Source organism: Candoia aspera, chromosome 4 (genome assembly GCF_035149785.1).
Source record: "Candoia aspera isolate rCanAsp1 chromosome 4, rCanAsp1.hap2, whole genome shotgun sequence".
Lineage (NCBI taxonomy): Eukaryota > Metazoa > Chordata > Lepidosauria > Squamata > Boidae > Candoia > Candoia aspera.
The window spans coordinates 31,523,606-31,811,963 of NC_086156.1; the positions used below are offsets into that span (position 1 = coordinate 31,523,606).

At 38.6% G+C, this 288,358-nt stretch overlaps 3 protein-coding genes and 2 long non-coding RNA genes across 11 annotated transcripts in view; 2 read left to right on the forward strand and 3 right to left on the reverse strand.

Moving 5' to 3' along the window:
• Window positions 1-3,994: 3,994 nt before the first annotated feature.
• On the forward strand, window positions 3,995-54,504 carry LOC134497804 (uncharacterized). Its single transcript, XR_010067950.1, has 3 exons — window positions 3,995-4,146; window positions 22,817-22,946; window positions 54,434-54,504. It is a non-coding gene; the product is annotated as an uncharacterized LOC134497804 (long non-coding RNA).
• A 649-nt stretch (window positions 54,505-55,153) lies between these two features.
• LOC134497803 (uncharacterized) lies at window positions 55,154-111,069 on the forward strand. 2 transcript variants are annotated; one of them, XR_010067949.1, is made up of 5 exons: window positions 55,154-55,290; window positions 71,348-71,544; window positions 74,112-74,231; window positions 77,783-77,936; window positions 110,990-111,069. It is a non-coding gene; the product is annotated as an uncharacterized LOC134497803 (long non-coding RNA). The 2 variants fall into 2 exon arrangements; XR_010067948.1 differs by lacking the exon at window positions 77,783-77,936.
• A 60,599-nt stretch (window positions 111,070-171,668) lies between these two features.
• POLR1F (RNA polymerase I subunit F) lies at window positions 171,669-175,193 on the reverse strand. The gene is made up of 4 exons (XM_063303747.1): window positions 174,892-175,193; window positions 174,128-174,269; window positions 172,816-173,024; window positions 171,669-172,186 (listed from the first exon to the last, which is right to left on the reverse strand). The coding sequence occupies exons 1-4, from the start codon at window positions 175,155-175,157 to the stop codon at window positions 171,850-171,852; spliced, it is 954 nt and encodes a 317-aa protein (XP_063159817.1). The 5' UTR covers window positions 175,158-175,193; the 3' UTR covers window positions 171,669-171,849.
• A 22,411-nt stretch (window positions 175,194-197,604) lies between these two features.
• On the reverse strand, window positions 197,605-222,800 carry TMEM196 (transmembrane protein 196). 6 transcript variants are annotated; one of them, XM_063303740.1, is made up of 6 exons: window positions 222,314-222,800; window positions 203,546-203,602; window positions 201,890-202,144; window positions 200,789-200,862; window positions 199,281-199,362; window positions 197,605-198,404 (listed from the first exon to the last, which is right to left on the reverse strand). In XM_063303740.1, the coding sequence occupies exons 1-6, from the start codon at window positions 222,464-222,466 to the stop codon at window positions 198,342-198,344; spliced, it is 684 nt and encodes a 227-aa protein (XP_063159810.1). In that variant the 5' UTR covers window positions 222,467-222,800; the 3' UTR covers window positions 197,605-198,341. The 6 variants fall into 6 exon arrangements, with proteins under 6 accessions (XP_063159810.1, XP_063159809.1, XP_063159808.1 ...); XM_063303739.1 differs by having other exon boundaries at window positions 199,281-199,359; window positions 222,296-222,800; XM_063303738.1 differs by having other exon boundaries at window positions 222,296-222,800.
• Window positions 222,801-277,539: 54,739 nt separating this feature from the next.
• The window catches only part of MACC1 (MET transcriptional regulator MACC1), a 17,077-nt gene continuing 6,258 nt past the window's right edge, over window positions 277,540-288,358 (reverse strand). The window contains exons 3-4 of the mRNA XM_063303744.1: window positions 284,720-284,908; window positions 277,540-279,580 (exon numbers count right to left, since the gene is read on the reverse strand). Coding sequence (XP_063159814.1) covers window positions 279,368-279,580; window positions 284,720-284,908 — 402 coding nt within the window. The 3' untranslated portion in view covers window positions 277,540-279,367. The remainder of the gene's footprint in view (window positions 279,581-284,719; window positions 284,909-288,358) is intronic.

Genomic DNA, 288,358 nt, shown 5'->3' on the forward strand with positions numbered 1-288,358 from the left:
TAAAAGGAAGGTATATGACCTTTCCTTTTTTGCCTCCATGCTTCTGATTTTTAAGAAAAAATCAGGAGGGTTATTCATACTGGAACTTTTCCTTTTTCTGATATGTAGGACCAAACCACAAATGAATGGACTTATTCTATATCTATCTTTCTATCTTTCTATCTTTCTATCTTTCTATCTTTCTATCTTTCTATCTTTCTATCTATCTATCTATCTATCTATCATCCATCCATCCATCCATCCATCCATCCATCCATCCATCCTGTATATAAACCAAAATTTAAGGGAAGTTTCCCCTCACAATGATTTTCCAATGAAACCATCCTGTTCTACAACTGCTCTTTGTCTACAGACAGCAGACTGGAATGAACTGGAGCCCAGGTTACCAAAAATTCATTGTCAGCGCTTAGGTAGCTCTTATATGCTATTTTGGCACACAGGCTGGGCTTAAATAATTATACTGCTGAGACAAGCACCAGCCGTGGAGTGTGGGGGGAGATGTTCATTGGGAAATTGGTGTAAGCAAGATAAAGAAACTTTTTAATGGTCTAGCCAAGTATTTATGTTTATCTTTGAAATTTCTCAGAGAACTGGTGAAATGCCAGACAATTGGAAGGAAACAAATATTGCCCCTCTTCAAAAAAGGGGGAAAGAAGGATCCAGGAAATTACAGACCTGTCAAACGTCAAAACCCAGGAAAATTCTAGAGCAGATCATGATTATATTGATCTGTAAGCACTTTGGGGAGAAAAGAGAAATTCCCAGAAGTCAGCATGGTTTTCCTAAGGACAAGTCTTGCCTAACAAATTATCTCACTTTTCAATCAATTGGTATATTGGGGGAATGGTGTAGCCATTTATCTTGACCTCAGCAAAGCATTTGACAAAGTACCCCTCATCCCAATATTCTGCTTAGAAATCCAATTGAACTGTGGCTGGATGATCTGACAATGAAGCTAATATACAGCTTGCTTGAAAATCATGATAAAATAATGCTTATTTATGGTTTCCTCATCAAACAGTGTTTAGTGGAGTGCCACAACATTTAGTCTTGGGTTCTGTACTTAAGACAATTTTATTAATGTCTTGGATAAAGAGGTAGAGTTTATGCTTATCAGATTTCAGGATGACACAAAAGTGGGCGGGAGAGCAAATTCCCTAGAATACAGAAATAAAATTGGAAACCATGTTTATAGTTTTTAAAAAATGAAGATAAAATAAAGCAATTTAACAGAGGCGAAAGCAAACAGAAAAAAAAAACGTGAAACAGCAATAGAAACAAATAAAATGTGCAAATATCTAGCTTGACAATTGTACATGCAATAGTTGATTATAAACTGAATATGAATGATCAGTATAATTTAGTTGCAAAAAAGCAAATGGAATTTGAGATTGCATCAATAGAAGTATAATTTCCAAAAGAAGTTGGAAGGAATCCTTTACTTTGCACTGGTCAGAACCCATCTCAAGTATAGTGTTCAGTTCTAGGCAAGAAGGATGATTGGGGGAATAGAAACAAAGTCCTCTCAAGAAAGAGTAAAAGAATTGGGAATATTTGTAATTTTAATTTTGTATAGCCATCTACTCACACACAACTCTGGACAGCTTATTGAGTCTAAAGAAGAGAAAATTGAGATGGAATCTAACAGTTGCCTTCAAATCCCACCTCCCCGTGTCATACAGAAGAACGTCAAGACCTACTGTCTGCATCCTAATGTAAGAACAATTCAAGAGTGATTTTGAAACTAACAGCATACTGTACAGTTAATACAATCTACACAATTGAATACATCCTATTATACCTCCTGGTACTCCAGACAGGTAGATCAAGATCACTGACCTTAGAGATATTATTAGATTATTTAGTCATCTTAATTCTAAATGCAAAAGAATGTAGGGTCTTTCACTAGATATGTTCAAGGAATGGCTGGACAGCCAATTGCCAGATATGTCTTAATTTGGATTCCTCCACTGAGGAGAGGGTTGGACTCAATGGCCTCTGTGGATTAACTCCATCTCTCCTGGCTGTGATCTTGATTTAAGTGTCTTGGTTTGCCATAGGAGCTATTTACAAAAAACTTAAAATAAATCCCTCTGTCTTCTTTGATATCTGCTCCCAGCGTGCAGCTTGTTCTTGTTTTCTGTGTCCCCAGGGTGGTAAGTATGGCACCTATAGCCTCAACTTCCAAATCCTGAGATAGCATTGAAATGTATAATTAAAAAACAAATGCCATTAGAATTATGTTCCTCTTATTATTTTTATAAAATTATTTAAATATATGAGTGTTTTCAAAGATGAATAAATAGGGGAGATGCTTGGTTCACCTGTGACATTGTTCATAATTTTTCATGTTCTGTCTATACACAGGCTATATTGAGCTAAATGAACTCCTACAATAGGAAAATTAGCTTGTTCTCCTTCAATGAATATTCAATATTCAATGTGTAAATCTTGGGAGCTTTATCAGTGGCATTAAGATCTTTCTTCTGCTGAACATATGCAGTCCTCTTCTACAGCCTTGCTAAAATCTTCTATGGAGCCTGACCCCCTACTCAGGGATGTTATTAAAATTAGGCAACAGCCAGTTGGAATGACTGGTTCCAGGTTCTCTTCTTCCCACTTGTTTGCAACAGAACCTTAATGCTTTGCCTAAACTGAAACTCACATGCTTCATTAACCAAGTCAGCCCATTCCCATTCTCTTTCTTCCCACACCTGGCTGCAGGGTTTATTCCCTTACCCCTATCCCACCCTTAAATATAAGAGAACTGAAAGCTCTTTTGCAACCTAATAAAAGTGCAATTACTCCAACCTACCCGGCACACTGGCCTTCCAACATGAGGCATTCTCCTGCAAGTAGAAGAGGTGCGGTGTTTAGGTTGTCTAGAGTAGGTGTACAGACACAGCACCAGGGCCCAGTGTGATACCTCTCAGGAAGAAGCCTAGGAAGACAGCACCATGACCCCCCCCCCCCGATTTTTTACATTCTGGACTGAACAGGCTAGCATTGGAGAAATTTAACTGTGCTTATTCACCACTCTTCTCTGTCACCTAAGTGACAAGGTTCAGCTTTGCCCTACTCAGTCAGGATGCAAATTGCAGTCTCCAATATCTTTATTAAAAGTCTGCAGAGTCTTATCAAGAATGCTAAGAATACACTGGATAATGCGCCTTTGGTAAGACTTGACACATGGATAAATTATCTTATACAGACAGTTTGAATACAAGGAAATACAAAGAAGGAGGTCACATTGGCTATTACCACCATCTACAAGATATCTCTCCTTCCTGTGCAATAACAGGAAGTCTTCTCCTTGCATTTATGGCAGTTGGTATTTTAGCTAATGTGAAGTTCTGCTGTTAGCAATAGCAGCAGTTATCTTCCAGCTCTGCTGTTAACTGCATCCTGGTCACTGCAAGGGCATCTTGACCATTTGCATGTGTGGGTGTGTGACTTCTTCAAAAGCAAGAGAAGGTGGACTCAATAGGGGTAAGTAAGGTTTGTTCTAGATTTAACCCAATACATTCGTATTCCACACTAGATAACGATCTTGTCCCCAATGGAGGTAGAAAACATTTACTGAGCCCAGGCAGCAGCTTAAGCATGTCTTTTTCATGGATACTTAATCTAGGACCTTACATCTGCAAATCATATCCTTTGCCGAAGTGTCCCAGCCACTCCCTGAAGAGATTCAAATGACCTGACTTCCAGCAGTGTATCAGTAAGTCCTCCTAGGTAAGCAATAACCAAATATTGTTCTTCTATTATAACAGCCTTCTCCAATCCAAGCTGCCCAGGTGCTTCAGATTAATTTCTAACCAGTAGATACCCCAAAAGGAGTGGTAAACGAAGCATGTGGCAATTCCACACTATACAATTATGGTGGAAGCACCCACAACACAGTAGTCTTAAGATGCATTTCTGTACTTTGGACAAGTGGAACAGAGTCCAGAGGGCCTCTGATAAGACACCTGCAAAACTTCATCTCCCCTTTCCTATTAAACACTTTTGTATACCTTGACCGGGCTGTCCCACTAACAGAAATCCCTTGGCTTGGAATTTGCACAGGCAGAAAGAAAGCTGGGGCTGTAGGAAGCAGCAATATTTACAGGAGATAGAATAAAACATGTATGAAGAAAGTAAGTGGTAAGACTTCCTCTTCATTTTAACTTTTACTCATTGTCGTTATCCTTTACTCATTTTCCATTTTTCCACTGATAAGTTCTGTTTGCTTTCATATTTCTTGCTCCCGATCCTTATCTTCGATCCTTTGTGAACATGTGCTAAAACTGCATTATCAGACAAAGAGTTTCTCAGATTACAATTTACAATCCAACAATGTACTGAAAGAGGTTTATTCAGTTCTGGCCAGCAAAGATTTATTTGTGAAAGTGAAATGATGCCCAGGTAGACTGAAGGCAGAAGAAATTGTTGTGATTGGTTAGCAGTGGCTGGAGTTAAGCTTGTATATCAGGCTGGTGTATTATAGTAAAAAAAAATAAAAATCCTATTTAATTCTCTGGTTTTATTAAGTTGGCATTTCTGATCTGTTGTGGAAAAGCAGGCTATTAAAATCAAATGATTTCTTACAATGCAGACTAATAATCTGTTAGAAAGTGGGATAACAAACTCTTAGATAAAACAAATGAAAGGCTAGCAATATTTAGCTATTTGGGAACAGTTTAAAAACTTTAAAAAAAACATTCAAGTAAGCATGGTTGTTTTGAGGGATTTTTCCTCATTTTGTGGGTTTAATGGCATTGTATTTATTTATTTGATTTTAACTGAATTAAATTTATACAAAGGCTTCACACACGTTTCTTTTATTTCCCCTGACGTTATTTACCAATGTTCTGTGATTTGCCATTAGATTTCAGTAGCGTAATCCATTGGCATTCATATGGTCCAAAATAAAATAAATAAAATAAGATAGTCTACCCCCAAATTAAATGGCAATACATACCTGCATACACACACACACACACACATTGAGTCATGAAGCTCGAAGAATTTGGCATCATTCTTCATTTTGTTTCATGCAGTGAAAAATTACTGTTGTAAATCTGTTAATAGTCATTTGGGTTACTATTAATGTGAACTGAGTATAGTTCTTCCCCCCACCTTCATAGGACTACATTGCATTATAATTTCAGTAGTGACTGTTACAATCATTTCTGTGTAGCATTTTTTCTTATAGTCTGTTTCAGTAACACATAAGGGAAAACATTGTTTCTTTTCAGAGCTCTTTTTAAAAAAATTTGCTTTTTAAAGGCATTTCCATACCACTTCCCATTAAAAGAAATCTCAACGTAGTTTACAATTAAAAATTATATTTACAATTAAAAACAACAGGTTAAAATGTTTAATGAAGACATACATTAACATGTATGTTTTGCAAACTTGTTTGCAAAATATAGGTTTAAAACCAGCAACATAAATACTAAAATAATAATAGAAAATAAAAGAAGCAATAAAAAAAAATAATTTTTAATATGCAGAGCAAATGGCAAACAACTGATGCATAAAAGTCCCAGAGATATAGGTGAATATTTGTTTTTTATTTTGTTTTGATTGCTGCACTTCTTTTGACAGAGAGGTAAGCCTCTGCATGGTTTTAAAAATGCTTGCCTCTTTGGCAATGGGAAAAAGAGCCTCTGGGGGGGAAGGGGGGCAAAGTTCCAGTAGTGCACACATTCATTTCTTCACATGCATGCCCATCTTTGATTCCCAGACTAGATCTACAAATGAGTCTAGTGCAGAGTTAAAAGTCAGCATCTAGTTGGTAGAGCTAAGGGCATCACAGTTAATTAAGCTCAATGTGTTATGTTTATTATAAAATTCACCCAGAGCTATCTAGCCAGCTGACATAGTACTTGATACTGAAAACTGCTTAGTTTTCATATTTTATTTACTGGCATGAATAAGAAACTAGTTGGACTGGATAATATAAAACATTCTTTGCCATTGTATTTCTTTGAACTGTCAGCATGCAAACACTGAGAAAGAAATTTCAAATTTTTTATATAAAGTTCTAACATCCCAGATTCTTTTTTTGCCTATATCTGTTGCAGCCTGATATTTTTGTTACCTCCAACATTATTTAAATAAAATTATTTAGGCACTTAATATGCAGTAGTAAGATGTAGTTAACTAAAAATGTTACCATACCAGATTCATAACCAGGAAACATAATGCATCTTATTTAGTTAAATAAGAAAAATGAATATAATTTCAGATCTCACCCGGTGTTTGTTTAGGTATATTTTTGAATAGTATTTGAATAACCTAATTGATGTTCATTGTCAGAAGAAATGACAGCATGTTTCCACATTTTAAAGATAATTTACTGCTTCCCACAAAAAAGGAATATTGCCTGAGTAATGTTAACTGTAAAAATATGCTGATTATTGTTCTATTTTAATCTGAAAACTGTGGCATTCCTACCTTTCCTTCATTATTCTGCCTTTTAAAAAATGACTAAAGCTATTGTTCCCTAATCTTTAAATACATATACAGTTGTTTTTAATATTGTTCAGTTCATTTCCTTGAAATGAAATTAATCTTTTAAATACACAAATACTAACTACATCAAGAACTATACAGAACCATATTTCCCTAGCAATGTAAATGGCTCCCCCCCCCCTTTTTTTCCTTTCATGTTTCAGGGTTTTTTTCCCCCCCACTGGAAGAAAACAAAAATTTAAACAGATTTTGGCTAACTCAAATGCCCGGATGGTTTGTTGAATTGCATCAATATATCTAAGACCTCCAGTCATTTTTCAAAGATTAGGTTTCCTGTGGCTTTCTGTAGATTTTGCAAACATTGCTTAATTAGGATAATTTAGATAAACAGAACTGAATACATAACTTGATGACATTCATATATTTCCTATCATGATCTGGCTGCTGCTAGTTGGTACGGCAAAGTCCCCCCTTCCCAAAATCACATTTAATTTTCAACATAATCATGTCAGTGCAACTTTAAATTCTTAGTTACAGTCGCTTAGAAAGGCACTCGCTCCTCACCCCTGCCTCCATAGCTGGCTACTTTAGTTTTACTTATTTTCTTAACAGAAAGGGAAACACAATGCTTACATTCCAGGCATTGCTATGGTGACAGCAAGAAACTGCAGCTGTAGACCTGAAGCAAAAAATCTGAGGTAATGTTGGGCCCTGGAGACTTGGTAAATATTAACTGTGTCGAAGAAAGCTAAGAAGAGTAGCCAAAAATATACTCCCTCAATATTGATGAGTCAGTTTCTTCAGGGGCTAAAAAGAAAACACTATCTTGAGATTAACTCTGACTTTTCTGTGATTTTTATGGGTGTTTCACAATTTGACATTTTGGCAGTCCTTTTCATGTGTGCCAGTATTTTAATATTTGGCTTCAGTGCTGGGTTTTTGCTGAAGTCTAATCTTTCAGATTTCTTGTCAGAGCCAAAAGAATAATAGCTGAGAGACCCTATATGGGCTTTCTAAATGTTGGAGCCTGATTGAGTGCAAGACAGATCTGTTACCAAATGAACAACCCCTTAGTAGAATGCAAACTTTTTCCAAGGCAGATCCCTACGTGAATATTTATTTTTGCCATCACATCTGCCAGGATGACCCTGAACTGATGGCCAAGATGGTGTCCCCTTCTCCTTCCCTCCATATACAAAATCCAACTGGCCTGGTGGTTGAGCATTAATTACAGAGTATGGAGGAAGAGGAGAATAGAAGGAGGAGAAGGCATTCAACATTGGACATGAGGCAGCAGTCTCACTTCAAGAGTGCAGGAAATCTCTAAAGGGTCTCGGGTGGTTTTATCTCAACCTCCAACAGCCCTCTGAAACACCAGTTTCAGCCTGCGTAACAGTAGGACTGGCTCTACCTTTTACAGATCACTCCTTCACTTGTTAAGGAGGCCGTATGAAGTGCCATTAACTGGACAATGAATTATCAGGACACAAGAAAGTAAAACACAAAACCATTGAAGTCTTTACCTGTATCTCCAAATAATTGGGTCCAAGGGATGAAAAAACAATTTCTTGTTCCTGCTGAAACCTCCTGTCAGAGCTTCACCCAAGGGACAGAAATAAATATCTCTCTAGAAATCCAAACATCGCAAAGCTAGACTGTGAAGTATCTCCCATTCCCATTTTTTACTACTGAGCTTGAAAAACCACCAGGCTTGGAACTCTTGTCAATTCGGGAACTTGAAAAACTGCCTCAGATCAGATCATTTCCATCCCAGCAAAGAAAGGTAATTCTATTATGTTCTCATTGCTATTAGTTCACTCTCTAGAAGAAACTTCATTTGGCTTCTCCTTCCAAGCAAAGAGAAAGTATGATGGAATCGCTTTTTTTCTGCATGAGAAAAGTTTGTATATGTGTGAGAGGAATGTATGCTTGTGGATGGGAGGTGGGTGTGCAGGTATGAGTGTGGGGTGGTTCATGTGTGTGAAGAAACCATGTGATAGGGAATATATACATACATGTGATAGGGGATACATGTGTAAGAAGGTGCGTATGTGTACATATATAGGTGAATAAATGCATATGCATATAGGTAACTGCACAAATACATCCTATGCTCATATATAGTTCCATCTTAGGCATGAAAGCCAGCTGGGTGACCTTGGGCCAGTCACCCTCTCTCACCCCATCTCAGCTCACAGGGTTGTTGTTGTGGGAAAAATAGGAGGAGGAAGGAGTATTAGGTAAGTTTGCCACCTTGAGTTATTTATAAAAATAATAAAGGCAGGATAGAAAATAGAAACAAACAAACAAACAAACAAACAATTCATCTCTTCATATATAATTATCAATCCCCACGGGTGTAAGGAAATATTTGTGGGTAGTGTGTGTGTTTACATATTGGTGTGTATTCATCTTATGTGTTAGGCACATGTGAGGTAGACCAGTGTGTATATGTCTGAGATAACATGCTTGTGTAAGAGAAAGCAGTGCCCCTTTGTGTGTACATGGGCCTGTTCATGCGTGCATTCTGACAGACCAATGTATGAATTGCTTCCCATGTTTCCAGTGTGATGAATGGAATTCTGAAAAAGAAAAAGTCACAGCCTTCTAAAGAAGTCAATATGCCATCATAATAACAATAGGTTGTTGGTTGCTAGAGCATAGAAGAGCAGGTGGTAGCTAGGTGTAAGAGTCTGTAAATCCTGAGGGCTCTGCATCTGCCTAGGAGAATGAGGACTTTTCAAGTACAATGCAGTTCAAGCTTATTTAAGAACTGGAATTTCGTAGTGCTCAGACCCAGTATTACATGATGTTGATTGTGTTTTCATCTATCAGTGTTGGTGGAGAGGGAAGACGAAAATATAGCAGAATCATGGAGTAACCAACTGTGAACAGTTTGTACAAGCAAATGCAGATCTTTTATTGCCCCAAACAATAACAAAGAGCCAAACAAAGGAGTGAACCAATACTATCTTGCCATCTCAATGTCTTTTCCCTGAATTGCTGCCCCCAGTATCTACTTCTTAGACTGTTGCTTTAATCAACAGCCCTAATGGTAGGGCTGGCCCTGAAAGAGTCATGTTGCTTTGGAATCCTCATCCCACATCAAATAGCGGAGTGTTTTAAAGTTTCTCTTTTTATCATAATGGTGTTTTCTTTATATTGAAGGATCACTGGTATTTTGCGAAGGATAATTTCATATTCTGCCTACAGTCATTCTCTCTTCCCCACCCCACATTCACATACTCTGAGACATGCAGGCAATGAATGTTCTTGCAGTGATTTTTGAAAAACTGGCTTCGTTATAAAGTGCTTCAAAATGTGCTCAAATTCCCTATAGGATCGGCGTGGCTCTCATTATAGAATGTTACAGTTGTGTTGATATTGCACAGTAACCTCTCTTTCACCTCTTTGCAACACACTCACACTATACTTAGCAATGCAGTTATATTTTCCACTCTAACCCAATCTTTACTTTCATAGTAATGAGGCTGGGAAACGCTGTATTAACACAGTATTTTTTCCCTCTTTTTTTGCTCCTCATAAAAGTAACTCCTTCTGATCCAGCCCTCGGTGTGTGCTCTGGACCACCAAGTCTTTTTCTTAATGAATTTCCACACTGTTGTAACGAAACTCCACCATTCAGACAGTGGGAGTTTGAGCAATGTGCTTATACAAGTTCTGTCTTCCCAACCAGGCAACACCATCCATCACTGTGATACACTGTATATTTTGAGAAATTCTTAGTGAGGCACAAGATGGTTACATGTGCCCAATGTCACTTGGCAAGTGTCTTTTCTGGGACAAAGCCTTCACGTGCTTCTTGGATCAATCTAAATCCAGTCCATTTCAGTGCTGCAGAATGTTCCTTATTATGTTCCTTCCCCTTTTTTAAAAAAAAAATATTTTTAACCTACTGGAAAATCTACATTAATTGTCATTTGCAACTTTTGGTACACAAAACTTCAGACACAACTTTCTCGAATATGTCACCTTACTATGCAATATTTCCCACTACAACTAGTCTTTCTCTCTCTCTTTTTTCTCTTTTTAAAAATCCTATCCCTAATATATACAGCTACCCAAATGTCTGGTTTCTTAAGTACAATTTTTACAACATTTGCGTGTGTGTGTTCACTTTAGTTTGTGTGGAAGGTTTTCTTGGACATATATACTTTTGTGTCTCTCTGTGTGTATAATTTATATGTGCAAAATTAAAGCATCAATATGCAATACACAAGAAATAACATTAAAAAAAATCTTTCTTACTATTGCCTTTATAAATACCTTGTAGATCTACCTGTGCCATGAATGCTGTAAAAGTATAATGGCTAAAGCTCTTGCCTTTTAAGTAGAAAGTTGCTGGTTTGAAACCAAGTAGAAAAATGTCCTTTTGTAATTACTATCTTTTAAAAATCTCCCTGAGCTTCTTACTTTTAGCTGTGCTTTTTAAAAATAGGTCCAGTGGTGCACCATAAGCACAAGAAAAAGAAAAAAAGAAATTTCTGCATTGCACTGAATCAGCAACCTTTTTTTAACAAGGCAAAAATTGTAATCATTGTGCTTTTACAGCATTCAAGGTAATGGGAGCTTTGAAAGGTATTAGAGACTATGGTAAGCATTGCACATCATCACACAGGTGAAAATTCTCATGGCAATCTTTCTCTACAGTGCAGGTTATTTTTTAAACCTGCCTTTATTATTTTTATAAATAACTCAAGGCAGGGAACATACTTAATACTCCTCCCTCCTCCTATTTCCCCACAACAACAACCCTGTGAGGTGGGTTGGGCTGAGAGAGAGAGTGACTGGCCCAAGGTCACCCAGCCGGCTTTCATGCCTAAGGTGGGACTAGAACTCTCAGTCTCCTGGCTTCCAGCCCGTTGCCTTAACCACTAGACCAGACTGGCTCTGAATGAATTCACGTTCTCAATGCTCTGTGAAAGACATTTCTCCTCCTGTGAAGAAGCCAATGAACTGCTGGGGTTAGCCTGCAACAAACAAAAGCACAATATCATAGACAGGAATGCTCATGGACACATAACATGAAAAAGTGCTCTTCAGAAGTAGAATAGAAGAACATGCCCTCAGGTTGCTTTGATGGTGAGTATGGATTAACAGAGGATGATGCCAAGAGTCACTCTTAGTGAGATGGGTGGTGACGAAATACGAAATATAGATAAATAAATAAATGCTGTCCATTTCTCCCTCCAGAAATGAGTGCCACCTGTTCTGGTAGCAGGGTACCAGGCCGTGAGAATAAACCCTATGTCTTCATTAGGTTGTTTGAATGTTTTTGTGCTTGTATGTGGGTGAATGTCCTTCTTGGGATTCATCTAAATCTTCATTCTATCCTTCATGTGTGTTTGGTTCAGCCTGATTTGGCTATATAAAGTTCCATGCTTGCAGATAATGTTTATTACTTAAAGAAATGTTTCAGACAACCACAACAATTCAATATCAGCATTTATTAGTTCTTTTGAAATATTCAGTTTGCTTGATATACATCATAATTGCGGTGCTTCCACACACATATAAGATTGGCCAGTATTATTTCCTCCATAGTTCAGGGAGGGATGGTGGGAATATGAAAAATAGATTTCGGCTAAAGCTACTAATATATGTGTAGCACAGCACTGACCACAGCAGTAATATTACTGGAAAGGATAATAAATAACATTAATCAGGAATTTATCAGATTTTTGTATCTGCAATTCAGTTCCAATTCTCTTATTTCAAAAGAAGAGATCTTGGGGAAAGAATCAAGAGTCAGGAGTTGCAGATCAGTTTTCCCTTCCTTTTAAAATGCTGCATATATTCAAGTAGGGTTGCTGTTTTTTTCTTGGAAAGACAGCTTGTAGAGGCCTCTTTAATTAGAGAAAAGCTCCTCATTATCAGTGAAAGAGTAGAATTTGCCTTGGAAAAGGGCAAGAGGTGAAATGATGGTTTGACCTAATGTGTACATCCACATCACTACCTTGTAACGTGGGTCAGATCTTGGCATTGATTGGCCAATTTCAGTCTCAGGAGAAAGCTATTCCCTTATATGCAAATACCATTTATGACAGGCACTTTGCAGTTGTTCATGTTGCATCTAGCCTGCAGAGAAATGCAGCTGCTCATTGTAGGAATTCTGATTCTTCGATAAAGACTGGCTGGGGAAGGGAAGGAGTGGAGTGCTCCACATATTTTTCAAAGGTAAGTGAGATTATAAGGGATGTGTGAATGAGTTGAAATACAGCTCACACCAACGGTGCATGTGTTTGATTTTACTCTGGATCCACTTTTTCCAAATAAAGAAGAACGATGGGGATTTCTCCTAAGCTCCAGCTACCACTGCATTGGAATAGAAGCTCTTTTGAGGCTGTTTTACGCCGCCTGCTGCCTTTGGCAACAGATATTCAGGAGCTTCTATAAAAGGAAACAGGAAGAGGTTTCCTGAAGGCTGGTTGACAGCTTACATTTGGAGAGCTTTTTGGCTCTGTCGTGAATTCGTTCATGTTGCTTCTCCTTTTTGCCTTGATGTATCTCTTGGGTTAGCTGCTTTCATAAACCTCTTATTTTGATCTGAATCAGTTCAGTTCAATTTGTCTGCAGGGCTTTTACACTGGCCAAGCCACTTCTTTTCCTCTGTTCCAGCTACCAGACCTGTATCTCCATGTACCCTCAATAGGGTAGAGTATTGCTCAGAAGTGGAAAACTTATAGCCCATGGACAACATGCTGCCCCATTTTCTGAATCTCAAAGATTATACAGTCAAAATTTAGTGGCAAAGCACAGGTTTTCATCTGTGTGTCTATTTGTGTGAGTGTGTTATAAGGGCAAAATAGGTGTGTTAGTGCTGAAAGCATCCTACAAAAATAGCTAACCCGAAAAGATTTGGAATTTCCAGCCCTGTCTCCTCTAGTGATTGCAATATTGTTCCTTAAAGCCACGAGAGTCCAACTTCTCCTTAAAATGTGCAGCTCTGACACACTCTTCTTGTATAGCTCAGTATCTCCGTTCTAACACTGTCAGCCACTTAATGGTTGCTTAACAGAAGATACAGATTTACCTGCTTATTTCTGCTCCATAACATCCCGCATCACTAAACAAATTAATGAGAAATTTTATACCTATCTATTTAGTAATAATTTGCATAAAGATCAATTGAAGTTACTTCTAGGTGTTTAAATAAACAGACTGCCGCAGCCTAATGCTCATAAGAGCTGCTGTATGCTCTGGCAAGGAATTGTGGGATTTTTTAATGCACTACATCTGGAGGATAGCTGGTACAGAAGGCTAAGATGGAGGTTTGGAGCCTTTGTCTTACTGATAACTTTCAGACTGCACAGGGGTATTTTGTGCTCTCTTTATGTATCAAAAAAGTGAAGATAGTAGCCACATTTGCATGGTCATTGCCACCACCTTGACTTTTTTGCCCCCCCCACAAGACATTGCTGAGTCTGTGGTTGTCTCATAATTCCAGGTGTGAATGTGTTTAATTGATATAATTACATTTTAAGCTATGAGATACCCTTTATAGTTTTGAAATCTGAGACCATAATGTCCTTTGTATGTACAGGGTTTCTGAATATGTTTTAATCAAACAAGGGAATTTTCTCCAGTGTGCTCCTTGAAATTCTTTGAATTAGATCTGGTAGTTTCCTTTGTGCAAGCTACAAGGAGTTCACTTTGTGTTAGTCTCATCATATATTTTAGAAAAGATATCAAACAGTCAGTTCCTGAGATTGTTAGAAATAGTGCACAGAGATTCTGGAGAAAGCTTATTCAGGCTAGTTTAGGCAGTGTTGTCAAAACAAATTTACTGCCCATAATTATATGTGTACTCTGTAATAATGGATTGGCTATCTTATTTAAGAAGCCACTGTTGGCTGGAGATTCATTCAGGTGGTCAGCTTCTGAAACTGCAGCCAACCAAATGAAAATTGTTCTGTTTTATTTATGAGGCTGAAAATGTCGTAAGGTGGCTGCTACGCATGTTATATCTTCTAAGACCCTGCCATGAAGATCTGTCTCCAAAGCCCTTTTCATTGCCAGAAAGGATTTCACAAAACCTATGTGCTTATATAAGGACTCTGGAATGACTAAGTTGTATCTCTGTGTTCATAAACTTAAGCTAAAGTGCCTTTTTTGGCATCTAGCTCTTAGAATGGATTCTACTAGGAGGCATTGAAGAGGACCGCAGCGGGGAATCATGGGTCTGTAAATTCACAGAAGTTACTGAGTTCCTTGAGAGAGGAATCATACTGACACAGACCTTATGCTCATGAAAATAACTCACCTGATAAATGCCCGGGACACCTGTCTTAGAATAATCTTACCTCACTTCTCAATATCAGATGCTAAATTTTGAACACATCAAAAGAGAGAGAGAAGCCTCTTTCATGAGGGAAGAAATTTTTAAGAAATTGGAAGGCAGATTCCTTGCAGTATTACTTCCAAAGTTATTTCTGTTCAATGTATTCAGTAGGTTACTCTGGTGCATTCATCTTCAAACATACTGCTTTTCCCATTCATTCATTATTTTACTCTGGATCTGAAGTCAAACATATCATTTCATAATGGGCAAGCCATGGAAATCTGACTTATAAACAGAAAATACTGTACTCTCTTCATATGGTAAGGCAATTATAAAGCCGTGTTCTTTGTATTTGCTGTCCGGGCTGTACATTGGCTTGGATTCAGACTAGGCGTCTGTGAATGGAAGGGGCCGAATAGGGAAAAATCTAGGAATTTTTCCACTTATGGAAGAAGAAAAATTATTCTGATTTTCTTCTTCTTAATGCCTTATCCACAACCCCACTGATCCAAAAGTACTTTGAATATACTGGAAAACAAAAAGAATCAGATATGCAAAAGCAAAAGTGTGCAAAGAGGAAAGTTAATGAAAATCCTTTGCCCCATTTTTCATGGCAAGAATATCCATAAATGAAATTCAGCTGAAAGGATGCTCATCCCAGTGGGAGTAATTGTTGAATCTCAACCAATCATTTTTGAAATTCTTAATTCATGTAGCCTAAGTTATGTTTTCAAACATGCAATTCCACAAAAACTATGGGATTTCAAGGAAATTCTGAAATTTGAATATTTTTGCCTCTAAAACATGTTTTCTAACATTTTTAGCACCTTTTTTGTTGCATTTAGATTTTTTTCCCCCCATTATCCAGCCAACATGACAATTGACTGTATTGGCTGGGATTATGGAAGCTGCAATCCAATATATCTGGAGATCACCAAGTTGTAAAAGGCTGGCCTTCAGGATTCAAAGATAACAAGAAAAAATACTGAAAACTGTACAGTTTATGATTTACATTGCAATCTAGTGTTCTGCTGATTATCTTTTTTTTTTTTTTACAATGCTACAGTAAGGAATGTTTTAAAATTCATTCATTTCTGTTTGGACAAAGAGGAATGGAATAGAAATGAAAATATTAGTTTGAATCATTCTAACTCAGTCTTCTGAATAGTTGTCCAAACCCAACAATCATACCTTGATAATCCAGCTATAATCTGGGTGATACTTTGATTCAGTGTATTAAAATATATGGAATATTGACCTGGATTTGAAGAATTTGAGTTCAAATCCCAATTCAGTCATGATGGGCACTGCCAGAATTTGGCTCAGTGACCTAAATCATCTTTTGATCTTATGTGTTGTAGGTAAAATGTGTAACAGGGGTGGGACTGTTGGATTGGTGGATTGGTTCCATCCACAAGTATCTTTTCATGAATTTCTGACCTCACCCTATTGAGCCAAGATCTTCTCAGATTTATTTGAAGTGAACAGAATTTTTATGTGACCATAAACTCTAATAAATCAGAATTTATATCCCCCATCCAATTTGGTGAATGGTTCTGCTCATGTTGAAGTGAATGTGAAGCATCTTCCTTTTCAGTTGTTCCACTAGAACACTAGAAAGGATGGGAATAAAGATCAGAGCTGAGAGCTATGTAGATAGATTCTTGTCTGTTACATCTGCTTAATTTCTAAACAGGGTTTTATTCCAACACTGCTCATTGGGCTATTTTTTTTTCCTTAAAGAGAAGGAAACAAATATGGCAGCCACTGTTTTATTATTACAGATTTGAAGTCAGATTTTGTCTCTTTTTCAACAATAGTGGGAAACATATAGCTGTGATGGTGGTCCAATAGTGCATCTAGGAATTTTTGTGAATTCTATTTCCCTCCTTTCTTCTTTGTCTTTTCTTCTGCATAAATTACAAGAAAGTTCTTTGTCATTCTCCTACAAAAAAAATCACTATCCTGCAATTAAATATGGAAGGGTATGTTAAAAAAAAACAAAACCAAAATTGTTAGGTTTGGGCAAAAGTATGTTTTGAATCTCAGAGTTCTTAGGCAAAGCTGGCATTTCATTTTGGCTTTATAAGGCAGTATGTTTTGCTGAGCAACACGGTTCAGCAATAGCATTGTTTAGTCACATGGTCAGTCATAATGCTGACATGTATGATATCTGGCATTCTGGAATGTAACAAAAAAGACTTTTATGCGAAATTCTTTCTGTCAGTGAATATCTGCAAATGTTATTCACTGGAAAATTGGGACACAGTCAAAAATCATATCAAGAAACATAATTCCAGGGACTTAAAACGAGTCTCCAACCCAGCCACAAAATTTAGCAAAGATCTGGTGCCTTTTAACCATCAGCCATAAAATAGCATTTGCTACCTAAACAAAATGATCTTGTGGATTTTTAAGGCTATGTTCTTTTTTATTTTCCTACTAAAGGCTGCATCAACAAATCTTTGTTTACCCTTTGCCCCAAACATTCATTTTCCATCAGTAGTTCAGTAAAAGTAATTTCATGCCTAAGTGAGAATAGAAAGGGAATAAAAAGAGAAACAGAGCTTACAGGAAGAGCTCTTTGCTATTATTAATTATGAATCATGTGACCTGGCCAAACTCGGATTACCAATTCAGTCCACTCCCTTGTAAATCTGACTTGGCTTTTCCATGCATTATTATGTGGATTTCATGCAACCACTTCCCTTTCTGATTTTTCCAAAGACAGTGTATTAAATTTCCCAAATGCCATTGAATGCAAAATGCAATCCTACTCCTTAGTTTGTTTTGTGTAGTCATTGTTCTAAAATAAGAAGCAGCAGAAGTTTCAAGCATGGCCTTTTTCTATTTTTACGTTCATTCAATAGTCACTATTCTTCATAAATGTTACTGTCTCAACATTTGTATGTATTTCTTTTTTTGAAAGTCTGCTGACCTTTCAACTGAGAAAAATTGAAAGTATTTCCGAGTTTCTCTTTCAAACCATAGCCAATATTTACCTAAAGCCAAGGAACATGTTTACTTTTTCATAGCAGGATATCATTTCAATAATAAAATACTCTTTTTGAACAAAGCATTTTAAGTGTGACCTATTCAATCTTTTGTAACATGTTAGCATTTACTAGAAAATGTTTAATGCTGTGCTTAAAAACTTGCTGTTTTTAATATATTTGATAAGTTTACAAATATTTTATTTGTATTCTTTCTTGGTTTTTTTGTTTGCTCTATTTTTTGCTTTTGCATATTACAGCAAAAGTTAAAAGCAGCACTTACTAGTAATAATCCCATCATCATGATAACTGTTGGTTGTATATTAAAGAGTGATTATATGTATTTAATACAGGAGCGGGCACAAAAGAAAAAAAGACAGCAGCTCTGACTGTGTGATTGAAGTCCTACTCCTGGTTTGCAAGCATTATGTGCATTACACACTAAAAAGGGTTGGGGCTTCAATCACACAGTCACAGCCACCATCTTGACTTTTTCGAACTGCTTGCCAATGCCCCTGATTTAATGTTATTTACTGTCTAGTTTAGCAGTATATAAATTAGGCATAATCTCCTTCATAATGAGCTTGATTTCGGGTGACTTCATGGACACATCATCATAGTTTTATTGGTAGCCAATTGGAAGTTGTTTTTGCTATTTCCTTCTTTGGGGATATTTTTTGACATTTTAGTCTTGCTACATTCCTGGTATTCCTTGGAGATCTTTCATCCAAGTTGTACCCAGGCCCAACCTACCCAACCTACAAGGTCTGTAAACTGCTGCCACATGCTGGAAAACTGAATTAAGGATAGGCAACTTTTATACTGTTGAGAATGGCATTCCTGCAGAGATAATTAGTTGTAAATTGCATGACAGGCCTTGCAACACTACCCACATTCCTTTTGCAGTTGAATCATTCATGGGTTTAGGCAGACACAGGCATGCCTCTTGGATTTCCATCCAGTTGATTCTTGGTTATTCTAGACTAGGGTTACTTAATCTGGTGAATGTGGACCATGCTAGCTGGTAATTCTGAGAGCGCATCTAGAGAACACAAAGTTTGGGAAGTTGCAACAAAATATGATACAATATTAGGAACTACTTATTATGTCCTTAAATCATTTCTAGGCAGCCAGGGGTGCAACTTGCAATAGAAATGGAAGCAAAAAGTTAATCTAACCCTAACCCTAACTCTTAGTGAGCCACAGAAACTAGCTATATATTGTAACATTATTCTTTATTGTGAGGAGCCACCTTTTAAATGAGACAAACAAATGGAAATTCAAACTTGTAGTTCTCTGAGATATCCATACATCATATACAGTGGTCACCATAAGGCTGTGTCAAGCAGGCCCTTGATTTCAAATTCTCCCCTGTGTTCTAGTGGTGGAACCTATCAATAAGTGACTGTGTTCTTAAGCACCAAAATAATGAAGTCAAAAACAAAATTCCCCACTTTCTCAACACTCTTGAAAAGTCTTGCTAATGCCACTTAGGCAGTAATTCCTAAATCAGGAGTTGGTGACTGCATATGGCCTTTTTGAAATCCCTGGAATCAACTCCCCGCCACCCACTGTGCTATTAAAATTCCAGGCTTTCCCCTTCAAAAGGTATCACTGCCACATCTCCTGCAAATAAACAAACAAACAATTAAAAACTCCAGATTCAAAGGAAAAAACAAAGACTCCTCTGCTATAACAGCTCTATCTTGCTGTTCAATAGGGCTGGCATGCATTTCCAAGGAATTTGTTTTTTATTTGCATACATCAGAATGAAGGAAGTGGCCAAGTCCTACATGGCCGTGTTGTTGTATGTTTTTATCTGTTTTTGTATAAAGCCACCCAGAGTCTACTTTGATTAAGCAGTGGCATCTTGTGGGACCTAGGAGGTGAGCCTTCTCTGTTACAGCACCTGCCCTATGGAACAACATGTCCCTGAAGAGCCAGATGGCCCCAGTCCTGATGGCCATTCATAAGGCATTAAAGACCTGGCTGTTCCCCCAGGCTTTTGGGCTGGGAAGTTAAGCATGCCCTGTTGGCTGATTTGTTTAGTTCTGGTCTTTGGATTAGAAATGAAATGATGTTTAGACCTTGCACATATGTTATATTACTCATTTTGGGATGTTATTATATATATATATATATATATATATATATACACACACATACATACACACACACACACACATATACATATATATATATATATTGTATTGCTGTTTTCGATTTTAACCTTTTGTTCACTGCCTAGAGTCACTTCTGTGAGATGGGTGGCTATATAAATGGTTTAAATAAATAAATAAACACAGAAGAATGGAATGCCAAAGCCATCTGTCTTTTTTATTGATTATGATGTGTGTGACATTGAGATATACAGGAGAAAACAAGCCAGAATGCCACTTTTACCTGCATCAACCTTAATGTAGTTCTTTCCAGGAAATTCTAACCAGAAAGTCTCCTCTAAGCAGGAAAAGAATTTAATGAACAGTTTTAAGAGGGGGAGAAAAAAAATAAAGAAATTTAGCTCATAAAAGCATTCACTTGAAAACTGAGGATGTGTATGTAAATATTAGTAATCTTATGAAAGAACAAAGCATGCCATAAAATGAGCTTTAAATTAGGGCCACACAGCTTTCTACAGCTGGCTTGCTGCTAGTTGAAAATTAGGTAGAACTGTGGTTGGTTTAATGACAAGGCGAACAACTACATCTTGGGCTGATGGCAAAGGAGACTGAAAGGCAAAGATAGAGAAGCTTTGCTTGATTATAGTGATTACATCATGCTCATTAGAATTTAAACTAACTAAACCCAAACACAGACATCATATCTTTATTTGATAGCTGTAGTCTAGTAAATAGTGGGAAAGGATGTTGTGTATGGATTAGACTTGATGAAATAAAACCAGACATTCGTTTTGAACCTGTCTGGCATTTGAAAATCAAACCTTCAGAATGAGGCAGTAAAGTTAACTTGTAAAGACAGAAGTCTTTGATTGGGAAGCATCTGCACAGTGTTTTTTCGCCTGCCTTGTTTTAGGAGAAAACCACCTCAGCAACTGGATATGAGATATACATACACATTTTGGGGAGCTGCATAAGATTTCTGTGGGAACAGAAGGTGGCCAAGAATGTTCTCCTTTTTGCTCCATGGCAAGAATGTGCTCCTTACTCTTTGATGACTCACAGTTCATTACTAAAAATGTCCTTCTTGCTGCCTGAACTAATAGTGATAAGGCAAAAAATGAAAACACTCAGTGAACCTGAATTCATGTTCAGTCACTTGCAATACATTGTTGTTTGTGTTTATTTTAAACCCCATTTTTTTACTACAAACCCTTACAACTTAGTGGTGAACATTCTAACAGATTGGAAATACATGGCTTTGCCTCTAAATACACTTACTGGAGATCTCTCTTAAGAGCTATTGAAATCAGTGGGACTTAAGAAAGTTATCTACTTTATATATTTGTTCTTAACAATACCATAAGCCTGATATTCTTGCAGCATGAATAACATCAAGTGCCAGAGTGTTATAATGGTGAGAATGCTGGAATGGAGTCTTGGTAAACTTTTCAAATCTCTTATTGAAAAATGTAAAGGAATGATGTTCTCACAAGCTTTTTTCTCTTTACCATTGCTCACTTTTTGTGTGAGCTATTATCATCTTAAACAAATACAGAAAATGTGTATTTGATTAGCAGCTCATGTTGGTTAGAGTAAACCTTTATCCACAGTTTAAAGCAAATATCAACACAAGCAATGCTTTTATTGAGTTCATTATTGCAACATGCTCTTTTCAGCTCAATATGAATCCACCCAATTTAAAAGATGGATTATCTTTTGCAGTCCTGGAAAATTAATCCTATGACCCTGGTTGTTGATACAAGAGAGAGAGATAGTGTTATTAGAATAGTTTCTAGTACTTAATAGCAGAGAGAAATATCTGCAGTGAAGTATACCATTTATTTGGTTGAAGTTTAGCATCAGGATGCCCTGAAAAATATTTTTAACATAATCAGAAGAAGAAAAAGATCCACTGTAATTATATTATGTAAACAGTAGAAGAACATATCTGATAGGCAGCAGAATTGAGTGTTGGGATGGTCAAGGTCTAAGCCTGCTCAAGAAATCTAATTATAAAAGTGGACTGTTCTACAAAGATCTTCTGTATTTTATTATTATAGAATACTTCAATTTCCTGAACTAGTTAGTATTTTAATTATGAAAATAAATGTTAAGTTTACTTTTCTGAAACAAGCATATTTTTTTTAAATTCAAGAAGACAAGTTGGGTATCACTTCACTGTTCAATGACAATATTTGAGACTTTTCTGATCCTATTTAGTTTTTGAAACTAATCAGTGTAATTCTTTTGGTAAAAAGCACTGTAATATTTAATTTATATGTCTCAATATTCTGGGCGAAAAGTAACAAAGATTCTAATGTAAACAACATTCAAGTTATATTGCTAGCCAGGTTCCATACATCTAATAGGAATGAAATATTTAAAACTCAGCATAGAAAAAATCTTCAGTCCAGTGAACAACTTAAGTTAGACTTGATTCTGTAGAAGTGGGACAGCTATCTTACACTATCAGCAGGAACAAATGGCTAGTTCACACAAATGTAGTGCTGCCAGATGCACAGGACAGGACAGCCAATGCACACAATTCAGAATAGCTTGTCTTGGCCCTATATAAACATTATACCCACAGTAGCCTAACAATTTGGAATTTAGCTTGCAGGCAGGGATAACACCAGTCCCCTAAGCTAAGGGTTAAATTGATAAAGTTCGCCATTGCCTAACAGCCAGAATGGAGAGTGAATTACTAGTATGGGTATTGTTAATTAATTAATTAATTATTGTTAATTAAGTTTCTTCTGCTTGGATGCAGTTGGGGTTGCTATTCATTTATTCTAGTCCACCATTTCTGCTAAAACATCAATCCTACAGTACATCCTGCTTCTTCCCATTTTAAATACAATTTATGATCTCAGATCTGAAAAATCCTGCCTTCTCTTCTGTAAATATTACAATTGTGTGATCTTCTTTTCCCATTCCAGGGAGAAGAGCACTGGGACTCTTTGGAGCATCATAAAACCCAACTGATGATGCATTATTGTGCTTTCCCTCATAATGACCCAATCTGAATCCCATAGCAGTGCAAACTTTGCCTCTCCATGCAAGGAAACAGTAAGTGCTAACTATATTTACTTTCATGTGCTGCATAATATGTATCTGGTATCTTATGCACATGGAAATAATTTTATGGAGTAGAATGGAATTTGCTGAATTGTGTGCTGCAGACAGTCATAGTGTATGATGAGTTTCCAGCTTTATATCTGAGAATGATTCTATCCTTAACCTTAATGTCAAAGTGATGAATAATTTGGCCCATTATAATTTTTAAACAAGTATACTAGCTCCAGCTTTCCTAAACATGTAGGAAAACTAAAAAAAACAACAACATGTACATGCAAAATATTTCACTCTCCTGAATTTTGCAATGCAGCATCTTACTAAAGATAATTCACAAACCAATGTGCATTAGGAGAAAGCAGGAAAAAAGTGTGAAATATAGAAAAATATGTTTAAAATATATTGGAGAAGTATCAGTGATGAAGAAATTGGGTGAAAAGAGGATTGCCCATTTATATACTGTATGAAACTGATACACAAATGGCAGCTTGAAGCCGCTGCCCTTGAACAATGTTTGAGACACTCATGGGCTACAGGACAGAAGTAATGACCTGGATTTTATATTTGTTTTACTTATTTAATTAAAGGGTCTATCATACTTTTTCCATTTTTATTAAAATCTTCAACCATATCTTTATAACCACTGTGATTTTCATGGAAGCTAAGTTACATTCCATAGATTGAAACCTAAAAGTTGTGGGTCAGCTGCTGGCTATGAATCTACTCTGAAATTTCTGAAGTCCCCATATTGCCAATAGCCTCCCATTGCTAATCAAAGTCACTTAAGGGCAGACAAATCTTCCAGGTGTTTCAGTAATTTTACAGAGTCTTTTTCAAGAAAAGAACATTTAAGTGCTGTAAGTGGTAGAACCTTGTGATAACTGAGACAGGAATATGTATGTGTTGCCATAACACAAAGCACTGATGATAGTCTTCTTCCACTGAATAGGTCAGGCATCTGTTAGAAATACAGCAGATAACTTAAAAGAGCACCTTTGCCTTTAAAAATATCCCCAAACATGCAGAGTATCTTATTATTTTTTTTTTAAAGGTTTTAAAAAATATAATACAGAAAGGAAACATTATCAAAGCTCAATGCTTTTTAACAGGGAGTTCCAAATGGGCAAACATTAAAGTCAAATTGAAATTAAATTATGAAAAGATTTTCAACTTGTCAAAAATAATTGCATTAATCTGGCAATGCCGCATGTTCCAAACAAAGTAGCTATTGTAAAATGTCTCCATTTGGGTGGGGGGAGATTAAAACAGTTGTGTGGGATAGATGTAGAAAAGAAAAAAAGTTTCGTTTTTGTTTATTGAATTTCTGAGGCCAAAATCCAAAGTGAGAAAGGATGGAAGGAAGGAAGGAAGGAAGGAAGGAAGGAAGGAAGGAAGGAAGGAAGGAAACCTGTTGCCTCATAAGAGTTCTTACACAATATTTACTTATTTATTCATTCATTCATTCAATTTTTGTATGTTGATCAGGGAATACTGTATTGAAATCATATACAATGCAGTTCTATGTATGTTTATTCTAAAGTAAGCAGACAGTGGAACTGACTCTCTAATATGTCGATTGGCTTGAAACCTTACTTATCCACATAATGAGAAGACAGGACACCCTGGAGAAGATGCTGATGCTAGGGAGAGTGGAAGGCAAAAGGAAGAGGGGCCGACCAAGGGCAAGATGGATGGATGATATTCTAGAGGTGACGGACTCGTCCCTGGGGGAGCTGGGGGTGTTGACGACCGACAGGAAGCTCTGGCGTGGGCTGGTCCATGAAGTCACGAAGAGTCGGAAGCGACTAAACGAATAAACAACAACAAAAATATATTGCTAATTTTTAGCCTCCCCTTTTTTACATCGTTTATTAAAGACTTTGATTAAAAAATAAGAGCCCTTGAAATTTTTACCATTTAAAATTATAAAGATGGTTGCTTTTTTCTGTTCTAATCAAATTACTAGCATTACTAGCATTCTGCTGGCATATTCTGCTGACTACGTTTAAGATAAAAGCAGTCAGAACACAAATAGGACCAACCCTACCATCAGACACAGTGAGGCATCCATCTTAGATGGCAGATGCTGGGCCTCAACAAAATGTTGGGGAGAAAGGTGTGTGCTCTGTGGCTTACCTTGTGCCTCCTAAGCCAACCTTGTGTCTTTAGAAGTGGTGAAACCCTATTTCATCAACAGTGTTGGAAAAGAGCCAGTCCAACTGACTTTTGTACAGGAATGGGAGGTGATGCTATTTTCTTCTTTGCCTTAGACAAAATAAATACCATAAGCTGGCCCCGTGTGCAATGAATCTTTTTTTCTCTCTTTCTGTATTATACATCACACACACAGACAACACTGATTTATATTATATATTTATTAGAAAAGGCTCTTAAGCTTTATGTTGAGAAGTTCATTTTCAGTATTTACATAGGTAAATATACATATTCACCTACACTATTAACTTCTGGTTTTCTGTTTATTTGTTTTGGTATTTTCATTTTTACCTATGCAATATACTCAGTGAAATATTGGATTCTTTCTGCATTTGTGGATCCATATGAAAGTAATAGTTATAGTCATTTTTACTACAGTATTAAGCTTTGTAGATTTTTCAGATGAAGCTAGAAGATGTCATTATAAAAGATTTCTAAATATTATCTAAGGTCAGACAAATCCAAGCATACACTTTGTGACTTGTTACATTTTTAAACTGGAATTTTCTGGATGGGTTATACTGGAACAATTTACTTACTTATATCTAGTTACTCAGCCATCCAGGCTTCTATGCTGCTCCAGTTTGAAGACTCTGAGTGGCTTACAATGTCTGCTCTAGTAAATAAGATTAAAACAATACAAAGAACAAAATTAAACAACTGATCACAACCCCACCCCATCAATCAACAGTGCCCCAAACCTTGAGAATAAAAATCAACTCTCTGTTCCATTCCAGAAAGTCCCCTTAAAGACTTCCAGAAAGTCTTAACCACTCTACAGAAGTCTAGTAGTCTAACTGTACGTCTGAAGGAAAGATTGTCCATCAAGAGGTGGGGGTGTGGGCATCATTGAGAAGTCTTATGCAGGGGATCCCTGATGTCCACATTCCTTCAGAGGTGGAACTTTTAATCTGCCTTCCTGATCTCATTGGGCAGGCAAATTCCACCTGGAGTAGCAGGTTTTGGAGATACCAAGATCTTGTGCCATATAGGGTTTTGAAAGTTAATACCAGAAACTTGAATTGTACCCAGAAGCTACATGACAGCTCATTAACTACTATTGCAGCTTCTGAATGGTCTTCAGGGACAGCTCTATCTAGAGTGAGTTGCGATAGTCCAGTCAGGAGAAGACAAAGGCATAAGTGACCATCATCAAGGCCTTCGGTTCTAGAAATAGTGTATTCATAGTCTACCTTGAATCCAGAGAGACCTGTAGATTGCAAATCATCTCCAACTTTGGAAGCACAGCTCTGTCTGGAGCAAGAGATAGGACCTCTCCAGAATAGATCAGCTTTCAAATCCACAACCGCTCCATCTTGCTAGGGTTCAGCCTAAGCCTGTTTCTCCCTATCCAGATCCTAACACCCTCCAAGCCCTAGGACAGAATCTCTACCACATTTTCAGGGGCAGTGATGTATAACTAAGAATCATTAGTATGCTGATGATACCTCACCCAATGCTGGCAGATTACCTCCATCAGTGGCTTCATGTAGATATTAAACAATAGTGGGGAAAAGGCCAAGCCCTGTGAAGTACCTGAGGGTTCCATGTCCCTCCCCAAAGAACACTGACCTGAACTGACAGCTCAAGAAGGAGAACCACTATGACACAGTGTCTTCTCCTCCAACCTCACAGCTGGTCCAGAAAGATACCAAGATTGATGGTTCTGTAAGGTGGCTAAGAGGTTCTGTAAGGCAGTTAAGAAGAAGAGTTTCATTCCCCAAATCCCAGTCCCATCATGGGTCATCCACAAATATAGTTTCAGTTCCACATCCAGGCCTAAACTCTGACTGAAAAGGTTCCAGATAATTTGCAAATTTAGCCTCACCTTCTTCTCAATTATCTTCCCCAAAAGTGAAGGTTGGAAACAGGTAAATGATTATTAAAATTATCCAATATAATATAAGCTATTCTGAACCTTCTTTCATCATAGTCAAATACAACAGCACTTATGCAAAGATTCTCAATTTAAAAATTAGTATCTTCCCTTAATAAGATTATGAAAAAGCCACCTCCTGAGAACCTTGAATGCCACTGCCAGTCCAAATTGGCAATTATATAACAGACAAATATTTTCATCTGGTTATAGGCAGCTTTATATTCCCATAAAGGGATAAGTATCATAACCAATGCTTATTCTTATTGCAAGTCTGCCTTCAGTTTTGTCTTATCTTCAGACCCTGAGATGGAATGTAATAATTAGGAATAGATTTTTATTTTCTCTGGGCAGAGTGGATGGGTCTTTAACTGGCTGTGTTCTGGATCTCAAGAAGCTCTGATCCTGATCTGTTTTGTTATTCAGATAATATTAGTGCAGAGTGGAAGCAGAGGGACATTGAATTTCATTGGCTGACTGAACTACCACCTAAACAAATTGAAACCTGGGATTAAGTGTCAAATTGTCATTGAAATCACAGTATCTTGGAGTAATTGAGATGTTGATGTTGAGAAACTATGGACAGTTTGCTTTATGTGATTATGTCATCTTGAGATGCTGCTGTATGTTTTTCTGAGTACATTAGATTAGACTTCGCAATTATTTTATGGGAAAAAAAACAAGTAAATCCTCTTACCTCTTATTTTAACATCTCAGAATATCAGTACCACATTCAAGAAGATGCATCACTATGCTTTATAAATATTTTTTTTCTAAACCATCTATTAATGGAACTAATTTGGATGAGAGATCTTCCCACAGTACAAGAGAAGACTTCAAGTTCATTACTCAGTTTTCACAATTAAGAAAATTGTTTAGGGCAGATTTTTTTTAAAAAACAGGATCCATTCCTAACAACTCAAAATTTATAGCTGTAGCTTACATAGTAGCTCAGCAACTCACATATGGCTTATGTCAGTGGCAGAAACCATGTTATTTTCTAAATTACATTGATTTGTAATGTGGTATTGAGAGATCTTAAGCAGAATCATTGGCTATAAATTACCAAAACTAGTCCTTGACATTCTTATCTAGACTTCAGATTCATCAAAATGAGTCTAAGAGTCAAGTCTTCTATGTGCACAATGCTACCAGTCAAATAATAAGAATGAAGATTGTTCAATTCCTCCGTCTTTGGAGCCAGGCCAGGCTGATATTTTCTCTTCTGTTGGTTTTGGCAAGAAAGAAAAGGGAGGGTGGGGGGATTTTACTGGTCTGTTAGTGATTTTTTTTTAAAAAATTTTTTTTTATGAAAAATGTTGAAACATGGGCTTGTTGTCAAAATTGTTGCATTATTAAGACTGGGTGGAGTGAATGAAAAAACTGGCAGCTGCACAGAAAGCTATTAGGATACTGATAATGGTGAATCGTATTCAGCCCTTACAGTGCAGCGGTGCTTATTGTAATAAGTTTTACTGGAGTCTGGTGACTGATGTGCATAGTTAATGAATCAGAACCAGCTCAAAGGTTAATCTTCTGGGAGGCAACAAATTATGTCCACCTGAAATTGGAACCTGAGTATGATATTTGTTAGTTGCATGATGATATATTTGGGGAAAGGAACATGAAGAACAAATGTTTTTTGGCTGCAGATTGTTAGGCCTTTAAAACCAAAACACTGAAAAAGCAACAATAACGAAAGTTGAATCAAGTACAAAACCAGAAATACTGTAGAGGAAAGGAAAAATGTGACCCACCAAATAAAATATGTTGGACATCAAATGAATTGAATGAAAAAGTGAGTGCTTGAAGGAAGACTCACATTATGTCAGAAATTAGCTTTCTTCACTGTAATTAAAAAAAAATAAAGTTCAATGTACTGTAATTATGAATTAAAAATGAGCAGTGTTTGCCTTAGAACCTGGGCCGCAATTGGGGGAGGGGGGTAAGTGGGGCATGTGCACCTGGTGCTGCACTGGGGGGGGGCTCCAAGATGAGCACTGGGAGGGTGCCAAAATGGGCATGGAATCCATGTTTTCCCCAAGTGACAGACCCTAGTTGTGGGCCTGCTTAGAACCAAAGAGGCAAATAAGTTAAGTCAAGATGAATATAACTACAAGGAATGTTTGAACACATTCTATCTTTGTGGAAGCTCTGAAATCAACAGAATACTGCACTCTGTCTTCATAAATGACTGATTCAGAATATTAATTTTGGTAGTAATTCCTTCCTGTTCTTCCACTGTTTTTCCAGTTATCTTAAATAGAAAGGTTTCACATTATGGGTTTAAAAGTTACCATATAAGAACCAAATTAAATTCCAAGAAATTAGTTAGTAGCACCTCTTGACTTTGGATTCATAATTTATCACTATAACTTAAACTAAGAAAGGGTTTCTACTCATCAATTAAGTAATAAAGCAGTTGAGAAGTAAGCAGGTAACCTTGTAAGGCAGTAAAAAACCTTCACTCACAAATCAGGACATTGCTGTACCAGTCCACAAGTTACCAGTAGAAGTGATAGATGAAATTTAAAATCACTTCACAGAATTCTTAAACTATTATATCTTCTCATTAGCAATGTTGTATATGAGATCAGCACTTCATAATTCTGAGAGACTTAACAGTGAGGTTGAACATGAGATTGAAATGCCAGTCCTATGGGCCCTGAAGTTGGACTTACCCAACCTCAGATACATGTGTCTTATTGAACCAGCACACTTTTAGTGACAATTGTGCTGTTAGATTTTAACTGACTTTATTCCAAGATATGCAAGTATAAGTATATAAAATCTCCTTCAAGTTGAGCTGGACTGCTGGATTAGTTTTTTTTTTTTTTTTTGCAATTATCCACAGTAACTTTGTGGTCCCCTTTCTTCAATATCTTCACTGATATTGAAATTAAATTAATTCAGTGCAGGACAAGAGATTGAAGGATTGTGAGACAACAACTTTATCTGGCATGATCCAAAGGCAGCTTGGATGTGAAACCTGCTTGTGCACACAATAAAGTTCTTACTGCTGATGGAACTTCAGAGAAATTGGTATATCCTTAGCATGGCCTTTGAACTCACCAAGACAGTAATGCCTCTGATAAATGAGTTTATTTATAACTTGCTTAGCTGATGTCTTTTCCCATTGAATCAGCAGGCTCTCTACATTTGGGGGATATAATTTCAAGGGCTGTTAAACCTCTCTGAGAGTTTTGTAGCCCTCCTATGGAGCTGAACTGTCCAGCATTCAGCTTGTTATGATAGAACTACATATGAAAGCCATTCAGAAAACTGACAGCTTCAAGTGCTAGTTTTTATAACTCCAAGTGGCATTTAATCTGAAAAAATAACACTACCAGAATCAGCATATAATTGGCTTTCTACTTCCAGTCTTTCCTGGTATTCCTATCCTGTAAAATAAGTCAGTGCATTGTGAAAGAAATGTCTTTAATATATCCTGTGAGGAGGAAGGGAGGCAGTTCTGACCTTGATCTAGAGTGGGACAGGTTTGGGTGGCAAAGAGAAAGAAATATCAGAAAATAAAAAATGGTAAAGGTTTTTTTTTGCCTCATTATACCATTATGTTAGAATTATATTTTTTGCATGATTATGCTGTTATGTTAGAGCTATATCTCACAAGCTTGATAGAAACAGCCATGCTGGTTTTCATGATTAGAGTACCAGATAATTTTAATAATTGTTCTCTAAGAAATTATAGTATCCACATAACACCACTACTTTTCCTTCTAGCTTTGACATTTTAAAAATGAAAAGCTTCAAATGCATCATATGGAAAGAACCCAAGCACAAAAGCTATATTACGTGTGTTCAGATCATGCCTAGAAGCTTATTAGTTAAATATAACAAATCATACTATTAAAAAAAATCTCCTCCCAACAGACATTGAATTGGACATTGGATGGCATAGTCTTTGCACCACAATGTAATAGTAATGGAAATGTAATATCCCAGTGTTATTATTGTCTACCATTAAGCACGCGGTAGCACTTAGGTAATCTTGGGTGAGCTTGAAAAAAGCTAAGTAGGGTCAGATCTGGTTACCATTTGAATGGGTGATTGACCAGAAAATCTTAGAGCTGAAAGCTAAACTGGAAAGTTAAAAAAAAATCCCAGAAAGCAATGGAAAACCATTTCCATATTGCTATCCATATTGCAAGAAAACTATATGGGCACATCCATGAAGCACCAGAAGTCAATAATGTTAACAATACTTTTTTCTGGAATTGAAACTGGTGTCATTTGAAATTAAAAAATTATGTTAGGTAATAAGTTAATTTTAGCAGTTGCCATTGATCCTAACAGGAGACTTTTAATTTTTTCACCTTTCTAAATCTTTAAAAATTTCTTCCATAATTTGGTGTAATTATTTTGAAATATACCTTTTTTGTCTGGCAACCTGATGCTTTCTCCACAAAACTTTCTTCTTCCTGGGATAAGTGTCTTGTTTCAATTCTGCATACTGCCTTGAGACTTTTGATAGGACTTCTTCTTCTTCTTCTTCTTCTTCTTCTTCTTCTTCTTCTTCTTCTTCTTCTTCTTCTTCTTCTTCTTCTTCTCCTTCTCCTTCTCCTTCTCCTTCTCCTTCTCCTGCTGCTGCTGCTGCTGCTGCTGCTGCTGCTGCTGCTGCTGCTGCTGCTGCTGCTTCCAAAGAATAGTCTTTGGAAATGACCCAGACATCTGTTGGGAGGCAAATTTTGCTAAGTAGTGTCCTTCTAGTAAACTCCTGACTTGTCTTGCTGACACCTTTCTCCTTCAGAGAATAGAGGAAGGCACAAGAGGATTAGCTATCCTTATCTTGATGGTAACACTATGGAACATTTGGATGATGAACGAGAAGTAAAAGGAACATTGGAAGAAAGTGACTATATAAAGCTGGAGTTCTTGATATTAAGAGAAACAAAAGCTGTGTCCAATGTGTCTTGGACTTCAAGAAAACAAAGTTTAATGGGCTTCCGGTGGGAATGGTGGACTGAACAGCTGTGCCCACTGGGTCAGTGGGCAGAGCTGACAATGTGCTAACTTTTTTTAGGGTCAGGCAGGTTTTCTTTAAGCCCAGAAATGTTCTCCAGATCAAGAAGAATACCTGGAATCATCCCATCTGTCCTCCAGATGGCTGTTTGCAGGCAGAAGAACGCAAACAGCGTTTCACATTCGACTAGTAAGACCAGCTGGGAGGCGGGGATTTCACCACTTTCCAAGCCACAATGTAGCCTTGAAGGGACACTAAGAACAGCTACCACATTTCTAAATCACCAATTTGTATTTTTTTTTAAGTATATGTACCCCAAGAGAGGCTTTCTACAGTGAGGAGAAGCTGGTTCTCTTGGTAGGTAAAGGTAAAGGTTTCCCTTGATGTAAAGTCCAGTCGAATCCGACTCTAGGGGGCGGTGCTCATCTCCGTTTCTAAGCCTTGGAGCCGGCGTTGTCATAGACACTTCCGGGTCATGTGGCCAGCATGACGACTCGGAACGCCGTTACCTTCCCGCCGAAGCGGTACCTATTAATCTACTCACATTTGCATGTTTTCGAACTGCTAGGTGAGCAGGAGCTGGGACGAGCAACGGGAGCTCACCCCGCCGCGCGGTTTCGAACCGCCGACCTTCTGATCGGCAGCTCAGCGGTTTAACCCGCAGCGCCACCGCGTCCCTGGTTCTCTTGGTGCTTAACGTTATTTTTGGGATTACTTTTTTTTTTCAATTCTTTTAAGTTTTGGATTTCATTTCCTTCCAAAGGAAATTCCAAAGATTGAGAGTAAACAATTGTCTTTCTGTTATTATTTTTGTATTAAATTTGAAGATATTAGCATTTTCCTACACATTGAATTGGCTGATTTGAACCTTCAGCTTTCTGTTTTCACTTTCCCTTGAGAACTGTCTGCTTATCTCACTTTCACTTTATGTAAACACACTTTGGAACTCTTCCATATCATTGACTTTTGCTGGTTAAGCTCCCAGGGGGTGCCATAATCTACTGTGTGAGACATGGAGGATTTCAAACAGATTCTTTCTGACTTTCACTAGGATTTTAAACAGATTTCTTCTGACTTCTATCAAGCTTTTATGCAAGATATCCAGGACATTGTGGAAAATATAAGATCTAAAATGTGCCATCAGGTTGGGGATGTGGTGGATGAAACTGAGGAATTTAAGAGAGATAGAAAGGTCTTTTTTAAGACTGAGGTTGGGATTTTTATTGAGATGCTGGATGAAGATTGGATAATGGAGTTGGAGAAACCTAAGGGAGAGAGTGATCTGCAAGCCATAAGTAAAATCGATCTCCTTGTGGAATGCCATGAAAAGAACCTGGAATCTTTGAGGGGGGCAGTTGGGCTGTTTGATTCTTTCAAGAGGAAAGCTCTGTGCACATTGTGGGGTATGTAACTGCTTTGGTTTATTTTGAAGTGGGATGAGGGTTGAAGAATGTTCATCTGGTTTGCTTTAAGGATTCGATTGATGGTATTTGCCTTTAAAGATATGGAATTACTGTTTTAAATTGTCTTTGTTTTTTGGGTTTATTAAGTTTGGGATTATTATAATTGTACTATTAAGTATAATAGCAGACAACCTATGTGCTTTTTAATTTGATTCTTATTATAGTAGACAGAAATGTATAGAATAGTGGTAGGAAGGGAATAATTAAATATATTTTATCTTTTGGAGGGAGAAAGATGTTTAGGACGTTTATATGAACTTTTTTTTCCTTTATTTTAATATAAGGAGGAGGAGTAACTATACTTAGTGATTTTTATTATGTGTTAAAGTGGAATGACTTATAGAAATAATGTGTTTTAGTTTAATATAGAGTAAGAGATTGATTATAGAAACTTTTGTATATTCTTGCTGTTAAAAGTCGGAAGCCACATCTTTTTGTAAATTTGAAATTTTTTTCTCTTGTGTTTCCACACTTTTTTAGTTTTTTTTCTTTCTTTGTAGTTTTTTTTTTGCAGTTTTTATTCTTCTCTTGAAACCTAATAAATTTACTATAAAAAAAAGAAGAGAACAAAGTTTAATAAGCTCAGAGCAATGATAAATTGGATTCCATGGCAGTAGAAAAGGAGTCATGAAGGTCGAAGCTAAATGTGATATAATGTAATGGTTGCCTACCCCAAACACTCAGACTCACAAGAGGTTACTTAAATGAAATCTGATTTATTAGGGAAATTATGGCAGATACAGAGAAAGCTGAGAATGACTAAAAGCGTGCCAAATACAAACTAAAAACCCTTAGCTCAAAACGTAATCCCTCCCCTCGCCCGGCCGTAGCAAACTCCCCCCTCCCCAGGTGCTGTTAACCATTTTCCACTGATCCTGGGAAAGCAACCTTGAACACATGAGATAACCCAAACACATTCCAACCCAGCAGCCAACAGATAGCAACTTCCTGAAGAGGAATCTTCCTCCCGAGATCAAACACGTATCAGGCAAATGACATGCGAAACGTTACGATGTACCAGCAACATTGGAACGGTAAACATGACATATAATTCCAGCAAGGAAAACATGGAAGAGCATACAAGAAGCCAAACTCACTGTATTAAAAGCTTAGTAAAGATTTGAAAACAAACTAAGGCACACATAGAAATGGGGACAGGTCACCTAGGAAGAGTACACATAGAATGTAAAAAAATTAGGGATGATGACAGAAAGATAAAAGCTCAGAATGAGCTGGATTGGCAAACAATACTAGAAATAACAAAAATCTTCTTAAAATGTATTCAGAATAAAAGTAAGAGAAAAGAATGAGTATAGCAGCTGTTCAGCAAAGAAAGCAAATTGCAAACATGTAGCCAAAAATAAGGCAGAACTACTGAACTGCTATTTTGGCTCAAGCTTTCCTGGGAAGAGGGACGAGTTCCACTAGGCAACAGTGAAGGATAGGATGAAGGGGCTCTGATAGTTGGATACAAATTTAGGCAAAGAATACCTAGTTACTTTGTGTGAATTTAAATCTCAGGACCAGAGGAATTGCTGAGTACTGAAATAATTTCCTGATGGTTTAGCTAAATGTTTATATTCTGTAGAATGGATGAAGTGTCAAACGACTGGAGGAGGGCAAACGTCCCTATTTTCAAAATAAGGGGAAAAGGAGGTTCCAAAGGATTACATAGCATTCAGTAAATCGCCAAGTGATAGATCTGAAAGTACACTGAAGACAATATAACCATTATGAGAAGTCAATCATGGATTTGTTAAGAAGAAGCTTTGCCAGACCAATACCTTACCTAACTTTTGATCAGGTAACTTCTTCAAAACAGCGTGAGAATGCTTCAGGCATAGCACACCTTAATTTTAGCAAAATGTTTGACAAAGTACTCCGTATTATTCTAATTAGCAGGCTAGTTAAGTATTATCTAGATGGCATGAAAACTAATTGGATCCTGGGCTGGCCCAAAAACTTTGCTCAAGGAATGCTCAGCAGGGGTTCCTTGTCAAGCTGTAGGAAGGCATTGGTAGAATGCCACGGTTTCACCCTGAGTATGGTGACTCTTCAACATTTTTAAATAGAAACTTGGATGAAGAGGTGAACCATTTGCAGATAGCAAAAATCACAGTGCCTATAATACTGCAGAGGTACTCTGGGTATCACAGTCAGGGCAGCAGGATTCTATTTATTAGCTTATATATGTCATAGATCAAAAGATACAAAGCCTCCAACATACAAAGCTTGTTCATAGCATAAGCTAAGCATACCTAGATCACATTCAGATCTAATGGCTTCTGACAGTTATTGCACAGCACAAAATCTGACCACTTTTTGGAGATTTTGCAATATTGGCTATTGAATAGAAAAAATTAATATTATAGCAAAGAAGTGAAGTGTTAATTCTAACTCTTTGCACATCAAGCTTTATCTAGGCCCAGCACAGATGAAGATTGTGGGGTTGGCCAGATTAGATATAATGTTATGCTTCCCCATGGAAACACATCTATCACTGCAAGAGGGGCTAAAGACTCACCCCTGTATATCTGTTAATAACTTTAAATGGCAGAGTCCCAGATGGCTCTTAAGAGATACATCCAACCTCTCACCAAAGAAGTGCATTTGTGACTGAGCAAGGCAATTGGAACATAGATTTCAAGAATTTAGATTGGACTGCTTCTAGTGCAGCAGTTTCCTAATATACGCAAGACTGAACCATACAGCAAAAGACTTCAAACTTAAGCAGTTAACTGAACTGTTGTACTCCACAGACTTCAAAACTGCGGTGAATATCAGATCTGAGCACAATAAAACTGCATCTAACCTTGATGTGGTAGATGACTGCGCAAAGCTGGCATGTATTACTGAGATCTCACTGAGCAGTGGTAGAGATGTGGTCTCAGTAATACATCAGATCTCCTCCTGTGTTTCAGGTCCTGCAGCAGCCATAGTGACATAGCCAGGGAGTGGGTGTGGCTGCTATCATATAAGAAACAACAGTGAGAAATAGCACTGCTTTGGTATAATGGTATGTGGGAATGGCCTTGGGGCAGGAGGAGGAGCTGCAGACCAGACAATGGTCAGACAGGCAGCAGCTGAGTCCACAGAAGGAATGTGGGCATGGCAAATGTCCAGAAGAGACCTTCCCAAGTTTCTTGGGCAAGGGAGGAGAGATGTACTTTCATATTTGCAAGATTCTGTTAATATAACCTTACAATAAAAGTAGAGCTAGTACTTCTCAGTGTGCTAATTGTCTGGACTACCTTGCAAGGTTGACACCTGGAGATGACTGGGTATGAGTGCCTGCATGTGAAGTTGGGCTGCAGGGACAGCCTAGAGGCTGATGGTGTACTGAAAGCCCAGCACTTCACATGCTACTGAACTTCAGGGCTGATTTTGCAATCTCCAAAGTTCCTAGCTTGGGCAACCTCAAACTCCATGCCCTGGGAGAAACCCTGGCTTATTTGGCTTGTCCAGATATTGGCAGCTCTGATTTGTGCAGGCAGGCACAGACTTGATCTGGTTTTTACTTTGGAGCAGATGAGAATTGATGGGTATTTTAGCTTGGGCTTCTTTTAAGCTTATGGAATTTGAAGAAGTCAATAGGATCCAGAGTCATAGAAACGCTACCATTTGTTGATAGATCCAGCATTTCCTGTGTACCTGGATTGGCAGGTGATAAATGTCTCCTCCAGGTGTAATGCCAATTCCCCTAAATGTGATGCAATGTGATCATGTCCCCTTCAATCCTCTTTTCTTCAGACTCAACATCAATTTCTGCTCCTAAACCCTCTGTCGCTTGTTATGATGATCAAGCTTCCACATCCTTAGTTATCCACTGTGAACCTGTTAGGCAATTTCAAGAGAAAATCACTCACATCCATGCAGAACTTTAGCAATATTTGTGGCAATTTCAAGAGCATTCCCCGTTCTTGTTTAGGGATTTATGTCAACTTCTTTAGTTGGAAAATGTGGACAAGTAGTCCCTAACTATGCCTGCCTCAGCTGTAAAAATCTACCAGAGGTATTCTGTGGAGATCAATCAAGGGAGTGGTAAGTTCCTCATTATATCATTACTTTGAAAGAGGCACTAGTGCAGCCCATCCTAAAGAGTATATCCCTGGTTATGGGAGTATTTGACAACTTCTACTCTATCATGAATATCTCCTTCTTATGGAATAGGGTGATTGCTAATCAGCTTCATGTATACTTCCATGGTCAGCTCCAGAAGGTGGTTTAGGGAACTTCTGCTTGGCCCCATAGCTATTGGGCTATGTTATCATGCACGTGGCCATTCTGTCACCTTTGGTATTTGATCTCTAATTGGTATTTTCTCTCTAATTAAGCTGCTGGATGAGGTCATCAAGGGTTTTGGTACTGGGTGCTACCAGTACCCTGATGACATCCATCTCTGATTTTCCCTGTTTCACTGCAGATCATCCTGTAGGAATTGCCTAACACATGGGCACTGACATTTTCTGCTTTTTAGCATTAGAAGAAAACCTAACTTTTCATTCTTGTCTGTCAGTGTTATTTCTTTATTATTGTGTGGTTTAAGTCTCATGTTTAATGTAATTTATTATTTATTTTACTGATTTTTATGGTTTGTAACACACCATGAGAAATCAAATCACATAGAAGAAGGTCAAGGCCTGTTCTGTAATCACCCCAATGGCCAGGATATGGAATAATGAATTCAACACACAACTGAAGGAAAATGTTAGGAAAATGTTCTTAGGAGTTACAGCAATTTGATACCAACTACTCAGAAAACTAGTAGGCTCCCCTTTACTTATGTTCAAGCACAGTTTAGTCAGCTATCTTTTGTGGATGCATTATTTTGGATTGCTGCATGGAGGAGGGCTTTACATACAGTGGTGTAAGTGGACCCTTGCAATATAATAGTTCTATAATTCTTTGGGTAAAATGTGATATATACACAGCTTATACAACTAGATAGCTCTGCCCATCACATCACAATGAAGATGGAGTCTGGGCCATCAATCAGCTTGACAATTGATGCTAATCAGATGACTAGTGCTGCTTGTTTTGGCAAAACAACTACTTTTGCGATAATATAGGGATTTTCCTTTTTATTCCGCTCCACAACCAGATTCAACCCATGCTATTAAACATGGCAATGCAACTTATCTGACTGGTGTATGTAAAATGGGGATATTTATTAATAAAATCAGCAAACATGCAGCCCACTATTGTTTACGTATCTCTAGTTTATGTTAAGCTAGGAACTTTCAAATATTGCTGAATTACAACTTCAGTAGTTCCCATCATTAGGGGATGCTGAAAGATGTAGGCATGCAAAAGCTGGAAGTCTACAAGTTTTCTGCTCCTGCTTTGAGCATTAAAAATAGTATCAAGTTCAATTAGGATACCATATTATCAGAAATCCATTTTAGGTATTTTTGCACTGACAGATATGTAAGAATTACTTCATTAAACAGATAAACATCACATGTATCTTATGTTGGTAACTATCTCTGGATTAGACTGACTAACACCTATGGAACATTTCTGTTGTTAATTTCTTCAATTACATTTTTTTTTGTTAAACAGTTTGTGAATTATAACCAAAATATTTCAATTCCCTTGATGGAGAATCCCAGCATGCTACTGATTCATTCTTTAGCAATTCTTTTATGTATGCATGTGAGTTGTGAGATGGGGCAACATCAGGAACACATGTGGGCAGTGGGAAGAAAATAAAAGAGCTGATGAATGATGTAATGACTCAGTACAAAAGCTTTATCCGAAACAGAAAAGGCCAAAGAGGAGAAGGTGCAATGCCTACAAAAAGTTTGAACCCCAAAGGATTAGAGGATTGATATTCAAACTTACCTGTTTATCTTTGATTTGAAAGTTGGATTAGTCTTCTGAGATCAAACTTGTCCTGAACATTCCCAGATTCTTTAGTCTTTCAGCACAGAGTGACCTTTCAAACTGATCCTTTTCTTATTTCCAGATGCAACTAAGAAATGTGCTGCTGTGCTAAAACCTGAAATACAATACAGCTAGAACAAGCTAGAAGAGTTGCCACAAATCAGAACTATTGCTATTTGACCAAAATAGGTTCCAAGATCTTTATCTGAATGATAACGTTTTTGATACTTTTTGATAGTTCTAAGAAAGCTTATCTTGATGATCTTTTAAAGACAGGTAATTTTTAATTTGGATTATTTCTTATTCTTAACTTTCTTTACATCTTCAAAATCATTTAATTAAGCCTTGTCTCAGTAATTTAATAGAGCGGCATAACAGATCGAAGATCTTTGTTTGTGGGTTATTAATTTAACACACTGAATTATCCTCAGACTCCCATCCCTGGCATCCTTCTGGCCCATCAAAATTCCTTCAAACTACAGGTAGTGTTGAAACACCGTGTGGGAATAATAACCTAAAAGAGGATGGGTAACTGTGGTTCTCTAGATGCTTTTGAACTATAGTTCTAAACATTCTTCATAATTGACTGTGCTGGTTTGGAAGGCTACAGATTTCCAGTCCTGGTTTAAATGGACTTTATACATTATTACTCTTTGTACAGATAGTATATTTAATAGTATCATAACTTTTGATTTTTTATTTTTAATGTTATGTGCTGAAACAAAAACCAGAATGGACATAGTGACAGAATCATTCTTTTTTGTTGCTGAAATGCAATTTAAATTCAGTATACTGCATTAAGAATTACATATATTGTTTTCCTAACTTGAGAATCCTCCCTTTAGACAATATTACCATTCAAATTAAGATCATGGAAATGTTTGGAGTAATTATCGTGGATCCAGCATTTTGAATTAATGGATCCAGAACCAGATTACTTTGTGGAGAATATTGTAAATCAATAACTATTTTATGCTGTTGTACCATGTTTGCCCATTTGACTACATTACAATTTTAAGTTTGATCTTGGCTACACAGAAAAATTACTCTTGCTGCAATGTAACTGCTCATTTTTGGTACAGTAGTTAATAACTAGCAAGTTAAAAATATCACTATATGTAGCTTCCTAATAATCTAGATAAAAAAGTTGGGAGCAGAAAGGTTTTTAAGTAAGAAAAGAAAAGAAAAGAAAAGGTAACATTTTTATATGCACCCATTGCATTCCTACTTTTGTCTGTTTTGTTGCTTTGTTGGATTACAGCTGGGAAATATTTTTAGTCAGACTTATGGAGACAGATTCTCGGCTGTGCTCCAGATAGTTTACTTGCCATCAGTGTGGCATATAAAGTGTGTGAGTTCTGCTCATAGAATAGTCTCAGAAAATGTTGGACTGCTACAGTGATCATATTTGTGATTTTCAAGAAGAGAGAACTAAGTATAAACAGTCAGTCTCTGTAATCTTAGAAAAATATAAATGGTTTTTCTCCCTATTTTAGATGGTCAGATTGGTTTTTGCAGGGTGGGGGCATCTGAACAACCGTTGGGGTAGATTTTTTTTTCCCCAGGTCAAACCAATGGATGATTTGGCTGTAGTTCAAGAGAGGAATCTCTATAAGGATTTTCTTTTCATATAATATGAATTAGTTAAATGCCAGGCAGGATCTAGTTATCAACTTCCTCTTTAATACAGGTTAAGGTGAAGCATATCAACACTTTCATGGGACAATAGAATTCAGTCACAATCCAGTGTTTGTGGATTTGCATTTTATAGAGTTTGATTGAAACAATATTTGGACAACAATAGGTAACTCTATAAAGTTCATAGGAAATTTGGTATGTTGTTCTAATATACTTATTATCTCTGATTACTGTCCTGCTTCAGTAACATACTGAACTGATTTACAAGTAGTTTACTAGTGAGTAGCAAGCAATTACACACACAGCAGAGGGAGAGATGCTGGGTGTAAATGCATGCATGCTCCATCTACATTTACAGGGGAGCAAGATCTTGCCAGAGAGAGTTCAATCCAAAGCCAGAACAAAGCACAGGTGAGGATAGTCCACAACAGTCCAGAAGTCCGGTCACCAAGAGTTAGTCAATCCAAATCAAAGAGCTACAGTTCAGAATGTAAACAGGAATCATGAGCAGGAGCACAGAGCTAAGATTAGTGTTAATGTTATTGAAAAAAGCAGCTGTGGCAGCTGTTATAATACAGTATAGGCCAGATGCAGGTATGCCTCAGTTAAGGGCATTCACATCTTGGTTTCTTGAGGAGTCAAGCAGAGGACCTCTGCTTGGCTCTTCAGAGTTCCTGATGCATCTTTTGGAACTGGGGACCTCATAAGCTGATTCTTCCTACATCTTCTCCAGCTGAGCACTGGCTTAATTATCCTCGGGTGATTGATTGCTTACCAAATCCTGAGGTTGAGCAGGCTCCTCTAACTCCTCCAAGTCAGAGGAGACCATTGCAATTATCATTTTTCATTTGTTATACAGCATTTTGGATATATATTGTTGTTGTTTATTCGTTTAGTCGCTTCCGACTCTTCGTGACTTCATGGACCAGCCCACGCCAGACCTTCCTGTCGGTCATCAACACCCCCAGCTCCCCCAGGGACGAGTCTGTCACCTCTAGAATATCATCCATCCATCTTGCCCTTGGTCGGCCCCTCTTCCTTTTGCCTTCCACTCTCCCTAGCATCAGCATCTTCTCCAGGGTGTCCTGTCTTCTCATTATGTGGCCAAAGTATTTCAGTTTTGCCTTTAATATCATTCCCTCAAGTGAGCAGTCTGGCTTAATTTCCTGGAGGATGGACTGGTTTGATCTTCTTGCAGTCCAAGGTACTCTCAGAATTTTCTTCCAACACCACAGTTCAAAAGCATTGATCTTCCTTCTCTCAGCCTTCCTTATGGTCCAGCTCTCGCAGCCATATGTTACTACAGGGAACACCATTGCTTTAACTATGTGGACCTTTGTTGTCAGTGTGATGTCTCTGCTCTTAACTATTTTATCGAGATTGGTCATTGCTCTTCTCCCAAGGATTAAGCGTCTTCTGATTTCCTGACTGCAGTCAGCATCTGCAGTAATCTTCGCACCTAGAAATACAAAGTCTTTCACTGCTTCTACGTTTTCTCCCTCTGTTTGCCAGTTATCAATCAAGCTGGTTGCCATAATCTTGGTTTTTTTGAGGTTTAGCTGCAAGCCAGCTTTTGCACTTTCTTCTTTCACCTTCATCATAAGGCTCCTCAGTTCCTCTTCTCTTTCAGCCATCAAAGTGGTATCATCTGCATATCTGAGATTGTTAATGTTTCTTCCAGTGATTTTAACTCCAGCCTTGGATTCCTCAAGCCCAGCATGTCGCATGATGTGTTCTGCATACAAGTTGAATAGGTAGGGTGAGAGTATACAGCCCTGCCGTACTCCTTTCCCAAACTTAACCCAGTCTGTTGTTCCATGGTCTGTTCTTACTGTTGCTACTTGGTCGTTATACAGATTCTTCAGGAGGCATACAAGATGACTTGGTATCCCCATACCGCTAAGAACATGCCACAATTTGTTATGATCCACACAGTCAAAGGCTTTAGAATAGTCAATAAAACAGAAATAGATATTTTTCTGAAACTCCCTGGCTTTTTCCATTATCCAGCGGATATTGGCAATTTGGTCCCTAGTTCCTCTGCCTTTTCTAAACCCAGCTTGTACATCTGGCAATTCTCACCCCATGAATTGCTGAAGTCTACCTTGCAGGATCTTGAGCATTACCTTACTGGCATGTGAAATGAGTGCCACTGTTCAATAGTTTGAACATTCTTTAGTGTTCCCCTTTTTTGGTATGGGGATATAAGTTGATTTTTTTCCAATCTGATGGCCATTCTTGTGTTTTCCAAATTTGCTGGCATATAGCATGCATTACCTTGACAGCATCATCTTGCAAGATTTTGAACAGTTCAGCTGGGATGCCGTCATCTCCTGCTGCCTTGTTATTAGCAATGCTTCTTAAGGCCCATTCAGCCTCACTCTTCAGGATGTCTGGCTCTAGCTCACTGACCACACCATCAAAGCTATCCCCGATATTGTTATCCTTCCTATACAGGTCTTCTGTATATTCTTGCCACCTTTTCTTGATCTCTTCTTCTTCTGTTAGGTCCTTGCCATCTTTGTTTTTGATCATACCCATTTTGGCCTGGAATTTACCTCCGATGGTTCTAATTTTCTGGAAGAGGTCTCTTGTCCTTCCTATTCTATTGTCTTCTTCCACTTCCGCACATTGCTTGTTTAAAAATAATTCCTTATCTCTTCTAGCTAACCTCTGGAATTTTGCATTTAAATGGGCATATCTCCCCCTATCACTGTTGCCTTTTGCTTTCCTTCTTTCTTGGGCTACTTCTAGTGTCTCAGCAGACAGCCATTTTGCCTTCTTGGTTTTCTCTTTCTTTGGGATGTATTTTGTTGCCGCCTCCTCAACAATGTTGCGAACTTCTGTCCATAGTTCTTCCGGGACCCTATCTATTAAGTCCAGTCCCTTAAATCTATTCTTCACCTCCACTGCATATTCCTTAGGAATATTAGTGAGCTCATATCTAGCTGATCTGTGGGTCTTCCCTAATCTCTTTAGTCTGATCCTAAATTGTGCAAGAAGAAGTTCGTGATCTGAACTATAGTCAGCTCCAGGTCTTGTTTTTACCGACTGTATAGATGTCCGCCACCTTTGACTGCAAAGGATGTAGTCAATCTGATTTTGGTGTTGTTCATCTGGTGAAGTCCATGTATAAAGTCGTCTCTTAGGTTGTTGGAAGAGAGTGTTTGTTATGCAGAGTGAATTGTCTTGGCAAAATTCTATCAGCCTATGTCCTGCTTCATTTTGTTCTCCCAGGCCATGCTTACCTGTAATTCCAGGTGTCATTTGACTGCCCACCTTAGCATTCCAGTCTCCTGTGATGAAAACAACATCTCTTTTAGATGTGTTGTCCAGTAGGTGCTGCAGATCCTCATAGAACTGCTCTGCTTCAGCTTCTTCAGCATCTGTGGTTGGGGCGTATATTTGGATCACTGTGATGTTAGATGGCTTGCCCTGAATTCGAACTGAGATCATTCTATCGTTTTTTGGATTGTATCCAAGCACTGCTTTAGCCACTTTGCTATTAATTATGAAGGCTACTCCATTTCTTCTGTGGTCCTCTTGTCCACAGTAGTAGATCTGGTGGTCATTTGATGTGAAGTGGCCCATTCCAGTCCATTTCAGTTCACTGACGCCCAAAATGTCTATCTTTAATCTTGACGTCTCACCAATAACCACATCCAATTTGCCCTGGCTCATAGATCTTATATTCCAGGTTCCAATGGTGTGTTGATCCTTAGAACATCGGATTCGCCGTTCACCACCAGCACCGTTGGCCACTAGCCGTCCTTTCGGCTTTGAGCTAGCTGCGTCATCACGTCTGGGGCTAGTTGAACTCATCCTCTGTTCCTCCCCAGTAGCATTTTGACCATCTTCCGACCTGGGGGTCTCATCTTCCAATGGTATACCGACATATCTCTGGTTGTACTGATCCATTTAGTTTTCACGGCAAGAATACTGGGGTGGGTTGCCATTACTTTCCCCAGGGATCGCATTTAGTCTGACCTCTCTGTCATGACCTTCCTGTCTTGGGTGGCCCTTCACGGTTTAGCTCATGGCATTATTGAGGTGCTCAAGCTCCAGCACCACGACAAGGTAAGGATCCTTTGCTGAAGGGATATATATTAAGGAAAATCAAAGTTGGTATTTGAGATACTTTGGTCTAAGTTTAAGAATTGTCTCTTTTCCAATGAACTATAAGGTAGAGGGAAATCTATAACAGGAAAAACAGTAAGGAGAAGGTATAGTCAATCTTCTTCCTGCTTATCAACTCTTGCTATTTGTTCATTCCATGTCATTCTCCATTTCCCTTCCCCCTTCCAAATGTGGCTGCCTTGGAAATTATAGGAGAATAATGAAGACAAGCTTAGAAATAAAATTTCTGGCCAATTCTTTAGTTCTTACAATACAGATTATAGTTAGTCCTATAAGTAATGGCCCTGAAGTAGTACACTACACATGCATTTATTATTTTGCATACATATATTTTAAATGGCATCTGCATTTTCTGTGAGTGTCAGCATGAGAAAATACTTCTGCAGTTCTCTTTCCAGATATTAAAACCATATATTGTCTTCTTGGTTTTTGCCACTTCTGTGTATTCAGGATTTCCAATTGTTCTCCTCTTTCATCTGTTTCAGATCTTCTGATAAATAGATACTCTAAAGCAGCCTTTCTCAACATTTTGACCCTGGAGGAACTCTTGAAATATTTTTCAGGCCTTGAGGAACTCCTATACATTCAGGCTCAAATATAAACCAGCAGTTAGAAAATTGCTATATTCGTTTCAAGTGTAGGCCTGTATATATGCATTAACAGTGTTCTTAAACTAAAAATAAAGAATGAAGCTTACCTCTTTAATGCGAAGTTGCCCGAATTTGAAATAATTTTTTAAATAAATTGTGATCTCCCAGGGAACCCCTAGTAATCTCTCACAGAACCCTAGGGTGCCACAGAACCCTGGCTGAGAAACCCTGCTCTAAAGAGGTTTGTACAGTGCATTACATCTAAAGCCTGTGTTCTAAAGAAGTGTAAGCATTAGTCACCAATTTCTCAAGCAGTGTTTAAGGAGTGATATATACGCACACATACTTGACTTTTAAAGTGGGTCTGCACATGAGCATTTTTAAAAAGGGCTACATTTTAAATGGGATAATTGACAAAAATGATTTCAATGACCAGCTAAAGATGATGGTGAAACAAGCTTATGTATATAAGATTTCCCATAAGATTATAAATTCTTTTTAAAAAATCTCTCATTTTAGGGAAAAATAGATAGTTTCTCACTCATCAATTTAAAAACATGATTTGAAATGTTTGAAACCATTCCAAATGCTGATTGGTTGCTTTCTTTAAATTAGTAATTACTCTTTGGGCTGCTTCAAGAAAGCAAAATTCCATCATGAAAAAGCTAGATTTTATTTCATATTAATTTTGATACCATTAATCTATGTTTCCCTACAAAATTAGCTGTAGTATTCTTAGGACCAGAACTATACCTCCTCAATCTCCATCTAACTGATTTCATGTGGAACCAATTAAAGCAGCTTTTTCAATGCCCCAAATATCTTTATAAGAGTATCTAATGGGAGGCTGAGCACAAAATGCAACAGAAATGTCAATATTTCACAGTGCTCTTGAGCTCCTTTCTGTATTATTGTACATTACATTATTTCAGGTTCTTTTCTAGGATGCTCTGGGAAATTCTGCAGATGAACTTGATGTTATATGTGCATTTTCTGAATTGAAGGGTATTTGTGGAATTGACCTTTCAACTCTATTTTGAAAACAGTTTTGCATTCAAATGGACTTTGTAGGTTTAGAAGGCATTAAGCTAATTAAAGCAAAGAAACTGCTAGGCAAAGGATTAAAATAATCTACTCAAAGTTGGATGTTAATCTTCTGAAGTCCAAGAACCATTGTTGGTTTGTTGGTTGTTTATTTATACGGCTGCCCATTTTTACCAATGTGACTCTGAGCATGAATTAAAATACAATATAAATACAATGTTTACTAAAAAAAGAAAAAGAAAAGGAAAAGAAACACACCATCCCCGCCAACTAACAACGTGGTTCCCAAACACACCATTCACTAGTAGCATGGGCTTGATTACTTTCCTGGACCCCATATAAATCAATATAAAGAAATATAGAGAAATATTTCATAACTTTATACATATTGTTCACTGGGCATAAGAGAAAGTTTGTATCCTGTTATCCACTCTTGTTCTTTCCAGTTGTGTTAAGTTCTGGCCTGAGGTCACAGGCCCGCAACTAGGGTCTGTGTCACCCAGGGCAAACATGGATTCTGTGCCCATATTGGCGCCCCCCCAGGGCTCATTTTGGTGCCCCCAGCGCTCATTTTGGCACCCCCCAGCGCGGTGCCCAGGTCACATGCCCTGCTTGCCCCGCCCCCCAGTTGTGGCCCTATTTGGTCATACTGGTTGAAGAATATAGGTTCAACACATCTAGAAGACATTAGTTTGGGGAAAGCTGTTCTGTGTGAACTGTATATGTAACGACTGTTGATTCATACATACATATACACATAAATGTGTTGCATTCATGTGCATACATATGCTACTGTGGATCCAACTACCTTACTTGCTAAACTGTATAGTACTGTTAGATTCAACCTCTACTACTGAGAAAAAGTATTGCTTAAGCTGTCATCTTTTCATTAGAATTTCGAATAGTCTCAGGTAGCCTAACCCTAACCATAGGGAGACATCAAAGTAGACAGGAGATTAACAGTGCAGACAGGACATGGGTCGCAGGCAGAACTTCAAACACTTCAAGTTAGGCTAAAGTTCCTCAAGAAAAACATTACGCCTTTTATGAAACTTGACCCTTAGGGGGAAAAAAGTTAATACATTTTTAACACAATCACCTTACTACATGTTGTTTTATAGCACTTCAGTAAGTTATTCATCATTTCTGTAAACATAATTGCTTCCTGACTTTTCTTCATTGATTAAAAAAGCAATATTTGTGGGAACAGCATAGGAATAGCAACACTAAGGAAAATTGACTCTTTAGTTCATTATACAATGAAGACATCACTATATTTTATTTCAGTTGAAAGGGATAATTCAGAATTTAACTGATTGTGTTAAACTAATGTAATTCAAATAAATACAACACTAATATGAATTGTTACAAATAAAACCTTTACCCACTGGTACTTTTTTACATTTTAACAACTTTTAAAAAAATAACTCCAGTATCACGGTGTTATTAAGTAGGGAAAAGTTTTAATGGAAAATGGATTGCCAATAATTAGAGCCTAAATTGATATAAAAGTTTTGATTGAACCTTAATTTGAGTTAGTACGGGATATTTTGAAACAATGTGACAAGAAACTCCTGGGATTATCATAGAATACTAGTCCATAACTAGGGTTTCACTCTCACTAGCTTCCCTAACCTGATGCCCCCAAATGTGTTGGATTTCAACTCCCAGAATTCCCAGTCACCATGTCATTGACTATATTGCTTGTGGAATAGTTTATTTATCACCAGTCCTGCCAAGATTTGAGGAATGTTGTCAATATGACCTACTTAAAATGTGTAGTCTGAGTATTAGATGATCATAATCTATCAAAGACTTTGATCAGGACTATAGAAGCAACATTCCATTCCATTGTTATGTCCTGTATCTTGGATCTGATTCTGCAAAATCCAGTCCAATGGATTACATTTTGGAAACTCAACCAGGGTAATCTTGGTTCTATTCTCATCTCTATTGGGGATTGAATTTTACTAGTACTCCATTCTTCAGTAACTTCTATGCCTTGCTATGAGTTGCTAGAAGTGACCCTACTCCTTCTGCAGACAGCTGCCAGACCAACCTCCACTTTGCACTATGTTTCTCAGAATGTCTTTAACCGTCTTCTCCTTTGGCTTTTACTCCAGTTCCTGTCATAGCTGGGTCAGAGGGGGATTAGCATCTTTCTGTAATTGGTGGATGGTGATCATTTGCAGGAGTGATTTTACTCCCTTCACTCTTATTTCATAAATCCAGATGGCAAATTACCTTCATGTATTTGAAAGGCTTGTTATGGAGTGCAAGAAAGGGTGCAAGTGCATGCTTTGCTCTGTATATTCCTGCCCTGATCCATGTATTTTTGCTTTAGTTTGTTCTGGGTTTAAGCCACCTGATTTTAATTTTAAACTGGGTAAGTTTCATGTCCCATTATTTGAGCTTCTTTTGTTTTCTAATGTATTACTCTGCTTTCTAAGCTATAACTCCACTATGTATTTAAAGGTGCTGGGACTGAGTTTAAAAGAGGTCATATACAGTTCAGAAATGTTTGGAAAAGAGGTGGGGGGAAGGGAACTGGGAACGATCTTTCAAGAGAGTATTCTGATGGCAGCTCTGTAATTCCAGAAATAGCTGATGTTCAGAGGATGTTCATGTATCCCTTGCATGTAATGAAGATCACTATCCCATAACAAGATCATACCTACAAAACTATTATCTCTGTAGCAGACAGGAAGTAATTCCAAATAACTGCTGCAGTGAATACCTTCCATTCTCTATTTGTTAGTTTTGCATTGAAATTTATTTATTTATCAAAAGAGAAGAAAATCAGACTCAAAATTCCCATCAATGCAATACCTTAGCAATGAGGCGACCAAGATTTGTTAGTTATCTGGCTTTTTGTGTACTATCACCCTTCTAGCCAGTGGACTGCAGCTCACCTGACTTCTTAAGCCTCAATTAAACCCCAAAGGAAGATATAATGAGGGTATTCCTATCAATTTTTTCCCCTTTTAGATCTGGAATCAGAAGAAGTCAGGGAGGCTGGGGAGTGATGTTGAAATATGAAACAGAGAAATGGTAACATTCTTCTTGCACCATCAAAGAAAGCTCCAAAGTATCATGAGAATGTGATAGGAAAAGTAGAGGGGGTTTTGTGTGTGTGTGAAGGGGACAAACCTTTTTGGAAATCAGCACATAATTCACATTTATTTGTGCTCAGTTGGTTCAAGGGAGAGGCAGAGAGAGAAGGAAGAGGAGACATCATGATGCCCATAGGAACCAATGGATGGGGCCCTTGATTTGTATTATGCTCGCATTTAGGCAGACTTGGGATCTCTTAGTGCTGTGTATTTAGAAATGAAATTATATGTAAACCTCAATACTCATGCCCTTTTAACCCACCCCTGATCTCACCTGCTTTGCCTAATACAGCTGAACCCTTCCAAGTACCATCTCTGAAAGTTGTTCTACACCCTCCCCCTAACCATTTAATTTATTGTGTAACCTTTACACCTCACTAAGAGACTTCCTGAGTTATTGTAGTTCCTCCCCTCCCCTCCCCTCCCCTCCTCCCCTTTACACTGGCAAGTAGTCAAGCGATTGCCACTGAGGCATTTCAAGCACTGATATATATTAACTTTAGAAATTGTCTAGCTAACATTGACATTCCCTTCCTTTTTCCCTTTCCACCCCCACTCTCTTTCTTTTCCTTTCTAAAAAAAAAAAATAAGGGAGGAAATGTATGCTTATTGGCAGACTTTAAAACATTTGCACGTAGCTGCTGGCATTTGCTCAGGTACAGTCTTTGCGAGGGGCTGAGTAGGTCAGCAAAGCTCAACGGCTTCTGCCTCTCTTGCCCGCCCTTCTTTAACAAAGCCAGGGCTCTGTTTGTACAGCTGCATTTTCAGCAGTGGGAGTTCCACCGATCTCACATGCCTTCAGTTTCTCTGCCTCCTCTTTGCCATTTTACCAGTGCACAAATGCCCACAGATTTGAAACTATAGGAGAAAAAAACTGTCTGACTAGCAGGTTAAATGCTCAAGAATTCAAGTCCTGTTTATTTTCTTTGCTTGATTTCCTGCTGTTACAGTAAGTAAATGGTCTTTTTCGCCTTTTCTACTTATTTGTCTGTCACTGTCTGGATAAGAATGGAAGAAACCATAGCTTTCAGCAGCTTTTATGGGTCTTCAAGGAGCTTCTGTTCTTTATGGGCTGCTCTGATATTTTTCCTCCAGGAAAGATGGTCACAGAGACAGGTAGATGAACTGTGACTTCTCACCAGGGAACAGTGATATTTGAGTAAGTCCAACAAATACATGTTACTCAGTGGCAGAATGGCAGCTCAAATTATTTTTGAGTTTCTGCCATAAATTACAAAACATGTGGGGAGGTATTACATTTGAAATGGTATAGAATGGCAAAATCAAGACATGCTGCTTTAAAAATGTATCATCCATTTCCAGTCAACCTTTTGTTCCTTTCTCCTCTCTTTAAATTATAAAAGAATACAGTAATTTTTTTCAACATTGATAATCTGCCGAGCTAATAAAAAGTTGAGCATATTCGAATTAAAATTAAAACCAGTGTCATGTGTGACTTCAAAAGAAGGCTTAAAAAAAAAAATATTTCCATGAATTATTGCCAGAGCATAGGCCAGTTTTGTAAAAGGAAAGGCCCAAATCAGAAAAGTCTCAATTACAAAGGACTAAAATTAAATTTTCAAAATTAGAAGACCATTAATGGTTTGAAGACATCGCTTGTTAAAAAAAAACCTATCACTCAGTTTAGCACTGCTTTTTCTTTTTAATTTGTATTTATTTTATGTAGTTTCTAAAAACTGTTCCCAGAACTGTTTAGTGACAATTTCAGTATAGTAAACCATGTTATCAATATGTGTCAGATTTAGATTTCTTATTTCATAAATTCTATAAGCCATCCCTATCATGAATTCTGAGGGGCTCACAATCACTACATCAGAAAATAGCAGCCTGAACACCACTAGTATGCCAAAAACTGACCCTAAATATCTTCCACTGAGAAAGAAATGTTAATTTTCAGAAGCAGCAGAGATTTCAGAAATATGAATTGTTTACACTTATTAAACTATGCTCCCTATGGAGTGTTCAAAATGAAGCACAATCTGGTTACTTCTAAAATAATCCTAGAGTAAGTTTCTGAATACCCAAGACATACAATATTAAATATCCATGATCATCTCTTTGACAGGTTTAAGCTTCAGTCAATTGCTACTGACTCTTAGTCACATTGAACCATACATGCAAATATCCATAGTATCTCTAGAACTGTAAATTATTATGAAGTGGTGAGTCATTGTATGAATCAGTCTGAAAGGAAATGGGTTGAGCTAGATGATTCTGCAATCTTTCTTGACCAGATCACAAAATGCATTATTTGATTTCTGTGTCTCTATCTTGTACTCATCTATTATTTTTCTTCTACTTCAAATTTTGCAGAATGTTATCTTTTTGCAATGTCAAAATTTATCTACATCATCACAAATCTGTAAGTCAGTAGTTGGTAGAATCTATCAAGCAAAAAATCTAGAAGCCCTTAAGCAGCAAGAACATACACTCTTAGTATGAACTAAATGGATTTATGATAAAGCCTAAGTCCTTCAAGAATGGATCAGTCTGGCTTGGAAGAACATGTGCTCTCATTCAGTGGAATTGTTAAGCAGAGGCCAGCCAGACATTTCTCAAAGATGCTATCACTGAATCCTGCTTTGCTAATCTTGCATATAGTAAAGTGCTAGTGTAAACCAAACATGGACAACTTGATCAGACTGTGAACCACACTAGCCTTTCAATGACACTCTGGTACTGCATTTCAGGAAATAGGTGGATAATGATGGATCCAGACAAAAATAAATAAATGTTTTATTAATATTTAAAGTTTAATGTAATTATCACACACATACATCTATATGCATGTATATCTACAAAATACAACAGAGTAAAGACCATATCCAACGCCAACCCACTTAGTTTCATTCCTCAGTTGCTTGCTAATTGATTATAGATTTTTTTTGAGTGTAGATACCAGAGTGTGGCTTTGTTCACACAACATATTTAATTGGGTGAAAAGGAAAACTGGGAGAACCAATGAACCATGGGTTAACCAACCTTTTCCTTCTGTAATTGAAACAAAGTCTTAGAGAGGTCTTGTGAAAATGAGGCCTTTCTAGGCTCTCTGTCTCTAGTTTTCCATCTCTACCTCTTCCCCATAAACACGCACTTACATATCCAGAACTGAAATGGGCAGGGATCATGAGAACACCCACCATCTATTTATAGTGCCGTGGACACAATCACTACACCAAGGATTTTAATGCTTTTTTCACTGAGACAACAAAACAAAATCAATGGGGCATTCCCTGGGTGATCACTAACATTATCACTTAATGAATGACATAGATATCACTGATTGTGTGTTGTTCGCTCATGCAGGTGAGGTAAATAAGCAAGGGAGGGGATGCCTTAGTTACCTTTTGTGTTAACGTCAACACAGCATCCTCTTTTAGGACAGGATCAAAAAGGATGTGACATGATGATTTCTAAGATCTCTGCCAAATATATTGTTGCTTTTGAAATTAAAACACACACACACACACACAAAGCCACAAGGTAGTAACAAGGGAAAAGGGATACAAAGCTAACTAACAAACCTTTCCTAGATGTAAAATGTTTTCTGACAGAGATGAAGGAATCTAGAGGAGAGGTGGGTTGACATGGGTGATCCACCCACTTATTTAGAGATCTATTTGGAATAAGGTCTGGTTTATGTCGAATAGGATCTTCCATCCATTTCCCTTTCAATTTTCCATATTACACTGTTTTGTTATACTGAATCTCTGAAATAAGACATGATTATAATACAAATTCTTTCATTGTGACAGAAGATGCCGCCTTCTATGCTAATCAAAACAATACAGGCACACTGAATTGCACGAACAGTGGTAATCTTGCTAAAAGGAAAGATTACTACAAAGACCTAGCTTTGAAGTGGGTATGGAATGGGAGAAAGAGCAAATGCTGGCAGAACTAAACAAACATGTGAGGGGGAAAACATTAAAGAGCTCTTTGTTCCAAACAGCAGAAGTTAACTATCCAAGGTTAAGAAAGAAGCTACCCCCATATACTTCTCAAGGCTCTGAGGAAGACAGTTTTTGAGATCTAGTCCTGCAGGACTGTAAGACCCTTTTATGTTATTCTAATTTTAATGCCTGATTAACATAAAACTAAAGAACAGCATTTTCTTTAACAAAAGAAAGAGGGAGCAACACAGATTAACAATATGATTAAAGTAAACTTAAGGGTGGGCATTAATTATGGGATGAATGGGAAAATGAAACATAGGGGACACTTTGATTACATATGCTATTGGTCATGAACTGAGTGCCAGATACAAAAATGATTCTTAATTGAGACTACAGTGATGTTATGTCTTTATTCGACCCAAGCAAAATGACACAAAGGAGACCACAAATTTTCAGGTTTTCCTGTTCTCTTCATCAGGGACGTTAAAAAAAAGGGTGGGGTTTTGATTGCATGGAGGTGGCTGCCATCTGGACTTTTGACTCCTGTGTGGATACCCCCTGTGCACAGCATCCTGGTCTGGCAGAGTAGAGAATTAATGAAACATCACAGTTTTTATTTCAGCAAACCCAGAAAGCAATTGAGGAGGAGGAAGGAAAAGGTAATTATTTTGGTGAAGGGGACTGAACCTCAAGATACAAAGGTGTTTTTCAGAGTGCAGAAATTTATTTTCTTTGGGAGAAATTTATTTTACTTATTTGTTAGATTTATATCCTGTCTTTCATTCAGGAGTTCAGGGTTGTGTGCATAGTGGTCTCTTCATCCATTTTTCCCCACAAGGAACCCAAGAGACCCAAAGTTACTCAGTGAGCCAAGGGTTATTTGAAATTGGGTCTCCCCGGTACCAGTCCTGCACCATAACCATTCTACCACACTGGATGGCTATATATGGCATTCTAAAATTCTTTAAATCAGTGATTCATTCAATGTTATTCACTCTTTCTTCCTTTCTTAGGTCAAAGCCAGGCACTGGTAGGACTTGAGGGAAAAGAGCGAAGTAGGCTGTACTGATTTCTGTTCTAATAAATATATGGGTACAAGAAACAGTTATATTGGTAAAACTGGCAAGCAAGCTGGCTTATGAGTTAACCCTTGTAACAAAAAGCATGGATTTGAGGAGGGATGCAAAAGAAGCAAAAAGGTGGCACCAAGTAATGTAACACAACGAAGAGTGGGCAGTTGAGACAACACATATCCTTCTAATAGATAAAATCATGCACAATAGGTGTGCCTTTTTCCTCTTAATCATAATTGCTGCTAACCGTATGTTTCCTTCACAGACGCATAACTCACTGCAGCCTTAACTTGGGCATGTCAGCACTTAATATTTCCCGCTAATGTTACATCTGGAGATGTTCAGATATTAACCACAGAACTGAGGGCAACCCTTAATCATTTGGCAAATACTTGAAGGAAGAGAGGTAATACATCACAACATTTTTTCCTTTACAGATTCATTCCAGCAATATAGAAATGTCACTCTTTAATAGTTGGTTGTAATTCTGAGATTCTGTGACCAGGAGAGGGAATTGGTGATATCTTTCTTTAAGTAGCACATCCAAAGGGGCCCGGCTTCAAATGCAATGGCTATAGATTTACAGACTGTCACCAGTATTCCATTTGTACTACAAGTTTGATAGATCTTTGGTGGTCAAATTTCCTAACATACCAGCTTTCCTAACATCCAATCAGCTCACTCTAAAAACATTTCAGCTTCTAGCTTCTGTCCAGCTATCCAATACCCTGGAGAGCTGCAGTCAGTTAAGTGCAAATAATACCAAGCTAAGTAGCCTTCTGTGTTGCTATATTTCTAATTCCAATGAACTGTTGTTCTTTAATGTTTGATTCTTTATCTGTACAACTCTAACTTGAAGATTCTGCCAAGCTTTTGCTCTTTTGTTCTGATTGCTGTTTTAGATCTCCAATGTTTCCTTCTTTCCTTCCTTCCTTCCTTCCTTCCTTCCTTCCTTCCTTCCTTCCTTCCTTCCTTCCTTCCTTCCTTCCTCTGGCCCTTTTGAATTATGAAGTGGGTGGCTGCTGGGATCAACTGTGAACTTTGCTTGTGTGGGACCACCCATAATCTTCTGGACCCTTTGGTGAATAGCCAGTGGAATGATGGCTTTCAGAAGGACTTTAGGTGAAGAGATGAGGAATCATGAGTATCTACAGAGACAAGGAAATCAATTGTCCTTCTCCTAAGCCATAATGTTCGGATTGTCAGCTTTCATTTAAAAATGAAGTCTCTTGCTCTTCCAAAGCCAAGGACCAAAACGTAGAATCACTATTCTGCCTATTTTTTAAGAAAGGTAAGCTCCTGCTATTTAACAGTAAGCCCTAATAATAGTTGCTGGTTGGATTAAGGATCTAGCAGATTCATTTGTACGAGATACTGTGTTTGGTTAATGTTAACCATGGTTGGATTGATTTTTTCATGGCATGTGCTGTGAAATTAAACCATATGATTAGAATATTTATCAAAGTTTTCAAGATGAACAAAAGCTAGAGCTCAGTGGCAGACTGTACTTTGCATATAGCGTGTCCCAGGGTTAACCTTTACCTGCTCCAAGTGTGGTAGGGAAAGAAATGTTTGGGTTTGAAATTATTGAGAACTTCTGCCTGTCAGTATTAACAATGATTTGGTAAAAAGAAGTTTCCCATGTTCCCTTTCTCTGATAATTCATGTACTGTTGTTAATTTATGAAAAGATAGTATTGCTAAGAGAAATATCCAATACTTATTGGAATAGAAGTAGATATGCTGTGCATATCTTAGTACAAAGATCAATTTTTCTGCAAATGTGATCAGTACTGAGGTATTGATCTCCCAAAGCCTTGAGAAACCAACTAAGTATTGAATTTATTCTTCATATTATTGTAGCATGTTTCATTTATAGAATATGTTCCTAAAACAAGAAAGCACATGCATGAGAAAAATGGACAAATGTGCTCTACATGCAAATTACAGTCTTATCCTAGGTTGCAAATACATCCTTCCTGAAAGAACCTGCAGATATCTGTCAATACCTGTTTTGACAACTGATGCACCATTTAAACAGTGGCAGAAGGATATATCTACATTTGTGTGGCAGGAGAAAAAAACCAGGAGTTAAATATAAGGTGTTACAAGATGCAAAGGAAAGAGGAGGGTTGGGTGTATATGATTTGAAATTTTATTTTGCAACTTGCTGTTTGGTTTGGATGAAAGAGCGGGTGCTGCTGAGAAATAGAAGTTAGAAGGACATGACCTGAGATTTGGGTGGCATGGATATTTGTGGTACAATAAAGTCAAGGTTAATGTGGATTTTAAAAATCATTATGTTAGATGTGCCATATTGAGAGTATGGAATAGATACCAAGTTGTGCCTGAAAACACCTTTGTGGCTCTCAGCACAAGAAGCATTTTATAGGATAGAAATAATAGGCAAACACAAAATGGCTAACTCATTGTGAGATGCTAGAATTTTGTCAAGGGGAATGTAAAATAAAATCAAGAGAAGAACAGGTGACGGAAGGGTATAGCTGTCAATGGTTTTCTTATTTACAGTTAATAGAAAGATTTAAAGTAGACAAAAGAGTTTATGGTTTTGAAGATTATAAGACTGAGTTTGAAATAGAATTGTGTACAAATGATGAACATGTACAGTAATTGCTAAAATGTATAAATTTGAAAGAGACGACCAAGTGAGAGAATGTATGATAAAGTGGGCTAAAAATTTGGTTGTAATATACAGATGGAACAATGGGAAAATATGTGGTTGAAAGGAATGACATTTACACTATTTATTTATATTTCAAATTTCGCCCCCGCCCATCTCACTCAAAGAGCGACTCTGGGTGGGTTACTATGTTATAATCTTAAAGAGAATTTTTATAAAATAATGTATCATTGGTATATGTCATCAGAGAAATTGTCTAGAATGTATAAACACACTTCAAATGCCTGTTAGAAATGTGAACAAGAAGAAGGGATATTTTATCATGTTTGGTGAACATGTAAAAAAGCTAGAAAATTTTGGATTCAAATAAACACACTGATTCAGAGGATTTTTAAAGACTAATATACAATTGAGACCAGAGGTTTTACTTTTGGGATTGATGGACAAACAGTTGAAAAAAAGCTATGGAACTTTGTTTTTGTACATGATAACTGCAGCGAGATTATTGTATGCACAAAGATAAAAAGTTTTGGTACTACCCACAATGGAGGAATGGTTGGTAAAGATGATGGAACTTGCTGAGATGGCTATATTGACTTCTTTGATCAGAGAAAAGATCTGGATATATATACCCTGCAGATATCTACTGTATGTACTAGAGGGATTGTATGTATGAAGAAATAGAGCATACAGTATGTTCCACATGGAGCAGAGAACTTCATTCTTTTTCATGTGGAAGTTGAACTGAAAAGGATTCCTGAAACCTTAGTGATCTGATGCCAGTCAGTGTAGGTAATATTGAGTTATGTGGATTAGTGCTTTGACTTGATATAAATTAGGGTCACTGCTGTGAATCAATCATTAACCACATACTTAAAAACATTGTTGTCTTTAAAGTCCCTTATTGGTCCCAGTTTCAAAATTCATATTTTGTAGTAAGAGCTATTGAGCAGATGACCCATGACTCCATGTTTTTGAGATGATGCATCTTAGCTTGGACTGCTTTGCTAAGGCCATTCAGTTCATGTGATGCTTGTGTTCATATATACCCAAAGAATATGCCAGCAAAATAATATCTTTGGCAGCTTGGAGAAATCAGAGAAATTAATTGTCTTTTCACATACCCTTCCCCTCCTCCAGGATAAACAGTAGATGAAATATTTCAAGGATAGTTTGCCATGGAGCTATTTTGGTAGGTGTGCAGTTGGGCTGTCACTTTATTCCTTTCCTTCAGATCTGAAAGCATGATTGTCTGTAGACAGGCTGCCTGTTTCCAGTCTCTATTTCTTTAATCGTTGCCAATTTTAAAAATAACAACAAAAAGTCCCATCAAGTGATTTCTCTAAAATAATTCCCAGCAATTATTTATTGAGCTTGGCCTGATTACAGAGGAGGCAATAGATGTGTGCCAATATCTCCATTACAGGTTTCCCCTCTCCAAAATATCTTAGATTAAAACAGAGTTCATTAAACCAGACTTCTTAAAAATAACTATAATTTGGGGAATTTATGCCTTATACCATATATCTCTTACACTCAAGTTGAAGATTTGAGGTTAACTCAGACTGCTACAGGCTACGAGTCAAGGGTTTTCTACAACAGGCTTCCTGAGCATGGCATCCTCCATATATGTTGCTCTACAACTCTCACCATCTCATCTGGATGGGGAAGTTGGGAGTTTTAATCCAAAGTCTTCTAGAGGGCATGAGAAAGTATTGCTGCAAGGGAGGGATAGACTACTGCAATATATCTCCCATTCTCATTCTACCTGCTTTCAGTAAAATGATAGGTCAATTATTGTTTCTACTGCTTCGCATCTACATGAGTATGTTTTGTTTCTTGAATTTCTTTTTGCTGTCACTTATGCTGGGTTGTAGTTACTGATTCAAAAAATTAATCTGTGATGTGTTTCATTGACGCTTTTCTCTTTTTTGTCTCTTCAAGTCAATGTTGACTCCTGGTGACTGCCTAGACAAGTCCCTGCAGTTTTCTTGGCAAGATTTCAGAAGTGGTTTGCCATTGCCTGCTTCCTAGGGCTGAGAGAGAGTGACAGGCCCAAGATTACCCAGAGATTTTGTGCCCATGGCAGCACTAGAACTCACAGTTTCCTGGTTTCGAGCCTGATGCATTAACCACTACACAAACACTGGCTCTCTATTACATACGGGGTATAAAATAATTTCAAAGATGCTGGGAGGGGGATTTCTAGACAACTTCATTCAGCAAGCATGCTAATTTGCAAGAAAATCACATTTCCTGAGGCTCAGATGGAAAATCTACTGTTTCTGTAGAAGTACAGTTTTCCATCAAAAAGAACCAGCCTGTGTTTTTGACACTGGACGGTCTTAACACTTTATGACAGCTTCTGCCTCTTTAAATATAGTTTCTGCAATAACTGAAAGTCTTCCTTGCTTCACTCTTTCTCTCTAGCGGCAACCCTAAACATTAAGCTATAAGTTTGGTGCAGTCTTGTGAACTACGATTCTGCCTTTTAATTTTCATTATGTAGTGACAATATTGTCAAAAGAGAGAAGGTTGCTCTGTCATCCTTGGAGTTAGAAGACTCTAATCAAACACCATGGATCCATAATTTTCCTAATACCTCAGCAGGCTCTTTCTCATTAGTTGAAGTCCTACACCATCTCCAAGCACAATGAACTGGGGAGAATTCACATTTTTTTTCTGTGCATAATGTTTTCTCCATGCAGGAAATGCTAAGGAATTATAATTCCCTGCCATTTCCTATGTGGAAGAAAGTGCTACACCCTTCATCCTCTTCAGATGAAAGACCATGCCATTATTCCTTCAGTGCAGACACTGGGAATGTGGGGTTTCTGACTAAAGGTTTCACCTGAAAACCATAGCTGATTTCACAATCACTCCAGTGCCATTAGCACTAACAAGCTCTCTTTCTGAGTACTTAAATATTACTCTCAGTGGAGGCAAAGATAATCAGCCTGAGCTGCAATCCCAAGGAGTCCTGCATGGTCTGCCTCTGAAGTACCATTTGAAGACTTAAATGAATGCCAGGCTGAGAAAACCTAATGCATTTTTTTTCCTGCCAGTTCCCAACTACTGGATAAAAGAGAATTTGCTTTAGGAAGTGAAAGAAAGAGTACTCCAGTGAAATTCTCATGAGTGGAGTGTGGTATGTATGTGTGTGAATGTCCTGTCTTTCCTTATGAACACATCCCTGTAGTAGTTGGAAGTCTCCATGGCTTCCCATGTTTAAATTATATTCCAAGGGACAATGTCCTGAGGGAGCTCTTTTCAACTTTTTTAATAGCAGTCCTACTCTCATAGCTAAGGAAGATTCCTGTCTTTGATAAATTGTTGGATAATTTTTCTTTCTGTTAGAGAAACATGGAGAAATAATCTACTTAATTTTTTGCCCACATATTTGGTGATGAATTTGGAAAGGCCATCTGTGCTTAGGTATAATTTAAGTGACTTTCAATGGCTTCTCCTCAGAGTTGCCCAGGATGCTATGTGACAGCTGAACTGGTACCTTGGACTCAGATTTTGCTTGGTCTGGACAAACTGCTGGGCTGTGACCATCTCCTGAAACAAAATAAAAGCTGTTCCCTCAAAGCTGTGGCTCCTCATTTGTGTCTCATTGTACAGTGTTCTAGATGCTTCTCCTATTCTCTTGAAGCAGAATTATTATCTTCATAGTTCCTTCATCCCTTGTTTTTATCCTGCAACCAAAATTGTTTTCCATTTAGCTAAAGAATATTCACTTCAATGACTTAAGGTGCTGGCCTAGAAACCAGGAGACTCTGAGTTCTAGACCTGCCTTAGGCATGAAAGCTGGTTGGGTCACTTTGTATAACCTAACCTAACCCTGGCTTCAACACCCATAACCCCTTATTTATTTCCATCATTTTTGTGCCATATTCCAACTCTAAACAGTTCACAGAGTAAAAGGTACAACATAATATTAAAGAACATTTTTTAAAAATCAGTTTGGAACAACAAGTGAAGACATATTTCCAGTGGAGAGCTGGAGGTGAATAGAAGATGACAACACCTGTTCCTGCACTCCAGAAACTTGGTGGTCTGTACTCACAATGGGCAATCTGGTGGTGTTGATATGCCTTGAATCTTCCTACTCTTCCCATTAATACACCTTGTTACATAGTTTACATAGTTTAATTATGCTTTAAGAAACATTTTTCTCTTGATTCTCCACCATTCAGGTCACTTTGATGTTCCTGAATTTTGGTGTTATGAGAAAGAAGAATAAAAATGTCTACACCCTCTTTATCTATGCCTTTAATATGTCTACCCCTCTATTTTAATTTCCTTCCCCTGAGGTAAAAGCTCAAACATTGCTGCCTTTCCTCCTATAAGGAACTGCTTCATCATCCTGACTATTTTGGTTTCCCCTTTCTGTGCCTTTTCCAACTCTATCATTTCGTTGTTGTAGCAACAGTTATAATACAACATATCTTAAATGCTTTGCGAATGCTAAATACTTTACCACATCTGCTTTTATTATTGCTGGGCTTAGAATATCTATCAAAATTTATATTGCCATAATGAAATGGATGTGAAAATTTATCCTGCAGTTGACAATCTTTGTGGGGCTGGTAGATGGGTTTGAAATTTGAGGGTATGTCATAAGTATTTTCACAAAATGGCTGCTATTGCAGGGAGGGAGATAGCTTGTGCAATCTAAAAGTGTTATCAGGCAGTCACAAAATATTCTTTTAGCAAAAAAGACATGAGATTCTTCCTACCACAACCTTGGATGCTGTTTAAAATCCTAGCTTAACTCCATTTCTTTGTTTCCAAGCAAGGTACTGAACTGTAAAGGTAAAGGTAAAGGTTTCCCTTGACGTAAAGTCCAGTCGAATCCGACTCTAGGGGGCGGTGCTCATCTCCGTTTCTAAGCCTTGGAGCCGGCGTTGTCATAGACACTTCCGGGTCATGTGGCCAGCATGACGACTCGGAACGCCGTTACCTTCCCGCCGAAGCGGTACCTATTGATCTACTCACATTTGCATGTTTTCGAACTGCTAGGTGAGCAGGAGCTGGGACGAGCAATGGGAGCTCACCCCGCCGCGCGGTTTCGAACCGCCGACCTTCCGATCGACAGCTCAGCGGTTTAACCCGCAGCGCCACCGCGTCCCTACTGAACTGTAGTCTCCCATAATGTTCATTATCTTACAATGCCTATAGGTAGCTTTTCTTCTAGTCACAATATCTCAACTCTAACGTTACTATCTGCAGAGCATGCCAGCTAATGTGCTATGTTTATGGAGTAAGGTTTGAGATGCATATGCAATATTATATGCAAGTTTTGAATAATATTTTAAACCGAAACAGTACAGAGAATTCTAAAAAGCCAAATCCTAACAGCCTTCTGAAACATTAGTAGGGTTGGGCCACCCTTATCTCTGGGCATAGGCTGTTCCAGAGGCCTGGGCTGCCACTGAGAAGGCTTGCCCTCAGGGTCCCTGGTGATGATGTTCTCAGAGGTTGGCCAACTAGGACACATTCCTTTGTGAGCTTCTATGTTGGGTAAGAACCTTTTCTGGATGCCCAGAGAAAGGCCAACAAAAACCCTTGAAAGCTGACTAAAGGGCACAATACTGTTTAAACTGGAAAGAGAACACAAACTTTGTTCAACAACATCTGTGTAATTTTAGATAGCCCCCAACTCAACAAGATGAATTCCAATTTGTCAGTGTTGTATGTTCTACTCCAGAGCAGAAAATGTTGTTTTTGGAACCATGTTGAGCAGCCATTGCCATTTTACTGTCTACTGACAGAAATTAATGGTGAAGGCCTTATAGAGCAATTTATCAACAGTCATTTGAATTCACACTTTCCCAAATTTCATATCTCTAGACTAGGGAGCATTTGCCTGCCGATTTATGTCAAAATGTCAGTGGATGCTAGAAATTGACCAGGGAAGGCTCCAGGGAGTAACTGATCTTAGCAATGCTGAGTTTGGTTAAACTCCTGGAGGACGAGTTTTGAAAGGAGCTGAAAGGCCCCAGAGTGGGCCTCTGACTGATCACAGAAGATATGTAAACACAGATGCAGCCAGCAAAAAAGGCATACCAAAGAATTGTAATTAGCACGTTGTGAGGAAAGGGCCAGGAGGACAGGCTTTTGGAAGTAAACAGTCTCTTTTCAAACTAAATGATACAATGCAAGGGGCAGAAATGAAAAAGGAGAAAGTTCATTTTAACTCTTGCAGAAACTTGCATTACTATATGAAGAACCCCAGGACTGATGGTCATCAAATTCATTTTCCAAGGGCAGTTTCCACTGCTCAAAATATACAGTACTGAATATGCATTAGTCAACACATGGGTGTATAAAGTGTTGAGTGGTTGATGGAGGTTTTATATATTGAAAGGGTTGGAGATAGAACCATTCTGAACATAGTGGGTACATCAGTTGTTGATTGCCTGGATTGGTTCAGTTAAAGAAGTTAGAATTATTGGATCTGAAACACAGGAGCATTTATTGCAATAAATTAGGATTGCAATATCCAATCCTGGCAAACTGTACCTTTCACCATTTAACTTTGCTTTCTCCAACCAAGGAGCATTTAATGAACATGGATGCACAGCTCACCATCTTGACTCTTCTTGTGATTTCTGAAGTTCTAGTCCATTTGTAACCCTAAGAGCTACTCAGAAGCAAGTCTCATTCACAAATCTGAGTATGTCATTTGACTGAGGCAAGATTGTTTTGTATGGATCCATTCTTATTTCTGTGGAGTTCTCCTATATTTAGATGGGGTTTGCACACGGGAAACTGATGAACAGTGCTTCCCTCATTACTTTAACATGAGCCATCAAAATCTGTCCAGATTCTAACAACACTTTTAGAAAGCTGTAGAATCTTTTTTCACAAGTGTCAAGGAAAAATATGGTAATTATGAAGTAGTCCTCATGGCTCTGACTGCCAAATTATTCTCTAAAGGTTTGACACTTTTTAAAAGAAGTAATAATATTTAATTCAAAAAAAAATCAAAACATGACAGTGCTTTTCAAAACCAAAAAACCAAAATAAACCTCAACTAAACAAAAAGGGACAGAAATATTAATCAAACAGTAGATGCTGTAGATACATACAAAATGACAAACCCCTGAAAAATTCATAGATTGAACATGAGACAAATGTATCTGTTAGTACTCATTTCATGATATAGCACTTTTTTTTAAGGGAAGGATTTTACAGCCATGTGGAAACTTTTAGATTACATTTTCCAGTAGCAAGTTTTATTTTCAGACATTTATCTTGTGCTACTCCCTTTGCTTCAATGAAATGTTTGATGGTGTTTGCAGTCTGACTGGAAGAAACTCATACTGAGAACTGGGGAAGAAAGAAATTGACTTTGAAAAGAAATACAATTCAGGTTCCTTAAGCAAGATTAACATTTATGACGTAAAAAAGTACAGAATATTCTCTTTTTTTCAGAATATCTCACACACCCCACAGTTTTGTTTCACCATCATAGCACCAAAACAATGAAAAAAATGCAATATAACATGATCATTTTTTAGAAAAAATCATATCTATTTTTCAAATCATGTTCTTACTTGTTTGATGGTTTGTTTGATACTGTATATTGTATAAGACTCTTCATGCAAATGTATCTCAAAGTGATTTACAGTAAAATTATAAAATACTGTAATACTGTAAAGAGTCAATATGGTCTAGTGATTAAAGGCACCAGGCTAGAACCCAGGAGACTGTGAGTTCTAGTCCTGCCTGAGGTATGAAAGCTGATTGGGTGACCTTGGGCCAGTCACTCTCTCTCAGCCCAAGAGCCAATCAGGCATGGTATGAGAGTTCTAGTCCCACCTCAGGCATGGAAGCTGGCTGGGTGACCTTGGGCCAGTCACTCTCTCTCAGCCCAAGAGCCAATCAGGCATGGTATGAGAGTTCTAGTCCCACCTCAGGCATGAAAGCTAGCTGGGTGACCTTGGGCCAGTCACTCTCTCTCAGCCCAACCCACCTCACAGGGTTGTTGTTGTGTTGAAAATAGGAGGAGGAAGGAGTATTAGGTATGTACCCCACCTTGACTGATTTATAAAAATACTAAAGGAAGGATTTAAAAAATCTTTAAAAAATTAAAAAATACATTTAAAGAATTCAAAAACGTATTCATTAAAATGGGGAATTAAAACAAAAGCAAAGTAGAAGTAATAATCCAGTCCTCATACAGGAAAGGCCTTGATGGATCTAAAAGATACATCAAAGGGAAGTGTCCAGAAAAGAGCCATCCGTGAGTACCCCAAAGGTGATACCTTGCAATGCAGCACATAGAGCAGGACCTCCTCCATTGATCACAGTGACCATCCAGGTCAGTGACAGTGAGACAATCTATCACCTATACTGCTTCCAGACCATTTAGAGTCTCATTTACCCCATCATTGCATGCAGACCTGGGTTCAGAAGAGGCACAGCCTGTCTTGACTCCTCTGCTGTAGTACGGTGACATCAGGATATTGATGATGACAGACAACTGGCCAGGTGGGTTCCTAGGTTGTTAATAGCACTGGGGACAAAGGAGGGCTTTATGATACTCCACAGCATAGTTGCCAAGCTGGAGAGCTACAATCACTCAGTGCTGCTTTCTGAGACTATTGCTGTAAACTAGAGTAGGACCATTGTAATACCTGTGCCCCTCTCCCGATTCATAGAGTGGATCCAGAAAAAAACATCTGTGGTTGACAGTATCAGAAGCCACTGAGAAATTGAACAGGAGCAACAGAGTTGGACACTCTTTGTTTGTCTCTTGCAGGATGTCAGCCAGGTTTGAACCCAGACTGAAAAGGGTCAGAATAATCCTATGGGACAGAGTTTGTATCACAACATCGTGGCACATGTTTTATAACTTGCTCGTTCCTTCCCCATGCCACAGATGCCCATGGTACTGTTGTCTTCTCTAATCATTAGGATAACTACCAGTTCCTGTACTGGGTGTTTTTTCCCCCACATGCTCTAATACACATCACTGGATAACAGTGGAAGGTACAGTTCCACAACATCAGATAACGAACATGTTTATCTAATTAAAACATGTCTCTTCTACCATTCTACCTGACAGCAATCCTCCAAGTTGCCTGACAATAAATATACTTTTCTAAAAAATTAGTGGTGCAGAATGATGAACTCAATAGCAAGGATGTTGCAAGCTTGTGCAAGTTTGTGTAAATGCAGCTGGTCCTTTGGCTAACTTAGTCCCAGCCTATTCAGGACAGCATTTTTCAACACATCACCAATAATCTGCCACCAAGTTTCCACAAATAAGGATGCATGATGTATATAGAAGAACACTGATCTATTTTGTTTCCAAAGAGAGCTACTTGGGGATTATGGTGTAGAGGATGCTCAATGGTTGTGCTGAATGTTATGAATGGTCCGTACTTAGCCACTGATTATGTTTGTGTGTTTTAACAAGGTTTTTAATAATGGATTTTAGTATGGTTTGTATGTTGTTGTTTTTATTTATGTTTTGTTCATTGTTCTTGATGTTTTAAGACTGTAAGCTGCCAGAGTCACATATGTATGTGAGATGGGCAGCTATTTAAATTGAATAAATAAATAAGTTTGTGTCTGTGTGCCTTCAAGTCATTTTTTGATTCCTGGTGACTGCCTGGACAAGTCCCTGCAGTTTTTTTGGCAACGTTTTCAGAAGTGGTTTGCCACTGCCTGCTTCCTAGGGCTGAGAGAGAATGTCTGGCCCAAGGTCATCCAGCTGGCTTTGTGCCTAAGGCAGGACTAGAACTCACAGTCTCCTGGTTTCTAGCCTGATGCCTTAACCACTACACCAAACTGGCTCTCTAAATAAATAAGTAAATAAATACATTTCCTTCAATCTGCTGTTTTAAATTGCCATATGCAATCTTTTCTAACCTGATGCCATCAAGATTTCTACTCCTATTATCCCCAGGCAACATGCCAACAGAATTATGGAAGTGGAAGTTTAAGACATCTGAAAAGCAGCAGGTTTGGGTGGCTGGTGTACACTATGAAAAAAACTTACTATGCATTGGGAAGCACCTTTATATTTCATTTTTCTTCACTGACAAACAGGTCAATGTTTGGTTTATATCAAGCGATGTTTCCTTGATAATTTTCTTCTGCATAAAATTCTCTGCTCTGTGAACTTTTCACCCTCAGTAGGAATGAAAATAAATCTTAAAGCACTGTAGTGGTTTATGGGAAAGTGTTTCTGTGTTGTAACCCACCAAATAAGTACCGATTTGGCTTCAGATGGTTGTTACTGGTTTCAAAAAAGTAGCAAGAGAATGAGGGGATGGTTAAATCAAATGTTATTAATGTAGAAGAGAAACCTCCTTTTGGGTGGAGTTCCAAACATTGTGTGACAACCTATTATACAATGCTTTACATATCATGCCTGGCTGAAAGAATTTTATAAAAATTGCTTCTGTGATCCATATCATTTGTCTAAAGAAGCAATTATAGTTCATATTTTTTGTTTTATTTATTTTTATTTTATTTTTCTTCCGCCTTTATTATTTTTATAAATAACTCAGGGCGGCAAATATACCAAATACTCCTTCCTCCTCCTATTTTCCCCCACAACAACAACTCTGTGAGGTGGGCTGGGCTGAGAGAGAGTGACTGGCCCAAGGTCACCCAGCCGGCTTTCATGCTTAAGGAGGGACTAGAACTCTCCTGGAGTCTCCTGGATTCCAGCCCATTGCCTTAACCACTAGACCAAACTGGCTCATATTTATAGTGAAGCAGCTCATGTGGAACCAATAGGTAAAGTCACCAGAATAAAAATAAACCCAGATTCTCTGACACAAAAAGAAACATACTGTGCTCAAAATAAATTATGCTAATCATCCATTGCTCAATGAAAGTTCTAGAATCACTTTCTGGGCTAAGAGGTTTGGATCCAGCAAAGGTTCAGCCAGCCTAATGTTATCTCAGTTTGGTTTTAACTGTAGTTTGGACCCCACCAAGAATGTCAGAGGTAAGAATTAATCATTTGCTGAAAGCTGCAGGAAATTAAGCCACCAGTACATATAGCCTTAGAGCCAAACGTCGCCCATCCTTAATTTAAGTGGAAATAATGAAAAATGGTATCTCATTTTAGTTCAGATCATCACTGGCTTGATTCAGCTTATTAATTTTAGTGTAAAGATTACAAGGTTGGTTTGGCATCTGGGAGCTGAATCAATGGGGAAATGTTTCTAGTGTGGTGTATTTCACTGCAAGAGTGTAAAGCGTCTTGCATGTATGAATCTCTTCCCTATAAGTCAGAAGTTTTGTCTGCCCATAATATTTTATTCTTCATTTATTTATTCTTCAAATTTCTATCACCGCCCATCTCTCCCAAAAGGGGACTCTGGGTGGTTATATGGAATCATTTTACTCTTAAACATTTTTAAAGATTATTTGATTGGCTCAAAGATCTATGTTCCAAATACGTATAAAAAGTGCTAAACTGCTGAAAGCACCATTTGATCAATATTTAATTAAAGCAAGCCTCAGAAATGTCAAAAAGAATGCTCCCACATAACCATGTGTAGGATTGCTATTTCAGTGAATGATTGTGCCTGTCAGTTGTGTAGCTTACCTATGTAACAGTTAATACTGATGAAATACTTACACAAGAACAAAACATGAATGATAGGAAAACTGGTTCCCTGGAAATAGCTAATATAAAGATGCATGTTAAAATTAAATATTATGAACTTATAACTGTGCACCCACATGGTATTAAATTATCAAGGCATCTTCTTCTGAGACTTTACTCCAAGACCATTGATGGTAAAGAATGGTGATACTTAATGATAATCTGTTTTTACTTCTATTATAGTTGGCTACTACTAACCAGGAATGATTAAACATTGCAGTTATAAATTAGATTAATGATTGTTCAAAATTGAACATAGTTATATAAATGTATATCAGGGCATTAAGATTCATTAATATGGATAACATAGTAACATGGACCTTCTTGAGTCAAGCTGAACTCATGGCAGCAATATGAAAATTGTTTCCCATTGCTTTCTCTGGGGATTTTTTTTAATACCCAGTCTTCCAGCTTAGCACAGTCTTAGTGGTTTTTCAGGTCCAACCCTGTTTAGCATTTCAAGGTGAGCCAAAGTTTACTAGGTGAGATACAAAGTAGGATAGAAAATAATGTAACTAATTTTACACTGCATCCTGTAATTACTTCTTCTATTTTTTAAATGTATATAGCATTCAGGCTGCATAGTGCAGCAACACAATGGTTCATTCAAAGCCAGACAAGAAACACAAACATAGTCCTCAAAAAGCGCTGATTATAATGATCTTAGATTAATGTCAAAATAAGAACCCAAATGTGTTTTTGGTAAATTGTGCTGTATCATTTATTTTTCATAGACATTACATTATAAAAGATGAGTCCTTATTCATGTGCCCTTGGTACAGGGCAAATGACAAAATATGTCTGGTGGCTAATTATGCAAATAGCATGACTTATGTTCTTGTGATAAGACACAAGGACATAATAGCAGTATTTACATGATGACATCACCACACTCATGTTATCAATTTGGTGTTATTATGGTTTGCTGCAGATGCCACTGCCTTCATTACTTTTAACCAGAATTACTTTTAACTGTTTTCCCCCAGTTAGATGACTACTTAACAAATCTTTCTGCATGTGATATTTATAAAAATTCTTATCTGCTAAACACTGGTCAGAATCAGTCCTGAAGCACTGAAGTTGGATAAAAAGACAAAGGCCCAAGGTTGTTTCCTCCCCATTAACCTGCTCCACCATGTGAGAAATCCTTTGAGACCGAGGCACTGTGCATGTGTGTTTTCCTTCTTCTTTTTCCCTAAAGGATCAAATGAAAGAAAGCAATTGGCATGCCGTATCTGCTTCCCAGGTTATTCTGGTTTCAAAACCCTGCTGACTCCTGCTGCCATGTCTTTCCCTTTTACTTTGGAGGCAACATCAGAGTGGATCGGCGGGTGACCCTGTGCACTTGCTTCAAATGAGTGTAAATAGAAGATGATATTACTTGTCTGAATGAAGTGGACTATCCCATGGAGGGGAATAATAGCTGTCGCCTAGCACCGGGTCTCTTTTCCTCTTCTGAAAAAGACCAGGGAGAACTTAAAAGTCAAGGAGACCCCAAGATGAGGGCGAATGTTGATTACTTTAAAGATTAAACTGTTACCCTGGTGAAGTCAGCAAATACTGTTTCTAAGCAGTGATTTCAATGTCTCTTGAGTGCTATGAATCTTAGCTTGGTGATTAGGAATCAGTGTTTTAGAGATGTAAATATAATTTTATGGGACCCTGCAAATTTTATTTGGTGTTTTGACAAAAGTAAAAAGGATACAGGAATAACATTTCACAGCAATGTATTACACAAATTAATTTTTGTTTGAAAGCTATATTAATGCAACATACAATGTTGCAATACTATAAAATTCTTAGTTTTGAAATATTGTAAAACTCTTAATTTTGCAAAAGAGCATCACTTTTAATAAACATATTGGCAGGATGCATAATGTTCTTTCCATATCTAGTTAATTGAATTTCCACAAGCAGCAGTAACTGCATTAATATTGAGGACTGATGGAATGTAGCTATTCCTTGGCAAAGTTTGGATTGTTATTTTATTAAGCAACTAGGTAAGTATTAAAGCTCACCCAGATGGTTTATATATTATAATAATCTTCTTCATAGAAATTCTCACAAAGAAAACAATTATGCATAAATAGATTCTGATCCTCATGAGCACAGTGTATTTTAACTTGAAATCCCATAATAACTATGACCCTTAACCTTGATGTAACCATTTTCCATCCAGGCTACTTACCGAAAGACACCAAATAACACAAGTGAATGCAAAGGTTAACAAAGTTAGTGGACCAAACAAACCTGATACTGAGAACGAACTTTCACATGCAGCAAGCAAATAAACTTATCTTTCCCTGACTGATTTGTACAGAAGAGCTGAGATACCAAAATATTAAACATTATTAACTACATAATATCTATTTATAGGTAAGGTTAGTATCCTTTAGAATTGATAACATGTAATTTCTTTTAAGAATTTATGCAGCAGTGTTTTTGTGAGATTTTTTAGAATCACCTTTTATGATAACTGAAATGGTTGTGTTCTAGATCAAAAATTTGTTCTTTTAAAAACAAATTTGTAATAATGATAAGACAATCTTGTTTCATTTTATTAAAGCTGTTTAAGAAACCATGATCACTTTTTTTAATGGTTTTCCTTTCTTCCAACTCAGTTTACTGTCCCACTGGAACTCTTTCAGCAGAATAAGTATTGGGATATGCTTTGCTAACTGAGTTTCAGCAATGCGACCGCAAGTCATTCCAGTTTCTAAGTAGTGTGCTAGTAGTTTGTCCAAAGTGAAGCCTGCCACTGGTGAAGACAAAGCATCTTCAATTCTGGTCTAGTGAAAAAGGTTAACTTGGCTAGGATGCATGGCATTCATGCTTTGGGTGCATGGAACCATCAGTTTATCCCTTTCATTTAAAGTTTTAAAAGCATCTCACAGAAGAGGTTTGAAAAAGATCTACAGTGGAACATTAGAAGATCAATGGTTCAGCAAAATGAGCCACAGTCACACATCCACATGCCCTTTTTGGTTGAAATACAGTGATGAAATACAAAATAGGGTTATAGGGTACCCTCTTTTTTCCCCAGTAGGTAACAAATAGGTGAATTAGGCTTTGTTTATACTTAAAGCCTACTGACCCCCAAAGTGAAAATAAATTATGTTGATGGATCCAGTGATGTAGAGATGCCAGTGTGAAGCCCACAGGCAGCTCAAGACAGCAACTGCATGCTTCCATTTATATTCCCCATTCTTCCTTTGATACTGGAAATAAAACACAGCCCACTTAATTCTAGCCACTGCAAGCCTTATCTTCCTTTTGAATGCTATCTAGATTGTGGGTGTGGCAGGTTTAACTGTGCACTCAGTACAAAAGTACTTCCTTTTTTCTTCCCCAAAACTATTAACATTCAGATTCATTCTGAAACATTTATTTATTTATTTTATTACTCATATTTAGCCACCGCCCATCTCCCCTTTAATGATTCTGGAGCAAAATTTCTCCCTAGGCAATTTGCCATATGCGTAGGTTTTTTTACTTCTATTATTCACATTTCTTTTTCTCTCTCTCTACACACAGAAGATCTTGTGACCTTTCTTCATGTGGCATGCCATCTATAAAGGCAGAGTAGAAATCCTGAGCTAGTTATCAAAAACTACCAAATTATTTAATGATTCAGTTTATTGCACCCATCATATTATTATTGTTATTGTTATTGTTGTTGTTATTGTTGTTGTTGTTGTTGTTGTTATTATTATTATTATTATTATTATTATTATTTTGGTGCCTTTGATTCAGGCTTGACTCCTGGCAACTGCTTGGACAAGTACCTGCAGTTTTCTTGGCAAGGTTTTTCAGAAGTGGTTTGCCATTCCCTTCTTCCTGGGGCAGAGAGAGAAGTGACTGTCCCAAGGTCACCCAGATGATTTCATGCCTAAGATAGGATTAGAACTCATGGTGTCCCTGTTTCTAGCCTGGTGCCTTAAACCCTACAACAAACTGGCAATCTGATCCAAACTGGTAGCCATGATTGCCTGGTTCTTTACCTTCAGCAGAAGATTACAAATGTCAGAGAGTGAGATACCTTGCCTAAAATGGACAACTCAAGAGACATTATACACAGAAAGACAACACTGAAGAGGGAGGAAGAGGAGGAGGAGAAGAAAAAAAAAGCCAGACACCAATTCTCAAAATTACTGTACTTATCATGACCAGATGGGAAGAATGAAGGTTCAGGAGGCATGATGGAATCTCTATCGGCTGGGTTACAATTAGGATAATCCCAAAAGAGCTAGCTTTTCAGCAGAAGTGATGAAATAGCTGTTATTGTCTTTTCTCTCTCTTTTCCTTATGGAATGGTTAGTATGCAGGCTAATCTCTCAGTTGAGATTATAGTGTAGTTCTACTTTTCTTCTCACTTTCTCTGAAACCTGAGGGTATGCTTGTTGGCTAGGTGACAGTTGGAGACAATTACTAAGTGACGATTAGATGTTAAAAATGAATGTTGGCTTTCATGAGGTTGATATAATAATATAGACCACAAGAGTGTAGATTTCTTAGTGTTTCTGTGTTTACAGGGAGACCAGAGTCCCCTTGCCACTCCTGTGGATAAGAGAAACTTTGACAGCTATGGAGATCATTTCCCTAGCCCACAGCTATTAAGGCAGACCAAAGAAAGTTCTGGATTCTGCCAGTTTTCCCATTTTAATAGTATAAAATCTCTTGTCCCAACTTGAGGATTCTTTGAAGATCAAGAAGCTGATACTTCTATTTGAGTGATAGTTACTGAAGTCTTGCCTGTTATGAAACTCAATATTCCCCAGATCTTACATATGTGTGTATGCATGCATATGTACACACACACACACACACACACAAACAAACAATTTTAAAACAGACTTCAAGATATCCTGTGTTGTGATGGACTCAACAAGTCACTGCTGCCATATACAATTTTCAGATGATTTTCATTTGGTATCCATTCGCAGTTTAAAGAAATGAAGCAGAAAGAAAACATCACCTTTTTAATTGCAAATCCATAACAATGTTCTGTTGATCATGCTGGAAGAATGGTAGAAAAAGGAACTACACTTATTACAATTCAAAGTGTAAGTCATTATCCGTACAATCTGTATAGTATATTTTGGAGAAATAATAATATTAGGAATGTCATTTACCAAAGCTCTATCTATTAAGGGAAATTGCAAATGTAAATGACTGTAGATTTTCTTAGGGATCATTTTAAAGAAGTCTATAGAAACAAGTAAATCAATGGACTGGCATGTTGCCCTTCTCTATACTCAACAGGAATTGAGCTTGACTGGGGGGAGCAGTGTATTTATTTTTATCTTAACACAGCTAAAAAAAGACTTATCTATCTATATGTGAGATAAAATTGAGAATATGAAGATGAGGAGTCTCTATCTTTTTCCATTCTGTATCATTTTTGCACATTTTTACCCATACTTTCCATCCATTTCCACTTTAAGGTATACTTACATCCATCCATAAATGTACAGAGCCTCCCAATATATATTGACATATTTCTGTAGACTTAAACTTTAGAACAATGCATTTCAGCATTTATTTAACTATGTGATCTAGCCAAGGATATCCATAGCAATGGTCACAGGCTTCAAAATGACAGATATGACTGGATTATTAAAGCCCCTCCCCTTTTTAATGTGCATCACATGCATTGCATGCATGTAAAAAGTGGAAGGGGTTGTGCTCAGCTGCACTAAACATTTTGAAGCTAGTGATTATTGAAGCTAGCTAATTTTCCTCTGCATTTTTGATAAATAGGTGTGGCTTAGGTAATATTATAGTTATTCAGATTTTGGGAGGTAGTTGGGTTTCTTTCCAACGAACTAGCCTGACTAATCCAAGGTCTCTGAATGACCTTTGTGTGTAAGTGTGATCCAAACACAGGCTTTTTTCCCATCCTACTAATTCTCTGTACTAATCTGTTACATCATGCCTAGTATTCACAATGTTTTGAAAGATCAAAAGAATTAGCGTCTCTAATGAAGATAGGGTTTTTTTGTAGACACATTGCAATTGTACACCTCTGTGTAGGTGGTGGGGTTTTGTTGTCCATCAAAATAGGTGACAAGGGAAACATTAAAAGCCAGTCACATTAGTCTTTAAGTTGAAGAGATGCTCTTTCCAGAAAGGAACACCTAGTCCCTACAGTGATGTCTTTTCAGCACTAGGAGGTGTCCACTGGGTGTGATAAACAAAAAGAAAAATCAAGATGATGGTCCTGACAGTACAATAAAAGCTTCTCCTGGTTTTTATGTGCACCACACCTGTGGCACATAAAAAAATGGGCAGAGCTTCAGATGAAGAGTCACATATACAGACAAAAACATGTGTCCCAATAGGCCTCTTTTTATTATCTACATTATGTTTGGTGGGACTGGCCACAAATCTAAGTAAAATTCTTGTTCTACTGTATTAGAAATAGGGTGGGAGGATAGAGAGGCCACTCAATAGATTCTGAGTTATTTATAAATCATCAAGATACGTTTGGAATTACTGACTTTTTCCTCCAGTCAAATAGCTTGCCTGTGTTCCATAGTTTCAAATTTTGCTAAAAATATTATGAAGAATAGTAACCTCCAGGATGAACAGCATATCTGAACCCCTGCAAAGTTCATTTGTTGATGGGAATTCCAAAAGTCCAAATTTTAAAATATGTATTTAATGTTTAATACTTATCCCTATTTTACCATGTGTTAAAAGCCCAGCATGTACTTATTTTATACAGTCCACAGAATAGGTGTGACTGATTGTTTAGTTTGCTATAAGACATGACCAGAATTATGGCACAGATGGCCAAATTGCTGAGTGTTGCCTTCTTATGGCAAGGAAAAGAGTCTCTATTTTTGATAAAATTTTCCATCTTAAAGGAAGCATGGAAAAGAGAATAACTTAATTAAGGATGAGAAAGGAAGGGACAAATGCCCCATTACTACATAGTATTTATCCCTTCCTGCTCAGATAGATTGCCCTGTGGTCAGTCTCAAGGGTCAGTAAAACATGGCTCAGGCACATCTGTACACATAAGACAGTGGATATCTCATCATCCACTGCCAAATGTTTCTGTGGGTAGCTTGCCCATGTTCTAAAGTTTCAATTTAATTTTTTCTGAAGAAAAGAGATGAAAGACACCTTGTGGAGGGACAGACCAACCTTGCAGTGGGTCAGAAACTTCCCTAGTCATTGGCATCAATAGTATTTTCCCCCATTGGTCATAGTTCTTGGCCTTGATCCACTGCACCCACATTTTAGCAAATTCTGCAGGACTCACTCTTCTCTTACAGCTAGGGATGCATCCACATTTCTCAAATAGTTTTTTACTAACATTTCAATTTCAAACTCATGAAAAGAAGATGGGATTGTCAGAACCAAGCTTGCCTCTGACTCGGAAAGTGAAACTATTTCTGGTCAGAGGAGGAATTGGAAACTTGCTGGGCTGGAATCCAAGAAACGAAACTCCAGCATGACTCAGCAGAGCAGGAAGAATCCACAAAGCTGATTGGGTGAGATCTGGAGGAGGATTTGAATATGCCAATCAGCGTGTGCCAGAGACAGGCTGAAAAGCATGCAAAGGAGAAGGCAGCCCAATCGGCTACAGGAGACTCCAAGCGTGCCAAAGATCGGGATAAAAGGCAGCCGCGCAGAGAGTGAGCTGCCGGAGACAACCGATCCTCTAAGCCTGCAGCTTCGGGAGAAGTGTCCTTACCAGTGTTGGAGTCAGCGTCTGTGGCCAAAGAGGAACCAGCATTCAAGTTCCACTCCAGAGACAACTTGAATCCTGCATCTGCTCCCAATGAGGAATCAGCATCAGCCGTGCCCAGCAGCTTTTGCCTTGCTTCCAGCCGTGAAACCCCGCGCTGTCCTCAGCAGCGCGGGCAAGCCTTGATGTTCCAGTGCCTCCATTTGCCTTCAGTCCTGCACACCCATGCTTCACATGCTCCAGTTTCACACCTATTGTGCTCAGGATCTGGTTCCCAGCTTAGTCCAGGACTTCCAGCCAAGTCCAGCCTAGTTCCAAGTTCCAAGCTTTGCTCCAAGTCTTCAGTTCAGAGTACCCAGCCTAGTCTAGAACCCCTAGCCGAGTCTAACCTTGCTCTGAGTCTTCAGTTCATCCTTGTCTGTTGTTCGTAGTCCTGATCCCAGATCCAGTGAGCCAGAGATTCAGCATCAGTGTCGTTCCAGTACTGTTCCAGTTCAAGAACTGTTGCCTCCAGCCTTTGTGTTCCAGTCGGATCCAGTCAGCCCAGCTGGGCTTGCTTAACCCAGTCTCACATATCAAGGACTTACTTATTGTAAACAGTTATTTAATAAAGAATATTCTTTGAGAACCTGTCTGGTGCTTAGTCTGAACAGGACGGGGATATCTAGACCATGTTATAATAACCAGATATGTTTGATTGTATTATGTACATATGATATACTCAACAAAGTGAAGTGCCTCTTTGAAGATCAGCATAGCTCTAATAAAATCAGTGCAATGTTAAATATCCTGAAAAAGAACAATATATCCTCAGTTCTCCCTTTTTAGTTTCTGAATGTATAGTAAGTACCACTTTATTGTTGGTCTTTAGGACTATGTAGAAAATAAAGTAATGGACTACTATATAAGCATTAGATTTTCATTAGATCAAGACTGGAGATTCTGTGGCCCATTTAGATATTGCTGAATAAAATTCCCAGGAGCCAATATGAACAGTGATAAGGATACTTGGAGATGCAGCTTACTAGGATTTGGAGGACAACAGGCTTCTTGCTTCAGTATAAATAAGGTATGTATATGCATATCTAAGGTTATGAGTGAATGATGTTTCAGTATTTCTTTCCATCCTGGAAGGGATGAGGCACAAGTTGTTATGTGTTTTATCTGTGCAATAAAGGAATCAACTCCCAGTTTCTAGCTCAATGGAGAACCCAAGACAAGTAAGCAGTCATTGAATGGGGGAACACAACTATCTAATGTTACATTTGATTCCCAGATGAACTAATTGAAAGTTGCTGAGACTCAGAGAAACAGCATTCTAGCTGAAAAACTGCTTGCTCTGTTTTGCTTCATTAGGGACAAAATCTCAGTGAGGGCCACACTCATTATGCTGCAAGCATGTGATTTTTTTCAGCCTATCAAGCTTGCATCTTCCTCCCACTCCAACTTATTTTTCCATTTTGACATTAGAAAAATATACAGCACAAATCTATACGACTTTGATTAAATGTTGATACAGCTGATTTCAACACCGCCAAAGTCAGTGACCATACATGGAATCTAAACAACAGCTAGTAATTACAGTGTCAAAGGCATGTATACACTGTGTGTTATATTTCATTGTCTGGCATGCAAATATAGCTTTGGTTTCCTTTGCACTATTTCCAAAGTATAAAGAAAGCTAACCAGAGAGTTCTGTTTCATTTACACAAAAGAACAAGGTTCAATCATGTTTGATAAGTTGCAAATTACTGGTAATACCGCAAGTGTTGTTACAGCTGCTCCAAGTGGTCAGGAGGATGTTCAAAATGCAGCAACGGCATGAATCAAAAGAAAAAGTCTAAACAAGTTTGAATGATAGTATATAGTATTTGCTAACTTTAGCCTGGTATTGGGGCCTATCTTCTCCATCTTAAAGCAATGTGAGAGATGCAGAATAAGTTCCTGTCCTCATTAGGTCTTAGTAAAATAACCACATCTTCTTTTCCTTGCTCGCCTCATTTGTATAAACACTTATCAATGCTTGTTAGTTTGGTTCGAAATGTGGACTCAAAAGCAACCTTGGGGAATTATCAGCCTCTTCAACCTCTTTGATGTTACAAAGATATTTGCTGTATCAAGCATTTACTACTGAGAGTGAAATAGTTACATTTACAATATATGAGAATTGCACAAAGCCATGGATTGTTGCAATATGTGAAAGGAGGAGGCTGTCTTTTTCCTGAATGAAAAAAACAACAATATTTTAAATACTCGTGAGAAAAAAAATAGTGAATTATGGACATTACGTATATGAACCAACTGCAAATTCTCTTTAAAGATCCTTTGGGTTTCATATAGTCACTGATGGTCTTAAACTGTGTTTAGTCTGCTGATTTGCCATGAGTCTGTCCCATACTGCAAATAATTCATTATGCCTTGCATGGAGATACCCCAATTTATCCTCTCAAAATGCCTAGATGCTGAGGAGGAATCTGCTTTTTCCTCTTCATTGAAACACATATATCTTTAGCATGTCCAATTCTATATGCTAGTCTCTGTAGAGGGTAAGGAAGATGACCCTGACAGAGATAGCAGATCCATTCTGACAAGGTCTAAAACATGGCTTATGTCCAAAACAGAAGAAGGCATGCACAAAAGACTCAGGCAGATACCTCCTAAATTTGCAAGAATATAAGGCAGGGGAGGGGGATGAGTAAAGCATAGCTAGTGTTGCAAGATTCTGTTACTATAGCCAATATTAATAAAAGTAATTTTAATCTTCAAGTGGAATTGATTTCTTGGTTTGGTCCACATTGGGGGGCTGACAGGCTCTATCCTGATACTTGTCAGATATTTGGGATTAGAAATTCTTTTCATACCGAGCCAACATGGCAGTGCTATCTGCAGATGACAGGAGTTATAATCCAAATATGTGGAGGCTGAGAAGATGGGAAAAACCACACTATCAGCTGTTCTAGCTCTCCAAAAAAGTTTGATTGGTTCAGTTTAATGTACGTTGCCCTTTTCAGTTCAGTTTAGGTGTAATTTCCATTGATGCGAACTGTTTACCATTAACGATGGAAAAGCTTCCAATGTTCTCAGGCAGCTCCCTGGGGCTGAGTTATAAAAACTCAAAGCACCTACTTTTAAAAGGCAGTTGAGTGACCCAACACCTTTCATGGTCTACTAAGACTTTTACAGAGCAGAATAGTATGTAGTGGCATATCAAGCCATTTGGAAGGTTTCTAAGTCAGTTGCACAAACGAAAGGTGTGCATGGGAGGAAATAGAATAAGAGAAATATACATAAGGAGCAACAACATCCAACTCTTGCTCTAATCTTCTGGGTCTATATAAGTAGATCACAAAGCAAGTTTAAGAATATGTTAAAGAAGCCACTGTGGCATCCTACATATACTACCTGAACACCTCTTGTCCATCAGATCTTGTGAATTTTTTTCACTACATGTTCCAAACATATATTAGAATATATACTATATGTATATATGTTAATTTGACTGAGGGGGTGATATGTTAAATGCCTTGATCTTTTGCTATGGCTTGTTTGCTGAAATCATGTAGCCGAACTGTATCTGGAGCAGTTCTTAATGTGCCAATGCTTTTCTGTAGTGTGTTGGTATCTTGGGCCCATTCATGATGCCAGGGTGATGTCAGGATGAGTCATAATAATATTACATTTCAAGTATTAGGCTAATGTCACATTTTTTCATGATCTGTGTATATCAGAATCAGTTTCTAATGCATGTGCAACCCTTCCTGTATCTATATACTACAAAACTCTTATGACTCTTTGATAGTTTGTAACCTTTAACTGGGTGAAGCGGTGCATCATAGGCCAATGATTTTTGAACCAAGATACCTCAAATGGGCTAACTTACAGAACGCATCCAAAATCCAGGACCCATGATTCCCATGGAATTGAAATTTGGCAAATTTTATAAAACATTTTATGACTTAAAATTATCATAAAACATTTTATGACATAATACAAAATATCATAAAACATTTCCAGTGGTCAACTGATGTTTGACTGTGTTATACAGTTCATCATTGGCTACTTTCAAGGCAGATACATCTCTCTCTGAATTTTTAAGAACTTTTCTACTACATTAGAAGCTCTGCCATTGTTGAAGGCATTGAGGAATCTGGTAAGGAAATATCTCTGAAATGATGACCCAGTGGGTCACTGGTTGTCTAGTAGTCATATATAACAATAGGAGCCACTTTTTAGATTTATGTGATCCATTTTTCATTGTTATTTTAATGTTCCCCTTATCTGAGTTTGGGGCAACCCTGTAAGGCCATCTAAGCTGTGAAAGAATGAACTGCTGAAAGCCACCCAGGCAGCTTCTTGGCAAATAGACATCTGAACCTGCCAGACTTTGTACCCTGTTTTGGTTATTTCTTCTACCGTACAGAACAGTCTGGGCAGCAGATCACCTTCCAGTTAGGGTTTAATTTCCTTCAGCCGAGCCAGCATGGCCACTGAGGAGGGATGATGGGAGTTCCAGTCCAACAACATCTGGAGGGCCACATATTGCCTACCCCTGCTGTCGCCTATTCTTCCAGGCTGCAGTCCAACTAGAACAGCTTGCACTGAGATATCCCCTTGGGAAAGTTATAATTTTCAAAACTGTTTAGAAAAATTAGATATATTTAAAGGCATTATGGTATAAACATAAACTCCCTAATGAGCTGTAGTAAAATGGCTCAGGGCTATAACTTGCGAAGTTCAAATGATTTACCCTTTCTTTTTCTTTGCCATGAATTATTTTCATTTAATCTGCATCGCAAGGACTGTAAAGAGACCAGCTGTTCACAGTGAGTCTTAACAATCCCAGCCAAGGGCTGAGGCCTCTCCCATGGTTCCTACTTATCGTGTTTGGCTGAAGACATATTAATTGATGGCTCAAATGGAGACTTTCTCTGCCTAGCACTAATTTTATCACCTCATTCTGAATACTATTTCAGATCAATCTGAATTGAATTGCCAGATAAGTCATGATGCCTTTCTGTAAGTCCATTGCATCAGAGACACAGTTCTGCTACACTCTTCAACACTTTCACAATAGCATTGTAGAGCAATGATTCTCAACCTTGCAGCTTGAAGATGGGTGGACTTCAACTCCCAACACTGCTGGCTGGGGAATTCTGGGAGTTGAAGTCCACCCATCTTCAAGCTGCCAAGGTTGAGAAACAGTGTAGTAGAGTGTGTTTAAAGCAATGATCTGTGTATATTTGCTTGAACCCAGTAGAACTCCTCAACAGCTCCTCTTGTTACCTATTGTGGCAGAGTCTAGAACTTAAGCTACACATGCAAAACAAAAGCCACTTTTTTAAAAACAATTTGCACTTTTGTAAATTTTGAGATGCAATTCTGCCATCAAAAGGTACATACAAATATGTGCATTGTGGGAGAAAGTTGCACCACATAACATATATTACAGAAAATAGCATATTAGAATGTTTTCTATTAGGAAAATTTATTGTTAAAATTTGTATATTAGGCAAATACAAATAATACAAAAAAGTGCATTAAAAACACTCCTCAGACTAACCAAGAAGCATAACAAACTGAATATAAGCCATATATAGAGAGCCAGTTTGATCTAGTGGTTATGGCAACGGGCTAGAAACCAGGAGACTGAGAGTTCTAGTCTTGCCTTAGGCACAAAAGCCGGCTGGGTGACCTTGGGCCAGTCACTCCCTCTCAGCCCAATTCACCTAACAGGGTTGTTGTTGTTGTGGGGAAAAGAGGAGGAGGAAGGAGTATTAGGTATGTTTGCTGCCTTGAGTTATTTATAAAAACAATAAAGGTAGGATAGAAAATAAATAAATAATAATAAATAGTAATGTTTCTGTTTCATTTTTCTTTTATTTGTTTGTTTGTTTCTGGTTTGGCTTAGCATTTTTTATGAATCCAGACCTTATGACTATAAACCATGGTTTATGGCTTAGTCCCATTTGTGATTAATATAACAAACAATGGTTAACTAGACCACAGTTTGGGCTAACATATAAACAGAGAAGTAATAAGAGAAACCCAAAGTGATACATTCTGTCATTCCATATTTAAGTCAAATTAATGGCTAAACTTTTGTAAACTCTTGCAAAAGTAGTTTTTTTAGGCAATCATTTGTGTGGAAATTAGTAAGAGAATAGACCAAGGTCATGCCTGTTTTACTTTTTCATGGAAATTATTATGCATACAAGATCCTGTCCCAGATGAATCTGACTGCCCATTGAGTAAAAACCTGCTGAATATTCCATCCTATTGAGATAATTGACTGGACTTCCAGTGGGGACATGACGGCCTGAACATCTGTGCCCACAGGCTCCATGGACAGAACTGACAGCACAGTAATTTTTTCAGGCTCAGGCAAGTTTTTCCTGAAGCCCAGGAGCATTTTTCCAAAGAAAGGAAAACACTTGGAATCACCCCATTTGTTCTTCGGATGGCTGCTTACAGCCAGAAGATCACAAACAACATTCATGCTCTACTGGTAAGAGCAGCTGGGAGGCTGGGGCATCACCATTTCCAAGCCACTCTGTGGCCTTAACAGGACATTAAGACCAGCTAAATCACCCAATTTATTTTTCTTTTAAGTATGCTTACCCTAAGAGAGGCTTTCTACAGCAAGGAGAAACCGGTTTTCTTGGTGTTTATCATTATTTTTGTGATTAATTTTTTTTAAAAAAAATTAAGTCCATCCAAATACTAAGGAGGGTAATCATCTCCCTGTTGTTATTTTTGTTCTAAATTTAAAGATATTAGCATTTCCCTACACGTTGAATCTGCTGTTTTGAACTTCCAGCTTTCTGCTGCTACTTTCTCTGGGGAACTCTCTGTTATCTTACTCTCAGTTGTGTAAACACATTCTGGAATTTTTCTATTATCTTCCACTTTTGCTGGTTAAGCTCCTAGGGGGTGCCATAATCTACTGCATGAGACATGGAGGATTTTGATCAGACTTTTTCTGACTTCCATCGAAACTTTAAACAGATGCTTTCTGATTCCTGCCAAGCTCTTATGCAAGGCATTCAGGATATTGCAGAAATCATGAGGTTTAAAACGTGTCATCTGGTTGGGGATGTTGGGGATGAAACTGAAGAATTTAACAGCGATAGAAATGTTTCTTCTAACAGTGAGATCCAGGCTTCTGTTGAAATGCTGAACGAAGATTGGACAGTTGAGTTGAAGAAATTTAAAGGAGAGATTGAGTTGCAAGCCAGAAGTGAAATTGACTTTTTGATGGAGTACTATGGAAAAGAAGGGGTTATTATGTATGGGAGGTTTTCTGAAGAGAAGTCAGAGTTTTTGAGGGGGGCAGTTGGGTTGTTCAATTTCTTTATGGAAAAAGCTCTGTGTGCATTGTGGCAATATGTAAATGCTCTGGTTTATTTTGAAGTGAGGTAAAGGTTTAAGAATATTTATTTGGATTGCTTTTAGGGTCTGGTTGATTTCATTTATCTTTAATGATTTGGATTAAGATTATTAAGATACAGAAAAAGAATAATAAATGTTTGGTTTTGGGTTTAATATGATTAAGGTTACTATAATTGTTGTATTAATTACAATGGCAGACAATTTATGTTTTTCTTAGTCTGATCTTTATTGTAGTAGACAGGAATGTATAGATTAGTAGTTGGAAGGAAACAATTAAATAAATGTTATCCTTGTGGGCGAGTTGATTAGGAGGTGTGTGTGTACACACACACACACACACACACACTGTATATATATTCTTCTTTTAACATAAGGGGAGGGAGAAATTGTATTTAGTGATATTTATATTGTGCCAATAGAATGATTTATAGAAATAATGTGATTTTGGTTTAATATAAAGTAAGGGATTGATTGTGGAAAATTGTTTTATATCCTTGCTGTTAAAAGTTGGAAGTCACCTCTTTCTGTAACTTTAAAAAGAAAATTCTCTTGTGTTTCCACACTTTTTTAGTTTTTTTTTTTCTCTTTGTAGCATTTTGTTTTTCTGTAGTTTTTATCTTTGTTTGAAATCTAATAAAATTCTTATAAAAAAAGAGATAATCAACTAGAAAGGGCACGGAAGCAGCCACTCCTTTGGAAGAGGGAATTTTCTAGGAGATCATTCAGACCTGGTTTTCCAGAAGGCCTTTGGGGAACAGAGTTATAATATGTTGTCCGAGTCAACATTACAGTCAACAATACAGTGTATTACTGTAGTCTATTTTACAGTAACATTGTATTACTATTACAGTAGTATTGTATTTTTATGCATTTATACACTGAGAGTGTGAGAACCAGTTTGGTGTAGTGGTTAAGGCATCAGGCTAGAAACTGGGAGAGTTCTAATCCACCTTAGACACAAAGCCATCTGGGTGACTTTGGGCCATCACTCTCAAGTAAATGGGAATGGCACAAAATTGGTGCGTAGCACTCTTTCAATTTAATGAGGCACAGAATGAAAACTTCCTGATTCTCACATGATTAAATGCCCTTCTGATAGCACTAGGAAGTAAATTTAGACTGAACAATCTGATGCCATTTCCCATTAGATGGCAATCTTGACAGCTAGTGCGGCTGTAATTCAAGGTGATGGACAGAAGTTAGAAAAATCAGGTTCAACTTCACCCTTTGCCATATAAATTCACTGGATGACTTTGGGCCAATCATAATCTTTCACAGAGTTGTTCTGAAAATAGCACTATAAGTACCCAGAGCTCCTGGAAGAAAAAGTGGGACACAAATCTAAGAAAAAGTAAAAAAAAACAAATGTATAGTATTTGATTTACTTCAAAATGTGGTAAGTCATTATGTGCGGCCTTGGTGGTAGGTTGCCCTATTCATTCTGCTGAATCACACTTTCAGGATGTGTTTAAAAGTCCAACCCTCCAAAGTGTAACTGAGCATCTCCATACAAAAAGTATTTCAGGGAAAGGACTAAGCTAGGATCCTCCTTCCCAGTACTTAATCGTTGATGTTTTTTAGGTAGAACCTGGGATGGGGTAACCTCTGGTCCTCTAGAAGTTGCTAAATTACAGCTCCTGCCTGAATTGCTAGTGGCAAGGAATGCTGGGATTTGTAGTTTAGCAACATCTGATTTTGCTATCTCTGCCATAGAAAGTAGGGTTTTATTTTGTTTTTTCAGATGAACTTCCTCATCTGAAGTCTGAAATGGTATAACTCAGATTCAAGTTTACCACTTCAGTGAAAATTTGACTTCAGAATAGCCTGCATCCTATGTTTTAATGTTAATGTTCCATTAACTTTGCTGCTTTCAGCAGAGAAGAGATTATCCCACTGTATGCTTCAGTCTTTAATCTATTTTTTCCACCCTAATGACTTAACTCAATTGAAAGATGTATGAGGTAAATGAAGATTATGGTTAACCAATGCAGTATTCATTACAGTACTACTGTATAAATTAGCAATGGTAGAATCAGAAAAGGGTTCTGGTCTTGATTAAGCTTTGGTCTTGGCCAAAAGCTTTCAGTGTGTATTTCTATTTGAATCCAAGCCAGCACCTGTTAGAAGATAATAGAGCAGAATAAAACCACATTTTAAAACTCTTTAATCAGAGAAGAAGAAGGAGAAGGAGAAGGAGAAGGAGAAGGAGGAGGAGGAGGAGGAGGAGGAGAAGGAGGAGAAGGAGGAGGAGGAGGAGAAGGAGGAAGAGGAGGAGGAGGAGGAGGGCAGCTTCCTACATATAGAGTGTTGTTATAGCATATATAGTGCATATAGACTTCCCTTATCCAGTGCTTTTCAAACACAGTCAGCGTATGGCTCTACACATTTGGAGGGAAGGCTGAACTGATGCACAAGAGATTTTTATGATACATTCCCTGAGGTAGTGGTTTTCCAGTTCTACATGAGGAAATTAAATCTCATCTTAATCAAAAGTAAATAACTGATTTTCCTCTCTCATTGATGAAGTAATAGGTGGCCAACAACTCAAGGCAGGAAATTGAACTGAAGTGGTATTCCCTTTGATTTAGACTAAGAAAAACTTGTTTGGTACATTTAGCCTTAGTTCAAGGCAGCACAAGGAAAAGCAAAACATCCAAGGAGCCTGGTAGTACCTTTTCCGACTCGGCAATTGTACTGAGAGGCATCAGCTTTTGTGAGCTGCAGCTCCCTCCATCAGGTGCATAGAGGGGTTTGACTGATGTAGGACTTAACCTGGGATGAGATGAGCAGGAAAGGGAGGGGAAGACAGGTTGGTTATGCAGATGCAGGTTACATGTGAGACAGACTGCACAAGTATTTTAACAACTGTAATGTGTTAAAAGCCCACGGTGTTTGTTCAGACCTTCTGATGGCTTGAAACCTTTTGATGCATGTGAGTTTAACAATCAAAATTCATTAGTTGGAAAAGGTGCTTCCAGACTCCTTTCTTGCTACCAGAGACTAACACAGCTCTCCAATACCTACAAAGTAGAAGCAGTTCACCTACAGACTCACCATAATTAGTGTCAGAAAAAGTAAAAACTAAAATTTTAAAACATATGATTTGACTGTTTTTTATTTACATAAATGAAGTACTTTTTTGTAAGTGGCAAATGGTAGAATGTGAATGTCTAAACTATCTGCTAATGTGACAGAATTGTATTAGGATTAATCGCAACCACAATAGACAGGCAGAAAGATCGATCCTCATGGAATATGCAAGTTAGAATTATAATTTAAGGAACTAGTGCAAACCCAATGCAAAATCTCAATAATTAAGGGTTTGCCTGTTGAAGTAATGAATGGACAATGAGGTTATCAGCTTACCTAACACTGAATTGTATTCAGTGTTAGGTACACATAATTCAGTAAACATAAGTGTGTGTTTGTCTGTGTGTATTAGACTGGGAAGGAGAGATCAGAGCTGAGGTTCTGCTTGCTTCCATCAAAACCATTGCCTAGAATGTAGTCCAGTGTCCTCAGAACAATGCACTGGAGTGGGCACAAGGTTCTTTGGATTAGCTGTTACCTCTAACTTCCTTGCTCTGGAAGTTGTCTGGGTGATACGTTGATGCTTTAGCTCCCTTATCATTTTGGTTGCTCTGAGTGCACTATCCCATTTGGGACTGGTGCACAATCTGGGGGTCTTTCTGGACTCTCAGCTCCCTCTTAAGAAGCAGGTGAGAACTGTGGCCAAAAAGGCTTTTTGCACATGTCTAGTTTGTGCACCTGTTCCTGGAGCAGGAGGCCCTCCTCACAGTCACTCATGCCTTGGTTATAAGGTGGTTGGACTATTGCAATGTGTTGTACTGGGGTTGCCCTTGGAGACCAAGCTACAATTGGCCCAGAATACAGCAACATAAGCAGCGTTGGGCAAACCTGGCTATTCCCATGGAACATGCCTGTTCCATGATCTACACTGCTTGCCAGTCAGCTTCCCAGTGCGATTCAAAGTGCTAGTTTTTACCTACGAAGTCCTAGACACATCACATCCAGCTGTTTGAAGGACCATCTTTCATTGGCTTGCTTTGGGTCCCCTTAATTGAGCAATGACATCTAGTGAGATCCAGGAAGTGAGCCTTCTTCTACCTTTGAAGATCCACATGGCTTCCCTCTTGCCCATCTTTAAGTGCTCTTTAATAACCTGGGTTTTCCCAAAAGCCTTGATTTAGCTGGATGGATGGGCTTGAGGAGGAAATTGGAGAGGGTTGCTCCCTTAATGGATGCTGTTTTTATTACTGGAATCATTTTGTATTTATTGATGTTTAATTTTGTAAAGCTGTCCAGAGTCACCTAGAGTTGGATGGCATCATCATCACCATCATCTTGTATAATTGCACTAAAAATCTCTACAAACAGCTTGATAAGATATAAGATTTCCTTCAATAGGCATAGATTGACTGAGATCTGGGGTGACTGCAGGGAGGTCAAAAACATCAGGATGGTGTACCATGTATGTATTGAAATCCTGTCCTTTTTTACTTGTGTTGTAATGCCCATTGAAAAGGAACAGAATTTTGATTGCATAGTTTTGACCACCATCTTGACTTTTTTTAATCCCCCCTTCTCCCTTGCCTGTACCCCTGATGGAGAGCTAAATATGAAGGGGAGTAGCAAGACTGGTCTGGTTCAGGGATAGCACAGGTGAAATACATTTTTAATAGTATACTGCAGTCATGAGAAAACAGCAATTTAAAGAGAAGTAGAAGACTTCACCTTAAAGACATAAATAGACTCCCAAAGTCATATTCACAGCAGAACTTATTAATGACCATGAAATACACCATTTATAATCCATGGCTTTCTGCATTTGCTTTGCATGCTCTCTCTTTCTTCCTCTTATTCTGTCACACATGCCCTCATTCTCATGGTGGGAAGCAGAGGTTGCCCGAGAGCTGGGTTGTCCCTGCTCCTCTACTCTCAGTAAGCAGAATGATACCAAGGAGTGAGATTTCCAGAAGAATCTTAAATTCTCCCTTTATTCTCTTCTTCTGGTGTCCTTTCTTGTCTCAAACATGAGCAGCAGGTTGGTTGAAGTTTTTAGGTAAGTAGATGGTTATGAGATTACAAGAAATGGCTAAAAATATCGTGGTTTTGACCTTACTTTACTGTGTGTGTGTGTGTGTGTGTGTGTGTATTACAGTGGCTGGATAGCATAGTGGTTAGAGTGCCACCTCTGGAGTGGGAGACCAGGGATCAAATCCTGGCTGGTACCTAACTTACCAGTAGGGGTCCTTGGGCAAAGACCATGCTTCACCTGCCTAACTCAAATATGAGAATGACATGAACTAAGAGAGTCATGCTGGCTCAGACATTGCCTGGATTAACAAGGTCCACATCAGATGTTGGGGAACCAGGACAATTTCACGATAAATAGGCTACTGGAACAAACCATACATGGATGAGACAAGAGAACCTGGAATGGATGGAATGCTACTACAACAGCAGACCTAATAAGAGGGGATATATGAAATGCATGAGGGAACTATGGATGGACCGAAGACCTGCATCCACACTAATTGAGAAACAGCTAGTTACCCAATGCTTCAATATAGTGAAGAGGAAGCTGCTCTCACAACTTGAGATAGACCAACTACACATTATATCCCAGACTCAAGAAGACCGAAGAACAAGTGGAAGTGCAGCCAACACCTGAAGCTGGAACGTCAGTACCACCGTCTCCATCAGAGCACAGCAGTTGATATGAGGCAAAAGATCATGGATAAACTAACTACAGTCAATTTTTGAGACAATCACCAAGGCTCAGTGGAGAAGTACCATCAGATAGTATGCTAGAAGATGCCAACAGAGCCCTCACAACAATCCCTACTACCACCATAACTCAAACCAATGAACTGGTATATGCTACAGCCACTATAACCCTAGAGATGCTTGGCTACATGATCAAGAAGAACAGCAGTACATACTCCACCCCCACCCACCCCAGAAAATGAGGTTGGAGGCTAAAAATACCTAGCAGCACAGATGAACCAGCTGCTAGCAGCAGACTCCCACCCAGACTGGCTAACACAAGGAAGGACAGTGCTGATTATGAAAGACCCCAACAAGGGAACAGCACTGTCCAACTACCAGCCAACAACCTGCCTCCCCACAACATGGAAAGTCCTATCAGGCATCATAGCCACCAAGCTGCAGGACCATATGGACCAGTACATGAGCACAGCTCAGAAGGGCATTGGGAACAACACCAGAGGCTCAAAACACCAGTTGCTCATAGTTAGAGCAGTTGCCTGAGACCCAAGGTCTAGACAGACCAATCTGAGCACAGCCTGGATTGACTACAGGAAGCCTACAACTCAATGCCACACACATGGATCTGTGAATGACTGGTGCTATACAAAGTCAACAGGACACTAAGGACCTTCCTGAAGAGCTCAATGGGATTGTGGAAGACAACACTGGAAGTCAACTCAAGACAGCTCACACAAGTGGCCATCAAGTGTGGCATATACCAAGGTGATGCACTGTCCCTGCTGCTGTTCTGCATAGGCTTGAACCCGCTCAGCCAGATAATCACAAGAACTGGATATGGATACAAGTTCAAGAGTGGAACTACCATCATCCACCTCCTCTACATGGATGACATTAGGCAGGAACAGCATACCCTGAATGGCACAATCAAGTCGCTGACATTGTGTACAGGAACATCTGCACAGTGTATGGGCTAGACCCTCCCAAGTCCAGATGGGAGATTCACAGAAGGTTGTGGAGAATAACAGAGCTAAGATCCTGTGGGATTTCTGGACCCAGACAGACAAGCAGGTACTGGCCAATCAACCAGACATTGTGGTAGTAGACAAGGACCAGAAGACAGCAGTGGTGATAGATGTAGTGGTGCCAAGTGACAAAAACATCAGGAAGAAGGAGTATGAGTAGCTGGAGAAGTACCAGGGCCTGAAATAATTTTAAAAGAATTGAAGAAAACAAAGACTGCATATACATTGTATATAAGGAAAATCATTTATTTCAAGTCCGAGACATCAGAAGTCTTCAGAAGCCATGTTCAGTATATAGTCTTCTGTAGAATTGCTACAGCTTTCTCAAAATTATATATGGAATGAAATTCCTGCCAAAAGAATACAGGTGGTATATCTATGGATAACAGAAATTGTAGTTTAGGGCAACTGGAAGACACAAGTTTCAAGAACAGTGTGGTACCCCAACTGTTGAAAGTTCCCTTTAGAGTGAAACATAATGGCTTCCTTCACCATTCTTTCTCCTGATTCCTCTTGTAACCCATTCCAGTGCAATGGCAAATTTGGGATTGTGTTGATAGCTCAGATGTTTCCAGGGATTGCTGAATGAGTTCTTAAAATAACACTATGACAGAATAACAGTTGTGAACCACCTGTGTTCCAAGAAAGTATTTTATGAAGATATGGAAAAATCCCATAAGGATTTTTCTTTAATGTTTCATTGCAAATTAATTTTTAAAATACTTTACAAGCCATTGATAATGTTCCCAAGTTCTACACTAGTGGGTCTTTAGATCTAAATGTATACATATAATATGTGCAGCTGCTCAGATGCCATGGCTTTCATGCTCTGCTTATGGAAAATACTGACTGCACTTCCATACATGCTAAAGGGCTGGCTACAACTCTGAGTATAGAAGACAATCTTATAAATATCCCATGAAATAATGAAAAGCAGTAACTGCACAGAGAGCTCAGCTGACATAAGTATTCAAACAATCCCAGTGCCAATAGGTCTGTTTGAAATTGCACACAGGCATGAGCAAAACCAGGAATTATTCTGATTTTAAACTCAGGAACATAATTATGGAATTGGTCCTATATGAGCCCTTTGTTTTTAGATGATGAAAAATTGAGCCAAAGTGAAAACTAGGGCTTAGAAAAGGCACATGTCCCACTGAGGTTCATTATTTATTTATCTATTTATTTTGTATTCCACCTTTCTGTTTCTGTAATACTCAAGGTAGCTTAAAGCAATTAAAAATATAAATTATAACACATTAGTAAAAAAATGGATTAAAGGCAATATTAAAATCAAAATCAAATCAAATTAAATTAACAACCAAAGCTTGGTGAAAGACATGGGTTTTCACCATTTTCCTAAATAATGGGAGAATGTGAGCCAACATACCTCCTTGGGGAGTGCATTCCATAACTTGTAATCCAAACAGGAGAAAACCTTCATCTGCATACTAGATAAGTAAGCTTCTGCCAGTGGACAGATCCTCAAAAGGCTCTGATCAAAGAAACTCTGCAGGTTTATAGTGGGACAGGTGGTCCTTCAGCTAGACTCATAGAAAGCAAGTGTCGGAAGGGACCTTGGAGACTGTCAATTCCAATTCCCTGGCCAGTACAGGAATCTACCACTACATAATTCCCAATAGATGGCCATCCATCCTCCTAACAAAGAACAGTCCACTGCCACCCAAGGAGTTTGTTCCTTTGTTGAACAGCTCTTACTGTAGGAATGTTTTCCTGATGTTCAACCAAAATCCACTTCCTTGTATTTTAAATCCATTGATTCTTGTCTTCTGGAACAGCTCTGAACAATTCTACTCCATCTTCTACATGACAGCCCTTCTGATCCTTGAAGGTAGGTAACATGTCTTCCAGCAGTCTTTTCTCCAGACTAACCATATACAGTGCCTTCAACCATTCCTCATAAATTTTTCCTACCAGCCCATTATCATTTTGGTTGCTGTCCTCTGCACATAATTTGTCAATATATTTCCTGAAATGCAGTGTCCAGAACTGGTGACAATATTCTAGAAATGATATGAGCATCACAGAAAAGAAAAGAATGCTGACTTCTCTTGATCTTTACACTGTCCTTCTACTGATGCAGCTTTTGATTGCATTTACTTTATTTGCAGCCATATCACACTGTTGACTCATGATCAGACACCCAGTTCCATTTTTAACATATTGCTTCTCAGTATGGTCACTTTGATTTTTACTACCTAAAAGTAGGACGTTGCACCTGGCTGTGTTGACATTTAGCTACCTATTGTTCCAACTTGTCTGGGTCCTCGTGAATCTTGAGTCTGCCTTCTATGGTGCTTTCTTTCCCTGTATGTATGTATATTTTCTAATCCCTTCTCCATTTTTTTAAATAAATAAATAGCATAAGGCCTAGAAAGTAGCCCTGAGACATGGCACTTATCACTTCCTTCCAGCTTGACATGGAGCCATTGATATACTTTTGCTTGTTCACCTGTTCTCTATATTTCTAATGACAGCATAGTCCAGTTCACATTTTGCCATCTACTAGGATTTCTTAGGAGACATTGTTGAATTCTTTGCTGAAATCTAGGTGCATTTTATCCACTGTGTTCCCAAGGTTAAGTAAGGAGATCTGGTTGGTTTGATATGACTTTTTTGTGATAACCTATGCTGAGTCCTGCAGACTAATGCATTTTTTATAAATGCTCACAAATCAACTGCTCAAGAGTTTTTGCCTGGTATCAATGTCAAACTGACTGGTCTGTGCCTGGGTCCTCTTTTGTCCCTTGTTTTGAAGATAGGAACAATATTGCTTTTCACCAGTTCTCTGGCATTACACTAATCTTTCAAGATTTCTCAAAGATCACAGAATGGGACTCTGAGATGACATTCTACAAGCTCCTTCAGTTATAATTGAACTAGTGCTAGAGACTTAAACTTATAATAAGAGACAGATGGTCCCTATCCATCTTTTTACTTACCTTGAGTTCTCAGTCCCTCCTTGTATCAGCTGTTCTGCTTAGATCAGAGGTGTCTGCAGGGGGATAACAAAATCAAGATCATGACACACATTAAAAAAGGGATGGGGGTTTGATTGCATGGTGATGGCTGCCATTTTGACTTTATTGACCATCTCCCCATGGACCCCCCGCCCCATCTTAAATCAGTTTTGAACACATTTCCTCTTTGAGGCAAAGGTCAAAGGAGGAGTACAGAAGCTCTCCATTATTTTTTTACTATCCTACCTGTCATGAGTACTGCTGGTGAACAGGAGGGGGCCCCTATCCAGGGGGAGAAACACATGTGTAGTTTAGAAGCTTCAAATCTCCCATCAAAGAAACTCAGAGCAGACCTACCTTAGATTTCTGGTTTTTATCTGTGAGGGTTTTCCCACTGCCTTTTAGTTTAGCAGGATTTCTTTCTAGTAGAGTAGAACAATAAACACTAGAGACCAAACCAATCGTCTCAGCGTGGTTCTTCGCTCCAAGATAGGACAGTACCATCTTCTCTGAGCAACAGATATTGTCTTATTTTTGAGACATTCCCAACCATTTTGCTCTCCCTTGGTATCCTGTCCAATAATTCACTACATTTGTTGAAATTTGTGTCCTGAAATATACTGTGAAGGTACAACTATACTCCATTTTATCTTTCTATAATATCTTGAACCCTATAACCACACCCAGTTTGCTTTGGTGAAAGCACTTAAACAGTTCATAGTTAAGGCAGATCTTTTAAATGTAATATGGTAGGTAGTTCCACAGGACCAGGCTTTAGAATTAAATGAAATATGAATAGGATTAAGACGTTGCTTCCCCCCAGAAATTTTTATTAAAATATTTTTTATGAATATTCATATAGTAGACATGACAACTGCTCTATAGAGATTGCCTGCAATGGACAACTGATCCTGTAAATATGACAGAGCTATTGAGGGAGGGAAAGAGGAAAAGATCACTTGGAAACATCAAATTCACCTGAGTAGGCACTTGAACATTTATCACTAAACATTTGGGACACCTGCTGCATGAAATATAACAAAACTATCTGTTTGTTCATTTATCGGAAACATACAGTAAAAGTCTTTGGAGGGGAAACTATATGTTGAGGTAACGGAGGTAATCAGAAATGGATGGGGGATCCCTTTCATTAATGTTATTGTGTGGGTGGTGTCAAATGATATAGTATTTTGTCTGGACCAGTATTTTACTAACATTTTAACAGAACTAATTGCAAGACTGAACCAGAGTACATGCAGATCACATCCCAATATCCAAGGAACATTTCTTCCCAAGGGTGTCTGCCAGGGATGGGGATGAAAAGTTGAGAAGTGGCTGTGACTGTGCAATTGAAGCCCCACTCCTTTCTTACATTTGATTATGCAGTCATAGATAGCCAGTCATCCTGACGTTTTTGACCCCTGCAGACACCCTGCTTCTTCCCATACCATCTGCCCATCTCTTCAGATCTTCTGATGATCTTAAGAACTCTAGAACTGCCACCTTCCTTGTCAGAAGAATATGATTTAGCTGCAGAAGAGACCACCTCAGCTTTGGCCTGTGCTCTCTAAAGCATTATGCCTCAGACTTAATTTACAGGCCTTTCAGCATGTTGAGACATATTTAATTAAACCAACATTTTAAATTCTACAACATCTCTACCTGCTTCAAAAGCTGCCTTTTATTACACCTGTTGTTTCTGTTTTCTAAGGAATGAAATCATCTTCTGATTTGCATTGTCACACACTACTCCACAGTTTATAGACATCTCTGAATGAAGGAATGAAGGAATGAAGGAATGAATAAATAATTCTACTTTTTTTCTGTTGTAAAAACAAGAAAGAAAAGTAAGTTTATTAAACCTCTGCTAGTTTTAACACACCCATTTTCCTTCCTTTGAAAGAGAATCATCATCATCATCATCATCATCATCATCATCATCATCATCATCATCATCTAAAATGTTGAGTACTGTCTTTTCTGCTCATTAATTGCACTAACATAGACTATCTCCCTGAAGCTCTTAGAGATAAATTTAAAAGAAAAAAGTGCCCCCCTCAGCTGCAAAAAAACTTTTCTGCCTCTCATCCATGGTAAGGAAGAAGTTAGAAAAAACATTGCAGCTGTATGAGCAACATTATGAGACCAACCCTTCATCCTTCTTTCCCAACATACAGTAAATTATCAGTGAACAGGGCTGGGTGATTCCATACTAATACCTAGTTTTACACTACCTTTGCTTCAGCAGCCAACTGCTGGAAAGCTTGTATTTGAATTTTTTCCTTGCAAATTGTTTCTGACAAATTCAATTACAAATGTACATATGCTGCTTCCCTATGCAGTGGTACAAATCTATAATTTTTAACAACTGTGGAAGGAGAATGCTGAACTACATAGACCTGTGATCTGATCCAATATGGTTCTTTTTCTCTTCTTGAATTCTTAAAAATGTAAACAGCTTCTTCAATGCATGATTTTTTTCAGGGGGTTTTGCCTGCTATCATCAAAATATTATACTGAATACTGGGGTCGATGAATTGTATTCTAAATGTTACAGGCCCGGCATTTGCCAGTTCTGCCATGGCACAGAAATATACATCTGAAGCTTGAATATTTATAACCCTCATGATTTTTATAAAGTATCCTTCCAGAACTATAATCAAATGATAGGTCATCTCTCTGCCCTTAGAAGTACCCTATAATTTGACCTTGAGTTTGCTGGCATCTCATGTAACAGTCATGATGCTCCATGAGCCTTGGATACACATCTATTGTACTTCTGTGACAATGGTAAAATCTGGATTTATGAATTTTAATGTATAGTTGATAGACATAAACTTTAATTTGATGGTGGCTTGTGGCAGATCCCACATAAAAATCATGAAGATTTATTTTGTATTTACTAAGTGCAATTACATTCTTGCCCATTTCTGGTTAGCCATATCCCCACAGCACCCATTTCATGGTTGGCCACGTCCCTATGGCAAACCAGCGTCAGAAAGGCTTCATTTGCATAATAGGATGGAATGAGGGGGAAAAATCCTAGGCCTTGTTACTTGGGTTATGAAGTAGCCTTTTCAACGTGTTAAATGTAGTCTTTGTTTTAGAATACTGTGTTTGGGAAGTATGGAATGTGGCTTGGCTCTCTAGAGAGGGATCTGTCTTAAAAAGACTGAAACTACCTCATCATAATTACTAATTCAATCCTGAAGGCTACAAAGCATTATTTTTATGGTGACTGAGTGGTTTTTCCCAATTATTGGTTGAAATTACTGGTTACTGAAAGAAAGTACTAGGTCAGCCAGCAAAAGCAAGCACTGATGACGTAGGCTACAATCCTCTGTACGCAGTTACCTCGGAGTAAGCCAACTATGTAAAATGGACTTCTTTCAGATAAGGCGCACGTGTGCCAGATTCTGCAGTTAAGATATTTTCATAACCTTCCCATACTGTACATATGTACAATGGAAGTGATGATGTGGACATTCTGAAAAAGCAGATAAGTCCCCAGAAAGGAAAATATCTAGCTCTTCTACAAAGGCTGTGCCAGTCTACAACACCAATAACCTTCTCTCATTCTCTCAGCCGCCAAAAACTGACAAAGAAATATACGACTTTCTGAGCAGAGTTGAAAGGATAGCACTTGCTGGACACCATCAAGTCCAGCAGTTATGGCTGACAACCTTGTTGCCTTGAAGAGAAGTTTGTATAAAGGGAAATGAAATAAATACCATGATGAATGCAAAATTGTGCCAAGCCTTAAGAGACTTTTCACCACCTTTCTGTCAGGGCACACTTACAAGACTGGAGAAAGCCAATTACATCAAGGCCACATGTTTTTCTAATAATTGAAACCTAATTTCTGATTGCCCTGGGGAAACTATTCATCTTTAATTGTAACATGACGCTTGTATTCAGGAATAAAACAAACCCAATTGTTAGAAGATGGGGAAAAATTGAGCTTTTACTAAAAAACCAGGAAAAGGGAGGAAAAAAGGATGGGAGAAAAGGAACTTGGCACATTGATTATCTGTTCTTTCCCAAAATATTAATATGGAAAACTTTTCTCTAAGGAATATGGAACTGTATGGGCTTCCGGTGGGAATGGCAGACTGAACAGCTGTGCCCACTAATCAGTGGGCAGAGCTGACAATGTGGTAACTTTTTTCAGGTTCAGGCAGGCTATTCTGATGTCCAGAAATGTTCTCCAGCTCAAAGAGAATACCTGGAATCATCCCATCTGTCCTCCAGACAGCTGCTTGCAGCCAGAAGATTGCAAACAGCATTTTTCTTTTGACTAGTAAGAGCCAGCTAGGAGATGGAGATTTCATCACTTTCCAAGCCATGCTGTAGCCTTAAAGGGACACTAAGACTGGCCACCCCATTTCTAAATCACCAATTTGTATTTTTTTAAAGTATATGTAGCCCAAGAGAGGCTTTCTACAGCGAGAAGAAGCTGGTTCTCTTGGTGCTTAACATTATTTTTGGGATTATTATTTTTTTAAAAAAATTCTTTTAAGTTTTGGATTTCATTTTCCTTCCAAAGGAAATTCCAAAGATTGAGAGCAAACAATTGTCTTCCTGTTATTATTTTTGTATTAAATTTGAAGATATTAGCATTTTCCTACACATTGAATCGGCTGTTTTAAACTTTCAGTTTTCTGCTTCTACTTTCCCTGGAGAACTGTCTGCATATCTCACTTTCACTTATGTAAATACATTCTGAAATCCTTTCATATCTTTGACTTTTGATGGTTAAGCTCCTAGGGGGTGCCATAATCTACTGCTTGAGACATGGAGGATTTTAAATAGACTTTCTCTGACTTCCAACAAGATTTTAAACAGATTCTGTCATGAGTACTGATGGCGAGCAGGAGGGGGCCTCTATCCAGGGGGGAAAATGCATGCGTAGTACTGAGGAATTAAGCAGCCATTCAAAGAGACACAGATCAGACCCGCCTTAGCTTTTGGGGTTTATCTGTCTGGGTTTTCCCACGCTTCTTCAGTTTGTTAGGATTTTTGGTCTTATGTAGCAGTAATAAACACTAGAGACTTACTCCTCATCTCAGCGTGATTCCTGACTGTTAGGACATCAATCCTAACAAACTCTTACTCCCATTGAAAGAGGGAGGAACAAAGAAAAATAAAGGAGAGACATTTGGAAAATGTCTTTGGAAAACCAGGAAATTTGGCAAGCCATCCAACAATTGGCAGCAGCCCTGCAACAACACCATCAACAAGTAGATCTCCAGATCAACATATTACAAGCAGCCATGCTACAGCAGATACAACAACCAGCTCCGATTAACCCACAACCGGTGCCAGCAGCAGCAGCAGCAGCAGCAGCAGCAGCTCCGCCAGTAGTCTTGAGATCCCAGGGCAGTCTACCAGAGAAGTTTGGAGGAGAAGCAGGACAGTTGAGAACCTTTCTCACACAGTGCACAATGTTTTTCGACAGCAGACCAGCCGAGTTTCCCACAGACCGAACCAGAGTCACCTTCATTTTAAGTCTGCTAAAGGGCCCAGCAGCCAAATGGGTTATTCCCATGGTGGAGAACAACAACCCAATTCTCAACGACTACCAGAATTTTCTGGCAGGGTTCCGAGCACACTTTGACGACCCGATCAGAGAGGTCACTGCCAGCCGGGAAATTCGGAACCTCAAGCAAGGCAACAAGAGAGAGGGAATCTACATTGCTGATTTCAAGCTGTTAGCAGGAGATTTGGACTGGAATGAGAGTGCCTTGAAAGACCAATTCAAACAGGGGCTGGATGAAGAAATTAAAAATGAACTAGTGCGCCAGGGAACACCAGCTACCCTAGAAGGTTTATGTCAACTGTCTGTGGTCATAGACGCCAGGCTAGAAGAGCTCAGACAGATGCAGCTGGTGAGAAACAGGGGCCTCAGAGCGCTTCCAGGATTTCCAGCTCTCTCCGCAGCATCTCCTTACTCAGGACCAGAGGAGCCGATGCAGATCGGGGCGAGCAGGAGGCTTATTTCTGAGGCTGAGAGACAGAGAAGGAGAGAGAGAGCCCTCTGTTTCTACTGCAGGGTCCAGGGGCACATGGTGAGAGCTTGCCCAGCAAGAAGCCAAGCAAATTCTGTAAAAGCCCCAGGGCAAGCAGCAGAACCAAGAGCCACCTCCACCTCGACTTCCAACCAGGGAAACTCCATTGGTCTCCCTCCACAGAGCTCAGCAGGGAGACCATCAATCAATTAAGAAGGGCTCATTCTGAGGATTCCAAGCAATTCTTTTACTACTTACCAGTCATAATGAACATAAACCCAGAGCACCAGGTCAAGCTGGAGGCCCTCATGGATTCCGGAGCTTCCACAAATTTTATTGATGTACAGACTGTACAAGACTTCAACATCCTGACCAAAGAATTGCCACGTCCCATAGAAGTGGAGAACATTGACAACCAGCCCCTCAAGGCAGGGCTGATTAGAAGGTTCACAGAACCTTTGCAACTAACAACGGGACACCACACTGAGTAGATCCAACTTTATGTTACGGCATCACTTATTGTGCCTATAGTCCTGGGCACACCTTGGCTGAAGATCCACAACCCATTGTTGAACTGGACTATGGCAGCAATCTCCTTCCCAGCTAAGGAATGCCAGCACCACAAGATTCAAGCCACTCTCCTCTCTCCAGCAACGAACGAAGCCATGGAAGCAGGGGGGGTCCAGTTGCCAGCCAAGTATGCAGATTTTGCAGACGTTTTCAGCAAACAAGAGGCCACAGCACTACCCGCCCATAGGGACTGTGATTGCACCATTGAGTTGATACCAGGAGCCAAGATTCCAGCAAGGAAACAATATCCCATGTCCCCCAAGGAACTAGCCACCTTAAAGGATTACTTGGATTCTAATCTCCAAAAGGGTTTCATCTGACCATCTACTTCCCCAGCGTCTGCTCCTACCTTCTTCGTACCAAAGAAGCCTGACCCGTTGGCACCAGCAAACCAGAGGCACCCATGAGAGTGGTTCACGATTTCAGTTCCCTCAATAAACTCATGATAAAAGAAAATTATCCCTTGCCGCTAATATCTGATCTGCTGGATCACTTACAGAAAGCACACATTTTTACTAGGTTGGACCTCAGGAATGCATACAATCTGATCCGGATGAAAGGGGCATGAATATCTGACTGCCTTCGATACCAGGTTTGGTAAATTTGAGTACCTTGTTTTGCCCTTTGGCTTGTCTAATGCAGGAGCCATATTTTCCCGATTTATGAATCAAATTTTCTCTGATTTACTAGATAAGTATCTAGTCATTTATCTAGATGACATATTAATATTCTCTGAGGATGCTACAACTCATGTAACCCATGTACGTAATGTCTTACAAAGACTGAGAGAGAACAAGCTGTTCGCCAAGCTAGAGAAATGTGCCTTCGATTTAACTGAATTACATTTCCTGGGCTATAAAATATCAACAGAAGGCATATCCATGGATCCTTCAAAGGTCCAGGCAATTCTCTCTTGGCAACCCCCCCGAAATGTGAAAGATGTACAAAGGTTCCTGTTGTTGTTTATTCGTTTAGTCGCTTCCGACTCTTCGTGACTTCATGGACCAGCCCACGCCAGAGCTTCCTGTCGGTTGTCAACACCCCCAGCTCCCCCAGGGACGAGTCCATCACCTCTAGAATATCATCCATCCATCTTGCCCTTGGTCGGCCCCTCTTCCTTTTGCCTTCCACTCTCCCTAGCATCAGCATCTTCTCCAGGGTGTCCTGTCTTCTCATGATGTGGCCAAAGTATTTCAGTTTTGCCTTTAATATCATTCCCTCAAGTGAGCAGTCTGGCTTTATTTCCTGGAGGATGGACTGGTTGGATCTTCTTGCAGTCCAAGGCACTCTCAGAATTTTCCTCCAACACCACAGTTCAAAAGCATCGATCTTCCTTCGCTCAGCCTTCCTTATGGTCCAGCTCTCGCAGCCATATGTTACTACAGGGAACACCATTGCTTTAACTATGCAGGCCTTTGTTGTCAGTGTGATGTCTCTGCTCTTAACTATTTTATCGAGATTTGTCATTGCTCTTCTTCCAAGGATTAAGCGTCTTCTGATTTCCTGACTGCAGTCAGCATCTGCAGTAATCTTTGCACCTAGGAATACAAAGTCTTTCACTGCTTCTACGTTTTCTCCCTCTATTTGCCAGTTATCAATCAAGCTGGTTGCCATAATCTTGGTTTTTTTGAGGTTTAGCTGCAAACCAGCTTTTGCACTTTCTTCTTTCACCTTCATCATAAGGCTCCTCAGTTCCTCTTCACTTTCAGCCATCAAAGTGGTATCATCTGCATATCTGAGATTGTTAATGTTTCTTCCAGAGATTTTAACTCCAGCCTTGGATTCCTCAAGGCCAGCTTGTCGCATGATGTGTTCTGCATACAAGTTGAATAGGTAGGGTGAGAGTATACAGCCCTGCCGTACTCCTTTCCCAATCTTAAACCAGTCTGTTGTTCCGTGGTCTGTTCTTACTGTTGCTACTTGGTCGTTATACAGATTCTTCAGGAGGCATACAAGATGACTTGGTATCCCCATACCACTAAGAACTTGCCACAATTTGTTATGGTCCACACAGTCAAAGGCTTTAGAATAGTCAATAAAACAGAAATAGATGTTTTTCTGAAACTCCCTGGCTTTTTCCATTATCCAGCGGATATTGGCAATTTGGTCTCTAGTTCCTCTGCCTTTTCTAAACCCAGCTTGTACGTCTGGCAATTCTCGCTCCATGAACTGCTGAAGTCTACCTTGCAGGATCTTGAGCATTACCTTACTGGCATGTGAAATGAGTGCCACTGTTCGATAGTTTGAACATTCTTTAGTGTTTCCCTTTTTTGGTATGGGGATATAAGTTGATTTTTTCCAGTCTGATGGCCATTCTTGTGTTTTCCAAATTTGCTGGCATATAGCATGCATTACCTTGACAGCATCATCTTGCAAGATTTTGAACAGTTCAGCTGGGATGCCGTCGTCTCCTGTTGCCTTGTTATTAGCAATGCTTCTTAAGGCCCACTCAACCTCACTCTTCAGGATGTCTGGCTCTAGCTCACCAACCACACTGTCAAAGCTATCCCCGATATTGTTATCCTTCCTATACAGGTTTTCTGTATATTCTTGCCACCTTTTCTTGATCTCTTCTTCTTCTGTTAGGTCCTTGCCATCTTTGTTTTTGATCATACCCATTTTTGCCTGGAATTTACCTCCAATGTTTCTAATTTTCTGGAAGAGGTCTCTTGTCCTTCCTATTCTATTGTCTTCTTCCACTTCCGCGCATTGCTTGTTTAAAAATAATTCCTTATCTCTTCTGGCTAACCTCTGGAATTTTGCATTTAATTGGGCATATCTCCCCCTATCACTGTTGCCTTTTGCTTTCCTTCTTTCTTGGGCTACTTCTAGTGTCTCAGCAGACAGCCATTTTGCCTTCTTGGTTTTCTCTTTCTTTGGGATGTATTTTGTTGCCGCCTCCTGAACAATGCTGCCAACTTCTGTCCAGAGTTCTTCCGGGACCCTATCTACTAAGTCCAGTCCCTTAAATCGATTCTTCACCTCCACTGCATATTCCTTAGGAATATTAGTGAGCTCATATCTAGCTGATCTGTGGGTTTTCCCTAATCTCTTTAGTCTGATCCTAAATTGTGCAAGAAGTTCGTGATCTGAACTACAGTCAGCTCCAGGCCTTGTTTTTACCGACTGTACAGATGTCCGCCACCTTTGGCTGCAAAGGATGTAATCAATCTGATTTCGGTGTTGTCCATCTGGTGAAGTCCATGTATAAAGCCATCTCTTAGGTTGTTGGAAGAGAGTGTTTGTTATGCAGAGTGAATTGTCTTGGCAAAATTCTATCAGCCTATGCCCTGCTTCGTATTGTTCTCCCAGGCCATACTTACCTGTAATTCGAGGTGTCATTTGACTGCCCACCTTAGCATTCTAGTCTCCTGTGATAAAAATAACATCTCTTTTAGCCGTGTTGTCCAGTAGGTGCTGCAGATCCTCATAGAACTGCTCTACTTCAGCTTCTTCAGCATTTGTGGTTGGGGCGTATATTTGGATCACTGTGATGTTAGATGGCTTGCCCTGAATTCGAATTGAGATCATTCTATCATTTTTTGGGTTGTATCCAAGCACTGCTTTAGCCACTTTACTATTAATTATGAAGGCTACTCCATTTCTTCTGTGGTCCTCTTGTCCGCAGTAGTAGATCTGGTGGTCATTTGATGTGAAGTGGCCCATTCCAGTCCATTTCAGTTCACTGACACCCAGAATGTCTATCTTTAATCTTGACATCTCACCAATAACCACATCCAATTTGCCCTGGCTCATAGATCTTACATTCCAGGTTCCGATGGTGTGTTGATCCTTAGAACATCGGATTCGCCGTTCACCACCAGCACCGTCAGCCGCTAGCTGTCCTTTCAGCTTTGAGCTAGCTGCGTCATCACGTCTGGGGCTAGTTGAGCTCATCCTCTGTTCCTCCCCAGTAGCATTTTGACCATCTTCCGACCTGGGGGTCTCATCTTCCGATGGTATACCGACATATCTCTGGTTGTACTGATCCATTTAGTTTTCACGGCAAGAATACTGAGGTGGGTTGCCATTACCTTCCCCAGGGATCGCATTTAGTCTGACCTCTCTGTCATGACCTTCCCGTCTTGGGTGGCCCTTCACAGTTTAGCTCATGGCATCATTGAGGTGCTCAAGCTCCAGCACCACGACAAGGTAACGATCCTTTGCTGAAGACAAAGGTTCCTAGGGTTCTGCAATTTTTACAGGAGGTTCATAAAAAAATTTAGTGACAGGGCTAAACCCCTCACACAGCTTTTGAAGAAAGGATCAAAATTCATTTGGGGGGAGAGGGAGCAAGCAGCCTTCTAAGAATTTAAGCAACTCTTTGCATCCCAGCCGCTGTTAAAGCACCCTGATCCCACGAAGCAATTCATAACGCATTCAGATGCTTCCAATATTGCCATTGGGGTGGTGTTATTGCAATATACAAACAAAACCAAGAATACATTGCTTCCTTGTGCCTTTTTTTCACACATGCTCTCACCAGCAGAGAGAAACTATGATGTTTTTAACAAGGAGTTGCTAGCAATTAAAGCAGCATTCCAAGAGTGGAGGCACTGGCTAGAAGGTGCAGCCTTTCCTGTGAAAGTTTGCACTGATCACAAGAATTTACAGCTTCTACAAAACACCAGATCCCTCACCCCACGCCAAATCAGATGGAGACAGTTTTTCTCCCGTTTCAATTTTGTTATTTCTTATGTTCCCGGGGCACAGAACTGTTTGGCAGATGCCCTGTCTCGATCCATTCAGGCAACCCCCGCCACTCACCAGGAGGTACAGGCTACTATATTACAACCTCACAACTTTGATCAGTCTATGAGGGGGAACCAGACAGAGATTTTAGCAGCAGACAGACAAGCAGAGGACCTATTTACAAGAGTCAGAGCTCAGCAGCAACAGGACCTGTATGCCAGGGCCAGGATGGATGACCTCCAGAGGGACCCGCAAGACACTGCCTCCCCATTCAATGTGGAGGCAGGAATCCTCTGGCATAGCGGGCGATTATACATTCCCCCCTCATTGAGGGAAGAAGTACTGAGACTTTGCCATGACCATCAAACGGCAGGCCACAGAGGTGTTTTCAACCTCTCCATAGAGCTCTGAGAGACTACTGGTGGCCTAAGATGACTGCAGACATAAAGGGCTACATTGCTTCTTCTCATACCTGTAGATGAGCCAAGCCTCTCCCAGGAAGCCCACAGGACTTTTGCAACCCCTACCCACCCCCAGTAGGCCTTGGGATACTATCTCCATGGATTTCATCACTGATTTACCCCCGGTCCAGGGGCTGACTTCCATACTAGTGGTGGTGGACCTTTTCACTAAAATGGCGCATTTTATTCCTTGCAAGGGCCTCCTATCTGCGCAAGCCACAGTGCAGTTGTTCATGGACCATGTTTTTAGGTATAGAGGCATGGTAAATCACTTGGTGAGTGACAGAGGCCCTCAGTTCACTTCCAGGTTCTGGAGGGCGCTTTTCCAGTCATTAGGGGTCCAGATCCACCTATCATCATTGCATCATCTGGCTAGTAATGGGCAAGCTGAGAAAATTAACCAATGGTTACAGCAGTATCTCAGGTGTTACACCACTTATCAGCAAGACAATTGCTCCCCATGGCAGAATTTACCTATAACAACTCAGTGCAATCCTCGACCAAGATGTCCCCTTTCCAGGCACTCTACGGGGTTAACCCTCAGGTGTTGCTCACCTCCTCCCAGCAGGGAGCTGTTCCAGCCGTGGCTGATTTTCTTAAAGAGCAACAAGCTACACAGGAGTTGTTAAAGGAGCAGCTGAACAGGCCAAAGAGTGCTTACAAGAGAGCTGCAGATGCTCACAGACAAGAGGGGCCAGCGATTGTGGTAGGAGACAAAGTGTGGCTCTCTACCAAGTTTTTGACCTCTACCAGGCCCTCCAAGAAGTTGGACTCTAAGTTTGTGGGCCCTTTCACTGTGGCACAGCAGATAAATCCAGTGGCTTATTGCTTAAAGCTGCCAGCATCCATGAAAATTCATCCAGTCTTTCACAGAGACTTGCTAGCCAAAGACCCTCCCCCAAGTACCTTGCAATCGCAAACGCCCCCCCCCCCACCTCCAGTAATTGTGGAGGGGAAGGAGGAATGCGAAGTCAAGGAAATTCTGGACTCTAGGAGGAGGGGAAGGGGCATCCAATATTTAATACACTGGAAAGGGTACCCTGAGGAAGAGCGCACGTGGGAGAATGCCAGAGATGTGCATGCACCAACGCTGGTTCATCGATTCCATCAGCTTTTCCCTCACAAACCCAAACCTCGCACTCTACCAGAGATTCCTCACTTGGCTGAGCAAGCAGAGGAATCCCAAGCAGAGGAGTTCGTAAGTTTGCAGTTTCCACCCCCGCCTGCAGCCTTGACACCAGCACCAGAGGAGGGGGGAGAGCCACAGCCCTCCACCTCAGGCTTGCATTTCCCAGGGGGGAGGGGGGATGACTCTTCTAATTATCTAGCTATTTTCCAGCAGCAGCCACCTGGGCCAGAAGCATTATCAGACCTGGAGAGCAGCACTGATTCATCCTTGGAGGAGTTTACTTTTGAAGAATTTCCATCGTTGCCCAGTTCCCGTGGGAGCTTAGAAGGAGACATGGACTCTTATCAAACCTCTGGAAGGGAGGGGGCTGAAATGGAATGTGAATCTGGAGGGGAGGGTAATGTCATGAGTACTGATGGCGAGCAGGAGGGGGCCCCTATCCAGGGGGGAAAACGCATGTGTAGTACTGAGGAATTAAGCAGCCATTCAAAGAGACACAGATCAGACCCGCCTTAACTTTCGGGGTTTATCTGTCTGGGTTTTTCCCACGCTTCTTCAGTTTGTTAGGATTTTTGGTCTTATGTAGCAGTAATAAACACTAGAGACCTACTCCTCGTCTCAGCGTGATTCCTGACTGTTAGGATAGATTCTTTCTGATTCCTACCAAGTTTTTATGCAAGGCATTCAGGACATTGTGGAATATAGAGGTCTAAAATGTACCATCAGGTTGGGGATGTGGTGGATGAGGAATTTAAGAGCAATAGAAAGGTTTTTTTTAAGACTGAGATTGGGATTTTTATCAAGGTGCTGGATGAAGATTGGATAGTAGAATTGGAGAAATCTGAGAGAGAGAGTGATCTGCATGCCATAAGTAAAATCGATCTCCTGGTGGAATGCCATGAAAAGAACCTGGAATCTTTGAGGGGGGCAGTTGGGCTGATTGATTCTTTCAAGAGGAAAGCTCTGTGCCCATTGTGAGGATATGTAACTGCTCTGGTTTATTTTGAAGTAGGATGAGGGTTGAAGAATGTTCATCTGGTTTGCTTTAAGGATTCAATTGATGCTATTTGCCTTTAAAGATCTGGATTTACTGTTTTGAATTGGCTTTGTTTTTGTGGTTTATTAAGATTAAAATTATTAAAACTGTTGTATTAGGGTTAAAGAATATTTATTTGGTTTGCTTTAAGGATTTGGTTGATGTTATTCCCTTTTAAAGAAATTGAATTACTGTTTTGAATTGTCTTTGCTTTTTGGGTTTATTAAGATTGGGATTATTAAAATTGTTGTCCCATTAAGTATAATAGCAGACAACTTATGTGCTTTTTAATTTGATTCTTATTATAGTAGACAGAAATGTATAGAATAGTGGTAAGAAGGGAATAATTAAATATGTTTTATCTTTTGGAAGGGAGAAAGATGTTTCTTCTTCCCCTTTGAAAGGTTTTTTTCATTTTAATATAAGGGGGAGGAGTAACTGTACTTAGTGATTTTTATTATGTGTTAAAGTGGAATGACTTATAGAAATAATGTGGTGTTTTGGTTTAATATAGAGTAAGAAATTGATTAGGAAATTTTGTATATCCTTGCTGTTAAAAGTCAGAAGCCACATCTTTTTGTAAATTTAAAAATTTACAAAATTCTGCACTTTTTTAGCTTTTTTTCTTTCTTTGTAGTTTTATGTGGTTTTTGTAGTTTTTATTTTTCTCTTGAAACCTAATAAAATTTACTATAAAAAAAGAATGTGGGACTATATGATGAGTCTTTATGAAAACTATTTCTTGAGCAGATATCTAAATAGAATAGTGGATTATAACTATTTTAAGTAAGTGAACAATGTTTTGTTGGTGTTCCTTTTCAGCATGGTGTGCATTAAACAAACCAATCTCTGAAGCAAAATGACTAAATAGTAAGAGCATTCGGTACATCCCATAGAACAGCTGAAACAACATCTAGAAACCAATATGTAATTCACAAGCTAGGCTAGTTACTGATGGTTCTTGTAAAACAGCTTCTTATTTTACTTTACTTTAGAATGAACACATTACCAAATGAAAATTCCATATTTTGATCTCAGTTCAATTATCTTTATGAAGATGGGTTGAATACTTGGCAAGAGCAGAGGAGTCAGAGGACTGGATTCTGGAAGGTAAATTGTATAAATCCTGGCAAAAATAAGAATAAATGATTTAATCTATTGCCATATATTTATGGGTGATATATGACTATTGACCCAATGCATATGTCTGGTTGGAAATTTCTTTGCACTCAGTTTGGCACTGAAATAGTGAATGGGGATCCAAGGAAATGATCCCAAATAAATTTCCATATGTGTTATATGTGAATAGCAAGGACTGGGGACACCTAGTAGTCATTGTGCTTCAAGAAGATGGAAAAAGAACACTATTTCAAAATGGAAAACAACTGTTCTAAATAAATACTAGGAGGCTTAATGATGCCTCCTTATGCAAATAGTCTGATCCAAATTGGAACATTCAATTTATACACTTTTACTTTACTCTGACCATTAAACACAACAATGTAACTACCACATTCAGTTCATTCTACATTCCAAATAATAAATTTCACTGAATGCAAAATTTTGGAAAATAAATCACATTTAATAAAATACGTCTTGGTTCTGATAAAAAAAACTAGTGAATTGTGTTGTTATATTAATGTTTAGCCAGAATATACCTTCAAATTTAACAAGCTAATAGATAGAAACAATGGGTATTGGATGCCAAATAAACATTAAATAGCAAATTGCATTTTACTCATATGTAAAATAACCTTACTTCAGTGTAAAATGTGGAATGGATTTTGTCCATTGCATCCAAATTCTGCTAAACTGAGATCTGGTAAATTGAAGATTTAATATATTTTCAAAGTACATATTCATTTATCATGCAGATTTCTTTTTGAAAAAATGCTGATTAATATGGAAACAGGGCACAACAGGCTTATGAATGAATACTTGCAGGCTCATCATAAATTTGGAAAAGACCTGCTCATTCCAACATGTGAATCATACAACCATCCTGTGCACACATAGACATTTTCCAACCTGCTGCTTCTCAATTAATGTTCATTATCTGTGCTGATGATCCTTATAATGATTGATTATCAAAATCAAACTTTTTCCTCATGATTTATGGACTCCTTCTACCTAAGTCTTTTTTTTCAGAGTATCTTAGATATAATCCTAAATTCATTTATTAAGAAGTAAATCCGGCTAAATTCAATGCAATTTCAGTATCAACATGCTTAGGATACAGCTGTTAATATTCTTGCTCCTAAAGCTCCTAAACATTCAGTAGCATGTTTTCTCAATAGCAAGTTATGACTAAAAAGTGGTCAAAGCCTCCAAGAATGAAATAAATTTCATAGCATCCAAATATGAACAAGCAAACAGACTCTGGTAGTGGGAACACATAAAGAAGAGAGGAGTATGATCAGGTTGTTCTGGTAAATTCTGTGTATGGGAAGGTATGAGAACTGAGAGCTGATGATTGTGGGTGATGGAATAATTGCTTCTTGCTGAGTAAGCAGAGACTAAGTGGAATATAAGGCAGTCCGATTCCCAGCAACAACCTCACAAAGCCATCTGGGATTGCTAACAGGAATTTGTCTGCTGATTCCTTAGAGAAATTTAATGGGGAGTCTCTAACAAATTTGTTACCTGGCTAACTAGAAGAAGAAATAAAAGCCTTCTACTGACAATGCCTTAAAAAACAATGTGAAAATCAACAGAGATGAACTTGTAGTATTGACCTATCTTGCTCATGGTAGTGTTTGTATTCCTGTCCAAAACAATGTAGCATATATTTGCAGCACATTTAAGCTTGCAGTGGTGCTAAAAATATTGGAGCAGCACTTAGATCTGGATGTGTTCAAATAAAGGCTACATAGCTGTTTATCATGAATACTTTAGATTTCTACATTGGTCAGAAGCTTAGACTTAATCTAACTCTATAACTGTATGATTTTTTAACATGGTGAAACAAAGAACTTAGCAATTAAACAAAATATAGCATGGGCATTACTTATCATTTAAAATGAGATATCCCATTTTTTCTTCATATTTTCTAATTATTATTTTCCTTGCTTCCTTTGCAGCTGTGCTTGCTATCACCCTTAGTCATACCATCCATCATCCAGCTACTGAAGCCAACTCCCTGCAACAAAGAGACACTTGTAAGTTTATATTGCTGCCATAAATTTTTGGACAATGAAAGTTCTTTGGGAAAAAAAAGAACTCTGTAACTCCTGGATATACTGCACAATCCAGATCATCAAATAACCTTCCTGCTGGGATTTGTGGAATGTTCCATCTTTAGTCAAAGCTGGAGACCTAATAAATTAATAATCCTATAGTGTATACTGTAAACATGAAAATCACTGGGTCAGTATAAGAACTCCATCTACTGAAGGGAAGAGAGCTATTTTTCCCCTTCAGAATCATACAGGTAAAATTTTCCAAGTTCCTATAGTAAAAGAAAATATTAATTGGAGGCATTGTATAAAATGTATTATTTTTCAAGTGGCCTTTGGGGCTTACAATATTTGATGAAATCAAGTTCTGAAAGAACAGTTTGTATATTCAGACATCTCAGACAATGGCTACTTTTACATCTCAGTTCATGAATTCCTTTAGTTTGGTTCTTTTGTGTTCTTAGTTTGAATATGACCATCTGATAATTCATTGCTTTAGACTTGTCCAAGAGCACTAATGGCAAGAAGGCATTTATTTTAAGAAAGTTAAAGGATTGAAAATTTCTCTATCAGTACTATGAGCTCTGTAAGCCAGTGAAACATCTTAGGCATCAGATATCAACACTTCTACTTTTCTTAGTTTGAATGATACATAAATCAGGATTCATTGATTCAAACATCATTGCTTACAATCCAATTGGCTGTTGTACAGTATCTTGGTTTAGTGGACCTTGGTTTAGCAGACTTTGAATATAATAGACATGTCAATTGAATTAATATTTTTCTCCATTAAATTGAAAGTTTGGCCATTAATCTGAGAATTCACAGCAATTACTGTATGTAAAATACACAATCATGCGAATTTATGCTTTAAATTCTGAAAGACCATTTGAGCACCCTGTTCCTCGAATGGTCTTTTAAATCAAAGTTTTATTGTTTGTGTTTTAACAAAACTGGTTACAAAAGTAACACTTAAATCATAGACACAGATTCTTGTAGCTCAGTAATACATTTATTCAGTGAAGAACTCTGTGAACTTTTATGTATAAGGTTTATTTGATAAACATTAAGCAACAGAAGAATATAAAAACAGCAATTTGTTCAAACAGCAATAGAACAGCTGGTCAATAATAGCTTCAACAGAACTTGTATTTGTGACAGGGAAAAAGAATAAGAGAATTCTGTTGTCTAGCTATCAAGCAAACATTTCAACTGTCTTCTTCTGTTTCCAGTCGTTGCACATGAGAACATCTATTTTCCATTTTTGCACTGTATTATTATTAATAATATCATCATCATAATTGTATTGTATTGATATTGTAATTTTAATTATATTGAAGTTTAATATTTTTATTCTGGCTCCACCTACTTATAGGCATGAAGTCTCCAGCATGCCACTCAAAGGATTAGTGTGCTGCTCAGACAACAAAAAAGTCCTTCTCAGAGATTAATTCATACTTCAATTTATGCAGAGTCCCATGAATAGTAATGCTTGTTAGTATAGATCCAAGTGAAGATAATTGGTTTTGTTGATTATGTGTCATTAAGTTACTATTGATTCTCAGCAATGATACAGCTGAAATTAAGATCATAAACATGAGTTAATAGTGTTTATTTTGATCTTCCAGGTCACAGATGACCTATTTGATTGTCTCAGGACTTCTTCATGTGAACTCAGAAGTACATCCCACTGAATTCAGTGGGAGAATCTCAACTTAAGTGAGCTTCGGATGGCAGCCCTAACGTTCTTTGAGTGCCATGGTATAACCCATGGAAAATAACCACACTATACTTTTGCAGTTATAAGCATTTCTGCAATTCTAATCTTTAAGTTTTCCATTCTGATCGATAATAGCCACTTTGTAAACTCTGATTATGAGGTGCAACATTTTAGGCTGCCAAAGCCTAAATAAATGTCCCTGTACATTTTAGCAGACGTCATTTCATCAGATGGTACAATTACTGATTTACAGTCAGTAGTCACAAATGTTATTGATATATATGTTACTCAGATATTCTACTGGGGGAGAACAAGTCCACAACCACTTTTCTAGGCCTATACCTGCCCTAGAGTACACACTCTAGCAAGCTTCACAAAATACAGTAATAATGTTTTTGTAAACCGCCCAGAGTCCTCCTTTGGGGGGAGAGATGGGTGGTAATAAAAATTTGATTAAACAAATAAATAAGCAAGCTAGCTAGCTAGCTAGGAATTTGAGATCATATTAACTCCATGGCTATAACAACAGTTGGAAGAATAATATTTTCTTCCATGTATGTATGCAAAAATTCAAAGAAGGTGTTAAACTAGTGAACTTTGTTTCTTAACATGCTGTCTTCTCTAGTAATACTATAGAAGGCATAAATCATAGTCTGCAGTCTCCCAATGATGGTATATAAAGAGCACCTTATAGCATGATAGGGATATTTATTGTCCACAATGTGTTCAATTTCATTTTCAGTTGTTAAGTTTCCTCTGCAGTAATTAGCCTGAGAGACAGTGACTGAACCAAGAATATTCTTCCTTATGTATGTATAGTATTCTTCTGTATGTATGTATATCCCAGCTGCCATCACTCCTCCCAGTCAGTTAGCTCACCTTTGCCTGAGAGTGGAACACAACTTTGAATGTCTTGCTCAGTCATGTGGCAGCCATTTTTCTAGTTCTCCACACTGTTCAGGAGGACTGAAAAGCTGACATTACCTTCCCAGTTTCTCCTGTCTTGGCCCCCATAGCACAACTGGGCACAGAGACGCAGTGAGCAGGTTTTGAAAGGTCACCTTCATGTCATGTGCAGCTAGGGAAGCTGGGAGCTGAAGCTGAGATGACTACTGATATGAAGTGACTAGAGAAGTCCCATTTTTGTGAAACCTGTTTAAGGACATTGTCTCAGTCATGGATGTTAAATGGAGGAGTTAACTCTCCAGTAAGTATTTTACATTACATAGAGAAAGTTAGCATTAAACAAGAACCTCTTTGGGCCTCTTTATAGCTAAATCTAAACTTCTCTGCATTAATTGGCCATGTCAATTAACACAGCTTTGGAGCATGTGTATCTTATCCTCTCATGAGTCAGTGAAGCGTGTCATGTGGACAGGGTGAGTGAATGTCATGGGTTATTCATAATTTGAACCCTGGTCTTTCCAGGCATTGTACCACCTCCATTACTCTAGTACTATTTCATGAGGGCCTCAATTTCTATGCTGAAGTAGGTAGTTGAGATAGGCATTGATCTAGAAACCAAGATATTAATTTGGACTAAAACGTAGGTTTGAAAATAAAATAAAAATCAACCAACTAATCTTTGAATCTTGGCAGGGAAATTTTACTTAGAAATATTGTATTTCAAAGAACCAGCCTTGACATTATTTACAGCCAACTTGCTGCTCAACAGTCCAAAATAAATTTGCAAAAGCATGAGAAAAAGGTGTGGCTGCTGGGCTGTACTGATGTGATCAAAGTAGGTCAAGCAATAGGAGGAAGATCGAGAGATGGCTGAAGGCATCTGCGAAAGGGAAGGAGGAATACAGGGGTTAAAATTTGGTTTATAAATTGTTTTGAGTTGAAAAAGGAAAAAGAAAAATTATGCTGTAAAATATCATTTTTCAAAATATAGCATTTCAAAGGGAAATGTGTTTTAGTTTTAGGAAATTGTATTTGGTAGTTGCAGCACCCAAAGAATGTTAGCAATGAAGCTGCTTGAGTAGTTTTAAAAAATGGGCTTCATGTTATCAGTTGCAGTCCAATTCAGTTTAAATTGGTTATATTTTCAGTAGAATAATTAAAACCTTAATAGTTTACTATGAAAAGATATATTTATAATAATCAACTAGAATTGTGCACAGCAGAAAATCCTAGGAGCAACTAGCTTCATCCTGGCTCTTAAATGAAAGGATGCATATTTTAAAGCAAAAAGAAAGAAAGTGCTCTTTAAAAATATTTTTATGAGGCAAGGATTAAACTAATCGGTGCCGAGGGTAGTTCACAGAACTCAAGAAAGAAGGCTAAATTCACCGACAAAAGCTGTTCTCATTTCCTCAAGTCAAATAAATTTTTTTCATTGACATCATTAACAGAGTGTATCTTAAAGGGTCAAAGGATGTCTTAGTGACCGCAGCTAGCAAAAAGGCTGCATAAAAGAAAAAAACATTAGGGGCATTTCCAGCCCAAATTAAACATCTATGCATATTCATTTGGAATAAGCTCTATTATATTTATACATTTTATCTTCCCAAAATTAAGACGGTTACTTTAGAACTGATTTGTTTCAAGGGAAGGGATTATGTATGCATTTAATTCTTCAGTTGAAATCAATGGAACTTAAAAGTCCTTCATTTTAGATGAGCTGTGTCCTTATTCTCAATCTATTCACAGATACAAGAAGAACAATCTGTAATTATCCTATGAATATGCTGGAGTTTATTGTTGACCTGATGCTGTCCATTTCTGGAAAGTTATTGCACATTCCATAATAAAACATTATAGATTGCTTTATTACCTTTAGGAATTCAGCTGTGCTAGTAAATTATAGTTTAAGAATGCTTGCCATAGTTTAAGAATGCTTGCCAGCATATTTTTCGCATCATGGTGACTGAAAATAGACCTGTGTGCTCCTGATTCAGTTCTAACAATTTAAAATATTGGAATTTGTCTTTTTAAGTAGTTTAGCTACAAACAAGATCTGTTCATATATATTTTTAAATGGCAGTGATTGTCTGGTTCAGTAAACCACTGTTCTGTAAAACCAACGTTTGGAGCCAGAGTTTGATTTCTTACATTTTATGATTTAGCATGACATAAAATAATTGGTGTGGTCATTTAAAATAAAATTATTAATTGGCAGTGGTGGACAAAGAAATACAGAGCAATGAGTAGAATGACTAACATAATATTGAAACAATGATTCGTTATAAAAATTTGACATCCACAGTTAACAAAACTATGCAACTATTAAATAAATAGATCAGTGTTTCTCAACCTTGGTAACTTTAAGACATGTGGACTTGTGGACCCTTGCTGGCTGGGGAATTCTGGGAGTTGGAGTCCACAGTCTTAAAGTTGCCAACGTTGAGAAACACTGAAGTAGAACCTCAAAGCTGAATAGCACATTTGACATTAAATATATCCCTTATGCAAGTCTACATTATACACTTTGGGATATTTGTTGTCTTTGGGACAAACTGCAATTGACTCACAATGACAAGGTGAAATAAAGGAGTCCAGAACTAGTAAGAGCTATTTCTAAAGTTGTAAGATTCCCAAACTGCCATCTACAGAGGTCCATCAGATGATCCAGAATGCTTTTAAGTTTCTAGAACAAAATCCCTCCACCCTCCCTGCATTCACTGCCAGTTAGCTGTCTAATAACTGCTTGCTGACACTGAGGTGATCTATGTTTTACAGGCAAATCCTCTGATGTCACATAACTCCTCCAGGATGATGTCGCACAACTTCAGTTTCCATAACAAGATCACTCTATATAGAGTTTGCAGATTAGTGGCTGTATCAGACATTTTGCTTATTGCTATCTGGAGCCCATGAGAAAGCATTGCTGCAAGGGAGGGATAGGCTATTGCAATATCTCCCATTCTCAGTCTACCTGCTTTCAGTAAAACGATAGGTCAGTTACTGTTTCTACTGCTTCCTGTTTACATCAATATTTTTTGTTTCTTGAGTTTATTTTTCCTGTCCCATATGCTGGGTTGTTGTTACTGATTCAAAAAATTAATCTGTGATGTGTTTCATTGACCGTTTTCTCTTTTCTGTCTCTTCAAGTCAATGTTAACTCCTGGTGACTGCCTAGACAAGTCCCTGCAGTTTTCTTGGTAAGGTTTCAGAAGTGGTTTGCCATTGCCTGCTTCCTGGGGCTGAGAGAGAGTGACTGGCCCAAGGTCACCCAGCTGGCTTTGTGCCCAAGCTGGGACTTTAACTCACATTCTCCTGGTTTCTAGCCTGGTGCCTTAACCACTACACCAGACTGGCTCTTTATCATACAAGTGATAATATAAGCAACATTAGAACTAAACTTCAGAAATTTAACAATAGTGACCAGGTCTCAAATGCATTTACCAGATGTAAGGCCACATATGCTATTCTGTGTGAAACTGTGATCTTGCAGAAGCAACTCAAAAAGAAAAGAGGAAAGAGGAAATACTGTTTTGTACTAACAGTGGGTTTTCACTGAGCTGGCTCTCTGTATCATGGGAATCCATAGGGGGACAAATGGAGGGGTAGCTGATAAAACATACAAATGCCAGGACTTATTTACTTGCAGATGCCAGTTCATAATCACAGCATTTATATAGTGGCATCAGTGCATGCATGTTGCCACTTTGGTGTCATTCCAATTTGGTGCAGGTACTGCTGCTCTGTGTGCTTTATGTCAGAAACTTTGTCAAATGATGCCATGAAGCCTTCAGAATGTTTGTGGCATTTTTCAACAAAGCACAGTGAACTCACTGGTAAACCAGAACTGTTTCTTCAAAACTAGTTCAAAGCAATGCCTTCTAGTTGGACACTAATGTGTTTTGTTGCTAGGGTTGGAGAAGAAAGCAAAACAACAGAGGCATCATTCAGAGTTGTATTTCTTGTAGCCCAAGTGGATAAAAGTCACCCTATAGCTGAGAAGCTTATAAATCTAACTGTGAAGCTGATGGGAAATGTTATGCTCAGAAAGAAGGCAGGACGAGCTATTGGCACTCCCTTGTTGAACGATACCATGCATCATCATGAAAAATCTATGGCAGACTATGTGGAGCAGCAATTACTATCATGTGTGCATGTTAGTAAGTGTTTGCATTACAACTGGACAAAATAGTGGTATGCAAAGCATAGATGGGAAGGTGGGTTGTTTAATTTGGTGGTCCCCTCATTTTCCAAACTTTTAATTAGTGGTCCATGATTACAAAAGGGTCGAGAAACAGATTTAAAGAGTACGCTTAGGGAAAAAATGTATATAATTTTTATCAGGTTTTATTCTTCTGCATAATACTAGGTCCTGATTTTGCTAAGATTGACAGAGACAGAGGATTGCATGTACATGATTTATTTTTCTTCTCAAGGACAGATTCAAGGTCATTTCACTGATCTGTAACGCTTTTAGTTATAGTTTCCCACAATACTGAGTAGTGCCACCTGAATGGTATACACAGTCTACCTTCCCTTAAGCTTTCAGAAAAGAGAGATATGAGTATTACATTATGCCATGCTCCATGTACAGGGTTTTACATGACTTCCACAAACCCCTTTTGGAGGGGGGGGGTGGAATTTCTCTACTTGTACATAGTGTATTTCCTATGTGGTATTTTCAATTGCTTTGGTCATCAAGAGGTGCCACATGACCAGTTTCATCCTGATTGGACAAATACTTACATTTAAAGAGTCCCAATAATATTAAGTGTATAGGTATGCATGTATGTACTTTGGCATGCATTCTCCAATTGCATGATTACCCTGTTCTGTTTAATTTAAAATAAGTAATAAACAAAATATTTTTAGAAAGGTATATTTGAAATCATTGTTATTATTTTTATTTTCCCCTTCTGGGCCTAAATTTAACTTAATAATCAATTGATGAATCAATAACATGTATTTAGAAATATGTGTTTTAATGCCAGTGCACTTGTGAAAACTGGACAGAATGCTGTTGTAACTGAACACGTGCACAATTGAAGAGAAACTACTTAATCTATCCCTCGTTTGCTCTGCTGTTAACTTAAACCACTTTAATTTTTGCTAGAATACGCCTCACTTCAAGTGCATGTGCTCTTAGGTAGCTTTGGCAAACATCCTTCCAAAACATATACTTGGAAAGAGTCAGAAAATAGTCAGATGCAAAGGCCTTTGAAGTGTCACATTGACCAAATGTAAGAAAACTGACAGAGATCTCACTGGAAGATTTGCAACACTGTGCTACAGGCTCACATATGGCCATTCTGGCGTTATGCACACACAAGCTTGACCATATTCTGGCAACTTTCCAGCTGTGAAACATCATCTCAGAAGAGATGTTCTATTATCTTCTCTTTGAATATTCTAGGTTTTTGGCAACGATGACTACCATCAACTCCAAAAAAGAAAGAGAGCGCCCTCTAGCCACCAACCTTCAGAAGAGCCTTCTTCTTAGCATAGGAGTGTTTTCTCCTTTAAAATTAGGGCTTTTATTTCCTTGGCAGTAGCCTTATAATCAAAACATTAATCATCAGTTCACTGCATACTTACAGTTATTTAGGTTATTTCTGCAATTCAGATAAAAGAAGTATTGTACAGAATACTCAATATATTCTATAATCAGTTTATGCAGCTGATTAGATCAATTTTAGCCACAGTTTATGATATGACTTTAGATCAGTATTTTTCAAATTGGCAACTTTAAGATGTGTGGACTTCAGCTCCCAGAACTCTAAGTACATAAGAGGCAGAGTTTGCATCGCAATGGACAGTTGTGAAATCCGTCAGATCTGAAGGAGCCATTAGCAAAATGCAGTTTGTGGGTTACCCCTCTGCCTTAGCAGGAGGAACATAGGAAGCTTGTAATAATAAGCCTGGATTGAATTTGTAGCTTAGGGAAGTGTTGGGGGGGGGCACAAGGGGGAGTAAGTGATTAGTTGTCCATTGTGATACAAACTCTGCCTCTTATGTATTTCGATGTGACATCACAATGAAAATACGAAAGAAAAGAGCTTGTATTGTGACATCACAATGCACATTCCATCATTTTGGTGTCATTGTGGATATGCCTGTGAATGGGGTTATGCCTATAAAATCTTAATTACTATACTTCCAAAGCTGTCTTTTACCTAAGATTCAGTCTGAAATCAAGCAGCTACATACAAAATATACCTGGAGGACATATGAACAGGTCATCCCATGTATTGATCAGTCCCTTTGAATTTCTATGGCTCTTCCTTTGAAATTTTCCTTTGTCTGCAGGTGCCAGAAAAGTGTCAAGAGTAAACCCTCACCTCATTGTGGAATCCAAACAGCTTATTTCTTCAAACTGCTGTGGTAAAATATTTCTAATGGTTCAAATTCCTGATAGTCTGATTAGGTCTGTTTCATTTTGTTTTAACAGGAACTGACCATTTCTCAGATTTTCTTGGCTTAGGGCTTTAAGAATTGTGTTCAGTAGGATTTGATTTAGGTATTCTTCCTAGCCTGTAGGTGCTCTTAAGTACTGGGCTGCTGAGCATACCATTTTACCTGATTTTAAATGATGGTCCTGAAGAGGACCTTATTCTTCTCTAAAGGATTAATCGCCCAAATGTTCCTTTCAGCACTTAGAGCAGTGATGGCAATTATTATTTCTGAAATTTGTCACAAAAGAATGCTTAAAGATTTGGAAAAATATTTTGGTTCTGGTGAAAATTTGTAGTATGAAATGTAATAAATCAATTGGTACTTTCTTCTAGCAATATATAATATCTTTTGTTTATGGAATTGAGATTTATCTGCCATGCCGTTCAATATATCAGCGTTTGTTTATATATTTTACAATATTTATCCATTTGTTTGTTTTATTATTTATTTTACTAAGCTTATATACTGCTCCAATCTTTGACCAATTCTCAATGACTTATAATTATACTATATAAATATTTATACCTGACCCCAAACCCTGGGTGGGATGCAACAAAGTCAAAACAGAAAAAGAGATTTAAAATCACACAAAATCTCTGGCTGAGATAATGAAAAGCCTTAATCCTAATGAATCATAGGTGTCATTTAATTTAAACTAATCTAAGTGCCAAACATCTACTGGAACAAACCTACTTTGGCTAGGTTTGGAAATATAGAGTAGGGGTCATTATATTTCCAGATGGAAAATGTTCCATAATATGGCAGTTACCACTGAGGAGACCTGATGCTTGGCCCATGGCCCACACACATCATGAGGAATGAAGATGTGAAACAGATCCTTTCTAGGAGCCAGACCAGATGAGCAGATTCAATTTTGGCACAGAAATATTATTTTGTTCACAACTGATCTAAAATTTCTGCACTTGATAGCTCTGAAATTAAAGCAACAAATAACACATATAACAAAATTTTAAAGTATAGGAATACTCTTGAAGTGAAATGCTGTAGTGAAAAGTCGTTATATATTATAATTGTTGGTTATATGTATTTTGAAGTATTCACTTGTGCTGTTAAAGTCCATTTTCCATTGTCTAAAATAATATCTCTGAATATTTTCTGAAATCAGTCTTTTAGCATCTGATATAATTAATGGATCTAATAACCAAAGTGGTATGTCCTCTTTAAGAGCCAGAGAGAAAAATAACATAAGGAAAACTACATTCCAGATTTTTAAAATGATACCCCACTGTGGAGGTAGCTATGCTGAACCAAATGCTCTTCCAAGTTATAAATAATTTTAACTAGGCACCTTACAACAATTCATCAGTTACAGATCAATTTTTATCATAAGGTATTCACAGGAAATTGGGATGGGATGAGAGTCACTATTTTAATATGGGTTGAATAATGATGAAATTTATCTTCCTGCCAGGCACTGAGCTTTCTGAAAATAATAAATGTTGAGGGACATAGTTGAGTAAGATGGCTGTGGCGTAGAGTGTTGACTGAAAACTTACAAAAAGAAAAATAATCACCCAGATACATACTATGTAGGCACTGTTGGAGGAGAGCTGTGTTAGTCTATGGTGGCAAAAAATCAGCTTACGAATGCTTATGCCAAAAAAGGTGCTACCAGATTCCTGCATACTTTGTAGGAAGAACTAAATGGTACACCCAAGCACTGATTTTTTTTTCCAGCTTGGGTTTTTTTCCTATTGATTCAGGAGGAGCACCATCTTTTCTGGACTGAGATTCAGTTTGATCATTCACATCCGATCTAATACCTCCCCACATCCTGGCAACAGTTAGGGCTTCTATTAAATAAACATGTGCATCTTTAACATGCTCTCAGATGCCAGGTAGTACTTCTAATCTCAATCAATTATCATGAGAAAGGCATCTACATTTTATTACAGATCAATTAACGTTTAATTTGATGGCTTGCAATTACTTTACTTTTGCAGTGATCTCAAGCTATTTATGGATCATGACACATGGTCAGAACCTCACACTGCAACATCCAGTGTGCCAATCTTCATGTTGAGTGTTTGTCTTTGGTCCAAACTGTACCTGCAAATGTGCTGCAGCAATGATGGTAGAGCAGAATGGCCATAGTGCTAAAATAGAATTCACTGAATTCTAATTCAGTGATACTATGTCTAACTGTGATGAGGCACTTCCTGTTCAGCTTCTGGGTTTGTGGCTATCATCACTGGGGAAATCTGACATCTGGAAACACAATTATAGTGCAGCATTCACAGAACTGAAACTAGGATTGGTTATAGCTTCCAGAGTTCTCTAGGAGTTTTCTGGCCCAAAGTTATAGTCAAATCCTCTGCTGAAGTTTGGGGGAAAATGTTCATTCAGAGCTTATATCCAACCCACAGCATTAATAACTCGAATGCCAACTTTTTATCCAGTTTGCCTAGCTCAGCTGCTCTAGCCACACCAACGTTTTTGAGCTGTGGGCTGCTTGATGCGGAAGATTTTGCAGGTGGCTCATTCACTCCTGTCCGGAAAGCAGAAGCAACATTTAATTAGGTACCAAGAAAACCTTGATTCAGGAAGAAACATGTATGTTTCTGAGCCATCAAAGTTATAATGACTTCAGCATTGTGGAACTCTGGTCTGATAATAAATATCCTGTTTGCTATAAAAAAATCCCGCATTAGCTTCGGGTCCGCTACCAGAGGCCTGAGAGTTTGAGGGTTCTGCGCAGTATCCTAGCTGTTCCTACCACTGCATTCTTCTGGACAGAGAGCTCTGATGTTGTTCCTGGGATCTGTTGGAGCCACTCTCCCAGCTTGGGGGTCACAGCCCCAAGTGCCCCTACCACCACTGGGACCACTTTGGCCTTTACTTTCCACATCCTCTCTTGTTCCTCCTTCCGGCCCCGGTACTTCTCCAGCTTCTCATACTCCTCCTTCCTGATGTTGCTGTCACTTGGCACTGCTACATCTATCACCACAGCTGTCTTCTGGTCCTTGTCTACTACCACAATGTCTGGTCAATTGACCAGTACCTGCTTGTCTGTCTGGATCTGGAAATCCCACAGGATCTTAGTCCTGTCATTCTCCATGACTTTCTATGATTCTCCCATCTGGACTTGGGAGAGTCTAGCCCATACACTGTGCAGATGTTCCTGTACACAATGCCAGCAACCTGGCAGACAGAGCTGGAAAATAAACTCCTTTTTTCTTTCAGCAAGTTTTCTGTGGTATGTGTCAGGCCAGTGCTTTTCATCCAGAATTAAAATCTGGATAATAGATTTTTTTATATCTATATCTATATCGACCATCTTCTCCCAGTTGTTTCTACCTGTCCAATTCGGTCTGGTAGGTTGAGCATGCTATGGGTCCCGTTAGCCAAGGAATGTCAGTTTGAGGGGACTAGAAGGCGTGTCTTCTCTGCCATAGCACCTGCCCTCTGGAATATTCTCCCTTTGGAGATCAGGATGTCCCCGACCCTGCTGGCCTTCTGTAAGGCTGTGAAGACCTGGTTATGTGCCTGGGATCCCGAGTGTGTTAAGGGCCCCATTTCTTGGCTATATTAACATCCATGCATTGTTTACTTGGCAACCATATATATTTATTTTGTACTTTTAATTGTTTTTAATTATTTTAACTGTTCTATAGTTTTTATGATTGTAAGCTGCCTAGAGTCACTTGTTGAAATCGGCTGTTATAGAAATTAAATAAATGTATCTGTATCTGTATCTGTATCTGTATCTGTATCTGTATCTGTATCTGTATCTCTATCTCTAACTCTATCTCTATCTGTACCTATAGCTATAGCTATAGCTTTCTCAGCTGAAGGCTCTTATGATGCCAAAGGACTATTTGCAACTGGGATTGCACACAGGATCTCTGCACAGTTTACTGATCTATTCTGTATCTTTCCAGCCAGTTTCTCTGTAAACACAGTAGTTCTTCCAGGCTTGGGATATGTGCATAATATTATGTTTATGCAGCAGAATTACCTGCTTGCAGAATTGGTTCTTATTCTGGTAGAGCTTCTGTTAAAACCTAGATTCCTGAAAAAGAGTAGGTTTGCCCAGAAGACTCTCAGAAACAAAGCAGTCACTGTAGGAATAGTGCTGGTGCAAATGTTGGCCTTAAAATGATTCAGTGTGGAAAGAAAAACAGAAAATGCTAATCATAACACATCTGCAGACCAAAGTTATCATGCATCCTTTCAGGCCATGGGTTACTATCTGAAAACAATTTTTATCTGAAAAAGCTATAAAAATGCATTAACATTCTTCAACTCAGAAATGTATGCAGCTATAAAGTGTTGTTGTTGGTGCTTAAATTGCAACAATAGACTTCTGTGGAGGCAGATATTCTTCACTAATATGCACACTTTAAAAATAATGCTTAAATAAATAAAGCTTAATAAAACTCCTTTTTAGTTTACGAATCAAAAACATCCCTTTTGGGAAGTATTGTCCTATATACATCGAGAAGTATTATATAAAGAAGAAATATGATCTTCCAGCTAATTAGCAAGTCACCATCCATGATGCACAGTGGCAAGTGTGTGAACACATGCTTGTTCCAAATTTTTCTGAAGATCTTTTTAATATTAATAATAATAATGTTAATAATAATAATTTATTAAACTTGTCAAGAAGATCATCTATGTTTCCAAGAGCTCACACAAGCAGATCCAATAATGAAAGAAAGTTTTAAAAAAACCCAACTCACAAATCAATAAATCCATGCTCTCACAAGTGACAAAAAGTGATCTGAACTACCGCTTCTGGCTGTATTTATTTATATGATTTATATAAGAACCCATCTTATGCAAGTGATTCTGGGTGGCTTACAAAGATTAGAACACAGAAAACCCACCACATATAACTGCCCCCCTCCATGATGCCCAAGGATAAACAAAAACCCCACTCACAACCCTCCCCACCCAAGTTCATCTACCCATCTGATCCAAATGCCTGGGGAAAGAGCCAGGTCTTCAATGACTTGCAAAAGACTAACAGCGTTGGGGCCATCAGAATCTCTGGAGGGATGCTGTTCCACAGGGCAGGACACGGCCACTTAGAAGACATGGCCCCACAACTCTGGGGTCCAACAAGATAGCCCTGTTTGATGGGGGTGCCCTGAATTGTGTCCTTTCTGCTAGATATGATGGGGCAATGTATTTTTATCATCTTGCTTCCCTGTAGCACTATCGTGTTAAAAAGAACATTGTGCTGTCTGTATGTGTGCGTGCGTGCGTGCATATGTTTGATAATAGATCGTTAAAAATATTTTTTCTTTCCTATTTTTCTTTTACTCTTTTTTCCTTTCTTGCACTTTATAGCCATAGTATTTTCCTTCAATTTTTTTTCTTTCTTGATTGTATAGTTTTAGTAAATAACATTATTACTTTATTATTGTTTATTTTTGATGTTATGTAAATATATTGAGAGCTCTTGCACCAAAGTCAAATTCCTTGTATGTCTAATCATACTTGGCCAATAAGTATTCTATTCTATTCTATTCTATTCTACTCTACTCTACTCTACTCTACTCTACTCTACTCTACTCTACTCTACTCTATTCTACTCTACTCTACTCTACTCTACTCTACTCTACTCTACTCTACTCTAGCTTTCTCTTTGATTTCTTTCTTTCTTTCTCTTTTCTTTTTCTTAATTTATATTAGTTTGTATTAGTTTTTATCTTCCTTTTTAGAAATCCTTAATAAAAATCTTTATATATATATATAAAGATAAAGATAATAGATTGTTGGGCAGGAAACCACAAAAGGAAAATGTCTGATAACAAAATTTAAAGAACAGAAACAAATATTCCATCACTTCTGGGGAACTTATTCTCTATACTGTTCTGATATTGTTAGAATGAGTCCTTGTTCCATGTGAGGCCTTTGACATTCTTATATCCTAGTGCAGAGGCCAAGACTGAAGCAAACCTTTTAAGGCAACCATAGAGCTACTCTCACTGCTGGAACTCTTGACTTTTATTACCCTTTCCATTAAAATTAGATAAGTCTGCCTGCCTTGTTTAGAAAAGACAGCTTCAATGTTCATTATTTTATGGAGTGAAATACCAGTGATACGTTTAGATGAGCAACAAAGTGTGCCTGCTACAGATTGCAATAAATACTTCTTGCTTTCATGTTCAAGGTTCAAAGCTTTGCAGGTCTGGAAAGCTTGATGGAGAACTGAGGCAAGCCAGGTTCAATTAATTAAAACACATCTTAGCACATGGCTTGTAAACTATGTATTCAGAACTCTGCAGAAGATAATAATTTTACCATGCAAAGTCTGCAAACAAAGATTTAACTGTATGCCAACCTAATAATGTGGCTTGAAGAATTGTCCTCCTCTCAGAGACTGATACAGAGTAGCAAATTCAGTTGTCATCTGTGGCATCCATTGGGGCCCTAATCCCTGAAGAAAAATAAATTCATATGCAACTTTATATTTCTCCATGTAGACAGCACTGCACCCAATATGTGATTTAGTCCAAGTCTACATTGGATTGATGGATGTTATGTTTCTTGTGCCTTTTATCAATTGCATTTCACTATTTCATTTTTTAAATGTTTTTAGAACTGTTTAGTGTTTTAATACAGTAAGGTTATGGTCTGCCATTATTGGGCAAATAATGATAATGAGTTATGGTACAATAACAACCAACCCTTAAAAGCTGGGGAAGGAAGAAAAAAAGAAAGTGCAAATATTTTTCATATCCAAAGGAATTTGATTATATGATCATTGTCATCAAGTCAATGTCAGCTGCTAGGGACCACATGAATAGACCTTCAGATAATCTTTTCCCAACCTAATCCTTCTGGTCTTGCAATGGTACATCCATTGCCACTGCAACTGAGTCTATCCATCTTGCTGCTGGTCAATCTCTTCTACTTTATCCTTCCACCTTTCCCAGGATTATAAATTTTCAAGACAGCTAATGCATGCAAAATATAATAATCTGAGCCTGGTCCTTCCTTCCTTGAGTTAGAACTCTGGATTGATTTATTCTATGATTTTCTTGTTTGTTTTCTTGGCTATTCACCGTATTCTGAGGAGTCTTCTCCCACATCACTTTGACGACTTCCAGAGGAAAACATGGTGGACTAAAGACTGCTCCATGAAAAGTAGCGCCAACAACCATGGCAAAGAACAAAGAGCCGTGGAGTAGATTGGCTCTTTGAACCTCTCCAGACAAGGAGAGGACTTGAGATCGCCTACAAGTGCTCCAGACAGCTGCTCCTCATGAGACGACCACAATACAGTGGTCTCTGACAGCTTTAGAGCTCTGGGAGAGAAAGGAATAGCCATCTTGCTCAAACTGCAGTTGACACCTTTGAAAGGACACTGGGTTCACATACTTTCTTTTCTAATCACTTATAGAAATTGCTTGTTAACTGCTTTTCAGCTATTAGGAACCTTTAGATTCTTTGAAGTTTGACAGCACTGGGTGAGTTTCCTTAATCCTTAGTGAAAGGAAGTTTTAACTACAAATTTAAGAACTTTAAAAAAAAATGGGGGGAATAAACAGCAAAAGGGTGATTAAAACTTTGATTTTAGAAAGTTACAAATGGACTAAGGGTCCAGATAAATTTGAAATAAGATTTTGGAATTAATTTTAAAGAATCCTTCCCATGGGAAAATACTTTTGTTTTGAATTTTTTTAAAAACATAAGATTTTAAAAATTGGGCACTAGAGGGAACTAAAGATTACAATTAAAGGAGAAGGACACACAAACCTGACTTACAATTACAAAATGGAGCAAAATATTCTAACACTGGACATATTGAAGGATATTTTTGAAAAATGGACTCAGAAGTTAATATTAACAGTGTCAACAGAGACATCTGCCTCTATGAAGAGACTGTGCCTGAAAGATACTATGGAAGAGGAAGAAGTTCTACCTAACAAAATCAAGACTGATCTGAAAGTGGATTTAAAAATGACAGGCTATAAGAATGATGTGGAAAAAGATGCTGCACTGGACATACAAAAGAAGCTGGCTAATGTCTTAATAATTAAAAGGGATATACAAATAACAAGCCAAAAAAAATTGACCTGGATAATTTTCCTATATTGGATTTACAAAAGAGGCTTGCTAGAGTTTTGAAGAATCCCATGAGAAGGGACAAAGAAAAGTGAAAAGAAATCAAGTTCTACAACATTATTTGAATGGACTAAAGATTAAGATTGTTAGAAGTAAAAGGAAGGAATATAAAGTTGGTTTATTTGAAGGTTAACATAGACATGTTGTTATTTCTGATAACCCTTAATGGACTTTTGCTGGGATGAGGCAGCAACTCCTGTAAGGAGTTCCTCCAAAAGATTATTTTTTATCATCTTTTTTCTTAATCTATCAGGATAACACATGTTTTTCGCAGCTCCTGCCAGTCTGATCACATTAATAGATTAAAAGATTTAAGTTTAAAGATTGTGTGTGTGTGTGTGTGTGTACACACACCATTTTTTTTTTAGTTTTTCTTTTTTAGTAGATTTATTTTTATGGGACTTATTTTAACTCAAATAACATTGTTTGGATAAGACGACTGTGAAGACAAACACTTGGCTAAAGGACTTTGTGGAATTGATTGATATGGGTAAAAGAAAGGATTGACACAGTGTTAGCCCAGGTTCCCTTCCTCCACTGAAGCTTGCAAAACAGCCAAGAATTGAAGATTGCATTGTACAAAAGGGAAATGTAAGTAAAACAAATCTCCTTCCCACTTCCAACAAATTCGAAATCTTGGAATGGGATCTCCAAACAGAGTTGGAAAAACAACAGTTATTAGAGCTTTCCCTATCTGTTAGGGAAGAGCTAAATGGGAGCCTTGGACTTTTGCTGACACCAGGACTGAAATGACTATGCTTTCTGGATTTGTTTGTAGATAAGAAATGGGATATGGAAAGAAGAGATCATTTCTTGTATTTTAAGTGGAGGTGATAAGTTACTGAAATTGTTTGTACTTGTTGTGATGAAGATTGGAAGTTACTTCTTTATATATTTCTTTTCTTTTTCTTTACTATATTTTTACTTTTCTTTCTTTTCTATTTTTCTTTCTCTTCTTTCTTTTTTTTCCTTTTCTGCGCCTTGTACTCTTTCTATTCTTTTATCCTATTTTAGTTTGTATTAGTTTCTACTACTGTAATTATAATATTTAATAAAATTACTATAAAAAGGAGTCTTCTCCCACATCAACATTCAAAAGCATCAATACTCTTTCTACCCTGCTTCTTCAAAGTCCAACTTTTACTTCCATCAGATATCATGGGATAAACTATTTCCTGCATGGTTCTGATATTTGTAGACATGTCACAGCACCTGAATATCTTTACCAAAGCCTTCATTGTTACCCTATCAAGTGCTAGATTGCAGTGTATTTCTTGACTGCTAGTTCCTTAACTGTTGATAGTCAATCCTAAAAGGCAGAAGCTATCCACCACTTCAATATTTTCATTGTCAATTCTAGATAATTTGCATTTTCAACTACCAGAGTAATATCATCAGCAAAGTGCTGGTTATTAATATTCCTTTTTCTAATTTTAAAACTATGCTCATCTTCCAATCAAGCCTGCCTCAATTATGTATATATAGATTTAATAAATAAGGAGAGAACATACATTCCTGTCTCACTCTTTTGCCAGTTTTACTCCATGTTCCATCCAGACTGTGGCTTCCTGACCTTTGTACAGGTTTTTCATGAAGACAATGAGATGTTCTGGGATTCCCATTTTCCTAAGGACAGACCACAGCTTGACACCATCAACACAATCAAATGACTTTCTATGAGTATAATAAATGAAGCACATATTTACTTCTTTTTTTGTAGCTTTTGGCTTTCTCAATTATCCAGCATGAACAACAAGAGCATAATACCTCTGTTCCTTGGCCTTTATTAAAGCCAGCTTAAACATCTGGCATCTTTCTTTCTATGAAAGGATCTAATGTGCACTGAATTACCTAAGCATTATTTTGCTGGCATTAAGGACATTGTATGATAGTTGTACATGCTGTTAAGTCTCCTTTCTTTGTTATTGGTGTGTAGGCTGGCCTTTTCCAACCTGTTTGCCACTGTGTCCTTACCTATAGTTTGGCTGGAATCTTTACTGATTCTTCTCTAGTTGCTTGTTACATTTCTGAATATATTCCATAAATTCCTGTAGCCTTCCAGCTTTGTAATGACCAGAGTACTGATATAACTTCATCTTCTAGTACTACAGGTTCTTGTTAATAGAGCATACCTTTTAAGGTATCTTAGATGTCGACTTCTCTACTGTACAAAATTTCAATATGCGGTTTCCATCTTTGTTTGATCTTTTTTGTATCAGTTGCTATCTGTCCAATGGTATCCTTCAGCATACCAGTCTAAGGCTGGAACCTCTTTCTGAGATCAGAGATCTTTTGAAAGTCCTTCCTTGTTTTTCCATGTCTGTTTCCATCTTTAATAACTTTATAGATGTCATTGTAATGCTGTTTCTTGTCTCTCTTAACAGCTCTTTGAAATTCATCATAAAGTTCCCTCCTGAGATGTTTGTCTTTCTAGACTTTGGCTTCTTTTCTTGGCAATTGCAACAATTTCTCTGACATCCAGTTTTATTTCTTCCATATCATAGTCTTTGGCAGTATCTTTTCACATTCATCCTTAATAACAACTCTAATTTCATTCCATGGTTCCTCTGGTTCCCTATCAATAAGATGCAGAACTTGAAGGCAGTTCTTCATTTTTTCCTTGTAAATGATAGCTATATGCTCAAGGTCATAGTGTGGAAACTGGTTAACTTTTTCTTCCACTTTTGCTCAACTTGGAACTTGCACATAAGCAGTTCATAATCTGTTGAACAGACAGCCCCTGGCCACATCTTTGCTGTTCCACCTCCTAATGCCAGTAATATAGTCGATTTCATCTCTGTGTATTCCATCTGGTTATGTCCATGTATATACAGTAGGGTTCATTGAAAACTGTGTTAGCAGTGAAGACAGCTAAAGGGATATCAAAATATAATTAACAGGCTCTTACTCATTGGAGAACTTGTTCTTCATTTATATTCCAGACAGGAATGACTTTTTGACTTTTAAGAGTTGGCACCAACTCTTTGATGGCACATAATCAAATATACTGTATGTTCATAAATAAAAATTAAAGAGAATTTAATATCATTAAAAAATGTTGAATGTGGCTTTAAACTGTGTAAAACAGCAAACAACAATGTGCAATGTGATAAATCAGAGGAATGGAGGAATAGTTTGATGGGGGGAAAGTAGACATACGTGTAATTCACATTTTGTTGGCACATAAAAAGTTAACACTGGGGGGAAAAGATGCATTCTGATGCTTTTCTAAAACTCCTTTAAAGAAAACCTATACATTTATGGTCTTTGTATAACAGGGGCTTGTTAAAATGCATAAACTATTTTGAACACACAGGAGAAAAATATAATTGTCTTGTATGGCTTTCAGGAAACATATTTTGGCTGTTAAAGTGGTTTATCCATCTGTTTATACTCTCACTCAGAAAATTTAGTGACTTCATTTTGTTCTGTGCACGAAACAGAAATGCCAGTTCAGAAGTGGAAGGAGGGGTCTGGTTTTTGTCTTAATATGTTGTGACATTTAGGTTAGTTTGTCTGGTGGCTTCCTTTCTCTTGCTTTTTCCTTCTCTCATGCCTTAATTATGACTATAAAATGAAGCTTAGTGTGATCTTATGGAGTTATAAGTTCAGAAACCCTTAGGAAACAAATACCCCATGTCACTTGACCTGAAGTTGCATATGCAGTGACAAACTTAGGACAAGCACATTTGCATATGGCCTGTGATTAAACAGTATTAATAGTTACTTACTACAAATACTACTGAAGTTAAGAGGTGAAAGAATGTCCACAGCCATCTCATGACTAAGATGACATTTGTACCAGGAATGTCCATTTCTCCAGTCAAGTTCTCTGCTCACTTTCATTTTGAGGTATCAATTGATGTATGGCAGAGGATCAGCATGATGGCTGCTTGTTAGGACCAACTTCCAGTTTGAGGGTCCATAGGCATATTGTCCTCTCATGGGTGTCTTCCTAGGGAATGCTTTCTTAATATAGAATCATTAGCCCATTTATTTTTTAATGCCACCATTCATAGTAATATATTCAAAAGACACAGATTATAAAAGATAATAGCCATTTGGTTTGTAAAATTGGATGGATGGATAGAGTATATGGATGGATACAGTACTTTCTAATAGTCCTAAAAAGAAACAGAGTGAAAGAGAATTTGAGAAGTTAAAAAATAAAGGGAAAAAACTCCTGGTGATTACACAGACACATTCCTGTAGTTTTCTTGGCAACTGTATGGAAAAGATTTGCTGTTGTCTTCTTCTGGGAATATTTTTTCTAACTGCCAGTCTCATATATAGATCTGGGCTTTTCTCACGGTCTCCCTCCCAAACACTAACCATACCTGTCCTTGCTGAAGTATTCTGGAACCAGTGAAGGTCATTTAGGTTGCCACACATTACCAAATAAAGAATGGAAAGAGAATCATAGATATGACAGTTCTGAATCTCTATAAGGTGTGAAAGCTCCTGTGCTGGTGCAAATGTTGGCTTTGGGAAGTGAAACTGAAACATTAGAAAGGGAAATGAAGAAAAATAGAGTTTCCAGAGTGAAAAAGAGAATACAAACTTCTTCCCTTGGTCATGGATTGGTCATGGATAGCTAAACATTGCAGTCAGGGGCAACCTCTAACCTTCCACTTTTGACTAATGAATTTAATTGATACATAAAATAAGTGGCTAACTCCCAAGACTTGTATTATACAGAAATATAGCCAAATGTTGTTCTGAATAACTGATTTCTGCAGAAATGAAAACAGGAACCACTACAGTTTGGAAAAACAGTAGATTAAGAAGGTGACTAAATGGCTGTACTTGGTTCAAGAGCTTTTACACAACTTGCCTGCAAATGACTGCAGTCATTTATGAAACTAGGCTTTGGGTACAATGAGTACAGAAAGTAAGATGAGACATAAGAGGCAAATGGATCTCTCTAGATAGGATAACAAGGTGGTCAATGGAAGAAGAAGAGATTCTAATTCTAGAAATAGATTTAGTAGAGCAGAGATGATGCTAGAAAAGTATCATAAGGAATAATCTTGGAAACCAAAGAAAACCTGTCTTGGTCTACCAGAAAGCAAGAAGGAGCCAGGACAATTGGTACCAGGATTCAGAAGTTATAGTGTATGATTTAAATAAGGAGAACAATTTGGGACTGTACTCAGGACTGAGCTGGACAGAACGATAAATAGGATACCCTGATAACATAAACTTCAGAGTCTTTCTCGGTGGCTTAAATAATGTAAACCAGAATTACCAAAGTCATTCTACAAGGGACATGTAGGTATTGGTAGACAAAGAAAAGGCATGATATGGGGTATGTGGAAGAGTAAATACTTCAGGTTTGCATGAATTGTCACATCATATATTTATTAGTTTGGTACTCTCGTGGTTAGCTGGTGGTAACCTGGTAATTAAGAAGAGCTTTGCATATGTTTGCAAGATGGAAATAAGTGAATATATGGAAATACAATAAATGGCTATGGGTTAGAATAAAGTCAGAGTGGAGGTGATGAAGGTGAGAACAAGGTACCTATACTTGACTTACATTGGGTGAGATTGGAAGGGCTGCTGAACGGTGGGGGAAAAGGGTGCTAGTGGTCATTTGAAAATCTGCCTGGGTAAGTATGGGAACGTAATGTTGTAGAAACTGATGGATTCTGCATTTGAATGCACATTTAATTTAAACTCAGGATCAAGACATTATCATGTCAAAGATGCTCTTTTGTTGTTGCTGCATTACACTATCTCACCTACTTTCCTAAGCTTTCGAAAATAGTTTTTGTTCATTGAATTGCATATCACAATCCAGGTTTATTGAAATATTCACGAGAAAACTGAAATCAAATGTTTTCAGTTCTGACAAGAGACTTGCAGAACTGGAATGTGCAGGTAGTGGACATGGGACTACGTTGTGCATTAGAAGCTGCAAGTTCCTTTTGATATATGTGCTGGAGGACTGTTAGGATTTCTAAGTCCAGAACTGTTGCTGTTGGGAAGGGAGTGTAGAAAGACAAATCAGTTTAAAGTGATTATGTTTCAGAGCACACTTAAAGAGTCAAGAGGCACTTGACTTGCAATCTGCTCATGTTTTCCAAAACAGACTCATCCAAGTTTTATTCATTTAAATTAGAGAGTAATTTAAGGACACTCATGTTAGTAGCTTGTGCAGGACAGGTTTCTTATAGATTTTTCCCACTGAAATGTACAGGGACATTGTTACATTCCTTCAACATATTTTATTTTCTCTGCCATTTCTATTTCTGGAAGCCAGTGTTTGGCAGCTTGTTTAAAGTTAATTTGCACCCATAAACCAATGCATACTTATGCAGAAGTAAGTTCCTCTGACTTGCAGCCTATATATAGTTTCCTGGAAATAAATCCTTTCCAATTAAATAGGAGTTGCTTGAGTAGACAACCACAGTAATGCTAATTGATTTTACCATACATCGAAAGCTAAGTACATCAGAAATCAGTTTTAGTAAAGAAAGACATGGGGTTAATGCAAACAGGATCCACGGGTGAATATATTTCACTGGTTTAGGAATATAGAACTGCTGAAAAAGGAAACGTGGGATGGAGACCCAGTTATCCTGCAAAAAAAACATGGAAGCAAAGTTGTAACTACCCCAGTCTCTTTAGACATCTTAAGACAACAACTCCCAGAATTCCAAAGCAGCATGAACTGAATCAAATATATTTGGCTGGCAGTTCCCCAAAATCTCTGCTAGGAAATATCATGGCTTTTGCAGATTATGTTTGAGATACAAATGCATTTCCCTATAACTGTAAGGCAAACTACTTGTCTGTGCCTTGTAAGATTTAATTAAGCAAACCAGAAACATTTTAGAAATGGGACTTGTTATTTTCAAATTAAGATGCTAATATAGACCTTCCTCTAGAAGAGAGAGAGACAGAGTGAGAGAGATCACATGCAAAAGAAAACCTCTAGAGACCCATGTACATCAGAGTACCCAAAATCACTTCCTTTGGAATCTGCCAGACTTCTTGCCATACCTTGAAAAATTAAACAGATAGTTAGATTTTTCATCTTTATTTCTAAGAATGCCTCTGGGCCCCATATTGACCAATCTTTGAGTGCCTGAGCACAAGTGGCCCTGATCAAATCTGAATTCCCTCCAAATTAGTCTCAAGTAGCTCTGCATGGTTCAGTTGTTTCTGCCACTGACAACAGCATTGTCCAGTAACTGATGAACAATTCTCCTGATTTGGTCAGAGTTTGCTGGATCCAGGGCAAATATAGTGGATGTTTAGACTTTTAAGGTCTAAAAGTCCTGCATCTGCCTCTTGGTCCTTCTTTTGGGCTGAAGAAACTGAGTATGGCACCAGACTGGCAGTCAGTCATGATGACTGTCGGGAGTGTCAAGGTCCCACTATCGTTATGGACATTATGTTCAAGATCCAAGGGAGTATGAGAGACAGAATCATGGTGTGGTGATCAAATGTATAATGTATAATCCTCAGGACAAATGCAAGGGAATGAATTAGGTGCTGTCTATAATGCAAAGAAAAACTTACACTGAAGCCATCTTTAGATATTCCATAGATTTTTGAGAGCAAAATATTTAGGAATCCAGGATATGCTTGTTCCACCCTTCTATTACCAATATCTACCATGCCCTCAGGTGCCAGTCTTCTTTCATTAAACTTATAAGTTTGAATAAGAATTGTATTTGTGTTTGCATTCATTTATATTCAAGTACAACTCTCCAAACAACTTGATGGGGGATATTGCTTTCTCAGCTCTCCTGAAAAGATTTGTGTGGCTGTTGTTGAATGCAGCATCCTTCAGGTTGCCTGGCTCAATACTTGAAGACTGAAGATTTGAAGAGATGCATTCAACATGCATATGGGATGTGGAGGGATGTGCCTATACACACATTGTCTTCTTAATACATTTTAGCTGTTACTATGGAGAAAGCTAGTATCATAAAGGGGGGAAACAATCATTAAAGGGCTTCTATCATGTTAATATGAAAAATTCATTAATATATTGCCATTGCTGAATATAGACCAAGCAAACTGAAATTGAAGGACATTAATCAAATAGAACCTCAAGCCAAAGCACACAATTATCTATGCTTATTTGTTTGTCTTCAGTAGACTAGAGATCTTGAAAAGAGGATTGGTGTTAATACATTTGTGCCGGGATGTGAGAAAAGAATAAGGAAGAATCATTAGATGGAATTTTTTTTTGAAACCACTGATTTGAACCATCTGAAATAAAAGCTGAATAAAATGGTGTAAAAGTTATGTGCTGTGAGCAGGAGAAGAATTAATCATGCCCTTCACCCAACTATACTTTGAAAATATATTCTATAGACATAATGCCCCCTACAAAGACACATATGCATTAAAGTTACAAGACTCCCAAAGTTCATTCTGTGTCTCTGGGTTCCATCTTAAATGAAAATCTGTTTATTTAGTATTTTCTCCTAACTTGCTTAAATTAAGAAGGGGAGAAGATTTGGAAAAGAAATTGATTTTTTTACCATTTTTGTGTTATATATTATTCAGTAGTTATTTCAAAACAAAAGACTTGTAAGTCCTTTCTCATTTAGCTAAAATGTTCTCTGTCTTTAAAAAGACACAAAACCGAAATTCCTTGAAAAAGATTCCTCTTCTCATCACTGAAATTAACAGTACAATCCTATGGAATATCTATTTAGGAGTAAGTTCTATTGAGTTCAGTGAAGTTTGTACCCAGATAAGTGGGTTGGAAAATATTGTCTAAATATGCATTAAGACTCTGCTACCAGAGAGCTACATTAAAACATGATCCAGGGTGTGCAGAATGACAACACAAAACATTTTGTTCCATGCTTGGAACAAAACAGGCTCATGTGATATGTCCCATTGGGTATGTTCCATAGGGATGAAAGTCAAAACATTTCAAATGTTCTGCCATCAAGAACAACAGGAACAGAACAAGCTCGTGCAAGCTTGTTTTCATCTATAAGCCACAAAAAGAGACAGGGTAGAAGTCAGTGCTGAGGAATACCTAGAACCAATCCTACAGAAACTTTGGACAGTGTGTGTGTGTGTGTGTGTGTGTGTGCATGCACGCATGTGTGTGTGCATGTGTGCCTGCTTGTGTCTTAGACCAGGTGCAGAAATCCTGCCCAACAGATGCTTCTATTGTTTTTACTGAGATTTTTAAAATATTTAAAATAGAAGTGTTTTATTCTGAGCACTATCTCAAGAGCTTGGAACATTTTGCACACCCCTAAACAAAAGTAAGTTTTAATTTAAGGGATGCAAATTCAAATCATACTAATAGATTAGCTCAACATAATTACAGACTATAAATGTAACAAAAGAAAAATGAAAACGCTGTTATAAATATATATATAGTTCCTCTCTGTGTTTATCAGTTATAAGTTACCCAAACTTTTATCAGCATTCTGAAAAAGATTTTGGTAATAGACCAAAATGTGAAACTTTAACTAGTTAATCTATTACAAAATCCAGAAGATGTGTTAAGTAATTAGTATTTCAACTGTATAAAACCTGCAGCTAAAATCTGGAGCCTTCTGAATCTTTTGAATGGATAAATAAAAAGTTCAGTTATGAGATCCTCAGTCTAACAACTATATCCACCAAGCTAAAAATGAATAGTATTGAATTCCACCCTTACACTTCTTTGGTAGTTTAAAGGAAAAAGGGCATAAGAATAAAATAAACACATTAAAGTATCTAAATGATCTTTTTCTTGTGTTCCTTTTCAAAATATAAATGCCTTGTATTTAGACATATATCCTACAGATGTCATAGAAATAGTGGTCCTGATCCAGGGATTTTCCTTCGCAGTAACAGGAGCATTGAGAATTTCCCATTCCCAGATGATTGTCTCAAATGTTTATCTAAATCCTGCTTTAAAACCAGAGCTGCCTGCATCAGATGCATGCAAAAAAAAAAAGGGGGGGGGTGCAGCTTCAATTGTGCAGCCACAGCTGCTGTGTTGACTTTTCTGACCCCCCTAGATGGCTCTGTTTAAAAAACTAACCAACCTATAGCTGTTTTGAAGTATTTGTACAGCGTTAACCCTTTGTAGGAAACAGACTGGTAATCGTGCAGTGGAAGTTCTGACTTGTCTTTATAGAAGTACAGTAAGTCCAATGCCATAAGTGTGTATACTACTGTAATCTAAACTATCCTTTTAAGTGGTCAGTTGGATTTATACTTCTGGTTATTTATCAATGAGTTGCTCTTGAGAGCAGCCACGCACTGAAGGCAGGCATTTCTTAACAAGGAGCTTCTTTCAGATAGGTTTTTTTTAAAAATTAATTACACAATAAACTTCTGGATCTCTGTCAAGTTGCTCGCTGTGAGAAGGCCAGAGAGAACCCTGCTGGGTGGGTAAACTGATGACTCACTTTTAATATCAGGCAGAGCCAGGATCTCTAGTCCTGCCAAGTGAGCTCTACAGGGATCCCCGCTTCAACCCACTCACATTTCCTCGGCACAGCACTCTTTTTCAGCAAACACAGCTTAAGTGAGGCCCTTTGCTTTGTAAACAGAAGGGCTTGATGAAATACAGGATCAGGGAAGGGAAATGCTAAGACAGGGAGATCCAAACTCCTAGCTTAGTACACAGAAGATGCTGTCCCATTAATTTAATTACCCTAAGCATAATTCTTTTTAAGTGTTATCTTGGTTCATTTGATTCCAGGATGGATTATTTGCATTTTTTCTTCCGTAAAGATAAACTTCAGAATTCCTTCCTTCCTTCTTTCCTTCCTCCCTGCCTTCTCTTTCTGTCTCTGAAGGCTGAATCTTTGCAAAAAAAAACAGTTCTCAGTACTCAGTTTTGATTTGTGGTTCATCATGAGCCAACAGCTTTTGCAAAGACAGGCTACGTGGTTCTGTATTTTGATATTATGACTTAAGCCATCATGCTATTTGGAACTTTTTATGAGTTTGTTAGACAAATTTACTGGAAATCCCCCCTATCTCTGTCTGGCAAAATTTAGAGCATGGAGAAGCCTTCCAGGAGGATAGTCTCACCTCTGATAGATTTGTGTTTCATTGCATTCCAGTGTAAAATGTATATATGCATGTATGTACGTATATAAATAATTTACATGGCTGCCTATCTCACAGCAGTGACTCTGGGCAGTAAACAAATATTAAAATCCAACAATTAAAACAATAATCCATAGAACTCCAGGTAAATGACATCTTCCAATCGTAAAAGGACAGGGACCAAACACCTGGGGAACAGCCAGATCTTCAAGGTCAAGGCCATTCAGATCTTTGGGGGGATGCTGTTCCACGTGGCAGGTGCTGCCCCAGAGAAGGCACGACTCCTGGGTCCAATACGATTACATTGTTTAATAGAGGGGACCCAGAGCATGCCCCCTCTGCTAGATCTCATGGGTTGAGCAGAAACAGTGAGCGAAAGACAGTCCCAGAAACAGCATGGCCCTATGACAACTGGTATATGTGCTGTCATAGATACAATAAAGTTAGTTGATTGTCATAATCTTTAAATACATAGCACCACCTTCTTATTGCATTCAGGTTAGTGTTAAAAGAGACAAAACAGTTTTAGTTCTCACTTATAAGAATTCTCTGTTTGGTTATGAAGCTCATTGCCAAACTGATTGCAAACTGTTCACTCAGAAATACTCAACTGCTCTCTGCCAAGAGTGTATAACTTATCCTTTTGTGGCAGCCAAAAGCTTCTCTCTGACAGGAGTTCTTCAACACCCAAAGATGTTGAACATCGCAGAAGAAAATTGGACTTCAGAGGAAATAATACCCTGTACTGGAGATAATCTTCAGCAAAGGATCATTACCTTGTCATGGTGCTGGAGCTTGAGCACCTCAATGATGCCATGAGCTAAACCGTGAAGGGCCACCCAAGACGGGAAGGTCATGACAGAGAGGTCAGACTAAATGCGATCCCTGGGGAAGGTAATGGCAACCCAACCCAGTATTCTTGCCGTGAAAACTAAATGGATCAGTACAACCAGAGATATGTTGGTATACCATCGGAAGATGAGACCCCCAGGTCGGAAGATGGTCAAAATGCTACTGGGGAGGAACAGAGGATGAGTTCAACTAGCCCCAGACGTGATGACGCAGCTAGCTCAAAGCCGAAAGGACGGCCAGCGGCCAACGGTGCTGGTGGTGAACGGCAAATCCAATGTTCTAAGGATCAACACACCATTGGAACCTGGAATGTAAGATCTATGAGCCAGGGCAAATTGGATGTGGTTATTGGTGAGATGTCAAGATTAAAGACAGACATTTTGGGCGTCAGTGAACTGAAATGGACTGGAATGGGCCACTTCACATCAAATGACCACCAGATCTACTACTTGGACAAGAGGACCACAGAAGAAATGGAGTAGCCTTCATAATTAATAGCAAAGTGGCTAAAGCAGTGCTTGGATACAATCCAAAAAACGACAGAATGATCTCAATTCGAATTCAGGGCAAGCCATCTAACATCACAGTGATCCAAATATACGCCCCAACCACAGATGCTGAAGAAGCTGAAGTAGAACAGTTCTATGAGGATCTGCAGCACCTACTGGACAACACGCCTAAAAGAGATGTTATTTTCATCACAGGAGACTGGAACGCTCAGGTGGGCAGTCAAATGACACCTGGAATTACAGGTAAGCATGGCCTGGGAGAACAAAAGGAAGCAGGACATAGGCTGATAGAATTTTGCCAAGACAACTCACTCTGCATAACAAACACTCTCTTCCAAAAACCTAAGAGACGGCTTTATACATGGACTTCCCCAGATGGACAACACCGAAATCAGATTGACTACATCCTTTGCAGCCAAAGGTGGCGGACATCTATACAGTCGGTAAAAACAAGACCTGGAGCTGACTGTAGTTCAGATCACGAACTTCTTCTTGCACAATTTAGGATCAGACTAAAGAGATTAGGGAAGACCCACAGATCAGCTAGATATGAGCTCACTAATATTCCTAAGGAATATGCAGTGGAGGTGAAGAATCGATTTAAGGGACTGGACTTAGTAGATAGGGTCCCGGAAGAACTCTGGACAGAAGTTCGCAACATTGTTCAGGAGGCGGCAACAAAATACATCCCAAAGAAAGAGAAAACCAAGAAGGCAAAATGGCTGTCTGCTGAGACACTAGAAGTAGCCCAAGAAAGAAGGAAAGTGAAAGGCAACAGTGATAGGGGGAGATATGCCCAATTAAATGCAAAATTCCAGAGGTTAGCCAGAAGAGATAAGGAATTATTTTTAAACAAGCAATGCGCGGAAGTGGAAGAAGACAATAGAATAGGAAGGACAAGAGACCTCTTCTAGAAAATTAGAACCATCGGAGGTAAATTCCAGGCAAAAATGGGTATGATCAAAAACAAAGATGGCAAGTGTTGGCAGATGCTGGGAAAGCCTTTAGCCCAGGAGAGGTCAAAAAAGTCACACACCAAACATTTCTATAAAAATATTTATTTACAGAAAGCAAAACAAAAAGCAAAACATATTTAAAGGACTTAGCTCCCTTTGGAGCAAGCCTTGCTTGGCTACATTGCCGGCAGAGAGAAAAGAAAAGGAAGTAAGAACAAGTCCGGGCAGGTTTTCTCCCCCCCCCCCAGGTGATTTGCATGAAGCACGTGAGAGGAGACAATCACTTGCAACCTTTTCACCCGGCCAAAATGACTAGGCACAATAGCAGCTTAATCTATTAGTAGGAAAACCTCAACACTCCCCTTTTTATACTACAGATTAAGATGCAAACCAATCTTCTCTGACATTATATGTCTTTCCATTCACATTACTTTACCATTATCTCCCCTTTGGTTTAACAGAAAGTTACCATTCTTCTTCCTGTGTTTTTCCAAACCTAGGTTGTTATAATTCCAAGGCTTTTTTAAATGTGAAATGGCTTTTCATGCAGGCTTCAAAATCAAGCCTTTGTTTTTTTGTTGATGTGAACAGCAGCAAATTATCAACATAAATGCAGAGATACATACAGCCTTGTTTGTCCTTCTTCATATATACACAGGGATCTGCTTTTCCTTTTTCAAAACCAAAATTCTGCAGTTTTTCATCTACTTTTTGGATCCAGGATCTAGCAGCTTGTTTTAACCCATAGATTGACTTCTGCAGTTCACAGACTAGAGTCTCCCCTTTTTCATAGCCAGGGGGTTGCTGCATGTATAATTTGTGATCTAAATCACCATAGAGAAATGCAGTCTGAATGTCATAGTGGTTAACTGACATTCCCTTGAGTGCAGCAACTTTTAACAGTAATCTAATTGATTCACCTTTAGTAACTGGTGCAAAAGTCTTGTCAAAGTCTAAATCTTTCCTTTGAGTGAACCCTTTTGCAACCAACGTTGCTTTATATTTTTGGATTTTGCCATCAGCATCCCTTTTCAGTTTGAAAACCCACCTACAACCCAGACAGCGTTCATTGGGAGGTAGATTTACCAGTTTCCATGTTTTATTTTCTTTCAAGGATGCTAATTCCTGTTGCATGGCAGAATGCCAATTTTGTGCAATCTCTGGTGGTAAAGCATTCACTTGTTCTAAAGACTCAGGTTCTGTGAATATGTGAAAAGCCTTTACTGTTTCAGCCTGAAAACGTGATGGAGGAACGCCTTTATTACTCCTCTGAGATCTGCGAGGTAATACAGGGCTTAAATTTTGACTCCTATCACTTTCCTGAGAAGCATCTATCTCATCAGACAGATCTTCAGTTTGCTTTTCTGGTTTAATGTCCTCATCAGGCAAAAGATCACCATCAGCAAGTCCTTGCTTTTCTCTTGTGGTGGTCAGTTCAACTGGAGAGCTAGAATTTAATCTCCCCCAGTTTTGTTCAGCAAAAGAAGCGCTTTTGCTAATTATTAATTTCTCTCCCATTATAAACCTGTAGCTCCTCTGGCTTTGTTCATAGCCAACAAAGATGGCTTTCTTTGTTGTGGGGCTTCCTTTCCTTCTCTGTTGTTTTGGAATATGAATCCATGCAGTGCTACCAAACACTCTAAGATGGTTTACCTTTGGTTTCACACCATAAAACAAATGGAATGGAGTGTCCTGAATCACAGAGTTATACAACCTGTTCTGTACATAAGTGGCAGTAGATATTGCCTCTCCCCAGTACTTAAAACATAATCGTGAATCTTTTAACATGCATTCCATCGCATTTTTCAAGGTTCTGCCCTTTCTTTCAGCAACACCATTTTGCTGAGGGGTGTACGGGTTAGAATTTGTTCTAGCCCCTTTTCCACTAGGAACCTTCTGAATTTGTGAGAAAGGTATTCTCCTCCTCTATCACATTGGAGTGCAGATACAGGCCTAGGGAATTTTCCATTTGCCCATGTCACAAAACTTTTAAATTTCTCAAATGCCTCATCTTTATGTTTTAAGATGTAGATAAATGTGTATCTTGAGAAATCATCAATGATTGTCATTGCATACCTTGCTTGTCCAAGACTTGGAGCAAAAGGACCAATAATGTTAGAGTGTACAATTTCCAAAGGTCTAGTTGTAACTCTGTCACTGTGCTTACTCACAGGAGCTTTTAGTGTTTTGCATTCTTTGCAAACTACACAGTCTAAGTATTTATCACAGGGTTTTATCTTTAGGTCAGCACACAGCTGTGGCATTTGTGCTATATACTTGAAACTAGCATGACCAAATCTCCTGTGCATCAGGTGTACACATTGGTCATGATATGGAGTGTTGTCAACTGCAGCCTTGCAGTTTGGCTTCCTTGCATTTTGCACAATGTACAAGGAGTCTTTTAACATACCAGTAGCACACAATTTCCCATTTTTACGTATCTCACAACCATTTTTCTTAAATGTTATGATATACCCTGTTGCAGCCAATTGTGCCACAGATAAAAGGTTTGATTGTAAATTTGGCATATACAACACACCTTTTACAGTTTCTCCTAAGCAGGATAAATACAAGTCACCTTGTCCCATAATTTTGCTCACAGACCCATCAGCCAAAGATACACTTTGTCTTTCAGTTTTAGACAGTGACACAAAAGAGCTTTTACAATTACATAAATGACAACTGGCCCCAGAATCTAACACCCATACATCAGAATTACCCTTCTCAGCAACCTGTGCAATCTGGGTTGTCTGAAGAGCCTTCTTCTGTGTTGCCCTTGTGTTCTTCTTCTCTGTCTTTCTACTCTTGGGTCTCATGGCACAGTCTCTTTGCAAATGTCCAGCTGAACCACAAGTGGCTTGCTAGCGCTGTGGCCTCAGGTTCCTTTCCCTTCTTTTCCCTTGTTTCTGGTATTGCAGCTTTCCAGAAGAGATGGAGGGGGATCTTTCCTCTCTCTTCTCCCATTCAGCGAGTAAGCGCTGTGTAACATACGATGGGGTGAGGTCTGCTTCAGGCATAGCCTCCAGGGTACAAATCAGCGTGTCCCACGTTGCATTTAGTGAGGACAGGAGGATATATGATTTTGTGAGAGGTGTAAATTCCATTCCTCTCTCCTGCAACTCAACAAACAGCTGCTGAATATAATGCAGGTGCTCAGGAAGGCTATCTCCTTCTGCAAGGTAGGCTCTGTACAGCTTTTTCGTCAGAGTAACTTTACTCCCTGCTGTTGCCTTTACATATAAGTCTCTCAAAGCGTCCCAAAGTTGCTTTGCAGACTGCATGCCTCGCACGTGGACTAGCTGATTGTCCTCAACTCCCAAGATAATGGTGGCTCTAGCCCGCTCATCCTGTCTCAGCCATTCAGCACTGGGATTTGGGGGGTTTTGCTCACCAATTGGCAGCCAAAGATTATCTCTGCAAAGATACATTTCCATCTTCAGGGCCCAATTCAAATAGTTGGTCTCTGATAGGCGCTCCAGAGGCATCGCTGAGGGCTGGGAGGTAGCCATGGCTTCTTCCTTCTTTTGCAAGTCACCTCAGCTAGCTTCTTTGTCCTGTAGACCGGCAGTTGCTGGAAAATCTCCAGGTGGCTCCAAAGAAAATCTTCACAGGTCTTTGCTACCTGCCTTTAAACTGTGCATGAGGTGTGGAGTTGATCTCTCTTTTCTCTCTGGGTTTTACTGGGCACATAACCTGTTGGCAGATGCTGGGAAAGCCTTTAGCCCAGGAGAGGTCAACGAAGTCACACACCAAGCATTTCTATAAAAATATTTATTTACAGAAAGCAAAACAAAAAGCAAAACGTATTTAAAGGACTTAGCTCCCTTTGGAGCAAGCCTTGCTTGGCTACATTGCCGGCAGAAAGAAAAGAAAAGGAAGTAAGAACAAGTCCGGGCAGGTTTTCTCCCCCCCCCCCAGGTGATTTGCATGAAGCACGTGAGAGGAGACAATCACTTGCAACCTTTTCACCCGGCCAAAATGACTAGGCACAATAGCAGCTTAATCTATTAGTAGGAAAACCTCAACAGCAAGGACCTAACAGAAGAAGAAGAGATCAAGAAAAGGTGGCAAGAATATATAGAAGACCTGTATAGAAAGGATAACAATATCGGGGATAGCTTTGACGGTGTGGTCAGGGAGCTAGAGCCAGACATCCTGAAGAGTGAGGTTGAATGGGCCTTAAGAAGCATTGCTAATAACAAGGTAGCAGGAGACGACGGCATCCCAGCTGAACTGTTCAAAATCTTGCAAGATGATGCTGTCAAGGTAATGCATGCTATATGCCAGCAAATTTGGAAAACACAAGAATGGCCATCAGACTGGAAAAAATCAACTTATATCCCCATACCAAAAAAGGGGAACACTAAAGAATGTTCGAACTATCGAACAGTGGCACTCATTTCACATGCCAGTAAGGTAATGCTCAAGATCCTGCAAAGTAGACTTCAGCAATTCATGGAGCGAGAATTGCCAGATGTACAAGCTGGGTTTAGAAAAGGCAGAGGAACTAGGGACCAAATTGCCAATATCCGCTGGATAATGGAAAAAGCCAGGGAGTTTCAGAAAAACATCTATTTCTGTTTTATTGACTATTCTAAAGCCTTTGACTGTGTGGACCATAACAAATTGTGGCAAGTTCTTAGCGGTATCGGGATACCAAGTCATCTTGTCTGCCTCCTGAAGAATCTGTATAACGACCAAGTAGCAACAGTAAGAACAGACCACGGAACAACGGACTGGTTTAAGATTGGGAAAGGAGTATGGCAGGGCTGTATACTCTCATCCTACTTCAACTTGTACGCAGAACACATCATGCGACATGCTGGGCTTGAGGAATCCAAGGCTGGAGTTAAAATTGCTGGAAGAAACATTAACAATCTCAGATATGCAGATGATACCACTTGGATGGCTGAAAGCGAAGAGGAACTGAGGAGCCTTATGATGAAGGTGAAAGAAGAAAGTGCAAAAGCTGGCTTGCAGCTAAACCTCAAAAAAACCAAGATTATGGCAACCAGCTTGATTGATAACTGGCAAATAGAGGGAGAAAATGTAGAAGCAGTGAGAAACTTTGTATTTCTAGGTGTGAAGATTACGGCAGGTGCTGACTGCAGTCAGGAAATCAGAAGACACTTAATCCTTGGGAGAAGAGCAATGACCAATCTCGATAAAATAGTTAAGAGCAGAGACATCACACTGACAACAAAGATCCGCATAGTTAAAGCAATGGTGTTCCCCGTAGTAACATATGGCTGCGAGAGCTGGACCATAAGGAAGGCTGAGAGAAGGAAGATCGATGCTTTTGAACTGTGGTGTTAGAGGAAAATTCTGCGAGTGCCTTGGACTGCAAGAAGATCAAACTAGTCCATCCTCCAGGAAATCAAGCCAGACTGCTCACTTGAGGGAATGATATTAAAGGCAAAACTGAAATACTTTGGCCACATAATGAGAAGACAGGACAGCCTGGAGAAGATGCTGATGCTAGGGAGAGTGGAGGGCAAAAGGAAGAGGGGCCGACCAAGGGCAAGGTGGATGGATGATATTCTAGAGGTGACGGACGCGTCCTTGGGGGAGCTGGGGGTGTTGACAACCGACAGGAAGCTCTGGCGTGGGCTGGTCCATGAAGTCACGAAGAGTCGGAAGCGACTAAATGAATAAACAACAACTGGAGATAATACCCAATATGCTATTTGTGATCACTTTAATTCATATGAAACATACGCTCAAAAACTCAAAGTTAAATTTCTGTTGAAATTTAGTGGAGGCATGCTTCTTAGTCTTCACAAGTCAGTTTTCCTAAGTTTTATTAAGAATCAGATGTAAAGAAAACCATCTCAAAAAATGGCTAAATTTGATTAATAAATAAATAAATAAATAATAAATCTCCCACATGACTTGGAAATATACTGTTCTAAGATAGATATATCCAAAAGAAGTCCAGGAAGCATCAGCATAAATAAAGAATGCGACTTTTGCATCTTCAACAGCTCATATAGAAAAAATGCTGGTTTTTTTCATCCTTTAAGACAAGGGAGAGAACAGCAGCCTTCTTGATGCTGCTGGTGGTGACAGAGGCTATCAGCTGTTATTCAGTAATACCTGGAGGTTCTCAGCCCTCATTTGGGAGACTTCTTCTATATCCATGATGGATAGTTTGAAGTGAATAGAGCAGTGTTTCTCAACCTTGGCAACTTTAAGATACAAGGACTTCAACTCCCAGTATTCTCCAGCCAACATGGCTGGCTGGGGAATTCTGGGAGTTGAAGTCCATGGACCTTAAAGTTGCAAGGTTGAGAAACACTGGAATAGAGCATTGTGTATCTGAGTCAAAAGCAGGCATTCTTTTTTTGCCCATGAAGTTCCAAAAAAGCAAACATAATTCTGCTGAAGCAAAAACCTCACAACCCATTGCCACTTTAGATATTTTTACTGTGAAGGTGCTATGAAAGAAATGTCTGCATTTCTTGCCTGATATTTGAGTGGTTAAATTACAGCTAGAGTTTTGCTGATTAAATCTTGTTGCTGTTAAGCAACCACCCTTCAGAAAATGAGATTTAAAAATGCAGGGATCATTTCCCACACACATGGCTTTAAAAGCTCAAAATAAAGGCAACTACTTCCCTGTTGATTTTCTCCCTAGAGTCACAAATGACATTTGGTAACCACACAGATGCAACTGATATATAAGACTGGTAATCAAACTTGCTTAGTTTGGTTTTTTTTTAATGTTCCACTAATCTTTTTTTTCCCTTAAGCCAGCAAACTTGGTGAAATAGGAAATTTATTAACTTCTCTAAACAAATGAAACAAAACGGTAACAAAAGAGGTTTTGAAAAGGGTTTACAATTATTTCAAACTACGGGATCTTTTGTATGTTAAATGCCACACAAGTAGTAAATGTGCACTTAAGTCCACAGCAAGGCTATGGAAAATGCAAATCAAAGAGCAGTGAGGTGCAAAACTATTAACTGGAACAGTCTGATACACTCCAAAAAGTTGGACTGCAACTCACATCATCCCATCATTTTAGAACAAAGGGAGAAGGCAGCCTCTGGTACATTCCAGAAATATGGGACTATTAATCCCATAATTTTGAGAGCTTTGATGGCTGAGGATTTTTGGAGTTGAAGCCCCAACTCATCTGGAGAATGACAGCTTCACTTTTTTTTTTTTTTGGCAATCCCCAATTGAGTAGTCCAGAATGCTCCTAATTTCAGAGACCTTCCTATGCATAAAAATATCTGCAGTATCCAAGGTTCCAATTACTGACTAGCACAGAAAAACCTTCTCTTCCATCCTGGACATAATTAAACTCCTTCTACTGACAGTGACAGATTTTGATTGGATAAACAGCATGCAGCAATTGCTATTAGAACCTGCAATCTTTTATAATGCAGTTGTCCTGAGATTGCTTCCAAAAAAAAAAGACAGAATCATTCCATAAAACCGTTTTTTATTAGTATTGTTAGGGACTCTCTGTTCTGAAGTAATAGAAAGCACAATTAAAGCATTTTTAAATCCAGGAACAAATATAATATAGGTTAGATGTAAAGTTGAGATGTGCATTAAAATCACTACTCCTCTGCTCCTTAGTTCCCCCACAAAGAGGTTTTCCTAGGTGCTAGTAAACCTGGAAATCATCTAAGTACAATACCATTGTTTAATACTATGATTCAAGCAAGATCTTTGTTGTATAGGCACTTATTTTTCTCCATTAGTCTGCAATGTTACTCTCACTGTAAATATGAGACAAAGAAGGTTGGAAGGCTGAGTTATATCCCCAGCCTTTCAAATGTTGCCCACCCTGTTTTAAATTCACAAAGAGTGGAATATGTCTAATTCTTTTTTAAAAAATCCTTAGCAGTATACAATTAACATATAATAACCATACAAAAATCCCAGACACCAGAGACATTAGAGTGGATTACAGTGATGGTAATTTTAGGAGGTGGTAATATCATCCTACATCATGCACATTGTTTCCTCTGGGGTGCTTTCTCAAATCAGCTTCAGTGCTTTCTCCAATCCTCCATAGAAAGCTGCAACAGGGTAAATGAAATCATATCTGCCATCCACCATATCTGGTGGATGAATCCTACCTTCTACCATCTTTCTAATCAGGAAAAATGAAAAGCTGCTGCTGCTGCTGCTTCCTCCTTCTCTAAAACAATCTTGATTTTGTTAAAAAGTACTTAATGTCTTTTTGCTTAGGACAGTAGTGGATACAACCTGCAGACTGTGAGCAACCGGATCTCTGCAAATAATCAGTTCAGACTAACCATCTCTTGCCTTAAAGCTACACTTACAGTACATATCCCAGAGCACTGTTAATATAGCCACAGTTAATGGACAATTCAAGCATATTTTCTTCCAAACTTTAAAAATAGATACATGAAGCTGCTGGGGAGTGAGAAGTGGATTCCTGTGTCAGTGATATTACATGTTGTCTCTCTCTCTCCCTCTCTCTCTCTCACACACACACAGTATATGCATGTTTTAACTGGTTTGTTTTTAGACTGGTACAGCTAAAAATTCCCATTTATCTTCCATACTGCCCCCTTTTTCAATATATTTCCTCACATATAGAAAACTGCTTTAACTTGTTTTTCCATTAGTTGTCTGTTGGTTATCACAATTATAGCAGAAACAATGCAACAATAATAGAGGTCTTTTATTTTTAAAAACATGTGTGGTATTTTCTTGGCTCCTTCTTAAATGTTATTATTATTGGACCTTTTACAATTCTGTGGACTCCAAAGGAACCCTACAATTTCCTTCGGTGTAGAGTTTCTCCTCTTCCTGTGTTTTCATGCCACAAAAAGAGTGTCTCAAAAAGTTTTCTTCTTTCTCTCTTCCCCTAAAAGAACTGTAATAGCCTCAGCATATTCCTAATCTAATTAACATCCATAACACTTAGACAATAAATTGACTTCAACTGCTCTTGAAGCTCCCTGCCACCTTGTTAAGTTGCCTTCCAATGCAGCTGTAAATCAAAGGGGAAGGGCTAAGGTCACCGTCCATGTTTGCTGTACGCTTGAGTGAGAGACGCTGATGGCTTTACCAACTGCTCCTTTATGTTGTTTTTGCAGAGCTGTGGAAGGGCACACATTGCAGCCCCAAACCTCCTTGTTCATCTTGAGCAGAGAAGCAAAGTAGCAAAGGCTCAGTTAAGTGTAAATGTCAAAGACAAGGCAAATAAAAGAATAAAAAACTCAAATAGATCTAGAGCTCATTGCTTAACATGTTTACTCAGGACTAAGAATTCCAGAGTTCCATGAGACATTTTTTAGTGCAGCAAACAAATCAAAACACAGACTCAGAAGTAAAAAGGCCATCAAAATAAATGTGTATGTGTGTGTGACAGAGGGTATTAATAGGATGTTCCATGCTTGTACTGAAGTGCAGGTGTGCTCAGAACTGTGGCTTTAAAAGTTATGTGTGAGTAATCGTTAGAAAATTATAGCCTGCTTAAAGCATTCCCTTAGTGTGTTCCATGTATAAAAAGAAAGATGCATGATTCAGAGCTTTGAACACATGAAAAATACAAACCATTAAATCAGATCATTGATCCATGTAGCCCAATTCTGACTAGTATGGCTATTGGTGAGACTGTTCCACAACTTTAAAAGGAGGAACTAAATATTAACAGGGAGACCTTCTGATACAATGCACTGCTCTAATAGTGAATTATTATGTGATTATTTAGGTCACTACTAGTAATCCATCCTGTATCAATGCATGTCAGGTCAGGATTCAATCAGTAAAATAAAGCTATCTACTAATGCTCAAAATGTAACCTAAGATGAAGAACCTATGTCCTTCCAGGGCGTGCTGAACAACTTATTGAATTTAGTGGAAGAGTAGACCCCTTTAGTTGGATCTACTTAACAGAATAATGGATAATTAAGATCCCCTTGCTTTCAAGAGGTATATACTAAGTATTTGTCATGAGTACTGATGGCGAGCAGGAGAGGGCCTCTATCCAGGGGGGAAAACGCATGCATAGTACTGAGGAATTAAGCAGCCATTCAAAGAGACACAGATCAGACCCGCCTTAACTTTTGGGGTTTATCTGTCTGGGTTTTCCCACGCTTCTTCAGTTTGTTAGGATTTTCTGTCTTATGTAGCAGTAATAAACACTAGAGACCTACTCCTCATCTCAGCATGATTCCTGACTGTTAGGACAGTATTGGTTAAAATTACTGTATATTCAGTCCACTACCTAAAGCCCTAAGTAATCTATGACCCTAGGGCCACACATGGACTCTGAGTTCCTTTTTTGGGCTTACAGAACTTTTATGATCTCAATTCCTGACAATAGTTTCCTACCATTTTGACATGGGGATCTCATTGTAGTGTAAGCTCTTAAAACAATGTAGCACAGGTTTTAAAATAAAGAAATTGTCCTCTTCTGTCTTTCATTCTTCCTTACCCCCACATCAAAAGACCTGGGAAAGTGGAAAATCTTGGCCTTGTCCTTATGCAGACTTGTCTGCCAACCAGAATCCTCACTTCACTCCAGAATTGTGGTTCCAGCCACCAAGGGGTTGTCCACCCCTGGCCTAGAGAATCATGCTGCAGTTACATTTAGATGATACATCATTTTCCTAATACTTGGATGCCATTACACATTGGCATATTTTCAGCATTGAGTATTGATGAAGGGTGAGTAGGAAAGGGCAAATTCAGCAAAATATCCATTACTGAGAAATCTAGGGGGAGGAAGGGATCTTTCCCCAAATTGCTAACCTAATATTTATGGTCAGAGACTGAGATCACAAGGCAACAATATTTGAAGTATGTCATCTAAAAATTCTATACATCTTTTTGACACTTCTTGCTTAAAATAAAATTAGATAAAAACCTACTTCAGATGATTAAAGACAGAAATACTTCGATCGGGATACTCCATCCATTACCCATCTCTTAAAAGATTCTATGAACTGATACTTTCGTATAAACATGGATTTATTTTATTGGTTTATTCTTTTTTAGCATGGCATTGGTGCATGCATGGTGAAGGAAATCCCATTACATCTGAAAAGAAGGCATTATATTGTGTTTTACCACAAAATGCACTGTAATTGCTACTGCATTACAAATAAATATTTTAATAAGGAAAAGTTGAAAACGGTCATGGAAAAACACATCTCATCACTGGCTCACTTGAATTGAGTATCTGTACATATAGGCTTTATTTTTAAAGCATGGGCAAGCCTTCCGTTTTCAGCAACAAGGGAGCTCTGTAGAGCTACCCAGTTTTTGTGTTTGGTAAATTATGTGTCGATTCTATAAGAATTCTTAAAATATGTATTACATTGTGTAGTATTGATATCAGCAAGTGTTGAACTGCATAGACATGTTCATCAAGCAGAAAAGAATGGAAATTCTACTAAATTAAGGCGGTAGCCCTAAACATACTTCATAGGTGGTGAGCCTCATTGAACTCAGTGGGACATACTTCCAATTAATGTATAAGATTCCTCCATGAAATTTCCAGCTTCCATGAGTGTGGTCAAGTATCTTACGATTGATCTGGCTCACATATCAGGCTAAGCCATAATGTGTTTGGTTTGGCTTCAGCTTAGTATGTTTTGTTAACCATAATTTATGGCTTAGCATGTGGTGGTTTATTCATTAAAGCGTAGTTCAACATAACTATGTCATATATGGACATTATATGAAATTTATCCTTAGAAAGATTATCTTTCTGTTTGATGGTGTGTCGAGGAACAATCCTCTATTTCTGAATGGTTTCCAGCTCAAGTCTGTCTTTCAGTGGGGGGGCGGGGGGGACATAACTAGAGAGAGAAGGACCTTGATGTTTCACAGAAGCATTTTATACCTGGAAAGCAGACTGAGTAGGCATGCAGTAAGTGTTGTCACAGCTATGCTGAAATGTCCTGCATTTCTATTTCTATTTTAGTAACTACTTTTAAATGTGTGCTTTCCCATAAATGTTTATGCGAATTTGTATCCCTTTTAGTCCTCAATTTTTATACTGCATTGTCCCTAATCCCATGTAATGCACAACCTAGTCTTTAATATATTAACAAGGATTCTGCTCTCATGAACAGGAACACAGTAGGTAACCTCACACTTCCAACTATTTTAGATTACAAGTCCCATGGTCCTTTACTATTTTTCCAGTCTGTGCAATTGTCCTGAATTCATGAAAACTAAAACTGGGGATAAAGCCATGCTTGCTGGACTTACCTATCCCTTAAGCCCGTTGTTTCTGGCCATTATTCCATTATGATAATGCAACTTCAGTGCCTTATACCTGAAACCATCTTCAAAAAGCATCCAGAAACTTGTAGCTTCTAAGAAATCTGATCAGATACTAAAGAAAATTTGCTATGTTTGCCAGCTGTATTCTACTCTGTCTCCAATATGCCTTCAAGAATAAGAATAAGGGGAAGAGGTCTCTAAGACTCTTAATGGCTCAGAGTTTGGCTATCTAAGGAAGTGCCGTTCTCCTACCTGATTTGCAAAAGTAATTGTAATACCACCAGAGACCTGCTTTTCAGGAATGGAGGAAAGAGTCTTCTCCTTTGTCACTCCAAGGCTGTGCTAATCCACTACTGTTGGATTTCCAATTAGTCCCAGCGTTGTGCTTTCTTTTGAACAGAGTCAGGATGCATCTTTTCAATCTAACTATTGACATTGTTTTATTGTATATTTATTCCCTATTGTAAACCGCCCAGAGTCCCTCTGGTCGGAGGAGATGGGCGGTGACAAATTTGGTAAATAAATAAATAATGTTTTATTACATGCAGTAGTTTTATTTCCCTATTATTGACATTGTTGGATAAGCATAGTTATAATTGTTTTAATCTAGCTATTTGTTTTGTCATTTTGTTAGGTACCTTAAGTACTCTGTGTGTGTGTGACAGAGAGACACACACACAGAGAGAAGGCAGGGTACTAATACAATACATAAATATTTATCTCTAGGAAAGTTACAAAACTATGTAGCTGATCTAAAAGGAGATTAAGAATCACAACAAAACAGTTGTTAGATGGGGCAGTGAAACAATCTGAAAATTGTGAGAAAGTGCCAAGTATGGGTGTGGACAGATCTTGGATCACAAATGTCTCTGATTACATCTAGTGCAGATACAATTTTGGGCCATGTATCTGAGGACCTCTGTTAGAGTAGAAAGCTATTTTATGTCCTCCCTGAAGAATGGATTGGTTAGAAATTATGTCCTCCAACATCTTGCAGAGCTGGCTATAAGCAACATAGCCAAATAGAAGAGAGGGCAAAAGGTCACCCAAACTATCAGGATAAATACAGACCCCTCCCATTTTAAATTCTGTTTTAAAAATAATAGCCTGAAATGCAAACTTCAAAACCAGTTTCTAGAAGCAAGCATTATTTCAAAATAGGCATCCATAAAAGTCTGCATGCATGAAATATTGGATAGATCACTTGAAAGTATTTTGGTATTAAAAGCCATTCATTTTGTTCAATCTAAATTTGAATTACAAGTATATTAAATTTTGTGCAGCAGTGATATATTTAACACAGGCTACAGTGTGTTAATTTCACAGCCCTCCCCAGTCAGTTCCCACAGAGGTGTTACAGAGAATTAATTGCCATTTATTTTCAGTGATTAAGATATTGCAGTTAATCAAATTGCAAAGCCTGGTCAGTTGTAGAAAAACAATCACAATTTATTATATATCACATTCTCATTTTTCTTGGTTTATGGTGGAATCAGCTTAAACATTCCCTGATATTCCCTTCGGCCAATTAGTTTTTCCCACTTTATCCTCCCTTAAAAGGTGATGACTTTGTTATATGCCTATTCATCAGCCTTTTTGTCAATGGCATTGATCAGAGACCTGGGGAACTACATATGTTTTAGCCATCATGAATGCAGTATTATTCTAGATACAAAATAATGGGGTTCATTTTTTCTCCTTCTTCCTTTAAAGTAGGCAATAATACTAGATAGATGATGCTACAGATACAGATGTTGATATATATTAAAAAAAAAACCTAGAACTAGATTTTTTGGCAAAATCATGTCTGTTTTAAGAAACATCCCATGACCCATGCTGTTAAATGTAAAAAATCAGAGGCAACCTATTGTTAGTACCCCTTGGATGAAAATAGGCATCTCTCCTTGCAGTGGGAACAAAACCTCTATTGATTAAGACTGTAATAATGCTTAAATTTCCACTATCTCAAATCTGCTTGTTATTCTCTTCTCTCTATATGCTATTTTATTTTATTATCAGAAAGAAACCAACCATTGAAATAGTATCACAGCTGATTCTCGATTCGTTAGCTGGGAAAGCTCCTAGGAGCTCAAACACATAATAAGCTCCTGCAACTGTTCGGGAACATTTTCTTTCATGTATTTGCTTATTTATTTGGCCACATTTATGTGAATTCTTCTGTCCAATTTAGTGTCCTGGGATTAGGACACACAAATGTGGGTGGAGGAGGAATACAGTAACAAAAAACAGTTTAAAATGCAATTACAATAAAATATGAAAGAATTGAAAGCCACATAATATACCAAAACGTAATTATTTGCTGATTAAAAATATAGTGAAATCATCACCGTTCTCCTCATATCAAATGGCTGGAGCAGGAGTTCCACAATCTCAGTGCTACAGTAGAGAAGACCTTTTCGCTGTAAAGAGAGAGAGGGCTCAGAGGAAAATCTCTGCCATAAAACATGCTGATATATAATAAGTTTTGCTGGAATGATGGTTAGGGCATCAATAATGACTTATATGGCCAATCTTGATTTTGAAGACCCCCCAGCTTACTGTATTTTATTTGAAAACATTAAGTACAGGGTCGTATGGGACATTAGATGAGCCACTGATCTGGATCTCTCAGTGGCTTTCGATACCATCAACCATGGTATCCTTCTGGACTGGCCCTGGGGGTTGGGAGTGGGAGGCAACATTTTGCAGTGGTTCTCCTTTCCCCATGGCTGGTTCCAGTCAGTGTTGGTGGGCAAGGAGAAGTCGAGCCCTAGGCCCCTGCACTGTGGGGTGCCTCAGAGCTTGGGTCTCTCATCTCTCCTTTTTAACATTACATGAAACAGCTGGGTGAGGTCATCCAATGGCATGGGGTGTGGTATCATCAGGCCTTGCTCATGGTCACTCACTTCCTGTTTAAATTACTGCAATGCACTCTAAATGGGGCTGCCCTTGAGGACCACTCGGAAGCTACAACTGGCCCAGAATACAGCAACATGCATGGTATTGGGTGTTCATAGGTTTGCCCATGTTACACCTCTGTTGCATGAGCTGTACTGGCTCCCAGTTTCCTTCCGGATACAATTCAAGGTACTGGTTATCACCTTTGAAGCCTTACATGGCATAGGACCTGGATATTTGTGGGACTGCCTCTTCCTTTGAATATCTGCCTGCCCTACCAGATCAGATAGGGTAGGAACACTTCAGGTGCCTTCCCTGAAATCCTGCCGCCTAGTTGGACCTGAGAAGCGTGCCTTATCTGTGGCTGCCCCTACCTTATGGAACACCCTCCCCCCGGTGATTCAGCAGGTCCCCACCCTTCTAGCTTTTCGGAAGGCCATCAACACCTGGGTTTTCACCCAGGTGCTGGGATGGAATGGAATGGTATGTTGGAGCTGCCTGCCGGGCATCCCAAGGGGATGATTATGGTGCTGTTTTTGTTTTATTGTTTTATGGTTATATTTTATAGTTATTGGGTTTTACTGCTGTTGTAAGCTACCCAGAGTTGTTTAAGATGGATGGCCATACAAATCTTTTAAATAAATAAATAAATGTTAAAATTTCTAAGACAGCCAGTCTGGTGTAGCGGTTAAGGCATCAGGCTAGAAACTGGGAGACTGTGAGTTCTAGTCCTGCCATAGGCACAAAGCCAGCTGGGTGACCTTGGGCCAGTCACTTTCTCTCAGCCCTAGGAAGGAGGCAATGGCAAACCACTTCTGAAAAACCTGCCAAGAAAACTGCAAGGACTTGTCCAGGCAGTCTCCAAGAATCAAACACAATTGAATGGATTAAAAGAAAATCTCTACAATTAACCTTAAGCACAAATCTTCCACTGAAATCAAAGAAGAATCTCTAACTTGATCTAACTCTGTAATAAGCTGCACCTTCATTGAAATATTAATGCTGATTATCAATTGAGACTAACAGGGAGCCTTTTAAGAATATTAATAGCAACCTTTTTAAAGTAGTTACTGGAACATAATACTGTTTTAAGAAATCATGCTTGAACTGAAATCTATGCTGGAAGTTTGCCAGCTGAGAAGCTGTAACTGCTTTTTCAATCTTCCACTCTTCACGGAGTTGAAACCCCCAGGATTCTGATTTAATTCTAGAAGATGTAGTACCATGTTGGGAAAGACTAGCATACAGATGGTGGTGGAAGCTCCACAATATTGTCACAGTAGCAGAAGGCTTGGAAAGTCTAGTCCAGTGTTTTTCAAACGTGGCAACTTTAAGATGTCCGGACTTCAACTCCCAGAATTCCCTAGCTAGCATGCTGGCTAGGGAATTCTGGGAGTTGAAGTCTACACACCTTAAAGTTGCCAAGACTGAAAAACATTGTTCTAGTCCAACTCCTTGAATTACACAGGATATTGGATAAGTACATCTTCTGCATTTACAAAAGTGTCTGGATAAAATGATAGGACCATTCCCTTGCTTGCCCCTTAGTCTCAATCATCCAAGATAGTTTTTTTTAGGATTTTGGAGTTAAACAAATTTCAGAAGGAAAGTCTTTCTACATTTTGTTTGATGCTGTTTCTAGTTTGAATCAGAGATAGCTTTCTTTAAAACGCACTAGATAAGAAGTATGGCCAAATATCCACTCATATCTATTTATCTGAAGTTAAAGGCATGTTTTAACCAAGTCTTATTTTAGCATTAAATGGTACTAAATGACACAAAAACTAATTCAGTGCAATAAATTGATTATTGACCAGATTGTTAATAAATACCAACAAGGATCTTCTTTTTAGAAGGAAAAATATACTTCAGTATTTACAGGTTTGAGCATGCTCAAAGTTTTGTGAAAATTATAAAATGCCTATTTTTCTTCACGCACACTAAACCAGATACAATGCTTCATCCATATTTCTAGCATACATTTAAGACAAAATCCTGTTTTGTTTTTGTTTTGTTTTATTTTGTTTTGTTTGATTATGCTGAATTTACTGCCCATTATTTGGATAAAGCCAATTAAATTTTAAAGCTAGGTAAATGGATACTTGGCAAAATACAATATATACAAGTAACAGTGGTATCAATCCCACCTGATCATGGCTGTGAAAAAATTGAGATAATTGAATTATTCTCTGTGTCTGTACATATTTTGTAAGTACCCATTTAGAAATACAGCTGTAAAGTTCTCCTTACATTTTTGGTATGTACTTTATTGGCAGGAATATTAGGGTAAATGTCAGAAATGCTGTAAACATTCATACATGCTTCACAAGATTTTTAGGATCCCTCAAGAAATGTCAGATTATTATGCTATTAGTCAATTATCTCAAAGCCAATCTAGTATTTTCAGTAAATTACCAAGTATAATTTCCAGTAAAGGACAAGTCTTGGGTATAAATTAAAAGAAAAAAAAATCTTGTGATTTAACAATGTCTGATATTCACTTGCTACAAGTGCCTTAATTAAATAGCACAATTTCACCCAAATGTCTATGATTAGTGGAGAAATGGCAGCATTTACCCTGACAAGCTGTGAAATACCCAAATTTGGAATAAAGAAATTGCTTTTATATATTTTTAAAATGATATGTTATGTTAAAACAACATTAACTACACTATCTAGAAAGTTGTTCTAATGTCACAATAATGCATTGTTTTTATACATCGTTTTTCTTTTAGTTTGGCTTCTTCCAATCAGTTCTAAACCCTAGATATTCCTTCTTATGGGAATGAACACACACCCAACACATACACAGACAAATGCGAATTCCCTTAGCAAACATGTGTCCCTACTTACTTATGTATTTATTTGTTTTATCATATTTAGGCCCTGCCCAGCTCCAAAACAACTCTGGGCATGCAAACAAGCATGCAAACTCTTTCCCACATCTGGCCACTGTTTGAGCTGCAGTTACTCAAAAGTTATGTACAGTGTAGAATTCTTGAAAAATGAATAGAAATGCAGGCTTAGCACATTCTCTGAAATATGAACTAATTTCAAAGATTTTTCTTGGCTGATTGCTATATTGATGTGTTAATGAGCTGGGCTCTGGTAGAAACATTGCACATTTGGGCAAAGTTTAGGCAGTCTCCTGAAACACAGAGAAAGACTGCACACAAGATGAGATTGGAGGCCTCCAAGGTACCTTCTTTACTGCTTCACTGAGCACTCAGTTGATATCAACCACATGCCATATTGGTTGGGTAGAGAACGAGAACTTAATCTGAACTTTGTCTTAATACATATGATAATTCATTAGTACAGAAGAGAGCCCATGACAGTGCTAAAGCCACAACACTTTTTTTGCTCCAGTTCTGAATTAAGTATGCTGCATACTGCTATTCTGAGTGGATTTCAGCATAGTTATTACCTGCCAATAAATTAAGCCCCATTTTACAGCTTTGACAGCCATGTGACTTACTATAAACAACATTTTTAATCACCCAAAGTGTCTCATAAAATATAGCACTTTAAGAGTTTATATGGCTAGACTCCCTACTTTGGAATTATTATTATTATTATTATTATTATTATTTGCAATAATTTTAACAATAACTTCCAGTATCTTTGTATTGGCTGCTAAATAAGAACTGAGCTGCAAAGCTAAAGCAATCATAAACCTACCTTTAAGTACATTAATGCATTTAGATTGCTTGTGTGAATAAGTCTGTAACCATATTGCTAGTACATTATAGTACAGCAAAGTACTATTACATCATATATCATACTGTTGTGCTGGTGAAATCCCATGCAATCTGTTTATATAGTAAACTTTATCCACAAGTGTTCGTTAATAGTTTAGAGTTCAACACAACTTACTCAGTGCTGATCCTTTGCATATGAATGCAGACCAGTGAGGCTTCTTTCCAAATTTGTGAGCGTTGCAAATTTAGGAGGCAATCCTAAACTCATTTAATCTGAGATTAAAAATGAAATGGATTAGGCAGGTGCCAGGTTGCAACCTTGATCCATTACCACAAAAAGATGAGTTTATTTAATTTGTTCTATATATGCCCTAACTTCCTGGTGTTTTTTTTTTAGTGCCCATTAAGAAAATAACCTTAGCATTCTTCATTTATCCTTTCTAACCCCCCAAATCATAAATCATTTACTACTACTTGAATGTTTTGCTGGTTTCAAGGCAATAAACTTTATTCATACCCATTGCACAGAGATGGGTTCTTTAAGACTTGGGAGATTTTTTTTCACCCTTTTTTATTTGCTACAATCTGTTCAGTGTCACTATGTTAAGAACAGCAACATGGCTCCAAAGCTCAAGTCTGGGAAGCTGTACATCAGGCACACTTTAGCAGATTTATGTCATCAACTCCCACACAGTATCAATCATTCCCCAAGATCATAATTCGCCACCAAAGCAAATGCTGTACTGAAATCACCAAGACAGACTTCAAACCAAACCAGTTGCAAGTTTTCAGGAGCTGTGGAGGAATGAGGAGTGGGGGTGAGTGGTTGAGGTTAAAGAATTCTCAGCAAACTGTCCCAAAGGGCTTAGGAAGGGCAGGGGGAAGACAGCAACGTTGCCATCAGCACAAATGCAAGATGTCTCTGTTAAAGAAACCAGGACGCATTTTGAGACAAATAAACACAGATTTATCAGTCTGGCTGCAATTTTATGAAGTGCAACATTAGGTCTTTTCTGTCTCTTTCCCATCTAGATCAGATAAACAGATACATCCAGGAGTGGATATGTCAGGGTATATGATCAGTAGCAATGGCCAGGAGCATTTCAAAGCATGAAATGTTTTGAAATGGTTCAGGGTTCTTTCATTTTGTTTTCAGTTCAGCATCCTCAAATGTCAAAATCCCATTGGCACAGCATTCATGCCCTTTTATTATTATACCAATTCCTGAAACATATTTCAATATAGAGGAAAAAAGGGAGTGTGTGATTCTTGCCTAGCTCAAGGAGAATTAAAAATGCTCCATTTCATAATTGCTTAGAACATGATGACTCGATAGCAGTGAAAGCCCTGGTCCTACCATGTTCTTTGCTCTACCAAGTTTGCATACAAACACACACATGCAAGAAGCTAAAATATGGCCCAATGCCAGTCTGCAGCTTCATCTTCATTTTCAAGAATGCCTCTGGGGTGATGAGGTTTCTGGAGCCCATAATTCAACATTCCATTGCTTTCCCTGAAATTACCTCAGGAATTACCCTGGAGACAATCTACTATTTTATATTTTATACTGTAATATCCAGAATGAATGTCATCCTCAGTATATCAAAGGGAAGATGGGATGTAAAAAATCTATGACTTCAATCAAGTTTCAAAATTTGCTATCATGAGGACAAGCTTAACCTCCAAATTCGCATAAGACTGTTGGTCTCTTTTCTACTTCTGAATGCAGAAACCTCCTACAAGTGCTAATTCCCACCTTTGTGAAATGATATCCCATTCTGACAACTTTTATTTACTATAGGAAACCATTTCCCCTTTGGTATTTTACGAACATGTGGCTAATAATTAATTTGGGATGATTCTGCAGAAAAATTGTGATCTCCAGGATTAGGCCCCATTCCAGGTTGAAACGGATCTTCCAGCACACTTCATTAATGTTTTGGAAAACAAATAGAATATACAGTATGTATGCATGTACATATATGTACAGGTATAATTTCCTTCAGAAAAAATGTTTGTGGTTGGGTTTTTTCTTCTTCTTAAACATCTTAATGTTTGTTTAAATGTTTGGGGAAGTCATTAATCAAGACTAGCTGCCATCAATCTCCAAACTTGTAAAAGTCAACTGAATGAGGCAGAAACACTTTAAAAAATGTGTTAAGCTAAGGGAATCATATGGAACTTTTTAAAGGAGTGTATCAAGGGAATTTGCAAACTGTAACCTCCTACAACTGCAGGAAAGGCTACTGAAAGTGTGAATTAATTTAACACAGAATTTGTCCTTAGTCATTCGTAAGAAATAACAGACAGTGGGGAAGTGTAGAGAACAGAGTGGCATGCAAAATTATAAATCAACAGAGGAAAGATGGAAGGTGCACTTGAAAAGCTTGGCATCATTTTAAAATACTCTAGACAGGATGATTGATTTTCCATAGGGGAAAAGATGTGCAAAGTGGGGGAGGGAAGCAAAGGAAGAGCCTATCATGTTCAAAAGGTCATGAGAAGAACCAGAGCAGAAAAGAGCATTTGATCAAAGACAAGCTGCCAAATCTGTGTGCTGAGATATTGGCAGTTAAGTAAAAGATGCTTAAGATGCCAAGCACCTACAGCTGCACTGCAGTATGGAAAATTGGAACTTCTTAATTAATATAAAGTTAGTTCCTATTTAACTTTAGCCCTTTTAGATCACAAAGTATATTTTTAATTCATTCAGTTTTTCCAGTTTTTGTCATCTGCATTTTCTTCTTTGGTAGCTTCTCCAACAGTTCATAAAGAAGCTCTGCATCACAGGGTACATGTCTACATGTAATACATTGTGTATATTTGTTTCCTCTGTAGGTGTGTTTCTAACTATGAGAACATCAGAATGATACAGCATGCATCATGATGTCACAATCTAAGTTCTGCCCTTTCATACTATTAACAACATGACATATTCATAAACATCAGCTGGCAGTCAGAAAACATGATAGAAATTCCTTAATCTGTCACCATACAGATAAATTCAGCCCATTTTAGCTGGGACACTGTTGGCATTTTTGACCAAGCCAAATCCATAATGTGCTAGGGAATTTATTCCTGGAAGCTTGGCATTCCAATAAATCTGCCATCAACAGACACATAGAGATAAACTCTATCTGCATACCATTTAAAAGATACAACCAAAAGTCAAGTAAGGAAACAAATAACATCCTCCCTAGCAGATAAACATTCAGATGAGCAGGAAACAGTACCAGATAAACAATCAGGGAGGAAACAATACTCTAATCAAGGAACCATCAAGGAAGAAACTACACCCCAACCAAGGCTGGCAAGGCAATCTGCTATATACTGTATAAAAACAACTGGCAAATTTCCTTTCCCATGCACGGATGAAGTTACCTGGCCTGGTTATGAAATGTCTGCAAGAAAGAAAAAAAAAAAAAGCAACCAAGCTCAGAGAACAGCAAGAACTTAATCTAAGTATTAGGTTAATATTTCAACACCATGAATATAAACCTACTTGGAACAAGTTGAAAAGACTTTTGGTACAGAATGCCATAGAACTGTGAGAATAATGCTAATGGGAAACATGAAAAAGAATGCCTGATAGAATGATGAAGAGAAGCATGCTGTAGATAAGGGGGAAAAAAGAAAAAGAAAGAAATAGATATCTAATGTAAATGTTAAAATATGATTGTTGCCTATGGAGTTGCTATTCCATTTGTTTAATGTGTGTTTCAAGACTATATCCATGCCTGATGATAGGAAGAAGGTAGCAAAACTACAGGGGATTAATTTGCTAAGGCTGTGGCAAATGTGTTTGTCAGAAGAGGTATCAATGAGTAAAATTTGGCAAAAGCAGTGTTCTTTTATACCAGGCACAGGATGTCCAGACCAGATTTTGCTCTTCAGGTCGTTTACAAATGTATAAATGTGAGAAAGTTTACCATACATTTTTTGATTTAGAAAAAGCATATGACGTGAATTGGCTTGAATTATAGAATTTTTGCTATATTGAGTACGCAGTTGAGAGCTTGGTTACTAGATGCAATAAGAGCAGTATGATAGAAATAAAGCATGCGTGAGATGAAATGGAATGTTTAGCAAATGATTTAACATTTAGTAGATGTGAGATAAGGATGCATGAGTCCCCTTAGTAGTTTAATGTATTAATGGATAAAAAAATGCTTGTGATGATATCAGAAGTATGTTAGTTGGAAACAAATGCACACATGTTTTTATACGGCAATGGTACTATGTTATTGTCAGAGAATGCAAATTAATTTCCACAAATGTTAGATTGTATGCAATGATATAGTATGAATCTGAAAATCAGTGTATCCAAGACCAAGGTTGAAAAGGAAAGTGGAATGAACCATTGCAGGTTATAAATTCATGGCAAAAAACCCTACATCAAGTAGAAGAATTGTTGTACCTTGGTAGAATGTTTACTAATGTTGAGGAAATGGATGGAGAAAGCTCATAAAAAGATAGTGAGTTGCTTTTGTAAGGAATTTGTGAAAATAATCTAAAATGGAAATGCATAGGAGCATGTTACTGCCTGTTTTGCTGTATGGAAATAAGAGTTGGATATCTTCAGAGAAACATAAAAATTAAGTTGAATGCAGGGAAAATGGGGTATTTAAGAAGTATATGTGATTAAAAAACAAAAGAAGAGATAGGATCCAGAATGAATAGAGGCTGAATAAATGTGAATTGACTATAAAAGTGAGTGAAGAGTACAAAAGGATATGCGTGGGTGATTTGGTCAAATAAAAAAAATGAATGAGGATCAAAGTGCAAATCAAATATATGAAAATATATATTTCATATATTTTACATGAATATATTTCACATATTTTTATATTTCATATATTTTTGAATGAGTGTTCAAAAGTAAGAAAAGACCAATAGCATTGTGGTTAGATGAAGCTGAGATCTGCAGAAACTGTGAAGTGAGAAGTTTCAAGAACAAAAGACAATGTGTGAAACAATAAATATACAGTAATGGAAATAAGGATAATTTGCAAGAACAGAAAGAGAGGTATAAATGATGGTGGTATAAATTATTTCAGCTTTGTTCCTTTTTCTTGGAAAAGTTTAATTTAGTTGACTTACTATTTCTTATACCTCCTTTACATGCTGGATGTAAAGAAAAAATCCTTTCTATGTGGCTTGTAAATGAAAACTCCAGGTGACTTGTCCCACAATTTTTATTATGTTAGCATGGAATCTATTATCGATATATAAAACAATACTCCACCATGTGGCATTATGTGAAAGCAAAACAAAGCAATGTTTTAGAAGATTTCAATAACTGATAAGATACATGGTTTGACTTTCTTCGAGATCCTAGGTAATAAGTAGAAATAGTTTTGGGTTTTTTGCCCCTCTACAAAAATGTTTTGAGAAAGTTTCAAAATGAAATAAATCTCAAAAGCATTTTATAAATCTCAGCCAGAAAAATATAAGTAAATCCTAGTAGCACACCTAGTTCTTGGGGAGGGACAATTCTTCATCAGAATGTCCCACTTGGAGATACTTGGCCTTTCAAGTTCAAAGAATCAGATAAAGAAATCTAAAAGAGGCACTATAAAACCAAACAGAAATTGTGAGATGGGTGGACAAACATCACATGCAGCCTGTGAACAGGCAGCTAGGGCCCGTCATGTTCTCTGCTGCACCTGATTTTTTAAAAGTTCCTTCTGCAGAATAATATTTAGCTGGCATAGATATTCTTTTTTTTTTTTTTTTTGAGACTTAGTAGCTGCCTCCCAGTACTTTGGAAGTGTGTACATCTGTCTCCCTACTCCAGGGCAATAGTAAGCTATTACAACACTCTCTTATGAACGGCAGCCATTTTGTGAGTAGGCAATCCCTCTAAAAGAGAGTAATTCTAGAAGAATCCCCAGCACATGATCCCCAAATTTAAAATGTTTCTCTACTTCTGGTCTTATCCTATATAAAACATTACTTATGTTCTATAATTCCCTTTTATTTGAGAATTATCTGGTACAGTAGATATTATTGCTAATTTTTTGAAAACATATTTCATAGATGCAAAGAATATTTGGATTAAGTCTGGAAGACTAAGAATACTTATCTGAGATTAAGTATAAGTCTCATTTTACTTATTGGGACTTACTTCTTGATAAAGATGAGCAGAACTATATATGCTTTTTCTGTAGTGAGTAGAAACACGGGTATCTTAGGGCCAGTAAAGAAAGAACATTTATTTCTGAGGTTTAAAATATATGAGTTTGACTGAGGCAGTTGAGTTTAATTAAATTGATTTATAAAACAGTCTTACTGTCTGCTCAGAAATAAGCTCTATAGACTTCAGTGGATTTACTCCGTTATTTTGGAGAAATGAATTGTAAATTAATGTAATCAGAACTGATTAGCCATAATTAAAAAAGCCCAATTATTTTTTTAAAAATAATGTTCTTCAGCTCAGGCTCTGGGGCAGGGGGGTGTACTGATCTTTATAGTAAAAGCGTTTCCACATCAAAAGTAATCCCACTGAATTTATTCAGTCTTACCTGTATGTAAGTAAGTGATACTTCATGTCAACTGAAAAGTTATTATTGAATAAAGGTCTGAGGTCTAACTGTTCCATTTGGAAAATTATCATTCCCAATTTTCTCAAGTTTCTTTCTCCTTTTATTCATGTTTTGGACTAGCATTTAAATATTAGTACAACTACTAGAGAACTAGTTTGGTGTAATGGTTAAGGAACTGGGCTAGAAGCCAGGAGTTCTAGTCCTGCCTTGGGCACAAAGCCAGCTGGGTGACCTTAGGCCAGTCACTCTCTGTCAGCCCTAGGAAGGAGGCAATGGCAAACTGCTTCTGAAAAACCTGCCCAAAAAACCCACAGGGACTTCTCCAGGCAGTCTCCAAGAATTGGACACAATTGAATGGATTAAAAAAAAAAACTTCTACTGTACTAACTTTGGTAAGACTAATAATTTCTTATTTATTGCCTGCAGCATGCTAGTATTGCTTGATTTTCTCTGGAGCTGTTTTTCATCCTGTGATGTTCAGATAGTTGAGAGACGTAAATATGTTAGTTCACTGTATGTATCCCTTCGGAGTTTATTTTTGTGTTCTGAGTTATTTGTGAGGATGGGTGGGGGTAGGAAGACATTGTGTAAATCAGAAAAAGATATCTGGCTGCCCACACTTGCTGATCTGGGGGCGGGGATGGGGGGAGTCCTTGGAGGACTTTCCACGATGTATTTCTTAGGATTTAATGGAATGTGCAGTCAGCAATGCTGCAGACCATTAAACAAAGAAAGGACCTGCACCCAACCCCCTTGGTTGTATTGTAAGGTAGGTAAAAGCTGGAATTCTGTACTTTTCCACTGAGATTGCCAAGTATTTTCCCCCTTTAATCACAAATCCACTTTGCATTATGGAAGGCATCTTCATTCATTTAAAAGCCATTTTGTTCAAATTAACGCCAACCCTCAGTTAGGTTGCCACGTTTCAGTCATCAATATTACTTGGAACTGAGAAAGCATCGTTTCTTTTTTCCACAATGGACCATAATTTCATAGTTAAGCTTGAAGATGATATATAGTTCATTCAAGTATTTTCATGGAACTTTACTTTCAGCCTGATAGGATTCTGCTCATTCTGAAGTCTTAAACCCATGGTGACAATAAAAATCTAAGCTCTGGTTCATTTCAGATGAGAGCCAACAGCACTCCTTTGGCAGGAAAATGTATACATTGCATATTTAGTATTTTAATGCACAAACCACAAATCAAATCTCCAACTCCTGCTTGTGAGCAACGCATGTTGACCACTATGAACAACAGACTAAAATGGGTGTTGACCTGATCCAGCAGCTTCTCTTTTTCTTATGAAAAAGAGAACATTCAATACTTATCCTATAGAAAGCATTGATCTTTAGAATAATATATAGACTGTCTTTCTTTTCTTAAGCTTTCCAGCAAGAGTTTGGATGTTACATTACATCATACACTCATATGCAAGGTTTTACATGACTTACACAGACACACACACAGGTTGGAGGGAGGGGAATTTCCCTGTATTTACTCAGTGTGTGTCTGTGTTTATATTGACCATCAGGAAGCAGTATGTGGCCAACATACAGTAATTTGTGACTCTGATTTGTTCTATAACCCATTTGTTTGTTTTCTTGGCTGCCCATAGTATTCTCAGGAGTCTTCTCCAACATTCAATTTCAAAAACATCAATATTCTTTATATCCGGCTTCTACTTTCATTTCCGTAGAGTGTCATAGGGAAAAACCACTGCCTGCACAATTCTGATATGGTACATAATTATCATCAAAGTGAAATGGCCTGTGAGTTCAACTCCCGATAAAGGGTTCGGACTATACACAAAAATCTGTCGCTATGTATGCTTGATGAGTCCCACACAGGACAAACTTGGTTGTATACTGCCTCCTAGAAGTCAATATAAGCAAAAACACCTATGGAAACCACTACCTGAAGGAACTGGGCCTTTTTCTTGACATTTTTGTATTAAAACGATTCAAAAGCACAATACCCACAGTGCAAGGATTCCTGTATCTGCTTCATCAATCAAATGATAATATAGCATCAAATAGGAAGAGGTTTACAGGTCGTGGTATTTTAATTTCTTGGTGCAAGAACTCTGAAGTGGCCATCCAGTCTGTTTTAAACATTTAATGAAGGGATGTCCACAGTCTTCCAAGATATCACATTCTACTGTCAAACACTTTATACTGCAGGAAAGATTACCCAATATTTAAGAGAAATGTCTTTTTTTATTTAAACCCATTGTTTGGGGTCCTGTCCTTGAGAGCTGCATAAACTGTATGTAGTCATCTGTGTGACAATTCATTACATCTTTACAATTATATTGTCACTGTCAATTAACTTTCCTCAGAACAAAATTCAGTTCCTTCAATCTTTCATAAAAAAAGAAATAGGTGAAAATCCAGAGTAAACTAACAGAACAAGCTTCTTATTGAAAGTAACAGGACCTAAATTGTGACTTTCTTAATACCATTATTTTTCACTGTACTTTTATGATGCTACCTATTTCAGCTTCAAGGTCCGATACATCTTATCCTATTAGATGAAATTCCAAATAAATGACAAATTTTACAAAAGTTGGGATTCTCAAGTGAGATACTTATGCACCTGGAACAAGATCAGACAACTGTGGCTCCTAAACAAAGGATGCTTGATATAAGATTACAAATAGAATAAAGCAAGTTATTACTTAGCGCTCAATTAATGGGCACAGTAGATTTTATTTTAAACCATTTCTGGCTAAACTTATAAACACTGAATTTCAGAGGGCATTTACACTATTGCAGTTGAGTATCTTACTGTCAGCAATGTTGGTAAATAACACAAAATCCCCAATGCTGAAAGGCTTTGCCATTGTAAAGATGGGAATGGCAGCATAGGATCATGTCCTGCTTTACTGTAATTTTAGCTGAGACACACCAAATGAGTTACTAACATCTCTTCTTAGCCTATTTCCAGGTCAGACAGAAGAATTCTATGGGCAGTTTGTTTTGTCAGATAAAGAACCCAAGTTAACTCTTGCTGTTGCAGTCTATATTTGTATACTTACCTGGCAGGGGAGGTACCATGATCATGAAGTCTGTATTTGTAGCCTGTAAAACCTGTGCGATGTTGACAGCAAAGTAGCCTAAACTGGATTACAGGTCTTTCTACTATGCATGCTACATTGTACTTTATATTATGTACTGTATTTTCTTTTATGAAATCTGGGTCTGCAACCAGTAATAAAGTTTGATCGATGCTACCTAGAATTGCATTTACCTTTTTACATGCCACTTCACACTGATGGCTCACATCACCTTGTTACCTACTAAAATTCCAATGGATTTTTTTTCATGTGATTATTTCTTTCATAGTCATTTCAAATAAAGCCAGTATTTAAGTTTCCCAGCAAGAAGCAATCAATATGCAGTGATGTCACATATATGCATCCTCCAAAACAATTCCTTAGTGTTGATTCTGAATGGGTAAAAACCTCATCATTTGATTATCTATGGCAGATAAGGTACTAGTTTAAGTACCTTAAGTACTTAAGTACAGCCAGTTAAGTATCAGAATTTTGCATATTAATACAATTACCCTAAATGCTATGGAGGTATTTTAAGCTGCAATCCTCTATCCTTTCACCTGCAAACAAATGCCACTGAATTTAAAATGACATGTTTCTAAGCAGACATAGAATTGCACTACTGATTGAGGTTGGTTTTTGACAGCCAACAGTGATAAGAGTTAATTGCCTCACTTTCTCTATCCAGCATAAGCAAAAGGCACTCAAATACAGACTTCAGAATGCTGCTTTAGCCAGTTAGCTTTTTCTCTGTATCAGTCTGTAATACTAAATTCAAAATTAACAATGGAACATGTAGCTTCCATTCAGCTTTCCTGTTAAGATTATGAATACTTTTCAAAAGTGAATCATGAAGGACTATTAATTATTTCTTTTCAAACTGGTGGCCATATTCAGAATTTTGAGAAGTTGTTGTGGGCGTTTTCACAAAATAGCAGTTGAAATGACATGACTACCAGTGAACATGACCAAGTACAAAACATGGATTTAATAAAGTGCTACTTGCCTCCTTTCAACAGAATACAGAACAACCCAATGACCCTTCCTATTGCACCAATTTCTCTTTGTCATTTTCCTGTAATAATGGGAACTTTTAAACAAGACCCAGGGATATAGCCTTCCACTCTTTTTATTTTTAAATAAAGCTTATGGGGTCTATTTGAGCCCAGAACCAGTCTTTAATATAAAGATGATCCTGGGATCTGGAATTTTGTTTCCAATATGCCAGTTTGCTTGCTTATTTATAAAGTTAGGTGGCACAGAGAACCTAGTGGCATCCAAATTCCTGCAGGTATGCTGAAATTCAAAGCACCAAATTAGAAACCTGAAGTCCTAAATACTCCTAATATCTATACCTAAGATATAAGAGATCAATTTCTCCTTTACAATGTTGGTATAAAAGCAGCCTTGGAAGCTATCAGGACCCTAAGGACAGATCACAAAGAAGTTTCCATACGGTAATTTTTCAGGCAGATCCTTTAGTATCACTCTGGAGACATTTTCTTAAAATTAAATATATAGCTATAGACAAAGAACTGAATTTAGGGCTTGGACTTTTTTCCTAAAACATTTAAAAATACTAACAGTGGCTAGTTAAAGGCTATACAAAAACATGAATGTCTTTTCTCATATTATTTATTAACTTTTATACATTTTTGAAGTCCATATGTACAGCATCTACAATGGAATTCATCCAGCCAATCAACTAGTGATGCTAAATGCAATGTAAAATGTCAAAATATTTCTGATAGAAGAGTTCCAAATACAGGTAAGGCACATTGGTATTATTCAGAATTCTTCACTCTTTTCTCTTCTTTTTAGCTTTGGATTTTGACAATCCAGGGAGTCCATTTTCCTCCTCACAAAGTTTTCTTTTCTTTTTCTTAGATTTACCGTGATCACTATGGTAACCACTTGAGTCACTGGCATGCATTCCCAACTCTGCCCCGTCTTGCCCATTCTCTCTCTCGGGCTTATCATATATACCATTATCATCCTCATCACCATTTTGCATTTCTCTGTCTTCTATCCCAACACTTGATGTATCAACTTCCATCTCCTCTGAGCCAATATGTACATCACAGTGTTTTTCATGTTTTTTCTTGCATTTTTCCTTCAGCATCTCTTCTCCAAAACTAAAAAGAAAAAAACAACTAAGAAAACAACTTTTCCAAGACCAGTATCATATAAATGCGAAAGGTGTGCTAATTAGTCACCTACAAACCTAAGGGTACTTACTTTAACACTTTTTGTCATATACATGAATACACACACACACACACACACACACATATATTCATGTCTCTTACATAGCTGGCAGAAATCTTTTTTTTTTTTAATATTAACATCTGAAATTCAAAAGCCCTGCAGTCATATGGGAGCAGAACACTGTACAGTTTATCTAAATTGATTCATACTGGACTACTTTTAATTGTAATACTACCATCATATCTAGATTATCCTTTATCCTTTAAATGGATCATCCTGACATATCCTTTAAATGGAAGACAGAAGTGTTAACACAAGCAGGCATTTTGGGGCACAAACCATTTGTCTCAATATTATTGGAAGTAATTTTTCCACATTTTTTTTCAAATTCTGATCGATCTCATAGTTCTCCGTGAAATATTTTGTCAGTCTGAGAAATAAATGAGATCTTAAGATTCCTGTGACATGCTATGCAATAAAAGTACCTTTGTTCTCCAGCCTTACATTCTATAAATCAAGTATTCTTATCAAGTACTTTGTAAAAAGCATGTATTACCTGTTTTTACATAGTCTTCCTCGGATGCAGAATACTCCAGCAGCATCTGAATCAAAATGCAACACCTTAAATATCAGTCTATTACCTATTTGAAAACCAAGGTTTTTCCATTCATCTGTTGATATGTGATCTGGTTTGGGGATAGAAGCATTGAAACATTCATGAACCAGACAGCCAATGTGGCTAGGTGCCACTTTATTAATTATTCCCTGGGAAGGAAAAAGAGAAGTGTTAGCAGTACATCATATAATGTGTTTGGTGAAAGTATATTGTAGTTTCTGTCAATTTGTAGCACAGGTACACAGAAAGTATATGGAACTATGGTGTATTCTTACATTTTTTTGAATGCTAAATATATATAAACATTTTTAATTTTTTAGGAGCCAGATAGTCCAATATCCTTTTATCCTGAGTTGGTCAAAATCTACTTCTGTTTTTGCTCAGGTGACTGATATTGCAGAAACTCTAAATAGTTTTCCCATAACAGATCAACACTTGTGGAATTGACCTTAACAACTAGCAGCCAGAGTAATGTTGCAAGAGTTGTGAATATGACCATTTGATTTTTTTTTTCTAAAATGTTTTTAGAGATCGTTCATATAAAATAATTACAGTGCTGGTTTTAGCCAGCTACTCCTATGAGCAACTAAAGAACCATACTTGGAAAGGGTTGTCATTGCAACAAAGACTGTAAATATTAACATCATAACATAATAAATCACAAATTGTAAAACTTAAGTAAGCCTAAAGGTAATCAACTACAATAAAAAATCCTTAAAGACTATATGTTGTAAAAAAATCTAACATAATACACACAATTTAGATGTATAATATAAAGAGCCAGATTGGTGTAGTGGCTAAGGTGATGGCCCAGAAACTAGGAGATTGTAAGTTTTGTAAGGGAGGCCTAGACTTTCATGAAAGACAGCCGGGTGACTTTGGGCCAGTCATTTTCTCTCAGCCCAAACCACCTCATAGGGTTGTTGTGGGGAAACAGGAGGCAGGAGAATTAAAGATGTTTGCCGCCTTGAGTTTTTATATATATGGTATATATAAAAAGTGGTAGTAGTAGTAGTAGTAATAATAATAAAAACTATGAGTTGGCCAGACTGTTTTTTACATTTTTAATTATACCATGGATGCTTTACTGTATTTTTCTTGACCGTATTGTAAACCACTCTTGTTGTTGCTGTTGTCATTATTATGGCAGGATAAATCCAATAAATAAGTAAAATAGCAGATGGTCTTACTACATAAGTTTGAGATGAGAGGAACTGTACAAACAAAGGTACTGGGTTATTTATATACATACCACAAGTTTTTTCCCTGGCTTAGGCTGAAAGATAACAAAAGTAGCTTCTATGTCCAGATGGATGGCCCCAATGTCATCAATTATATCACCTAGTTCATTGGTTATTTTAATATCATCATAAGCCACAGGAACACCTTGAAAGCTACAAGATAAAATAAATCACATACCAATATAATCATCATAAGTACGCCTAAGGTCTACAGGAAACACTGCAGTTATGATCCTTGTCATAACAAAGCAGTTACAAGCAATTCTAATGGATGAAAGAGCTACACAAATGCAGATTTTATGATTCTGAGAAAAAAGCCATAGTCATGAGACCCCTAGTAGTTTGCAATGTAACAGATAACCACCCACACAATTCTCATATGGATTACTTAAAGACCTACTGATTGAAATTAAATTTGCTCTGCAAGCCCTTCACATAATTCTTAAGCAGCTACGTTAACTACAAGTCAATGCACCATTGGAAAACATCTGGAAGGGTGCAGTTGAGGTAACTGCTTAAATAAAAGCCACAGGATTAATTTAGGAAAGAGTGCAAAACATTCCCTACTTGTGGGAACGAAATGTGTGTTCATCATCTCCTCCGCTCCCTACAAAATAAAACTTGGATGGAAAGCTTTCCTTCTTTTGTTCCATCTTTATACAGTGAACTGCAATCTTAAATAAATGGTCACGTTTTCTTCCTCTTAACCTCATGAAGGCTACCCAGACCTTTGAAGCTCCTTAACGCATAAACCGAGATAGCCAATAGGTTGTACCTCTCTGAATAACGACGCAGTTCCGCATCCAACTGCGCGCAAATCCCGGTCCGTTTACGATTCAGGAAGCGCGGCGGGAGCGCTATATGCCTCCGGTGCGACGTCACCACAAGGCAAGAGTAGCGGTTCTCCGTCAGCGCTACCGCCGTCTCGAAAGAAGGCAGCTCGACGCAGGTGGGAAGGGGCGCCGGGGTCGAAGGCGCCGCTGTTGAGGCTACAGCAGCCACTTCAGCCTCCGCCACCCCAACAGCCTCCATCTCCGCCATGGCACCCCCGAGAAGAACCCGCCGCTCGACGTCCCAAGGCTCCCTCTTTCCTTGCCGTCGCTCAGCGATGACGTTAGCACAATAAGGTAGAACATTCTGCTCGGGCCAACCTATCGAACGGCTGGAGACAGAAAGGGAAAAAGGGCTCTTCCCTTTCCGGATATGGTGTAGCGGCCATGTTTTGTGTGGCTTTGCTTACCTACCAACTCTCTGCCCGGGGACTTCCTCATCCGGTTCCTGAAGCTGACGTCAAGTTTCCTAAGTCGAGAGGTGGCACTGAAACATGCGCACTGCGGCACTCGCGTCACTAGCCCGGATGGATTTCTCCCCAGGTGGATCTTAGGCGTAAGGCGGTTGGTGGGAAAGTCCCTGGGACTGCTGTCCTCAACTCGTGGTACACGAACCAGTAATCTAGATGGCGCATAGAATGAGTCACTGGGATTCTAATTAAGGTTTTAAAGCTTACTCTAAGTATTACATATAAAGATAGAATTTTATATGAAAAGTTATAAAATTTTATATGAAAACTTATCAGTACCCTATTCTTGTTTTCATCACAATGAGATCAAGATTTTTTGTAGAGGGATTGGCAGTCTGGTGTACTGATTTCTTACCGGATATTTAAAGCGTCTCAATCGATTCTAGATGGTTAATAATCGATTATGTGCCATCGAGTGGTTTTCGACTCTTAGCAGCCACATAGATTTTTTTCCCCATGATCTGTCTCTAACCTGGTCTTCCAATTGTGCACCCATTGCAACTGTAACTAAGTCCATCGTCTCTTTCCTTCCACCTTTCCCTGCATTAGAGCCATTTCCAGAGAGCTGGGCCTTCACATAATGTGTCTGAAGTAGGATAATTTGAGTGAGTGCCTTGAGTGAGAACTCTGGGTTGATTTGTTCAATGATCCATTGGTTTGTTTTCTTGGCTGTTCAGGGTATTCTCAGCCATCTCCAATACGAAAGTTCAAAAGTGTCAATACCCTTCCTATCCTGCTCAAGTCAACTTTTGCTTCATAGAGTGTCACAGGGAATTCCATGGCTTGCATGATTCTGATATGTGTAGGTATAGAGGAATCACGGCATTTGAATATCTTTTCCAAGGCCTTAGTGGCTGTTCTACCCAGTGCTAGTCTGAGTCATATTTCTTGACTGCTTATTCCTTCACTGTTGATGTATGATCCTAAAAGGCAGAACCAAACTAATGACAGCAGGCAGAACAACCAGCCTTAGATACCTTCATTGTCAGTTCTAAGGCTGCTGTCATTAGTTTGGTCTTTATATTTAATTTTAGTCCCATTTTTTCACTGTGCTCCTTGACTTTTATTACTAGGGCTTGCAGATCCTCTGGATTTTCATCTAGCAAGGTAGTGTCATCAACATAGCGCAAGTAATTGATATTTCTTCCCCCAGTTTTAAAACCACACATATTCCAATCCAGCTTCCCTTAATATATATTCAGCATATATATAGGTTGAATAAATAAGGGGACAGTATACAGCCTTGTCTTACTCCTTTGCCAAGCTGGAACCAGTCCATTTCACCATGTTCTGTCCGTACCATGGCTTTTTGATGTATATATAAGTTTCTTCAGAGGACGGTGAGATGTTTCCTGGGACTCCAATTTTTCTGAGCGCTTTCTACAGCTTGACATGATTGACACAAAGACATTTATAAAATCAATGAAACACATTTGACTTCTTTTTGATATTTGGCTTTCTCAATTATCAGGTGTGGATCAGCAATAATATGACTGAGTCAAAAGAGTGCTTGTAAAGTGAGAGTGCAGCACTACTTTGAACCTTACCCTCCCTCAGAGTGACATTACACCCTCCAAATCCAGTCATGCTACTCTTCCACCCCATACTTAGTGTTGCAGATTCTGCAGGACACTGAATATAAGTGGAACAGGACCCTTTTTGTAAGCAGAAAATGTTATGGCCACAATACATTTTAACACATGATCATGGGAATAATCCAATCAAAGTTAATTTTAAGACTAGAAGGTGGTAGTGCTACAAATAAAGTACCCCCCCTTGTTTTTTGGCCTGTAATGACTACAAATGGTAACTTGTATCATAGTTACCAGTTCATTTGTTTTTCAAATGAATTCAGAACTTTTTGAACGGATTTTCCTATTGTAGTTGCAAAAGTAAGAAACATGACTTTGTGCTGTTAGGTATTTTTCTTTGATAATAAACAGTACCAGTGTATTATAATGCATAAGTTGTTGGACTAAAACTGGTAAACCTAGCTTTACAACTGTACTATTGTGTTCAGTGAGTGACTTTGGCTACCCATCCTCTCTTAAACCCAGCATACTCTGCATTGGTTTTGTTGTAGGAAAGTTTATAGGCCACTTTGAACTCCCGGAGAGAAGGCAGGATACATCAAACAAAATAAATAAAAATACTGTAGTTGTAGCTGAGTCATGGACTCACCTTGCAAATAAAGATTAGATAGTCTCAGACTGAACTTGATAAATCACTGTCCTAATTTTACTTACCTTTTGCTTTTTCAGATGCTTTGAAATAGAATACAATAAAAATATTTACATTTGCAGTTCTCTTTCCTTCAAGAATTCATTCCAACATAATTTGCCAGCAGGGGTAGGGAGACGGGGGTTGATGACAAAGGTACAAAATTTTACAAGAGTCCCTTTGGCTACAGTAATAATTCAAATATTTCAAATTTGCTGCCTTTTATATCATCAAAATCTACTTTAGGCGCTATTTCATTCAGCCTATTATAAGCCCATTTCAGATATCCAGGGAAAGGGATATCCTGTATTTCCCAAACTTTCTGACCTTAACTATTAGCATTCTCAAACAACCAGGAGCTATAGCAAAATACTGGGGTTAAAAAGATCTACAAACAAAAAGCATATCAGTGTTTTAAAGTTACAGGGCTTACAAGGACATATGGGAATGGATATAAATACAGATAATTTTTAAGGGATAATGTTTACATTAACAATTTAAACTAGAATTCCTTTTAAATAAATTATGCTAACACCCAAATTTCAAGTACTAGAAGGTGGAAATGACTAGATTCAGACAGATGCACAAGCTTTGATTCAGATCTGTTTATGTAAACTTTTGACTAGATTTAATATCAAAATATTAAGAGCCTCACTTGGTTCCAAAGTAGGCGTTTGCCTCATTGCTTACTTTTTTTATTTTTGCTCCTCTTCCAATTAAATATTCTTTCCGCTGTTCCGAAGCTTCCATCCCTCAACATTTGGGCAAAAGTCCAAGACATTTGACTGTATGGATGTAATAAATTATTCTGTGTTTCCTTTTTGTAATAAATGCAAGATTGGAACATTTGAGTTGTTCATCTCTTTTTCTTAATTCAAACTTCTCTAACCCTTTGGGGATAATTAGATGAAATAAGCCTGTATAAACAACTGTTATTTAAGAAGGTGTCACTGGGCGGCACACTTGAGCCTTGAATGGATATTGAGTTCTTAACCCCATTAAAATCAGTGAATCATTCTCCGCCGTAATATGGAATTGCTCAGTCCAGTGTTCTGCGTAATGTCTACTAAATTCTGGACCTAAATAGCTTCCAATGATTCTAATCAGGGTTTGTAATCTAACTTTGAGAAAACAAAGATTTCTTATGAAAATTGCATCTTCACATTCTCTTTTGTTGTTAATAACAGCAGATGATATGGCAATGTTGACATCCTAAAACAGAGACTAAAATTTTATGTAGCTTACCCATAAGTATAGTTCATAATCCACAAATTTGTTTTTCTACTTTGAAACTGAGTCATACTTGTCCTTTCATCAACTCTCTCAATGTATTTATACTTGTTTGATTCACAATCTTCATGTGCCCGGAAGGAAAACTTGTTCTTCAAGTAAATATTTGTTTGTTCAGAAGATTTGTATCCTTCGTTCCTATCACCATGGTATTATTCAGTGTGGATTGTAACAGTTAACAATATGTAAACAAGAATTAGAACATTGAAAAATTCACTAAACATTAAAAACCAGAGGAAGTTTTTAAGTGGGTATAAGTAACTTACTAGTAAAAATAATCATTATCAAATTACCACATTTGCTTCCTGAAATAAAAGAAATGCTTATGTGCAATGGAAAGCCAAGAAAGAGAAAAGCTAAATGAATCCTCTGTAGCGAGAAGTTTTCTATGTTAGATGTGGTTATGAAGGAGATCTCCTCTTGTAGTCTGGAGAACAAATCTGTGTCCACAACAGATGAAAAGTAGGCGACCCTTCCAAATCTTAAGTATTCCCTCTATTAAGTCTTCTGTAATTATAGTATATAATTACATATAAGAGCCAGTTTGGTCTAGTGGTTATGGCCACGGGCTAGAAACCAGGAGACTGAAGAGTTCCTGTCCTACCTTCTGCATGAAGCCTGCTGGGTGACCTTGGGCCACTCACTCTCTCTCAGCCCAACCCACCTCACAGGGTTGTTGCTGTGGGGAAAATAGGAGGAGGAAGGAGTATTAGGTATGTTCGCCGCCTTGAGTTATTTATAAAAATAATAAAGGCAGGATAGAAAATAAATAAATAAATAAACAAGATGTTATCCAAGAACAAGAACGATGTTCGAAGACCCTGGAAGGGAACACATTAAAGCAAAACATAGGGCAAGGGCACTTTGATTCCATGTGTATTTATAGGTAGTCCTCATTCAGCAACCACAATTGGTACTGGTAATTTGGCCATTAAGTGAAGTGGTTGCTAAGTGAAACCATGTCTGTGCTTACAATCTTACTTCAGCTTTCCTTTGCTTTATAGACTTGCGGGGGTTGTAAAAGCAAGGACTGGTTGTAAAGTTACTTTTTCACCACTGTCGTAATTGCAAACTGTCATTAAACGAGGCAGATGCAAAATGACCACCTGTACTAAGAACTACTTCTTTCTTTATATATATACACAAACACACACACACACATACATACACACACACACACACGTGTACGTACACACACACACACACACAAAGAACTACTTGATTTGTTTTGTGGTGGACTATATCATAAATAATTTCTGAGCTGAAGCTGATCTGACTAGCAGCTGGACTGAAGGGCTAACTGGAATGTGCTGTGAATGGGTATTGCCCAAATTAGAAGTTGTGTTGTCACATGACCAATCCCAGAAGCACCAAGTTTTGTTTTGTTTTTTAAAGGTTTATTTATTAAGAAATAGAAACAATCCTTTAAAACGATTGTTTAGAAAGTGTGACCTGCCTTCCTCTATCATGGATTTTTCCTGCTGAAGTGTAAACAGGAAGTCCATCTAGCAACCGCTGCAGTCAGTCTATTCTAATAAAACCCCTAAATTTGCTTCCAACAAGATCCAGTGACAAAATGCCTTTTTAATCCTTTCCTAGAGCACTTACACTACCTTTATTCTAATCATCCCTAGCCAGAGTGTGTAAATGCTGGTTGGGTGTGATGGGAATGGTGGAACACATCAAGAGAACAACAAATGAAGACCTACTGCAGAGAAAGACAGATCGTATCACTGAAGGCCCATAATGTAATCCACAAAGTGAATACATTGATAATCTTCCTTTCTGTCCTATGTGTCAAAACATTCAGTTAGTTTTATTTCTCTTGGCAAACATCATTTACTTACGGCTTTGTTCTGAGCTAAAATAAATTTACTGTGGCACAATAAATGAGATTGTTCCATTGCATTTCCAGTGTAAGAAATCTCATGGGAATTCTATACAATTTGATTAAATAAAGGACGTTTGGGTAAACGTTCAGATAAAGAGAAGTTTTTTTCCAAATCAGCTGGTGACACAACATCCTATTCATGTCAGTATTTCTCATGTCTTCAGAAGAAGAAACGGCAAGCACTTTGTGGAAACAATGCATTTTACTCAAGCAGAGGAGAAGAATCACAGACTGAGTGCTCATCCCAGGCTAAATCATGGTTAAAGCAAATTATGGCTTACTGAATAAATCACATCTGGATTTGCATAGCTTCAAACTGTAAGTCATGATTTACAAATCATAGTGGCTGACTTCATACAGCATATAAAACCAAAATCACACAATCCCTCTGTTTGCTTACTGAGATGTGTAATCCAGGTCAACCTGACATGAACACCAGGAGTCTAGAATAATACTTGGTAAAACAGGGGTTTCTGCAGTGTGTGATCAAAAAGTCAAGGTAGTGGACATGATTAAAGCTCCACCCAATTTTATGTACATTGCAAATAGAATACAGATGGGGGTTTGATTATACCATTACAGCTGCCATTTTGACTTTTTTGTCCACATTCCACATCCAGAGCTGCCATCTACCCCTGTGATAGAGGGGGCATTGTTGGCTGCCTTTCCTGTCATTATGGCTTAAGAGCATATAAATTGGTCTTTATTTAACAGGAGAGGCCTCAATTGGTCAGTTAATATATTCTGGGACTTTTGCCTCTGTTTTTTTTTTTAATTATGTCAATCAAGACACCAATTTAAACCCCAACAGGATTTCAGCTTAACATAAGACTTATGCACTGGGGAGTGTCAGGAATCAGAAATTCACAATATTTGTGAAGCTCAATTAGGATGATACTCAAAAGCAGATTAAAGAACAGCCTCTTAAGTCAAAATATTACATTAAAGCTAAACTAGAGAATATGAATAGGAGTGAATTCAAATGCGGGCTACCAAGATGGTGAAGAGGCTGAAAATCAAATTGTACAAGGAATGGTTAAAGGATCAGGCTATCAGGCTACAGAAAGGGCAACTAAGGAGAGATGAGGCTTGTTAAAGCCTTGAAGAAATCTGTGTGATGGGATAAAGAAGAATTGAAGAGAAATCAGATCCTACAACATTATTTGATTGAATTAAAGATTAGGACTGTTAGAAGTAATAGGAAGTGTCATGAGTAAGGATGGTGAGCAGGGGGCTCCCATCCAGACTGTCAAGCGCATGCGTAGCACTGATGAATTGTTCAGCCATTCAAAGAGACACAGATCGGGACCGCCTTAACCCTTGGGGGTTGTATGTCTGGGTTTTCCCACGCTTCTTCAGTTTGTTAGGATTCCTGTTAAGTACTAGCAATAAATATTAGAGACCAGTTCCTTGTCTCAGTGTGTTTCCTGGTTGTTAGGACAGGAAGGAATATAAAGTTGGTTTATCTGATCAAGGTTAAAATAAGACATTTTTTGCAAGTTCTGGCTACCCTTTATGGACTTTTTGCTAACACCAGGATTGAAAAGTTGATGTTTTATGGATTTGCTTATAAATAAGGGATGGGATATAGGATGAAGAAATATCTGTTTGTAACCTTATGGGGTGAAGAGTTACTAAATTTGTTTATACTTGTGATAAAAGTTGGAAGTCATTTCTTTATATATTTATTTTCTTTTTCTTTATTGTATTCTTTCTTTTCTTTTTCTTCTTTCTTTTTCCTTTTTTCTGCACTTTTCCTTTTTATCTCTTTCTCTAAGTTCAGTTTGTATTAGTTTTTACTACAGTAATCCAAATTATTAATAAAATTATATTAAAAAGAAATACCCTTGAATCAGAAACCTGGATTAAGTTTATTACATTAGAGTAGTTCTTCCTCGGTATATTGATCTTCCTAGACTAATTTTCTAGTATAGAATACTTTTTTTCTTTGAACCTTTTAAGGGTTCATTTCCCAGGGCCCTAAAAGACTCTGAAATGAATATTGTGTCCATCTAGTTGTGGCTAAGGAGAGTTAGTAGAAGCAGTTTCCTTGTTCCCAGGCAGCTGAGGATCCAATGATGTGCTGTTTACTGCTGCATTAAGCTATGTGTTGTTTGGAGAACTTCTGATCTTCTTCTAAAGACTTGACTTGGCAGCTGTTTGGGTTCTCCATGTCACTGGTTTGACTGTTTACCATCTCCTTCATCCACCCACATGCACGAAATCAATTCAAATCCCAAGATGTCAAAAGTCAGTGTTATTTATTTTTATTTTTTTAGAAAAACAATACATGAGAAACATGAGAAAGTAGACCCTGCAATAGCAGGAAAATGCGAAGAAGAGGAAGAGGAAGAGGAAGAGGAAGAGGAAGAGGAAGAGGAAGAGGAAGAGGAAGAGGAAGAAGAAGAAGAAGAAGAAGAAGAAGAAGAAGAAGAAGAAGAAGAAGAAGAAGAAGAAGAAGAAGAAGAAGAAGACATGAGAAACATGGGATATCTGAGAACAGGGGCAAAAGCATTAATGTGAGTCTACAGATTTGTAAGGAAACCTATTTTTTGCTGGGATAATGCACACTTGTGGCTGCAATCTTTCTTGAATGTGCAGTCAATCATAGATGTTTTTCATGGTTATCCAAATGACAAGTGAATCCTAACAGACTGCATCCTAAAGGGTGTAAATCAGCAGCATGATCCAGATAAATAAATAAATAAATACACTACATTGGTTTCTGTAACTGGGAAGGAAGGAAAAATGAGTATTCCCCCAATGGGTCCTCTCTACACTTAGATGAAACCTTTGGAAAAACTAATACAGGAATCTGGGCTCAGATCAGACATACATGAATGATAGTCAGCTCTACCTACCATTTCATCAGTTCATCACCAACAGCTGGTAGCCTCCCCACATGAAGTTTATTCTAGTGTTGTACAGAACAAAGATGAAAAGTAATTTCCTTCTACTCAGGTTTGACTCCTGGTGACGTCACAGACTCAGTACAGAAAAAGTTTGTCCCAGATGCCTTCTTGGATAGTCTGTGGCTTCCCACTCTAGCCTATAGCCCTGTGGCAATTTTCCAGGTACTAACAAGATCCACTTCAGCAAAGGATTGTTACCTTGTTGTGGTGCTAGAGCTTGAGCACCTCAATGATGCCATGAGCTAAACCGTGAAGGGCCACCCAAGATGGGAAGGTCATGACAGAGAGGTCAGACTAAATGCGATCCCTCGGGAAGGTAATGGCAACCCACCCCAGTATTCTTGCCGTGAAAACTAAATGGATCAGTACAACCAGAGATATGTTGGTATACCATCGGAAGATGAGACCCCCAGGTCGGAAGATGGTCAAAATGCTACTGGGGAGGAACAGAGGATGAGTTCAACTAGCCCCAGACGTGATGACGCAGCTAGCTCAAAGCCGAAAGGACGGCTAGCGGCCGACGGTGCTGGTGGTGAACGGCGAATCCGACGTTCTAAGGATCAACACACCATTGGAACCTGGAATGGAAGATCTATGAGCCAGGGCAAATTGGATGTGGTTACTGGTGAGATGTCAAGATTAAAGATAGACATTTTGGGTGACAGTGAACTGAAATGGACTGGAATGGGCCACTTCACATCAAATGACCACCAGATCTACTACTGTGGACAAGAGGACCACAGAAGAAATGGAGTAGCCTTCATAATTAATAGCAAAGTGGCTAAAGCAGTGCTTGGATACAATCCAAAAAATGATAGAATGATCTCAATTCGAATTCAGGGCAAGCCATCTAACATCACAGTGATCCAAATATACGCCCCAACCAGAGATGCTGAAGAAGCTGAAGTAGAGCAGTTCTATGAGGATCTGCAGCACCTACTGGACAACACGCCTAAAAGAGGTGTTATTTTCATCACGGGAGACTGGAATGCTAAGGTGGGCAGTCAAATGACACCTGGAATTACAGGTAAGCATGGCCTGGGAGAACAAAACGAAGCAGGGCATAGGCTGATAGAATTTTGCCAAGACAACTCACTCTGCATAACAAATACTCTCTTCCAACAACTTAAGAGACGGCTTTATACATGGACGTCACCAGATGGACAACACCGAAATCAGATAGACTACATCCTTTGCAGCCAAAGGTGGCGGACATCTATACAGTTGGTAAAAACAAGACCTGGTGCTGACTGTAGTTCAGATCACGAACTTCTTCTTGCACAATTTAGGATCAGACTAAAGAGATTAGGGAAAACCCACAGATCAGCTAGATATGAGCTCACTAATATTCCTAAGGAATATGCAGTGGAGGTGAAGAATCGATTTAAGGGACTGGACTTAGTAAATAGGGTCCCGGAAGAACTCTGGACAGAGGTTCGCAACATTGTTCAGGAGGCGGCAACAAAATACATCCCAAAGAAAGAGAAAACCAAGAAGGCAAAATGGCTGTCTGCTGAGACACTAGAAGTAGCCCAAGAAAGAAGGAAAGCAAAAGGCAACAGTGATAGGGGGAGATATGCCCAATTAAATGCAAAATTCCAGAGGTTAGCCAGAAGAGATAAGGAATTATTTTTAAACAAGCAATGCGCGAAAGTGGAAGAAGACAATAGAATAGGAAGAACAAGAGACCTCTTCCAGAAAATTAGAAACATTGGAGGTAAATTCCAGGCAAAAATGGGTATGATCAAAAACAAAGATGGCAAGGACCTAACAGAAGAAAAAGAGATCAAGAAAAGGTGGCAAGAATATATAGAAGACCTGTATAGGAAGGATAACAATATCGGGGATAGCTTTGACGGTGTGGTCAGTGAGCTAGAGCCAGACATCCTGAAGAGTGAGGTTGAATGGGCCTTAAGAAGCATTGCTAATAACAAGGCAGCAGGAGACGACGGCATCCCAGCTGAACTGTTCAAAATCTTGCAAGATGATGCTGTCAAGGTAATGCATGCTATATGCCAGCAAATTTGGAAAACACAAGAATGGCCATCAGACTGGAAAAAATCAACTTATATCCCCATACCAAAAAAGGGGAACACTAAAGAATGTTCAAACTATCAAACAGTGGCACTCATTTCACATGCCAGTAAGGTAATGCTCAAGATCCTGCAAGGTAGACTTCAGCAATTCATGGAGCAAGAATTGCCAGATGTACAAGCTGGGTTTAGAAAAGGCAGAGGAACTAGGGACCAAATTGCCAATATCCGCTGGATAATGGAAAAAGCCAGGGAGTTTCAGAAAAACATCTATTTCTGTTTTATTGACTATTCTAAAGCCTTTGACTGTGTGGACCATAACAAATTGTGGCAAGTTCTTAGCGGTATGGGGATACCAAGTCATCTTGTCTGCCTCCTGAAGAATCTGTATAACGACCAAGTAGCAACAGTAAGAACAGACCACGGAACAACGGACTGGTTTAAGTTTGGGAAAGGAGTATGGCAGGGCTGTATCCTCTCACGCTACCTATTCAACTTGTACGCAGAACACATCATGCGACATGCTGGGCTTGAGGAATCCAAGGCTGGAGTTAAAATCGCTGGAAGAAACATTAACAATCCCAGATATGCAGATGATACCACTTTGATGGCTGAAAGCGAAGAGGAACTGAGGAGCCTTATGATGAAGGTGAAAGAAGAAAGTGCAAAAGCTAAAAACCTCAAAACCTCAAAAAAACCAAGATTATAGCAACCAGCTTGATTGATAACTGGCAAATAGAGGGAGAAAATGTAGAAGCAGTGAGAAACTTTGTATTTCTAGGTGTGAAGATTACTGCAGATGCTGACTGCAGTCAGGAGATCAGAAGACGCTTAATCCTTGGGAGAAGAGCAATGACCAATCTCGATAAAATAGTTAAGAGCAGAGACATCACACTGACAACAAAGGTCCGCATAGTTAAAGCAATGGTGTTCCCCGTAGTAACATATGGCTGCGAGAGCTGGACCATAAGGAAGGCTGAGAGAAGGAAGATCGATGCTTTTGAACTGTGGTGCTGGAGGAAAATTCTGAGAGTGCCTTGGACTGCAAGAAGATCAAACCAGTCCATCCTCCAGGAAATCAAGCCAGACTGCTCACTTGAGGGAATGATATTCAAGGCAAAACTGAAATACTTTGGCCACATAATGAGAAGACGGGACACCCTGGAGAAGATGCTGATGCTAGGGAGAGTGGAGGACAAAAGGAAGAGGGGCCGACCAAGGGCAAGGTGGATGGATGATATTCTAGAGGTGATGGACTCGTCCCTGGGGGAGCTGGGGGTGTTGACAACCAACAGGAAGCTCTGGCGTGGGCTGGTCCATGAAGTCACGAAGAGTCGGAAGCGACTAAACGAATAAACAACAAAAACCAAATCCAACCCTGCTTGGCCTTGGAGCTCAGGCAAAATCAAATCACTTGCAACATGAACAAACAAAATGCTAAAACGTAAGATGAAATGGGGATGTTGTTAGATGAAACAGTTGCCCATTTGGATAGAAATGCATTCTCTGTGGATGCTCAAATGATTAGGAATATATTTTTTTAATTTTGGCAGGTTCATTAGCTGTAATGAACCTATGAATCAATGACAATGGATTCACTTGAATATACTAGGTACCTCCAGATATGACTCGTGCACCTATCTTTATTTAAGTCTCTTTAAAGCAGCTTGGAACTTGTATTTGCTTTATAATACAATTTTTAGGTTGCCGATAGTAGTACCTATACATGAGAGAGCCAGTCTGGTGTAATGGTTAAGGCATCAGGCAAGAAACTGGGGGACCATGAGTTCTAGTCCCACCTTAGGGACAAAACCAACTAGGTGACCTTGGGCCAGTCACTCTCTCTCAGCCCTAGGAAGGAGGCAATGGCAAACCACTTCCAAAAAACCTTGCCAAGAAAACTGCAGGGACTAGCCCAGGCAGTAGCCAAGAGTCAAGACTAACTCAAAGGCACACACAGACACAGACACACACAAGTAGTATATACAAAAATAATATACACATGCCAATATAATTTTCTTCATTAGTTATTAATCTAATTACAAGATCAGTTTAAAGTGTTGCTTAAAGCTCTTAGCAATTTAAAATCTCTCTCAAATTGAACTCAGCTCCTGATGACTATATGGACATATCCATGCTGCTTTCTTGGCAACAACATGGATGGAATGGTCTGCCACTTCCTTCTGGGATAGCTTCCAGCCCTCATATTCTTTGATCTCCATCCAAGTAATAAACAGGTCTAACTGTTCTTAGTTCCTGAGTTCAGACAAAATCGGTCAGCTGCTGTCACCAATTCAAGACTGGATTATTCACCTATTTTTCCTGCCTTCCAGCTGATCCATCTGATCTCTAATCCAGTGATTTCCAGCAGGATCACTGGGTGGATGCAAGAAGTTTCATTGTTTTCTTCTTCCATCCCAAATCCCAGCTGACAATGCTAGTTTCCCATAAACTGTAGAAAAACGTCTGCAGCAGATTGCTGGGAGTGCTGGTCTACTGTAGTTGTATGTATGCACAACTAGGCACATATGTATGGGTATGTACATGTATTGTCCCAGAGCCTGACCCAACCACCAAGACACTCCCAGGAATCAAAAATATTGCTATTCTAAGTCCCAGTATTCCTTCAGTTTAAAAATGTTAATTTTTTTCTTTTGAATTAACAGATGTGTGTGGGTATGTATCTGTGGGCAAAAAGGCTCAAATATATTGAAATAATATCCTATTTCCTGGAATACATTGCCAAAACATACAGTTCAACATTCTGCATGTGAAACCTCCAAAAATGAGTTTCCCTGTGGGCTATAGTTATTCAGAGCATGCTGAGATTAACAATAGAGTAATAGTATATGGCTTGTTGAGCTCATTATTAACTAATAATAGAGGACTAATAGTTGGTTAGAAGAATTAATGAAAGCTTAAAACAATTGCAATGAAGTTTGCTGGAGGTATTCCTCATCTTCCCACCTCCACACCACTGTCCACATTCTCCACTGCCAGCAAATAAATTTAATCATTTGATGTATCTGGTAAAATGCTTCATTTTTAAAAGAAGTAGAAATAAGCAAAAGTGTAGTCAAATATACATTGAATAAGTAAAGGTAAAGGTTTCCCTCGACGTAAAGTCCAGTCGTGTCCGACTCTAGGGGGCGGTGCTCATCTCCGTTTCTAAGCCTTGGAGCCGGCGTTGTCATAGACACTTCCGGGTCATGTGGCCAGCATGACGACTCGGAACGCCGTTACCTTCCCGCCGAAGCGGTACCTATTGATCTACTCACATTTGCATGCTTTCGAACTGCTAGGTGAGCAGGAGCTGGGACGAGCAACGGGAGCTCACCCCGCCGCGCGGTTTCGAACCGCCGACCTTCCGATCGGCAAGCTCAGCAGTGCAGCGGTTTAACCCGCAGCGCCACCGCGTCCGTGTTATTTTGCTAGCTTTGAATGTATTTCAACATCTTTCCATAAACCAAGCCATTCTGCACCTGGGTGAGGGAATAATGGTTAACCTTCCTTTTCTTCTTCATTTCATGACTAGACTAGTTCCTAAATATCGTACCTACCATGTTATCTGGGAACAGTTTGATCCTGTTGGACCCGAGGAAGTGGACAGGATCCTCCGGACAGTAAATGCCACCACTTGCCAATTAGATCCATGTCCCTCCTGGCTGGTGAAAGCAGCTCGGGAGGTGACGTGTGGTTGGATCCAAGCAATGGTTAATACATCCTTGAGGGAGGGGGTGTTTCCAGCTGCCTTTAAGGAGGCGCTGGTACAACCCCTCCTCAAGAAACCATCATTGGACCCTACTGTACTGGATAATTTTCAACCAGTCTCCCACCTCCCCTTTTTGGGGAAAGTGGTTGAGAAAGTGGTGGCATTACAACTCCAGAGGATTCTGGAGGAAACGGATTATCTAGACCCCTTTCAGTCAGGTTTCAGGCCTGGATATGGGACAGAAATGGCATTGGTCACACTTATGGATGATCTCTGGCGGGAGCGGGATGGGGGTAGTGCATCCATCCTCACTCTCCTTGACCTCTCAGCGTCTTTCAATACCATCAACCATGGTATCCTTTTGGGTCGGCTCAGAGAGTTGGGGGTGGGCGGCATAGTTTTGCGCTGGTTCACCTCCTTCCTCCAGGGCCGGTCCCAGTCTGTGGTGATAGGGGGGGAGAGATCCGACCCTCAACCTCTCCTTTGTGGGATGCTGCAGGGTTCGGTCCTCTCTCCTCTCCTATTTAACTTCTACATGAAACCGCTGGGCAAGATCATCCATCACCACGGGATGAGTTATCATCAATATGCTGATGATACTCGATTGTATATCTCCATCCCGGGTGAGGTAAGTGATGCTGTGACTGCCCTCTCTTGGTGCCTGGGGGCTGTAGGGGTCTGGATGGGGAACAACAGGCTTCAACTGAACCCTAGTAAGACGGAGTGACTGTGAGTTAAAAGTTCCTCTGTATCCGGGACTTTGTCATCTTTAGTTCTGGATGGGGTTGCACTGCCCCAGACAGACCCAGTGTGTAATCTGGGGGTCCTCATGGACACACGGCTCCTGCTCAAAGGGCAGGTGGCAGCCATGGCCGGAAGCTTCGTGTTGTGCACCAGTTGCGCCCTTTCCTGGACCGGGAAGCCCTTTGGACAGTCACTCATGCCCTTGTTATCTCCCATATAGACTACTGCAATGCACTCTACATGGGGCTACCCTTTAAGAGTATCTGGAAGCTTCAGCTGGTCCAGAATGTGGCCGCGCGGGCTATTTTCAGTGCCCCTAGAAGGGCGCACATAACACCTTTGCTACGCAAGCTGCATTGGATACCAGTTTGCTTCTGGGTCCAATTCAAGGTGTTGGTTATCACCTTTAAAGCCCTACATGGCATGGGACTGGGTTACCTGAGGGACAGCCTCTTCCCTGTATCATCAGCCCGTCCCACCCGATCATGCAGAGAGGGCATGCTACGGACCCCGTCGATAAGAGAATTCCATCTGGCGGGGTCTAGGAGGGGGGCCTTCTCAGCAGTAGCGCCCGCCCTTTGGAACATCTTGCCCCCAGAGGTGAAATTAGCCACATCGCTCCTAGCCTTCCGGAGGAATTTGAAGACCTGGCTCTGCCACTGGGCTTGGGGCAGGGAGGAGAATCGACATACTTGGGGTTGGCTAGTGCCTTGAAGTGCCCCTCCTACATAATGACTGAAGGAGAGCACAGCCATCTAGACTTTATGAGCTGGGGTAGTTAAGAAATTGTTTTAGTGGAATTTTATTGGACTTTTATTGTATATTTATTAGAATTTTGTTGTATATTTATTGTTCTGTTTTGTAAACTGCCCAGAGTCCCTCCGGTCGGAGGAGATGGGCGGTGACAAATTTGATAGATAGATAGATAGATAGATAGATAGATAAATATCCTTTCAATAGAGGCAATGGGTCAATGTCATCTACATCACTTGTGGGTAGCAGCTGTGAATTCATCCTGTCTCATGGAAGTCAAGCCACATGAAGGTCAAGCCCTTCTACTGTATGAGGCAGGATGAAACCATACTGTAGGTTCAGGCATTGGTTGGGTTATCTTCCCCTACCAAAAGTACTGCCTACTGTCACCTGGTACAATTTCTTGTTTGTCTACAGAGCTGGTATGCAATGTTACTCACTCATAATGCCTCCCTCGGTGGAATGGCTCCTCAGAATGAGGCATAAGAAGGCTGTTTTTTGTTGCCAGTTCATCCCTTTGAAAAACAATTTTATTTATTTATTTGTTTGTTTGTTTACTTATTTATTAGATTTATATTACCGCCCCTCTCCCCCAATGGGGACTCTGGGCGGTTATATTTGCCCTCATATTGGTTTTTTTTAATCCTTAGTCACAATGGCCAATAACATCTCAATAACATCTGAAAACCTGAAGATAAGACTAACTGCTTCCTACAGTGGTCATCCAAATACTTCCCCAAGTATAATGTGACTATCAAAGCCATTTTAATTCCTTTCTCCCCAAATTTAATGTTATTCTCAGGCTTAATGCCTTGGAAAGCCCATATTCCATTTAGTGGCCATGGTAAGCAGTTACAGGCAGAGCTACCCATTTTGAATTTGGCTATCTATTATCACTCCCACTTCCCATCTGTAGAAGTTATCTTCATTAATGACGTATCCCTCTATTATTTTAATTTCTGTTAAAAACCCACCATCTTGTCACTTTGGATTTATGCATAATGCTAAGCCATGATTTGTTAAATAAACCACAACTGGTTTATTTCAAATGCTAGCCAAACAAAGCACATTAAATGTGAACCTTTACCAGTGTAGGTATTGCTGTGATGAAAAAGGATACACATGTAAAATAAGTTGCTGGTTATACGGCTGAACTTTAGATATGGAAAAATCAACAAACAACGCATCTATCATTTTTCTTAACTTCATGCCACTATTATCCAGTTATCTGTGTCTGTAAAGAAGGTCTGATCTGAAAGCACTTATAGATCTGAACTCCAACATAGGCCTTTAATAAGTTTCTTCCATTCCATAAACAGGAAGAAGTCCTTTCTCAGAACAGGAGCTGAAGAGAAGTGAAGATGGTCAGATTGGGACTGGGACTGAAAATGGTACAAAGCTTCACTTTGCACTGTGTTCACCAAAGCAAGACCATGGAATTTCCCTTTAACAATGGATCTTTAGCTGGGTTCCATTGGAAACATCTTAAACGGTGAGTTGGGGCGGCAACATATTAAATTCTCTGTCCTTTCAGTCCCAAACATAAATTCTCTTTGACGTCCCATCTGTCATGTGATGATGTAGCTACAGTATCAGGGAAACTGTAGTTAAACTGTATCATCTAAAAATGGAAAACTTGCCCAACTGAGATATTTTAAAATGTGTCACTCAGAATCCAACTGCATTTCAATTCTTGATAGTTTGACAGCCCAGAAATAACTTTTTAAGGAAGAATCCAGGCCTCTGGATGTGCATACTAGTCATGTAAAATAATGAATTGCTTCGTGAAAGCCTTGTGATGAGCTAGATTCTGCTAATTCATCTTAATGCCATAAATATGTATTCAGGACAGGACAATGTAAAAATGTTAGCCGTAAATCACACACACACCAATTTGCTCCTCATAATCTGGAAGTTTCTCTTCTGATTGCTAGAATTGAAACCATCCTGCCTCATGAAAATACATAACTCACTTTCCATCAGTCATCAGGCATAAATATTCTACAGTCTGTCTAAATGTTAATATACTCCAGGAAGAGAATTTTTCAGATTATTCTGACACACTGAAACTTATTTGATTAACCCTTTTGTAGATTAGCTTTGACAAGAATGGTAATCAGCAGTTTAGGACCAATTCACCCAATGCTGAAAAGTGAACCTGCTGGCCTTTTTTTTTTATTTAGATAAAGTCTTTCTATCCAGCTTCTTCTGGGTTTGAGTGCTTCACAAAATTGTCAGTTATCATATATCATTAAAATGAAGCGGTCATAAAACGTAAGAATCATGCCAGATCATGCTGAAAGCCTATCTTCTTCAATAATTTGTTTTCCAATGGGGCAATCAGGGTACCTCACACGTCTGGCCCCGCAGTTAAGAAGAGGGCAGTGCCCACCTTGCACAGCAAGTTTTGGGTGCTATGAAAGAGTCCGCTAAAGATGATTTATTTACTTCCTTATCATCTTTGCTTCAGGAATGGGAGATATTTGTGGGAATTTCTGACTCATGTGCAAAATACTGTAGTTTGGATGACTAAAGATCTTCCTATTAATTTTGTGACCAGAATCTAAATTTGGCACTAGATAAAACAGTTTAACAAATAAAATAATTGATAAGTTTTACATAAAACATTTAAAACTCAAACTTATTGATGTGTTATTAAGGACCTTGTTTTTATAGCCATAGTTTTAAAAAATGTGTGGGAATTTCTGACTCATGCAAAATAATAAGATTTTCCAGCTCTTGAGGGCAAATTCACAATTGCTTTATAGGTATCCCAGGAAACCTAAATAGGGTGATAGCTATTATGTGGGTCATTCTAGCAATGGTGTATTTATGGCTGGACCTCAGGGTTAAAGTTGAAGTCTAGGGCTCTGCAACCAAGAAGATCTCAGATGATTGCCCAAAAAGGCCAGTGTCAATGTTGAGTCATTCACAGGCTGACAACGGTTGGTGCAACATCCTTACTTCTTGGTAAATCTCTAGTTAGGAATGTGTGCTGGGCATATTCATCATTATAAATTGCTGAGCATGTTCATAATTATAGATGCTCATTTAATTATTTTCGCTTAAACACAATTTTTTTTTATTTCTGCTACAAAACAGCATCTGTACAGAGACAGTACCTAAGACAATTAAGTCCAGCATTTAAAATTAACTAGTTCTCTTCCACTTCCTTCTGACTGCCCAAATGCCAGGAGGGAGAGCTGGAATATTGCATTAAAGTGAGGCTGTCAAGCAATTAGTCAGTTCAAGAACTGGAAAAGAAAAGACAGGACAGTCTGTGGCAGAAAACTCAGATTCCAGGGAGAAAAGGAACTGAGCTGAATGCAAAAAGTTACACAAAGGACTAGATGGACTGAAATAATTTTATTATTCTGACTAGGACTTGACCAAAGAAGGGAAGAATCTAGATAAGAGTTAGATCAAAGGTGTAAAACAGTTTGTGCCATCTTTGCAGTTTGCTGGAGACCAAGACAAAAAGCAGAGGAAGAGGGAGCTAAGAATCATATGCCATTTCATTTAAGTTAAATTAATGTCAGCCACAAATTTTAAAATAGCTTTGAGGAGCTATACTGAAGGTATATAAGCATTAAATGTGTGGTTTAACCTAATATTTTGAATTTTTTTTTACCTAAGAGTGGTAGAGGGAATTTATTTGAGCAATATTTTTAAGTAAATTGACTTTAATTTGTATTTATCAGATTGCAAAATTCAGATAAGTGCACAATGTAGTCAACTCCAAAGATGTATAAAGTTGTGTATGTTAGGTTGCATATGAAAAGGCATACATCAGGGAAAGCTGTATATAGAAATAGATGCAAATTGTTCTGCAGCAAAGAGATTCCCCCCTCCCTCCCTCTCTCTCTCATTACTGCATGACTGATGTGGACAAGAAGTTGCATGAGATCCATTCCTGTCTTCACTTCATGCCTTACTGTCTGATCAGAAGTGGAGAAATTCTATGGAAGATACCAACAAATGATAAGAGGCTTATTTTAGTTGAGGCAAGTTGGAAAAACAGATGTTCACTTGATAGCCGAAATAGAGACCATAGGAGAGGAAATGAAAACAAGGAACTCAGTTAGTTTCCTTGCCTCCCATTCCCTTCTCAGCATAGATTATGCTTGCCTTGTCAATAAAATATGCTTATTATTTCTAATGAAGGAGAGGATAATATTACATTTCCAGAAATGGGGCAGATATTCAATAAAATTCCAACAATATACTTATCAAACATTGATGCTTCTAAATTTGATGAAAGGGTGTCACATGAACATTATTTTTGGCAGCTTCTAGTTTGGCATTTCCAAAGGTCTCCATGGTAAGCCCAGATGTATTGCAAAGTCCTTTGCCTACTTGTCTATATTCTAGACTTGGCAGCAATGTCTGCAAAAGTAATTTAATTATACTCAGTTTATTGTCCTTGGCCTATATCCTGCTTCTACAAATACATACATAGTAAGATTTGTGTGTCCTGAAAAGTAATAACATTCGTGCCATTGCAATGCACAATTTGGGTGTAGGCCAGATCATCTTTTCTCCATAAGCAGTTGTTCAAAGGACAGTTGTTCCCCAATGTAGTAGCAGTGGTGCTGGGATAAGAAGCCTCTGCAGTAACTAAGTTGGAAAGATGATAGAATTCCATAAACTTGGGTGACTTCTGACCCAACTAGCAGAGAAATGGAAGAGACATCATGGGTCTTTGCAACTTGTGGCATGGATGCCAGGGTTTGGATTCCAGGGCAATCACCTTATGAGAAATATGGAGGATTTTTTTTAATTTGGAAAAAAATCAGAAGAGGCAAATACAGTAAATGTATATGTGCATGAAAACTATTTCTCTTTGTCATGTTATTAAAACCCTGAGACATCCAGTAAAGCTGAGCAGTGGAAGATTCAAAAGAACTAAAGTACACAATGCCCATTGTTCAACACTGGCATTTACTAACACAAGATGTGCTATGGCAGTCAGATTTCCATGGCTTTAAAAGGAATTTTGAAAAAGAGGAGTGGGAGATACAGGTATCCCGGCCTCCTAGACTGATGACTTGCGAGGTGGTGGTGGTTGAGAATGATATAAATGAGAGCCAGGAGAAAATTGTTTTCATTTCATGTACATAATTCTCCTGTTCATCTATTGAAACTAAATGTAGATAATATGGTGTTTTGTTTTGTTGTTTGTTTGTTTGTGTGTTTTGTGCCTCTGAGTCAGTGTTGACTCCTGGCGACTGCCTGGATAAGTCCTTGCAGTTTTCTTGGCAAGGTTTTTCAGAAATGGTTTGCCTTTGGGAGCCCTGCTTCCTAGGGCTGAGAGAAAAGGACTAGCCCAAGGTCACCCAGCTGGCTTCGTGCCTAAGATGGGACTAGACCTCACAGTGTCCTGGTTTCTAGCCTGTTGCCTTAACCACTACACCAAACTGGCTCTCTACTATCATGCATTTGGTGATTATCCCATTCTATTATTATAAACATTACCAATTTAATAACATTTTTGCAGGTCCCTGGGGCCTCTACAGCTTTGTGAGGGAGCATGCACCCTTGAAGCATCAGGTAGACATCTCTGTTCTTCCTTATTTCCTGGATAAAGGGTTCTGGATTCATATTTTGTTTATGGGCTTTCTGTAAGCATCAGGGTGCTCACTGTAGGAAATAGATATACTATGGCTTGGGTTATGGGGGATAGGACAAGATATGGCCACATAAGGAACACAAAATGAAATTCTAATTTCTACTTACCAACACCTACAAGGCTGGTTATTGAAGACCAGCCTTGCTAGATCTTTGTTACGTTATCCCAGTGTTCTTCAAACTTAGCAACTTTAAGCTATGTGGACTTCAACTCCCAGAATTCCCCAGCCAGCCATGCTGGTTGGGGAATTCTGGGAGTTGAAGTCCACACAGCTTAAAGTTGCCAAGGTTGAGAAACACGGGGTTAGCCATATTACTGTTAGCTCTCTCTGGAACTGTACAGTGCAAATGTGGATTTCACAAATTCATCATACACATATTACTGGAAGCATGACATGGGGCACTCCATTATATATTAGGATCAACATAAATATACCACATCCTATAAAAGCTCTTTCCATACCCAGGGTATATTGAGCACCACTCCAATAGGAAGCTTTACTTCAGGGAACAAAACAGAAAGAAACTTTCTTGACCCTAGTTTTGCTAGCTGGCATCTTGGACAGCTTTACCAATGGGTCTGGGTTCAGAAAAAAACTTTAAATCATCCTTCTTTTGCATATTTGTATCATCAGTGTTTTTAGAATAAATATATTTAGTAATTTAAATAAAGGCATCTCTGCTGCTTACATTGCTTATGAATGCAATGTATGTATATTAGATTTTAAAAGAAAAAAACTATTTGAACCATATGTATTTGCTTGTACGAGGACATCTGTAAATTGTAAGAAGTTCCATGCTTCTGTTTGTATCTGCTGTTTGTCTGACTAGGGTGATTGGTGGGTACCTCCATTGACTATAAGGGGGAATAGTACTGTACAGTGTGGAATGTATTGTGTTTATTTCTAATGCATTATACTGGTGACAAATTTTCATCTGCTAAGGGATGCAAATACAGTAAAGCAGCAACAATATATGACCTGTGATTAAATAAAGAGGGTCTGAATGTTTTCTGAGCACTTGACTTAAACTTGCTTGAGCATTCCAACTCACCCTTGTTCTTGTGTCTCAATGAGATTTGTAGATCATTGTAAAAATTATTCTAGGATGACTTAAAAAAATAATCCCATTCTTATGTTTCATTTTATTTCACATCTTTTATGAACAAATTATGAAATATACTTCATAAATTGGAAATATTTACAGTTTCTTTACAGCAAGGCATTGTTTGACCTCTTAAAGCATCCTGTCGTTCAAAACACAGACACCAGTGCAGGTGCAGCATGCTCATAATTCATTCATTAGTCTCTGCATAGGAAAGACAACATTTTCAAGTCCAAATTCTCTTCCTGTTAGCGTGCAATCCATTATTTAAACCCTCTTATTTTTTATACCAGTGGGACTTTTTTCAAATCAAAAAGTCATTCCTAAAGAAAATCTAAGCAAAATCTGAAAAGTCTGTTTCATATATTATCACAGCCATTAAAAATACTCAGACCAAAACAAAAAAAAAGATGTGATAATACTTATCTTCAAAATGTGCAATTATATATCTTCAGTTAATAGGAATCAAAGCAAACCTCTGAAAGAAAATGTGACTGTGCTGTTGTTGTTTTGAAGTTGTGAAATTATTGCAAGCAAGAGGCATAATGGTTTAGGACCTTCTCTCCAAGTTGTTGTCTTCTTCCTTTTCCTTTGAAGAAAATCCTACATGTAGTTGTTCTTTAAACACTGTAGATCTTTCAGAATGCTCTTCCATTATAAATTAGATGTGGTCCTCCATTACACATGTTATCTGTCATTTCCTGTGAGAATTGAAACAAGTAGTCAGAATCAGTTACATTGCAATAACCTAGCACAGATTTAAGCAGTCTACCTTCTGTAGCTTATATCTGTCCATGTTAGCACCCCTTTCAAGGATCATTTCCCACAAAAGAATTGTAAAGTATATTGCACTATAAGTAAATTGATGCACAATGAGATAAATTGGGCTTAATCATATTATGGGGAAAGCTTTGGCACTATTCAGCCCAAATAGGTCTCAAACTGCTTACACTGGCCAATGCTGAATTAGCTATAGCATATATATCCATAATATGATGAGATGTAACGAAAGTATGAGAGATTAGTCACAGACATGCTTCAGCCAGAAAATTATAAAGTATGCACAAGCGGAGAAGAATCTTTTTCACAACTGACCTAAACCATCTAGCACGTACACAAAATATTAAAATGAAGCCATCCTTGATAGCCTGCAAAAGACATTGAAGTAAAATAGGCTTAATCTTCAAACTCATTCATCCATTGTGGCATTTGTGGTGTTTCCCTGTATTCCTGTATTACCTCTCACTTCAGCTTTTATTTGTCTTTCATCTTCTTTTCAAAGTGGGCCCAACCAGACCTGGATCTTGAATCCTTCCTGGTGGGATCCCTTTTCTTGCTGTATTACACTTCCCCACAACAATAGGGCCCTTGTTCTTCATACACCGACCAATATTCCTAGGTAGCAGCAAATATAGGAAAACCTTTTTTCTGTGAGAAGCAGCATCTAAAATGGTTGCCATAAGCCATTTTTCCTACATGTTTATCCCATCTTCACCTTTACTTTAACCTAAGGAAGATATGGACCACACGTTCATTGACAAAAGAGATGATGAGAGAACATTCTCCACAGCCCATACCTTGGACTCAGCTGGGATTTCCAGATAGGGTGCCAGATAATGTTGACTGAGGTGGGTGTGTGGTGATGTAGACACCTGTCTGCTGGGAAACAGAGTGAGATGCATAAATTCACATTCCTTTAGCTTGAAGCAGCCAATGGATGAGGGTAATGCAAGTCAGTCTCATAAAATAAATTGAGCCTTGAACAAGAGTTCAGGACTCACTCAAGTCAACTGATAAAATGAGGAATCGTGGAGTTTGTTTACTTGAGGAGTGTCAGCCCTACAACGTAGCCCAGACTAAGAAACCAATGCCATGTAGGTCAGGACTACTTTTATTGTAACAGCTATAGTAACAGAAACTTGCAAGTTTCTATGTGCTTCCCCCTCCCTCCCTTTATCTTTGTGTGAACTAGGGAAGGGCTTGTCTGAGACATTTTCTGAAGTTACTTTCTTGATCCAGGCTCAGGCCCCTTTTATCTGACTGTTGCCTTGGTAATGGCTCTTCCTCCTGTCCTTCAAGGCCATTCCCTCTTCCCCCTGCAAGAGAGAGAATCAGTGGCTAGGAATGTGGGGTTATTGGTCTCATTTCCATTGCCATTTGTAAAGTGTTACAGAATTTTAGTTCTATTTCTCTGGATATGTATTTGGGTCACTTCCAAATTACAGAATCTCTCTTTTTGCTGAGAGTTGTGAAAACTGTCACCTTCAAAGTGAAGCACAAGAAAAATGCCCCAGGTATTTGAGAATACTGTCTCCTTTTATGATTGTCTTGTCTCTGAAATATACTATATCTGTGTGTGTGTGCGCACGGATGCGTGTGTAAAAGCTGGGTGACCTTGAGCCAATCATTCTCTCTCAGCCCTAGGAAGGAAATGACAAGCCACTTCTGAAATTTTGAAACTGCAAGTACTAGTCCAGGCAGTTGCCAGGAGTCAACAATGACTCGAAGGCATAGATGATACATAGATAGATAGACAGACAGACAGACAGACAGACAGACTGATAGATATTAGTTATATAGCCTAAGTGTAAAATGGGATAACTGAAGCAGGATAATAGCTATGTAAATAAGCTCCTAGTAACCTACCTCATAATGGTAGTTTTGTAATTTTTATCTACTAGCAATCAAGTCCCAACTTTTTGACTTGACTACTTACCTGTATTTAATTATGCAAAACTACTCCTAAATCATTATTACTTACACCAATTCCTTAACATTTTTTCCCACTGACCACCAATTCCTTAACATTTTTTCCTATTTGTGAACCATGAGTTCTAGTCCCACCTTGGGCAAAAAGCCAGCTGGGTAACCTTGGGCCAGTCACCCTCTCTCAGCCCTAGGAAGGGGGCAACGGCAAACCAATTCTGAAAAACCTTGCCAAGAAAACTGCAGGGACTTGTCCAGGCAGTTTCTGAGAATTGGACACAATTGAATGGATTAAAAAAAAAAAAGATTGGTTTATGTGTTTCTCTTAAAAGCAAGATTTCAAAGTAAATGCATCATAATTCCCTAGAATTCAGCATACCTTGGAGGTAACTCTGGTGTTGGGGGAATCACTGGGCAGCTGGGCAGTTCGGTTATTTCAATACCCCTCAATCTCTAATACAAAATAACAATTATAAATAAAGCACAATCATTTGCATATATATATTGGTTCATATCAGTACTAGAGAGACAAAGCTGTACTTCCTGTACAATACAATATTTCCTACTGGCACTTCAGATCCTCTATCCCTTTTTCTGAATATCTCATGCTTGAATAGTCTGTCTTGAAAAGAGTACCTTGCACCTTCCAAACTCACATGCCAGGAAAAAAAATCTTGGTTAAAATCTTTTCCCAGGTAGGCAGGACAAGGATGGGCAGCACACAATCTGCAGGTAGCCTCAGACCTTCCCCAGATAATTCTGCTAAGATTTAGCAGCAAAATGCAGATAAATAGTAGCATGAATGTCTTCAGGTCTCATACATACACAACTTCCCAATAAAAACGAGGGTGGGGGGTGGGGATAGGTATCTGAAATCTCTGCTGAGCTTAAGAGTTGAAAAATTTGGTCCACCTGTCACATTTTTTACAAAGTAGCTCTTTACCCTTAGCTACACTAAAGGTAGATTGCCCAATCCTACCCCAGGACTAATCAGGAAACAGATAATAATTTGCTCTCATTAAATCAGCAATCTAAAGTGGTACAATCCAACAATGTGTTCATTGTATATAGCTGCAAATTGTGTTGCTTGTCCTCCTACATGATATCAATCTTTGGTAAGCCCCACCTTTTCAGACTACAAAATATATTTTCATGCAGGAAGGGAACAGATATACAATTATGCAGCCATTAGTTTATTTAGGCCAAAGAGTTCTATATTTAGTGCAAAGCATTGTATAAGTTATACAATGGAACAATGTAGTTAATGGATGCATTTTATTGAAATGAGAGCACTGGAAAGGCTGGGATATCTAAACATAACTTCCTATATTGGAACATGGCTGATACTACATAGACATACTATATATCATTTCCCAGTGACTTATAAAACCAATCAGATTTCTTTTTGTATTGTTGATTGTATGGATTAGGAAACAATTTTTTAAAAAAGCATAACAAATCAGAAAGCATGCCAACTTACTTTCTCCGCCATCTCATGAGAGTGATGTAACGAATGTTCTCTTTCTGAAAACATTCTTCTCTGTTCGTAGCTGGCTAGTCGGCAAGTTAGCCATGAAGAAAGAGTACAGCCACCAATTCCAATGCATGCAAGAGACATGGAGGTAAGGTGTAATGGATAGAGAGCTGAGGATTTCTTTGTTAGAGCTCGAAGAAACTGGAAGTTTAATATTCCTCCAATTAGCCCACAGATACAGCAAGCGGAGAAAAGTATCATCTGATAGGAGACAAAAACTCACATTACTGTGAGATGATCAGATGGATGAAGCAACTGAGATGTGTATTCATTTGAATTCCACACGCACCCAAAAAATCACTTAACTAAACATGTTGATAAAAATACTTATGAACAGTGAGTGCAGTAGCTGTAAACCTTTCAATAAATGTTCTACTTTACCTCAGTTTACTATATTTCTCTTGTTTTAGCTAAAGAAATGAAATTGAGTGACACTGTTTTAGCCCTGGCCTATGAAACATGGGCTGATTAAAAAATGCCCTTCCCATTATGGCATTGTTTCAATATTCCATTTAATGTTTTATTGATAGACAAGAATTGTTGTTTGGAAACATCATAGCATGAAAAATATGTACACTGTATGTTTTTTACATGCGCCCTGATAGTGAAATGAGGGTATTTTTAGTCAAACCCATGGCAGGAACTGTGCTGTTCAATACCAGTAAATCTCAGGCAAATAATATATTGGACTATTTAACTGAACAGCAATTTGGAGAAGATCATGCACCGCACCAAGGCAACCAAAACCCAAGCATATTTGGAATATTTTCTGTTCTGAACTGCCTGAAGAGGAAGAAGATAAGAAAAGTGAAAGTGGGGAATATACCTTTCCTTTTATCTGGCCCTTCTACCCACTGCAGTGTCTTACTCTTTTTTCCTTGTTTGCTTAAATCCTATCACTAACATTGGCTGGCCATCTGGAATTGTAGTGATTCAAGAGAGATTAATTAGAGAAGCTGAATAAATCTACCACCATTAGACCCTTGTTAGGCTTACTAAAATCTCTTGAATAGGCCTGTTTCATTAAACCACGCTGAAAGGTCTGCTGTTTTATGAGCTAGCAGTGGAGACCTGCAGGATGATGGATAAGGACAAAGGAGGGTAGGAATTCCCATTTCTACTTCTCCCTCAGTCAACATCAACATTGAATTATGGTGTTTCCTTCTCACATACTGTTTATTTCCTATTTCAACTACTATCTAGTTGACATGAGTGGATAATATAAGCAGTTTTACTTACTTGGGAAATTTCATAGCTTCAGTAAGTCTGTCTTTGCCCCTAAGTAATTCATTAGAACTAGGTAAGTGTATCTGTGTACCTCACAATCCAGAAACACTGAATGATTCAGTCCACAGTGTTTCCTATCAGTCCGAGGCTGTAACAAAGTCATGTCAAGAACAGTACAGACTGAGTAATTTGTTTTATCCAATGGCTGTAATCACTGTGAACATTTCATTAGATGAAAACATATCTAACTTTCGTGAGGATTCTTTCTGAGCCTGATGGCAGAAATGAAGAAAGAACATATCATAAGGAGTCCAAGATATGCACAGCTTACATTTCATTTATGAAGACTTACGAAAAGTTTAGCAAAACACTTACGATAAGTCCTGACTTTTTTTTGGCACAGAATATTCCACATACTCCACAAAGCAAAAACTGTAATGAAAAGAAAAGCACATTTGATATTTTATGGTCTAGGATAATAGTGGAAGCCCTGCTATATTTTAAGTACATAAACAGTAACAGAATATAATTATTCCAGCTGGGGCTACATGTAGATTTTAATTTCCCTCTGTCAAGAACCAATTTAGCCAAATTTCTGTATATTTAGAGGTATTATTTCTAGTGTTATTTTCAAGGTCAAATACTGCTTGCTTCTGAGCAGGATCCCTCTGTTCTTAACTATATGCTATAGTATATATATTAGATATATTATCAAGTTTTTTATTTCTGTAAAATTATTTACAGCCATTCTGTGATTGTAATTAAAACATAAAGTAATGCATTCTCTTTTCTCTTATCAATTCAGACTTGGCAAAGTAACCCAGTAGTAAAAATGCTCCTGATGATAATGTGATAAAGCAAAGCAAATACTACAAGTTTGGGGTGTCTGCAGGATATGATCGAAAAGTCAAGAGGGAGATGCAGTCAAAGCTCCAAACCAAATTGGCTAGCAATTACCTAGAGGGGCTAGGGGATTATGAAAATGTACAACATAGCTGAGGAATCTCTTTAAATCTTGTTTAAACATTAAAAAAAGCTACACCCCAAAATTGCCCCGCTAAAGTATGTGGTAGATCAAAGCAGATTTTTGAGAATACACATATCCCAATTTTTAAGTAAATGAACATAGATTTCACTGCAGGCTTGGCTTTCCATGAATATATTTCTCATGAATATATTTAAAAAAATCAAACAAATCCATTTTTATTTTTGTCTTTCCAAGAAAATGTAGTTTGTTGTATTGGCAAATCTCATTCACCCCATACTCTCTTTGATGATTATATACTCTATTCACTTTAGCATATTTCATGACTAGTGGATGCTAGTAAGGGTCAACCCCTTATTCACAGCAATTCATTAGGCAACACTGTAATTTAGCAATACAACTTAGCAAATTCTTTGACAATGAAGTAAAGGTGTAGAGTGGAACATATGATTAATTTCTGGATCAGAGTGATTGAAATGATTGAAGGCTGCTCTCAGTCATGCGTTCTATTATGGTCTCCTAAACCTGATCATTGCTCAGTTATCCCCCATATAGCCATGACAAAATGTTTCTGCCCAAATTCTCTTTCTCTCTATGTATGAAAGTCTGTATGTATATATGTGTTTGTGTTTACATGTACATAGTTCATATATCTCACTGAAAAGGAAGGATCTAAACAAAAATACTACTGTCTTGGCTTTTGCTTCCAAATGTTACGCACTGCAGCTCTTGACTGCTTGGTGAATTTAAGAATTTTATTCACAATTAATTATCAGGGGAATTCCGAACCAGTAGGGGTGTGCAAAACATTTCAAATTCAGATTTTAAATAGGTTGTTCAACTGTTCTGAAAATATTCCGAGCTTAAAAATTTCAAGCTCAAAAACCTATTTCTTTTGAAACAACTATTTTAAGCTTAAAGCACTTCTAGGTTGATTTTCAAAAAAATCAAATTTAAAAAAAGAACTATTTTGAGCTTGAATGGTGTGATCTCAAACAATTTGAAATTCGAAACCCCTAGGAGACATAATTTCATCTGATTATTTTTAAGAAAACTCTGAAGAGGTTTTCTGCTCAAACATTTTTGCTAAGAACTTTAATCAATTTTTCATGGATAATGTACCTTCTTCATTCTCTAAGGCCAGATTGAGCCTGAAATTAATTAATTAATTAATTAATTGCATTTATATCCTGAAATAATCAAATATTACTTCTGGCAGTTATTTAAGCACAGGGAATGTGCAAGCTATAAAGGCTGTAATTTATTAGCAGTAATACTCACACCCATTCACATATACCTGTGTACATGTGCACACAAACTCTCTCTCTCTCTCTCTCTCTCTCACACACACACCCACACCCACAAGTTCTTGGTATAAAATTGTCTAATGCCAATAATAATGTACATGGTATATAATGTATATAAATAGCAGGGAGGGGATGTGTCCTTCCCTCTGCAAAGTTTACTACTGGGCCATTTCTATGTGGCATGCAAAAAGTATAACAGTACTATAGCATGGGATGCTCATTTCATTCATTAAATGGAGTTGACTGGCAAGACCATAAAATATTAATTCATAGTTACTTTCAAAAATGTTGAAACTAGCCCTAGTGACCTGGAATCTAAGAGTCTGAAGGCCTGCCTGTCCTTCTTCCACATGAATTTTCCAATCAATACAAACTTTCCTCTGAATGTTTTCTCCAGGAATCTCTAACTTCAAGGATTAGGGACATAGCTGCAGGAAAAGGCCTTTTCTGACTATGTATTCACCTGATGTTGTCTTTGATACTTATTCATACAGTGAGATATATGTCACCTACAAACAAGAATCTAGGCACATTATTATTATTATGGTTGGTCGCACAGTCAGCCAGATGTTTAGACTGGATTGACATTTTTATCCACCTATCGAGTCCTTCCCAAGGACCTGGGATAGGCAGATGTTGTTGTCTGATGGTGTTAAAGGTGGTATTATTATTATTATTAGTAGTAGTAGTAGTAGTATTAATTATTATTATCATCATCAACTCACATTAAAATTCCACCTGTACTGTATGCCTAAATGGGGTTCTTCACACCAAAGACTGCAGAAATGCTCCACTACCTAAAGTGGGCAATTCTAGTTTTGGGGAGACAAGGTGCTATAAAGTGAGGAACTCCTACCAAGAAGGCAGCTGCTATCTTGCATTCAATGTCTTCTGAAGGGTGGGTATGCACAGTTGTCCCCCCTGGTTGAAATGTATTTTGTGCGTGTGTGCCTTCAAGTCACCGTTGACTCCTGGCAACTGCCTGGATAGGTCTCTGCAATTTTCTTGGCTGGGCAAATTCTACCTGGTGAAAATAGTCCCACAGATAATGAGCACCCAGACCTTTATGTAACAACCAACTCCTTGAATTGAGCCCAGAACCCTAACAGCAACCAGCATAGCTCCTACAGTACAGATGTTACTGTGCTAAACCAGCAGGCAGCCACATTCTGTGCCATTTATAGCTTCTAGGTCATCTTCAAGGCTGCTCCATGTAGAGGAAATTGCAGTAGTCAAACCAGAAGATAAAAGAGCATGATTCACTTTCTTCAATGTTCCTGGTTTAGGAGAGATTGCAACTAGTAGACCAGGCAAAGCTGGTTGAAGGCTCTCCAGGCCACAGCCACCATCTGCTTATCTATCTATAAATATATCTGCCATATATTTGGGACAACCCAAGATTATGCCACCTGTTCCTTCAGGAAAAAGTGTAATCAAATCAAGAGCAATATATTGAACATCCATGGTATTTGGGAGCCTCTGTACTAACAGCATCTCTGTCTTGTTGGCATTGATTTTGAGTTTGTTCTACCCTGTCCAGTCCCTCACAGCCTCCAGGCACTACATCAAGTCTTCTACCATATTTTCTGTTGTAAGAGATATAATTTGGTATCACCAGCATATGGGTGACATCTCATCCCAAACCAATGAGTGATTTCTCCCAGTGGTTCCCTTTAGATGTTAAATAGGTAAGAAGGCCAAGACTTGACACTACACACTGAAAGATCCATAGGGTCAAAGTCTACTCTCCAATCAACACAGATGGGGAAGGAGAACCACTCAATCAGGAAGGAGTGGAATTACTGCAGAATGTTTTCCTTAATCTCCAACTGCACACATGATCCAAAAGGATACTAAGGTCAATGGTATCAAATGCCATTAGAGGCATGAAAGAAACAAAAGGGGTGTACCACTACAGGTCATCCACAAGCACCATCAATGCCATTTCTGCCCACACCTAGGCCTGAACCCCAATTGGAAGAGATAGTCCATTTCATCCAAAGCCTTCTGTAGTTATACCCCGCCCCCCTTCCCTACTCCCTTGCCTAAAAAGAGACAGGAACAGTAATCTAAAGCAACCAGGTCAAGTGATGGTTGAGGTGGAGATACACCACTGCATACACCCTCTCATTCCCTCTCTGGCCATATGAACAAGCCAAGAAGAGCACAAATCTAACCTAGAGGAGACAGATCTGCTCCCACAGAGGGCACTCTCTGTGTGTCACAGGCTCTAAAGAGTCCCCAGTGACCTTGCAAGATATTATCTCTGCCATCTTATGAGTCCCTACGATCCAGTGTCCAAGTCCAAGTGGATATGAGCTGCACAGGAAGGGTTGGGGGAGTAAAGCACAATCAGACTTGGAAGACTCATGTCAGCCGTACTATGTATACCAGACCAAGAAAGTAACGCCACTGAAAGCTTAAAACTACTTTATTGTATTGGCTATATTAACAGAATTCTGCAAGTCTGATTGTGTTTTACTCTCCCCTCCCCCCACTTAATACTCCTGTGAAAGGAAGGAGTCTGTCTCAGCCATTTCCTCCTCCCCTCAGATTGTTTTGGGCTTGAGTCATGCTTCTTGCCTCATCTCTCTGGGAATGGATCTGGCTTATCTCTGTCAAGGTCATCTTTACTCCCTACAGGTTGGTAGCAGTGAGCTGACATACAGCAATATCCCCAGTTCGTACCTAGCACCTAACTTCACATAACACCTCAGCGCTGGCTTTCTGGCAACCATCAACTTCTCACAGAATATCATTACTGCCCACTAACACCCTTAGTGTTGAGGGTACTGAATCACCCCAAACCCAGCTGGGTCCAACTCAAACAGTTATCCTTGCTGTAATGATTGCCTACTCTAATAGACTCAGACTCACAAGCAGGAACTTAATGATATCTGATTTATTAAAGAATAGTATGCAAATACAGAGAAAGCTGAGAATGAGCAAAAGCGCGCCAAATACAAACTAAAAACCCTCGGCTCAAACGTAATCCCTCCCCTCGCCCTGCCATTGCAAACTCCCCCCCCCCCCCCCAGGTGCTGGTAACCATTTCTGCTGATGTCCTGGGAAAGGAACCTTGAACACACGAGATAACCCAAACACATTCCAATCCAGCTACTAACATATAACAATCCCACGAGATGGAATCCTCCTCCCCTCCCAGACGAAACACGCATCAGCCAAATGACATGCAAAATGTTACGATGTACCGGCAACATTGGAACGGTGAACATGACATACCGCCCCCCCAAAAACATCAAGGAGCAGGTTTGAGAGGATAAGCTAGATGAAAGCGGCGAACCAAAAGAGGAGATTGTACATCATGGGCAGACACCCACTCAGAGTGGGGAAAGTGCTTCCAGCAAATAAGGTACTGCAGAGTGCCACGTAGTCAGCGAGAATCAAGGACCTCCTTCACCTCAAAATGTTGTTGTCCGTCAATCATGATCGGAGCAGGAGGTGGGGGTTGTGGATGCCAATGATCTGAGTGGTTGACAGGCTTGAGTAAGCTGCAATGAAAAACAGGATGTAAACATTTCAGATTGTGTGGCAAATCCAGTCTAAACGTGACAGGGTTAACAACTCCCACAATGGGAAAAGGTCCAACAAACTTAGGAGCCAACTTCTTCGAGAGCTGAGGGGACTTAATGAACTTAGTGGAAAGGTAGACCTTATCACCAATTTTAAAAGCAGGTTGAAGGGCTCGTTGCTTATCGGCGTGCAGTTTATAGGCAGATTGGGCATCAGCCAACGCCTGTTGAATCACTGGCCATGAATCAGCCAGTTGAGCAGCCCAATCAGAAGTGGAGCAGGGCTGTGTGGGGGGTTGAGGCAACTCAGGAATGGGAACAAGGTCCCGGCCAAACACAGTATGGAAAGGGGTGTGCCCCTTGCTCTGATGGACGGCGTTGTTATAAGCCACCTCAGCAAAAGGTAGCAGATCAACCCAATTGTCCTGCTGATACTTGACAAATGCCCGCAAAAATTGCTCCAGGGTCGAATTAAGAGCCTCCGTAGATCCGTCAGTCTCCGGATGCGACGCAGTGGACAACGCCTGCTTGGTGCCCACCAGCTTTAAAAATGCCCTCCAAAATTGGGAAGTGAACTGTGTTCCGTGGTTCGTGATCAAGCGGGAGGGGCTCCCATGAAGCCGGTAGATGTGGATTAGAAAAAGGTGGGCCAATTGCTGCGCAGACAGAATGGAAGCACATGGAATGAAATGGGCTTGCTTAGAAAAGTAGTCCTTTACCACCCAAATCACAGTCTTTTGCTGACTAGGAGGCAAATCCACAATGAAATCCATGGAAACCTCCTCCCAAGGACGGGAGGGGCTGGCAACCGGCTGCAGCAGCCCTTGCGGCTCACCCCCCTTCCGTTTTGACATGGCACAGACAGGACAAGAAGCAACATAACTTTTTACCTCACGTCTCAATGTGGGCCACCAAAATTGGCGGTGTACCAGATGCAAGGTTTTGACAAACCCAAAATGACCAGCCACTTTACCATCATGAGACCTAATCAAAATTTCCCTTCGCAAACTGTCAGGGACATAGAGGCGGTTTTGCTTCCAAGCTAAGCCTTTGTCAAATGTAACAGTGTCGCTATTCACTTGCAACCAAGCGTCAGATTTCAGCTCTAGCAGAAACTGTTGTGGCAATTGCGAGGGAATTGGCGTCCTTCCCCCAGCCGGTGAAACCGAAGCTGGGGGCAGCTGTGCACGAGTCTGACTGCGTGTGACAGCTTGCAACCCCAATTGGGGTGCTGTCCACACTGTACCCACAATGTCAGGTGCTAGGACCGAATCCTGGGGCAGGCGGGAAAGCACATCAGCCAGGAAGTTTTTCTTGCCCGGAATGAACTTCAACTTAAAGTCAAAGCGACTGAAAAATTGAGCTCAGCGGATCTGCTTAGGACTGAGCTTACAGGGCGTGCTGAGAGCTTCCAAATTTTTATGGTCAGTCCAAACTTCAAAAGGACATTTAGCCCCCTCTAAGAGGTGGCGCCATGCCTCCAAAGCAGCCTTGACTGCAAAAGCTTCTTTCTCCCAAACATGCCATCGCCTTTCCATCTCGGAAAATTTCTGGGACAGATACGCACAGGGCTTCAGGTGGTCATCAGCATCCGCTTGCAGCAAGAGCGCTCCAATTGAGAAATCGGAAGCATCCACTTGAACCACAAAGGGTTTAGTGGGATCAGGGTGTTGAAGAATGGGTTCAGCAGTGAACAGGCTTTTAAGTTTGTCGAAAGCCAACTGGCATTCAGATGTCCAATTAAGCAATGCCCCCGGGTTCTTCACCTTGCGTGTGTCCCCCAACCCCTTCGTACGTAACAAATCAGTGAGAGGCAATGCAATTTCTGCGAACCCCTGGATGAATTGGCGGTAATAGTTGGAAAATCCAAGAAAACTTTGGAGCTGCCTGTGGGTACGCAGGTGCTCCCACCCCAAAATAGCTTGAATCTTCGCAGGATCCATTTCAATGCCCTTGTCAGAGATCCTGTACCCCAGGTAGTCCAGCTGAGTCTGATGAAATTCACACTTAGAAAGTTTAGCATAAAGCTCAGCCTTTCTCAGTTTGCTAAGCACCTGTTTCACCAAGCGCTCATGTTCCTCCTCCGTTTCAGTATAAATCAAAACATCATCCAAATAGACCAGTACACCCTTGAACAAATGTTCATGTAACACTTCATTGATCAATTGCATGAACACCCCTGGTGCCCCCGCCAACCCAAAAGGCAAAACTTTGTACTGAAAAGAACCCAGGGGACAATTGAAAGCAGTCTTCCATTCATCCCCCTCCCGTATGCGGATACGGAAATAGGCTTCCCACAAATCCAGCTTAGAGAAGATTTTCCCCTTAGCCAGATGTGCTAACATGTCTTTTATTAATGGCAGAGGATATTTGTTTAATATCGAGACTGCATTTAATCCACGGTAATCTGTACAAAGTCTCAATGTCCCATCCTTCTTCACTCGAAACAAGACGGGGGCGCCCACTGGCGAATTTGCTGGTTCAATAAAACCCCTGGCCAAGTTTTTGTCCACAAACTCCCTCAACACCGCCAGTTCCTTTTGCGTCATGGCATAGATTTTTGGTTTGGGCAGTTGAGCGTCAGGGACCAACTCTATCACACAGTCAGTTTTTCGATGGGGTGGAAGTTGGTCCGCTTCTTTCTCACCAAACACATCTGCAAAGCTTTGGTATTGCTCCGGCAAGCCCTCCAGTGGGGTGACAGCAAAATGCAGGGTTGCTGCCGCTGCCCTCCCCACTGCAGCCTCCGGAGCGTCGTCCTCCCCAGGGGCTTGATAGAAACCATCCCCAAAAGTCAAAGTCCTGTGCACCCAATTTATATGTGGGTTTTGTTGGGCCAACCAAGGAAGCCCCAGAATGACTAAGGGATGCCCCACAGGCACCACCACAAACGGCAGCCCCTCATGGTGGCTGCCCATTTGAAACGCCACCATGCCTGTGAAATGGGTGACTGGTTCCCCCCCCCCCCCCCGCTATAGAACCATCCAGCTGGGTGAAAATCATGGGACGTTGCAGTGGAAAGCTGGGTAACTCCAAAGCAGCCACCACGTCAGGGTGCATCAAGCAACGCGAACACCCTGAATCGATCAATGCCCAAACTTCAACGGTTCTTGTGCGGGAGCCTAACTTCACTTTAACAGTCAGTGAGGGATAGTTGGCACTCACCGAGATATGTTCACGTCCATCCTCCACCACCTGCCCACAGGCACTCTTTAAAGCAGGTGGCTGGCGTTTCCTGCCGGCTGGAGTAGTTCGGGCTCCCCCTCGCCCCCAAAGTAAGGAACCTCCTCCACTTCAGTTTCAGCCATGGCTGCCTTCATTTTCCTGGGTAGAGAGGGAGATTTCCCCGACGGCTTCCCCGAACGATCATCGGTCTTTCCCTTTGGGCACGCTGCCACTCAGTGACCTTCCTTCCCACATCGGAGGCATTGCCCTTTCGCATAGTGGCGCTCCCTCTCCTCCTCCCAGGCACGTTGACCGGACTTTCCAGTGGGCGCAGCAGTGTGGGAACCCTTGCTGAGCCCAGCATATCTCATCACCTTCCTGTGAGCGAAGGTCTCATGGGCATGCTCAGCCTTCCCTGCCAGCTGTATCCATTCATACAGGATATCAGGGTCATCCCTGCCGAGCGACCACCTCAGGACCTCTTTATTCAGACCGTCCTTAAAAAGTTCTATTAATGTGGATTGGGACCAATCCTCAACCTTCCCAGCCAGAGCCTTAAATTCCAGAGCATAGTCCGCTACCGATCGTGGCCCCTGGCTAAGCTCCCTCAGCGCCCGTTTTGCTATTTCTTTAGCTAACGGGTCTTCAAAGTGTAGTTTCAACGCCCACAGGAATTCTTCGAACTCCTCCAGCTCAGGGGCATCCGATTGACATAACTGCACATACCAATCGGCAGCCCGCCCCTTGAGCTTAGTGGCAATGGCATTAATCTTGGCTCTTTCTGAACGAAAACACTGCTCCCATTCATCCATATAACACCTTGCATTGGTAAGGAAGAATGATAGCTTAGTTGGATCTCCATCAAATTTAACAGTACAGTCCTTAACCCCCACTCCAGGCAGTCCCTTCACCACAGCTGGGCGGTCGGGCTTCCTTTTAGCTCCCAGGGATCTCTGCTCTGGAGAAGGGGACCTTGAAATTCTCACCCTCGGCGCTCTTGCTTCCTCTCTGTGCCGGGTCCTACTCCTTTCCTCTGGGGAAGGTGGGGGCAAAGAAGGAGTCGAATGCCTATTACTAGACTCCTCTCTCCTCCTCCCCCGGGGACCCCAGTCCATGGACATTTTCCGGAACATAAATTCTAGTGACTCCAATTTGGCCTCCACCAGTTTTATATGATCAGGGGTTTGGGAATCCTCCTTTCCCTCCTGCCTCACCATGGTTGGGGACATTGGGTATCGCTGCTTCCAAGACGTTTTGGACGTCCCTGGTAGGGATCCCTGTGTTTCATCCCAGGTGATCAGCTCGCCTGGTGACTCACCGGTCGGTTCAGGGGCTCTTTTACCTCCAACCTCCTCTTCTCCTAGGCTGGAGCTCGACCCCTCTCGAATTTCTGAAAGCTCTCAAGGAGGGACTCTCTCCATTCTTATCACTGTGGAGTTGGGTTCCCCCTCGCTTGATTCCTCACTTTCCGTGGTTTGGGGATTTGGTTTGCTCATTGCTAGGACTTCTCCCTCACAAAATAAATCTGGAAAGGGGCTAACGGAAATTTTTTTGTATTCTCAGCTTTATGTAATGATTGCCTACCCTAATAGACTCAGACTCACAAGCAGGAACTTAATGATATCTGATTTATTAAAGAATAGTATGCAAATACAGAGAAAGCTGAGAATGAGCAAAAGCGCACCAAATACAAACTAAAAACCCTCGGCTCAAACATAATCCCTCCCCTCGCCCTGCCGTTGCAAACTCTCCCCCACCCCCCAGATGCTGGTAACCGTTTCTGCTGATGTCCTGGGAAAGGAACCTTGAACACATGAGATAACCCAAACACATTCCAATCCAGCTACTAACATATAACAATCCCACGAGATGGAATCCTCCTCCCCTCCCAGACGAAACACGCATCAGCCAAATGACATGCAAAACGTTACGATGTACCGGCAACATTGGAACGGTGAACATGACACTTGCTTAGTCAGGTCTTAAGGATACATGCCAAGTTCATTCTCTCCTCTACCACAAAGTCATGGAAAAGCAGTGTCTTTTTACAAGTGGAGCTGGCATTCAATAGAAGCAACCTGAGCTGAAGGCCTCCACAATCTAGCATCCAGGATTGATGCTGGGAGTGGGGGCTGGAAGACAGGATTGAATTTCCTATCCCCCCAATTCTCATTATGCCTCCCTATGTCCATCACTACTATAGTCCTCTTCCTACAATAGTCCTCTCCCTGTCATTCCCCCAGCCTCCCCCAACTTTCATTCCTAACACTCTGCCCAGGAGGCCCCATGGAGTCTCTCTGTCTACTTGGAAGCTACTTCAACAGAATGGTCATAAGTCACCTCTTCTACCCACTTTTACTCACACACACATTGGCCCCTGAATCCCAGCTTCCACGTTCTCTTACTTCAGAGAGCTAGGACAATTTTTCTTCCTTCAGAATAAGTACTAGCAGAAAAAAGATTAAGCACTAAAGAGTTTAAAGAAAGCAATGCCTAAAATGGAAGAATTGTTTTAATCATGAGATTTATAATTTAGAATCTAACTCAAGATGGAGATTGCAGACTAAATGCATTAGTCATTAGTGGGTGTTGCAAGCAGGTGTCCAGCTATTCATGTAAATTGAGAGATTTAAAAAAAAAATACTGAGGCTTAATATGAGAGTCAATATGAGAGTGGAAATCCAAGACCTGCTTTAAATATAATTATAGAATCATATATTTCGGAAAGGTCATTTAGCCACTAGGTCCCATCCCTTACTCAGTGTAGGAATCCAAATTAAAGCATTCCCAATAGGCAAAAGGTTATATTTGTGTTTGAGTACATCCAGTGAAAAAGAGGAGACCATGGTCTCTCTGAATATTTGGTTCCAGTTTTAAACTGCTGTTACTATTAGGAAGTGTTCTTTTTCTAACAATCAATCAGAAACTACTTTTCTATAAGTTAAATCCATTATAACATGTCCTACACTCTGAGCTGTCAGAGAACAGGTCTCAGTGTTCTTCTCCTTTCAAATATTTGAAGACTACAGTATATTGTATCCTACCTTTGGTCTTCTCTGGCATAAGCATGCCCAGTCTTTCAGTCTTTCATTACAAACTCCCATTACTACTCCCCTGACCATCTTCATTACCTCTCTCTTAATCTGAATCCTTCTTAAAGAGTAACATTCAGACCTTAACCCAATATTCAGGTGTCAACTGATCAGCCTAATGGAAACATCACATCCCTTGATTTCAAAACTCTATTCTGTTGATGCAGCCTAAAATTGCATTTGCCTTTGGCAGTCACATCAGATTGCTGACTCATACTCAGTTTGTAATCAGCACTATTCCAGTATCTTTTCCATAAATATTATTACAAAGCTAGGGATCCCACATCCTGTACCAGAGGCCAGCCCTGAATTAAGTAAAATAAAGAAGAATGTGCATAAAACAGCTTCTAAACCCTACAAAGTAATTACAATATCTATCTTAAATTAGAAAATGGTCCTCTAGAGCCCAGGATTCTTTTTGTGGAAAATTAAACACCAGAGAGATAAACATATTTATAACTAGCATTATGTCATAAATTCATTGCTAGTTGACTGTTGCAGTTCAGGGATTTTTAGCAAAAGTGTTCTTTATTTTGATTAATCTTTGTTTCAGTGTGTGTGAAGTAACTAGCTGTGGGTATGCGGTCATCTTAACAGTGAATGCCTGGGTATTCAACACACTGTAGTGATTGGTTGTGCTGTTTCTATGGAGAACTAACTCATTCTGTTTGGAGAACTGTTTGAGTGGTGGTTTCAGAAATCGAGAGGTATTTGTCCTAACAGTCAGAAATCACACTGAGATGAGAAGAGGTCTCTAGTGTTTATTACTGCTACATAAAACAGAATCCTAACAAACTGAAGAAGCGTGGGAAAACCCAGACAGATAAACCCCAAAAGCTAAGGCAGGTCTGATCTGTGTCTCTTTGAATGGCTGCTTAATTCCTCAGTACTACGCATGCGTTTTCCCCCCTGGATAGGGGCCCCCTCCTGCTCACCATCAGTACTCATGACAGTATTTGTATTCAACTCTAGAGGCTAATTACAAATCATATTATATGGCTACAACAAGCAAATAAGACACTCAGAAGCCAATGAGCCAAAAAAAAGACAATGCCTAATGTTACATTCCCAAATACCAGCAAGTTCCATAGTTTGATATTTAATCTACTCCAATAACTGAGACAGCAGGCATTGATGAGGCTTTCCACGTAGATCTGATTAATGGAACGATTGACCTTGCCGTATTAGTTAGTTAGCTAGATTGACCTTAGTTGCCAATTCCCATTTCTATAAACCAATAGAATCATCCAAAATTTGGGATTTATAAAATTAGATGACTGTCTTCTAAGATAATAGTCCTTCTTCTGTTCTCTCTCTTTTGATATACTAACCATCAGTAGGGTTCCACAAAGCTAAATGAAAACGTCACTTTGATGATTTATGCAAAGCATCTCCCTGAAGCTGCTTTGCAAAACATTGTGCCTCCCCCTTCTAAAAACTGCTATGTATTGTGAGGCCTCATCTGGAAGCTCCAATCACCTTATTCAACATTTCCAGCTCCTTCTGTGCAACACATGTGCAAAAGCCTCTTTCAGCTACTACAACTGCCAAATAAGACTTCACAATGCAGAACTCCTTGATGAGGCAAATCATGTCACCTCCATATCTTTAGGTGCAACACATTGCTTGTGCAGTGCAAAGTGCTTTGTCAAAGCAAGAGAGTTTACCTTACATGCCTTATAACTGAATATCAATTCAAATTTCAAAATAAATGTAAAAGGATATTCTGAGATATTAGATTGTTCATTTATATTCTGAGATACTAGATTGGTCTGTGTTCATAATCTCCATAAATTTATCTGAATTTGATCTTTTAGTGCAAATCTATGCCTACTTATCCAGCATTCAGCCTTCAGTTTAATGGAACTTTCTTCAACATACAGTGGCATATAATCGTAGTCTTAATAACTGTTTTCTCTTATATATGAAAAATAGAAGGTAGAGTAATAATACCCACTAGCGTACATGTTTTGCACACATGTGGAATATTCCTGAGTTAATTTTGCTTAAAACATCTCAAAAAGAAGAGCTGAGAAGGACACCTATCTAAGGCTTTACAGCCAAATAATTCTGAATTAAGATTGCCCACAGTGTAGACAATCTTACATGTTTCTAAAATGTTGCATAGATTCATAAACTATGAAAAACATTAACATTAAATAATTGTTGGCTTAGAAAGCCAACAAATGTCCATTATTTTCCAGATGTTGTGGCCTTCAACTCCCATTGAGTTATGAGAATTGAAATCTGACACATCTGGAAGTTGGTTGTAAAACATCCCAATTATCAAGACATGTTCCTCCGTCAAACTAGAGAGGTATTGATTGGGATAGTACAAGGTTTACTCCTGAGCCCTTGGTTCTTCAGCAAATTTACTAAATACTTGGATTAAGAGGTAGAGTGTATGATAATTAAATTTACATGACCAATTAGGGTGGAATAATTCACACTCTAAAAGATAGAGATATAATTTTAAAATATCTGAAAATTACAGAATGGAATGTAAAATAGCACATGCCAAATTCTTCATTTAAGAAAAGGAAATCAAATGTACATGTATAGGATGGGGTAAACCTGGCTTGTAATAGTATTTGAGGAAAATATCTTGGAATAGGAGTTGATATAAACTGAGTATGAGTCAGCAATATGATAAGGCTGCCAAAATGCAAATGGAAGTATAGGCTGTGTCAACAGAAGATGAGTTTCCAAATCACAGGAAATGATCATTTCACTTTATTTTGCACAGCTAAACCTGCACTCCCAAATGGTGTCTCATTCAAGGGCCATATCAAACTGAAGAAAGTTCAAAGACAGGCAGCAAAGAAGATTGAGTAATCTAATTCCTATAAAAGGAGATTGAAGGAACTGGTATATATACTTTGAGACGACTGAGGGAGGCTGTCACAGTAGTCTTCAAATATCTGAAAAGAAGCCATATAGAAAAAAAAATCCAGCCCTGTCCCCTATCAGCCCAGAGTACAGGACATGGATTAATGCATATAACTTAAAGGAAGGCAGTTTACAATTAAATGTTAGGGGGGAAAAAACCCTTCATAACAGTCAGAGCAATTCTGGAAAATTCCATAAGATCTCCTTCATTGGATGTGCTCAAGCACAGGTTAGTCATCCATGGATTGTGGATGCTTTAATTTGGATTCCTACACTGAGCAGAGGATTGGACTCGAAAACCTAATGCCCCTTTCAATTTTATGACTCTTTACACATGTAACCCATGTATAAAAGGAAATGTTTATACTCATGGGGCAACTAAAGTGGCTCCTATTTGACAGCACAGAGTATATCCTGACATAATATATATGTACACCATGTGGTTCAAGTGTCACAATATACAAATAATATTTATAAACAAATATGATTATATTTACTAATAACAAAGCCCTTGGTTCTTTTGCTTTTAGAATTAAGATTTCTAAATAGCCTAATGCAGTGTTCCTCAACCTTGGCAAGTTTAAGATGGGTAGACTTCAACTTCAACCTTGCTGGCTGGACAATTCTGGAAGTTGAAGTCCACCTATCTTAAACTTGCCAAGGTTGAGAAACACTGGTCTAATAATATCTCTATTGTCAGAGCTTGTTCCAGCCAGCAGTCTGAGTATTCATAGAATATGACAGAATCAGTTAACCACTTTTGTTAAGACTTTATCAATTGTAGGCTGTTTTTGTTGCATAATTAAACAGTTTCATTAATTTCAGTGCAGAACTCTGACATCAGAATTAATTAATGAAGGCTTCTGAATACATCAGCATAACACTGAGAATTGGAATACCTTTATGCTATATGGTTGCTTTTGTTTATGTTGTTGTTATCATCACTAAGAATCATTTTTATAACAGTAGGATAAGTACCAAACTTAAAAATATTCTCTTTCGGGGCTTCTGCCTTGCTTCATCAATCCTTGTCTTTTGAAAACATGTCTGATTTTTTTTTTAAATTCACATTGCTTTTTAGCTATCACAAGTGTATTTATATTGCATGTTAACAATTCTAAGGTGAGCTTTTTAACCTTTACAGGCTGTGATGATATATTGAATTGTTATTTTGTAATTCTTTTGGGGTTGTTGGATTATATTATGTGGAAATTGCTAAAGCAATTTGGAAGACAGGAAAGGAAGGTGTAATGTAGATAAATAAGAAAACATTTTATATGACAGCTTCAGTGGATCAGTGAGGCTCATGAGGAAATAAATGTAATAGAGATATGGGTGGTTTCCATCTATGTAAAATAGGGTATTCAGAGTTAAGGTTTCCATAGTAACCTTCTCTTTAGCCCCTTAGGTGTGAAACTGGGCTTCTATCTAGCTGTAGCTATTTGGAAACTGAAGTGGGTCAAAGGTCTTTAATTAAATTTTCATGTTATGTTATTTTTAGGAAATGGGTGCATGCAAATCAGCTTTGCCCTAATGCTTATGCCCTCAGAAGTTACTTTTTCTTTTTTTTTCTGTTTTCTGTTTCATCCTACTTCTGTTACTTGAATCTACCACAGTTAAAATCATCACACTGGATTTCAAGCCTATTATTTGAATCCAACTTTGACCAAAAAATATCTTGAAACTTAATTGGGACTTCGTCAGATTAATGAACTGAATTGTTAGACTATAGTCAGTGGATTAACTGCACATTGTTCAATTTTGACTTGACATATTGTTTGAACCCAGCAATTTCTGTTTATGAATTATTTGTTTTTATTTCAGTTCATTATTTTGTATATTCTGTTTATTTTCTGTATATTCTGCTTACAAATTATGGTTTATGGCTTAGCATATATATGAAACCAGGTAAGGGTACCTTACACATGAAATCATGCAAACTAAATTACAGTTTAATGTGAAGTATGAACCTAGCTATAAAATCATTGGCCCTACAATAGGGCCACAGGAAGTCTGGCTGTTGGTTAGATTCTCACTAGCCCTGTTCATGTGGAGGTGTTACATTAACCAATCTTTTAGAAGCCAGAGATTAGGGGACATTTAGTTATATAAACCAACTCACCATCCTTACTTGACCCAGGGAACTATGAGAGCTTTACATCTGCAACTTGAACTTTAGTACAATACAGAGAATGGCAATTTCCAAAACTCCTTCACAATGCCAGCATAGCAGATAAAAGCTGGAAATCCATAAGGAAAGCAGTCTTGGTGAATATGATAAACATGCAGGCCATTGGATAGTCACACTACTTTTTTCCCTTCGTAAGAATATAGTATTCATGGAGAACTATATAAAAAGGTGATTCAAAAAAGGCCATTGTGCAGTAGAAATGAATATGGTTGCAAGAACCTACATGTATGAGGAACACAATTATTAACACACATGTATGCACAGCGACAAGTGATCCAGAGAGGCAAAAAAGCGGAATATCTTTCTTAAACTGTATAGTAGCATAATGTCTTCAAGATTAAATCTAAAAAGTACATGTTCAATAGAACATTATTAATAGGACAATATCGACAGGACAATATTAATTTATGCCCAAGGGGGGTGGGGGCTTAAAAAAAGTAAAGAGGGTGATTATAACTATGCAATCACAACTGCCATCTTGGCTGCCCTTGCAGGTGGCCTGCATGCTTCCCAGTACACATGCCCACAAATATTTGGTACAATCTAAAAATATGAAGATGTGGCTCCTAGTTATCACAACTACTGTATCTCTAGATACTTTTCCTGCTCCACAAAATTGATCTGGCTGTTACTGTTTTCCAATATCATAAGCATCAGAAATTGTACGGGGGTGTAGAAAGTAGACATTTATTATATAAAACAAAACAACATGCAACTTTTCAGCTTCAAATAAGAGGGCATATGTGTACACAAGCATTGCTGCATTATTTTTCCATTCCATCAAACAGGTGGAATTTTTACAAATACATTTGCATCTATTTCCATTTGGTTGCCTTTTTTTAAATTCGGTTCAAATTATGAAACCTACATCATACCCCCTTTTCTTTTGTTCTACCAAATTAAAACTGAAAATTGTGTATTGCGTGTTATGATTTAATAGAAAATAAAATCTTCAGTCAGCTTATCCCAATGCATCCCTGTAAATTTCTGATGAAAGTTCCACTGATGTTCCTCTGAGAATGTTTTAATAATTATTGCCATCACTGTGACCTTAAGTAGTACCAGACACTATGTAGAAAATTAAGCATACCTAAATCCTACCTTATCTACATGGTTTTTAGAATTAAGTTAAATTTAAAACACCAGTAATATCCATGGAAATTGAATATTCTTGGCTTTCCTTGCCTTGAACCTTTTATACAGAGACAAAAGCCACTGGAATTTATAGGGTACTTCTACAGGGGTTTAAGACTATGGTTCCTAACCTTGCACTTTATTTTAAGTGTTCAACTCATAAAATTGAATACAGTGAAACTAAATACAATGTAAACACCAGGATTTTATTTGTCCTTCTTACCAAAAAATCAATCCAATGATATAAGATGCCAGAATGAAAAATGAATACTTCCAAATGTAAAGTTGCCTGTTGAATTGCTGGGGAAACCTTAAGTAGAAGATGTAGGAGTTCTGCCCCAGCATAACCAAATAATGCAGTGCTTCAAAAACTCCCAGGTCTTCCCATTTTTCAAAAATAGATACCTTCACCTACAGAGATTTATTTACCCTGATTTGAAACTGTGGTATGTTTGGAACAGGGTTACTTGGTGCTGTATGCATAGAGCGCAGTTGGGGAGGGCAGAGTTTTGGCACCCCCTGATTTTCTGGCCACACAATGTGTGGGCCCCAGGATTCTGTGGCTTTGAAAGGGGAGGGGGGGAAATGGCTTTCTGTTGGCTTGCTCAAATAAAGTTCGGGTTCTTTTGTTCTAAAATGCATTGAAGGAAATAGTGATGCAGTCTGTACGCCTGGACCATGCACGTCAAAAATACGCAAAGCATGCAAGCTAAAATAAAACGAGGCGGAGGAGAGAAAGGAGAGCTGCACAAAAGAAGGGGAATTCGAGCGCAGACTGCACAGCGGCATTCACCATCAAGAGTTAAAGAGAGTGAAATGGCTAACGTACACACACCCCGCTCCATACCGGAGAAGAGTCTCCCAGCTGAGTTGAACGCTCAGAGCCCGCAAGAACGAAGCTGAAGCTGACTGCCCCCACGGCCACGCTGGAGACTCCCAGCCCTATCTCCAGCACGGAAAGCACCAGCAGGCTCCCGACGATCTGGCTGCTGGTGCACATCCTCTCTCGGGCATCATTCCTACCAGATCAGCTGCTAAAACCCAAACCACACATTCGCCTTCTCCGAGGTGGGGAGACGAGGAAGGCTCTCCCCCTCCGCTGAAACTTTTCTCTGTTCTTTAGCAGCCAGGCATATCCACAGTGCACAAGGCCAGGAGGGCGCCTCAGGACAGGGCGTGCTTCTCGCCCCAGGTGGAGACCCAGTAAAAGAGGTTGCTTGCTTTGCAGCAGCGACTTGGACGCTTGCTGCGCGTTGTCTAGATGAGGCATCCAGCAGCCGGGTTCTGGACGTATCTTCCCCCGCCCCCTTTTTTCGTCCGGGGCAGAGAGCGGAGACGGGTGAGAGAAGTGCGGCTGCTGCGTCGCAGATCCTGGGCTAACGAAGACTCCGCGGGGAGCTGTCCGCGGTACTGATCCCTCCTTCCCGAGGTTTCGCAATGGCGTGCTCTTGAGGCCCTTGTGATCGCAGGGTTCTCTTAAGCGAGCTCGATCTCTTGAGAGCCCCAGTCAAGCATTCAGACTTCTTTCTTCTTCCTGCTTCTCTATATCCCTGAGCCCCGGCGGAGGCAGATTAAATTCAGTGCCAGTTCTCTTTAGCACACCAGGAAGGGAGATATGTCGACCTTGCCTGATCACCTCCTCCTCCATTCTCATTGGAGTGACCTCGCCAAGAGTTGGCTGTAGGGAAGGGACACTGAAATGGAAAGCCCAGCTCCAGCAAGAGTTAGGCACCAGTCTGGCAGGGACAAAGATTTACCCAGCAACCCCATCCCAGGCACAAGAAATGTGTGAAGTGACCCTGGCTGCAACATGTGCATCTGTGTTATTGTCACATCTATCAGGTGCAAACTTGAAATCCCTTCTGCACACAACAGTAAGGGTCTCTCCCCACCCCACCATTTTCCTTGATCTCAGGGCAGACTTAGTGACTTTTTATAAAATATCACAAACAAAATAAATTTCTGGTGTTACGTTTCTTCTTGTCATCTACCTGTCCACATTAAGAAACAAGTGATACTTGCAATGTTAGAATGTTGAAAAAGAGAAAATGTTATGGTCTCAGTTATGGCCTTCATCTAATTGGTAACAAAGGAGTGGAAATATTTAAATAAGATTAAAGTTCACACATGTGCTCCTGATTCTTGCAAGTGTCAGGTATACTAAGTTACTGAATTCAGCATCTGCAAGTTACATGTCAGTTCCAGCATCTTTTGGAACTTTTTAAAAAAAAAAGTAAAATGGGTAAATGTTCAGTGTCTTTCAAACATAAATGGGTTCAAATGAGATCAAGAATGACAATTTGATAATGTGGCTTTTTTCATTTCTCATTTGCTTGGGCAATCTCATAAGTGCATGTTTTGTTTTGTTTTGTTTTTTCCTTTCTCAGATTAGCTACATGCTCTGAAAGGAAGATTAGAGTTATTGAAGGATTATTGAAACTAAGGTTGGCTGGCTGTGATCAGCAGGGACATGGCAGATCACCTACTATGTCTCCTTGGCCTCTGTGAAGAAAGTTGGGATATAAAACTGTCATTCCTATAGAGTTTCCCACAAGATCTGTTCTGCTGTTGTGAAGGACAGTATCTTCTTTATTCCATAGTGAGCCTGCTTGCAACTTCAAAAGCAAACTGACTCATAAGTAACCCAATGCTCTGCTTGAATTTGTTCATTTGTCCTGTCCTGTTTCTCTGGTGATCTGTATAGGTATGTACTGCTAAGAGAGATGGAGCAGCAAGGGATGATGATAGTAAATAAAGGATAAATCAGAAAAAGAAAGGGGGAGAGTTACTTATTAGTTGATATTACACAGATGTTTTCTAACCTGTCAGATACCTGCCACCTACCACCAAATTGCAACATATGGCATAAACTGGAGTCTGGACAGTACCATATCATACAGTAAGAGGAAGACTTGAAAAATGTAGAGCTCCCTATATGGAAAAAAAAGTTTCCACTCATAAGAGTCATATAGAATGGTTCACTTAACTTAATTTTCTCACTGACATTTTATATCATAGGCAGGAAGATTGAAATGCTATAACCTAGATTAATTTAATCAGAAGGAAAATTGTGGCTTTCCAGATAGGTCTGTAATTTGCTATCATTGCTATTTCTTCCAAATAACTTTTGGCTGAAGAGTAAGAATACAATGCTCAGGAACTCATAGGAAAATTCATGTGGAAATGCATTCAGGTTCCATTACCATCCCAATACTGAATGTAGTTTCTGAATGGACATAAGGAAAATTTGCCTCGGTTTTTTATTTTTTTGTTTTTAATTTTTGTTTTGAGAGATTGGGTTCAGGAAATGGCCAGGATTTAGGGATGGACATTCAACAATAAATCAGTGCCTAATGTTACATCATTTGGCAGAAAAATACTATATATAAATTTTATTAAAAAGTTTTAAAAACAAGGTAAGAACTAACAAAAACTAATATAAAGTAAAGAAAGAGAAGGAGAAGAAAAAGACAGAAGAAAAGACAGAAGTGCAAAAAAAAAGAGAAGATAAAAAGAAATAGAAAGAAGCTTCCAATTTTCTTTGCAGCAAATACAAATATGATTACAAAATTATCTCTTACTCTATAGTTACAAAATGAAAAGCTCTCTTTTTTCTATTGTCTAGATTTTCTTTTCTAATTATCAAAACCACAGATCATGAGTTCATTTTTTTCTGTTTCAAGGAAAATGTCTATGAGGGATTTCCAGGCAACAATAAGTGTAGATCATGTCTTTTCTCTAATCAAGGAAGCCATCTCTGCAAGTTCCATCATCTTCACCAAACATTCCTCCATTGTGGGTAGTGTTGAACCATTTCACTTTTGAACATAATAATCTTGCTGCAGTTGTCATAGATAAAAACAAAGTTCCATGACTTTTTTCCGGCTGTCTGTTCATTAAAAAAAAAAAGGAAACTTTGGAGGAAACTAGTTAACTCATTGATTGATCACCATCTGCTTAATTTGATTATCCAGTTACACTGCAATACCACTCTGCAGGTTAAAGGTACTAATTTTGGTGATTTAACAGAGCCTATCCCCCCTATTGTTTTAACTTTAGATTAACAATATTGTTGTAGCTTTTACCAATTCAGACTACCATCCTCCATCCCTCATCCCATCCCAATTCTTCTGTATGTAGACTTTAAAAAAACAAAACTTGAAATGGGTGATTCAGACTTGAGCATTTTCAAATTTGAATTATTTTGCACTTGTATAATTCTAGGTACATAAAATAATGCAATAGTATGAAAAGTTATTCTGAAATTTCACCCACTGCCTTTCCTATTCTGGACCTTTCCAAATTGTTTGAAAATGGCATTCCTTTTGATAATATTTTGATTTTTCTCAGTCTGCAATCAATAAACATATCTTGCATGCCTCTATGCTGTTCTTCAGGTCAGTTGTAATGATCTGAATGTATGTAACAACTTTACTAAAGGAAAGCAAATCTAGGCTAGGATGGAAGATCCTATTTAGTTCCACTGACAGTTTAGATAGAAATAAGTAAATATAATATATATTCAATGTCTAGTGGTGGTTTATTTAAAATGCCAATGGTATGCTGAATGCAAAGAACAGTAAAAGCAAAAACCTCTGATTACAAGAACAACCAAAATATAAGTTCAGTGGAACATACTCAGTGGAACAGCTTCTGACCAGCTTCTGACCAGCTTTCCCTGTACATTTCTCCAATAATCTGGCAAAAGGATTGAGTGACATGAAACTGTGAATTCTGCACACAGTCTCCAATTCATTGATGCTAGCAGGGTGTCATGTCATGAGCTCCTTTTGCTAATTATCAGAAAGAAGCATGGAGGGAGAATGCTGGTCAGGAGCAACACCTCTTCACTTTTATAACATGCAGCTTAACACCGGCTTCCAATATACAGTTGCTGTTCATCATTTAGAATACCCTGGCTAGTGTTACAGGATTTCATTGTAAGCTTGCTGGTTAAGGGTAAACTGCAGACAAGGGAAAAAGACAAAAGCTGCAATTTCCTTATCCTTCCCTCTGCCTTCAAAAATTTGGTCTTTGTATTTCAAGGCAAGGGATGAAAAATAATTGCACAGAGAAGGATTGTTTTTCAACTGAAAGTGCCTGTGTTTGTCTTCTGTCCTGCCAAATGGAATGCCACTGTTTTTGTTAAAGCCATATAATGCACAGGTACCCGGAAGGAAATGAAAAAGATGTTGTGCGTACTTGGACTGATAATGGGGAGACATCCACCTTTTTTTTTTTTTTTTTTTGTATCTCTGCCATTTTTTAGTTCAGGTGCTGAGCCATTTTTTCCATATTTTTTAGGGTTTGTCTATAATCTGTTTTATGCTGTGGTACCTAATAGGATGAGGCCTACAACAGATCTAACATTCTTATTTCAACAAATATCAGTTGAAATTCCCACCAGATTTTAGTTTCCAATTTTCTTTACAGGGAATGCTTAAAACTCGTGCTGTGTAAAAAAAAAACCTTCTGCATTTGTTCTACCAGCCCTTTTTCCATTTAATGAAAAAGAATTGGTTTTCTAAATGTCATCCAAAGGAGGAAAGCATTATGATGAAATTCTCATGAGGAGAGTCTGGGGGTTCCTGCCTTTCTGTAGCTGTGAGATAGCCAAGAATTGTAAATGTCGTCATATAAACATCTCCTCCACAAGGAGGAGATACTTCATAATGTCTTCCTTGGGATTTAGTTGAATGGACAACCTGCAAAGTTCGGAATGATTGGAAGTTGTGTAACAGAAAACAGCACCTGCAATATGGAAGATCATAGAATCATAGAATCATAGGGTAGGAAGGGACCTTGGAGGTCTTCTAGTCCAACCCCCTGCCCAAGGCAGGAATCCTCTTACCATCTCAGGCAAATGGCTATCCCATCTTTTCTTGAAGTCCTCCAGCAATGGAGCACCCACAACTCCAGGAGGCAAGCTGTTCCACTGCTAATGAATATGTTAAAGACTGTATGATTAAATGGACAAAACAAAATTGGATCCAATATAATGCTTGATCAATGGGAGAATATTTGGAGTAAAGGATTGAAATTCACATTGAATTATAATTTGAAAGATAATTTTTATACGATGATGTATTGTTGGTATTTAACATCTGATAAATCATCAAAGATGTATAAGGAAGTGTCAAATATATGTTGAAAATGTAATCAATGTGAAGGTACTTTTTACCATCTTTGGTGGACATGTAAGAAAGCTAAGAAATATTGGGATTAGATATGTACTTTAATAAAGAGAATTTTCAAAATAAATGTACACTTGAAACCTGAAAATCCTTTTCCTATACCTCTATATCCTTCTTTAGACTTAATATTGCTTTATACAAAGAGTTCAAATCCTAGAATTGTTATGTCCAATTTTGGACTCTATCGATTTATTATATTACAATTACAACCATTCCCTACATGGGGTGGATGGGAGTTATAATTCAGAATATGAGCAGGATATCTGATTGCCCTAGCTGATTGACTCACATCCTAAATCTAAAAATGTTGTTAATGGAATGGCAGAGTAATATAATTGTTTACCCTGTTGCTGTTTGATGATGATGATGATGATGATATGTTTTGCAGGGACTTGACTCCTAAATGCAAACACAAATTATCTGGCAGGAATTATTATAAAATACAAATGAGAAGCCACATTCTTTTATATTTTCTTAACCAACAGGCAATATGCACCAATTATCAAACGTTAATATTTTTATAAAGCACAAAATCTCATTTCAACACTCTTTCTTTGCTTACAGCCAAGATTCCACGCATTCCTAGTGTATTTCCCCTTGAATTTTGATACTGCTGTTAATACTGGAGGTGACCTTTGTGGTAGATATTGATATTGATATTGATAGATATAGATACATAGAAATACACACAGACACAAACACACAGTAACCGTAAGAATGTAGTCAATATTAAGCTCTGATTTCTGATAACTAGCCAGTCAGGCTTCACTCAGACTGGTACTAGAATTAGAAGGCTCACAAGCAGAGATTCAAGGACACAGTTGTTGTGGTTGTTGTGGTTGTTCAGAGGTACTAGAAAACCTGTAAGTATGAAGAAAGCCAGCCTCTGGAAACTGCAAGACTCAATTCAGCAGATCCAAAGTTCAAATCTTATATTGCTTTCTCCCATCTATGGAACTTAGCAGGCTGAGGGTCATTCACTTGTGGATAGGAAGAACAGTTCACCTGGGCACTGTTCCTGTAACAGACCACTCTGGTCTTAGGCCCTTTGCTTCCAATTGATCTAGCCCTCATAGATCAATTGGAAGCAAAGGGATTCTTGGAAAGTGTGCCTGTGGCTCTAGAGAGCACAGATCTCAAGCAAGTGGGTCGAGCTTCATTCCCCAGGACAAATCACATGCGTGCAATATATTACAATGCATTACCATGTAAAACTAATACCTTTAGCCATTAAGTGGTGCTAAATTTGAAAGTGTGTATGTACCTTCAAATCAGTGTTGACTCCTGGCAACTGCCTGGACTAGTCCCTACAGTTTCCTTGGCAGGTTTTTTTTGGAAGTGGTTTGCCATTGCCTGCTTCCTAGGGCTGAGAGAGAGTGACTGGCCCAAGGTCACCCAGCTGGCTTTGTGCCTAAGCCAGGACTAATCTCTCAATTTCCAAATCAGTGCCTTAACCACTACACCAAACTGGCTCTCAATATTGAAAGATTGAGACCAAAAATGTCTAGTCACAAGGAAATCTATGACTTCATCATAGAAGATGTCATAATATTCTAGTGCTATATGCACTGCAAATGCAACTCATTTTACAAACTGTTCAAATTCATCATTGTTAGTAATTCAGAGATATTATTTCATGACCAGCTGGCACCACCAACTAAATTCCACATGGCCTATGACTTAAACAAGCAGACTGAAAGGACCAATTCTTCCCTTTTTGATGGGGAGAAAGACAGAGGCATCAGAAAAAGACAGAGATACAATTTGGCACTGTCCTTGCCTACTTCTGTCCTTCATTTTTCCAGCAAGAGGGAACTTACTGGAGGAAATATCCCCCAACAACATGCACTCTACATGGGGCTGCCCTGGGAGAGCACTCAGAAGCTGCATAGACAGTCTGGGGTGTGTCAAGATATGCCCATGTAACATCACTGCTCTACAAGCTGCACTGCCTTCTAGTGAGCTTCTAGGTGGTATTCAAGGTACTAGTTGTCCAACATACAGCCCTACATGGCACAGGGCCAATTGTTTGTAGCACCACTTGTTTCTAATTGTTTCTGTTTGTCCCACCAGATGTGAGGTTTGAGCCTGCTTCTGACTCCAAAAATGAAACTTATACAGAGTCAGAAGGGGAAAACGAAACTCACCAAAAGAGATTTGGAGAAGCTGAACCAGGAAGTGACTCAGCAGAGCGGGAGAATTTGCAAACGCAGATTGGACAAACTCCAGAGAGGGATTTGAATTCTCTAATCAGCGCTCGAGACAGGAGAGCTAAGAAGCGCACAAATCAGAAGACAGCTCGATTGGCTGCAAGAGAGAAAAGGCACAGAAGGAATTGCTTTAAAAGGCAGGTGCGTGAGGAGCAACTGATCCTTCGAGCTCACAGCATTTGCGGAAGAGCCATTACCTGCGTCGGAAGCCTTGCCTGTAGCCAGAGTGGAACCAGCACCAGCATCTTCTGCCACCATGGAATCATCTTCTGCACAGGCTGCTCCAGTCGAGCGTCTCCTTGCCATCCCTGCTGAGCACAGCCTCACGTCCAGCTCCAAGCCTCATCGCTTCGGTCCAGTGCGATTCAGGTGCACTCCCAGATTCAAGACTTGCCTAACTCTCCAGCCCAGTCCAGTCTTGCTTCCAGTCTTCAGCCTTGCCTAGACTCTCCAGTCCAGTCCAGCCTTGCTTCCAGACCTCAGTCTTGCCTAGACTCTCCAGTCCAGTCCAGTCCAGTCTTGCTTCCAGCCTTGCATAGACTCTCCAGTCCAGTCCAGCCTTGCTTCCAGACCTCAGTCTTGCCTAGACTCTCCAGTCCAGTCCAGTCCAGTCTTGCTTCCTGCCTTGCATAGACTCTCCAGTCCAGTCCAGCCTTGCTTCCAGACCTCAGTCTTGCCTAGACTCTCCAGTCCAGTCCAGTCCAGTCTTGCTTCCAGCCTTGCCTAGACTCTCCAGTCCAGTCCAGTCCAGTCCAGTCTTGCTTCCAGCCTTGCATAGACTCTCCAGTCCAGTTCAGCCTTGCTTCCAGACCTCAGTCTTGCCTAGACTCTCCAGTCCAGTCCAGTCCAGTCTTGCTTCCAGCCTTGCATAGACTCTCCAGTCCAGTCCAGCCTTGCTTCCAGACCTCAGTCTTACCTAGACTCTCCAGTCCAGTCCAGTCCAGTCTTGCTTCCTGCCTTGCATAGACTCTCCAGTCCAGTCCAGCCTTGCTTCCAGACCTCAGTCTTGCCTAGACTCTCCAGCCCAGTCCAGTCCAGTCCAGTCCAGTCTTGCTTCCAGCCTTGCACAGACTCTCCAGTCCAGTTCAGCCTTGCTTGCAGTCTGCAGCCTTGCCTAGACTCTTCAGTCCAGTCCAGCCTTGCTTTCAGGTCTCAGCCTCACCTAGACTCTCCAGTCCAGCTCAGCTTACCCTCCAAAGCCAAGGCTTGCCCAGATGTTCCAGTCCAGTCTTGCCTAGCCTCCATGTGTCAGCCCGGTCCTATCTGCATACCACCTCACAAACTTTGCCTCCAGTTTCTGCCTTGCCATGCACCCCAGCTTCACCAAGCCTGACAACTTCAATCAGAGAGTTAGCTGAATTCTGCCTTGCTGTTCTGCCACAGTCTGATCCTGCAGCCTTGTCTGTTCATCCGTCATTGCCTGAGTGGCCTTGATTGAAATTGCTTGCCTTTATTATTCACCAGGACTTTACTGCTGTAAATAGTTGTTTTAAATAAAGAGTTTTGATAATAATTCTGTCTGGCCACCTCATAGACTGAACAGGACACCAGATCCAACAGGATAGCCATGTTCCAGGTCCCTTCCATTAAAACAGTGCCATCTTGTGAGACCCAGGAGATGTGTCTTCTTTATTGCAACACCTGTCCTGTCGAACAGCATCCCCCAGCCCTCAAGTTTCAGATGGACCTGACCCTGTTTCCCCTTCACAAAATATTAAAGACCTGGCTCAAGCTTTGGGGCCTTAAGGTTAGGTGAGCCCTGCTGCTGTATGTCTGTAGGATGGAATGGATTTCTTTGGATTTCTGGCACACTTATTGTTACTGTTATGTTTTTAATTTTTTTGGACTGAGGTTGTTTTTGTTAGCACCGATGGGCAACCATATAAATTGCAAAGATAAAGAAATAAAACGTATATTTTGAATTGATTTTTGTAGAGATCAAAAACTAGTATAGTTGAAAATCCAGAAATAAGTTAGCTTTATCTCTAAACAATGTAGAAAACTGAGTTTAATATTTCATACTGAAAAGCCAAGAAAACAATAGTGAAAAAATTATGCCACTTAAAGGGCATCATATATTGCTTTTGTAACCTCTCTGACACTTATGCTACACAAGCACAAATGGAAAAGGTACTTATTTCAGCAGACTTTTCCTCATTGCCATCTGTACTTTGATAACTATAGAATTTGATTTGAGTTCTTTGTCTACATTCTACACTTTTAAAATAAGAATAGAGAAAAAAATTGATGACTTAGCACCGAGCAAAGGATCAAGGTTTTCACTGTTGACCAAACAACGGCTAACCCTGTCAGCTGGTGATGTGGCTAATATGTGAACTCCCACTGTTCAATATTGCCTTACCTTACCTGAATTCCTCTCATGAACATGTTTGTAGTAGGATTTTTTTAATGCATTCCACTTATGTATTCAAGTGCTTATGCATTGCAATGGCTTAAAAAAATAACTTTTTAAAAAGACCCCTTTTCTGTGTTTCTTAGCAATCAAAATGTCAGATATATTTATATGGCAACAGTTGTGAAAGCAGCAGTCATGGCTACACTGTTTCGTGGAAGATTGTGTGCATCTATTGGGCACAAAAGATTGAAACATGGCTTGCTAGTTAATTGCTAGGAAAATGCGCATCTGGGAGCAATAAGCATAAAGCAATCAAATATGCTTCATTTGTGCCATTAGGGCATAGCTGTGTTCTCAGCTTTAACAAAAACAATAAAAATCCAGGAACATGCAACTACCTGTGGATCAACATGGAAACATATCACAAGGGGCTAAATTTATCAACCCAAATAGTGTCTAGAAAGTTACATGAATCTAAGGCACTAAGCAGAATAGCTTTCAGAGGTGTGTTTTTTTTTAATCTATGCTGTTCAGACAATAAAGCTGCAACCTTATATCAATTTCTTTTGGAGTAGATTCCACTGAATTTAAAGTGGTTTGTTCTTGAGGAGATATGAATAATATTACAGTGTAAGGGATTCAGAAAAGAATAACCAACTGTAACTATGGTTTTGGCTGCTTGAGTGTTCCCATCTAGCTTAGCCTGTCAAATCAAAACAATCACAACTCCATAGATATCTAACAGCAGGGGGAGAGAGTGATACACTGTGGCAGTTTCCTGTCAAGCACATACCATGAATACACATTTTTGGCAATACTGAGAAGTATGTTTCCACAACAAATCTCTTCCTTAAATCTGTATTATCATGATACTGCAAGCTAGAGAAGAGTCTGCGACATCTCTTGCTGTAGTCACTGTTATTTTCTTTAATGTATGCTTAAATATACTGCAAACATACAACGATTGGTTTGTAAGCTGGCCAATAAATGCAACAAGCTATTATCATCTACCAACCTCTATTAAAAGTTGCCTTCAAGGAACCAATATGTTTCCCCTTGCATATCTCTTCATTCTTTCAGTTCAAGGCTGGACAGCCTTTTTTCTGCTCAGCATGATATGTCCTTGAGAGAATTTGGTTGACAAACCTGAAGTAAGCTGTCTGCATGACCAAAACCAAAGGTAGCTAGTGACCTTCATTATCTCTCTTTGTCCCCTTTCTGATACTCCTCTTAACCTCTCATGTTTTTCTTTCTGACCTTCTCTCATTCCCAAGCACCGAACTACACCAATGGTGCAAACAGTTAAGTATGAATCAATCTCTTTTATAGGAACTTTGAAATAAGACCAAGAATCACAAGAAGTGAACCCAAGGGCTTCTGCATGCCATCCTAGGACCATACGTTGCTCACCTTTGTTCTAGTCCAGGCATTTGAAATTTAGAAAGGAACCTTGGTGGTAATTACACTTAGATTTTAGACATCCTTTGTGAGGAGTGCCAACTTGTTCCTTCACTGATGATTTTCCACTGTATGGGAAATACCATTCTTCTGAGGAAAGTTCAACAGTCTCAAAATTACATTAAAATACTCTTTCATTCCAGCAGTGTCTCTGGTTTCTTCTTTTGGAACAGCTTCATGGCTTTAAAAACATATCTTTTATGTTGCAGATGAGTGGAAACAGTCAAGAAGGATTTTCATTCATCTAAACAAGTTTTGGTAAGTATCTTTGTTCTCTTTATGTTAATTCCTACTCACCCCCCTACAGAGATATAAGGACATTCATTAATGCAGTCCATTCTCACCCCTCCAAATCTCTACATACATTACTGCTAAGCAGCAGCAAAGCTGACAGATGGTTTGCTTACATCCTAATGACTGTATTTTTGCTCCAATATTGCACTCATTACAATTCATGAACAACATGAAACTTAACAGGCTCCTCCTGCTCTTCTGACTCAAAAGATGATAAACAGACATCGAAAATGTGACAAATGTAGCTTGGAAGGAGAGAAAAGCTTTCAAGTAATCCAAGTACTTAAAGTATTATAGCAATAAGATCGTTAAAATACAAAGGGCATATAGGAATCATGTGCTCATGTATGAATGAAAATCTAAGTGAGTCATCTCTGCATCAATGCATTATGAACCAGGGAAATTGACAATAAATCTCAGGAAGCTGCCTTTTAGTGGGTAAGAACGTTAGTTGATCAAACCCAGTATTGCAGGCATTGGCGGCGGTGGCTCTTTAGAGTTTGTAGAAGGAAGTTTTCCAACACTATATGAAGATGCCAAGGACTGACCTGGGGATTTTCTGGAAGCAAATCAGGGGCTCCCCCTCTGAGCTATGACAGGTTTAAACACTTCTTTCCATGGTGCTCAGGGGTACATCATCCTCAACTTTGCCATATTTGTCTCTTGGGGAGAGTGGTAGTCTTAGGGGGGAAAAAAAAACCCTAGCCAATCTCTAAGTAATGTTATCATATAGAACAGCTTGGGGTTACAGTGGATGTTGTTAACTTCTTAATTTTGCTTTATTTATTCTATTCATGATATTTATTTAGCAGTCTCCCTTTATGATCTGAAGGCAACATACTTTGTATGCCTTTCTAGTTTTATGCTCACCACAAGCATAAGGTAGATGCTGAATAATACTGATTGGCCCAAAGTCACTCAATATGTTTTATGACCAGACAGGGATTCAAACTTATGTCTCTCCAGCCCTGATCCAACAGTCACAGGGCTGTAAGCTTTTCTTCCACACTGAGGATTATAGGAGCTATATACCTGGAAGGTTAGAGGCCAAGGAAGAGGAAAGTAAACAACGCCTGAAGCTTGGCCACTATGAAAGATAGAAAACGTTTTTTAAAAATTCTCCTGTTAAAACCAGTAGCTTGCTTTCTCTGTTGTGCATTCTTTAAATGACTGATAGTTCAGCAAAACCAAGTAAGAAGCAGAGCCACTGAATAAACCATCTCTAATGAAAAATATTCAAGGCTCTCAGCTCTCAAATGCACCATGGTGCATTTTGCACAAGACAACTGCCTCTTTCTGTTCTTCTCTCGGGGGAATCGGCTTCTAGTCCTGGTACAAAACCATGCTAAGTATATTCAGGCCATTATGTACACACCTTGGCAGGCTTTTCTGAGTCGTGTTAAATCAATATTAGCTTTACACAGGGCCTTTCATGCTTTGCAAAGGTGCTATTTCCAGATGAGCCAGTGGCAGTGAAGTAAGAACAATAATTCACTAATAGATATTTAGATATTTTTTTCAAGGCATTTACCATGGCTAGAAGGGAGAAATAATCAGATTAAAATACAGCATCATGCCTTTGTGCAGAAAAGTGGGTGGGAGAAGTTAATTTACAAGGTTTTTCCTTTGTCATTTTATCCTCCAAAATAGATAACCAATACTGAGGGAAACCTGAAATAAACAAAAACACTGTAGTTTTGCAGCTTTAATTATACTAGCTGTAAATACCTGCATCTTTATGTAATGATATAAACCCCCCATACCTGTCAGCTAAGGCATGTCATCATAGTATGCATGAACATTACAACAGCAGCATCAACTTGCCAGTATGCATAAGAAGCTTTTTGTTTTTTGTCCCTTCAAGTCAGCGTTAACTCCTGGAGACTGCCTGGACAAGTCCCTACAGTTTTCTTGGCAAGGTTTTTCAGAAGTGGTTTGCCATTGCCTTCTTCTTCCGAGGGCTGAGAGAGTGCTACTGGCCCAAGGTCACCCAGCTGGCTTTGTGCCTGAGGTGGGACTAGAACTCATGGTCTCCTGGTTTCAAGCCTGGTACCTTAACCGTTACCCCAAACTGGCTCTTGGCTATTATTGGACTGGTTTAAATATTCAGCATGTGTATAAATGTTGTGCTCATATAAGAGTAGCATGTAAATATATAAAATGCATCTACTTTGTCCATTGCTTGTGGAGGATCCAAACCTAGGTCCTGAAGCCATTAGTGGACAGCTAGGACCACTGAATGGAGCAGAGCTTAGCACAGCAAAAGATGTGCACAGAAAAAGAATATTATCTAAAATAGCTTTAATGAGCATATTAGAGAAATATAGGTTATTGATCTTACACACTTAGCCTACCCAAACATAAAGAATTACACACTTAGACAAAGTAGGTTCAAAAGTAAGTAAAAAGTCAGTCTTATTGATTTATTTGGTCCAGTTACATCTACCTCAGAAGAAAAGTTGATTATTCTGGTTCTTCTTTCTGTTCCCTAAACTTAATTTACCCTCAGCCCTCATTGCTGCTGAAGGCTCGTGGAAAGGGGAAAAACTTCTGACTCTAGGTCCATGCATGGCCCCAAGATGGAGAGAGCTGCAAAGGCATGCTTCTTCCCAGAAGGTGAAGGAGGAAGAGGAAGTGAGGAATGTGGGAGGGGCAACAAACAGCTTCCTCCAGAAGCACATGGGGAATTTGCATCCTAAAACAAACTCATCCACATGCTAATGAGGCATGCTGATTTGCTGATATGTCCAACAGGTCCAAGCCAGGACTAGCCCAAGGCTGTTGAGAACTTGTATTACGTTCTATAAATATGAGAGTGTAGTGGTTACTGATTGCAGGATAGTGGATATGGATATCAACTTTATATTTGTTCACTCTCATTTTCTCCTTAAGAACTAGTTTTTTAGTATTTAATTACATGAGTTTACTTGACAAGTTCACCTCACTCAGCAGACTCCTTTACAAAAAGTATTTTTTTTCCCCCTTTAGATCAATGTTTTTCAAAATTGGCAAGATGTGTGGACTTCAACTCCCAGAATGCTGGCTGGGGAATTCTGGGAGTTGAAGTCCACACATCTAAGTTGCCAAATTTGAAAAACACTGCTTTAGACAGACCTGAACTGTTTCCCTTTCTCTCTGCTCCTCTTCCAAAGACACTTTTTCCAAGCTGCCAACTGCTTTTCTCAGGAAACTTCTTCGCCTCCATTCTTGCTGACAAGGAAATTAATCACTTGATGGCTGTAACTAACCATATCTACCTTCCCCCATTCTTCATTTTATGTAGTTCTTCTATATAGGTGCCTGGTGGCTGATCCATAAGCAGCATTTCTTGTTTCAATATCTCTGGAACAGTGAGATGCTTTTTGGGAACCATCACTAATTTGCAGGTGCTGTCAATGAATTCTTCATCCCTCTCTGCTAGGTTCAGAGAATGGCAGGCAAGAAACCACTGAACTGTTGCATGGATGATCCATGATGCAGGGTAGATTCACACAGTATGATAATCCAAGGGTTTGTGGGGTTTTTTTAATGATGGCTAATGAGAAAATCACAATTAGCACAACCATAATCCATGATTCATGAGCCACAGTTATGGGATTCACACAGCACCTTACGTTAAAACCAAATGATTTCATGTGTTGTGTGAACCAGTGGACATTTTCCTTGTTTCTGGTATCATTTCTGAATGAATGATTTTTATCAGTCACTAACCAGATACCAACTATGAAAATGCCAAATCTGTTCAGGGACCCACTCTCCTCCTGCCATTACAACTAAATTGGGATAGGGGGATATGGGATTGTATTCATTCACCCTTCCTTTTTGATGCAGACTTTTATGGAGAATCTACACCATGGAAGGCTAAATGAGTTTTCCTTTCTGGTGTATGGTGGTTGGGTTATGAACATGAAGATGAAAAAGCCTCTAAGTGTGTTAAAAATTAGATACTCCTTTATCATAGTTAAAGTTAAATAAATCATGGTTAAAGTTAATAAAAATGCCAATTCAAACAGCTTCACTCCTCTTCTATGAACTGTAATATGTTATAATTATTTCCCATCTTCTGTCTAATAAGTTCACATGATTTCCTTCTGCTCTAATATCTAAAAATCAAGTCCAGATCTCCTTGTTTCAAACAAGCATGTTTTGCCATGTATCTTGACAATGTATTATCATATTGTCTGACCTTTCTTATAAAACATATACAGTCACATTATAGATCATTGATCTTACAGCTGGCAGATGTCATGATATTAAGACCTCACTGGCCACAGGGAAAGATCACTTATCTTAGCACAGTGAAGAATGCTTTGATTAATGCTATCAAGAAATGTTCTGCCAGCAGGTCTGAATTACTGGCAGAACTTGGCATTCTTCTGACTGCAGCTTTTGATTTTGTTCCACCCAGTTGTGTCTGTTCTAAATGAAATCATTCTACAGTCTACTAAAATAGAGCTTCAGCAGAATTTTCAAATAGGCCAAATGCTGGAGATGCAGATTCTGTATTTGGCTCCAGAGTTCTTAAAGAGAAAAGGGGGGGGGGAATCAAAATTGCTGAGGAAAGCCAGAGACCATGGACCAAGCACAGAAACACTTCATGCCTGGCTTCAATTTTTATCAGCTCCTTCTCTATAAATTTTTTTTGCTAAAATAATGAGGGGGAGGATGCAAGGGAGGGAATAAAGTATACACAAACAAAGGGAATGACAAGGGGGCCAACTAAAAGAAAAAATATGCAGAGTAATTTGAATGTATGACTTAAGGAGGAACAAAATACTAATCTTCTTCATCTTTTCAAATGCTTCAGAATGGTTATTTGTCTCTGCATTTGTGTTTTAACATTTAGGATTCAATCCTGATATTAGTTTCTTTTTCCAAGTTGCTTTTTTTTGGTCTCTGATAATACTCTGCAGTGATCTATGACAAAGATTACAGGGAGTTTTCACAACAGTTCCAGAAAATATCAGATGGTACATGAAATAATGCATATTCCATAAAATAGTAGATATTTATGAAATATTTTTCCACCCAGACAAGGGCTCAAGAAACAAAAAAGGCAAAGATGAAAAAGAAATTAAGAGCAGCCAATAGAAAATAATGTGATTGAAGAAAGTTTAAATGGAAAGCATGACTGTGTAGATCAAGCAAGACAGACAAATGTTTAGTAAAACTGAACTGGAACATGTTATGAACTTACAAAGGATAAGAAATTAATATTCTGATACATTTTGAAGGGAGTGAAATTCATTATAACACAACACTGCTTGGATTCACTGAACATATTTGACTATGTCAGAACTAATCTGCATTTGCTGGATGTGTTAATCATTTTTAGTTTTAACCTTGGTTAATTTCTATGTATATGTTTCTGTTGTACTAATGTAACTCATAGGGTTAGTTTATTATTCAGTGTGTTGTACAATCCCAGCAAATGGGCTAATTCAGTAACAGAGTTAAACTTCCTACATGACTATCTTCCAAACAACATACCATATTTCCATGCCACACACAATGTAACCCCAATTTAATCACAGCCTGGTCTGTTCATTGCTGTGACATATACCCAGAAAAACATAAGGACTTTTCTGGTCTTTTGTTTTCAAAGGAAGGAACATCTGCTTTGATTTCTCCTGACTACACAGATTGAGCGTATCTTGTGATTTGCATGGGTAATAGGCTACCAATATAAAACAAGAGTTCAGTGCTGTAGAACCATGCACAGCTACACATAGACTTAGAACATCTGTATTTTGTTTTGTTTTGGCTAACTAAAGCCATCTGGTTGTGTACTGCATAAATGGTGTGTAAACTGTACCCCGATAAATGGTGTGTAAATATAATCTTGGGGGTGAAACACTGAAGCAGGGAGTATCACCTTTTTCTAATCTCAGCAAAATTCTTCAGGGCATTTCATTAGGCTTCCTCAAAATGTAGTTACATTATGTGTGAGAAGACATTCATTTCTCTTTCTGGCACTGAGATCAAGTGGAATCAAGAGGAAACAGTAATTACCCTGTTATAGAAGTGCATGACCCAGGGGTTTAACAATATAAATTAGGATAGCAACGGATACTGATAGAAACATTTGAGAAACACAACAGATTCAGTTTAGAGAAGTGAATGAAATTCAATACCTTAGATCTATTTATAGGGGAAGACTTTTGATAGTGCACTCTGCAGAGTGAGGTGGTCTCTAGCACAGTTAGCTAGAACAGGAACCATATTAAAAGAAGCCCATCACATACATACATACATATTTATTTCCTGGTAGTGTTTGTATCAGTTGAATTGCTCATCATAATTTCTTGTGCTCCCATCCAAAGGTGTTTCCAGGAGTTGTCTTGTTGCTCTGTTACTCAAAATTTAAACAGTTTATGTATGTATTGATTTGTGGTATGCAGCTATCATAGGATGGGCAATCCACTGGAGGCTTGAACTGACTTCTTTTGAAGGGGCCTCAGTGAGTGATATAATGATTCAGACCTGAGACATTCAGTTTCCTACCCCTCCCACCACCTTTTAGAAGATATGTGTTTCTTTTATCTGTTTAAAGCCTATTCTGGAGTTTATTTGTTTATGTTTATTTATGTTTATTCTAGTTTGGTCTAGTGGTTAAGGTGCTGGGCTAGAAACCAGGAGGCTGAGAGTTCTTGTCCCACCTTCGGCATGAAAGCCGGCTGGGTGACCTTGGGCCAGTCACTCTCTCTCAGCCCAACTCACCCCACAGGGTTGTTGTTGTGGGGAAAAGAGGAGGAGGAAGGAATATTTGGTATGTCGCCGCCTTGAGATATTTATAAAAATAATAAAGGCGGGATAGAAAATAAATAAATAAAAAATATTACACAGTTTTCACTTATTTCCTGTTCTAAGCTCTATTGATTTTTTTTTTTTTTTTGGGTTAGCAAGGACTTTAAAGGCCACCAAAAGAGTGTTCAGTGCGGTGTGCAGCTCTGGAACCTCAGTTGGTTGACACACGAAGAATTGCAAAAATTTGGAAGGTTTTGGCAGGTCACTCCCACAACTTTGGGGAGCTCTATGTGGCTACAGCAGATAAGATTTAGGGAAAGGATCGTAACTGTCACAAAGGAGACTGATTTATCTCCAAGCAAAGGATCTAGGGTTGTGCAAATCTTTCTCTAAGCTCCAGAAGACCTATCATAGTAGACAATTTTGGCAAGACTGATAAATAGGAAACTGCTGTATATCAGATCACATACTGCATTAACTAAAGAAAGTTCAAAACATAGGGAAAGGAAATACCTCCTTGACTCAAAGATGTTCACCATGACCAGGGTTACCAAACCCATTAAGGCTGAGATTGGGAAAAAATACTTTTAAAGAGTTGTTTTCTTTCTCTCTCATGAAAGCATTCCAAAAATAATATTTTTTTCCCAAGAGCATAGTCAGGATAAAGAGCTATGACAAAAGTCAGTGCAGCCACCAAATCTACTGCTTCTGAGCCAGGATTGCCTTTTCAATTATTATTTGGAGGAAGCTTAAATAATGTCATCACCATAGAAAATGTTTTTTTTTTCCTTTAGAAAACATCTCCTCCAGATCTTGTTTTTATACCATCATAGAAAATATTCTTGAATTAAGAAGTGTTACTCTCTACTTATATAACCACAACATGTATGCACACATACACACACAGCAACATCAACAACATAGATTTCAGACTCTTGCAGTGAAAGAAGATGTGGTGTGGGGGCTGAACTCTTTTAATAAATGAGACAGTTTATTCAATATCTTATGGCTGTTGTGCTTTCAAGTTAAGCTTATGTTTCTGCAAGATAATTGCCGATGACTGCTAGTTAACAATGTCCTTTACACGTTCACATTTTTCTTCTGTTCAGCAAATGTCATGTACCTATATTTATTTGCTTGTTTTAGCTCATTTAAGGGAAAATGTGCAGGCTTGCTTTTTATGCTTTGAAAAATGGGAGGGAATCCATGTAATGCCTGCAGCTAACCGATATAAGCCTTTAGAGAACAGTCAGGGAGGCTTTGTGCAGACAATGTGGTGAGTAATCAGTTTCTTTGGGGCAATATACTGGAGGAGAAATCGTTTTAACCCATTACTTTCCATGAATGCTTAACCATATTGGAACATGAAGCATTTTTCTTACTTTTAGAGCGCCATCACTGACTTCTCTTCCAGCATGGAGGAGAATAAACGCATTGTGATCACTCTGGCTTATTCCCCACCCCACCCCATGTGTGGAAAGTAGCTGGAGAGCTGCTTACCTGAAGCTGCTTGTGAATGGATCTTCTCTGTGGGGAAACTTGACTTGGGAATGCTCAGCCCTTGATACTACTATGGTCACTTTTGGGCGTTGTTGAAGATCAGTCTCTTTACTCTGATGCACCCTGTATGCACACTGCAGGAATTGGTTCTGTTTTATTTTTATCTCCTCTATGATTACTATATTTTAGTTGCTTTATTGTAAATCAATTCAAGATTTGCAATAATGAGATGCTATATATTGTGGTTGATTACAGTCAAGCAGATGTTTAGACTGGATTTGGCATTTTTGTCCACCTATCGAGTCCTTCTCAAGGACCTGGGATAGGCAGCTGTTGTTTAATAATATTAAAGATATCGTCTCAGGATATAAGCTGTTCCAGGTAAAGCTGCCTTTTGCAATTGACTGATGGTGATTTTGTCAATGGTTATGGTGTTCAAGTGGTGCTCCAGATGTTTTATATTATTATTGTTATTGTTGTTCCTATTAGTAGTAGTAATACAAAGTCTCCCAGATAGTTCTGACTAGATTTGTTAATTTTGACTATTAGATCCTACTGTGTTTAGGACAGCTAAAGATATTGTTGCAATATATATTCTGTTCCAAGTAATGCAACTTTTTGTAATTGATAAGTTGAGATTCTGTCTACTCCTATTATGTACAAGTACTTTTTCTGATCTTTTAGTATGGCACCAACCACCATTGGCACCATTACTTCTTTCTTTTTCCACTTTCCTTGATCTCTTTCTGAAGGACTTTATATCTCACTATTTTTTTCTAGTTCTTTCTCCTTGACCCTTCTATCTCCAGCTACTGCAATGTCAAATATCCATACTTGTTTCTTTGTAACCACAGTCATCTCTGGATTGCTATGGGCTCAGTGTTTATCAATTTGTACTTGGAAGTCCCACAGGATCTCAACCTCTTTGTTCTCAACCACTTTTTCAATATTGTGATTCCATTAATCCTTTGTTGCTGTTAAGTTAGGATTCTTACTAAGATTTCAATGCATCAAAGCAGCCAGTTTATCCTATCTTTCCAAATACTCCACTTGCACAGTCTTCTTATATCTACATGTCAAGTATTCAACAGTGTCCTCCTGTTCTTTGAATAACTGGTATTTATTACTGTTGTTAATTTTAGCTTGCATTACCTTTATATGTAGCGACTGTTCTTGAGCTGCTAAAATATGCTTTCCATTTCCTTCTTTAATGTACTTTTTTTAATGATTGACATATTTTTCATTAATAAACTTTCCTTGGAAGTTGTTAAAGTATTGGCCAATGTTTTCTTTCCCCAGTTTTGCCTTTGCCTCATCAGCTGCTCGTCCTTATATGCATGTTTGGTTTCATTGCTTTTCAATATGCCTTCCTTTATTAGCTCATCTGGCTACCCTTAGTATATTCAGCCAGAACATCATCATCTTCATCTTATTATTATTTAAAGGATTTTAAATCAAAATAAAAACAAAAACAAAGTATTTCCCAAGAAAGAATGAAACATTATAAACACTTATAATTCTGCCTAAAATGAGCCTTAAAATATTTCTGTGTGCCTAATGACATACAGTAGGAGGGACGCGGTGGCGCTGCGGGTTAAACTGCTGAACTGCTGAGCTTGCCAATTGGAAGGTCGGTGGTTCGAATCCGTGTGACGGGGTGAGCTCCCATTGCTAGTCCCAGCTCCTGCCAACCTAGCAGTTCGAAAACATGCAAATGTGAGTAGATTAATAGGTACCGCTTCGGCGGGCAGGTAACGGTGTTCCGTGTAGTCATGCCGGCCACATGACCACAGAACTGTCTACGGATAAACGCTGGCTCTTTGGCTTTGAAATGGAGATGAGCACCACCCCCTAGAGTCGGACACGACTGGACTTAATGTCAAGGGAAACCTTTACCTTTACTAATGACATACAGTATCCAACCTACTTCCTCTGTGCTATTCTGCTCTTCTGATGTACTCTAGCCTTGCTCCAGGATAATTTAGCCTCTATTTACTTCAATAATAAGCTGTATCCATGCTGTAGCTATTGGTGATTTGAGGATAGTGCTCCTTTAGCCCAAAGTTGGATATTTTCTTCCATAAGCTACCTGGAACTCTGCAGTAAAGGTGCTATATTGCTATATAATATGTATGATTACAGAATAAAGAAGATTGGAATTCCAGGAGTGGTAAAGGTACATGCACTTCCCTGAACTGCAGCTGATTGGGAAGTTTGCCACTTTTAGCATCCATGGTGTCTGGTACAATCATTCTTGCTCCTATAAGTAGGGTGAATAAAGCAAGGGAGCAAAATGTGTATAATTTTCATCACTATACTATGATAAAAATATAGACTTTTCTGTAAAGTAGAGGGTAGCTAACACTGTTAACTGACTGAGATTAGTTTGCTATGTTGTTGTTGTTGTTTTATTTTTTATTATTTTATGGCTTTTTCAGATAACAGAAAAATAAGAAATAATACACAAATATGCATACATTATCAAAAAACATAGGTGCTTTAAAAAGTGAGAAAAGGTTAACAGAAAAGGTGAAATAAAAATATGAAATATAATATAGCATTACAATTCTACATATATTTATCTAATGCAAATATGCAAATAGATATCTATATTTATTTCTAATACAATTAAATAACCATCATATTTTTCTTAAATGACTGCATTTTGTATAAGTGAGTCCCATCTTTCATTATATTTATCCTTACAAAGTCTACGTCTATAGGCAATCCCCTCATAGGGGGCAAGTGTAACCTGGTCTTCAATCCATTGAGTAAATGGGGCCGTACATTCATCTTTCCAATGCTGCAATATCGGTCTTTTAGCCATAATAAGAGCAATGTTGCTGTTCTTACTGCCTTGTTTTTATATGTAGGTTTGTTCATGAAATAAACATGTCTGTTTCATAGAGAGGTAACTCAAGGCCATGAACAAACATAATCTGGGCATCAAAGAACTGCTAGCTTCTAAGGCCAAAAGTGGACCATGGCCACAAATTGCTGATATGTGGTCCAAACCTTTTGCTGGTCTCCCATCATGAGATTAGTGGACTCAAAACCAGATCAAGTCAGGCAATAGCTAAAAAATTCAGGCTGGAACATATGAAAAGATAATTAGGAAGCTTCCATTGATGAAAAAAAAATGCAGTAGCTAGACTGCTAACTGATACCTTGTATTATAATTGCATTGCGCTACTTTTAAAAGATCAGCACTGGTTCTCATTCATTCTCAACAATCACTTAAAGAGTTGCCTTTTACAGTATAGTATCTTTAAAGTCATAAAGGACCTCAGGAGAAGCTATCTAAGTCTCTGGGCTGCCTTGGTGCAGTCTGCTTACTGTAATTCATCAACAGCTGTAATAATACCAAGCAACATTCCCTTCCTTTGTCTCATATTTTTATGAAGGATCCATTCACTGAGGATTCACATAAAAAGTAACTTTTTGCCCTCCAGACTCATATGGAGCCAAGTATACCTCTGTGTGAATGGGGAAAGAAGAAGTTATGGGGAGACAAAAAGTAATCACATAGTGGGAAAAATTATTGGGTTGGTTTTAGCACTTTACTGTTGCCCATCCTTGAGAAATTTAATACTTTAGCTTTTTTTTTTTTAAAGAAAAAGCATGAATTCTGTTCACATTAGGAGTGGAAAAATAAGAGACGTTAGAATTGAATTGGCATTCATAAGGCATCAGAAACAGAGCAAGACAAATAATATTTTCCTTTCATCGGATTTATCCTGAGAAAAGTATTGTGGGAAGTACTCTTTAATTCTAGGCATGTTCCACATAAAAAAGGGGTTCATTAATATGGCTGCTATAGCCTTAAGCCTCCTGAAATGCAACAATTGCTTAGATTGTTCAGAATGAACTATTTCTGACTTGGTGGAAAAATTATTTCTTGAAAAGAATAGGCCTTGAAATGAACTTCTTAAAATAAAAATGGCTGATTCCATGAGCATTTGCTACTTGTTATTCCCACTTCTATTTTTAACTGAATAATTTACTAAGATACGTTTAGAAAGATCTTCCCTAATGCACTTTAATTTGTATCATTCTGACATTAGGAAATGTTAAAGCAGCACTTCCATTTCTAAAACCAATGAACTTTGTTTTTCATTATTACCAAGTAACTCTTTTATAAACATGGAATATCGTTGTACATACACACATGGTAGTTGGAAGACTATCATGTCCTCCTCATGTCCTACTCAGCTTGCATGGCCCTGCTGCAGTTCAAAACATGTGGAGGACATGAGATTGGGAAAGATCTTACTAGACTTACTTGCTAACACAAGAGGACACTGGTCTGCAGTGTGCCCATGCTTCATTTTTTGAAGTAGGAACACCAACCATTTCCATTATCAGGCTCCTGAATTAGCTCTCATAAATCAGCAACTATGTTGTGAAAGTAATGCTTAGGATTTCAGGGAAGTTGATGAAAATGGAATTATTTTTTACATTACTTCTAAGCTTCTATCCACCTAGGTACCATGTGGATTATGAACATGTTGTAGTTAATGATCTGAGAACATTACCTTTGGTGGTCTAGGTGTCTCTCTGCCAATGCTCAGAACTTTCAGAGCTGCATCGTAAATGCAGCATTGACAGCCTTACCCAGTAGACCAGACAGGAAACATGGCCAGTGAAGCTAATTCTACTTTATTGTAAAGCTACATTAACAGAATCTTAGAGAGCCAGTTTGGTCTAGTGGTTAAGGTGCTGGGCTAGAAATCAGTAGTCTGTAAGTTCTAGTCCTGCCTTAGGCATGGAAGCCAGCTGGGTGACCTTGGGCCAGTCACTCTTTCTCAGCCCAACTTGGTGCAATGTAGACTAGCCCCCTCACGGTGTACCCCCAGCAATGTGACTTGTCACGGCTAAATAGTCTTACACATCTGGCTGCTGGACTTCACAAGGATTTCCCAGCAAGAAAAAGCATGATGAACATCAAACTGCTATGCCATACGATTAAAAAAAACACACCCACACACAACAGAATCTTGCAAGTCTGAAAGTGCAATTCTCCTGCTGTCACCTGTAAAGCCTGAGAACTTAGGGAGGATCCCTTCTGAGCCCCTTGCTCTTCCCACTATGCAGCTGTGGGCTATGCTCCCTCTTATCTGTCTGTTCCCTAAGAAGCATCACTTTGCCCATCTCCCAAGGTCATTCCCACATTCCATTACAAGCATTGTACTTATAATGATAAACATCTAAAGTAACACACGCAGATCGGATCAAATGGGCATGTCCACTAATTCTTCTGCTAGCAAGACTTGAGGAACAAAACAGGAGAACAGTCTTCTCCAATCTGGTGGCTTCCAGATATTGGACAATAACTTCACACTATTACCCACAAGGCCTAGTAATTCTTAACAGAAGTGGAGAATAACTTGCATTTGTATTATTATTTGTATTACTCTCCTGGCACATGCACAAAGGCACCTGCAGTCTGATAATGGCATATTTCAAGGAGCCAAAAATTCCAATGCTCTGCCACCACTGGAAATAAGTATTCCCCTTGCATACCTCTGTATCAGGAATAACATGCATACCAGCATGTCTCTCCTGGCCTCTGATTTGAGACTCTGGGGAATTACTTCACGCCATGCTCCCATCTTCCAGTGAAGTCTTATAAGCCCTGGAAAGTAGATTTGCAAAGCACATGCAGAAGCTTACCTCCCACTGGGAATGGCTTGGAACAGTTTGCAAATCTTATGGTTACTGTATGTCAGGACAGAGTCACTGTCTCACTCTGAAGAAGGACTTCTTAGAGCCAAGATGCACAACTGATTAAGCAAGAGCCATATGAGTCATCCATAACCTTGCTTGCTGTTGCCCCATATCTCTTCCAAAATGTGCAGCTAAAGTATAATTTTCAGTTGAAAGAAAGGGAAATTGAAAAATCATATTGAATATATTAAATAAAATTTAAATCAAATATTATTTTGTTTCCCCTTCCCATTTTTTTTCTTTTGCCCTGCTCTTGCTTATATTTTGGAGTGCAGCCACTAGCAGCCCATTCAAAGACGAAGTATATCTCTCAGCCAAAAACACCAGTTTTCCTCTCCCCAGTTTAGAACGAGGCCTAGGCAGGCACTGAAGAGAGCTTTGCTGGCTTCTTCTGGATGCTACAAATGATGAGGCAGTAATGTCTATGCAATTTTCCAGAGTAGCTGAAGGACCCAAAGGAGCAAGCATGAATCCTCCAAGCATCTGATATGGCCCATCCAAGCTGGCCTACCTCCAAATTAGAGACAGTAAGAAGACCATTAAAGGGAGACCCATGGTACTTCCTTGGACACCACTGGTGCTAGCAATCCCACGTGCAATGCCTTGCTCTGATGATGGACCTCTCAAAATCCAGTACTGATTGATGAGCAACATCACACACACTGTTCTCACTAATCAGCATTTGCATTCTGCTGGTTGAATTTAAAATCCTACAGCAAGCACACAGGGAGCTAAGACCGCTGAATGTTGCAAGGGCCTCAGCCATGGAACTAGGTGAGCTTGCCCATGTTCTTTAGAATTAGGCTGAAGTAGTTGCAGGCTTATATAATTTTGTCAAGAAAAAGCAACACTTGGGACTGTTAAATGTCACTTCGGCATATTTTTCAACTGATTAAATAAAGAGTTAGCTCTGTCCGGATGAGCATGAGTCCAGCTGATTTGGCTGATTTGGCAGATTACTTTACTTGAAAGCAAAATATGCTAATCTATTATCTCTCTTAGTTTTATCCAGCTCAATAATGCTGTCTGGAGTGAAATAGCCGCATTCCAAATTTAGCATCAAATAAATCTACAAGCAACAAAGGGCAGCTGTAAAGCGTCAAGCTGTTTTTCAGGTCTCAGCAGACACACGGCAGAGCAGAGCAGAGTAGATGCCAAGGCAATACTGTTGAAAGAAGCAAAATGGCTGTTTGTCTCCAAGATAAAACTACTGTGATTCTGGTTCGGCAATTAGAATAATGACCTTTTTAAATTGGTTTTATGTTTCTGCTGGGGTGTTCAGTACTGGGGTGTTCGGTACTGGGCTTCGGTACTGAGGTGCTACCCCAAGTTCTCAGTGTGGAGATTCTGAGCCAAGAGTAGACAGAGGACAATTTTGAATGACTGAATTAGCAACAAAATAGCAGTACAGGCTCCCTAGAGTTGCACGCCTGGGGAAACACAACTGCCTATGTACAAAGATGGAAGTTTTTGTGACTGGTGGCTGACCAAGAAGAGGGAAGGGGCAGAGAGCTCAGGGAAAATGTTGATTCAATATGTAGCTTATATATAAAAAGCATGAAATGAGAGTGTAAATTTCCAAAGTCAAATAAGCGGTGCAATGCTGAACAGCACTTCAGACTTAATCAGACTTTCATCTGAAGATCCAGTCTTCCTAGGTTAAGAACATTCGTAAGTTACCCTGTTTTACTATTCATGACTGTTTTACCAGGATTATAATAACTCCTTAGCCCATCCATCCTAATAGGTTCTCAGGGCAAGGTCCAAAGGATCTAAGCTAGCATTCCTTTCACGTATGAGGAACTAACATAGCAGTAGCCTTCCAAATGTGCTCACTAGGTACAGGACAGGCAATATAGTGTGATTCCTGCCAGGTTTAGATTCTGGAAAGGCCACATATGTTGGATGCCCAATGGCAGAATGTTTGCATTAGGGGCATCTGCAGGGATGTTGAAGAAGTCAAGATGGCAGCCTCAATCAACCTATCACAACCACCATCTTGACTCATTTTACACACACACACACACACACACACACTGCACAGATGTCCCTGGTTTGGAGGCTCCAGTTCCTTGTTTTAGCAAATTTTCTTCCTGTGAATGAACATACAGTATATAGATCTGCACCATAATTACTTTGCTGCTGTGTGAAGGTGATTCATTTTTTGGTTTTCTTTTTAGATAAAAGGAAAAGAAATTAATTCTTCACTGCCCACCAGTCCCATGGGGAAAGCAGGTAAAGGGGCTACTTCCTTGCTCCCTTTCTCCTATTAATGTTTCCCTGCTCTCTACACAATTCATAACTTGTCCTTATTAGAGGGCGAATTCTACTCCATGTCATAAAGTCTTCATCAGTTTCACCCTGCCAATAAAACTTCTCAGTGTGATTCTTCCTGCTTAAATAAATAGCACGCACCTTCCACAGTAGTGCCTGCAAACAAAACTGATAGTATCCTAACTCTGAAATCCTTGTTGTGCTTGGCAGAGCAAGGGAGCTGTAATTGCCTGGAAAACAACACAGAAGTAGGGAAGAAGAAAGGAAATAGTGTCCAAAGGACAGGTCTGAGCATGTTTTGTGTGCTCCACAGGTGAGGCAATTGTTTAGATCTGCTTTGCATTTCTGCTCAGAAATAAGTTATGTTGAGCTCCATGGCCTTTCTTCTGGGTAATTATAAAAGAGGCATGAGTAACATTGAGATGGCTGCAGTTTGCGTATAACATTTGAGGGAGGGTTGGGGATTGTTGTAAGGGCAAAATAGCTAGGGCAGGGCTTTTTATTTTTTCCTCTAGTTTGGGGGGGGGGGTTGGTGGGGGAAGAGGGGGGAATTGTAGCTAAAGCAATTTTTCTTTAACCTCCCTAAGTATTTAGCCTAAGTCAATAACATTTTCTAACTCTTTCTGTAACTTCTTCCTTCAAGCCGTAACATTTTTATTTATTTATCAAATTTGTCACCGCCCATCTCCTCTGACCAGAGGGACTCTGGGCGGTTCACAATATAAAACAATAAATATATAATAACATTCCAATGAAATATTGCTAGTAGGTGACAAGGAAGGCTGCAATTTCCTTTTTTAAAAAAAAAATGTGATTACATCAGACCTGCCAATTTGTTCTTTAGGAGACTGGAATTATTCACTATGGGCTCAACTGTAGTTTGTGCATGTGCATGTGTAATTGGGTATGTAGGATACAGTCAAGAATCTTGGAAAAGGCCCAGAATGCAGGCACATAAATACTCATTGACAGTATATTCATGTACTCAGTATTCCTAATTCTTATGCAGTTTCTTAAGCTATGCCTCCCAATGCTCTTAAGCATCTACTCTGCTCCATTTCTAGAATTCTTCAGTTTTAGAAGGCCCTTAGGTCTTCAGGCTGATATCTGGAAGGCCAAAGATGTTTCAACAGAAGTTATTTTATTTATTTATTTTATTTATTTATAAATTTATTCACCGCCCATCTCCACCTCATGGAGTTACTGCCATTTTGCAGTTTGGGGCAACTTATATTCACATGGCAACTCCTTAAATACGTACTCTACTTTTGCCCTCCAGGCAAAAATGGGTATGATCAAAAACAAAGATGGCAAGGACCTAACAGAAGAAGAAGAGATCAAGAAAAGGTGGCAAGAATATACAGAAGACCTGTATAGGAAGGATAACAATATCGGGGATAGCTTTGATGGTGTGGTCAGTGAGCTAGAGCCAGACATCCTGAAGACTGAGGTTGAATGGGCCTTAAGAAGCATTGCTAATAACAAGGCAGTAGGAGACGATGGCATCCCAGCTGAACTGTTCAAAATCTTGTGAGATGATGCTGTCAAGGTAATGCATGCTATATGCCAGCAAATTTGGAAAACACAAGAATGGCCATCTGATTGGAAAAAATCAACTTATATCCCCATACCAAAAAAGGGAAACCACAAAGAATGTTCAAACTATCGAACAGTGGCACTCATTTCACATGCCAGTAAGGTAATGCTCAAGATCCTGCAAGGTAGACTTCAGCAATTCATGGAGCGAGAATTGCCAGATGTACAAGCTGGGTTTAGAAAAGGCAGAGGAACTAGGGACCAAATTGCCAATATCCGCTGGATAATGGAAAAAGCCAGGGAGTTTCAGAAAATCATCTATTTCTGTTTTATCGACTATTCTAAAGCCTTTGACTGTGTGGACCATAACAAATTGTGGCAAGTTCTTAGTGGTATGGGGATACCAAGTCATCTTGTCTGCCTCCCGAAGAATCTGTATAACGACCAAGTAGCAACAGTAAGAACAGACCACGGAACAACGGACTGGTTTAAGATTGGGAAAGGAGTACGGCAGGGCTGTATCCTCTCGCCCTACCTATTCAACTTGTACGCAGAACACATCATGCGACATGCTGGGCTTGAGGAATCCAAGGCTGGAGTTAAAATCGCTGGAAGAAACATTAACAATCTCAGATATGCAGATGATACCACTTTGATGGCTGAAAGCGAAGAGGAACTGAGGAGCCTTATGATGGTGAAAGAAGAAAGTGCAAAAGCTGGCTTGTAGCTAAACCTCAAAAAACCAAGATTATGGCAACCAGCTTGATTGATAACTGGCAAATAGAGGGAGAAAACGTAGAAGCAGTGAAAGACTTTGTATTCCTAGGTGCAAAGATTACTGCAGATGCTGACTGCAGTCAGGAAATCAGAAGACACTTAATCCTTGGGAGAAGAGCAATGACCAATCTCGATAAAATAGTTAAGAGCAGAGACATCACACTGACAACAAAGGTCCGCATAGTTAAAGCAATGGTGTTCCCCGTAGTAACATATGGCTGCGAGAGCTGGACCATAAGGAAGGCTGAGAGAAGGAAGATCGATGCTTTTGAACTGTGGTGTTGGAGGAAAATTCTGAGAGTGCCTTGGACTGCAAGAAGATCAAACCAGTCCATACTCCAGGAAATAAAGCCAGACTGCTCACTTGAGGGAATGGTATTAAAGGCAAAACTGAAATACTTTGGCCACATAATGAGAAGACAGGACAGCCTGGAGAAGATGCTGATGCTAGGGAGAGTGGAGGGCAAAAGGAAGAGGGGCCGACCAAGGGCAAGGTGGATGGATGATATTCTAGAGGTGACGGACTCGTCCCTGGGGGAGCTGGGGGTGTTGACGACCAACAGGAAGCTCTGGCGTGGGCTGGTCCATGAAGTCACGAAGAGTCGGAAGCGACTAACGAATAAACAACAAAGTTTTGCCCAGAGAGAATCCTGCTATTTTCAAGTGTGGATTCCTCCATAAAATTTATTTAGTATGTTGATCAAGGTCGAACCAGAGTTAGTTTGCTGTTGCACACCAGCACCTCCCTAGCAGCTTATATTGTAGGAGCAGGAATTCCATATTTGGCACAATAATTGCACCCTAATATCTTCCAGTTTATACAGTGTGCCAAATACATTGATTGCAGGAGGGTATAAATTGGCAAAATCTGCCAGTTATAGATCCAAGTAGGATACATTTAAACCCGGGAAATTGAATCTTCCTCTCTAGCCATTAAAGCTGACTAACAGTGACAAAATAATGCATTAAATTTCTGAAAATATGTTTAGGAATATATAAAATATGTTTTAAGAATATATAAAGATTTATGTGTCTGGGTATAACATAAATCAGTCCAAGTCAGAATGGATGCTTTTGGAAGCTACTGTGTTATATATAGCAGTGTTTTCTCAATACCTTTGATGGTCTCTGGAGGTAATAATCTATCCTGGGCTTAAGGCTATTTAAAAATATCTCAGATGATTAAGCAGAATTTAAATGCATAATTATTACAAGTAGGATGGGCAGATTCTGTGTAAATTGGGTATATGGGGAAATATTAATACTTTTAAAATGAATGTCTTGCCATAGGTAATCTGTACCCTATGTGACCCTAAAAAGGAACAGGGGAGCTATGTGCAGCCTATGGTTTGCCCACCCCTGCTGTACATGATTTTTGCTCTGTCATTTGTTCAAGCTGATCATTCAGCCACGCACAATATACTCCAATTTTAGAACTTGTAAGAGCATAAATAGAAACAGTGTGTGCTTTATTTAGAATACTTACTATCAGCAAAATCCTGAGCAGATTTGCCCAGATATTCCTTCCAGAAATGGCCTTACTGGTTAAAACTGATAAGAACTGTGCCAGTTCTTATGTATATAGAGGTGTCTTTATGCCTCTCCCAAATCAAATGCCACTGTCTGTTGGCAGTTGAGCAGATTTATTTCCCGCTCAGGTACTGCATATTCCAAGTTGCACTGAACACAAGTTCCCTCTTGTGATGTTGAAGCTTTGGAGAACTGGAGGGTGATGTGATTTCCCACTGGTGGGACTTCAAGCATCACTTTGTTTCCCAAGTCCTGGCCCCTACTCAAACTCCCTCCGCCCTCTAAATATTCAACTGTCATTATGCTTTCCAGCAATTATTTCAAATGCAAGAGAGGAAAGGTGCCTGAGTAGTTCAGCAGTTCCCCTCCCTGAACAATGAACATCCCTAATTCCAGCCTTCTGAGGTTGGCAATAGTTAAGAAGACTGCAATTCATTTTTCAGTTGCTTTTGAGGGATTGAGAAGTGGAACTCTTGTAGTATAGGAGTGCCTTTAGTTTTGATTAGCTTTAGGAGCTATCTAGGACCTAACACTCAGTGGTGTTGTGGGAAGGATTATATGTAATTTATCAGACTGATATATAAGTCCACCTTCCTTTAAGCTCAGAGAGAGAGGGAGGGAGAGAGAGAGGGAGGGGTTACACAAGGTCATGTCCCCATATGCAAGGTAAGCTTTCTACCACAAAATGAAATTTAAACTTAATTTAAACTAAATTAGTTAAATACTGCTAATGTGAACTGTATCTCATTAATTTCAAAAATTTTCCTTCTGTCACAATAGCTGCGTTCAAGACATTGGGAACTGGGGGAAGTGGACAAATATAGTTCTAGGATTTCAAGTTGTTCATTTCATATTTATCATATAAATATGATAAACAAATAAACAAACAAACACATTTCTATTGAGATTAGCCTTATTAAGTACTAATGATCATGTTTTATCTACATGGTCCCATATTCGGTGTCTAACATTTCCATTTGGAAGGACAGGTAGCAGGTGATGGGAAAGATCTCTGCTTGAAGCCACTGCACTAGAGCCAAGGCAATCAGAAGCTCAGCTACAGCAACCAACTGTTTTAGTAAAAAGGCAGCATTCCAGCTGTCACAGAATGGGATATTAACCCATTTCTTAAAATCTTCTTTGCCTACCTTTGTCTTATTTAACCTAATCTTCCTATAAATTCTCTATAAATGTTATGCTATCACTGGTAATTTTATATGCTAAGTTTGATCTGAACCAAGATTACCATCCACTTAGGTATTTTTCCATCTGTGCACAGATGTTTTGCAGGCTCTTTCTTCCATTTTGCTGGAAATGTCCATGGGGGAATAAGCAAAAACATAGCTTGAATACTTCTGCTCAGATTGCCCTTATGTAGCAGCTAGTAAATGGACTGAAGTTTGGAATGTAGCAGTTATGTTCATTTGTTGTAGAATTTCTAAGACTGCCCATCACAACCTAATGATTCTAGGTGGCTAACAGTACATTAAAAAAATACAATACAATACAAATATTTTAAAAAATACAATACAAGGCAAGGCATGGCAATACAAGGCAACTGAGGCTCCAAGCAAAATTTTCCCACAGTGCATCACAAAACACACGTACTGAGTTCTGCTAACATCCTGGCTCCAGTGCCTGAAGGAAAGGTCAGATATTCAAGGTTTTCCAGAAGGCTGATGGTTGGGACTGTTCCATAGGGCAGGAGGGTACACTTCCTCGGTCCAACTAGATGACTTCCTTTGACAAAAGATCAAAAGGTAACCCAGCCCTGAGCCAGGCAGGGCTTTATAGGTGATAACCAGCACTTTGATTTGCACCCAGAAGTCTACCAGAAATAAGTGCCAGGCATACCACAGTATGGGCATGGTACAGTTTGGCTACAATATGCCCAAAACTGTGTGTACCACTGCATTTTGGAGCAGTTGCAGCTTCCAAATGCTCTTCCAGGGCAGCCCATGTAGAGCACATGGGATCCAAAATCCTCCCAAATTACCCACAGAAGATTCATGGTCAGTCATGGTCTTCATGGGTCAGATTCCCAAGATTTCTCTCTAGAATCGAATTTTATTTCTTTCCAGAATAACATATAATATCTTCCTCAAGTCAGACAACTCCTGATGTTTGTTTTCTTGGCAATAGTACAGAAGTAGTTTGTAGGAGAAGTAGTTTCCCCAGGATGCTTTTTGACTTCCAAGTCTAGTTTACATCCTGATGGCCTCCTTTCTAACATATTGTCAGCCCAATTAGGTGGATCAGACCAGGAGATCAACTCACAGGAAGGCTAAAACTATTTTTATTGAGAAACAGAATCTTGCAATTCCAATTGTGCTGTACCTCCTCTCCCTCTTCTTATGCTCTGCCTGAGCTCACTTTCAAATGTTAGCTCATTGCTCTGCACTTAAGGAATGTTTCAATCCTTTTGCCTTGGTAATGGTCCTTGCATATGGATGGTTCTTGAATGGTTCTTCAAAGGAATAAAATCACAAGAGAAGAAGAAAACAAGAACATACTCCCCTTTCTGGATAACCTCAACAGCAAATTAGAAACGCAAGTCTATCAAAAAACTACCCATGCTAACCAAGGTCTCCATTACCAAAGTAACAACCCAACTTCCCACAAGAGGAGCTGTGCAAGAACATTATTCAGATGAACACAAATGCACTGCAGCAGCCAGAACACCAGAAAAAGGAAGCAGACTGTCTTTACAACATCTTCCAAAATGGATCCCCACTCAATTTTATCAAAAAGTGCCTCACCCCACTACAGCACAACCCACACAAGCTATGAAAAGCATAACACTGCCATACATAAGAAAGATCTCAGAAACAACCAACAGACTATTACAACCACACAGCATCACCATAGCACACAAATCAACTAAAGCCCTCAAAAACATCTTAAGTAAACCAAAAGACCCAGTAACCCAAGAAGAAGAAAAAAAACATCCACAACATACAGTGTAAGGACTGTAGCAGCCACTATGTAGGACAGACAGGCAGAAGACTAGCAGAGCGCATCCACAAACACCAACTGGCAGTCAGAAGACACGAGGAGAACTCTTTAATCTCACAACACATGGAAAGACTCAAGCACAGTTTCAACTGGGAAACTGTGAGCATCCTAGACCAAGCCAAATCCCAAAATGCTAGGGAATTCCTGGAAGCCTGGCACTCAGACAAGTCATCCATCAACAGGCACATAGAGATAAACATTTACACACCATTCAAAAGAGACAATAAAAAAGCTAAAAAGAAAACAAAAAGACCAGAACACCTCCTCACCAGCAATCAACACTCAGATAAGCAAGGATTAACACCAGGATCAGCACCAGATGAACAATCAAGCAGTAAATAATGCACCAAGGAACTACCAACTCAGACAAACAATCAAGCAGTAAACAACAGCCTAATCAAGGAACTACCAAGGAGAAAATAGCACCCCACCAACACTGATGGGGCAAGCTACTGTAATATAAACAGAGAGCAAACCCCATTCCCTTCTAGCGCTGAAGATGTTACCTAGTTGGGTAATGAAACATCGGCAAGCAAACAACCAAGCTAGAAAGCACCAAGGACTCCATGGTTCTTGCATATTTCCATCAATATTATCTTGCTTACTCTATACACCTATGCTGTTTAGCTTTTCAAGGTCATCCAAGATGCTACCACCTAGCTCAGGTTTCTCAGGAATCACACACACTGGTTTCTTACCGCAAGTATAGACCTTCTTTCTGTAGTTTTCCTAACTACCTGTCAATAAGTATGTGAAGTAGATACAAACAAATCAGGACAAAAGGTAAGCCAGGAAACATATTACAGCCATTGAAGGCCTGAGATCTTAGGGAAACAATACAGAAATGTTATGTTTTTATTCTGTTGAATCTTGAACAAAAAATGAGATGTTGAATGAAAAACATTGGCCAAAGTATATGTTTCAGCTGTTGCAACTTTTCTTGAATACTGTGTTTAAGAATAATTTGTGGCTACTTTCACAGACCTGGAAAGTTAGGTCTAAATTAGCATGATTCCTTATCATCTTCATCTTCATCAACAAGAAAATACCTTTTTGGTAAGAAAAAGCATATGCTTCTGTTTATATATGGATATACAGTTAGAAATCATTACTATAATTTATATAGAAATACTATATATTATCTTGTAGTGGGGAAGGCTGAACTTAAATGACCTGAGTTGTGCCTTACCCAGATTTAAACTGTTCATTATCATCCTACTCTCATTATAAATCTTTGTAAATTATGTTTGGGCCAACCCAGCAGTTCAAACACTGGATGCTTTCAGATTATCCTCTATTAAAAGTGAGCACCTGGCCATTTTATGTGCTCCCAATGGCTCCCTTCAGGTAACACACTGAACTATAAGCTAGTCAACCATCCTAGCTGATAAAAATGCATTTACTTAGTTGTAAGCTGATCATGTGCATATTATGCAACAAGTTTATGTATTTGATCCCTGATGCAGAACCTAATGCGGGGGTGGAGAGATCCCAGCTTGAGAGGTCCTCATCTCTTTTTGATGTCCTATACTCAGAGGAGTTTGCTCAATTTACTCTTTATGGAAAAGAGGCTGCCAGTAAAAATAAATACACCAATCTGGTCATATTAAAAAAAGAATCTGTGTGTGTGAAAGGACAGTTCTACCTACATGGACCTTTGAATTGCTCATTGCTGGAAAATACTGTGGGAGGCATAAACTCAGAAAGATTTTCCATTCCTACTCTAGAAGTTAGCAAGGAATGGTAGCATTTTGAAAGCTTCTTCCTGTATTCCCTGATGTTCAGGAATAAGTATCCCTGAAGATATGTTGGACCCATCATCTTGATCTCTGAAACCTTTGTCTCTGCTGTTTAGTGCAACAGATTGATAGGGCTATAATTTTGAAATTAATTGCCCTGGTGGCTTTATGGATCTATGGCCAGTTAATTCATAGCATTGCTGTAGGAGAGAGAAGGTACGCTGTCACCACCACCACCACCACCACCACCACCTATTCTTTTTCCTCAGCGAATAACTCTGGCTTATAATATGAAGTTTTGGATGTGAGAGGAGAGATGGGTGAGAGAAAAAGTACTCATAAAGCACAGCTGTTTCCCTTTTTATTTTAAACTGTTAGCTGACAGATGTTTCCCAATATTTAAATATTTTTTAAAAAAAACTACAGAAAACTGTATATATCAAAGGGATTGTTTTGAAACTTTTCAGTTAAATGCTTTGGCAGTAAAGAAGGCTGTGTATCTTCTTTTGCTGGTGGGAAATTGAGGGGTGTTTCCTTTCTAAAATGTTCATTGGCACAAGTTAAATCAAATCTTGCATTAATTTGTTACTGAATTGCTCAAAGTAACTTTTGAGCAAGGGGAGGGGATTTTTCCTTCTTCTTTTACAAGCTCCAGCAATAGCTATGTTGACAGCAATGAGTATACTGTACAATGAAATCATGCAATGGGGGCGGGGGGCAGGAAAACATTGCTATACTTTCCAGTAACAATTAAAAGAGATGACCACACAGACTTTAAAGAGCAATGCTTTCGGGTGGGCTGTGCAATCCACATGTTGCATTGTTACTGCACGTGCCAAGCAACGTTTCCAAAGAAGAGCATCACAACTTCAAAAATGAATGAAAACTATGGCTGGTTTACTACTGACATTTGACTTCTGTTTCCAACAGAATTGGGTTTGTTAGTTCTGTGGATCCCACAGGAGGATATCCTTTCAGTTGGGCTCATCTGAAGCCAATTTTTGTTTTGCCTCATATGTTTTCCTGCTTTATTTGAAACCAAAAGATCCTGAGCAAACCTAATGGAATTAGCTGAACAGACATGCTAACTGTTCAGGTTATAAGCAAACATAGTTTGCAATCTAGTATGCTTTGAAATGAAGTTAGTAGAAAAGCAAATATGAAACAAATGAGTCAAGTAGCTATAAAATAATTTCTAGTTCATAAGAAAGTAAAATTATTATTATTATTATTGAATGGTCTTGGTATTAAAAATCAATTGAATGACTAATTGACAATAGCCAGGTTTTCATCTACTAGTCCAGAAGTTAGAAAATAACTAACTTTATTTTATGTTGTTGTTTGTTTATTTGCCTATTTAAAAATAAAGTAGCAAGGCTCTTGGATCCATTCATTTTATCTCCACAAATCAAACCTTGTGACGTAGACTGGCCAAGGCAAAGTGACTGGTCCAAAGGCACTCATTAAGCTCCAAGACCGAATGGGGATGTGAATCTGGGTTCCTTAGTCATGGTCTAGATCCTGCTGGCTTCCAGATGCAGGAAGCAGGAGTCCAAGCAATGCTCATACTGGCCAGAATGAACACAAAGGCTTAGTGAAAGGATCTAGCAATTATGTCCCCCAAGAAGAGCCCATGAAGAGCCATCCTTGCAAGATGGGTGAGATTAAGCAAGACAGCTTCAATCCTGGCAGGTCACCTCATATGGCACATGGCGCAGGTTGGAGCTGTTGAACGAGCCATTGCTATGAGCACAAGGACCACTGAAGAAGGGCCCTGGTGCTTGGAATGCATGCACAGCCCAGTCCAGCACCAACAACTCAAGGAAGGCCACCTGTTTCTGGCAAAATGGAAGCAAATGTGAGTCCTCTCCCTTTAAATTTGCTTTTCACTCCCTGTTGGTTCAAGGTCCAGTTAAACATCTGCAAGGTTTATGGCACCCACTTTCCCCTTGAAATCTCCCAAACCTACAAAAATGTGAAAACAAGTGGCTCCCTGCAAGTTGCTTTAATTTTGCAGGCTCCAAGCTAAATCCATCAGCAGTTTGGTTACCCAGATAATTGCAAGCATAAAACACATAGAATTAAGGTTTGTGACCTTTAGGGAGTGGGAAATGAGCCGTGAGATATAGACACTGGAAATGCATATTTCCTAAATTAACGACACACAATCTGAAGCACCAGAGTCACATGGTGCCTTAAAAATGAACATGTCCCCCATGCCCTTCTAAAAGTTGCTACCAAATTTGGAATCGGTAATGTGATAGGAAGGAAACATTGTTAGATATACAAGTAGTAATGATACTAACAATATTATTTGAATTAATTGTAATCACAAAATACAGTTTAGCTTTTGTCCAACCACTTCTTGGTCCTGGCTACTGCTATTTGAATACTGCCTAAAGGTTCTTATCCCCCCCCCAAAAAAATTGCTCCCCTCTTTCCTCAGCAGTACATGGCACCACATCCATTCCCCCAAACAGTTTTTTTCCCTATATATAATTCTTTTATTAAGGATTTTTATCACAGTAGAAAAACTAATACAAACTAAACTTAAAGAAAAACAAGAATTGTAAGAAAGAATAAAGAGTGCAAGAAAAAAGAAAAAAGAAAAAAGAAAAGAACTATATAAAGAAGTGACTGCCAATCTTCATTACAACAAGTATAGACAAATTTAATAACACTTCATCCCCTATAAGGTTACAAACAGATATCTCTTCATTCCATATCTCATCCCTTATCTATAAACAAATCCATAAAACATCAACTTTTCAATCCTGGTGTCAGCAAAAAGTCCATAAAAAGTTGCCAGAACATTGCAAATGAATGTCTTATTTTAACCTTGATCAAATAAACCAATTTTATATTCCTTCCCTTTACTTCTAACAGTCTTAATCTTTAGTTCATTCAAATATTGTCTTAGGATTTGATTTCTCTTCAATTCTTCTTTAACCCATTGCACAGACTTCTTCAAGGTTTTAACAAGCCTCTTTTGTATATCCAATAAAGCATTTTTTCCCAATCATTTTCATGGCCTGTCATTTGTAGTTCCACTTTTGGTACTTTCTCTGTCTTGTCAGACAAAATTTGCTCCACATCTGTCATTCCCTCATTGACATCTTTTGGACATAATCTATCCATAGAAACAGACATCATTACTGGCACTGTTGATATTATAGCTACTAATTTCTGGCTCCATTCTTTGAAGATTTTCTTTAATATTTCCAATGTTATGACATTTTCTGTCATATTGTAAGACCTGGTTAACTGACACCAAAAGCTGGCTTGTGTTTTTTTTCCCTTCTACTTAGAATTCCAAGTCCCCTCTAGTATCCAGTTTCTAAAATTTTAACATCACATTATCTTTGTTATGAACCAAGATAGGCAAAATAACTCTGGTTCCCATGAGAAACTATTTATTTTTTATAGTTAATTCCAAAATCATAGCAAAAGTCAATATTACAAATTTAACTGGACCCTTAATCTGTTTGTAATTTTCTTAGATCAAAATCTTATTTAGTTTTTTTGCTATTTATTTCCAATTCTTTAAGTTCTTAAGCTTATAATTAATTTTTCTTTTGTTCAAAGTTGAAGTTAAACTCACCCGGTTACTTTTCAAACCTGTCATTCTGAAGATCTCTAATAGCTTTAAGTTGGTTAATAGGCAATTTCCGAAAGTGATTAGAAAGTGATGCTTGTGAACTTAAAGTAAGGCTTTGCCCTGGTTGCAATCAAGATGTCTAATCCCATCATCTCCCACTCAAACATGTGGAAGACTACTCTCCTGCAGTCTCCTCGTGAGGACCAGCCATCCAGAGCACATGTGAGCCATCTCCTGTTCTGTCCTTACCTGGAGAGGTTCCAAAGAACTGGTCTATTCACCAGTTCTTTGGGCTTTGCCGCAGTCATCAGCTCCACTTTCAGGGAGATGTCTTCAGTTCACTATGCCTCCCCCAGAAGTTTCCCCCCAAAGAGTTCTGAAAGGATTCACCATAATGCAGAAGGGAACAAGGTATGCAAGCCTCCTTGATTTTGGTGGGATGTAAGTATGCAGGTTGGTGCCTTGGAATGTGACCCAAATGATCCACGGTTACCAGAAAATGGAAACACATGTGTATCATTGATGTATAAGCACCCATTCCTATTCCCAACTCCTTTCCCACCTCTGGAAAAAAAAATCAAAGCTTGATGTTTCAGGGGACATTTAAAAAGTATTAAAAAGTTAGGTGAACCATTCAATATTGGTTCACATTGGTCCAATAAGGGATACTTTATAAAGATACTGTGAGTCCACACTGGTCCCTTATTAATGAGGGCATTGATGCTGAAAGGCTGCTATCAACTTCCAAACTTTCTCTACTCAAGGAAAACAAAAACAAAAACAAACATTGAGATTTTGTCCAATGGCGCAGAAAAATTATTATGAAACAAAACTGGGAGGTTGTGGGGGTGGAAAGGAAAGGGACACATACACATGCAATTGTAAGAGTGCTATTTATAGCTGAATTTACTTACCCCGTGTTTCCATTTCTGTCTTCCATTTCTGTCTTCTGGGATATAGTCAGCCATAAAAATGCATTTCCTGTGTGTCCTATTGAATGATATATCTCTGAAAGTGAGGTGTTACAAAGCAGGAAGTAAAAAAGAGACAAATCACATATGCTGTATTATTGCCAGCCTGTATTGTGAAAATGATGTGATGTAAAATTAAAAAATAACATTAACCTTTGTTTGTGTTGGCCAACAGAAAACTGGAAAATGAATCACTGGAATGTTAAATAAGATTCAGCTGTTACAGTGGAGGGAATAAGATTATTTTGAGGTATAAATTAGCCTGGAAGTTTGAATTTTTTACAGTTTTTAGCTTTAGCATTGTTACCTAGGAGAATGCTATCCTACAGAATACCAGCCATCATACTATGAATGAGGAGATTCTTGAAATCAACCTTCATGGTAGTAAGAATATTATATTCGAAGATGATACAGCACATTTGGCTTTCAAACTGCCATGCTGCAGTTACAATTACTTTAGATCTGGGGAGAATGCACGTGCCGAGATCAGTGGCACTAACCAAAGCTGGCTCATCATGGCTCCTTTATATACCAACATTTTCATGAGTCACGCAGAACAATGATACACAAAATGCATCATTTCAAATCTACCAAAGCTTTTTTTCTCTATTGGGGGAACACTGAGATAGTTCTCATTTGGACTCATGGACAAGATTATCTTGAGAAATGTGTCAAGGCTCCAATGATTTTCATCATCTGAGCCTAGATGGGGGGAAAAAGACTTTGTAGGTTGTAGGTTGTTGTTGTTTTAACTCTAAGATTCACTAACCAGAGCCAAGTGCAAGATTTAAAGTCTTCCTTCTAAGCCCGGGCATTTGTTTTGAATACAAGAATTGAATTGTGCTTAGAGTGCTTCCACATCAAATTCCATTCCTGGTTACTTCCCATCCAAAACAGTATATTTCAGACAGTATGTGAAAGCAATTGGCAGTTTGGAATACAAGTCCTTGCATTTCAACTGAACCTAGAGATTTTCCATTAGACTGTGAATTATTTTAATCTTAACTGCAACTACATGTGCATCATCTTAGGTCAGAAATTTACTGACTTCTGCTGTGTGCATGTACATATTTCTAGTTTTCACGAATGCACCACAGTTTATTGTATGCGGCCAAATCTTACAGTATAAATCCATCTGTTCCACTTTGTCCTAATGATATTAAACAGCTTGTAAATAAGGCCACACTGATTACTCAGGGATAATCTGCTACAATTTCGGTACAGGATATTTAGTAACTGCCACATCATCAAGGGCTTATTCACCTACTTGTAAGAAATGAAGTGGAAGAAAATGAAATGGGCACTTTTAATATGTTTCCATTTCTGTAGAAAATCAATTTTAACAAGTCCAATCGTTAAGTGAGAGAGGAATGGCTGACCTTGAATCATTCTTTGCAAACTTCTATTAGAATTTGAGGAACTAGAGTACTTTGTGCAACTAAGCTATCATCTCTAGTGCAGGAACATTATTAAAAAAAGAAATAGTTATGTTCTTCTGGCCCACTTGCTGAAGATTGACATTGCCTCAAGCAATTTGCTATCTGAGAAAAAAAGAACAGATACTGTAGAGATAAGGAATACTCAGATTCAGAAGACAAAGTAAAACTCTGTAAACTAACTTTTTTCTACTGCTTTCTATGAAAGAAAGTGAATAATACTGTACAGAGCTGTAACTCACTTCCTGGGGTTTGGTTTGATTTACTGATAAAATAATAGTGTATAAACAAATACAAAAAGCTATTAGGTTGTCTCCAAGGACTGGTTCTTTCACTAGAAACACTCAGATCATAATGTAGTTCTCTCCAATGTCACTTCTATCTACCCAATATATATTTATTTAATAAGGTCTATAACCAGCATCCATCCATGCATTCCAGGGAACACTCTGCAAAATAGCCTTTTTGCATAACACCATGTGAAGTGAGTGGGTGGTGTGTTTGCTAACATATTATAGCAGAATCTGGATGCAGTTGTATAAAGCAACAGGATGCACAGTCAGATGTGCCTTGAAAAAGTCCACCGGTCAGAGTTCTAATAGGGGGCCAACCTGAAAGCAATGTTTATGCATTTATAGATATACATTTCAATGCCATTATACATTTATTGGTGATGGAACATAAAATAAAGCTAAATTTTATTTGTGAACAATGTTGGAGATGCCACTGAACAGAGCTGGCCTAGGAAGTGACTGCATGCTTCATTTTTCTCAGCATATAATTTGGGGGATGGGGTGGGTGTTACACATTTAACATAGAAGCAGGATAGGAAGAGTATTGATGCCTTTGAACTTTGGTGTTGGAGAAGACTTTGGTGTTGGAGAAGACTCCTGGAATATCATGGACAGCCAAGAAAACAAACAAATGGACCATCAAGAATTCTCACTCGAGGCACAAATGACCAAATTATCCTACTTTGGACACACTATGTGAAGACCCAGCATAAGAGGATGATCATCAGCAAGGTGGATGGACATAGTTACAGAGGCGATGAGTGCACTGTTGGAAGACCTGAGAGACCAAGTTAGGGATAAATTGTCATGGAGAAAATTTATCTATGTGATTGCTAGGCACTGAAAACAACTTGATGGCTCATAATCAATCATTTAGCTCAGGATTGTGTATATGTGTCAAGAACAAGGATTGGGTGCTGTGGATTATGATGCTTTAATCACTTGCTGATAATTTCTTTTCACCCTAAACCACTATTCTGGTTTTGTCCATTAGTCTTTCCTTGGCATACAGTGATTGAAAACCTGCACTAAAAAGACTCTGGGATGAGTCATCTGATTCTCTGATATGTATGGCATAGTTTGATGGAGAAAATATGTATAGGTGCACCATTTTCCTACCTGCCTTTTGGACATGACTGGGGTCAAACCCAGAACTTCTCTTTGCCTAATCCTATTAGGCCCAAATTGACCCTCCCTGTCCCAGACAAAGCCCCCTACAGTCCCATCTAAAGCGAAGACTAGAAGCCTCATTGGCCAGCTCAGAGTTCAGCCCCAGGGCATCCCTAAGAAGGGAATTGCAACACGAGCAACCCAGCATTCCATCTGTAATCCGGAACACTCCCTTGATTACCTCAACATTCCACCTCCTTAAACAAGGGACTGCACCAACTCTGCTGCATTCCTGAAAGGGCTGTTTTGCCTAACGATAGAAATAACCCCAGTTACATGGACAAGGAGCTGCCTAGTTTCCCCAAAGGTTGTCAACCAATCAGATCCCTAGGATTTCCTGCCTTTTAGCCCTCAACTTCTATAAAATATCTTTGCTTTCCCATTGTTTAGGGTTCCTCTTCCTTGTAAAGGAGGCACCCAATGATGTAAATAAACATCATTCCTTCTCCACTGTGTTATTTTTGAATTTTCCATGATAATAGTTTTGATTTCTTGATTTCCATTCAAAAAATAAGGAAGACAGCAGGGCCCTAGAAATACTATATATAACACCACAAAAACTGCCTTGTAAACTTGATGTTCTCTCATATGTCAATTATTTTTAAAATAATTTACATAAATTATCACTTAAATCAAAGTAAATATTAAAAAGATTGCTCAAACATATTTCTGTATGTATAAAAATAAGCAGGGTGAATATTGAAAGGCAAAACTAATGAGGAAAAAGTTGAGATACTGTATGCAGCTTTCTGCCAGATCAGCATCAATTTGGCTTGGTTCAGCAAGTTCTATATTTAGAGCTGTTTCACTCCTTTTTCAACTTATTCTATTTCCCTGACTGATCTAAACCACTATCATATCCATCTTGCTTGATGTCACATATTTTCTAACCATAGAGCTCTCTTTCAAATAATTTGGTGGGATTGGTAGAAGCCTTGGCAGAACGCATGGCTGTCAATTTATTTTATTTATTAGGGCATGCTGTGGGTCTCAAAATTCAATATTAGCTTTTTAAAAGTGTCACCCATAACCCTTTTAGAAAACAATCCAAAAGTGTTGGAGTGTGGGGAGTTAAACCAAGGTGAATAGGAACTGCTAAGTTCACAGTCCTAGTTAGTGGCATTCCTACTGGGTTCCAACAGCTGAAGAGATGGGGAAGTGCCTATCTTAGAAGCTGAAGCAGCTATTTTACCCTTAAGAGAACCTTTGCTACACTAAGGGACACTTCTATCTTATGCTCTGGGGACAATTTTTCACTCTGTTATAAGAGGCATTTCAGGAATGTGATAGATCAAGGGTGACCTTCGGTTGAGAGGTTCAGAGGAGCCTCATTTCCCAAAGCACCCCAAAAAGATTTTTTTTTAAAGCCAGGCCAGCTCTGGAGTTGGCCTATGGCATGGCTTTGTCTTCAGGCAAACCAAGGTTGTGCATGTCTCCCAAAAATTTGGATGCAGAACCCAGAGTTCCCTCAACAATTGCCACCAAATTGTAATGGTTAATGTGACAGAAGGGAAAAAAGAATATACAGTGGGATGGTAGTCTCATTATCAGCATTTAGGTTAATGCAATTGTAGTTAAAGGTAAATTGTCCATCCTCACTCACTTCATTGTCCTGCCCAGCCTACCTTTTTCCACATTTTTCCTGTTTATTATTCTATTTTTTTTCTGCTTGTTGTTTTTGCTGTATATCACCCAGAGCAAGACTGAGTGGCTTTGGCTGTTTGGACCTTCTGGTGCCAGGGATCTTCCATCTTTGGCCCTGGATGGAGTGGCACTGCCTCAGGCAGACCCGGTGAGCAATTTGAGAGTCCTCCTGGACTCACAGCTCTTGCTCAAAAAGCAGGTGGCAGCCATGGCTAGGAGGGCCTTTGTATGCCAGTTGCACCTGTTCCTGGACCAGAAGGCTCTGCTCACTGTCACTCATGCCCTGGTGACCTCCCCTCTGGATTACTGCAACATGCTGTACATGGAGCTGCCTTTGAAGAACATTTGGAAGCTTCAACTGGTGCAGCATGTGGCAGCATGGAAAGTAAATGGCACTGGTTACTTGGCGCATGTGACAACACTGTTGTGTGAGCTGCATTGGTTGCTAGTAAACTTCTGAGTGCAATTCAAGGTGCTGGTCATCACCTTCAAAGGATTTTATGGTTTGGGACCAGGTTATTTGGGGGATGCTCTCTCCCCAATTTTTACTGGTCTAATCCAGTCTGGCAGGATGGGCATGCTCCAGGTTTGTAGGCTAAGGAATGCTAGTTGGTAGGGCCCAGAAGGTGAGCCTTCTCTACTGCAGTGTGCCCATTCAATGGAACTTTCACCACCCAGAGTCATTTGTTGCGATGGGCAGCCATACAAATTGAATTATTCGATTATTTTAGTCTGAGCTGTCTGATTTAATGTTTTAGCTGTTTTTATGTTTTCTCTAGTTTTGTGCACTGCCCAGAGTCCACTGGAGTTGGGTGGCCAATACATTTAAATAAATTATTATAATCATGATTCATTTCTAAATAATGAATGAATTTATAAATAAATAAATTCTCCCTTCAGAGATCAGGTTGGCCCTAACTCTTCTGACCTTTCATAAGGCCCTGAAGACCTGGTTTTGTGCCCAGGCTTGGGACTCCATATGTGTGAAGGGAGCAACTGATAATGACTATTTTCCTCAGCAGCTATGTATTTTAATTTTTGCATGTGTTGTTGTAATTGCTTCTATTTTTATTTTTAATATAGTTCACTGCCTAGAGATACTTGTTGAGATGGGCAGCAGTACAAATTGGCTAAACAGAAAAAAAAAATAAAAGGTCACATAATTTGAGCTGAGTGGCCCTATAAATCCATTAAATAAACAAATAAATGAATGAATAAGCTATTTATATGTTATCTGTATATTATCAGTCCAAGAGGCGTTTGAAAGTACATGAAACAGTGTATGTTGTGCATATGTTGTACAAAGGTAAGTGTGTCTTATATGTCTGTTCCCACATATTCTTCCTTACAGATCCACTTTCAGGGGACAAAGCTGCTATCTTAATAACTTTAAAAAATTAAAAACAAAATATAGAGATTTAACCAAACCCATTATCATTACAACTTAACAGCTGGTATTAACAACTGAGAACATTAGCTTCAACAAAGAACAGCAAGAGCGACTTAGTTCATTAGTTGTGAAATGGTTCCAAGCATTGTTGTGACTGTCTCAAATCTATTTGGGGCATGTAATGCAAGTGGACCCATGCAGGGTTTAATTTTTGTAATGTGAGTTGTGTTATCTGTCCATATTAAAATAAAACCGTAATGACCAAGTGAGTGACTGAAAGTTTCTTCCCTCTTTTTTTGAGGGGGGGGGGGAGATTTCAAAGGTATTATACCCACAACTGTTTTGACCACAGGTACTAGCACCAAAGGGGGTATTCCTACCTTCCTTCTTTCTTCCAACTCAGATTCTCACTGCGGGCAGAACCCCTGTTCTGCTGAGATGGGATGAGAGTCCAGACTGGGGTCAGCACTTCTTTGAGCCAGCATCCTTGGTGGCCACTTCCTTCCCTCTTTCCCTCCCTCTTCTTTCTCTTTACATTTTCCAATTTTACATTTGTAACATCTGTAAATTACAAATCTTTTATTTGCTATTTACATAGCTAAAATAGGGCTTTGGGAAGGAAGGAGAAATAAGAGCCTCAATTATTTACTAGGTGAACTATAAATACAAATTACAGTCAAAATGTACATATTATTGCACTATTTTGCAGAACACAGGACTGAAGCTGATTTTCACAAGAATATTAAGTTCCTGAAACTCCTGAAGCTCTGTTGATTGTTAATCAGCAATCTTTCTGTCTGGGAACAATAGATTTTCCCCTAAAATATTAATTAGATGTTTTATCTTGCTGTGTATTAGTGTGAAATATATGGGGAATATGCAGTAACTCTCTACAGCTCTTGGCGATCTACCCTCTGATGGATATGGAAAAGAAAGGCTATAAGGAGAGGCAAATATTAGAAGTTCTAGCCACAAGCATGGAGCAAAAATCAAAACATGTTCAAGAGCTTAATTAGGAGGCAATATTCAGAACAGCATGAGAGATTCTCAGAGCCCTGTGAATATTCCAGTCTAGGAGTATTTCTCAAGTCCTCTCTAGCTTCTAACCCAGCCTCTGGATAGTTTGACAAGATTTGATACCAATTTTTTACATCTCTCATAATTCTTAAAAACCTGTTAATATTAGTCTTAGGCTGATTTCATCTCTTTTGAAAATAACACTTTCTTAAACAAAAGCTTTTTTGTTAACGTTATTTTGCTCCTAATGCTTGCTTCTCTACTATTACCTCTAATCTGCTTCTCTGTTCTTGCCTCTAATCTTTCATTGAGAAAATGGCTCAGGGCCAGCCCTGCCAAAGAGGCACAGCTTTTCCATTGTGCCATTCGACAGTCAAATGCCCAGAATTACTCTAGAGGAAGTCTGTTCGAGCCTCAGCTTGAGAATACAAAACCTGCCTCCACCACGACCACGGCAATGAAGTAGCTCCTGGTTTCTCAAGAAGGATGAAACTGGGTAATTATTTATACAAAGGACAAATGGGTAACCAGTTTTGATCTTTCAGCCCTCCTTCCGAAACAGCAACTCTGATATCTCCAAAGCTGTATCACAGGTCTTAGTCCCATTTGTTTTTTTGACAATAGCAATTACTTGTTCAAATCACTTTCACAATTCCAAAATTCTCAATAATCCTTTGAGAGCACTGACTGCGAACCATCCCTCACATTGCCCTTTCTCTCTAGCAAGCCAGAAATTCCCTCTAACCCACACCATCCCATCACCACTCTGAAGGCTTACTCAAGAGCAATTGATGGTGACCTGATTACACCTGTCACCTTCATCTTCAGAGGGACCTCTTGATTCCTGAATGCAACTCCTGAATTCATTGTTTTGGGTTTCCTATTGTATTTCTGCAAAAAAGGGCTACTAGTATTAGCTACCCCAAGACAATACCTGGACAGCATCACAGTCTTGATGAAAGACTGATGCAGTTTTTTTCTGCTGAATGACAGAAAAGCTGACCCACCTAAATTCCCTCTAGGGAAATGAGGCCAGGTGACTGTATGGCTGAGATCATATGACATGCACTGAATCATAACATGACCAACCACATTTTAGCAGAGAGTATTTTGACAGCCCATTTATGGTTCAGTTCATTGTGCAAACACATAAAATTGTGTTAATCACAGTGCAATTAACTACCGTGAGTTAGCATGATGTGTAAACATAGCCTTTATGAAAAGAACAATGGACTCCCATTTTGAGTAAGCTGCTAAGATGTCAGTTTGGGCTCTGTGATCATCTCAAGAGTCACACGGTTTTCCAGGAATGCATTATGTAAGCCACCTAAAGTTGCTGTAGCTACTGAGGCAAATTTAAGAAGTAAATAAATGAATAAGGAAGACAAATTGACCTGGGCTGATTATGCCTTTTCACGCTTTAAGCCTAGCTTTTCTATCACGGCATCCACAGGCACCAGTGTGTAGCAGATACCAAACTGCCTGCCCACCAGATCTTTTACATTGATACAAGGGAAGTTGGGTCAAATGGGCTCAAGCTTTCTTAGAAAATAAAAATGATGGATGGCTGTAGCGGTGTTTTATGTGCTCCATGTACAACAGTAAGCAGAGTTGTGGGGAGGCTTCTATAGGAGCAGAAGGGCTTGTGTGGGTGCTAGGTAGTGTTTTGTAACAAACTATGATCCCTGTGGCATTCCCTCCAGCCAGCCATTTTATAAAAGTGCCTGAAACTGAATCAAGAAGTGAAGTTGGCAGTTTCGGTTGACTAGTTTTAACCAAAGGTGGATTACATTATTTGATTAAATTTCAGCAGTACAAAAGTTAAGCAAAACTGAATTAAATATCCTTTCATATCTATTATTCCAAGCATAATCCATAGAATCCCTTTATTATATCTATCCTGTGCTAAGAGGGTCAACCTTGTCAGGTTTATGAAATTTAGTTAATTATGGTAAACCTGCTAGAAAGCTTCTGGCATTTTTTTGGAAAATGTCAATAGTCATTTTAAGAAGTTGAACAGTGTAATAATTCTGAACTTTATTTATATAGCCACTTTTATCAACATTCAATCATTTCAATGAGATGTCTAAACTATTCCACATTTGTAATTTTCTTTTCTTCCTTTGTTTAGGCATTAATATATTTTCATACTAGCTGTACTGAAAATCTAAAAATAAATGAGGTAAATAAAAAAAACTTGCATATTTATATTAAATGGATGTCTTAATACCACTAAAGCCCCCACTTCCAGAATATGTCTGCACCTTTTCTTTGATGTGTTACGTGTCAGTTTCTTTGTTCAAATGTGAATCAGGCAACTGCTTACCTGCATCCTGAAGTGGATTGTACCACACAGTTCTTCCATCTATGCAAATTATTGTATCTATTTCTCCCTCTAGTAACATATGGCTGCGAGAGCTGGACCATAAGGAAGGCTGAGCGAAGGAAGATCGATGCTTTTGAACTGTGGTGTTGGAGGAAAATTCTGAGAGTGCCTTGGACTGCAAGAAGATCCAACCAGTCCATCCTCCAGGAAATAAAGCCAGACTGCTCACTTGAGGGAATTATATTAAAGGCAAAACTGAAATACTTTGGCCACATAATGAGAAGACAGGACACCCTGGAGAAGATGCTGATGCTAGGGAGAGTGGAAGGCAAAAGGAAGAGGGGCCGACCAAGGGCAAGATGGATGGATGATATTCTAGAGGTGACGGACTCGTCCCTGGGGGAGCTGGGGGTGTTGACGACCGACAGGAAACTCTGGCGTGGGCTGGTCCATGAAGTCACGAAGAGTCGGAAGCGACTAAATGAATAAACAACAAAATTTCTCCCTCCATCTATCTCTACCTCTACCTCTACCTCTATCTATCTGCAGTGGTTTTCAACATGGGCATGCCATATTTCTAGGGGGCCACCCAGGCTTAATTGCCAGGCATATGATCAATTTGTCAAAATCCTCACATCTCATTCTCTGTGCTAATTTCAGCAGCATAAATACTGAAAGTTACTAGTTTATAAATAATACCTAACTGCTAACAACTATTGAGGGAGGGCTCACAGAGGTAAATGAGGCTCAGAAGGGGGCTATGAGCAAAAAACTTGCTGAGAAAACCATCTGAAAGGATAAAGCATCTAAGCAACCTTTGTGCATGTCTCTATTATCCCAGGAATCCCATTTATGTGGTCTTACTCAACATAATCTCAATAGATCAAGGGGAAAAAACTTTCTCTTTAGGAAGTGATCTTTCTCCAACCTTCCATTAGCCCTAGTCATATAGTCAATGGTTCTCCACCTTTGACTTTTGGTCCAAAAAATGTTAAAGAAGCTGTATTTAGGTATGATTTCAAGTCTACGTTTCACTGATATCAGTATTTTTTTTTCTGTTCTAAATTTTGTTGTACCTCTTCAAAGCTTAGGATATTAAACCTACTGATACTTTTATCTTCTACATCAATACTTCAGTTTTGGCTAATAAGGATCCATATTTGGATAACAAGTTTGGGGATTTCATGGACTCACCAGCAGAATGCTACTGAACAACTATTATGGGCTGCACCTCTAACCTTCCTTGCACATTTCCTAGGCTTTGTTTCAAGCACTGTTAAAAAGGTGGATGGATTAATTAGATCAATGTTTTTCAAACTGGGCAACTTTAAGATGAGTGGACTTCAACTCCCAGAATTTCCCAGCCAATTTATAGCAGATTTTCTAAACTGGAGCCCTCAAAAGTATTGAGGCTACAATTCCTAGTATTGATTGGAAGGTACTAGTTGGGAATGGCATCAAGTTGGACAACATATAATTTACAGACATGTGGTGAATAGATGTGCTGAGGAAAGGTAAAGAAAATTAATATAAAAATAATCCTCTAATCCCTTCCGCAAGACACCTAAAGCATAACCAGAATGTTTTCAAATCTCCAGATTCTTGTTGCACATACGTATTGCATACTATAGAAAACTGTATCTCCTACCAGTATCATGAAACAACCATTATTCCTGAAATGTTCTGGGTTCTGCCCAAAATATCAGCAGGAAGCACTGAATCATATGACACTCCTCCCACCCCACCTGCATTTAGAATTAGCAAGCCACTGCTCATTTAGGCTTCACTTATCCCTGGATTGCTCAGTTTCTCAGTTACAAAACTTGAAAGTGCAGTGAGTTGCCATCTTCTTTGATGCTTGCTTGCTCAAGGAAATGAGAGAAACCCCAGCTCTGAGTTCCTCTCTTGTGATGAGATGTTGGCTAATAGCTTCTCCCATACTTTAACACATCCTTATAAAATATGGATACCTTAATATAGAGTGTAACTGGTTTCATGCATCTGCACAAGCAGATTTTTTCAAGTGTGTGTATTCCAGCTAAAAGAAAACTTTTGAAAATTTGATTGGTGAAAAGGTTGTGTGCTCTGAATCCACAATCCTCCACCATGCCAAATGGAAGTGCTTGCATTCAGCTATTGACTTGAAATTGATACAGTATTTTATATTAGAAGCCAAGTTGCTTATGCTCTAAAACTAACTATGCCAAAATTAAGTTAATAAAACCAAGCCACATGCATAATGGGAGAATGAATATCTTCTGGCTTCTGTAATTAAATCTGGGTTACAACATTCAAGGCTTTCAGTCCTCTTGCACAGCTTAAGAATTCCTTTTATAGTATAAATAAAAATACAAGTACAGCCCAGAGCAATATTTTGAAATCAAAAGTGTTATACTTCTTTCCATGAGGTTCATATCACTTCATTAAGCATGACACCAGGACTTTTATGTCCTTTGCTGTTAGTTCATTTAAGACTATTTACAGTAGCTCAACTTTTTTTATATTTCTCTAGTTTTCTGGTAGCATATTTTCAGTTAGATAATAAATACTTTTGAAAATTGGTTTCTGGCCAGTATCTGCCCTAAATACAATTCTAGTTTAATTTGAAACCACTGAATGATTTTGATGCAAAACAAGATCTTGGATGCATATACCAAGTTCCTTTTGAATATATTATAAATCAGGAAGTCTTGGACAAAGAGTATTGCACATCTGTTTTCTATTTGCTGGAAAGTTAGCAGTGAAATCCATGTTCCTTGGGAAAGTTACAGGTAGTCTCTTAGTTATAATCCTGCCATTGTTCTGTCATCCTCATTGGGCCAAAGAGATTATGATGGGACAAACAAGGTGTCAAGATGATCTGGAGTTTGATTTATAGGAATTCAATATATGCAATTCAATATAAATCTAAAAGGCAAGCCATAAATGTTAGACCACCCCGCAATAATTTTGATTTGATGTAGTTACAGTTTTGCTAAAGTGTAATAATTTTGATTTATAATTAGGAGACAATGAGAGATAAAAACTGAAATTAAATTCACAAATGTAGAAAGAAGTCTTGAGAACTAGTTGGAAAGGAAGCTACATTTCTTGCATTCTACGATGCAAATAAAGAATCCCTATGCATCATCTGTCAATTGCTTCCTGCACTGCTGTCCTCTCTGAAGTTTTGTACTGGCTAAACCAGTGTTTTTCAACCTGGGCAACTGAAAGATGGGTAGACTTCGACTCCCAGAATTCCCCAGCCATAATTTTGGGAGTTGAAGTCCACCCATCTTCCAGTTGCCCAGGTTGAGAAACACTGGGCTAAACATTCCATGACAGTACTCTGCTTAGTTTGAGGGGATGAGGGTGTTGCTCCTGCAAGAAGATCCATCTTTCCTCCCCAGATAATATGTGATGATCTGCCTTAAAGCCCCCATAGCATCTCCTGGTCTTTAACAGGCAATCATTCCATGGTAGCTTATCAAAGGTATCTTGATTAAGACAAAAACTTCCTGTTAACATGAGAAATATGTCTGCAGTCTTCCTTCCCCTTCTGCTCTCATATATTTCCTTCCTGAGGTTCTCTCTTCAGAACCTTTGTCCAAACATCCCAGGCTGTTTTCGCATATGGACTCTGCCTGGAAGTAGGAAGGTTCTAAAGGGAAGCCCACATCCTTCTCCCACGGTAATAGTTTATGTCATAGTAAAAGCACTTCACCATCTTTCTGGATACCTCTAGCCTTTAATAGATACTAATGGTAGCACTGTAGCTATCCAATCATTCCAGGGCAATTCAGTGGATAGAGAGCCACTGTAGCGTAATGGTTAGGTGTCAGTCAGACTTGGATGAGAAAGAACCAGGAACAAATCTCCATTTAACCACTCAGCTCATTGGATGACTCTGGGCCAGTCACTTTCTCTCAGCCCAATATCAAAGGTTTGCCACAGTTGGAATAAAATCAGGAGGCATCTATGTACACTTCTTTGAGCAAAAGCTGTATATAAATAATATAGGCATTGTTGTGTTCTCATTAACTTCAAAGAAACATTACGGAGGATTTGAGCCTAACACTCATTTCAATCACACTTATTTCCACTTGACATTCACAATGCAAAATTATTTACTTAGAGGTAAATTATATTAACTAAATTATAAGTAAATTGTATTTGCTTATAAGATTCCTTGCCTTATACTGATTCATAAGAGTGAACCAGAAAACACTAGTGAAAATCCTTGATTTTTACTGCATATTTGTAGTAGTGGTATTCAAGACTTCCCAGTGCTATTAATGCACAGATCAGTAAACTTTTTTGATCTACTTCTTCTAAGTTACTATAAAGTACTTTAGTATGTCAACAGTTAATCCCCAACTCTATCATACATTATCAGGTTGCTGTTAATTAAATCCAGAGAGATAACTGTGGTTCATCAGACAGGTATTTTTGGTTTCCATTTTTATATTACACAAGAAGATGGAGGTAAAAATCCATTTCTCCTAGTTCATGTCATTTTTTTCTCCTGGATTCTGCAATTGGAGCCCTACATCTTTTTTATATAATCTTTGTGCTTAGAATGGTGTGATCTCTTAGACTGGAACTTCTAGTTATTTACTTTCTGTCCCTGCCCAGGCTGAACAATTTGCTTGCTATATGTACAGCAGTTTAAAAAAAACACAAACCTGTTCTACATTAATATATCTTCACAGCCAGCATATCATTATCGGTCTAACCCAATGCATATTTACACTGAAGTAAGTCCCCTGCATTCAACACAGGCATTGGTATGTAGCCTAAAATTGTGTTTCAACACAACAGAAACTGAAGAAATATACCCAAAAAAGTCTGGTGAAGGATGCTGTTTGTAGTAACAGTATACTGAAAACTAGTATGGACCAAATTCATTTAATCAAAATGCACAAAGTTTTAAAAAAAGAATTAACCAAGAGACCTGAATAATATTAAGATACATTTCAAACACTATATCTTTGGTTAATCAGAAATTCATTCAAAAACAACTGTTCTTCTTTCCCCTGCTTAAGGTACACTGTACAGTTCAGCAGATAAACCTCATCCAGAATCTGAAATGTTGTAGCTGGAATTCCTTATAAAAGCAAGATATTAACACAATCATATGCCTATATATGCTCTATTGCTGAGCTATGGCTGTAATACATTCACTAACAGAAGAATCTGTTTAACAAGTCAAAATAAGTATAATGTTTTATTTATTTCCCAATAATATTTCCTCCCCAATCCAGGTCTTTCCCAACAAGAACCTTAACCATCATCCTAAATAAATATATAATGATACTGAACTGTTTCTTAACTAAATTATGAACAGCCAGTGTGGAATTAAGGAACAAATGTATTGCTCATCAAAGACTTAGTAATGGCTCTTATATAGAACATTAGCCAAGTGTTCATAGTTTTTTTTTTAAATTATAGGTCCAATTCTTTTATATATAATATATATACTACAGTGAAGGTATTTATAAAATGCTTAATAAATTATGATTGCCACCATGTGTGCATGTATTAGCATAGCAATGATATCTAATAATGCCTAGGTTACTCACATATTTGGAGAACAGGATTAGAAATAATTACATATTGTTTCCCTTACAATATGAAGAATTTCAGCCTTTAACTTAAAAGGCTGTTCTGTAAATATATTATAAACCATACAAATTATTTTTCAAAAATCCAGAGATACAAAGCTTACATTTCAAAAAATGAAACCCAATCCCATTTAGAATTATAGCTTGAGATTTCTGACAGATTCAAACCATGTTAAGGCTCAAATGCTTTGTAACTTGGGACTAAGGTGAGCAAATATGCCTAGAAATCTACAGGAAATGCAGACAGCAAGGAAAAATTCCGACTGTTCAATTTTATTCCATCAAATTCCAAATTCTCCCTTCTGTTTCTCAGTGGTTGGGTTCATGCAACATGCTTAACTTAGCTACCAAATTAACCCTTTTGCTGGAATTCATAACACACTACATTATTAACTAAACAGCTGGGTTTGTACAATAAACTAAAAATAACTGAGGTTAATGCTAACCAAAGCAGGCAATGGCAAACCACTTCCAAAATTTTGCCAAGAAAACTGCAGGGACTTGTACAAGTAGTCGCCAGGAGTCAAAATTGACTTGAAGGCACCCAAAAGCAAACAAACAAAAGAACACCCTAACCAACGAATTGTGTAAACGCAACTATCAGATCTTTAACCGACCTGATTGACTGTGTTGTGTCAACTGAGTCAACAAGCTGGAATCAGGTGCTGATACTGTTAAGGTACAGCCTTCACTCCTGCAATGATTCAGGAGAGCAATTCTCAAAATCAGCATAAGTTATAACTTCATCATAATGTCCAAGAGATCATCCTTTTCATTATCAAGAAACTTAATTACCTAGATTCTGGTCCCCTTCTTGCCAATCTGTTCATGCTCATAGTTTTATCACTGTGATGAACTGTAATTGCTGTTTTTGCTGCATTTTAAAACCACATTTTCCAATTACAACTAAACATAAAATTGTCATTTAATTATGACAAGAATACAAAATCAGAAAGATGTTAAACTAAATTGGTATGCTCTGGCATTAATTTTCACAGAGACTCTAAATGTTCCTTGTTGCAAATGTTCCTGTTTAACTGCTTTACAGTCCAGGAAGACTGGTTGAAAAATATCTTTCTAAAGTTGAAGATGACTTTTAATCTTCATCCAACATGGAGAAAGCACTGGCCCGAAGAACCTCCATGCAATTGACCAGGATCAGAGCCCCAGTTATTTCTCGCCATTGTTTGGTCACAGGATTTTTCATTTTGTCCAAGGCTAAGTGCAGGTCTTGCAACATATCCCTGTAGCTGTCTCCATAGTGAGCACCCCAGGTATAGAGGAAATCATAAGCTGGTTTCCACATCATCTGAAATTTAATAATATCATATGTTTAGATGCAAAACAATTCAGTAATAAGTGGACGAAACTGTGCATACAAACAATTGAAGACAGATATTGAAATGTTTGTGTTGGCTCCCTTTTATATACACATTGGGATTTTTGTGCAGAAGATCATAAAACACAATCAACTACCCATTTGTCTTGCCTTTATGATAAATTCCAGTCAGTTATATACCCAAGCCTTTTCCAACTCATGGATCATGGACATTTAAGCATCTTAATTCAAAATATGGTCACCGATCAATGCATACTAAAATTCTCCCACACAACTCAATTAGAGAAGTTCTCCAAAGTGAGATACTACTTTCCAGGAATGAGTTATAAGCTTAATTCATTGGAACAGGGATAGATAATGAGATCTGTTCTCAGTGATGGACCCTCAGCCCTAGAATCAATACCCCAGGGTTGCATATGTAGCAACAATTTCATCTTGATACCTGGCAAAACCATTGTTATTCTCCCAGGCCTTTTAATGTGCTACTATTAACTCAGTCATACTAGAGTGGAGCCTTTAAATTAATTGTATCTCTCCAGTTCTCTTGTTTCTTAGAAATCATTTTAGTTTTTTTATTTATTTAAAATTTTATGTGAGACTTTCAAAATATTTGCAAATCACCCTGGGAAGACACTTCTTTGGAACATGATATACCATTTTTGCATAGGTTCTTGTAATTGAAATCTCTTCATTTAAAAAAAGGCCTTGACATCAACTGTTAGACTAATATCAGTATAGCACTAGATAGAACATTATTCTGATTTATGCAAAGCTACATCTTATGAGAAGCAAGAGGAACTACCAAGGAAAACTGTGACTACTTTTCTGAACAAGCGCAGCCCAAAATCCAGGAGCTATCATGATAATGGAACAGAGTCATTTCAAAAGAAATTAGACTCTTATCCCTCATCAACTCATCCAACTTTTAGGAATCTCTGGTTTAGCTGTTTTCTTCCCATCTACAAAGTACAAATGAAAACCAAGCTTCTTGCAGAAAGACAGGGAGAACAAGGAAACACAAAGATGGGGAAGAGGAGAAGCAGGCAATGCAAAATTGTATGACTATTTTTCTTAATTCTCAATGTAAAAACATGAACCCATTCTCTAATGAAGACATATAGTTATAGGAGTACTTCAACATATATAAACTTCCAAGGCTACATCTAGGAAAGAAATGAGGATCAAAATCAAGACGAGATTGGAGAAGGCTTCTTAAAAAGGTGTTCCATCTGAATTTTTCATTTTTAAAAAATCTTATTATTTTGAAATATATATAAAAATCGTAATTGGAGAGAGATAAATAGCAAAGAAATAATGATCACAATTATGTTAAGGATAAGTCAAAGCCACCAGCTGCTGAAAAATATAACTGAATCTTTAGTTATTGGATTTTTTGGATCAAAAAATCATTTAGGCTTTATTTGCAAAAGGAAAGAAAAAAAGCCAATTTCCTAGATGTCATTTCTGCATATTCAGCCAGGGTTTGGGAGCTGTGCAAATCAAGCTGTACAGTGTTTTGCTTTTTTGCCGCTATGTTTCTTTTCATACATTTTATGTTTAGGACTTGTGCCATGGAGATACACTTCAGTGTTGTACTGAAGCACAATTAGAAGCTGTGGAAGAACAAACATAAGCAATAGAAACTTCAGTGCATATTGAATAAGCATGTGCTACTCTTAACACTTCTGAGTATTCTGAAGACATTTTCATTACACATAATAATGTTTACCGGCACCTTATTATTATTGAATTATATGCAAAGAGAAAAGTTCACAAATGAAATGTGTGACATCAAGAAGCAGTCAAAGGTAGGTATTTGCAGAGTTAAGTACCTATAAACTTATTGGGCTGGTAATTAGGTAAATACTTTTCTCCTTTTCACTTCCAAAAGAATCAAAATATTCAACGGCTCAAATATAAAATAGGGGGAGGACAGACAAACAAAAGAGCAGATTTGCATGCATGAAAAAATTATCCAAGTAACAAGTGAGATGCTGGTTTATGTACTGCTTTTGATTAGTCTTGCTTGCTAGTTTAGTAACTATTAATTTGTATTCCTCAGATCTGTCATAAATCTTTCCCAAGTATCATGAGCTTCTTTAAAATCCCTGCTCAGATTTCTCTCTCTTTGGAAGTGAGAGGGATGGTATCAGGCTTCAGGCTTTAATGCCATTCATCTTCCTGAGCTTGTGAAAAGGCACCAGGAAGGGCATCAGAGTTGGGTGCAGTTAACTGATGACCACCGTGGCCATGACTGTCTCAAACGTGGATCTGGGTGTGCCAATAAAAAAGCTTATTGCAAAATTGGATTAATAATAATCTACTTCTCAAAGCTCTGGCAAAAATGAGTAAGATAAACCAATGTTAATAGGGATTCTAACCTTCATCAAACAAAACCAATCCATAAATAAGAACTTGGGGGTGGAGGGTGGATTGACTATATCCAAAAATACTACACATCAAATTCTCAGGGTGTGAATATTTGAATGCTAACTGATAAAAAGGCAGCTGTTGTTATAAATGTTACATTTAATGGTTTATAATGAAAATGTAATACCACTACAGCAGCTGATCTAATGCTGATGCTCTGTGAAAAATGATTTCTAATAAAATGATCATTTTTTTAAAAAAAAGGTAATTTACTTCCTTTGGGACAAACTATATTCTATACAGAAAGCAACCTTTCATGAAAGTGTGACCTTTCCTTTAGAATTTTAAATGTGTCTTATTTACAAGTCACAAGCTGTCAAGATTTACTTTCTGAATGTCTAAAGGGAATTTTAAAAGTTGAGTTAAAGAGCAAATACATAGGGTTTTTTTCCTGTAAAAATATGGCTTTAATTTAAAAATTGCAAATTTGTACAGTTAACCTTCAGTAAATTCCATGCATTTACTTCTAAGCATAAAATCACACTGCTCAATATTTATTATACTTATATATTATATACTATATTTATAGTGTACTATACTATATACACTATATATAGTATTTACTATATATTGCAACATAATAATAAAATAGAGGTTAGAAAAAAGGATTGCTGGAATCCATATGTTCTGAACTGTTCCTGAACTCTAAAAAACTTGAAGAGCTAGGGTAGTTAAATTTTAAAATTTATGCTAGACAAGTTTCTTTTGATCATATATTGCATTTTAATTTATGTCATACATAAGTTACCCTTAGGTATTTTTACCTTCCAATAACATTCACTAATATTTATATTTAGTCAAGTTGCAAGGCCAAGAATCACAATTTTTTGAGAAAGGAAATGAACTATGGTTTAATTTTTGTTTTTACATATTATATTGGCCAAATATAGCACAGGCAAACTGAAGAACATTTTTTTAATAGCAGACTAATTGAAGAGGTTTTACTCTGGGCTACCTGGATACTCTACTGGAAAATTCTAAAATATAGGCAAGTACATAGCTTAAAATATACTCACATTAAGCTAAATATGTGAGACAATATACTTCGACACAGGCAGGCCTTCAAATACCATGGCCCTACCCCAAAAAGGGCTTCAAACATCAAAGTGGCATTTTGATTTGGACCCAGAAATACAGTGACAACCAGTACAGATGATGCAGCACACTCATACTGGGAGCTAAGAGAGATGGCACAGCACAGACAGAATACCACCAGCATCCCTAGTTCTAGTGACTAAATCCAGCAAGTACATTCTGCATTCTTTGCAATTTCAAACCAAAAACAGCACCACACAGGCTAAATCAAACCACAATGTGGCAGTGTGTGCACTCAGTTGTGCACTGGGTATTGGGCAAAATACCTGGAACTTGGTGCAGCACAGGTAACCATGATTAGCTATCTGTAATCTTTCTGGTCACTTTATGGCTGCTTTATGATTTTATGGCCTTTCAATGTATTATGCTTTATACTGACTTTTAAAATCGTCATTACTGTAGATAAACTCCATTATGACAAAGAGGCAAAATAAGAATACTCAATACATAATATTAACATATACTAAGGGCACTTCTAGCTATTTGGGAGAATAATGGTTTTATTGGCAACAAAGCTATGAAACAATTATCAGTGAAAGGTGGATTGCATCTATACATAGCAATAATGGCCAGCCTCGTGCATTCTTAAAATTAAACCATAATGCTCCTTTCCATATTGACCCAAATATTAATGACAAGGATAATTATGAAGAGAAACTGACAGCTTAAGATTCAGTCCAGTATAAATACACATGGGATTCCAGCCTTAATCTGAATCCAAGCAAACCAGGAATTGAAAATATCATTCTTATTTATGCACATCATAATTTAAAATATAGCTGTCACTGATGCTTTAATCTCCCTCACAGAGCAAAGGATTGGACTTGATATTAAAATATCAAGTCCAATCCTTCAACTTGATTATACAAAAAGACTTACCACAGTAAAAGTCTGAATGCCAAAGATCATGTTAAATTTATACTGAGACTGAAGAATTCTAAAAATGTATATACTGTAGATATACAAAAAGATTATAAAGAGAAGAAACCACACACTGGACTGTAAGAATGAGATAAATGAGAAGAGACAGAGATTTCATGTGGAGAAAGAAAAGAGAAGAAAAAGAAAAATTAAAAGCTGGTTTATGAAAACTAAAGAAGCTCCTATTGTCAAAATTTAACTAATATCACTTAAATCATCCATTTCATCAGCCACACAGGACTTGGATGGGTTCGGGCAATTCCTTCAATCAGGATCTGGGCAACATTATTCCAGTGATATATTGTCTCTAAAGTCAAAATTCTACACTATTTTTTGGGTTTTAATATGGAAGGAAAGCAATTTGAAATGAAGGCAACTGCTCACAGCGTGTACACAACGTACTCTCTAACCTCTATTAAATATGCTTGACAGTTTTTATATCTTTTCAACCCTTGTTTTTGTTTAACCACAGGGCCTGTTAACAGTGAGATAAGAGAACCTACTATACTGTAGGTACTGTAATAGCGGGATCAAAGAATGTGAAGGTATCCCGGAAAGTGACACCCTCCCTCTAGCTTCTCTTACAGTCTGTCAGTTTCCAATTTAAAGAAGCATTGTATCTTTTGTAGCAAATGAATACAAGAGAAATATTGTGAATCTTACCTCTGGAGCAACTTCTCCACTTTTGCCATGATGGGGAGTTTCGTAAGCATCAATTTGCTGTTTTGTAAGTCGCGCTAATTTTTCTGCCAGCTCTCTCCAGCCCTTCCCAAGTTTTACAGCTGCAGTAAAAATAACCGTATCCTGAGTCATTCGGGCTACTAATCCTTGGCAATCTAGCTTTAAAAGGGCCTGCAAGTACAAATGTGATTGTTACGTTTGCAAACAATTTTTAACACCAAATAATTATAGTACAATTACAATGTAACATTTGGAAGCATAACTGCAAGGAACAATATACTATATAGCAGTGTTTCTCAACCCTGACAACTTTAAGATGTGTGGACTTCCACTCCCAGAATTCCCCAGCCAGCCATGGCTGGCTGGGGAATTCTGGGAGTGGAAGTCCACACATCTTAAAGTTGTCAGGGTTGAGAAACACTGCTGTATAGAGTAGTCATTTTCCCCATATTATCTGTGAATCTATTTTTTTATATACAGTATATAGAAAAGCTGTCCAGAGATTAAAAACAATTAACTGGCGAGATTTCAGGCAGTGGAAACATAAGGGTTTCCTCCTTATTATGTCTGAATATTTTTATTCAGACAGAATCTAACCATGATTCTAGGCTTTTGCTTAGCTCCAAAGATGCTAGAGAAGAACAGCACAACATTCAAATCATTCCCCCAGCTGTGTGCTTACCTGGCATTTTCAGATATATGTCTCTCTTCAGGAAGGGGTTGTGGTCATGAGTCTATGACTTAAAAATTACATGCCTGTGATGGCTGACCTAATTTTTAGGTTTTCCCCATCTTCTGTTTTCATACTGCTTAACTTCCTGCTTTAATGCCTCTTACTGAGTAAGGTAAGTGAAAGCTTGGGGATGAAAACAATTTGAAGGTACCCAAGAAATGTCTTCTATCACAGCAGAAATATAACATTCCTAAATAAGGAAATTATTTAAATGGGCAGGATTGGGAAGGTGTCATAAATATACAGCAAATGTGAATATTATTTCCAAAATATTTCTGCATAATGGCAATGCACTTGCTGGACATATTGGAAAGCCCCAAATCAAGTGTGTTTCAATATTATTACCCCACAAAACAGAATGGCACAATTAGTCAGAGTTAGTTACATAGGTCTAATTCACACATTATGGTACACTAGGGTGTCCTAGAATACATTTATTTGTTAGATTTATATTTCATAGAGATGTCCAAGGCAACCTGTGTTACCGTGTTCTATTTTTTTTCTCTGCAACTACAACCCTACAAGCAGATTGAGCAGAGAAGTAGTATCTGCTCCAAAGTAATAAAATGAGCTTTGGTGGCTAGAGGCAGACTTTAATCTGAGTCTCCTTTCCCAGTGCAACACCTTGACTACTATACCACATTGGCTCAATTATCTTGCTTGGTTCCTATTGACATTGGGATGGGTTAAATAGATTGGGGAAGCTCTTTTCATAGTTTATTGTGTTGTTTGCACCTAAATTCCCTGACTTGTTCTCCAAACAAGCAAAGTTGGAAACTATGCTTTATACTCCATGTCTGATTCTATCTTGTTTGACAGATAGAAGCCAGGGATCTTGGTTTGTATGACATAACTATGTTCTGTTTATCCATTCCTGTTGGTTGAGGGAACAAGCAGGAGGAATTGAGCCTGGCCAACTATGATATGCAAACATTCCCAGTCATGTTTATTAATTATATACTCATATTTTTAAAATACTGCCATTTTAAAAAACAAATATGATTAACTTTGAAACTTGTTAGTCCATCTGTCTAATTAAGATGTCGAGATGACACATTCTCGAGGAATAAAAATTATAAAAGAGATAGAACCTTTTTGCTATTAGCCATTGCTTTAAATTATAACTGCAGAGAAATAATGAGAATTCCTTATGTATCCCTTGACAATGAGAAAAGCCATACTTGTTATTTTTAAGCTATATGGCTTTTGTCACTGGGGACAATTTGCTAACAAGCACTGTGACACAGAAACAGGAAAATGATTTTTGTATTTATATTGTAAAACTTGGCACTCTTCATTTCTTTTTCCTCTCTTCCTGGTTTTTTTCTTCTTTCTTTCTTATAATTACAACATGTTTATTTAGCATATTATGGAACCCGCATTTTCTAAAGATGTATCACGTAAATTCATTCTAATATCTGCATTAATATAAATATATTAAAGTCTGGGAATGGCACAAGACATGCAGATACTTGCCTGATTATAGTTAAGATGGATTTAGATAAAGGGGAAAATATAGGAAAGTTTGCAAGGTTTCTGAATGAAAATATCTGCTGAATCTTTATTACTGCCTAGGACTTCTGTGGTGATGATGATGATGACTAGCATTAATATTTTAATCCTACCTTTCCTCCACAGAATTCAATGCAAAACTACCATACAACATATGTTAAGTTCAGATGAGACATTTTAAACAGACACGATCCTCCCATTATGCTCCAAGACATTTTTGACTATCAGCTTCCATAAAGTTCAACTAGCATAGACAATCTCAGGGGCAAAGGAAGTTTATTTATCAAATTTTGTCACTGCCCATCTCCCCTCGAAAGAGTTGTAGTTATAGTTCAAAACATTTGGATGGCTCCAGATTGCCAATAATCCAACTAGTTCACCACATCATCTTAATTTTGTGAATCAAGGAACAAAATCAAATTGTATTTGACTTTATGTTGGCTCTCAAAGTATGCCCCCAGATGAATTTTTATACAACTGATGCTGTGATACTTTTTATTCATCTAATTTGAAAGCCAGTTTGGTGTGCCAGCCTAGAAACCAGGAGACCGTGAGTCCTAGTCCTGTCTTAGGCATGAAGCTGGTTGGGTGCCTTTCAGCTAGTCACTCACTCTCTCAATCCTAAGAAGGCGGCAGCAATGGCAAACCACTTCCAAAAATGTTGCCAAGAAAGCTTTGAATTCAGGCATTTATATAAAGATATGTGAGAAAAGGCTGGAAGAACTATTTTGACTTTCTTTTACAGAGCAATCAAGGTATTAGGGTTATATGAACAATCTTGATTAGATTCAAATTCGTAATTTGGCAAATTGTTTTTACTTTGAATCAAATTGATTGAATGTGGATTTTCTAATCTATTTACAGAAAGTGTGTTTGTACACATGTAGTCAATCAATCTGCAGTCATTTGTGGGGAGCCTATGTGCTTTGACATAAGAGGCCATCAATGAGGATTAGTTGCTGTACTTACTAAGTTAAGAATTTCAAAAATAAAAACTTCCCATACTGCACTGGTAAAGTCATTGATTGTATGTACAAAGATGATAGCAGCAGAACAAAGGAACTGACTATGAACTAAGGGCATAGAGAAAAAGGTAACATGAAGCTTCTTTCACTTTCTGGCTCATTCCTCGTGATCAATGATGGAGGAAAATCCTTGGTTAGCTCATTCAGGGCCCAAAAGATGTACAATACAGGTATTGGCAGTGCTTGAATTTAGATAACAATTCTCATTTGCCCACTCAAAAAGGAAAGGGTTAAATTTGTTCTGGCACCCCTCCTCTTTAAACAAGTGCAAACACAGGCTTCAGGCTGATCTAGAAAAAAAAGAAGACATACTGAAATTTCAGCTTGGGAATAGGAGCTAGTAGAGTCTTC

Bases quoted from the DNA above. Each gene is read 5' to 3' on its own strand.
- POLR1F (XM_063303747.1), bottom strand. From the start codon at position 175,157: ATGGCGGAGATGGAGGCTGTTGGGGTGGCGGAGGCTGAAGTGGCTGCT. The intron at 174,270-174,891 runs GTACAACCTATT...TTTATCTTGTAG, and splicing joins CTGCGTCGTTATTCAGAGAG to CTTTCAAGGTGTTCCTGTGG. The intron at 173,025-174,127 runs GTATGTATATAA...TTTCCTTCCCAG, and splicing joins AGCCAGGGAAAAAACTTGTG to GGAATAATTAATAAAGTGGC.
- TMEM196 (XM_063303738.1), bottom strand. From the start codon at position 222,466: ATGTGCACCAGCAGCCAGATCGTCGGGAGCCTGCTGGTGCTTTCCGTG. The intron at 203,603-222,295 runs GTACGTTAGCCA...TTTTCATTACAG, and splicing joins CGGTATGGAGCGGGGTGTGT to TTTTTGCTTTGTGGAGTATG. The intron at 198,405-199,280 runs GTATGGGCTGTG...CAATTCTCACAG, and splicing joins AAATCCCAGCTGAGTCCAAG to GAAATGACAGATAACATGTG.